The sequence below is a fragment of the Aphelocoma coerulescens genome, chromosome 3 (genome assembly GCF_041296385.1).
Source record: "Aphelocoma coerulescens isolate FSJ_1873_10779 chromosome 3, UR_Acoe_1.0, whole genome shotgun sequence".
Classification (NCBI taxonomy): domain Eukaryota; kingdom Metazoa; phylum Chordata; class Aves; order Passeriformes; family Corvidae; genus Aphelocoma; species Aphelocoma coerulescens.
Genome location: NC_091016.1, coordinates 38,935,314 through 39,223,671, shown reverse-complemented (window position 1 = coordinate 39,223,671; position 288,358 = coordinate 38,935,314). Strand labels below are relative to the sequence as shown.

The following is a 288,358-nucleotide window of genomic DNA, read 5'->3' as shown; positions in this document are numbered from 1 at the left end:
CTATACTGTACTTTTGTATAATGTGTGTTTCATATGTTTTAGTCATATAAAACATGCATTCATAAGATAAACATTAAAACTAACTTCAGAGAAAGAAAAAGAAGAGATCTTTTTTCCACCCTGCAGGAGTTAGACCAATTCCTAAAGCAGTGTTGAAGTTCAAATCAGCCTTACTCTGGAGGGATGAATAGTGCAACTCCAAAAATTTTTTGTAACAAATTATTAATTCTGTAAAAATGAATCTTTCCAGAAGAACATCCCAGGCTCAGAAGGAGTCTCTTGGCTCCTGGGTGAGATTCTAAAAGGAACACTTACAAGAGGAAGACTTCTGTGAGAGGAACAGTACAAGTGAATATATGCAATGCTCAGAATGCTCAGCACAAGATAGTTCTCAATGGGAAGGGCCCAGTTGACAAAACCATGGCTTCTCCAGTTGACTTTGAAAAAACCTGGACCTGAGTTCTACTCATCCCTGGCCAGAGCTGTAGTCTCCTGCACATGAGCTGTTTTGAGCATCCACTCCCATTCTGTCACGTCCCACCAAAAAACTTGATAGAATGGAAGTTTTCCTTTTCGTTCTTTTTCTCCTGTGAAGCAGGGATATTTCCAAAATCCTGAAGATGCTGAGAGGATGAGATACTATTTCCTGACACCTGGATCACCTGCCTCCAGAAGTTGTAACATCTGCAATGGGCACATCAGTAGCTGTGTGAAGGGCTCATCAGCAACAGTGACTTGATCATCACAGATACAAGCTGAATCCCCTCCTTGAGGCAGTTCTCAAAAAACCACAAGGTATGAGGTGGAAATCAAAGGAATTTTTAGATTAGAGAAGAGAGAAGCAGCAGACTCTGTGTGAGGACAGACACTGCATCATTCAGAAGAGCTGGACCCAGCTACACTGTGTGACCTCACAGATATCAGCAGCAAAGGGTTGAAAGAAACTCCTCTATGAAACCTGGGTTTCCTGTAATATGTATAAAGATATATATTTATCAATCTTACAATGTGAAACCACAAGTAGATCAGGAACAATGCAACACAATTACAATCAGACCATCTTATCTTTATCTAAACTATGTCCTCACTTATGTTTAACTTTAGTGAAAAATTGCATCTGCTGGCTTCTTGGCAATGAAGCCATTCCTTCTGACCTTTTGCTTGTGGAAAGCCTCAAATCATTTGTCTTGCACCTCCAATATTTCCTGGACATTTAACTTCCACTTACCCTGTCTAATGCTGAGCTGACAAAAGCTGTCTTGGTAATGGGTACTCATATGTGCAAATCTACTACCTATACTCCTATCATATTCCATTTCTAATGATTATTGTATAATATTTCCTACTTTCTCTTATGCTTAATACTATACTTAGACTTACTAAAAGAGTCAGGATTAAATGACATGTGAACAGCTATCAGAATGGATAATACTATTCCCCTTGCGACAGGAAGACTCCCAGAGTGATATGGTCTGGCTGGCTGGTGCATTTGTAGTCATGAGAAACCGAGCAGACAGATCCCTCATCATTTCTGTCTCTGGAGGAAGGAGAGCTGCTTAGAGCTCCTTTCTGTCTGCTTAACAGGGAGTGGCAACTTATAGGGGTGAATAAAGCAGGACCCAGAGAGTGACTGAAGAGGACCCTTGGACATCTCTGTCTCATTCCTGTACTTGGAAGAGCCAGGTCACTCACTAGTAAAGCCAATAAAAACGATGAGATTCAGTCTTGTTTTTATGGTTTCAGAAATAGCTATCATCTTCCAAAGACTGTTGCTGCCCTAATAATTGACCTGGTCCTGCCATACAGATATCTGCAAAGGGGAAAAGATCATAATTCACTGATATTTACTCACTCTCATCCCAGTGGGGATGCAAATACAGAAGGTCATGACCTCCCTTGTCCATTTATTTAACTAAGGGAATTTCTGCCTGGAGCTGCCTGGCAAACCCAGACTGGGGAGAGCTAGGGCTGCTGTCCTGTCCCTGCTGGTGGACACTCCACAGCTCCAGGAGACTCAGACTTCACTGGAAATGCAGGGAGCAGAAGCAGTGTTAAATTTAGACGACGTTAATTTCTGCTGTCTGAAGGAAGAGTGAGCAGCTGCCTATGCCCCGGATTCCACATCTGAGCTCTTTCCCTCACGCTTGGATGCTTGGCCATGCAGAAAGTCTGGGGAAGAACGGGGAGCAAAGGCAGGAAAGCTGGAGGACCTCTGTGCAATCTCATCCCCAGGGAGAATCTCCGCAGGCTTGGATGTATTTTTAATCTGTTCCATCAGCAATAACAAACAGTCAGAAGAAGTAATAACAGGGATTTTGCTGTGTATGAAGTTGTTATCATGAAATGTAATCTCTCGATCAAATTAGAGCTGTGTTCATGCATTCTCTTCACTGACCTTGGGCTCATCAAGAGAAAAACATTTTCTTTCAAAGGTGGCCTGTCAGTGGTGTGTCCTTTAATCAGCCACCTAAACACTTTGCTCTTGTAACTACCTCTTTAATCTGTTGATGCTTTACTCTCTCTGAGTCAACAAGTAAGGTCAAAGCAACATGAGATGTTTTCTTTAACATGAGATGTCCCCTAAAAACCACAGTTGAGTCTGATTACTATCTTGTTTCTTCTGTGCCTGAACCAAATACCAAGTCAGAAGAGTTGCAGGCCATCCTGGATTTATCCTATTGTCTTAGATGGCCAGGAGTACCTCTTTCCTTCATACTCTTAACTGATGTGTAGCTAAGAACTGAAAAGCAGCTGCTATAGTTCACAGCATGGCTGTGACTAGACTGCAGTGTGGGTCAGGGTGCTACCAGAATGTATGCAATGAGTTGGTGAAGTTTGTTGGATATCTTGGGTGGAAGACACTCACTCATCATTCATTGAGGCATTGAGACAATCAATTCAGGATGTCAGACATCCTCCATCCTACAGTGCCAGTGCTTAAGAGCTCACAAGGAGCTTACAGCTACTGCATCTCCTTGCTGGGGCAATATGATAAATGTCTGGGGGCACTCCTGAAGCTGACCAGACAATTCCATGATGCAAGCTGGCCTAGTCTTTGTCCAGTGCTCCAGAAGGCTTGTCCAAACCCACACAACAGAAGTTAAAGGGTAGCGGTACCAAATGACCCTGCTGTGTCCTTAATGTGCCAGCATGCATAATTCATCATCCTCAGATAACCTGCAGTCCTTCCACCCTTCTGGTGACTGTATCAGCATTTGCAATGCAAAGCACTCTTTTAATTTTATTTATTGAGGGACTGATTTGCACAGCAGGGCATCACTTTGTTTATTCTCTGCTATCCTTGTTACCTTTAATGAAGACAATGAAGAATTTTAAATAATAATTATAAAATATATCCCCCTCAGTTACCGTGGCAACAAGCTGGAGCTTTTTAACACTGCCACATATTCCATCTGTTTCTTTCTTTTAAATGACAAAACAGCTTCCTCACATACCAGCATTGCATGGAAGAGAGGAGACTCTCAGGAGGAGTAAAACAGAAGTTCCAGCTAACAAACAACTCACTCTACTACCCTGAAGGAAAGTCTGTTTCTGGTCAAGAGTGGTTTCCTCCTACCAGTACTGTCCAACAGGGTTTTCTCTACAAAAAAAAAGGACACAGGTGTTTTAGCAGCCAAGCCTCCAGGAAGGACTTCATTCACTTCTTCAAGGAGCAATAGGTACAGTGGTGAATGTCTTCGTCCCTTAGCTCCATCTTGAGCTAAATCAGACACTGTCAGCTGAATATCCTTCAGCTTGGTGAAAGTCTAGACCTACTTATGACTCAGCCCAGTTTGGAAAGAAAAGTGCGTTCTTGTGATACTGAAAGAGAGATGTCAAAACAAGGTGCTTTCCAATAGACTTCTGGGATGTGGGTTAAGGGTAAATAAAATATCATAAAAATGTTGTTTTTCTAGAGTCAGTTTCTCTCAGTACTCTCCCACCCAGGTTTCTTGGACCGAGTTTTTTCCCTTCCTCCTCTTTCTCAGACTGTTTTGGGGCTTACCCCAGCTCATCCCCATTCCCCGAAATTTTTTAGCTCTCTAAAATGAACTCTGGTCTTCTCTCTTCCCTTGTTGGCAGATAATCCCTCTCCCCCTAAAGACTGGCTGTCTGCCACTGCTCAGATGTATGTCACACCTGCCTCCTGCCCAGCATCTGACTCACAGATGGAACCATTTGCTGTACAGAGTCTCCATCTGCAAGATTTTTCTCTTGTAAGGATGTAAAGCCAGAGCAATTCTCCCAAATTTCCTGGAGATATTCCTTCTCTTGTGCTTGCACTACCAACACCACAGCTATGATCAAATGTTCCTCTTGGTCTCGCAACTGATGTTCCGCTGAAAAACATAGATGGACAAAACTGAATGCTTAGAAGGAAAGCTGGGAAGTGACCTTACACACACAGCAAATATAAGCTTTATTTTCAGAAACATCTTCAGAATCAAAGAGATGGCACTCTTCCTTTCTTTCCAGCTTCCAGGGTTCATTTTGGCTTGTGTGGGGGTTTTTTTCCCTGATTATCTAAATGTTTCCTGCAGTCTTCTGCCTTCGTTTTCAGTTGGTTTTGCTTTTTTCATCTTGTGTCCCAGTGCTTCTCCCAGAGCCCAAATTCATTACCCACAATTTTACTTTCAGGCAGGCTGTATAGTGTTTTGGGGTTTTGCCTCTTCTGATATCAATCAGTTGATTGGTTCCTTCTGTTCTTCCAAATAAACAGCAAATTGCAGTTGGGGATCAAGGGGAAGCTGGGAAGCAATTTGAGAGTTCACCTACTGACATTGTAGCAACTCTAACCAAGCCTGAAACGAGAGTCAACACGTGCCCAGGAGAGGTTAATGCCTTTCACCTCTGCATTTGTGGATCCTGGCCAGAGCCAGGCCTCATCTTGGCCACCACTAATGGACACCAGATAAACCATCATGGTGGCAATCTCTACTTTGGAAAGATCCAGGGCTGAACAGCAGTGAATTGGGACAGTCAATAGCAAGAGTGCACCTGCAGGTCACAGACTGTAGTAGAAAGTGCTGTACCACCGGCTGAGGTTGCCCCAAGACATGAATAACAGGACATGCCCCTGGTGGTGCTGAGGGAAAACTGTGTAGTGGTTGCAGTGTAGAGAACTGTGACAGTAAGACTGGTCTGACTGGAGGATGAGTGGGAAAGTCTAGATATGGATACACGAGAAAGGACAGCAGAAGAGGTCTAAGGACAACAGATGTTAAAAATCCAGACATCACCAGGATCATGGCATACCTACAGGCAGTTTCCCAAGAAACCTGGAAAAAACTCCGGAAAAAAATAAAGAAAAAACTCAATATGGATATAACTTCTTTGTTTTGTTTTTGGTATTCTAGTCCTGAAAAGTACCACTAGCTTTTCTCTGTCACACACAGACTGAGATTCTCTTTCTTGCCTTCTTTTCTCCTTATCTTCACCCATAAAAAGGAGACTCCCAGAAGTGCTGTTAGTTTCCTGGAGAAAACAGATAGTTGTGAGAGCAGCAGAGATGTTTGCCTGTAACCTGATGAGCCATGGCGCTAAGACTTGGGAGCTGTGAAGCTTGTCTGCTGACCAGGACAGTGTGGGATGAAGGGAAGAGAGCTCCTCAGGCAGCATTGGACAATGTTGGAGAAGAAGCAGAAGGGTCATGTGACCTTTTAAAAGTGGGATAGAAGAACTGCTAGATGAGCAGTAGAAGATGGAAAAAACAGGCTTATTTTGACACACCTTGCCTTGAGATTTCTAAGGGCAATGTGCAGTGCCTGAATGATAAACTACCAGAAATGTGGTTGATATCAACCTTTAGAGATGCTGTGTTGAAGTCTTCGAAGGGCAGAAGGGGAGAACAGATCAGTAACATCTTCTGTAATATCACACTCCTGAGCCTGGAAGGCTTGGGGTGGAAATGCCACCATCCTGCCTTGGGCCTGCTGCTTCACAGTTGTCCATTACTGGGGATTTTAACCTTCATCCCGAGCTGTCCCTTTGTGTCTAGTGCAATAAACAGGGCCCTGGGGCCAGATGGTCCCATCAGCAGTCCTGATGCTGGCAAGACAAGAGCATAGCACTTGGCACTTTACTACCTTCTCCTTTACATTGCTTATAACTGATGGTTGTGCTGCTAAAAAAGAACAAATATGATAAATAACCACAGAAAAAAAATCTATGTAGATGGATATTCTACAGTAAAACATATGTCTCTGTCCAGGGCAACTGCACAGTCATTACTGAAAACAAGCTAATAAAAAACAGGCTAATAAAAAGCAAGATTTCCTACATTTTTGATGATGTTTTCTGACCATGTGTAATATCAAGTGTTGAGAGACTGGCCAGAATTCCAGCCCTGGAGGCCAGACAAAACCTCCTCATGTCGCACCTTCTGGGATCTTCCGCTAAAAGGAGGAAACCATTGCTGCCAGCCAGCGCTTGCCTGGCACCAGGCCCTCCTCCTCCTTCTGGTGGTGAATCTGCACTTCCAAAAGAAGCCAGTTTTCACTGCCATCCTGGTGATCATAAAGCTAAAGGTGTTGGCCCTTGACATTAGCTATTCAAGGGCAAAAATCTTACTCAGAGAAAGAACACATGCACAGTCTGGGGAAAATCCAGAGTACTAGTGCCAGCAGAGACTTAAACCCCCAGCTTTCCAGGATCCCTAATGACAGAGTCAACCCATCAAATTACTTTCTCGTGCGCTGATGAGGACTTCTAAGGCCTCTGGACACCCATCTCCCAAACTTCACCCATGACTAGACATATCAGCTCAGGTCCCCACAGATCCACCTGCCTTTGCTGTCTGAAAGCTAATCCAGATAATTATTCACCTCAATTAGCATTCATACAGAGAAGATTTACCAGAATAATTTCTGCTCTGACAATGCCCTGACCATCAACTTTCACCTTATAGTCTGTAACAGATGCCATTGTCAAGCTTTCTATCTCCGTTGGCTGTCTGAATTCCTTGATTTATATCTTCTGCAGCAAAAACATAGAGGATGAAAGCTAAAAGTGCTTAGCCAAGCAAGGACTGAGATCGATGAAATCAAGGGTTTGGTACTCCCAGGTGAGGAGCAAGACATGAGTAAACACGATATGCTCCAAGTTAGAAGCAGTTCTATCCTGTTACCTGCATCCAGGGAGACATGGTGAGTGGGCAGTTAATTGTTGCCCCCAAACACAAACGTTTTCTGCAACTGAAAATCAATAATTTTTTATCTTACAAATCTGAAATGCCTGGTAATCATGGTTTATTGCCCTGTCACAAAGAGCACTATGAGTAGGGAATCCATTAAAAAGGAAATAATCAGAGTAATTTCCTCCTCTGCCTGTGTAGACAGAATAAAGAGTCCTTCATCCCTTGGAGCTCTGGCTCTTGGGAATTGGCAAGCTGGAATATGTTTTTACTAACAGCTATGGATGTTATAGGGGTTTTCAGTTGGATTTCTGCCCCACTGGGTTCATAGAAGTGAAGCATTACAGGAGAGAAGAGCATTTGCAATCCCCCCTTCCAAGCCTTATCATCTTTTCCTAGCTGTTATGATGAGCTGAAGGATTTGTTCCCCTACCTGTCTTCCCTGAGCTATTTTTCATAGTGGATTGAGAAAGGCTTAAATGTTACAGATGGATGAAAATCTTGTGGGATCAGCATGAAATGGCTGCTTCTGTTCATGCTAATAGCCTGAAATGAACAGCAGCAGCAGCAGCAACATGCCATTGTGAGCCTTGCCCTCGTCCCTTCAGTGTCTATCAGCTGACAAAAATGAACCAACATACCTGGTAGCAAATACTGTCCAAAGCCTTTTTGGCCCAAATTTGCCACTGTTTCTAAGACTGGCTTAGCTATCTCAGTGATAGCAATGGACAGGTGACCCATCCAGAGAGCTGCCAGCATTTTTTATGTGTTTTTTTAGCAAAGATGAACCTAAGAGGTTGTTTAGGATTCTTGTGTGTTACGGTGAACTTTCAAAACCTCTAGTTGTGTTTGAGACCATTTGGCTACCAGGTCCCATTGACTCAGCTCTCTAGGATAGCTGGGAGCCCATGGGTCAGTGTCACATAGCCTTTTCTTTGCTGCTTGGTTTGAGAGCAGCATTAAAGGTGACCAGCATCTGACTAACTGCTTTCTGCATGTTAACCAAAGCAGCAGGCGAATGTGCAGCATGCTGTACATCTGTGCTTTTGCTTGGAAGGCTTCCCAATCTGTCCTTGTACAAGTCCTTCCTCATACTTGGTCCCTTCATGACCTGCCTTCTTTTTCCCTACTTCTTCCTTTCACTAGAATGGAGCTGATTCTGGTAGGATGAAAAACCAGCACAGCAATATGATTTTCATTCTCACACCAAGGACAAGCAGTAAATCCAGTTTCTTGGTGCAAAAGCCCCTGTAATTGAAAGGCATCACTGGAGCACTGGAGCCCTCTGCTCCCCATCCTCCTCCATGCAAGAAAGGTATTTGCCAGCAGACATTTGCACACACGTGTGTCATCTCTACAGCCTTCTCTGTAACAAAGTGTGTAAGCAGGAGGTCAGCCACACCTGTGTTTGAATTGTTCATCTAACAACAAAAGGAGTGGTCCCTTTAGAATAAAAATATTCAAATTAAAAAGAGATGCATTTGTTGGAGACAGATTTCAGGGTGTTTCTGAGCAGTTGAGCTTGGCTCAAATTATTAAGAAACAGGACCTAAAACTCAGTTTCCATGTTTTTCTGCAGATACGTTTTTAACATCAGCCATGATTATGCCTTGGACTGGCATCCTAGGAAGGCAGATGGGTTTTCCTGGCATCAGGTTTCCTAGGCTTTTGACTGTTGGAGTCTACTGCATCCTGTTGTAAGGGGAATGTATTTTGCAGTGCCATAACAGGATTTTGTCTATTTCCAAATATAGTGGTTCCCTCCTAATTCTCAGGCATGAGGTACTGCCAGGAATGGCTCAGCCTGACACCATTTTACTACAATGGACATGTGAAAATAGCCTGATTTCTGCACTGAGATTCCGCTCCAGGAATTAATTGAGCCAAGAACAAATAAATAATTCCTTGTTTATTCCTCAGCTAAGGTTTGCTTCTGTTGTCAGGCCATAACAGGTCAGGGAGGAAAATTGCTCTCTGTGCCTCAAAGAAAATACTACTCACTGTTACAGAAAATTAATAAATGGCAGGACTCCTTTTCCTGCAGGAAAAGGATGTGCCTCTCTCTTTGTAATTTACACCAGTGTTTTGTAATTTGTGTCTCGTAACTACAAGTGCTTGGACTACCACTACTACGTTATAAAACATGGAAATCCTCATAACTTCCCTGGAGTTTTCTCTCACTTCAGACCCCACAGTAGTTACCCCATGGGGAAGCTGTAAAGGTGACATTTGGCTTTCAGGGCAAATGCAGGGACAATCTGCTTGGAAGCCATAAGTTCCCCTGTGGAAGTATGGAAGGGTTAGTGAGTTATGGGGTGTTCTACAGAACATCACTGCCTCACCAAAGCCATAAGGCCTGAACCACAATCTCCTTCTGAAGATCTCCATTCCTCTACCATGCTGGCACCAGGACCTGCTGGCACGCACAGCCCTCTTTCTTCATAGGTACTTTCGAAAAGTTCCTTATCTTGTGGTTCAGGCTCTGACCACCAGGAAGTTTACTTGTGGCTTTACATCTCAGGTGAGTGCAAGGACATTTCCTAGCAATGTGAGCATTGCTTCTGCATAGTGAACCCTGAAAGGAGAGGTTTCCACAGGGCTCGACCTCCTCTGTTGCAGGCTTCTTTCTGGCACCTGAGGGCACTCTCCGTGCTCTCTGTACAGCAGGACAGAAGATGTGCAGCTCAGGAGCCTGGCTTGTGTCCCACCAGGGGAGACACACACACTGCTAACACCCACCTCTGGCAGGGCAGTAGCCCTTGGTCATGTGCTTGAAGTTCCTACGCTACAGGGGCAGTGCCAAGATGCCTTCTTGGCTAAGATTGCCTTTAGGAACAGGTTAGTTAGAGGGGCACCTGTGAGGACACACAGCAGTCCTGCTGCAGCAAGGGAGGTGCCCAGGCCATCTCTCTCTGCTCAGGGCTGCTCAAGATGCTTCTCTGCTTGGTGAGACAAGGGGCTGCACCACAATTCTGCTCCACGCCTCTGCTAGCCCCCTGTCCATGACATGTGGCTACTGTTACGGCAGACAGCTTTTACCTCAGTATTTTACATTTCTATACAGCTTTCGGTTTTAACATTGTTTGATGAGCAACTGGCCCCTTCCATCACAGTGTTAGGCACCACTGAAATAATTCCTAATTGGTAGCACCTTCCAGCAGAGCCTAGTTTTCCTCCAGCCTTGAGACGAAAAACTTGTGGAGAAGAAAAAAGTATCTGTTTAGCAGTGTTCACTAAAATTATGCAAGAATATCAAAAAGCAAAGTGAAAATCTGTACTAATCTGAAGTGTTGGGGAGATTTAAAAACCATATAATTAGAAAGACATCAATTTGGCCAGGAAAACCCTGTTCAGTGCCTCTCTCTTTAGAAAAGGACCTGAATTTTGTTCATGCAGCACATAGAGGATTTACCAGAATATTAACAACATCCCCATTCCTATATCGGGTACAAATACAAGGTTCAAATAGGCACCCTTGGTACAAGTAGAAAGGTATCTCTGTCCACCCATGGTCTGTTGCCTTTGCTACTTAAAGACCCCAAGCACTTTGCATTTTGTCAGCCACTTGAAATATATATACTAGCTATAAAATGATACTTAAAGAGTCCCTGCACTTTGTACAAATGGCTATTTATGACCTGCCATCAATGTTGTTCTACGGAGAGGCATGGGGAGGGGGGATTGATGGAGCACGGTGCCCAATCCATCAGTCACTTCACTACAAACTCTAAACAGATTTTAATTGTGAGGCCAGATTTACTCCAGCCATCTGTATACGAAACGTGTCTCCCCACTGAAATAGAGAAATACTTTATCCTGAATGTTCTTTTGCAATGTATATATTGTATCAATGTCAATAAAATATTTGTCACAGCAAAAATGTAAGCCTGTCTGCTGTGTAACAGAGAGCCCCAGTGGAAGGCAACATTCCCAGATTTAATGCTGACTAAACTTCTCAGTTTCACAGGAAATTAATGGGGCTGGGGAAGAGCCTTACAATTAGAGGAGCAGGGCTACAAATTTTTGCCTTGCTGTTGGCTTGCTTTATTGGAAAGATCTCAGTTCTCAGAGCTGGACTGGGCTGATGGCTGGAATTACTGAGAGCTTTTTTTCTCCTCAGAGCAATAAAAATAAAGCTACTGGCATGACAAGCTTACCTATGCCTCCATCCCCTGCTCTGCCAGAGTACCCCAGGTTGTTCCCTGCCCAGAGCAGTGGATTTACTCCCCACAACCCCTTTAAACTATGGCATCACTGCTGAGACTGCCAACATGGGAGCCAATTAGGTGGTGCTGCAAAGATGTGGATGCCTGTGGTGTGATATCTATCAGCTCATCTCAAATATCCCCTGAACTGCTGTAAGTGGTAGTGGCTTTTAATCATTGCTGAGCTTGACTCAGCTCAGACCATTTCCTTGAGCTATCCAGTCCTTCTGTCCACCTTACTTCCACAACAATTAAAACTCTGTTTACTGTAAGAAGGCAGTATCTTCTTTAAATGTTATTCCTTTCCTCGCTGCTAGCCAAAATACAACGGCTTCTGAAGATCCCTGGGTTATGTGACTTCCCCCTCTCCTGTGGTAGACCCAGTCTGCCACCTCAGATTTCTGGGCAGCCCAGCAGAGTCCTCAAGACTCTGTTATGCAGTCCTGCTACTGCTGAGCTCTCTCTGGCACTCAGAGAGGCACTGCATTACACCCTCCTTTCTGCAGACAGGCCCTCCCTGCCACTCACACATATGCCTTAACCAGGCAGAACAGTTCTCCTTTGCAATTCCCAATCTGTTAATAATACAGACAAAAAGTGACCAGTACAGCCTGAAGGGTTGGTCTCTGGGTCTCCTAGAAGCGCTGTGCATGTGAGAAACCTTTCCCCCACAATCAAGTGACCATTGCATGCAGGCATCATCCTTATTTTCTGTGAAGGTGCAAACCCTACCAGCCCCATCGCATCCACATTTGTATTTTCCTCCTGTGACATTGTGGGTACCACTCACTCATTTGTTGTGATTTTAAGTTATTCACACAGCTCATGGCACAGGACTCCAGTCTAATTAACCTGAATGGATGCTGGCATGCTAAACATTGTGTAGTCAGATTTATAGAGGATCCCTCAAAAGCTTGTCCTTGCAAGGCTTTTCAAAATCCAATTTGCTTTTCACGTTCTGCTGTTTCCCTGTTCCTTGGCATTTGTCTCTGATGGACAGTGGAAACAGATGTCTGGCTTTCACTTCAGTTTCTAGTCAGGTTTACTCTGAATTTTGTGCACTAACAGAGTAACATTTGTGTTGCGAGTTCCAAAAGGGGATTTTTCCTTGTTTATAAGACCATTTCTTTCAAGGGAAATTTTTAATGAATTGCTCTGTGATCTTTTTATTGGTCTGTGGTATTTATGGCGCAAGTTTATTTCCAGCAAAAGCTGGGCTAAGGGTTAACCCTATCCTTGGAGCTTCCCTCAAAATGGTGGCCCCTGGGCCAGTTACTGAATCTAAAACATTCATGACAGACTTTCTGTGTGCATGAAGGAAAGTATAGATATTGACAGCCTCTTATCTCCATTTCTGGTCAGCCATGCTTGGTATCACAGCAGCTAATTCTCAAATCACCAGATGAACCTCTGTGCCATGTGATGCAGAGAGATCTGCCAAGGAAGAAAATAATAGGTCAGTGTCAGTCCTTCTGAGTTAACCTGGAGATGTTCGTTGCACAGGCATGAGCCTCGTCTCCTGGGTGATATTGAACAACCCAGGAACGATTCCAAACTCCTCAGGCTTTGCTCTTGCTAGACTGGCAGCACATGCCACCCTTCTCCCATTAGTGGTGAAGTGAGAAATGGAGTATATGGATTTGAAGATGGGAAGGAATCCCAGTGAGGCAGACAATAGTTTGGCAGTTAAATTTACCATCAAAACCACTCTAATGTATTCTAGAGGCATTTTAAGTGCACTGCATTAAACACAACTGGTAATACAAAAACAGAACAGAAATATGTCTTTGATTTCCTTGCCTGTTTTTTTATTGCTCTAGTGTGTGCTCTGTAAACCACGTGAGCATTTGCATCCAGGATAAGGCATTAAACGACAGTGAAATTCAGTGGGCAATGTTCCTGCCTTTAGGCAGCCGCGTTGAAGTCCGTATTTTCCTTCAAGCTCACACCTGCTGGTAGGAAAGCAGGAAAAGGCTGGAGGGGTAAGTTGCTTTTTGGACCAAGCATTAAACAGAGAAACATTGTGAGATGCAACAGGGTGCAAATGAGGATGCACATCACTCATTCCAGAAACATTATAGAGAGTATATACATCTGACACATAACAAAACTTATTAAAATGACAGTACAAAGTCAAACACTGAAAAATTAGGAAAAGGCAGGGATCTTCAGGCAACCATTAGTTTGCTCCCTTATGCATTAACTACGTGGCTACACAGTGTTTTCCCCACAGGGCCCTGTTTCATTCACTGCACAAGGTAGGCAGCACAAACTTATAAAACAGCACTTCAGTGTTTCCTTTCTCCTTGGTGTTCAGGCTGCTGCCTTCACGGTTGGGTTCCTCATCTCCTGTGCCCCTTTCTGCTTTCTCAGTCCCTGTGCTCCCAGCCATATTCCTTTCCCTTGCTGGTGTTCCAGCCCAGATGCCCTCCACAGGCACAACACCAAGTCTTGCTGCCCCTTCCCATCAGTGCCTCCAAGACATCCTGTCACATTTATCTCTGCTCCCCTCCATCCTCTTCAACCCATATTCAAGGCTTGCCGCTGTCTCTGCAGGGTCCCACCATTATCTCCCCATCCACGCAACCTCAATCACTGAGAACTGGCCTCCCACTCGACCCTTACCCATCCAGCCCCCATCAACCCCAGGTGAAGGACCAAGGAATCAGCACTGCATCCAGGGGCTGCAGGGGTTGGACTGTGACATGGAGAGACGCCCTGCAGAGGGTTTGCGTGCCAGCCTGGGAGCAGGGCTCTGCAATACAGGCAGATTCCCAGTTCTCATCAGCCTCAGAAGGTTTAAATCACCCGGAGGGTTCAGCAGCTGATGTCCCTCCCACAGGCTGTGAGCCTGGGCCCCATCTGATCAGATGCAGAGGTGTCCGTCTGAGCTCATCATCTGGTGAGCCTTTTGTCATCAAGGCAGAGAAAACACAGCAGTCCTGGGGCATGATTCATCCTTAGCAGGCACTTAATATAGGTCAGTCGAAATGTTCCCTAGGAGCACCACTGGCTGTAAACAGAAATAGAGCCTGCAAAACTGTGCAAGTCAAACGCCATGCTGGTGGCCAGGAGGGGGATATCGAGGGGGATATCACACAGTCGCCTAGACACAGTCTCAGCCTCCATAAACTCAGTCCCAGCCTGACTCCCTGATCCCACTTCCCTCACCCAGACCATTTTCCAGGCCCAGTCCCTTTGCTCACTGTGTCTCAGTCTTTCGCCCTTCTCCAGATCCCATCCTGGTTTCCCTCTCTCTTGCTCTTAGCAGCTCCCAGATGAAATTCCAAACCTCACCAGGCTCCTGTGAAAATCTGCTGCCCCAGCAGCCGCTAAAAGCTGGTTCCACATGGCTACAGACCTCATACAGCAAATTCTGCATAGCCTGAGGCATCAAATATGCCCAGCACAGACAGAATCTTAGGGGAACGCTGCTTCTACAGTCCAAGTAACTCCCAGTAGGCATGTGCAAATCACAGTTTTTGGAGACCACACTTGTGGCAGGTTCATAGAGAGATGAAGGGTGCATTCCTGACTCAGAGGTTACACAAGTGCTCAATTTCAAGTCTTATTTCCACAGCATACTGGATACAGAACATTTAAAGAAAGAGGTCACCTTTATTTTTTAATGTGCACAAAGGCATAATTTTTTTCTGGCTTCATTCTTGAAAACTGTTACATCATTTTGGATGTAACAAATATATGTATCCCAAAAAGGAAGACTGAGTAACCATGAAAAATCTCTGCCCAGAAATGGTCTTACATATTGAAAAGTAAGATCTTATGATGGGAAGTGCTGGACAAGCTTAATTATATGTGAGTCTAACAACCTGCACGTAAAGATGAGGCACTGTCAGGAACTGATGTGTCAAAAGAAAAAAATGTTAGAATAAATGCACCACATTAAAGCATTGTAAATCACCACTCTCTGATGGCCCAGGTTAAAAAATTCTGAAGGCACCTAAGAAGGAAATTTGGAAGGAGAACACATAATCTCTCAATAAAATTAGTTAGCTGAAAGACAACAAACACCAAGTCAGAAACTCTAGGGTTACTCATCCCATGCAAATCAATACATCTTAGTCTGATAAATAAGTTTCGTAATGAAAATTTAAAACATACTTACAGTGCCACTGATTGAGACATGTTAAGGTCTAACAATCAAATTTTCAACACAGGAAAATCATGTTTCATTGGTCAACTGGGCTTTGGATACAAAAGGCAATGGAGAATTGGTTGCTACAGGCTACTGGATTCCTACAGAACTTTTGACAAAGTCTTTCTTAAGACAGAATTGCATAAATTAAGTAGCCAGAGGCAAAGAAACATCATAAACTACAGCAAGACTGCAAAGCAAAAGAAAATCAAGATGAACAAATGACCAATTTTCATTATGGTAAAACACCATTAGTGAGATGCAGTAAGTTTCAGTACCAGGGGATCATACTATTTAACATAGTCTGGTGATCTTGAAATGTGAAAAAAACAGCAGCAAAATGAGCTGATGAGGCCCCTTTATGTAGCCAAGGCTTTGTAAGACTGTGGGGGTTGCTAGGTGCATGGGCTTCTCAACCCTCCAGTGGGCCGCCACTGGACCACCAAGCCAGAACTTGAATCTATAAACCTCGCTTAACACTGTATTTGCCTGCACTGCTTTCACAAGTCTGCAGCTGCTGTGTTACATCTTTCCAACTTTAATTCACAGTACAGCTGGTCTTCAAACAAATGCTCCTTCAAAAATCACAGATATTACTTATGAAGCATAACCTTCCCTCCTGGGAAGCTGTCAAGCACAGCCCATGCCATACTCACTTTAGACCTTGAAGATCAACATTTGTACAACAGGGGTCTGTTCCTGGAAACCTTTGCTTCAAACTCTGTGAAATTTCAACCACATTTTTAAATAGCATTGCATCATGTACATTTATAGTACTATAAAAATTAAAATAGCCATTTTATGACAACCAGTCCAGTCTAGGGTCAAGCCAACCTAGATCCTTTGTCCTGGTACATTTGGACAGGTGACTCCTTAAACCCCCTGCAGAGTCAGCCAAACTGAAGCCAGTTATTCTGGAGGGTGGCTGTTTTAGTGCCTCACATGTCTCTGCCTTTGAAGTCTTTGCTCAGAGTTGCTGAGGACAAGGCACCTTTAATCCCAGAAGCTGGGCATGCATCCATAGATCACAGCTCCCATTCTCTTGGGCCTGACCTTTTTGTTTTGGCATGAACAAATCTCCCAGATGGTGCATATAGTGGGTAATAAACATGTCTTGTGCTCCCAGGTACACTTCATTGCTGCAGGTAGGGAGCCAATGAGGACATGCTATTTCTTGTGGCCTCAGAAATAATTCTCTCTTGGGATTTTCCTCTCTCCTCCAGTAGGTAGCAATAGCTACCGGATCTTTCAAAAGCTCTCCACCCACAGCAGCTCCCCACATCACTGCAAAGAGGGACATGGGGAAGGAATGGAGGAAGAAGAGGCAACATAAACTCATCAGGAAGCAGAGCCAGCAATGGGAAGCATTACTGAAATTCAATATTCAAAATGGTCAGGCTGGTTTGGAGGCTGTAGTTCTGTGATAAAGCTTGGAGAGCGTTGTGGAAAGAGCTGGGCAGTGCCCAGGTCAGTGTCTCTGCTGTATGAAGGCAATATGCTCTGTGGCTCTTCACCTCTGGGCAGTGCCAGCCATTGGGATGGACGCTGCCCATGTTCTTGAATTGGCTGTGCATTTCAGAGGTGCTCCTCTCTCCTCTCCGTGTGCTTGTTTCCCTCTCTGCACACAGTGTCAGATGCTCAGCTGGAGATAACGGGGATCTTAGTGATCTGTGTGAGACAGCCTTCACCTCCTTTCCCCTCTACCTCTCTTCCATACCATATAAGCCACCTCTCATCTGTACAATCCGATGTTTGAGCTCAGATTCCCATACGGAAATTCATGTTTTCCATGTTCGACTTCCACAGGGGGCCTTCCCCAAGACCTCCTTAAGAAGTGAACAACAATCCAGATATTTTTCCTATTCTTAGACAGCACAAAAAAACCAAATAAAAATATTTACTGCTGCTTCAGCTATTTACAAAAGCAGGTGGGCATTCCCACACCAAAGAGGGCAGGAAGTAGTGAAAACTGTAATTCAGGACTCCTAAATAAAAGCAGCTCCACAGAGCAGCCAGCCGAGCTGAGCTCTAACACCATTACCCTGCCCCCCCTTTCACTTCTCACACCTTTCTCCAAGTCCCCAGCTGCAAAGAAGAATGGCAACAAATCTTCAAAGGTCAAATGCTGGTGCTGGCTTGCTGGGATGGGAGAGTTGGTGTCTGATGTCAATGTGGGGCTGTTTTCCCTAGTGCCCATGTCAGTATGACAGACTGTTTTGAGGATGACACCTCAGAAGTAAGATAAATATTTGGGGTCTGAGTTGGATGGCAGCTGTCTAACAGATTGAAAAAACTCCAAGAGGACAGTCATGTGGGCCTGGCAGCAGGGGACCAGCCCTCTGCTTAATATCTTCACATACAGGCTAGAAAGAAAGCCCTCCCCTCCTGTCCCTATATTTCACTGCTTCAGAGACAGAGGAAAGTGTTTTTTGAAGTTCCTCTTGCTGAAGAGCATCCCTCACAGCAAGGAAAACGTGGTCAAAAGCAAGGCAGCTCTGGGGCATGGTGCACTCCGGTCTCCCTGAAGTGATGTGCTGGAAGTTACCGGCCTGAATGTGCATAGCTTAAAAAAACCCCTCAGCTGCCTTAAAGAGGGTCAGCCCAAGGAAAATAATAAAACTCTCATATTTTTCACAGAAAAAAAAAAAGATTTTTGTGCTAGAGAGTCTGTACTGAGGGTCACATGTGCCGATGTCTCATACCTGCTGTTAAAAGAGGAGGTCCTGGGGTGAAGAAAGAGGCAGGCCTTCTTCCCCCATGCAAAACTGGATATTGCTAGCTAGATTCCATTGTCATTTGCAGGGAAAGGGAGGTGATAGGGACTGCTGCAGCCTCCCATGTTGATCCAGCACGGACACGTGTCATGCAGCTGACTGAGCACATCAGGATACCTCCAGTCCCTTGGCAGTCAAGGCTAGGTAGGGCATCTGCACTTAGACCCAGGGTGGAATTGTGCCTGGCCATCAACACAACAAGGTGTTTTGGTTCTGTGCCTAAACCATCTTTCTGGGGGAAGGGAGAGGTTACAAACATACCTTCTTGCCCCAGACAAGGTGTTATATTAACGCATCTATTGACATAAGCAGTTTAGACTGTTGGAAATGGAGGGCAATTCCCACCAGTTTTCTTTTTTCTTCTTTGCACTGAAAAAATACCTGAGAACTGAGAATAATTTTGGAAAATTTTCATTATCTGATTTTCTGAGAGAAGTTTGTAAGTTGGTGAGGCACTGGAACAAGTTGTGGATGTTCCATCCCTGGCAGTGTTCAAGGCCAGGCTGGATGGGGCTTTGAGCAACCTGGTCTCGTGGGCAGTGTCCCTGTCCATGGCAGGGGGGCTGGAACTAGGTGATCTTTAAGGTCCCTTCCAACCGGAATTATACTATCATTGTATGAAGTTTGTGGGGAAACCCAACAGGTAATGCAAAATTCCTCTGATGCTCTACAGGGGCAAATACTGGGGCCCAACAGAGGGTCATGTAAAGATCACGAGCAGCAGTTGTTTGACTTTCTTGGCAGTATCATGCGTCCCAATTAGCAACCTCAGGCATCTTTGTAGTAGTGCATATTTTCTGTTAGGGGTCAGGCTTTCACCTCATCCTTCTCTAAGTAATAGCCATGGGGAATCAAAATAAAGTTCCAAGACAGGCTCTGTCAAGCTGTTCCCTTCAGCTAAGCTATCAGAGCTCAGCTTCACAACAGCAGTTTTAGCTGGGCAAAATGCACTGAGTGTGACGCTGAGAGAAGGCTTATTCTTTTACACCATTCTGTCAATGATTTCCTCTATTAGAATTTCTCTTCAATAGGAATTGTTTCAATTTAGACCCTTAGGAATAGTCTGTGCATAATTTTTCATACTGACTTAACTGTATTAGCTTCAAAGCCAATGTAATTAAAGTAGTATTCCCTCCTCCTCCACAGTCACACTTTAACTGGTATAAAGGGACTTATAATGGTACTGTTTGCATGAAAATTAACTGCATTAATTTTTCCTTCTCTGCACACCTGTATCACATGCAAACAGCTGCAACACCGCCAGGGATGAACTGGGGAAGAAATACCAAAACCCTTCTGACAAATTTAAATGCTTTCAAGCGTAGGCAGGGGATACTAACAAGGCAGACCTCCTCACACTCTGGTCTTGCACTTAGTGGGACAGACTGAGAGTCAGGATCTGTGGGTTTGAGGAAAAGGAATCTAGAAGAGTCCAATTTAGGGTACTCTGTCAAGAAAGTCCCAAAAGGAAGGGGAATTTACAGCTTCTGGTCTCACACCAGCATGAATCAGGATCTCCACCCTTGATGGCAGAGAAGGACGTGTTGGTTTCAATTACTGCCTCTCACTATCTCCTCCTACACATGGTTCTGTCAAGTCTCACAACTCCTTGTTTGGATGCTGAAGTTCACAGCCATCCCTGCACCCTCTCCACTCTGCTTTTCCATCTCCCAAACTCCAGGTCTCCTTCCAAAGGAACCAGAGGCATCCCACATCAGGCGAGCGCATCTAAGTCACCGCAGTCGTCTTCCCTGCATGGATGCCAAACAAAGTGCAACATAATTTCACATTTGTCACTTCCCAGACTCTTTCCCAGTCTTCCTGATTTGTGATTTCTATTTCAGGAGCTCTGCAAAGGAGCTCCACTGATTAATCCTCCATCTATGAACTAAAAGCAGCTGTAATCCCAGGGCATGGGGGAGGGACCCTTAAACATTCCTGGTGGAAAGCAGCAGTATTAATTCTGGCATGGGAACAGTACTTAGCTTGCCTGCAGAATGACTTAATTTGTTTCTTAATGGACACAAGGCTTTGCTGATAAAAGCCCTAAAGTGCCTTAAAAAAAAAATTAAGAAAGTGATTGTTCATTCTTTACCCATTGGAAATTTCATTTGTAATGTTTATGCTCCCTCCTGGAAAGCGGAAAGGGTTATGCTCCAGATGGGAAATTAACACTTGGGCAGGCTCAAGTACTTAGTTAACTTTGAAAGGGAAGGGAGGAGCCCACCATCGAAGAAATGCTGAGAGCTGCTCCTCGTAAGAATTACTGTCCAGCCAGGGGTTCAGGGCAGGGCGAGAGGGATGCCTAGACATCCAGGGAAATGCTTTACCTACAATCTTGTGTGTTATAGGAAGAAGAGATCAGAGATTAAACCCAGTCTCTAAATTTCCCTAAACTGGAAAGTCAGTTCTGCTGTGCATCAGGTAAAAGCTGGGACCAAACACCACTCCCTAGGCAGAAAGGGTTATCAGCCACTTGGCTCTTTCTTCTGATGCAGCCTTCAGGTGTCATTATTTTCTTATAATTGTTGATGCCTTAGCAAAATGGAGGAGGAGGAGGAATGGTAGATCCTAGAGATGGGACTAAGGAAGAGCTTTTTAGATGATATATATGTCATCAGAATATCAACCAAATATTCAGAAACTGAAAATCAGATCTCTGCCCAGCTCTGGATCCTGGCCCAGTGCTTTGTTTTGGCCATTTCTGCAGGCTGAATTTGTGCTACTGACCACTGCCAGGCAGTCTAGCTCTGAGCTAGATGAACCATTTGTTTAAGCTAACATGACAGGTCCTGTGTTCTGCAATGCATGATGCATTTCCAGGGAGCCCACGCTTACATCTTAAGCCCAACATCCAGGTTTTGGTACCCAGGCTAAAGTGCTGGGGCTCCTGCTTGTACTCCTTGCCACATTTGCCTGGAGTTGCTGGGTGGGTGCCAGACCCAGCACTGCCATTTCTGCACATCTCCATGGCAGGCAAAGACTTTCTGGCATCCCCTCAGTATGTGGTGTGTGCTGGCTGTGGTGCTGCAGCAGGGCTGCTCATGTTTCCTGTCAAGGTTAGTGGATCACCCATTCTCACCCCCTCAGGACTGGGATCCCTTGTTCAGTTATTCTCATGATGGACTTCTTGGAGATGCATGACTAACAGGACACCATCTCCTCTTATGCCTGGAAGCCTCTTCCAGGAAGGAGGGGAAAGCAACTCATCCTCTGAGGTTTATCCCTCTCACCAGCATGGGGGCAGCAGGCTGGGTTGGAAACAAAGAGCTTGGAGGCCAGTCTCCCCAGAGCAGTAAGCTTCCTCCTTGTCCAGGAGATGAGGATGGAGCAACAGAGCTTCTGGAGGCCAGACTAAAGTAGAGGAGAAACCAAAGTAAAACATTTGAGCTGACAGAGAAAACTTGATGATCCAGGAGTATCAGTGGAATGAGGGAAGATCTTGAAGAGATCAGTGCTATAAGAGCAATAAAGCAAAAGAACATGACTAGCTACTCAAAATAAAGCTCCTTGAGTCATACTGCATTAGCCCATGCAGGAGAAAAACACCCTGTGTAATGTACAGAGCAACTATGCACAGAAATCCTGAGCCAAAGCTGAAAGAGGGGGAAAGAGCACAGGAGTCTCTGCTTTAGTGTCATTCTGTAATAAACACTCACTGAGGTACAAATGTCAGTGAGAAATCTGTGCCATCCTCTCTGGGTGAGCACAAAGAGCATCCTCATGTCTGCAGAGAGAGACAAGGATGTAGCACCAGATCCAACTGAAACTAAAAATTCCTTGACATTGGGAAAATCTAGGTTGAAATCAGCAGGAAGCCCTGTGCTCTCTTGGGCTTCCCTTTCTCTTGCCTAGCAGGTAAAAATATTGGTACTTATTCAACCAGGAGAAACCAGGGAAATCCCATTTCTAAATGCACTGTTTTCTGGCACTTAGCATCCAGCCCAATTCTGATCTCACTTTTACAGGCATCAAGGCAGCATTAACATCATCTGAGCAACTTCAGACTTAGAGTGGTGTAACCACAATCAGAATCAGGCCTTCAATAATTTCTGGCATGAGAGTCTGTTCCGCTCCCCCTCTTCCTCCCCTTATTTTCTGTGGCCTATAAGATAATTCACTAAAAATATTACTATGTGCTGTTTGTACTGCCTGCCTCTTCAAGGTGTTCCTATGCCGTCATCTCTTCCCCACTCCAATCAGTGGAAATTTCATAAATCACTACAGGTTACACTCACCTGCCGTGGGGACATGCATCACCTAAATACCCTCTTCACAAACTGGCTTTCACCTCAAGGACATAAGAAAAGATGCTCCTGCTGGCTAGTCTGCGTCTTGCCTTGCAGAGGATGTGTGAGGAAAACTCCAAACGCAGCAGTATATTGATCTAAATTAAACACACAGACACAATCTAATTGCACTGACGGGAAACTGGTGTTTAAAGGCAGAAAATTAAAGCTGTTAATATAGTAATGAACAGTTGTGCTTACTGTCTGTGCCTCTGACATTTCATATTGTCATCTCACCAGCTAATCGCCTCCTCTCCCTCTTTTGTGGGAGTTAAAATGTTTTCATCCATTCACCCAACAAGGTAGCTCTCCAGTTCTTTGACAGTTACTGATATATCCTACCTGCTAATGAGCCACCAAGCTGGAGCTGCACAGGTGATGGAATAACAGCTGCCCACGCTCAGCAGTAACCCCACTCAGGTCTGTGAGCCTCCTGGCCGCTTGCCTCGATCCCTCAGATGAGAGCAGCACCCCAACAGCCCCGCTCACCCCCTTGGTGCTGACGGGGGTGCATCAGGAGCAACTCTGTCTGAACAATGTTGCTAGGCTGCTGCAGGAGCTGGAGAGAGCCACAGCCACTGCCTTCAACCAGGGAGGTCCCTCCCTAGCTCAGGGCTGGGAAGTCAGACCCTGGCCATGGATGTGAACCCCAGCTCAAACTGCTGCAAAACCCATGGCTTTGTGGGGGTCCTGGCAGATTGGCCCATGCAGCTATGCCCAGAAAAGGCTGCAGAGGTTTGTGAGGAGCTGCACTTGACACTGGTCCTGGCTGTTACTGGAATTTGGCTCCCATTATCTCCAGCCAAGGGCTGTGAAGACTTCAGCCTGCAGCCAGTGAGGCTGCTGGGCTGGGCAACTTCAAAGGGTCTCTGCAAGTTTACTGGCCAGCTTCCACCTGCCTGCTCTCCCAGAATCAGGGACAAGAGCACCACAGCTCAATGCCTTTTTTCACCTGGGGAACAGTCCTCACTGCTAAGTAAATCTCTCTGCTCCACAGACAATTAGCCTGGGGGGAGGCAGGAGGACAGACTTGCCTTCGAGTCAGCAGCTGGACTGGGAAATGGACCCTTGCCCCAGCCTCCAGCATTGCCAGTTCCCATTCCAACAGCAGAAGAGGGAGAAGGGGAATGAGGCTCATCTGCCTTTTAAGATGACCTGCAAAGCTGACTTCCTCCAATGATTTTCCAATAAACTTGGCTACATCGCTTGAGTGGATTCCTGACAGCCTCAGCAAAACAGAAAGGGCACCACATTCCCCTACAGTAGCCCCCACAAGGGCTGCACAAGCTGAAAGCCCACAGAATAAATGTTACATTAGCCAGGCCAAATCCTGCTTTGTGCTGCCCACCAGTTATGTCCTAGGTGATGAGTAACTACCTTGTGAATGGTAGAGGGATGAGCTTGGAGTTGCCAAAGTGACTGGACCTATGGCTACAGACCAGCAAGACTGGGATACACCTTCTGCTTGCAGAGCCAGTGTGTGCAGTCCTGCATCCCACTGGGAAGGAGCAAATCCAGAGAATTAAGGGTATTTCCATAATCCATATTCATGCATAATTTTTTATTTTTGTCCCATTCTGTTTTTTGGACACATTAATTTTTGACAGCAAGGAGTTCCCAAAGACCTGGAGCTACATATTACACAAAAATAATTTTCTAACTTTTTACATGCACTTTTGCAATATAATGATTCATCTCTGAGAAGGAAAGTAATTAGGAGCCTCCAGTACTCCTTGTCTAACCCATCTATTGTTCTACTCTGGTCTACCCTGTCCTTGTTATTTATCTCTTGTGTTTGATAAAAAAAATCCAGTATCTTCCACCCTTTTTCTGTCTGACTGACAGTTCCTTTTACTTCTACACCTTTTGTGGACAGATCTCCAGGGCAGAGTATAATATTGCAGGTGAAAGCAAGCCATCTAGCAATATCATGGCATTGCCACACAGTTGATCTCCTCTCACATTTCCAGCTTTCTTTGCCTTGCTTCACCACCTTCCTGCATACTGGAGGGGTTTCATAGAGTTCTCTGCACTCGAAAGCTCATTTTTCTTCCCTTAAGTGGAGACACAGCAATGTCACTGAACAGTTTAAATTACCTCTCCTTGCTCCTCACCCATGATGGCACCCAGATTTTTAGGAAAAAAATTATTGGCTTTGTTTGGGTTAGCAGTTTTCCATCCCCTGTATTTCTGTCCACGTGTCACATTCTCTGTCAGCTCCCTCTGTTTATGGACAGCACGAATTGCCCACCAGTCCCTCAGTGAGCCCCACGTACACAGGCCCACACCAGCTGCTGGGAGCAGTGCTAGATGAAGATGAATGCAGTCCTTTCTCCTGCAGTTTGCCCCAAACCTTCCACTTAGGAGCTACAGGAAATCATCCTCCAAGCCCAGACTTTCCACTACCAGAGACATGAAGAACAAAATGAATCTTCATTTGCCGAAGAGGGAAGCAGGACTCGTGGGTGATATTCAAGTTCCTGCGGGGGACAACAAGGCAGTCAGGAAGCCCCAGCTGCCTCACAGCTCTCCCAGGTTCATTCCAGTGCTTGGGTTGATAAAATCCAGAGGACAGTCAGAAAGGCTACTGAGCAAGCAGGGACAGCAGAAGTCCTGTTTCAGAGAGAGAGTAAGGACAGCAAGGCAAAGTGGAGGGGGTCTGTCCTGCAGAGCAGAGCCAACTCCACCATCGTCACCACCACACCACAGAACATTGGTGCACCAGTCCCTGGGGATTGCTGCCAGTGAGGGGACTGCTCAGTGGAAATGCCTCACTTCTGGGCAGCCGTGGCCACTGGCACCACGTGTTAGTCAGCAGAGATGGGATGTGGCGATGGGGGCGATCAGAAAAGCCAAGATGTGATCAGCTGTAGCAGTGAATCAGCATTCTTCCTGGCCTGGCCTTGCCCATGTGGAACAGAGAGTGGACACTGGATGCAAATCATGGCTTCTGTACCTGCCTTTCTCATTGGGAGTGAGCCCACTGACATCCTCCTACACATGGATCCCATCTTCTGACAGGTAGGTAGCATCCAGGCTTGCCCTGCAATTTGTCACTCAGAGGTCTCTTCTGGGGCACTCTGCTCTTTACTTGGCCCACAGCACAACCAAGAGGAATGCAGACAAGGATGTTATTTCCCATTGCCCAGGCAATGAAAGTATCTTTCCTCATTTTATAGGCACCTGCCGACAGGCTTTAAAAAATAGGGGACCCAATTTCCATTTTCATGGTGTTCCCTTATAACATAAAGGAGCTTTAAATTGGAGTGATCTATATTCATCTCATGGTTTCTTTCCACTGCCAAAGTGCTGTAAAATCTGTTGTAGTGTAAATGAGAATCAGGTCCAAAGTGTTTCCCTACAGCACAGAACAGCGCTGGTCCAAGTCTTTGAACAAGGCACCTGGAAAGGGGGAGAGAAGCAGAAATTCCATGGTCAAGAAGGGAGGGAATTAAGGGGGCAGGATAGCAAATGTGACCTTGATAAGCGCGTTTGAGAAATAACCCTCTACCAGCTTATGGCTGTGGATAGCCCTCAGGGATGAGAGTGTTCAAACTGTTCACACATGGGTGAATTGATGTGAGACCAGGCTTGTAAGAGAAATAGGCACCATGCAGGTGACACCTTCAGTGACACAGTATGTATGTGTATGTATAAATCTATATATTTATACACATGGATATCCCAGAGTTTTGGCAAATCTTTTCAAATTTATTTCAACTACCACCAAGATCCAGTGGATTACTGATAATTTAGAGTTATCCTTCCTGTACAAGATAAGTGGTTTCATATGCAGTGTAAGCAAATATGTCAAGCAATTTCTTGGTTCACCCATCTGTAGCTGCCAGTCATGCTAGGATTTATGTATTAACTGCGTTGGATCAAATGTTGGCTCAAATGTTGGATAATTTGGTGAGAGAGGCCAGTGTTTTTCCAACTGAAAAGAGAACATGCTGGAAGATGGACAGGACTGTAAGCAACAGAATAGTTTTACTTTTTTAACCCCTGACAAATGCCACAAGCAGCAAGGCTAATCACCGCCACTGTTAAAACTGGGAGGACTGTGGGTTTGGTCTATGCCCAGCTTACATGCAGGTAGCCACTGCCATGGGCAGCACTCCTCTCTGACCACCTCTGCCATGCCTATGGGTGCAAACTTGTGATTCTTGGGCTTGGAGGAGGAGGAGAAGGCAGTGCAGAGGTCAAGAGTCACAGAACAATAGCTGCTCAGCAAGAGGTTTCTCTGACAGCTGTCAGCCTCCACAAAGCCTATCCTTTTCTATCAGGGTGTCTATGCAGCCTCTCCTCTCACTGCTGACAGGTAGGCCAGCAGAGCTGGGAGGCATTTTGGTTTTATGACCAAGATCCACCAAGGTTCCCAAGTTACTTTGTGCATTCATCTTCTAAAGAAGTTGGTATGGAGAGAGGAGAGTAGCAGTGTCCCATTCCCTGGACCCTCACTGAACTCCAGAGAAAATTTCTGGCTTGAATAAACTGTGCTGAACAGAACCCTGGGACCTGCACCAGGGCAGTGGCTGAATGTTGGCAGGTCCCAAGGCCCCCACAGAGGTGCTTTAAGGACTGGAAGAGGGACAAACCCTCTGACCCTTGTGCCTTGCTCTGCTTCTGACCATCTAGTTCCCTGTGGGACTCTGAAACTGCTGGGTGGGCAAAGGGCAATCAGCTTTCACCTGACTGCCTCTCTCCTTGGAGTATCTTGAAAAAGTCACGTACAGGATTCTGGGATGTTTAAAGAGAAAGGAAGGAAGAATGGATTTTCCCAACCTAGCAAGGATGAAAGGTCATTAAGTTTGTGGCCTTCAGCCAAAAAAGAGACTTTGTCTGAAGTCTCAGATACATTAAAAAGTTGTGCAAAGCGCAAACACACTGGTCAATGCTTTGCGCCATGGAGTTATTACTGTCACTATGTGACACAGCATTGGGGGTGACACACACATGTCAGTGGTGTGGGTAACAGACCAGGAGACCCCATTAACTCACTCCTCTCATGGATTTCTGCTTCAAAACAAATGGACAGTTGGCCTGAGGCTCCCCATACAGAAAGCAGCTTCCTAGTGTCCGATTGGTGGTGTTCTTATTCTGCAAACATCCATTGCTCCTCACCATTACACAGTTCTCTTCATAGATAGAGGTCAGGCATGCTAAAGCAGCTGTTAAAGCACTGCACATTTCCCAGCCAGAAATCTGAAAACAGCTAAATGAATTGAGTGGGTTAGAATATGTCCAGGATGCTGGCACTCTGTCCTAGGGAGAAATGCTGTGGCATTTGCCAGGGATTAAAGATATCACTAGCTCTACAGTTCGTCCAGGTCTTGCTAACTCTTTTGTTGAGCATGGATTCAAAGGGCAGAGAGGCTGTTTCCTGCAAGCACAGACACAGCAAAACATCAGTGCCATTTCCCAAAGCAGTTAAATTTCCCATAGTCGGGTACTGGCACATATTGGTGCTGCTTACTTTGTAGGACAGGTCAGAAGCAGAGCCCTGAGTGACATCACGTGTTTGTGTTCTTCCTGCAACTTTCTCTTGCTGAGACTGATCACACCACCCTCCAGCCTCCTTGGCCAACATATTCCAAGCAGAGAGATTGCTGTCACCAGTTGAATCAGACCTGACCAAAACAAAATCAAAGCCCTGTTGGCTCTTCCAGAGCCAGGCCTGTTCACAGAAAGCCAAGAGATGAGCATGAATCAAGAGTGGTGTTCCCAAGCTCCCAGGCAAGAAGCTCTTCATGCCAGGTGGTGCTTCCCAGAAGACTTATCTGGTTGGTATTGTTTCTCCAAGGCTCATTTTGCTTTTGCTATTTCCTAGCTCATATTTGACTAGTTAAAAGTTTTATCAGCCAGGGCCATAAATTATCATGACAGCTTCTAGGGAAACTCAGCCCTTTCGTCTTCTGCTCATTTCCTCTCTGTCCTTTGCCATTGATCAAACCTGCAGAGCTTTAGACTTCTCAAAAGCAGAAACAAAGAGAACTCCAACCCTGCCTAATTGAGATGTAGGTAAAGTTAAAAAGCAGCCGCCACACATGTCTTTGCCTCAATTAAATTGGCTCCTTGATATTTCTGATAATTCCTTTTTCTTCTTTCCTTTTCATATCTTTTTTTTTTTTTTTTGAGCAGCTTTATGATTAATGGGTGCTGTGATGTGCTGACATTTCAGCTTTTCGCATATCCCACGCCCCTGTTAAATAGCAGGGGCTCATGCTCCTGTTTACAAGGAGCAAGAGGACTGCAAGTTGTGCTATTAATCAATGGGGTAATTCAGCAGGGGTGTGGAGAGAGAGCTCAGAGCCCTGCTCCTGGCAAACATGATACCCCCCAGGAAATCTGAAAATGTTTGTATCCAATGCACTCTGCAGCTGAGAGCAAAGTGGCTCAGCTGAGTAGCGGGCTCAAGGAGTATCACTGCACTGCTTGAAGGTCATTAATTTGTGTCTGATGAGAGAGAAAAAAAGCAGTGAAAGCCAATGCTTTTCCAATGTGTGGATTGAGGGCCCTAACAGGCCCTGAAGAGCTGATGCTGGAGAGCAGGAGTTGTGTTTCAACCCATTAAGCCCTGGCCTGACTTTCAATGTCAAAAAGGAGATGGATGATAGTGCTGAGAGCAGTTTCCTTGCACAGGAGTTTGGAGACAGTAGAGTAAACTTTGAACTGAAGGAAGTGAGAGGAATATCAGGCTTTGCTGGGGGCTGCCTCTGTAATAACAAGAGATTCAGACACTGTAACTGTCTCTGATCCTAAAGGGACTTCAACAAAACTGGGTTCAGGAATGCCTCACTGTGCTGAGAAGGGAAGGGCGGCTGGTCCTGGAGGGAAACAAGCACAGTGGAATAGGACACCACTGCATGCCAGGAAGGTAGGACTGATCCTTCTACTTAAAGGGCTCATTAAGAGTCCAAAAGCAATGAATGAGTGTAGAAGTACTGTTTACCCGTGCCCCCAGGAGTGCATCCTAAGTTCATGAGCATTATGGTTGCATGGCAAAAATCCTCCCATTTCCATAGTTGGGTTTCTTGGTCAGGTCTCTGCTATGTCAGTCACTGTGCAGCTGGTGGGGCGGATAAGGTGGCAGCCTGACATGATGGATAAGCTTTGTGCCCAAGCAGAGGAAAGCACAGCTGAGGAATGGGCTATCAGGATTCTGCCCTTCTTTCCCTAGTGCAGCATTTCTAAACAGGGTACCAGCCCAGCATCTAGCATCTGAAGAAGCATCAAAGCACAGAATGTCCTTTCTTCTGAATGGGAGCAGAATAGATTCGCTTGCCATTCAAGTGGGAATTTCACAATATGGCATGTTCAGCAACAAACAACAAGACACAGGTTAAAAATAAGACTTCCAGAAAAGGACTGGAGAAGCTAACTTCGATCTCCTTATCAAAACACAGAACACAGTCCTATAATCATCAGCATCAGGACAACTGAGGGGGCCACAAACCATGCTACGGGAGCAGAAAATTTTTAAGTCAGCCTTCTGAGCAAAGGAAACTTATGATGTAATTACACCCTACCACAGGTAGCACAGCAGCAGCAGGTCTCTGTTGTCTCTGGATTTCTGTTCCTCCCTACATAGGTGTAGTTATAGTAGAAGCAATCCGGCCAGTCCAAACTCTCCCACATAAAACAGCAGCAGTGAAGAAAATAATTTAAAGCTTTGCCTGCCATGGCCGTATGGGGCTTGTAAATGATGTTCCCTGGTCTAGGAACAGGAAAGGCTTCTCTAGGGGACTAGGACACCTAAAATCAGTGTGTTGTCTAACAACTGTGGAGCTGGAAGAAGTTGTGCTTACTCTTTGGGAAGACTTGTAGAGCAGCAGCCCTCAGAGAAAGCATCAGAGCTGGTGCAGCTGTTGTGGTGGAGCTATTGCAGAGAGTGCTGTGGTTCGGCACCACAACAGCAATTATCCTACAATGGCTGGGAGGGGAGCAAAGAGAGCAAAGCAAAGAGGAGAAACCCCCAGTCTATTCTACATTGCCACCTCACTTTGCAAAGCACCAGCAGAGATGTACAAGAGATGAAAGAGTCCCTTCTTGGGCAAGCAGTGTCCAAATCAGCAGTGTGCTGCCTGATTAACCCAACTCTGAGATGTACTGAACAAATACTCTCTAACATAACTAAACCAAGGGATGAGAACCAAGTGCTTTCCCTGAACTAGAGGAGCTCCGAAAACAGGGGTGGGCAGGCCTGGGAGGTCCAAGAGAAAAGAATTTAAGGAGGCTTTGACAGCAGGCCAGGGCCAAAAGCTTCTGAAGGGAAAACATCAGAGGCACATGTTGGCACAGCTAACCTTGCCTGGGGAATTTCTGCTACCGGCACATGTCTGCTGGGAGAGACCCAGCTCTAACCAACATTGCTGGGGTAGGAGAATGGACCAGCAGATCTCATGACTTTCTCTTTACTCCCATTTTCTGCAGCTGCTCTGAAAGGGATGTCTTTGTAAATAAAGGAAGCCATTGTCTTAATTCTTCCACAACCAGGCTTAAGCAAAACAAATAGATTTAGATATAAAACCCAAGGGACAGGCAGCTCTGTTGGAGACCACAGCTTTATCCAGTAACCCCAGCCACATCCTCTCCTCCCTCCTCTGCTGAATAATTCAGAGCTCCATTTTCTTATCTGCTCCAATCTGGGTTTGTACAAACCAGCCGTGCTGTTAAGTAACATGAGGAAGATAAAGAACAACAAAGCATCTTTGTGCAGGGGGAGCCTCAGCAGGCAACAGATACCTCCCCTTTGTGCTGCCGCTGTTCAAGAGAGGAACTGGCATCTTTCCTCCACTCTGGCACACTTGTTTCCCTTTATTTTTTCTTCATGCTCCTTTCTCCACAAGGATTCATTATGTGCCTAAGCTGGCCTCTACCTGAAGCAGGAAAAGCCAAGGTGCATGGAGGGCGGAAAGGAAAAACAAAAAAGCCCCAAGCTCTGTAATAGTCTTTTCATTTACTAAATCTTTTAGAAGTTTTCCTTCTTTCTGCACTAAATATCAGTTGCTTAAGATAATCTGTGAACCTGCAGAATGGCCATTAGGAGCTCCCTGGTGACTAGGCTAATTCACAGTAAATTACAGTCACTGCCAAGGAGATTGCAGGGAGGTTAGGAAGAGATTGGAAGCGGCAGGCAGCAAAGCACTGTAGCATTTACCAAAACCAGAAAATTGAACAATAATCAAGGATTGTAAGGAACAAGGAGTCCAGGCAGTGAATGCATGTTGGAATAGTCATTTCCAAACTCTGACAAACATTGGTAAACACTGGAGTCAACATTGAGCAAGTCTTCTGAGTGAGACCAGCAGTAGCCTGTGTTACCATACACAGGAAGCATGAAGAACAGGCATAAAGAGACTACCCTTTTCCCAACTCTTTCTCAATGTGGTAGAATGCAGGAATGCTGGGTAAGAACCAAAAACTTGGCTGCACCAGACACTGTACACAAGCAAAGATGTTCTTCAGGCAGACAAGCTTTTCCACCTTCCCTTTCTCTTTCTCCTTCCCCTTCCCCTCACCATCCTTCCATCCTTTCCCTTTTGACTGTTAATATGATGACACTGACCTTGTCATCAGCTCCATCACTGGTGTTGCTGTGATGACCTGGGCTCTTTCCTAACCCAAATATTTGCTAGTGCACTGGGTGTGACAGTGCTCAGAGGCAGGCTCTCTGGGTGCACGATCCTGGTCCTGATGAAGCCCAGCTAGCTGTAAGCATAAAGTGAGGGACAATTTCCCTGGGCAAGTCACATCTCACAGAGCACGCTTTGCTCCCTTTCTTCTGGCTCAATTCAGAGCCCAAGTGCCTCCCATGTGCTTGGCCACTCTGATGCTGGGAATTAATACCTTTCTATAATCACACTCGAAAGGGAAAAAAGGAGAAAATGCCACAATCCAGGCAATCCCCAAATTACTGAACAGTAATTTCAGTCACATGCAATGTCTAAGTGTGACAAAATTGTGCCTGGAGAGCTTTTCAAGAATCCCAGAGAGTGGTCTCCACTGTAGGACTGTTCCTATCTACCTGGGGACTGCAGCTGCCCACTGCAAACCTCCTCAGGGCTCCCAGAACAATTGCATACATCAGAAAACTGCGAGGATTTCTTCACCACAGCTTGCAGACACAAAGGACTCTTCCAACACCTTTGCCTAATATCTGCATCCCTTCAAGAGACCAGCATAGTGAGGACCAACTTGGCCCATAGTGGCACTGTGGCAAAAAAGAGGCCACATGGCAAGTGTGACCATCCCATAGTGGCATCTCTCCAGTCTCCCACACAAGATTTGTTTCCTTCCTCTTGATATTTCCACAGTCCCTTACACCAGCCACTGCTCTGGCTACCAGCCAATATTCAGATCCTTGTGATATTCCAGCTGTGGCTTCCTAGTGTGTAAAAGCCTGGTGTTCAGCAGTTTCTCAGTAAGTTGGTAGGAGATCATCCTCCAGTGTTCTGGGGTTTTCTGCACAGTTCAGCTCAATTCATTCTTTCACCTTTCTGGCGGGCAACAGGCAACAAGGTTTTGAGGTCTCTGGAAATTCAGATATCATCTCACCCTCCCCTCTCCCCTTCCTTTTCTTCTTCCCTCTCTCCCCAGGCATCTCTGGGCTGCCAGGTTTATTTTAATATGAACTTTAATTTTTTCTGCTAGTAAAATATAACTGTAGCAAAAAATCATTTGTGCCTTTTTTCTTTCTTCCTGAAAATATACATATTAACCTATCGGAAAGCCTTCGTTTCTTCTGCCAACTGGTATCAACAGTCAATCAGAATCTGTCAACATACCAATTTTATCATCTCCAACTCGGATAGCAGTGTAGTCGTCATGGGAACCAAAATAGTAACTATGGAATAGCTGCCTTAGTAACAACAACAACAAAAAATGTGTTGGCATAAAATTGCATTTGTAGTAAATTTCAGTTAACACTTTAGAAATTAAACAGCTGCTGTGTGAATCCTGGAGTGTGTAAAATCAAGGGCCCTCTCCAAGGAAATGGTGGCTTTTAAAGTTCCCCAAGATCTAACCTTGTTGCTGGCCGCTTGTGCTACAATTTGAAAGAGAAGTAACAGAGGGAAACACATCTTTATTTTGATCTGGGCATTTGTGTAACATGAGATTAAAGATGCAGCAGCTTTATCCTGTTTGAAGAGGCAACCTGCATTCCTCATATGCAGAGTTAAATTTTTGATGCTGGGGAGAACTCCTAACTACAGAGACTTTAAAGACAGCTTGCTTTGGTCCTTGTGAAAATCCAAAAGAACATGACCATAGGCAAACAGCAGGAAGGGAAACATGGAAATTGCTGTATCAGTGCAGACCCGTGGCCCAGTATTCTGGGGCATATGCTCATTTCAAAGGAAAATGCATATTCTCAAAATGCTTGAGTCACATATGCACAGAGATTCAGCTTTTCAGGATAGTGGGTCATTCCCTTACTCCATTTAATGCTCACATTGTATTCCCAAATGCAAGGGAACAGAAAGGGAGGGTATGCCTAAGGAGTGCACTTGCTGGGTTTGTCTTTTCAGAGGACAGGTTAAATACGCTCTGTGCTTTTATCCCCTCCAGACCTCTGGTTTCTGTCCTGTAACACCTTCAGAAACAGAAAAAGTCAATTCTAGCTTTGCTTTGTACATGACCTGCAAAGATCCTGCCAGATCTCCTTGCACTGCACAGATGAACATGACTCTCTTAACAGCAAAGTTGAATAGCTAATTTCCAGGTTGGCTTTTTTAATTCACTGTCAAGGAGGTGACCTGCTCAGCTGAGCATCAACACTACCCACAGCAGCAGGTTCAAATCTCAGCATAGTTTTCTCTGCCCTGCATAGAAAAATCCAGTTCTCTACCACTGAGGTCAATCAGACACTCTGGACAGTTGAGGAAGGCTCCCCAAAACAGTAATAAAGTTCCTTATGAAATGTCTTAGGGCTCTTTTTGAAATGACAGTACTATTAATTTCCGTTTACCAAAACTTACAAATATATAGAAAACACATCTGGCACTAGAAAGGCTGAGCCACAGGAGGTTGAAGGCTGGAGAAGACGTGGGGAATTACCATTGTCTACTTACACTGGTCTTACATATTTTCTGAAAGGTCCAATTTTTTACTCCTGACAAATAAAAGATGCTGTGCTGTGGGGATCTTTGACACACACGGTTTAGGTATTATAATACTCTTCCGTACACACGCCCAGCTCATTACTGGCCTACAGCCAAGGAACAGTTTTATTTAATCGGTGCTATATTAAAATTGTGAAACCATTGTCATAAAAAGGGAATGGATAGGTAGTAAATGTTTCTCTTTCTAGAATAAGAGGTAGTTTAAATATTTGTGTAATTGCAGTGTCACGGGGTTATAATCCATTCACTTTAGCACCAAGACACTCTTTACTGGGAACAAGGCCACTGAGACTGTCAGTTTGAGACAAAGGCCAGTGACCCAAACTCCCGCTCCAGTAGATCATGTCCCCAAGTAAAACACAATCATTTAGAATGGTATAAGTGATATACACAATTTAAGTGACCTTTTGGCCAGATGAGTGTGTCCTAGTGACTAGTTACCTAGGAAGAGCATGCTCGGAGGAGAGCAATGGTCAGAAAGGTCAAGAAAGCTTTCCATTCTTCCACTTTCTTAAACCTTTTTGTAAGTCAAAGAGGTGAGGATGCCTTGAGATGCTCCAGAGGAATCAATAAGAAAATTCTGCTGGAGCAGTAACAAAATCTGTGTCATGTAAAATGAATGTACACCTAAGGTTTGATGCCATTAGCTTAAAAGGGCATCTCTCTACATTCTTCCTAGCACTGTGGTAGTACAGTGGAGAATGGCCTGAAAAGGTGTGTCTCAAGAGGAGGTGTGAGTACTGAAGGGTTTGGAGGATTAACCTTTCAATTTTGAAGACCAGGGCTGTGAGAAGTGGATATGAGTCACTGAGGGCTGCAAGGCTATCAGCATGGACAGAGCTGGCAAGGTTACAAAACAGTTTGGGTGATTAGCCAAGAGCCCCAGCGGAATCAGTGACAGAAGTGAAAATAGATTAGAAATGCTGCAGCTTTGAAGACAGGAGCCAGGACATTGGCTAGAGAATGAGTTTAGTTTGCTCAGAGGTGTTTCTGTGCTAACAAACAGGGGCCTGGGGACAGTGGGGGAAGGGAGAGGCCCTGTAAAGCTGATTCAGAAAATAGAACTACCGGTGGAAAAAGGACCAACACTGGAGGCATTGGCAAGCCTAGGGTGTGCACATGCAAAAGCTTGTAGCTATTATTTCCTTACTCTACACATTTATCACTCTTTCTCTCTATCACTTGCCCCTTTTCCCTTTCATCCTGACATACAAAACCACTTTTCCAAACAAAAGTGGGGTGAGGTTAGAAACCTTTGCAGTTTTACCACTCAGGAGAGCTGAGCACTAACTGGGATGTCCACATGGAGCTGCAACAGACTGATCAAGTTCAGTGACTGCCAAACTTCCTGTGTTTTCCTGTGTCTATGAAGCACACCCCTTCAGCTTGCGAAAGAGGATTGCTACAGTTCTAATTTCTAAAAGAACCAAGGGAATCGTGATTTCTTTTTGCATCATGGAGTTATGGGTTGATCCCAGCATTAATGGTGCCTACCTACTGCCTATAATGTTCTCTAATCCTTAAAAGTTTCCATATCCCATATATGCTACAATTAAAATGTTTTAGAGAGCAGTTTAACACCGAGAAGAAAGCAGCAGGAATACTTCATAAATCCACTAAAATCTACTGGGATAAGGAAGGCTTTAGGAAGGGCAAAGGGAGAAAATAAAGTTATTTCAAAAGACAAATAGTGCATAGCATAGGATGTGCATGAGAACCAGTTTGTCACTGCCCCTCAGTGCCACCTCTGGCTCGGAAGGTCCCATGACTGCAGTCCACAGGCAGGCAAAGAGAGCACACCAGGGAAGCTTCATTGTCTAGTGGCTTATTTCTGGTGCTCTTCTCTAGGCCATTGCTGCTGTCAGATACTGGATTCTGAGCAAAAGAGCTCTTGGGTCTCACCCAGAGCAGCTGTTTGGATGGTTGTGTCCTGATACATTCCTGGAAGGCAGCTTTAACTACATAAACTGGAAAGGGAAGATCTTACTACAAGAGGAAACAATATAAGCCGTTCACAGTCACTGTGCTCTAAAAGCATGTGTTTACTTTTGACACTTCTAAGAAAACATTTCTGAAATCAGGTCTGCAACTGCTGACCTATTTTTCCAGTTACAAAACATGATTGTTGAAGGAAAAGTGACCACAACTGAAGCCAATTTTCCCACATCTCAAAATAAGGAGCCAAATGGGGAAGGCATTTCCAGCTGCATGGCTGTAAGCAGTGTCCCTTGTAATGCTGCAACCCTCAGGGAAGGGAGAGGGAGGTAAAGCCCTATCTCAGCCACATGCATGTTCCAGCAGAGGCTAAGAGCTCAGCTCCACTTGGATGAGGAGTTGTCTGAATGCCAGAACAAATAGAAATCCAGGCCTGAAGTGGTCTCATGCCAGGCTTTGTGCAGCATGATATTATCATTTGATGCAATTATGTCATTAACTAATTTTCAAATTTGCATAGAACCATTCATTTAATCTTTAAATAAATAGTATGGATTTAGCACCAGTGAAAGCCCTCCAGATTAACTGCTTGGTGAATGAAGCCTTTCACTTATCTGTGAGACAGCAATAGGACCAGCTTTATCCACACGCTGACCTGCCAGCGCACTGCAACCTCGATTTGACAGATAAGTGCACAGCTTCATCTGAGGAGTTGTAGAAAGGAGCTCAGTTTCCTGGCTCAGGCACCTCATAATCTCTCTTGGACCTTTATTGCACATCAGGGCAGAAAGTTTTCACAGAGTGCAGCTGGCACTGAGACTCATCTCAGTTCCTGCACTCAAATCTCAGCATCTTTGGAATTGAAATGACTAGCAAGTTGTCAGAGGGAGCCAGAAATGGCTCCTCCACAAAATGAGCACTCTGCCTCTGCAAGCAGCCACAGTAGAATAACACTTTTACACGTTCTCATGCTGTCTTATTGTCCTCTGCCAGCCACCTCACTCTAGTTGGTTATGCTGTGCTCTACACAAGATACTCACACCTCCTTAGACAGCGTCTGATGGTTGCTTTGTGACAACTGATTGGATTAGCTCTGCTGCTTGGAAGCTGCCCCCGCAACCACTGCTCTCTTGCAAGTTGCAGAGAGGCCACCATGGTGTTGAGGAAGGGCAGCAGATCCTTGTGCACCTCTTTGGTGGCCGATGGAGCTGGATTCCCTCACCCACCTGTCACAGCTGAGCAGACCAACAGACTTTCTCCCTTCGTCTGGAAAATACACAGGGCCTATACCATAGAGGAGGAAGAAGAGGAGGAGGATCCAGACTCTTGCTCTACTGTCTTTGCGAAATCACAGGACCGCAACATAACCATGACAACTGCAGCTCTGCAATCAGGGGACTGAGTACTCAAAGACAGTTGCGCCAGAGGAGAGGAACGGCAGACAAAAAATCAGAGGTAGAAAACTATCAGGAAGGGGGCGATTTTGCAGCCTGTGTTGTGAAAATAGACCCCGTGCCTCACACCGCTGCCAGGGAGGCACACTCAGCACCCAGGCACACCTGGACCAGCCACTTGGCTCTCAGCTGCTCTTATTATTCTCTGCAACCCTTCAGCATGACTCTTGACAGAAAAATTACCAAATGTAATGCACTTGTGACTTAGTTAATTTGCACCTGTATCTAATTTCAGACCTGCTAGAATAACAGAGCAGTTCTGTAATCAAAAATGGAGAGGAAAAAAAAGAAAAAGCCAGAGCTGCCAGTCACTAGCTGCTGCAGGGGAAAGTGCCCCCATTTCATACAGTGTCCCCATGCAAGAGCTTGCATGAAGGTCACAGCAGGATGCAGAGGTTTCCCTGAGAAGGCCCAAAGCAAACCCCTGTGTGTGGGACTTGGAGCGAGCCCGTGGCAATTCCCAGTGGCAGCTGGAAGTACCATGCTCCTCCCTGCTTTGCCAGTCAGCAGTTGCTTCAGTATTGTACATGTCTCTGCATTTTCATGTTGGGAGATTGTTCTGAGCAGTTTGCAATTGTCTACTTGTGGCTAATGGCCATGACTTTCTGGATGCCAGAGGGTGCCTGTTTCATTGTCAGACAAAGCACTAATGAGACAAAGACCCTCTGGCCCGTGGTTGTGGCTCATTAGGGTACTAGTCATGACACCTCTGTTTCCCCTCCAGGCTCTGTGGAGCCACAGATGTTATAGTTCATGTGTCATTTTTAATCCTCTCCCACAGTCTCTAGCTCCTCCACAGTATTCAAGTCCCTAAAGATGAGATTTAAGAAAATCAAACCCATTCTGCTTTTGTCATCTCTCCCAGGACCCTTACCCATGCTGGTGCCAGGGTGCTCTGCTCAGCACCTGGCCATATGTGGTGTGGTACACCAGCCCACAGACCTCTCATGGGTTGCTCTGTGGGACCTTGGGCTGGCCTCACCCTACCCAGCCTGCAGCTGCCCCTCCTTCATTGCCTGGCACAGAGCTGTGATGGCGAAAATGTTCTTTCTGAAGGAAATCAACAAGGAAGAGTTTTGGTTTACTTCTTGACCAACTTGTCTGTCCAGCCGTCCCCAAAGAGGGCCAATCCATCAGCCTCGTTTCCTGCTGTCCCTTCCCTGTATGGATCCCATTGCTGCATCTCCAGATATCAGTTGCATCCTGATACCCCTTAAACCAGGTGCAACTCTATCATGTTACATGAACCACCGCTTATACTAAATCATCTCAATCCATAACCAGCCATCTTCCTACACCTTCCCTCAATGGCATCTGCTTTCCTGTAGCACAATCACCCAGCTCCTTGCCCAGTGAGTGTGGTGACTAACCCCAGCCATCTCCACACTCAGGGGAGTGGAGGCAATATGGACACAGTACAGCATGGAGCAGCCTGCACTTTTCCCCCTTGAAAGACCAACAGACTTCAATAGAGCTGCACAGAGAAAGCAAATTGGGATATAAAGCATTTTGAGATCTTCAGATGAAAGGGGTTAGTACATCATTAACATCAATTTCTTTGGCTGAGACACATGTTAAGCACAGCTCTGGGAATATGTAAGTCTGATGTTTCAACCTTGCCCTTCTCATTGACCTTACCTCTCTAACCCTGGTCATACATTTTAATACCCTTGTCTTAATTTCTAGCCTAAAAGGAGGTGGGTTCTAACTGTCCTGCCCTGCCAGGCTGCTGTGGTTGTGTAATTAGGTACAGCCCATAGATCTCTTTAAATGTAAGCATTATCTCTCTGCAATAGCCTCAGAACTCAGTGTCCTGCAATAGCAGGTGTACTACAGCAATGTGCTCCCTGAGGAAATAGGTCCTTCCACCTCACAGCCTTGCTTTTCTCCACATGCAAGGGCTCTCCTGGGCAGCCTGTGCAGGCAATATCTGCCCATTACAGCTGAAGCTGAAGGTTGAACCAAGAGGAAGGAATTTCAGACGTTGTCTTGGGACACCCTCACACATCATGCTATTATCAAATAGGCCTTCTCTGCACTAGATACAATCCCAGGAGTGGTTGCTCACTCACCCAGTGAGAACAGTGCAAAGCACAACTGTAGATCCGTGCTGATCATATCACTGCCAAGATTTCCTGCAAGTGATGCCCTGCAGCAAGAACTCAGAGAAAAAATTGGAGGGAAGGATATGCACTTCTGTCTTCAAAGGGACCCCTGAAGCCACCGTTTCCAGCCTGCCATAGGAGCACAAAGGCCGTGCCAGCATTCGCACCAGATCCACAAAAAGAACGATTATGGGGAGCAGGACACACTCAGGGCATTGAGTGGTGTTGAGAACTTCCTCCATGTCATAATTGGCTCCAGCAAACCCTCTTCTTTAGTCAGCTGAGAACTGTTTCACATTCACAGTACCTGTGCAGAAATTCTTCTATGCCAAGTAGCCTTCATGTAAAACAGTCTTCCTATGCTTAGAACAAACAACTAACAGGACCTGGAATGCTCTCAAGCCACAGTGACTCATGACTGGTTAATTACCTACAGTCCTGCTCCTCTGAGACGTGCACCTACCTATGGGCTGACATTCATCAGCCCTCCTAGTTTCAGTCCTAGCAGAGAGGCCAAGCCTCAAGTACACCAGGGAAACCAAACATCAAATCCCCTGAGGTGGTGCCTCCGGGGCAACGTTGAAGGCATATTAGCAATACAGTGTGGGAGAGCTATAGTTTATCTCAGGATTCAGAGCTATCAATACAGTGCTGCAGAGGGGAGATGCAAAATCTTTAATTAACTTTTGCTCACTTGCTCCCAGCACTGGTGGAGGTGGGTGGATGTGATCACTGCTCAAGGGACGATTCTCCCTTCCCCCTGCTTTTGAATTCCCAAGCAATCAGTGCTCTGTATAGAGCAACATAAATAGAGCTCCTCGAACTTTGTGGGTTTTAGTTTTGTTTTGTTCTGTTTGGGGTGGGTTTGCCCTCCTACCTGTTCTATCAAATACCAAGCAATTTATAGACCACTTTGAATGTGTTTGCACACCCTCTTTGCACCTTAACTGACAACGTCCATGCTTTTTTAATTAAAATTTTATTGGCTTTTCCATAAGTGATGTACCTACTCTAAGTAAGCACAGTTCAGTACAGATAACGTGGTTTGTTTAGTTATCTTGAAGGAGATTATTTCTGTTATCATTGTAAGTTGATTATTGTAATTACTGAAAGAGAGAAGGCTGACAGAGAGAGAGTATGCAGAAGGAAAATGGGGGGGAATTAAAAGATAACAATAAAAGATAATAACAGTCTCCTTTGTTCTTATTTTTTTCTCTTGACAACCTACTGTATATGCTAAATTTCAGTTTAATGTTAGAGTCCCTCCTTTTGCTAACATCCGCCCATCAATAACACAAGGTCTTTAAACCCTCGATGCCTGCAATTAACTTCAGTATCAAAAAAAGACAGAAACTCTCTCTTGTTACTACTACCAACCCTGTGAATATCTCAGTGTGATTCTTTTCACCTCTGTCTTCTGAATTCATTTGATATTTTTAACCCTCTTTAGAAATTGTGTGGTTTGGGCGCACAGAAAATTAAAGAAAAGCATTATATATGTGGGGAATGTGTGTGCATGAAAAGACTGAAGGAGAGAGATTATACACTGCACAGATAACCAGGCCCTCCTGGCATCATTCTGAGGCCAGTGCATGGGACGGGAAGGTGGAAGCCCCTGACAGCCAGTCGCCATTCCATGGGTGAAACACTGTGTTGCCTTGCACTTGTCTGGAGGGACACATGTTCCAGAGACAGTGAACATTCCCTGTTCATGTGAAGTGCAAGGGAATCTGTACATGCTGGTAATCTCAGCAAGAGAAGTACTAGTTGTCTCAGGTAAGGTTCTTTTTTTCCACATTTCAGAGAGACACTGGGCAAAGATTAAAACTACTGGAGGAGGGTATCAGAGGGATACCTTTTCCCCCTTTCACCTTTTGTTGCAACGGGAAATGGCAAGACTCTCATATAAATCAGATGGTGCTAATAAGGTTACTTTTTTAGATACTTTGATCCAGACTACTAAGGCTCTCAAGGACTAAGACTTTGAACTTGACTATATATTATCTTAAAACATGAGAGGAAGGGATGACAGAACCAGTTTGAGCTATTGAAGTGTTCTGGGCTGCAGCAATCTCTCCCATACCCCAATGACTTTGTGTTCAACTGGGTCAGCAAAAAGGGAAAAAGCATAGGTCCTTGTGGGACAGCACCACATCCAGGCATTAGTAGAAGTGGTATATGTTTTCATCTCTAATAACTGGGTGTATTCCACTGGACCATTCCCACCAGACTGCAAATCCCCTCCTCAGCAGGGACGTGAAGAGTTTCATGGTCAACAGAGTCAAACGCTGCAGGAGAGATTCAGCAGGAAGTCTGTCCTCTATGTATCAAATGCAGAAGTGCCGCAAAAGCAGTTTCATCGAATGTCCTGGCCTGACTCCAGCCAGAGCCCCTGTGTCATTCCAGGAATACTGTGAGTGGCAAACCTCACTCAGGTCAAGGGGTCAGAACTGAAGCCACCCAGCTATGAGCTATTCTGATGCTTCTCAGAAAATCCTCCCAACAGACCAAGGCCCGTGAAACCAACCTGAAAAGTAAAAACCAAGAAATCAATGCTGTGCTCTTTACAGTTTTTCTGCGGTAAATAAATACTGCATTACCTATACCGTGCTCACATTAAAGGATTTTCTTCACTCAAGGAAGTTACTCACTTCAGCATATTTAGTGTTTGCTTCCCATCTTTGCCAAGGGACCTGATTTGTGATGTTGCATGGAACTTCAAAATGAAGCACAGCTCTCCCTTCCCTCTCTCGGAAAAGGAGACTAACAAGCTGCACACCCTTGCTCACCTTTCCTGAGGAGGGAGAGCTGCAGCCCATGTTATTGCTTTATAATGACATGACTATTTATGGTTGCAAAAGTTCTTGTCAGGGTTCCTCTAGTGAAGAGGAAAAAGACAGGAGATAAGGCTTTGAAGGTCAAAGCAAATGGAGAAACCAAGAGAGTATTTTTTTCCCCAGGAGGAGGGAGTGAGAGATGGGGAGAATACACCCCTTGAGATCATCTGTGGTCATAAAAAAGCAGTGGGGATAAAATCAGCTAATTTTCATTTGAGGTGTATAAATCTGGAGATCAGACGATAAATATATTCAAGAATAACCAGTTTTACCGTGCTTTCATTATCTAGCAGTGCCCATCCTGACCTGCAGGAAGCAAAGCAATGAAACAAACTGGAAGGAAAATATTTTTAAATTAACCCAGATTTCTCAAACCACCTCAAACAAACAAATAAAACAGGCTGAACCGTCACTCACTTCTTGGATGCAAGCTCACGTCAACTTTTATTTTTCTGAATTGATTTGCTTGTTTCTATTGCTTGCCATTTTTATTTTTTGGTCCCTGAAAACGTTGTAAAAACCAGCTAATAGGGGTACAAAATAGTAAGTTTTATGTACATTGCAGAATCTTGTATATGATGCAGTTTGTTAAGATCTCTGCTGTTCCACCAGCAGCGTGTCAGGTTTGTCTAACACCCAGCCCCTGAGTTACAGTTTTACGGTGCCGATTTATAGCGCTGTAAGTTTAATATAGTGGCGCACTGTAAAAGGGCTTTTTTTTTTTCCTTTTCTTTTCTTTTCTTTTTTTTTTTTTTTTCTTTCCCTTTCCCTTAATTAATATTTCAGACGCCGGGAAAGCAGCACGAGGGCAGGCGGCGGGAGCAGGGCTGGGATTCAGGGAGCGCCCGGAGCGCGGCCCAGGGACGGGCCGGGCCGGGCCGGGCGGCGCCCCGCGGCGGTGCTGCCCCCTGCCGGCGCAGTGAGGCGCCGCTCCCGCCGCCGCCCTCCCGCCTCGGCAAGGGCGGGACGAGCGGCTCCGGCCCGCGGGCCGCCCTCAGGGAGCGGCGCCGGCGTCGCTTGAAAAGGCCGTCGTGATTTCAGGAGAAAAGAGCGCTCCCTCGCTAATTAAAAAAGAAATAACCAACCCTGCGCAGCAATACGGCAACCGGAAAGTGATGGAAATGGAACGGACACAAACCCCTTCGGCCGCCTTTTGTTGGTAATGGTAGCGTCGAACTGTAAATACGGGCGGCAAAAGCTAAAACATGGCGGCCCTTGTACACTGGGAGTAAAATATCAGCTTTGGGCACAGGAGCTCTTTCCTGTGCTTGTCTCATCCTCCTGAAAAGATTGTTCTGTGGCTGGGGTCACCTCTTCAAGGCCCTCACCTTCCTGGAGCTCACCTCCAGGCAGGAAGGACTCTTCTGAGATGCTATGGAACATCTGGAAGCTGCAGGAAAAACCAGCAGTGTTGCTGCTACTTTATAATATAGTCATAGCCTATCCTGAGTTGGAAGAGACACACAAATATTATTGAAGTGCAGCTCCTGGCCCTGCACAGGACAGCCCCGAGAATCACAACATGTGCCTGAGAGCATTGTCCAAACACTTCTTGAACTCTGTAAGGCTTGGTGCTGTGACTTCTAAGTCTCCTTATTTGCCATCCTCCAGTGAGCTGTTTTGTCCACAGACCAGTGGGATCTAACAATGCTGCTGGCAAAGCCAAGCTGTATTGTCTTACAAGGGAGGTGATGTGCCAGAAGTGAGTTGCCAAGTGAAGATGCTTCAGGGACAGAGGAAAGAAGAGATGCTTTGGCTTTCATTGCAACCCCTCTTCCACTGAGCCCCCTCTACTCCAAACAGCTGTTTGCCATCAGCTGTGCCCATCACTGGAGTCGGCTCCTGCTTTAGTCCCTACTCCCCTCTGTCACTCTTCTCTACTTCCCTAGATCACCAATTTGTCTGATTGTTTGCAATTAACTGTTGATTATGGTGCACAAAAGTCCAAGGAGGATAATTAAAAACCGTTCAGCCAGCAGCAGTGGAAAGACTGCTGCTGCAGAAGAGAGAACAGTGCACAGCAAGCACATCTCTGCTTGGAGTGGCACGACGTGGGCTGGTGAGGACCAGCGAGCCTGGTGTGCACAGGTAGGTAGGCTGCAGGAAAGGCAGGGCAGGTCAGAGGCTGATCATGATCCCAGAGGACTCAGATGAAACATTGCTGCTTACTGCCACAGCCCCCAGAACCATGAAAAGAGGGGTCGTTACCCATCCCAATTATGATTCATGAAAGGAAATGAAATCTTGAAATCAGGGAATGAAGTGAAACAAACAGAGGAGGAATTATGATGAAATTAATTCCAATAAAAAAAAAAAAATTCTCAAATTAAGAGACAACATATAAATGGAATGGGGTGATATGAGGTGCAGTGAAAAGTTCTGAAAGTTGCCAAAATGATTAATGAAATCTCAAAATCAGGGAATGAAGTGAAACGAACACACAGGAGAGGTATTACGGTGAAATAAATAGCAATTGAAAACAACCCCAAAAATTCTGAAGTGAAAACAATTAAATGGAATGGGATGACATGAAGTGCAGTGAAGTGGACCGAAACTGGCCGAAATGATACTCATTGAATTAGTGAGGTTTTATTTCTGTTTTTAATAGCATTTCCTTTCATCATATGTCCTGTCCAGTCTGTTCATTTCAGTTCATTCCCTGATTTCGACATTTCATTTCCTTTCGTGAAATGAAGATTCTTCGTTTCACAAAAGGAATGAAATGAAATCTCGAAATCAGGGAACAAACTGAACTGAACACAAAGGAGAAGAACTACAATGAAATGAAATGCAATTGAAAAGAAAAAAAGAAAATTCTGAAATTAAAGGAAAATATTTAAATGCAATGGGATGACATGAGGTGCAGTTAAAAGATCCAAATGTTGCTGAAATGACACTCATTGAAATCTCGAATTTGGGGAACAAAGTGAAATGAATAAATAGAGAAAAAACTACAATGAAATTAAATGCAATTAAAAAAAATAAAATTATGAAATGAAATGAAATGAAATGAAATGAAATGAGAAGAACTAAATGGAATGGAATGACATGAAGTGAAATGTACCAAAACTTGCAGAAATAATACTCATTGAAATAGCAAGAGTTCATGAAAGGAAATGAAATCTTGAAATCAGGGAATGAAGTGAACCAGACATACAGAAGAGGAATTACTATGAAACGAAATGCAATTAAAAAAGAAAAGAAAATACCGAAATGAAGGGAAAACAATTAAATGGAATGGGATGACACGAAGTGCAGTAAAATGGACCGAAACTTGCCAAAATGATACTCATTGAATTGGCGAGATTTCCTTTCCTTTCATGAAATGAAAATTCTTCATTTCATGAAAGGAAATGAAATTTCCAAGTCAGGGAATGAAATGAACAGAACACACAGGAGAGGAATTTTGTTTAGTATTAATGATGATATAGATGACAATCAAAATTTTAAATTCTGAAATTAAGTGAAAACATTTAAAATGAATGGGATGACATGAAGTGCAGTGAAGTGGACCGAAACTGGCTGAAATAATTCTCATTGAATTAGCAAGATTTCATTTTCTTTCATGAAATACCAGTGGGACCAGGAGCCCAGGAAGTGCAACATGCGCCTCAGATCATAGCAGTAGCATCAAAGCCTTGAGTGATTTCCTCAGTAACTTTGCTGAATGGGTTGAAGAAACACACTTCTCTGTCTTCTCTAGCAGCATCTCTTTTTAGACAAATTGTCAGTGGAAAACCTTTCAAGAAATCACCTTGCTGTGAATTACGCTTTTGTTGCATGAAATAAAGCACAAAGGCAAATGCTGGAGCTGAAAATATAAAGTGCCCACTCAGTCCTGTGTCAACACAGATCATTTTTATACACAGTAATAGACAACATGGGGTGTTGAGGAGAAGCCTGGGCAGAAGAAAAGTACACACAATAAATTTAAACCTTGGAGGACCGAGTGTGGGAAGCAGAGCTTTATTGAGATAGAGGCATTTTGTTTCCCCAGTTATACAAAAAAGAATTGCAGAGCAATTAGAATGAAGAAAAGTCTGACCAGTTATATGTGCTAAACTGACTCTACACATGGCCCTCAGAGCCTCTCTCAGATGCCACCTGTAAACAAGAATAGCCTGTGACTCTGCAAAGGGAAGTGGGAAGAGGGGTGTGCAGGTAGGACTGCTGTTTGTCTCTAACAGCATCTCAGAAATTTTAAAAAAATCTTTTCCCCTTGAAAAATAAATAGCTTTTCCAAATGAACCTTGTGTCCAGAAGGAGGTACTGAACTTGCTCCACCATGGGGGAAACCAGGTCTTTGTACATGGTCAGCTGAGCCCACACAGCCTTTTCTGCTTAAAAGAAGGGATTATCTTCCTCACCCCTCGTCTTTCTTTACCTTTCCAGTTCTCCTGATCCTCTGAGCTAACCTCTCCTTCTCCTGGCCCTTTGAGCCCATTATTGCTGCTCACCAAACCCTCCAGTGAACTGTATGAATCATTAGCCTGGCAGGATATGATCCTAATTTCTGGGGTGGTTTCTGCTATCTTAGTGAATTAAAGCCACTCAGGGTGTGACGTGTGCTAGGTAAGAAGATGTTAGATGCAGCTGGAAGAAAAAAAAAAATTCTTCAAAAGGAGATAACGCAGTGCCAAAACCTAGTGAAGTGTTTCAGTATTTTGTAAGAAATAAACCTAGAGTAATTCCCAACCGTGACCTGTATTTGGATGACATATTGTACCCCAGATAAAACCAGCAATACAGAAATGGGTAAAAATGAAGAGCAGAAAGAATAATTGGACTGCTTTGATTTTCAAAGAGGGGTTCAGGACAGCCCAGCTGTGATTATAATGAGCATCTTTTGTTTTCTCTGTGGGAGATCTGTAGGGATACAGTTGCTATAAAAATAGGGGCTCAACAAACTGGTAAGACATGATTACAGGAACTGTGCCATGCTGCTACAACAAAGCATAGTTCAAGACACAGATACAATATTTTCTCTGAAAAAGGTGGAGTTAATTGCAAATTCTCTTGGTTTCACCGAAATCTGTGTCTTGGTGCCTGAGCAAGGAAATGTGAACAGCTGAGATACCAGAGGCAGAGTGAAATGAAGGAGGAATTCAGTGCCTGAGAAAATGCAAAAATACAAACTGAATGAGGCTTAATACATCAGGGATGAACCCTGCTTTGACTTTTTTTAATAATATCCCTCATCCTGAAGACACAATGCTAGATGTTATAAGAAAATTACTCTTTTCTGAAGCCTGATGTTTCAAAATAATCAAGGCTTAAAGTCCCATGAGACATTTGTTTAAGGACTAACACATTTAGCAGCTGTAAAACCTAACCATAATGTCTTGCTGTTTGTCCACTAAATCACATTATGCTCTAGCAGTGGGATGTATACTCTGTTTAGCTGTCCTGCCTTCCCTGAAACTAGTTTTCTCACTGCCACTATGAATGCACCACTAGGTTGTACAGTTCTTGTTCTAGACCTTGAATTTAGGGCTGGTCAAGAGGGATGTGAGAAACATCTTTGAAAGGGCTGACCTCCTGCCAGGCAGGCCAGGAGCAACACAGGCAAGACTTAAATTGAAATTAAAAAAAGGAACAGCTTTTCTTTTGTAAGAATTTGAGCAGCAAACCGTAACTCCTGAAATACAGAGCTTTGGGACACTCATTCATTCCAGAGACACAGTGCCTTGGCCACAGTTTACTGCTGTCTGCACCATGGGATGATGGACAGGTCTGAGGGAATGAGGGTTTCCTCATGGCAGGCACTGTCCTAAAACAAAGCAGGCTGCCCATGTATCATTTACCATTTCAGCAGGAGCTTTGCTCTGTTGAACCCAGTCTGCTTTGGTCCATGGATCCTATCCAGTAGAAAGTTTCATCGAAGCTCAGCTACTCATTGAATCTGTGCTTGAGTGGACTGTTAAGTCCCTGTGCCCTGGCATTCAAGCTGCTAAAATGCAATACCTTGAAGGCTCGAATCGTCATGTCAAGCTTCTCATTTACCTCAGTCACTGACAGGCTTTCATCTCATTCAGAAAAGCTGCTCTCAGTGTTTACAAAGTCATCCTTACAGCCCATCTAACTTCTCTGCTGAGCCTCATAGCCCAGTGATGGTTTTATAGCTCTCTCCCCTACTGTGAATGTGCCAGACCCAGAATGACAATCCTCAGAACTCAAATCAATAAACTGTGCCCCAAAGTTGTGAGTTTTGTCCAGAAGTTGTAAGCTCAGATAGATTACTTAGGGACAACTTCAATTTCCCTTAGTTTGTATTTCCTATCAGTTGCTGGCTGGAGATCTGGGCTTTAGAAAGAAGGAAAGAACAAAGACATTAATTCCCTGCTCCAGGAGACAGACCTGCAAGACATCAGAAATCCATAAAATCCTGAGCTGGCACCACCCCCAGCCCTGGGGTCTCAGAAGTGCCACTGGGTGAAACCAGGCGCCATAGCTCATCAGCACAGAGCAAATGCAAACTTTACTATGTAATCATTGTTGCTGGAAGAATTATCTATTCTTTATCTCTGTGAGAGCATGAGAGATTAAGTTTGGAAGCCTATTAGCAACCAATGAAATGCCATCGTTATCATTCACTGTTAATCATCATGCCTGGCTCTAATGCACTTAATCAGAGCAGTTGACACTTGGGCTCTAAATGAGAATCAGCCAAGCGGGAGAGAGGTGGAAAATGCCCATGGCTATTGCATGGGGCTGGCATCTTCTGCTCATGGCAGCTTTTGAGTCAAATAAAGAGCCCAGCAGCAGGGTGGGAACTCCTGGCAGATTCTTCCAGATCCCTAACTGATTACAGCTGGTCTTGGCAGTACATTTAAATGGCACAGGGAAGATAGCAGAAAAGCTCCCTGTCATGAAGCATCCCACACAGGACTAACAGACGTGCTGAGGAAGCCAGCCCCTGGTCAGGGAAAATATTTCTTGGGGTCCTTCTGGAAACTCCTGCCTGCCAGCTGTTAATGGATGGGGCTGAACTGCAGTCTGCATGTTAATGAGCCTATTATGAGCGGCACTTTATCTTGTGACAAAGGTGGATTTAATGGAGTTGAAAGGTTTCCCAGAGTAAGTTCTAAATGTCCTAATAATGCAATGAAAACTCTATTAGTGTATTTATTAATTACAACACAGCCAGGTTTCAGCAACCCAGTATGCAACTTTCCCAGTAGAGGAAGCTCACAGTGACCTGTCCTGCAAAGTGAAGATGAGAACCTGCAAGTCAATGTCACAACCCTTCAAGGAGTCTTTACCATGGTGTTCCTCACCTCATCTTGCCCTTTTACTTCCACTCTGCTTTGTCTGGCAGTAATTCTAGCCTTGATGTCTATCAGGAGCTCTGGGTGTTTATCACCCAAATGCTTCAAAACACCTCCCCAGCCTATGTGTCACTGTCACAGTTCTGGAGTGGGATGAAGGCTCATCTCATGTAGGTCCGGGCCATATCTGCCAGCTCCCTAGGCATACCCCATTGTTTCTCTGGGCTATTTTGGTGAGGTTTTACCTCTACCATGAATCTTCCAGCAAAAGTGATGGTCATGTCAGCTTCTACAGTGCCTGCTTTTACAAGCTACTATGGCATGTACCAATTGTTAGTCTTTGCATGCCTGGGCTCAGATCCTTGAAAGTTCAGGTCAGTCTCAAAGCTAAGATGAATTCCTTGTCTCAGGACTGACACTGTTTTAGACTACTGGTCAGAGGACTCTTCTATCTTAGATTTCCATGAAGATTGTTCAGAGGAGAAAGGGACCATGATAATTGCTTTACAACACTGCCAGAGAGAGGACATCTTTCTTTGGCTTTCAGGCTATGATTTGTGTTAATAGTGAAGTGTGAATGACTGCAGGCTTTCTGTGGGTTTCCTGGAGTCAAGCTTTTGAACTCTTTCCTCTCCTAGGAACTAGCACACTCAGAGGTGAGGAAAACAAGGTGTGCAATTAACATAGAATTCTGGCACAGTATCGTGATTCACAGTATCACCTCGGTTTTTCTTTCTGTGCTTATCACCTTTGTCTCTTATTGAATGCCTTCTGTGCACAGAATACCTATGTTTTCAAGCTGCAATCCACATCTCATTTGGCAGCCATACACCTGTTAAAAAAAAGCACTAATACAACAGCTCACAACTTTTCACTGACAAGGAGAATGTAATCTTTCCTACCTCCACCAAAGAGTCCCATTGAGAAACTTGCGGTGAAAGGAGCTACATGGATCTATATGAGGTGCTTTCCTTCATGCCAATTGGCTCATCAGTAATTTTAAAGAAAAGATTTAAAAGTCTGTTTCAGTTGGAAAAGGGGACTAAATAATCTTCAATCCAGTTTCACTCCAAGCTCTCAGCTGCATTGTAATTAACTTTACTATCTCCAGCAGTATAAGAACATTTTCAGTCAAAATAAGAAATAATGCTTCTTCTATAGTACTTTCCATCCAAGACTGAACCATCATGTCATCCTACTGCCTGTTGCCTTCCTTTGCAGTTGGACAAGCTGATTCAAGGCACTGTAAAGCTGCTTGTCTCTGCTCACAACAAGCAGTGGTGGGACAGACTCCATTTCTCTGGCCCTGACTCACTGCCCTCTCCTGTGCACTTGCACTGTCTCATTTGAAGACACCATGAAAGAGGCCGTCCTGCATGAGCCCTGTTTTGTGGCAAGCACATCTCGCTAAGGAATTACAGATCTCATCAGAGGTCCAGCAATTTTTAATACTGTATCTAGAAGAAAAATTGCTGCATTTTGGTCTTTTAAAGAAAGAAAGGTGGGGACACTCCATAATTTCTTTAAAGCAAAGACGAAATTGCTCTGAACATGGAAGGGGCCCTGTTCAGATCATCTGGACCACGCCTGGACTCACATGCCATCATATAACTGTGCACTTCAACATCATCACAGAAGGGTGTCATTACAGAAGGAGGTTAGTCCTGTTTAATGTGAGTATCCACACACTTCTGAGAAACAAAAGGACTATGACAGATCTGGATATCTCTGTTCTGCCACTCTTCCAGGAGTAAATTGCAGGAATCCTGGCAGACCTCCTGAAGGAAAATATCAGCTTCCTGATGTTTGTCATAAGTGACCAGAGAAGCACATTAAACCACAAATAAAGCCATTTGTGTTGCTAAATCAGTCCTGAACATGGTGTTTTTTCTGGAAAATAGAAATAATATAAATTAATTTGTCAGCTCCTGTTTAGACCCCAGACTGTTCCACAGCAATACATTGAGAAGAGCTGGTTGAAATAATTATTCTCGACTTATGCAATCATTCTTTTTATTTCTGAAGGCTAATGGAGTGAAAACACGCTTTCCAGACCTTTACTAATGACAGAGTCAGAAATAATGATCGGGGACCCTTATGTTCCTCTCATAATGAGGAAAGCAACACAAAATGATAGGGATGTGAGTCCTCAGCAATCACTTGTTCTTTATTTAAAAGGCAAATGGAGCATTCAGATGAGTTCTTTAGGTTAATGGAGCCACAAATAAGGTTTTGGGGCAAGAATTTTTCACAGATAATGCAATACAGGCAATCACTTCTCTGGAGGACAGAATTATTTACAGATGTTGAAATTTCTCTACCACAGAGAGGCCAACACTGTGAGGACAAGCCAAATTCATCCTTTATTTCTCATTGCCCCAAGTCTGCACACAAAGTCCCCTGTGGTATAGAGGCACCCCATGCCCAGCCTGGGTGTCAGCTGCTGAAGTGGTACAGGGGGGTCACAGGCAATGAGAGCCCCAAACAAGAGTCAGAGAAGGGGACATAGCAAAATTGAAAATCACTCCTTATGTGTCTGTCACCTGAACCTCATGTCCCTTTGCCATGCACTTTCCTGTCCCCTACCCCATACCCTTGCCCAAGTGGAAGTTCTGGCACTAACCCAGATCGTACAAGACCCCCAGCAAAATGAAATGACCCAGAAACTCCTGTTCCACTGCTGTTTGCTGGGGGTCATGAGACTGGACAGAGCAAGCCCAGGAGGCCCCTCAGAGGAGCCCTAAGTAGGAGCTCAGGCAGTTCTATTGCAAGGGAGAAGAGGGCAGAGGTAGTCATCCACACAATCATCAGCTTCAGAGGGAAGGAGCAGCATGTGGGAAGTCCCCCAGGCTCTTTGCTGATGGTCAGATGCAATTTCCTTGACATCTGCTAAAAAGAGCTGGAAGAAGTGAGAGCCTGAAAAGACTTCTGCCCTGCTGGGTCATTCTTGCTAAGGAGACTGTACCTGTTTCTTTCTCACAGGCTGGTGAAGGCAGTGGCAAAATGGAGCCCCCATAACCTTGGAACAGCAGTTCAGGTCCAGCTCTCCAGAGGCATCTAATTTTTCACCACATCACCACATGAAGCAGGTTCGTGTTTCCTTTATAGTTCTTGTCGTACTCATCCGTACTCCTGTAAATAGACCTGAAACAACATCCATAGGCTGGGGACTTTTAGGGAAAGTGGCCTAACTCCTTGGTTGCTAGCACCACAAAAATTAATTCTACACCTCCGCTTTCCCTTCTAGTGCAGCAAGAAGGGAACAACCTGCAGGTTCAGGTGGTTAAAAAAAGAGTCCAAATGCAGGTATGCCCATATGGTTGTTTACTCAGCAGTGGGGAGAGAAGGCTGTATATAATCCACTAAATAAGTTCTGAAAGATGCATGTTTATAGTACAATTATCAGTATCTCATTCCTTTTGATATGGAACCATCACGGGGGAAAAAACTTTTTTAACAATCACTATGATATTTGTAGCTGGGTATGTACAAAGAAGCAGTCTCCTGGAAAGAAAGAGAGAGTAGTTCACAGATACATTTGTTTTTTATCAAAGCCTGCTTAGCCCATTAGAAACAGAAATTTAAACCCATTGATCTGTCAGGGTTTATGACAAGAGAAGCACGTCTGAGAAATTGGTTCAATATTCAAGGCCCTATTTTAATAAAGCTAACTGTTTTCCCAGCTTGTGATCTCATCAACTCTCACAAGCTTAGTGGCAGGAGCTTTTTCAATGTGTTCAGTGGGGTGCCATGAGCATGTAGAGGACCATCTTGAAGTGATGGGGGAGAGCTGACCAGTCCTGCAAGTCAGGACTTGAGCCCAGCACTCTGGTTGACGTCTGCCTGGTGTAGTGATCCATGAAAAGAGATATGGAGACAATGTACTCTAAATCTGTGACCATAAAATATTCCACAAGACTTTGTGGGCTTGTATTAGAGTATGTGATATTTGATTTCAAGGAGGAAAAAACTACTAAAATAGAGCATCTATCAATGGATCCATCTTCATATGTGCAACTTCTCTGTTAAGATCTTTGACTGTCACTCAAGATCCTGCATGAAATCAAGATATTCCTAATAATAATATGGAAACAGACTCCCCCTGTATTGTCTTTACATTATTCTATACAAATATGAGGTTTTGATGCTGTAAAGGAAGTACAAGCTGGAGAAGTTCTGCTACTGTGACTTTCCCTCTCCTGCCCAAGACAGTGTGAGATGCTAATCACCCTTCAAACCTCACAGCATGAAGACTGAATCTTGAGAGCCTATTAATGAAGACCCAGCTGCAATAAGTTGGGCTCGTGGCTTGGACAGATGGTACGAGAATGCCCAAATAATGAACTGGGAAGGGCAGTTGTCCAAGAAAGTGCTTCAAGAAACTTTAAATGCACATTTGACTCGGTGTAATTTATCAGCCAATGTATGAATCTTTAGTCACAAGCAGAGCACCAAGCTCGGGGAAGAGTGGCATGTGCTGAGCACAGAATAGGTCTCAATAGTCACCTAGACCGACTCTGATTCAGTCACTGCTGGTACAACACTGTCACCCTCACCTGTAAGAGGCTAACAGTAACATACGCAACCACTTAAAAACAGTCTGTGCTGGCAAAAAAACATTTGCAAAACAGTCGGTGATGGGATCCAAATGTATTACCCTAACAGATATTTCAAGATGGAAAAAAAAATTAAGAAAAGGAAACAAATCCTGTGCTAGGGCTGCTGTGAATAAGAGTTGACCAGATCAAAACTGCTTTTCCTGCAATCCAGGTGAATGACTTGGTGTTTGGCAACATTAAAAAGCATTTTATTGAAATGGGCACTACAGGCTGCACCATCCTATCTCTCTGTGTAACCACTCTGTCCCCATCATTGCTGGCTACTCCTTCAGTTTGTGTGTCATCCTCAGATTTTATCAGCAGCAATTTTATATTTATTTCAAGATCACCAATAGAGAAATGGAAATAATACTGGACATCGACTATTTCCTAAAAAACTCATTCCCATCAGTCAGCATTCCCTACCTCTTTTGACTCAAGTCAAAATATTGTGCTGGGGCATGCTGAACACAATGCAAAAGCACATTATCTCTCTGCAGTCTCTGTTGACAACTGAATTTGTAATCACATACAAAATGACAGTTGTTCTGCTTAGTAGGCTCTATCTCCTTGAAAGCTAAGTTGCCTGATATTATTTATATTTCTAGTTAGAACCTCATATTTCTCTGTGCACTATTTGCCAGATACTAATTTCATGTTGTTCAGCTTATAACTGTTTTAGCTGCTCCTGTTACACCCCTCTGAAGGGGTGGCAAAGTACTGGCAAAATCTAAGACCTTTGCAGTCATCTGCAATATTGCCAGTACTTCCAGGTTCATTAAAAACAGATGTTTCCTGAGCCTACCCTCTCAAGACTCCTAGATATATGTTGTCCTAATAGATAATGTTTAGCAGACTCTTTGGTTACTTCCTCTGGGAAGTAATCAGCCTTATCCAAGCCCATATGCTGTGGATTTTCAAATATAGAGTGGAAACCATGACCATAATGCCTTTGACTCCCTGCCTTCATTATAGTATCTTTAATTATCTCTGGATGATAATGCCACCATTCCTACTGTTCCTAAACCTACAGAAAGTCCTTACTGCCTCTACCTTCTCTCACTAAATCAGAGAGTTTGTGTGCTGTGTTTAGCTGCTTCCCACTCCAGCAACCTCTTTTCTACTGCCTCTTTTCTCTCTCTGACACTGGAAGGGTGTTGTGGACAAGGAACAGCAGGCATCTTCTGGATGGGGATCAGGAAGGATCCTTAACAATTGCCTTGGGATTCAGAGGCTTTCTGCAATTCATTCGCAGTTCATAAGGCCAAAAGCCCTGCCTGCAATTAGGAGGAAATTATATGAAGACAAAAATTTGAAAAATCCCATTCTCAGGGTCTCAATGCTGTTGTACAGTGTTTCTGTCTGTCAAAAAAAAAGGTAATGAAAAGTAAGTTAATAGTTGGCACAGAGGCCATAACAAAGACAGGGACAGAAGTCATCATTCTAAACTATTAATTTTATGTCTTTTTTCCATTTCAATCATTTTTCTTTTTCCAAATTACTTGGTGCATCTTGTCTTTACTGCCACACGCACAGCTGAACTAAAAACTTTGCTCTCAGAATAAATATCTACTACAAGGAGAAGTTTGTTATTGTAATAGCACATTCACTACACACACACTGCATTCTAATAACTGCAGTCGTGTAGAGAAATCCTCTTAAAATCAAAGAAATACCACAACGAATAATGAGAGTGTTCAACAAAACTCTCTGAAGTAAACAGGGAAATAGAAAGATTGTTTGACCTTTTAATACTGTAAATACATCTGGAGTGCCCAAGGAATGGCTGCATCCCACAGCCTCCTGAACAAATACCTGATGGCTCTAATAACATCATTTTCCTGCATGTGTGTGTACGAGCCACATGGCTCCTCTGAGCAGCAGGACAGGACAGTTGGGATTACATGGAGCAGCATTTCCCAGCTGTTTTGATTTCTGTGGGTTTTGTTTTGTTTAGCTTGGGTTTTTCTTCCAGGAGCTGTGTCCATTGAGTAGGCTAAGTCATCAAATACAGCACCCATTTCTTCTCAGTAGTTAGACAATAGCAGAACACCAGGGTTGCACCTGTGCAGCCAACCAAGGGATATGTTTTTAGTCATGACCAGCTGTAGTTAAGCATATGTCCCACTGAACAAGCTACACTTCACTGGGAGAAGGAGCATGAGCAGCCTGATCTCGGAGGTCTCTTAGTCCTGAAGAGACTTGAGGGTCAGAGGGGAATGTTGATGAATGTCAGAGGCAATGGCACGTACACCTCCTCAGTATCTCCGTTGGCTTATGAGGGAAGCAACTTCCATAGGTTTTGGGTTCACCCCATGCAGAAGTGGTTGCAGAAAGAGGGTTCCTCATTGTCTGAGATGGCGGATGGGTGTATACACTCTCCAAAGCACTTTCTAAGGACTTCCAAAGCATAAACTTGTCTTCTTGGTACAACTACGCACAGGGCAAAGGCCACCAAGCTAATTGTACTCTAATTATCATCCAAACTGGAAGGCAAATAGCTGTGAAGCTGCTTTGCCCTACAGAAAGGCTAATTTTCTGGGCACTGAAAGCTCTACCGGATCTCTGGAAGCTGAGTTTGTTAGCTGCACAGAGCTGCACTGTGCCTTGAAGACTCATCCACTTGTTAAGAGGGGCCAAAACACAGCTCTGGGTCAGGTTTCCAACACAGTTCAGTTCCCACTACATCAGGTCTGTGAAACTCCAGTCCCAGGTATGAGTACCAAACTGTTCGGAAAATCAAGCCCAAAGCTCTTGAAATCTGCCCTTTTTCATGCTCTTCCAATTACTACTGATCTCCACATTTAAAAACCTGGTTGTGCTGAGGAGTGGTGTGATCAGGATGGTAATAGAAATAGATTTTTGCAGTCTGACAAGCTACGTTTGCTTGAAATGTTTCAGCCATCCTTTCTTGAAAGTAGCATTAAGAATGAGAAGGAAATAGTAACAGAGTGTTTAAAATGACAGCCAGAGAAGGCAAGTGTTTCACTAATCTCTCATAATTCTCTGGCCATATCAGAGGAACTCATGACCTACTGACACTGTCAAAACACTTTCAAGCAAACATCACAAAGAAGAGAAACTGTACGAATTCAGACAGCATAGGGGAGGGAAGTAAACTATTATTTTGATGTAACTTTAATAAAGGGAAAAGAAGTGAAGAATCAGATGGCCTATTTTCACCCTGGCAAACATCATATGCCTCAAGGTTCCACTCTGGATCCCACACTATTTTGTTTGCTTGTGGTTATGAGTGATCTAGAAAGGACTGGAACTGAAGTAGCAAAAATGCACCAGCCACAAATTTTTAGGTGGGTGAGTAGTAAGAATTATTATGATGACACTCAGAAAGACCTTAGGCAACCAGATGACTGGCTCAAGTAACCAAATTCCAGTACCAAAACACCAAAGATATGTAGTACTGGAAAAGGGTAAAATATTGCTTGCATGGGAATCTAAATGAAGGTGGGAAATCTTTACCAAAAAAGCAGGTTTTTTTCACATGCATCCTATGATCTGTACCTCCGAACTGCTGAAGGGTCTCCTGCCTGCACAGTGCCTCCCCTTAGCAGACATGTGCCCAGAATGCCATGGTGGCTCTGAGCAGCAATTGTCCCTGTCACATCATGGGAGTGACTGTGTCCCATAGCAGGGCAACACCTCCCTGCCAGCCTCCCTCCCCCTGCTCGCAGCATGGGGCTCTGCCAGTTCACCCAGACAGGTCCTCCTCTGCAGTCTCTTGCGCACCACACATAAAGACACACATGGGGCCCTCAGGTGCCCCTTGGCCTCTGTTTCAGTGAGGGGCAGCAAGCAGGAGAGAAGAACAAAGTATGAAACATGAAGGAGAAAGAGGTTGTGATGTAGTTGCGGGTCGGGTTTGTAACTGGGCGGAAACACCAATTTAGTGTAGTGGTTCGGTCCAAAATACTCATTACTGCTTATCTTCTGTGAGATAAGAATTAGGAGAAATGCAAAGCAGGCACCAAACTTGAAAGAATATAAAGAAGTTTCTTAACAACCCTAAAAGAGGGAAAAAAAAAATTATACCACCCCCACCTTCCTCCCATCTCCCACTGACAATGGAAAAAGACAACCCTTAAGATGTTCAGTCTGTTTACCACTTCCATAATGACCTTGTTCAGTCCATTTAGAAAGAGAAGTCTCTTCTTGCTTGTGCTATGAAAACAGTATCACACCGAGACAGCCGCCCACTTCCAAATATTGTTCAGTCCATTTAGGAAGAGGAGTCTCTCTGCTCGCAATGTGAGTCCCTTTCCCCGACTTGCAGCTTTTCCTGCAACTGCTTTCGAGGGTCCACTCTTGAAGTTTTTGGGGTACAATTTTAAGGTTGAGCCATTCAGAAACAAAAAACAGAGGCCCTTCTCCTTCCCTGGAAGCAAAGGATCTTCCTCATCTTCATCGTTAGGACTATCTCTGGGAGCATCTCTAGGAACTGAGGTTTTCTCCTTTCCCATTTGGAGCAAAAGTCCTCATCTGGTTCATCTTTCCCTGTCCAAACTTCTCATGAAATTACAGCTCCATCAGCATCTGCCTATCTCAGCTCAGATGCTTTTGCTTATGAGTTGAACACTCCACCCCCCATATCTTCATGAAATTACAACGGGATACTCTGATATATCATAGCTTCACAACAGAATTTCAGCTTTAAGCATCTCCTCTCTCTTCCCTCAGGTTTTCAGCTGCCGGGCCCGCTGGCCCCCACACGGGGCCTGCAGCCACCTGTCCCAGCACCGGAAACGAGAGAGAGCTGGAGGGGAGTTTGTCTATTCTTAAGTGTGGATCACAGAGGCGGTCACAACTTTAAGTGGCTTAAAGGATTGTCCATATTCAAACTGGCCAGCTGATAGGTTCTATCAGGTCCCAGAGGAAGCTGTAAGCACCCCTTAGCAAGGACATCCCTTCCAGGACTATGCTTGCTAACCTATGACAGATGTTATGGGAGGGGGAGAATAAAGGACAGAGAAAGAGCAGGGAGGAGGAATGGTCAAGAGCTGGGGTTTGGGAGAGGATGCTGCACTGCAGATGGTGCAGGTGACACAAGGAGACAGTCCAAGTCATCACTGTAGATATATCCATGGAGATTCAATCTGTGCACAAATGATAGCAGATAGCTAAAATTAATTAAAAATTAAACACTCAAAAATGTTTGAGCAATTCTATGTAAGCACTACAAATCTAGCTGAAATCCTATACATAACATCTCTTCACAGGCTCTAAAACTTCCTCACACATACTGCACAAGTTAAATAGGGATATGGTTCCTGTTAAAGCAAAATGTTAAGGAAACATCCTACGGAAAGAGCAGAAGACAAGGCTATTAGCAAGGGTTAGGTTTAAAAATCGCTACATTAAGAGTGCTACAAATGGTGCAGAGTGAAAAGGAGGCCAAAGGAACAGGGAGGCTGGAAAAGCATTCTGGACTGACAACTCTTTCACCTCCAGGATGCCTGAGAGTCTTGGGTAAAGCTGTGCTAACAAAAAGGGTGAATGAAAGGGATAGTGTTGGGAGAGAGACACAAGCTACTGCTCCAGTTGATGTAGGGCAGGAAGGGCTGCCAAGGGATGGATGGTCTGCAAAAATAGCTTTCCTATAAGATCTTGCTTATCCTAACCATGACAGGGAAAGCTGGGACAAAAGTCAGCCAAGGTCAGCAATTTGGACTGAGGTGTGGATCAGAGTTTGTGTTGGAAGAGGTGCAAATCTGTCTGTATTTTTGAGTGGGGCTGGAGGCAGGCTGCCAAACCAATGCTTAAGCTGCTGAAATAATTCATCTCTTGAGACCTTTTGTACAATAATGTGATGAAGGAATGTGTAATCTCTAGAGTATACTCACTTTATCCCTCCTCCTTAGCTCATAATGTCAGGAAAAGAGACATGCAGTGAAAAAAATCACAGCAAAATCACCACAGATAGAAAGAAATGTTCAATACGTTTTGCAAACAGGTGTTTAAGCCTATGTACTCATTGCTATAGTAGACCAAGGACACAAGGTGATTCAAAATGAAAATGTATTTGTCTATGGATAACATTAGTTTCCAGAGTCATGGGAGTTAATGATAACAACAATTTTTAGAGTATATTAAATGTCATCCTTCAAGACTTAATCCAACCTCAACTATTTTGGGATCACGATGAGATCTAACGGGGCTTGAGAACAAGGTTGAAAGGATTGATTATCCTACATCTGCCTGCTGTGAGGTTCTTACATCTTCCTCTGAAGCATGTAGTGCTGGCCAGGGTCAGAGGCAGGCAGCTGGATAGGAAGGCACCCTGGATTAGCTTGTTTGTACTCCCCGTGCTGCGCCTTGGCTGCAAGCTATGCAAGGTTTTATGTCTGTAATCCACAGCTCTCCTTGAGGAGCACAGAGGGCCTCTGAAATGCTAAACAACCCAGGGAAAGAAGCTTACCTGAAGCCATGAGTCAACCCAGCAGTCAAACCTCTGGCACAGATTTTGGCTTCTTCCTCTTCTAAATGGCTCAAGGTTTGGATGTCTTTGTTTTCAGCCCTGTATCTGAAAGATAAAGGAATTAGCAGGATTTCTTTAATCTTTGTGTTCTCCCAGATAAGTGTATTAGAGGAATTTTGTAGGTTATGGAAATATTTATTTTGAATTAAAATTAAAGCTGCACCACACTGTGTTTATTGTATCTTAGTGCAGGACACAACTGAGCTGTGCAGTCTTCTATATCTGACTGCAGAAACATCATTCTTTTTGCCCTGACTTGGATAAATGAAATAAGGATGCCCATTTTCAGCAAAACCCAGTTTATATCTTGTTGTGCTGCAGCACACACAGAGCCCAAAATGTGTCCTTAAGCAGGTATTTTATTTTCAAAATTTCATGCGGAAATTGATTTTGGCTTTCAAGCAGCAAAGAACTAGAGGTGTAACCTTGGGCATTATGGAGTCAGTTATTGACAGAGGAGACCAATAATTGTATTTTTGTGTAAAATTCTTTTAGTGAACATAAGAATATCTCAACTGGCTTTACCTGACCTCTCTCTAGCCAGTTTCCTCTAATTTAACCAGAAGAGAGGTTGCTGCTGCTCTCAAAGCTAAAGAGGAATATAGAGAAAGTGATAGACAGTTAACAGGCAGATATGTTTCCTCACTATGAGCAGAGTTGTTGCTGGTGTTCACGAAATTTTGTTCCCACCTCCAAAGGAAATACAGTTTTCAGAAAAGATCAAGCCCAGAACACACTCTAAATCTCACAGGCAATGATTTATGAACCAAGTGAACGTATTTCCAGGGTGCAGTGGTCCTCTGCCTGAACAAAGTGATATAGGGGAAGGTGGGGAGCACAATATGAACACCTCCCATCTCAGCACCTATGGGGCCTCTCTGATTGCTCCTCATGACGGTGTGAAGTCCTCCCTGAACAGAGCAGCCCACCAAGCAGCATAGCCCAGCACCAGCTGAACTACATTTTTACCTAACAACCCTAACAATCCTGTCATAACCTTCTGAAAATCTCTCACTCTTAGCCCTGGCCCAGTTAACACTCAGGGAAATGCAATTTAATTAACACTTTGTCACAAGGACTCCATTCAAGTACGTCATCCAGATAAGCACGAATGTTGGCTCAGGTGTATGCCTCAGTTTCTCTTGTCAGTCTTTTTTTTTCCCCCTTCTGCCTTCGGTAATCTCTTTAGATTCAAGCACTAACCTCAGGCCAATTTTTTATTTCAAAGCTGGATTACTGCCTTAACTCCCTCTTCCCATTTTTCTACCACTTAGTTCAATGCTCTCTGACTGTGAGGATGTAACACAGCAACAAAGGACCAGGAAAAAGACAAGGGATTAAAGTATAAATGGATCTAAATACTTAATAGCTGGAAAGAAGAAAAGTGTGACTTATATTAATCAGAAACAAAGTGGTGACAGTAGGCTTCAGCTGGCTGTGTACCTAATTGTTTATTTATTTGTTTGCTTAGTCATTTATATATTTATTTTTAAGGCAGCAAGTATCAAGAAAACATGCTTGAAAAGGTTTCATTTAAGTGTGCCTTCAGGCATGATTTGGAAGTTTTCTACACTTTGGAAACAATCAAGGCATCATTCGAGGAAAAAAAATAAAATCAGCTTTATGAGGACTATGCCACCAGACAAGAGGCAGTCAAGAGTTGCAGATTGAACCCACTGTGTGTAAATCACATAGATTTAAATACACCGTAAGGATGGATCTTTGTTGGCAATTCTTGAAACTTATCCATATGCCTTTAAAACTGCATCTTGAAGCTCCAGGCCTTGGAGTCCAGAGATTATATGAGTCTTAGCTTCCATCACAAAATAACACTGAATGTCAACAAGGTTCAGATATCAATAAAAAACCTCCCAACTTTCATCTATCTCTTTTTGACTTAGGATTTTAAAAGCAAAGTCATGAGGATAGTGTACCAACTTGTCTTTTGAATCTCTGGAGTGAGCACTGCAGTACACATGGGGCTGCTGTAAATGTGCAGATCTCTCAAGGCTGTTGGCTGCATCTTTAACTCGCTGCACTGGGAGAAGGGACAGAAGATGTGAATGGCCAGTGCAAACATCTGGACTTGTGCCACCTCCTGCCTTGTGGGAAATCTGGGAGGAAGACTTGTTCTGAGACTTCTTGGCCTGCCCCAAACAGGGTATACCTTTGGGGTCCCCCAGATTGAAGCAATGAGCAGCTGAGAGTGATGCATGGATTGCTTCAACCTGTACCTTATTTGCTCCCCTCCTCTGGAGCACTGCAGCTTGACTCATCACTGTAACTCATCTCAGTAGCCTCATGAGCTCTGAGCTGGATTGGGTTTCCTTTAACAAATCAGCCTTCTAGCCCCCATTTTAACATTAATTGATTGGAGATGCTTTTAACTGTTCCTTCTGGGTGTATTAATTTTTTACAGATTGAATTTGGTTTGATGAGGCAGGAAACCTGAAACTATTCCTGGCATCTCCTGCATACTCAGAATAACCACTCTAATGCGTTCAGAGCAGCACACAGCAACAGGGTGGTAACAGAGCAGGGCTGGGGACAGGGGGGCAGAAGAAGTGGGCTAGGGTGAGCCTAGGTAGTCACCTATCCATTTCCAAGAGACATCAGTAAGTGATTGCTTACCTATTTCATCTTTTATATTAAACACTTTTTTTTCCAGCAATGCAGACATTTTGTTCAGACTGGGGCTGCTGACATTAACAGATATTAAATATACTCAGGAGAAATATGATCAAATGTTTGAAGTGTCTAGTAAATGTGCTGTTAGCTGCCCTCCCAGGGAGGCTTAGTGCAAGCTATTGTGTTTTGCTGAGCAAGAGAAAGGCTGGAATATTAGACGAGGAATCCAAAGGCAATTTTATCAGCAGTGTTATGCAGCCCTGGAACACATTGCTTTTCTATTGGAAGCTTTTCTGTTACAGCCATCAAATTACTTGCTATTCTTAAACACTGAAATGCCATTTTGCATTTTAAGACCTTGGAGCTGTGTAAAGGATTACTATGCTCCACAACAATACCTCCTTCTGATACTGTGGCGAGGCTCTGGACAGGGCCAGGCTTTGATGCGCTGTTAGACCAGACAAAGGTTTCATCCTTCCTGCTCACGCAGACGGGAGTGGGAGAAACACTTGGCTAAGCTCCTCTCTCACATAACCCTGCTCAGGTCAGCATGTTTAGCCCTTAGATGGGGTTGACTGATTCCGTTCCTAGCGAGGTACCCTGAATCACCAAATAAGTTTTGTCCATCTCAGAGGCTGTTTTTTGTTTCTTCCCACAGTAAGATTTGCCATCTTTTTATTTACAGAGATGCAGTACCAGCAAACCCCAGCATTACAGCTCAACTACTCTGCTCCTGGAGCAGAGAAAATAACAGATGAGAAGATAATTGCCAGAAGAGAAAGAGCGTTGGCCACACTAGAAGTTATATAAAAGAACATCAGGAAAATAGAGTGGGAGAAGATCCTCCCTGAAAATATATCTCTGGCTATTTCTCCTCTGTTTCTCAGCTTTTGGTTTCATAAGAAGAAGCTTGAGGCTGCTCCTTCCTCTTGGCATGGCAGGGATACTGTGCCTGAGCCTGTGAGACCTCTGTCAGGTTGGGCAATGTAAACACTCCCTTGAAGAGGTTTTCTCATCCTTAAAGCAGCATCTCAGTCCTGCAGGACTCTACCACAGAACTATAAAAAGGAAATCAAGTAAAAGTAAAGGGCCACTTTCTTTGGTAAAAGGCCAGGTTTCCCTTAGAGAAAAATGGTTGTTCTATTTTTACAGAAGAAATTCCATTCATTACTAAGTTACATAGGTTAGTGACATACACAGTATTTTTGGGAAGCATCCTCATTCCTTTAATATTTCCCAGAATATCCAAATAATACAAATACAGCCATGTCTGGACTAGATACAGTCCTTCAAAATGCTTCTCTCCAGCCTAAAGTTCGATTCAGCCAAACTGAAGGAGCAGCTTTTTATTTAGTATTAAAGAATTAAAATACCATTCTTCTGGTATACATCCACACCTTACCTGAGGTGGTCAGTCTCAGGAGCAGCCTGAAGCCTAGGACATCCCTGAGACCCAGGACTACACATCCAAAGCACCTTGCAGATTATTTGAATTCATCCTGAATTCAGTCCTTTTCAACAGGCAATGCCAGTGCCCTGTGAGGCAGGACTTGGACCATCTCATCTGTCCAGTCAATTATGTGAGGTTGCTACAGGGCACACAAGACATGTGAGAACAGCAGAGCCAAGCACCATGCTCTGGGGTCTCTGTAGCCACCCAGCCTTTAGCACCTGTACATGTTCACTTTTTCTCCTCTCCCCATAACCCTGGGCTGAACAGCTGAATTAGCCCAGAAGTAGCCCAAGGCAGTGATTCAATGGGCTAGACAGCCAGTGCAGTTGGCTTCATTCAGGGCATTGAGATTCGTCATTAATTAGTCATGATGGTCAACAGGGAGCTGCACTGCAGAGGATTTTAACCCACTGTTCAAGCACCAGCAGGTGCTGGCTTTGGTGAACCAATGGTCTTATTGAGAAAAGCAAGCTCTGGGCCCTCCTGTTTTTTAGAGCAGCATGCTTATTTTAAATTCAAACCTGCTGTCTTTTTCTGCTCCTCTTTTTCTATTGCTAAAAATGGTTTTATGACAGATCTTGATGGATATGAATTGTCTGCCATATGTTGTTTCCTTTCCTGACTGTTATCTCCATATGTCAAATGTACTTGGATCTGATGATCTCCATACAAATGATAACAAAACAGACAAGGAGAGGCCAGACTACAGGGGAAACAGAATCTCTATCAGAGAACTGAAATACCAGCAGACAGTCTTTCTGCAGGAGACTGTACAGTTTACATGCTGTCACTCAAAAACAGTGACTCCTTCTAGGCACTCTCACACATGAGTTTCTCTGTGCTAAGACAGGATGTGTTCAAGGGGAAATTCCCTGGGGATCCACCACCAAGCTTAGGATATACAGAGCAGCGAGAGACATAATAAATAAGGTTTGTTTTGCCTCCAGCATAACTAGTGCCAAGCTTTTATAATTTGGGGTTTCTTTCCTGGTAAATTGGGTAAATTATCAGAAGTGTCCCAAGTGACTTAAATTTACCAAATATTTGATCCGTTAAGTCTCTTAGACACTTAAGAAAATTGGATCTCTTCTCTCTTACAGTCACTGACATTCTCTTTCATTTTCTTCTTACCATATTGCCAATTTTTTGGTATCTTTGAGACTTCTCCCACTTCCCAAGAGATCCCACAGCAAGGTATATTTAGAAAACACAGGATCATAAATACCTCCTAATAAAAGATAGTGTAAGGTTGGAATCCTACCATGTTGTCCCAAATTACTTTTTCCTGATGGTCCCAGTTTTGCTTTCCTAGAACAGACACAGGAATTGCTGCACATCCTTCAGGCTGCATCCTTCCCCCCTGGAATGGGCATCTGTAAACAAGGGAGTACTTGGCCTGGCCAAAGTCTCCTTGTCATGTCTGTTGAAAAGAGGACGTGATATTCCAGGGAGACTGGTTACACTGAGGAGAGGTGAAGTCCTGCTTCACAATACTTTCCTCTCGTCTCTGTGATGGGAGCTTTCTCTGAGGCAACACAGATCCAGAGTCACGTTGTGCAGCCCCTGTGACCATATTGCATCACTGTAAAGGAATCATCTTTCCAGTGGGAAGCCCTGCCTCCTTCCTTCTGTGCCCAGACTTTCCTCAAGAGAGTATGACACAGTGCCTTTCTTCCTGGATAAATCCACAAGGAATGAAATTGTTCTTGGCAGGCCAAGGTAAATATGTGCAGCTCCTGAGAAAGAACCCATCAGCAAGGTAAAAGTTAAAAACCATGGTGTGATAGTTTTTGACTTCCTCAAGTCCTACATATCTGAATCCTTCTTTTCTTTGTTTCTTCCCCTCACAGTTATTGCCCTGCTGAGCTGCTCAAGTAGGGAAGCACAGTTTTGGAATAGAGATCTTTGCAAGGTTAAAGAAGACACCTTTCACTTTAACAAACGACAGTCTCCATCTGGTTAGCATCCTTCTCATGTGTCTGTAACAGATACAGGCAGAATTGATTATCTTTACTTCAGGCCTACTAATTAAAGCCCTGCTCTGATGTAATGGTATCACTAAAATTTCCACTTGGGTCATCTGTGTTTTTCTCTGGATCCTTTTTTTTTCTTTTTTTTTTTTAAACAGAGGAGATTATTTTTAAGGGAGTAAATTTTTTAAGGGAGACCAGATAGCAAAGAAATGAAAGGAGATAATGAGTCTCAACAACGAATACAAAGGACTTTTAAGACCTAGAATAGTTCAGATTTGAAGGGATTTTAGGCCTCCATCTAAACCAAGCACAAACTTAAAATCATCTTCAGAAGTAGTCAGGTTGCTGAGGGCCCTGTCCAGAAGTTTTTTAAAATTTTCAAGGATGGTGATGCTACAGCCTCACTGGAGACTTGTTTCAGTCCTTGATTGCACAACTTACAGGCTAATACAACAACCAAATTAAGGGGTTTGTGATTGGTATCTGTCTTGAGCTATCCTTTCAAGGCAAAACATGGAAAGCAGGCTGGGTGTGGCTAGTATTTCCTTGGGGCTCAGCATCTACCCAAGAAAACTTTAAGGCCCACAAGAGGAGCTGGTAAGCTGTTTTTTCAACTAGAAAACACATCAAGGATGCTAACTCCTCGGGAAGCCTAACCCAGCCTGTAAAGCCATTTGGTGAGCAGAGAGGAGGAAAAAAGGTCTGTAACAATTTACCTTGAAGAGCTGCTGTTGTTAGTCCAGCACTTCCCAGAGCATCCCTCATCAGAGGACTGGCCACACTGCTCTTCAGAACCAAGGGGGTTTAGGGACTCCCTTATCACACATCATGCTACCAGTGTTTTCATTAGTCTTACAGTGTTACACAGACCCAGTTTGCTAGATAACGTGGCTGCAGCAAATTTCCTTCCATCTGTCCCATAATCTTTTCCAGGACTTTACCGAGAGATCCAGGTCCACAGTACACTCAATGGGGCAGTCACAAAGGGTATGCAGGCAGAAATGAGCAGCAATGAGCAATCCAGGTCAGAGGAACAACAAACCAGGTCATGCCAGCTTCAGTGCCAAAGCTGATGCATTAAAATTGTGCTCTGAGTGCTGAGCCACTGCTGAAAGAGGTCTCACTGGAATGAGTGCTGATGCTTGTGTGAGCAGTCAGGCATATGAAACAGACTGGACCCTTCAAGAAAGGCCTCTTTTTAAAACTCAGGTTGCTACTTGCTAGTTTGAATGTAGTTAACAGAGGTCAGAGGTTCCCTGTAGCTCCTGGGTGAGTCCCTCACTTCATAAACCTTGCCATCATTTGCACCACAATGGTGGTCCCTTAGACCTTTCTCATCAAAGGAAAGGAGGTTGCAGCAGACCTTTGAATGGTCAGGGAAAGCTGAGATGTTTCTAAGAAGTTTCAGTGCACATGTATTTTATTTGTCAAATTACTAACACATAAGATAAAAAGCTTGCTGTTGGCTCAAGCCAATACTAAGCAGAATGGTTGGGTTGCCTGTCTTCTACTTTTTGGTTGTTACTAATTGTGACTTTAGAATATTTTTTTTTAAAACGTGTGTCTTTTGAGCTATCTGAAACCATGAGTTGATCCAAACAGAGTGAATAGAGAGTACAATATGCTTGCACACACTGGAGTTTTTCTTTTGAGCAATTCTTGAACCAACCTCTCAAGCCTGAGATTTCAGTATTTAGCAGTAAAATTCACACTTGTTAAAATTCATATCTTCTGGGCCATTTGCTCAAAAGCCACAGAAGTGCTCTTCTTGGAAGTGCAATATAGGTAAATAAATAAGAGATAGTGTACATAATTCAATTTAAATTCAAGAAAAATTACCCTGGATAATTTTTCTCAGTCATTCAACCTTCCAGGACTCTGGCCTTCTGACTGTTCTTTGACAGCTGCTCTGAAAGCAGCAACCAGTTTAGCAAAAGGCACTGGGATATGGGAAGGGCTGAGGACCAGAAGGGATCACTTTGGGTGGACTGTGACCACCCCAGCATTAGGGCTGAAAGAAAGCAACAGTTTTAGACCTTCCTCCACCACAGCCCCATTTATCAGAAGCCTGTCTGTCTGTAAGGATTTACATAGTAAATAACTCCTAGTTTTGTCTCTGACCATTAAGTACCAGTGTTATTGCCCTTGGGGATCACTTAATGTCTCCATCTATTTTAATTTCATATCATTTTGCACTGGTTCTTTAGAAATGCAATTTCATGCATTGCTTTGTTTCAGTCAATACCATCTAGACAAATTGAAGTCACTACATACACAAGCTCCTTAAAGGTAATAATGCCCTGAGATGAAAAGAAAATATTTGACTGCTCCATATGCTTGAACAAGAAGGAATTGAAAGGACCACTACTAACATCAGACAACATCACCATTTAGTTTTATATTTCAAGAGTTTGATTATGTTTTGCTGTCAAACTCTTGCAGCTCAATTCAGTACAGTTTTTACCAATATACAATGCACTACAAAGCTGCTGGTGCAATTGCTTCTGTTTAGATGGTGTCCTTTAATCAACACGAGATCTTGCACTACAGACAGCATATGTGGAACTCATAGAAAGCCTTGCCAAATCAGAATCTTCACAGGCTCTAAAAAAACAGGCTTCTCTGTAACTGGAAAATAATAGAAATCATAAAGCTTCCCTAATTAGTGCATTCTGTTTTGGTGCCATCTAAAGACTGAAGCACGTAAGTCTCCATGTTTAATTCTTCAAGACAGAGAGGAATCTCTTGTAGTGCACAAGCAGGACCAGGAAACATTAGAGAGGAGGAAATGGAACAGCAAAACGACCATGGCACTAATGATTATGGCTAATAACAAGATGTTGCAAGAGCTAAATTGTCCAGAGAGAGAGGCAGAGAGTGTGTGTGTGTGTGTGTGTGTGTGTGTATGTATGTGAGGGCATGGGACTAGAATTAAAAGGGTGAACTCCTAAATCTCAGTGGAGCAGAGCAAGTTTTTTAATATAAATAACTTCTTAAATTAAGTTTATCTTATAGTCTATTTAGGCATTGCAAAATGTCTGTTCACAGTTTTGAGATTTTCTTCTGAAATTAATTAATCATTTGAAATTGTATCTGAAATCCTGTTAATTAATTCAAGTGATCTACAGTTCATTCACAAGCTGGTTTTTTGGAAAAAATCAGTACCTAAAATTGTGCTGGTTTTTGTATAGATTTCTAGATAGATTAATATGCTTCTCTATCCCTAGCTGTTGTACCTCATTAATTGCTAACACTGGTTTTCAAAGGCAGAATCTATTGCAAATTTAAAATTCACTGTCTGGGAAAAAAACCAAAAAAATCACATACCAGCTAAAATTGATGGTAAAATGTAAAGGATTACGTTTTTCCAAAATTTCAGTGAGTACATATGCTCCTGGGAACTCTGGCCTCCAGCTTGCCTCAGGAGAACATGGCAGGGACAATGGCAACAATGTCCCAAAACAACAAAGGGCTTGCAAACATCACAGCAAGGGACTAGAGAAATCAACTTGTGGGAAAAGCAGCAGTTTGAGCCTTCGTCTCTTGACATGAGACACATTTCAGACAGATGTTTTGCGTAAATTGAAGGGGTATCTCAAGCAAGGACTATCCCAGCAAATTAATTTGAAATCACAAATGTTGATTGCAAGTTGATTAAAGGAATCCCTTAAATTTCTGATATTGCTATAGTGTTAATGGTTGGAGGTATCCTGAGTTTAGATGGCACATTTCTTTGCACAAATGAAGGATGGTCAGATCCATCCCGCTAAAGCAGTAAATCTCTAAATCCCCCAATATCTGGGATAATGACAACAGTGCAGATACTACAGCATGTGACTGCAGCTGCTGATGTTGAATTTTATTAAGTGACATCTAAGGAGGACAAAATAACTTCCTGCATGTATTTGAAGATCAGAGTTGAAAAAGGGCAGTGTAAATGGTACCTAAATATAACAACATGTCTGTATGGTGCTAAGTAAGTCAGAGGATCCAACTGCAACACAGTGAGGACTCACACATGCCATATATCTTAAATACATTACAGGCGAGTTCCCTGAATCATCTGCTCAGATGGATATAAAATGTGAAATATAATGAAAAAAAAGTGGAATCTACCAAGCCAAGGGACAGAATTGCCAGGAAAGGGGTAGTACCACAATTTTGAGATGCAGACATTCAGTTTGATAGCTGCTCTGCACAGAGGCAGCTAGAGGGAAGGTGATTTGGTCTTTTCCATGTATAGCTATGATTTTCTAGAAACCAGTGTTAGAGAATAAAAGAAACTTATGTTTTCCTGAGGGTAAAATAATCTACTCTTTCAAATTCCCTTTCTATGACAACATTGATGACTCCCAGAGAATGGGAGAGTGTGTTCTCCACTCCACTTTGTGCCCCATCTTCAGACAACTCTTCCCCTCCTCAGCACCTCTTTCTGGTACTTATTGCTTCCTTTCAATGGCAAACTTACATCTGTCACTGCTGCTGTAGGTTATGGCATCAGGCTGGACTCCAAAATCCATGGAGGCAGGACTGACAACAGGCAATAATTTAAATTAATTGAGATTTCCCTCCTCATTTGGAAACAACTCAGGGAAAACATAAACCTTGTCATGTTTGAAAGACGGCTTAATACTACACTCCTAAATGAGACATGACTGAGTCTTAATCCTACTGAGTGAAACTTGACCTGTTTGTATTAATGGTTTATTATAATCTCTGATATTTCTCCCACTCCAAATCCTATGTGCATCATTTACATGGGATTTCTAAATGGCAAAGCAAAATCCATTTGGAGAGACATTTTCCCATTTTAATAGCATTTTCACACACATCAGCTAAGTCAGTCACTCTTGCAAGCTCAGCCTCCCTTTTCTGCAGTGATCAAAATTAAATGCCAGGTGATCTCCTGGGAGGCTACAGACTGAGCCAAGCATGGCAAGATGCTGTGGTAGGTACTGATGCTCTCAGTGAATCCCATCACTACTTATTCACGTGTTTAGCAGTATTTCAACACCATGTTCTTACAGAAATCACAGGATCCTAGTCCAGCAATTTTTCCTTAGGAAGTTTCTTTATACTCTGAGACCAGACTTCAAACCACCTCACAAAGTGCCAAGTTAGAACCTGCCTCCACAGTGGATCAGGTGAAGAAGTGGCCCTGAAGTTAACACAGGAGCTTAGAGGTAAAGATGGGAGATCTTTCCTGTCAGGAGCCTAAGAAGCAGATGTCAAACTCAGACTTTGCTCTTGTTTGGACAAACTCAATTATAAAGCCTCTGTTTTTCAAGAAGGAGCAGAATATAACTTCCTTTATTTCTTCTCCACACAGAACAGGTCTATCCCTGTCTCTGCTGTAAGGAGCTGAATGGAGAACTACAAACACCAGAGTGCAATCTCCCTAAGTCATGTTCAGCACTGCCTGGCTTAATGACAGCTGGCTAGAGTTCACCCAAAAAAACCCACTGGGCACTCTTAGCACCAGCCATGTCTTTTTACAGGTAAAGGTCCTTCTTCCTAAATACTGTGATCACATATATCATCTCATTTCCTAAGGATAATAGCCTACAACACCAAACAATTCAGGAACCTGTGTCGTTAAGACCTATGGATTTGGATGGACAGACAGTATATACATGTTCTTCTGAGGACAGCAGAGGAAAACAACCCCACTTGCAGAAGCAGGAAATACTCTCACTTCAGGGGTTCTTCCACAACTACTACCTCCTCTCATCCCCCAAGGGTATCTGTCTTCTTTTTAACCTGAGCCTCAACCCCTACAGTTCTATAACAGAGAGCATTTCCTGTGAGAGTAATCCTTAAGGGAGGGTCACCCAAAATGTTTTACTGGACTATAAACCATTTCAGAAAAAAAACCTCAGAACCCAAATGTGCAGGATCACTGTATAATAAAAGACCTTTCATTCTCTCTGAGGTATGAAATGGATCAGAGGTCACAAGTGTTTTAATTGTGAGTGCATACAGAATCCTTTGTCATCCAGTGCAGTTAATAGGTGATCACAGGACACCCAAAGATTGCTGAGGGTGCAAACTGGCACTGTTAGAATTCCTATTTGGGCTCAGATTTTGAAAAATTAAATTTTGTTTGCAGGTTGCGAGTGAACGAGGTTATGGGAAGTGGTATTTTATACCTTGTAGCTTTCTAATTTTATGCCAGTTTTGTTGGGTGAGGATTTTGCTCAGTCTCAGTAATCCTATCTTCAGACAAGAGGCAGAAGAACTAAGGAAATGTGCTACCATGTTTTAGCATTTGCTAGTAACATTATGTGATTGGGACTATTATAGCATCTGAGCTAGTCTTGCTTTGCACCTTGCACAACGCATTCATGCTTGAACAAAGAACATACAAAATGCTGCTCTTTGGATTTGGCAGCCTGTTATAGGCATTTGGCATGAGCATAATTTTCAGTGTAAAGTGCAAGGCAACAAAGAATTCAATCTCACTCACTCCACAAAGAAAAGAAGAAGAAGAAAAAAAAAGAAGAGTATTTTGCACTTACCTAATGATAAAATTTGCCGGGTCTGAAGAGCCTTTTTTTTTTTTTTTTCTAATGTTCCTATCAGCCTTGCTTTAAAATGGAAAGAATGGTAGCTGAAGGCAACTAATAGCTTACAGGGTCAATCTCAGCAGTAGGATTTGAATGAGGAGATGAAAGAAGTCTAAAGGGAATGAAATCCCTAGACACAGAACTATGATCCTTTTGGGAATCATTCCCATAGGGCCACTTAGCAACAGGCCACCATCCAAGCACAACACCCGTGAGAGCAGAAGAAAAACTTTCTTCTTTGTATCTTGCCATCTCTGTTGAAAATACTGTTTTCAGCTTATTCCTTGGGGAGTCAGAACCTCATCAGGAAGAAATAAAGCTGGCCACTCTGGGAGTGATTGTGTCTCATGTTCTGCAAAGGCACACATTTCTCTTATCCCCAGGAAGAAAATTGCCTCATTTTATATTCAGATTCAAATGTACTGAAATTATAAGCAGTAGAATAATTACGTTCAACATGACACACTAGATCTGACCTTAATAAGACAGCCTGGTGTCCTTAACTGTTATGGGACTGGCTCCCTCCTTTTGTAGACCTGGGGATCGTTTCCACATTCTCCCTCCTGTAAAAATAAATGATCTTCTTCTTGTATCATGTCCATATGCTCTGTGTGACCTGGGGGCTAAAGCAGTAACTCATTCAGTTCTGTTGCGTCTGAGTGCTGGCTTGGCCAGTGCCACTAACAGAGATACAAAGAAAGTAAACATTTACTTAGAGGAATAGACACAGCTGTGGAGTTATTTTTAACCTTTATTGGTTTGGTACTGAGTTTTTGCAATGCTAGAAGAAACAGTGTCTCCTCTGACACAATGAATTTGCTGTGAATGTCAATGGCTTCACTGGAGTAAGAACATACCTCTTTCACAAAGGTATTTGGTATCAAAACCTGTCACAGACCAAAATCTACCAGCTTCTTCACTTCTGACCTCCAGGTCACATCGATATTCCAGTACTACCCCCACACATCTCTGTCAGTGCTGTTCAGTCTTGACCCACAGCCCCTACTATTATAGCACTGAGCACCCCACACTATGCATTTTTCTGATGGGATAGGTGTAACACAAAACCATCACACCAGTTGGAATGGCTCACCCTTGTTTGGAAACCTCCCTGTACACAGAAGATGGAAAGCCTCAGGATGGGAGGGAGCAGGAGGAACAGATCTATCCGGGACATATCCTTTGAAACCTGCAGATGTGGTTTTTAATCCCTCTTTTCCTTGGGGATCAGTTAATCAAAAGTACATAAGAGATGAAAATAAACATCTCAGCTTTATGCTCAGTAACAGGAGCAGCTGGAGAGAAACGTGTGGATATAACTTAGATCTAACAACTACGTGCCAATTCTGCTCCCCAGAGAGGTGCATACATGAAAATTTGGTGGAGAGCTTGCCCCCATCCCTCCCTCCCCCCTTTCCCTGATAGACAAGGAATTAAGGTTTTTGCAACTAAATATCAGAAAACAGGTTATTACAGTGGTTTCTTCCAGAACTTACGCAAACATTGTTTATTACCAGTTCAGCTTTCCATATAATCTCAGATTTCTTCAAACCAAAGGCATGAGACATGCCTTTAAACCCTGAATTGCTACTTGCTAGGTATAAAAGGAAGCACTCTAGCATTTCCTTCACAGGGATGCTGGAAGGATAACACTACAAAAGGTGTTCAGAGGCCCTGAGTATAGATGTTGTAGACCATGAGGAAATACAAAAAGAACTGACTCATCTTTATTGAGAAATTGCGGATGTATGCAGCAGACCAGGAGACTTGGAGACATCTGTGTTACTTTCCCAAGTCTGTCCTTGGTCCTCTAGGTGAGGTGGAAAAGGCGCTTTTTTTCCAGTACATCCCTTTCTCCAGCCATAGTGTGGGAATAATACTACTGACCTTACAGCTGAGGAGATTGGGAAAGCTGAATTCACTCAAGTGCAGAATGCTTCACAATTTGCATCACAGATCATGGGTTAGAATTAACAGCGTCATTGTCCTGGTGAAACCCCAATGCTGCTGATTTTGAGCCTCTCATATTTCAGTGTTAAAGCAAGGAATGCAAAAGTCAGTCTTGCTTTAACTAGCCTTGAGCAAACTCTGCCTGTGCTTTCTGATATACACACCTTGGAAAAGGATGACATGGCACACTGTAGCCCTTGTGTCAAGGACAACCACACAACACAAGGCTGCCTCTGCAACAGTGACAAGCCATAGCACCTCTTGCATGAACCCCCATCCCTGTTCAGTGAGCTCTACAAAACAAACCACAAACACAAACAAAGGCTGTAGGAGAACCGAAAACCTCTGTTGTACCTTTGTCCTCCAGAGCTTCCCTGGCTCACCTGGCAGAAGTTCCTTAGTGCCTATGATCTGCCTTGGAGAGCCTGGCAGGACAGCAGACACCTCTTGGCAGTTTGTCATTCAACATTGCAGGTCAGGGACTTGTGTTCCCTTCCCTGTAGAAAGCCTCTGGCAGTAATTTTCCAAGCTTTAGTATATTCTTTGTCTCTGAGGAAGATCCATAACCTGAAGTTGGAGAGGGTCTCTTACACGGCAGGAACCGGTCAGTGCCCTGCTGCTTCCCAGTGACAGGGATTTTGCTCCTTGTCCTATTTTGCATGGCCTCAGCATTTATAGTCTGTAGCCTCCTATACACCCTGCTCTTTGCAGTGCCACCATAAAAATGTCTGTATAAATGTGAATTTCAATAGCCATTATACTCTCAGCAGCAGCAATCGTGTTCGGTACCTCAGAGCCTGCTAATCTGTAGTAGTCATGAGGTTACTTATCTCTTGCTCTTTTCAAATACCTCGGTAGCGCATACAAAAGGGAAATGGCAGGAGCTATTCTTCTCTGGAGTCTGAGAAGGTTTTTTTTCCCTCTTTTCTCTTCTTTTTTTTTATTTTTTATGCTGTACTGTTGCTACATTACCAAGCATCACATTCAAAACCAATGGCAAAGTTTGCAAGAGAGATAAGAGACGAAAATCTCCCAAGTTTCTGCTAGTGTAAAGCTCTCAGCCCACAAGGGCAGCAAGCTGCAGGTTCCAGAGTGCTTAGCTGTCTGTTAGCTAATTAAAGCACTGTGATCTGAGAGCTTTGAAAGATTTAGTTCAGATCTTCCTTGGGGTCATTTTTAGCTCCATTACCTATTTGCTGATGAATCCTCAGCTCCAGCCTACAGGTGTTGAGCTACAGAAGGATGTTTGGAGAGGGGTGCTTGTAGCCATGGACTTAAGCATTGTTAAAAGGCAAAGAGAGGTGTGGCTCCACAGAGACTTCTAGTGAGGATAATGAGAGCTAAAAATGTGCAAAGAAAATAAATTATGAAAAAAGAATTATCATTTGGATTGTATTTAGAATGCTGTGGCTATGCCTCTTACGATGAAAAATTTGGGATGCTGATTCACTTAATCTCTACCACTGCTGACACCCAAAGTTGAAGCTATTTCAGCAACTAAAAACCGGGCAAGAAAGCCAGTCTGTTGGGGAATAGAATTATTGGGATCAATAAAAGAACTGTGCAAGCAATAGGACTGGAAGTTTTTAGGCTTGTGTGTGTGAGAGACACTTTCCATGGGAAAGTCCCTGTGTAAAGGAAAACAATCAGCCTGAGAAAAAACAGGGTGTGAAGAACTTGCAGCTGTGCTATCCGGGAGCGAAACAAGGGAGGTGAGCACAAAATTCTTTTGATCATAACAAGACTGTGGAAACTTGACAATGTAGGTCCAATTATGTAGAAATAGAAATGTGTCTTGATAAGCTTTAAGCCACTTAGGAGCTAACAAGCTGGGATACTATATAAGTGCCTTTAGACTGCTAATAAACGGAGTTCATTTATCAACCATATTGGTTTGGATTCTCTTTCTTGCTCGCCCCGCCGGGGACCCGAGCTCCCCTTGTCCCGTGCGGCCTCCCCAGTCCTCTTCCTTTTTTGTGTCCCTAGGTGGAGTGTCACAGAGTAATAGAGCACTGAGACATTTCACTCTGTGGCCAACTGTGATTAAAACAAGGCCCCAAAAAAAGCACTAAGGCACAAGCTCCATGATTAATCAGCTAGGTTGGACAAACTGTTTAATAGAAACAGAGGAAAATTCTCTAAAGTGGGCTGAAGTGTCCCAGACAAGATCAGAGGTCTGCCAGGTGGAAATCCAGCTATGGAGCAGGGTCTTTACAAACAAAGGAAGGTGCTGGGCTTGCACTTCTAAACGCGCCTGAGCGAAGCTGGGTCCTGCAAACAAAGAATAATAGAGCTAACTAAGGTAGGACACAGAGTATAGCAGATATGAAGGAATGAGGAGGATGCTGAAGGTGTTTAGCAAAGAGCCCCAAAAGATGGGGATGATCTGGTTCTCATGAGGAGATGGTAATAATACAACTTTATCTTTTGCTTATAGAAATTAAGATACTTGAAAGTTCTTTCAGTTCAACTTTCATAATTTGGTAAACAAGAGTCCTTTAGTCAACGCACAATAATGAAATCTTCGTATCTGTTGTCCATCACTCACATCACTCACTCCTTTTGGAACAAAAGGATAGAACAGGATTTTCTTCTGTCCTGCTGCCCAGGGTCCCAGAAAATTCAGTAAAGGACAATGTTGAGCTCTTTGGAAGGTATCTTTATTTCCTACTGGATTTCTGCAGGCACAGTCATATATAACAATAATCAAGACAAGGCAAAATAAAAACAAAGAACAAGGCCTGGAAATCTAAGATAAACTGTGCTCCTTTTGCTATTGATCACCTCAAGTCTGTGCTTTCATTCCTAGTCAAATTGGAGAGAGAAATAACTTGAGGATTTCAGAGAAACTAAGCCAAATACAGTATACCTGAAAGAATATCTATCTCAAAACCCATGGGCCAGGAGCAGAGAAATAAAGTTGAATTAAAATCTGGCTTTCTTCTCTCCTCTTCCACTCCCCCACTGAACTGAAAAGCTTCTGCCATCATCTGCTTGTCAAAAGGCAAAGACTTCAAGCACCTGTTTTTTTTCTGTGCCAACATCTTTGTAATTACATGAGCAACTACCAGTATAGTAAAGGAGTCTTTTTCTTCAGTGAGTGTGCCTGTTTGTCCAGCCTGGAAGGAACATACTTTTGGTGTCTTTCCTTGTGCATCCTCATGCACGGCCCACTGCAGCTTGGCTGCTAGTAGCTTTTCCTGCCTCACAGGGATAGATATCTGGGAGGAAGAAAGTAAATGAGAGAGTGCCCAAGGTGCCTCACAACATGATTAGGTTTGCCTTCTGAATTATTGCTGCCACAAGCTAATGAACATTTCTCCCCCAGCTTTCTCTCACAAGGACAGAAAACTCTCTTGGTTTAACAGGATTTTTCACATGCCTGTTGTTGTGGGTACAGGCTATGCAAGCCAGAAATGAGAAATATTTTCACTGTTTGAGGCAGCTGCATAAAAGTAATCAAAAAAAAAAAAAAAAAAAAAAAAAAGACAAGCTGTTATAGAAATCAGGAGATGCAATGAATGAATTCAGATTTGCATTCAAACATTACCTCAGATCCTCAAAGGCAGAGAAATTTCAGGTGATCTTTGCAGCATGATTCCTTGACATCTTCTGGGCGTTCAAGTGCATGAATACAATTTTGTGGTATGTGTGTGTGAGTATGTATATGTACATGTGGTATGAGGGTGTATTTACCTGCTGATTATTTATGTGAGCTCTGGCATGGGTGTGTGTACATACATTCAGGGCTTACTCTTTGAGCTGGGGATGTTTAGCCTGGACAGAAGGAGGCTCAGGGGTGACCTTATTGCTTTTACAGCTACCTGACAGGAGGTTGTAGAAAGGAGGGGGTCAGCCTCTTCTCCTAGGTAACAAGTGACAGGATGAGAGAATATGGCCTGAAGTTGTACTAGGGAAGGTTTAGATTGGATATGAAAAAAATTCTTCACCGAAAGGGTTGTCAAGCTTTGGATCAGGCTATCCAGGGATGTGTTGGAGTCACCATCCCTGGAAGTATTTAAAAGTCATATAGATATGCCACTTAGGGACATGGCTTAGTAGTAGACTTGGCAGTGCTGGGTTAATGGCTAGACTCAATGACCTTAAAGCTCTTTTCCCATGTAAATGATTCTATGACTCTATGATTCTAAACCTATTATCTGGTGTTTACTTAAGCAAATAATAATCCAGTTGTACTTACAGCACTTTGCAGCCAGAACACTTGGGGCACTGCAGAACAACAATAGAAATGCTTCAGAACACAATACAAACACAGTATTTAAAACATCTTATAATTCAAATAAAGCATGCTGAGTTCCTGAGAGGCAAAGCCATGGAGATGTCAGAAGGGAATAAATATGTGGTTACAATGGTTTTGTTTCAAAGCACACTGTGAGAAAATGTGGTTTAGATGGATTTAGCAGAGAAGTGGTGGTGGGGTGAGTTCCTTGTGCCAGAGCCCTCTCTGACAAAGACTGACTTAAAAAGCTGAGCCTTGTCTGGTGCTGACACATGGTCAAATTAAGCTGGAAGGAAGCAAGCCTGGGTTATTGCAAGGATCAGTGCTGTGAAGGGCTTTCAACGAGCAGTATCAGCATGTGACAGTCACTCTGCTTCAGAGGAAGCAGCCATAGTGCTGAACACAGGGCATGTGAAATTTAATCTTTGCCATTTTCACCTACTAGTAGGGATTGAGGGAGTGACCTCCTAACCAATATGGGAGCCATGTGAAGAAACAAGGAATTACACTGTGGCCCCAAAGGTGAGGGCTACTAAATAAACAGCAAAGCCTGTGTTTCATACCCGTGGTCCATCCCAGGTACAAAATAAAACCCCCTACCCTCCTCTTTTGTTAACCTTGGCCCTTACCTTCCCATAGATTTATCCAGAGAAACATAGCTCAGCCCACTGGGAGCACCAGCTTCCCTGCTCAGCCATCAAGGAGACCCAGCAAATGCCACCAGAGCAGTTGTTATTCCTCCCATGCAGTATCTCTGAACACAGCACAGAGATCTAAAGGCAGCAGAAGTCTTGCAAACAAGAACCTTGTGATTTGTTGAGAGCCTTCTCCAAGGCTAATGCTACACAACAGGAGCTGCATCTGATGATAAGTGCCTGCCTCCAAGGCGACTGAAAGCTAAATAAACCCATGTTTGTTTATTGTGCAGCAAGCAGAGCTCTAAGCTGGATGCTGCCCAGTGCTTTCCCCATGTAAATCGGGGAGTTCCTGCTCTGATGCCAAATGTTAGAGCCGCCTTTGAGTGCCTGACATTGATTTCAATGGGATACAATTGCTGAAGCTTGATTCTCACTGAACAAAATGAAAGACGTCAAGCAAAGTTGTGCCTGGTGGAGCCGAATTTGGTGTAGCAACAGAAAGGAGGAACACTGCCCTCTGGCTTTTCAGCTCTTTGGAATAAGCATTTTTCATGCCCAGACTCCCATAGTATTCCAGGAAAAATGCCAGGAAGCTCTCAAAGGAGCTGAGGGTCAGGGCTGAGCCCTGCTGGGGGTGTGCACAGTGAGCTAGAAATAGTGCTGGGAGGCAAGAGTACTGAAGAGGGAAAAAGTGGTAACCAGGAAAGCACCAATGCTGCAGTGAAGCAGAGCTGTTCAGTATTAGCTGGCTCAAGGAGGTACCAGGAGGCCATGGATCATGTTGGTTGTCTCACTGTCATTGCAGAAAAAGATCCCATGACCATCTTTCTGACTGTCTTGACACTCTGTGCCAGAAGTCTACACTGTGAGAGACCTAATGTAGTGAAAAAATAAACCCTGTACTTTAATCCCACTGAGATAAACACAGTCATGAATTCTACATGTCAATTCAATCACAAATGTGACATCCATATTTTCACTCTAATTTAAAGAACATTGAATGATCTTGGCCCAAACTTTAATTTAATATTACCAGGTAGGCAAAGAGCCTTCAGTGTATAAACAAAATTACTTGTTTGTTTTATCAGAATAGCATAGAATACAAATTAGTTACCAATATTTGTACAGCACTTAGACAGTGAGTGCTTGGGCTCTTGGAGTCTCCTCTCAAGAAAAGGACACAAAAGACTTTGTTCTACCAGCAGAATTGTGTTCCCTCCAGCAACTTTCACTGTGTGATGGGCAGGAAGTGGGTTTGGCTGGCATGGGCCCTACTGGAATTTCTTCTCTTTTACAATGACACTACCCTCAAATGTCTAATTGTCACCTGACATATAGGGTGTTGTGTGTCTCAGGTGCAGTGCTCAGTCTGCACTCCCACTAAAGTCATTGGGGGCTGAGAGAATGAGAAATTTAGGTAATATTGAATCAAAAATCAAAATAGTTTATACTATCAGAGTCACTACTGATTTTCTTCAGTCTGTACCTTAGCTGGATAAGTTCCTTTGGCAATAAACCCAGCTTCTCTGCAAGACTCGGAGCCAGAGACTTCAAGCTGACCCACCCAAGTCTGAATTTATTAAGCAGGACCATGTAAGAACAGACACAGCAGCTCTGTCATTGCAAGGTTAAATGTTTGAAATCTAATATATGAAAGAAGGTGAAACACCAGGATGTTATTGGGCCAAATGGTATAATTAACCCCCAAAGGAGGACTGAATTCTACATGTCCAGAATCTCTTAAGTGCTACCTTTCTCTCCAGAGACCTCCCATTTTGCTGCCTCATGTATTATTAGTGACATTAGACCTATTTCTGTGGCCTCTCTCCCTATCACAGTCCCTACACATCACACATTGACATTGTCCTTTCCTTCTTCATAAGGAATGACATTTTTGACATCACCCTATGAGCAAGGAGTAAAGAAACAACAAAGCAGCAAGCTATTGCAGGATGAAAATGCACAGATCCACCTAGTTAGTGATCTGAGAATTTTGCAGGCAGGTGATGTAGGTTTCTTCTTCAGATGGAAGGAAAAAGGATACATGGAAGAAAGGGTCTCTCCCAGTCCAGGGCACCTGGTGAGAAAGCAAGAGTGTTCAGAAACTTCCAAAGTTCTTTTCATTCTTTTAGGGCACAGTTACAGTTTTGGGTGTTTGAATTAAAAAACCTCCTGGGGCTTCCTTGCTCATTTTGAGAAACTCCTTTCTTATGTGAAACACCTCCCTTGGACATATGGGCATGAGGAAGTGTAGAAAATGTGCAGCCTGGGAGAAAAGTCTGGAAAGGCCGGCTATTCTAGGCATAGGTTTGAAGATGCTGAAAGAGACATTGAGGCCACTTCTGCCTTCCTGTTCTATTATTCTCCTTTTCCCCCTTCATTTTTGCCTGAAAAGAACTTGAAGATAATAATCAGCAGTAACACAAATAGAAGAAAATGACAGATACCTAGAAACTAATAAAGGAGATGCTTTTCTGGGATTGGTCTGGGGTCCATAATAATGTTGGAAGGTACTGAAGAACCTGACTGCAACATTGCTCCAATCTCTCTGTTCAGTTTCTCACTTTAGTTTTCCCTGGTGCCAGCACTATATCTGTGCAGCAATGTTATATGTAAAGGAACAAACAACACATTTAGTGCTGCCCAGTTTTCTGAAGTTCTAGCTCAGTTTTAAATCAGTCTTTCCTCAAGCTCCTTCTGGAGAAAGAGATGAATGATGATTAAATAAGCAGCATGTAAAAAGGAAATGGATAAACAGAATATGAAATGTTTCTCCTGGAATTTTGTTCATTCTTCAGCCATTACCCTCTATTTATGTACAAACAGGTAAAAGGATGGGTACAAACACGTGCCAGCCTAGACAAAGTAAAATTGATGGGGACTACAGATGCCAGAGCAAATGAGATCTCTGAAGGCTCAGAAACAAACTCTCTGACATATCCACTCAATATTCATTGAAATGAGCTCAGGAAACTTTGCTCAATTAAAAACTGGCTGCAGGGGAAAGCAGATCCAAGCTGAACTCTGCAGAAGTGTTTTCCTGGATGCCTAAGGTCAAAAGGGACGTAATTGTCCAAGGGATGCAATATGTTATAATGACATCTTCCAGAAGCAGTGTTCTGGAGTGCTCTGGCTTAATAATGCTCATCCTTCACAGTTATACCACTGCAGTATTAATGTCTGTACAGCTTAGTAGTACAACTCTACCTGGAAATGCAGATTCCCATGGATAAAGTGGACTTTTGACCCTATGAGTCAGTGAATAACAATTAGGACAGATTCTTTTCCTAGTGACATTAAATCTGGAATGAATCCATGGAATTCATTGACACTTCAGCAGTTTTACAGTAGTATAGACTATTTTAGCTTCTTTAGTTGTGATACTGCAGACTTACATTGATAAAATCATATATCTTGTGTCCATTTCATTTGGAGAGAGGAAACTACAGATGACTAGAGTCAGCACTTCTCATCACCTCCCCAGATTCCCCATAAAAGTTCCAGAACAGGCATGACTTGACCAGGTTAAGCAAACCTGTATTGTCATACTAAACAATGCCTTCCCATACCGAGCTGTATTGATGGTACCACTGCAATAACATTTTACATTTCTGTAGTACCCTTCATCCCAAAGGAGCCAGTGAGGGAACCTGTTTGTAGGTTTTGGTGGAATGCTTTGACCTTCCTTTGTTGCATATGAGCTTATTAATTAAAGGTATTTTCATAACCAGCACTTGCAGCCTGTTCTGCTTTCTACTGCTGCAAAGTCCTTCCCTGGGGCCTACACAGCTCAGCCTGAAGCTCTGGAAGGCCACATCACCCACTGATCACCCAGCAAACATGTCCAACTGAAGCTGTGAATGAATGTGAAAGGCTGTCAGAGAAGAGCCACACTTTGCATGTGAAGATCAGCAAAATCTCACTGCCCCATAGAGTGAGGCATGAGATGGGTCAGAAATCTTAAAACAATCTTAAAAAAATAAATGGCCTGACCTATCAAATACGGAATTGGATGAAGCATACACAGAGACTTACCAGTCTTAAGAGAGAATCTAGGTTAGATGGGGGCCAAGCAAAAGCTGAGAACTTTCATCATGTTGCATTCTCAGGTTATGCCATGAATATCTAACAGAGAGGAAAATCTCTCCTTTACTTCTCCTTTTGGTAATAGATCTCATGACACTGAAGGCAGAATATCATTTAAGTGAATTTGATAGCTAACTCTGGAAATAAGAGAATTAGAGCCATCAGTAAATCTCAGCCTCAGAACCTAAACAAACGGGATCAAATTGCTATCTGGTGTGATCTAATTGAATTCCATGGATTTACAACCACAGATGAATTTTAGCCAATAAAGAGAAAAATGTAAATGTTTTATTCTGATACTTGTGACATCACAAATCTAATATAGCTATGCAATGAAGGGACGATTTCTAAGCACATTTGTCTAATTTAACTCTCACTTATAATGGAAAGTAATTAAATACATTCCATGAAATTGGAGAAAGCAGAAAAGAATGCTGAAGAATGTCACTTCATTTGTGGGACCAAGACAAATTTTTTTGTTTCCTGCTGTTCATCTTCAGCTCTGCAAGCAGGAGTTCACATTTATGTTCAGTTATCAGCTGCCAACCTAGAGCCCATTGGAAGATGCATGTCATTTCCAGAAGGATCTTAATAAACACCACCAGTGGAGAGGCATTTCACACTTGGCAGTTCATCTGTCAGAGCAAGACATAACTTCAAATTATTTCCATGACTGTTCTGCAAGTATTTGTGGAAGACAACTAATGCCCTGAGAGGATTCACTGGTTTCACTGGGGGAGAGCACAGCTCAGCAAGCTCAGGGGTGACACTTGTCTTACCATTGATATGCTACATCAAGTTCATCAGGCCAGTGGAAGAAAATGGAAATTTCCTTGCAATGAAGAGTTCAGTGCTACTAAGAGCATTCCATGGCTCTGGGGTGCCACTGCCAAACCTCCCTCAACCACGTTATGGTGGGCAGAGCATCTTCAGGGGGAGATAGGGCCCAGACAAATGCTTGCATCACACAGAAAACTTAAAGGAGTACCCCTCAGCCTCCATTGGAGCCTGCCTCTTTAGCAGTGTCAGAGATATAGTCTTCTGTTTCCCTAAGAAATTCTGGAAGTTGCCAAAGATATTCCAGCTTAAGAATAATAAGAATTAAGAATAAATAAAGTTCATACATGAATCAAGTGGGTAAAAGTGGTAGCACTCACCTGAACACTGCCTGTGTCCCTTTAGATGTACTTCCACTGCATTGTTTATCTGGCAGTGTTCCTCTCTCCCCGGTTTCCCATCTCTTTATTACCTTCCTCCACTTCTTGGATAAGAGGGAGAACGGGATGATAGCAAACAGAGAAAACAGGATGCCTGCCTCACAAGCAGGCAGCAGAAACTGAGGTAAGTATGGGTGTCTTGCATTCCCTCCCCAGTGGAGAGGCAAAGGCATAAGGAAAGGTGTGAATCCACAGAATCTCAGGAAAGGTGTATATAAGCAGTGCCTCTAAGGAAAAGCATGGCTGAGAATGTGTGCCCACAGCACCACGAGGTTGTAGCAAGTCTTGAGAAATACGAGCTCTGCAGTTCTGGACATATATCCCAGAGGGCTTTTCTATTTTTCTGCTTGTCACCATGGATATCACTACATCATTACACTGCAAGTTCACCCCTCCCAGCTACCGCCAGCTGGTAACTACCAGGTTTGGGGATGCATACACACACATGCACACAGACACAGAGTCACACACACACACTGACAGTATGTAGCTCTTCTCGCTCCCAATGACACTTTGACAACAAGGATGTTGTGACTTTTTCCTGCTCGAAGAAAATCTATCCATCAGCTTCCCCCAGCTCATGTAACATTTTTCTGGGGCGCTTCTACAAGAACCACTCCATTCTACGAAGAGTTAACGTGGAATACAAATGAACTATATATTTGAAAAGCTGATGAAGGCATGACAAAGCTGGAGGCTACTGAGCAATATCTACTCCTGTGAAGTGCAAACCCACTGTATTTTTTTGCCCCATAGCTTAACCTAGTTCTGAGCCTCACTGGCTGGTAGAAAGGTGAAGCGCAGGGTCTTTGGACATGGCAAGATCAGCAAGTTTCAGAAAGTCATGGCTCAAAGGTGTGGGTGGTTTTGCAGTTCTTCTTTAAGCTCTGATGCTAACCATGCTAAAATGCAAGTTTATTATGCAGCCTGGCAAGATTTCAGCGATTTTATTGAAAGGGCATTTTGTTATGTTTATTAGATTTGTCAAAAAGGCATTTTATGATGTTTATGAGATAGCATATAAATTTATGAAACTGTAACATTTTTGTCAAAAATAGCCTTTGCTGGAAATCAAATAATGCAAGTAGTAAAACCTCCCATCAGAAAAATCCAGGCAGAATTTTCCATCAGGCAAGGTACAGACTCACCCACAGACCAATCTGTGAAATACTATCAATAAAATCTATGCTGTAAAGCAGTAGAAAAGATGCTGGGTGTATGCAGCAGGGTTCCAATGCTCCCAGTTGGGTGCAGATGTGGCTGTTCTGTCTGATGTCCTTGCCTGACTACAAGTGAGGGGCCTGCTGGTTTTGTTGCCCGAGCTTTTGCAGAAGGAAGGAATGAGCTTCTGGCTGGTGTTTGGCTTTGTGTTGTGTACTGCTGCCCATAATAATCACTCATCCCTCTGCTTTCCAGGACACGACTGGCTGGGGTTGACGTAGTGCACAGGAATGAGCCACAAGCACATCCTCCACCAGCTCTCTGCTCTGTCTCCAATCCAGAAGCCCCTTCTGCAGGGTTGTTCTTTTTCTTTGTTGCTGTTGTTGCTTTTCATTTACTGCTGTTCATTTCTCTCTCCCTCCTACACCCCCTTCAAGTAAAAAGCTGTCTTGTATTTCTGCTCAGAGAGCTCCCTTCTGCTCCTCACTTTTTTCTTTTGTTTATCCTCCACAATACCATCAAGATGATGTGAAACACTTGATCTCTTCCCTTTTCTTTCTTACTTAGGAGGTCAGTTTGGCACTCTGCAATTGATGGGCTCCCCTTTCTTGGAGACCAGGCTGAGAAACAGATTAAGCCATTACTGTGTCAGCTGGGATCTTGATCACAGCCATGACAACATTTTCAAAATGAGGATTTTGGAATGCCATTCCCAAGTCTCTCTCCCAGGCAGGGGAAGATGTAGGAACAATAAAAAGTTTACCACATTGCTTCCATTTTGCTGAGGAACCCTAAAAAGTTGGAAAGGTGGTAGGGATGAGAGGTGTTGGGAGGTTAGGCAGGAGAAATCCGTGCACTAAAGAGCTGAAAGAGTAGGGGTGGGGAGGGAATGAAGTCAGCCCTGCCTGTGTGTCACACTGTTCTTATGCTGGAGGAGTTCATCCTGCCATGAATCACAGAATCACAGCATTTCTGAGCTTGGAAAAGACCTTCAAGACTCCAGCTGTAAACCTAGCACTGCCAAATCCACCACTAAACCACATCCCTATTTCTGCACTTGCATTTACAGCTTGCTCCATGATGTATCAAAATGAAACAGACCTAATACTCATACAGACTTAATACCTAATAACCACTGCCAGAATATTGGAAGAAATAAAAAACCAAATGCATGAGAGTTTACAATTTCCAACTGGTACTTTTTGCGCTGTTTTTATGTATTCTAAGGTACACGGTGAAAATGGTGTAAATGTACTACTCCTAGAGTGACTGTGGTCTTGTAAACAGCTGCTTTTCAAAACACACATGATATTTTGGTATTGGAAAAGCAAAAAGAGTGTTGCAACCACAGTATTTCAATTTCAAAAGTTTTTTTATTAAATAAGGCCCTGAAGGACAGAGAAGGGAGCTATTTGAAAACAAAGCACAGACAAGGGAGATGTTATCACTCTGTGTAGCCAAAGAGTCATCTCACAGGTCATCACTTCACCAACAACCCTTCTGGACCTGCTTTGTCTTGCACTTTCGGGTGAGGAGGTGCAGCACTGCCTTGCTTGCTGTTCTCCCTCGTTCCACTAGGGGACACATTCAAAGCACAATGCCAAGTCGGGTCCTGCAATAACCTTACTAGACCTAAACTCTCATGATGCCAAGAGCGTGAGTTGTGACTGTGACCAGCCAAAGGGTACTTAGTCTTCCATTTTCACACGTCTTGTTTTGGGAAATATACCTCATAAATGCCATGGGAGCTGAAAGCTGACAGTGTCCATCAAATAGCAAAGTGCTGTGTTTATTGTCCAAGCTCTCCCTAGCTGAAATGTCAGTAGACTTGGATGCCCCTATTAAGTATTTATCCATCTGAAAGTGCTGCACTGTCATTAGTTTGATTGAGGTGGAAGCATAAATCACAGTGACTGGCCTGGACAGTATGAAAAGGCAAAAGGCTGGGAGAACGGGGATGGTAAGTAAGTGACAATGTGAAATTACTATGCAAATTTTAGAGGAATGATCATCACCAAACAAAACTTCCTTGGCATGGATGCTGCTTTCAGCAGACTTAAAATCCACAACCCAAACAGATTGAAGAAACTGCCTAATTCTGTTGGCCTAAAATAACATCAGCTGCAGGGCTCACAGAACACATTTGTGTGCCTTCCCTCATCCCTCCCTCTATAACCCCAAAATACAGCTGCACATGAAGTCTACCACCACTATCTTGAGAACTCTTTTACTGTAGCTGTACAGCAAGTTTATGCTGTGTTTAAGGAGCGTCCTTGTCTGGGTCTATCCTGAGTTTTTTGTTTATTTGTTTTTCCACAGGGAAAAGGTCCTAGATTTACACAAATTCTACATTCTTTTAGCCCTGACTAAGTTGGGACAAGACCCCTTTCTTACACCAGCACAGGTCACAGCACACCAGCTTCTGCACCAAATATCAGACACAAAGCCTTGGGGAAGAAACTGTTACATGAAACATTGACAGAGACCTTGTTTACAGATTCAGAGTTTTCTCTCCCATTTTTGCCAGTTTTATTCCATCCTTGTTGCAATGATCCTATATCCTAAGCACATCCTTCTCCATAATTTTAATATATACTCCTATATCTCCAGGTCCCTCTAGGCATGTCTGATCAGCCCGCTTTTCCTGGGTGTATGATGACCTGTGAATCCTGGATGGCTGCTTGATTGCTGGGCAAGGAGACTGTGAGGTGTGAAATAGTGTATGAGATTTTGAGTATGTATTCACAGGCTACTTTTGGGTACATGCACCATTAGCTGAATCCTGTTATCTTGGCCCTTGATCCAGCAAGAGCCTACAGGTAAGCAGATGAATCAACCCCAGCATGAAGAAATATCATACGGCATATCAGCAAGAGGCCAGGTAGAAAAGTTCAAAGTAGAGATGTGTCCACACAAAACTTAATACACCATAGCTCATCCAAAGATTTTTGCACAAGCCACCTTTTAAATAAATGCAGGGTATCAAAAGCGAACATTGACTTGCTGTAGTTCACTGTGTGAATTGAAAATGTTTCAGGTTTGTAAGAAGAGGGTAGCACAAAAGTACAAATAGAATAAGCTGGCCATTAGGTAGCATTTGTCATGTGGCTGTGAATAACTGAGGAAAGCACGTGAGCAGCACATACGAGAGAGCCACAAAAGAAAGGAGGATCATAGGGAATGTTAGGGCTTCTTCCTCTTAAGAATTTATTTAACCCACTGACTGCTCATTTGTTTAATTAAAAATAAAAGATTACTGAAAGACCTCCATGGTTCTTGGATGATACATTAAGGATACCTTAACTCAGCACTTTGGGCTGGTACCCTTTGGACTGAACATGGTCTTGGCAGAATCCCAGTGCCTTCCACCAAGATACTCCCCATTACAACAGAGCTGACTTTGCCCTCTCTTCCTGAGGCCACATAACTGCACTCAGTAGTTATGAAAGGAATGTATGAAACAGAAATTAAATAGAAAGAACAGTATGACTGCAGCTTCATGAATTTTACTTCAGTCCAAATGAACTTAGAAAGATTTCTAGGCAAGCTTTTTAAGTCAGGGAATATTAAGGCATCAGGTTTTTATATCTATCAGCACTGACACTGATTTAGTATTTTCTGTATCACTTTAAACACCAGGATTCATAGACGATCTGTCAGACTTTCAGAGGAGACTGTCCAAGCACTTTGAGGTCACAAATGTCTTGGAAACCAGATGTCCTTAGTATCTGCATGTTGTTAGCAGGTCAGAAGAGCTTCTTGTCCACTGACAACCTTGCTTTGCCTCTGATAACCTGATATGGATTACTTGACCAAAGAGAATTTGCTTTACATAGAGGTGGCTTTTGCCATTCCTGGTGAAGACCTGAGATCTTCCGAGGTTTGGAGCATTGTTTACTGTGGGAACAACTTTACTGCACAGTGCTTTAGGGCCTTTGGGAAAAAACCAACAGGGGTGGAAAAAAAAGCGTGGCTCTGAGAGGCTCGATCACCCCTCTCCAGTGCAGTTTGCATGCCTCATGATGGGATGGCAGCGAGTATCTGCCAGATGAGTCCCACTTTCCCTTTCCTCCCACCTGTGCTGCCCCAGATAGGTTTGCATCCTTTCCCTGAGTCTGTGGAATCCTCTGTCTGCACACCACGAAGCCCTTGATACTCCTGTAAGATAAGCAGAATGTAAGAGACTGGATGGGTTCCAAACTACTCCCTGGGCAGCTTGAAGCAGAGCAGCTTGTGGCTGAACAGATGATAGCATTCAAAATACCTGGGCTCCCCTGAGTCAGGGGCTTGAGTTCCAACAGGACCAGTTCAATCAGCTATTCCCAGTTATCCGGCTGCACTCCACGTATCTTCCTGTCTCCAATGCTTTAGATAAGACATCACATCCTGAAGCTGTGCCTGCTTAGTATACCTGCAACATGTTTTCTAACACTCTTGGTGAAAGCTGGGTTTTCCCCAGTGATTCTGGGTAATGTTTGCACCTGGAATTATCCAAATATCTAACTGACGGGAATCCTAGACCTTCTGGGGAGTAAATTTTCTGGGGAGGTATTCAATAGATAAGATATTCTGCTATGTATATATCAATATTTACAATTTCTAGGATCAAATCTGGAGTCTCACTGAATAATTGGAAGAAAACACACATATTTTGACAGTGCTATGTAAGCACTTTGGGCCTCATTTCTAATTTATAATGTGCTTTGGGATTATAGGTGTCCTATAAAAGTGAGATAATTATTAGTAACAGAATCACTGCAAGTCCCAGAACAGTCAGCTAGGAACAGATACAAGGTATTCTGTATGTTTGTCAAACCAAACATAACCATTATAGGAGAGTATTTCTTGTCTTTTAATGGAATGAAGCAGAGAAACAGTATGAACAAATATAGTTAAAAATACTTTCTGGATTACATGTACCCCTGATTGCTCTTGCAAGCCAGATATCAAATTTTGCACTGTTTTCTAGCGGTTGATTTTTACTCTATAGTCTGCATCTGATTTTACAGTCAGCATTACTTCAAGCTTATTAAATTTGTAACACAATACAAATACAACACCATTAATTTAATTTTATTTACATTTCAGAGTTATTCAGCTGGAATAAATTGAACACAGTTTGATTGAAACTGTCCTGCAGGACTGACTTTAGCCACATTCAGCAAGAGTGCTTTATAAATGATGGCAGCATTTAGTACACAAAAAACACCCTCTTGAACTGGAGGATTTGAAAGAGTCATTATCCGATGGGGGAAAAGCAACATTGCCAAGAACAGGGCTAAGCTGAACACTTCTTCTCTGGAGCCCACTTTTCATTGCATATACCTTCAGAAGAGGCCTCCTCTGGAGAGCATGATGACCACACACATACAGCTCCTACAGAAAGCAGTTCCTAACTTGGGTGTTTCACTGGCACAAAAGCATCAGGACTCAGCTAAACTGTTCGAGTGATGGAAAAGGAATGAAGAAAATCAATGTTTGTTTTGTAGTGGCCCTTAGAAGTCTCAGTCAATGATGGGGAAGCTCTTGTAAAGCACTTTGCAGAACTAAAAGACCATCCTTACCTTCCAGGTGTATGTAAAGGGCAGACAGGGCAGTGGGTTGTTTGATTTGAGTCCTGTTTGTCAGTGTGATGGAGAGTAGCCACACCACTGGCAAGCTTTTCAAAGGCAACATAGTAAAGGAGGGTTTTCAACAGAGATTTGGAAAGATAATGAGGGTATTTTGCTGCTCTTTACCAATATTCTTCCCAATAGCAGCAAGGAAAAAAGCCCAGAAGTTGTTTCTATAAAAATGTTAACAAGTGAGAAATAGAGACTGACAGAATGATGAGAAGGAGACGACATTGTCATAGCAAAGGAGAGCTCTTTGGCAGGGTGGGAAGGGGCTTGACAGGAAAGATAAATAGCTTGTGTTTGATGGAGTAAAGACAGGACTGTAGTAGAGAGGAGCAAAGAATGTGTAAACTCCTCAAACTGTTGGGTTAGGAGGATGATCTTTATAGCTGTATTTTGCAGGAATGTGCACAGACTGAAAATACACTTGGCAAGACCAAAGAGAAGGATGTTTCAGTAATCAAAATGCAAGGCAATTGAATTTTAGCCAGGTTAGATAAGGCCAACTGATGCTTTTTAATGGGAAGACTAGGCTACTAGCAGCACCTTTCTTATCTTGCCTGGAAGTGAAAGGAAGAGTTTTGAATTAATTTTTCCTTCTGATTTTCTCTGGGTTTTGTTCCAAATTCTGACCACCTGCAGTATCTAGGAGACACTCCCATTCACATCTGGGAAGACATAGAATCATAGAATTGTTCAGGTTGGAAAATACTTTCAAGATCATCCATCAAGTCGAACCATTACCCAACACGGAAATCTAACACCAAAGCATGTCCATAAGCGCCACATCCACACATCTTTCCAGTAAACTCAGGGATGATGACTCCATCACTTCCCTGGGCAGCCTGTTCCAATGTTGACAACCCTCTTTGTGAAGGTTGGGGGATCTTTGGTGTCTTGCCACCTCTCTAACTGAGCTCTTTAAGTCCTGAGTGAGAGTTGGAAGATATTACTATTAGAACAGGCAAGTGAGATTTGTTGGTGCTGATTTGGTGGTGTCTGATAGGTGGGCACTCAAGGTCAATCCTCTTATGGAACTAGCAGAAGAAAAAGGGGATTTTTGTTTCAGACCACTGAGATTTTTGTGAACCGTCAGCAAGACGTTTGATTATGAAGAAACAGAATTGCCATGCTATACCAAACAAATGGACCATATAGTTTAATAATCCTGTTGTCATAGTGCCTGTAGATACAATTCAGATTAAGTACAAAGAATTTAGCAGAAGACAAGTAGGGAATGACATGCCAAAAGGGGAAGTTTCTTTTTAATTCTTATCAGTTAGCAACTAGCCTAGGCCCTGGAGCAAGAGGGCTTATATCCTTCCATAACAAAAGAAAATATGTATTCTATTTAATAAGAACATCCCCAATTACATTATCCATATAAATGTCTAATCCCTTTATTTAAATCCTACTAATCTCTTAGGCTTAATGTTATCTTATGGGAATGAGCTAATTAGGCATTGTATAAAATGTATTTCCTTTAACAGTTTTATATTTGCTGCCTTATATTTCCATTGAATGTTCCCTTGTCCTTGTATTCTGGGAGCATGAATAGGAGCATCTATCTCTCCCTATTTCTCCTTCTTTCTACTGCCCACATTTTTCACATCTCAGTCAGGGACCTCCTCTCTGGTGTACAACTTCCAGTGTTTCCAGATGTTCCCCAGTCAAACACCACATTCGGGTTGCTTTGCAATTTCTGCCACTTGTATCTGAGAGCCTTATTCAGTATCTTTACCAAACAGAAGCCACATCAGGGCAAAAGGATTGTGCCAGTGACTCAACCAAAGGCATTACCATGATTGCAGGCTAGTTTGGCCCATACTCTGAGTAGACTGGCATTATCTGCAAATTAGAGCACCCCATTATGCCTTGAGCAGGAGAATCCACTGCACTCTCCCAGTGCCTTTCCTGAGGCATTACAGTTAAAGGAAAACCCTGCAAGTGCCTGGGTGCTCTCCACCACCACTTCCAGAGGCACTGTCCTGTGCCTGCTCATGCAGGATGCCTTGCCATTGCTCCATCTACTCTACATGTGAGGAGGCTCTGTGAGTGTCCAATCCACCTCTAACACCTCACTTTGCCCTCCTTCTTCCAAACAGCTAAACAGTAGCCAAGGCAGGGATTAAGGAGGTGTCTTTCTGCCAATCCTTACCAACTTTAAAACTGAACACTCATTCCTACACTTTGTTTCCAGCCCTTTTTGATGCTTCGTCCTCTCACCTTTTACCCACCTTGCCTTTTTAACAGTATCCTTGTAGGGGGAGTTGATACATGTTTTTAAATGGCCAAATAAAATCTGACAATTTGTTCACATCCTGTATAACCCTGCAGTGTTACTGGAGTCATGAGAGTAAAGCTTAGTTCTTGCTAGACTATTAAAGAGCCTGCATGGAGCAAAATACAGAAATTGTGAAGGATTTCTATATTCTGGATTCAGTACAATATTGCTTCTGGCACTCATCCAAGCTTCTCCACATTGATTTTTTTTTTCCTCAGAGCTTATACAGGAAGCCAAAAAACCTTTACATTGAACCCAGAAGTAAACTGATCACAAGCCAAAGATGAGTCCTCTCTCTGCAGCTATCTGAACCATTACAGCAGCATTTATTGAGTGCCTTTATTTTTCTGGTTTTAATCTGCAGAGTGCTGACAGCTCCAGAAAGATCTTTCTTAATGGACTTTAATAGTGATGCAGCACTAAACTTATATAGCACCTGCCACACCAAGGCATCCCAGTAGACTTCCCAAATAATAGAGTTTACAGCTTCTACTTTCACAAGCCAAAGGCAAGGCTCAAGAGAACAAAATTAAGTTTAGCTTTTAAAATATTGACAAACTTGACACTATTAATTTCAAGAGGTGAATTCATCACTGCTGGAATCGATTGCAAGGGAGAAACCAGGAGAGGATCAGCAGAGACAGTATTGGTCACCTCACAGCTACACACCTGCGTGGGAACCCAGGAATGAAAACCCTTGTTCGGTGTGCAACAATTGCATGTTTACAGCTGTTTAACCCACTGCAATTAAAATCAGTCATCCAGATAAGCAGCAAGAAGTCTGAAGTCAGACTTGCTGTATGTCATTTTGAGCTTTCATGCAGTACCTTCTATACAACGGTCTCAAAGCATTCTACAACTATTAAGAGGTTACGCCTCCCAGAGAGCAAAAGCATTACAGGCATTGCAAAACAAGACACATAAAGATCAAGCAATCTGTGGCAATTAATTCATAGTAGTACTAATAGCAGAAACTCAGGAACTCAGGTTCTCAGATTCCCCATCTACCACTTAGTCAACAAAGCTTCCTGAAACTCCAAGAGGTCAATGTGTTCCATGAATAACTTCTCTTTCACTTTGGTCCTAATGCTAAGAATGGTTGTATAGGTGTTATTAAGGCTAAGATAACGTTAATAATTGTAGCTTTTAACTGGTATAAAGCAAGTGTCATTTCCCTTCATCAATAGGATTTCATGCTTTGAAAGCCAAGAAAGCAGGAGAAGAACCAGACATTGTGTTTTCTGAGCAGACCAGTCTTTCAAGAATAAATGAAACAAGTCAGAGACATTTTGCAGACCACCTGAGGAAAGAATACAAGGACATGCTGCAATGTTTAGAACATTTATAAACACATTTGAACAGATCCTGGTAAAAGATTTTACCAAATTTCAACAGAATAGGAAACCTATTTCCTAGCTGTCTGCATGAGCTGATGAAAACTGCTTCTGAGTTGTGACTGCAAAGTTCAAGACAGGTCACACTTTTCAGTAGGAAATAGGGCACATGCTTATTTAGTGTTACAATCAATATATGCTTACTTTTTGGTTCCATATCTTTCAAAGTTAAATGCATCTTCAAATGATTACAGCTATTTCCTTATTCTCAAGTTACTTATCACGTCTAATGTGAGCACCAATCTGTGCATCAAGATACAAGTTCCCATTTGAAACTGCTAAAATATTTTTTTATAATGGCAATAAATGTTTTTGATTCAGACAGCATAAGTAACTGCACCTTATTGATATTATGCAGAACTGAGCTCAGAATAAGGCATTTTTATTTCTCTGCTGTAAGATTGTCCTCCATGATTTTCAAACCATTCTCAGACATTTTGCTGCCAGGCAAAAGGTGACATGAAAAATCAGCTACTGGAAGGAAATGGTATGACTGGGCAAAAAGTATGCATAAAAAAGGGCAAAAAGAGCTCTTCTCGGAAAGAGAAAGTTTATAACCAAACTCAGTGGAAAACAAAATGGTCTGGGGATTCAAACTATTCTTATCATCCCATATGGGAACTCCACCCTTCCCCAAGGTCATTCACACTTTCTGCCTCCTATGAAGTCCATTTACAATCCTTTTTTTGAGTGTTTATTGAAGGTGTGAAGAGGGAAATATCTCTGAATGAGCTATGTCTAGCTAGGAACCAATTTGCACCTTCCACCTACTCTGCATCACTTCTTTACACCTATGGGCCGAACATTTGACTGTGGAAACCAAAATGCTAACCTGGTGCTCTTGGGTTCTCCTACATTTTTTTTGGTGTCGGGACAATACAGCTGGGTAAAGCAGATAACAAATATCAAAGGCCCAGTTCTGTCACTTCATGAAAATATAGGAGTACTGTCAGCGCTATCCAATGAAGAAGGTACACATTTGGGTTAAACAGATCCAAAATACGAAGTATTAGTGGATTTGGATGAGAAAATGATGAAGAGATATGTTATCCCAAATGCCTAAGCCCCACAAAGACACAGCATAAAACATGAGGCACAGTGCGCAGTCAAGCTCCCCTTGGTTCATGCATTAGCCTGCATGAGATGGGAAACAGGCAGTGTAAGAAAATAGTGTGTGCTAACTTTCATATCCACAGCTGGGGCAAATAGTCATCAAGAAGCAGTTGATGCTGGTACTGAAAAAGGAGGAAATCAGTCTAGGCTAGGTCATGGAGCAAAGGATCAGAGAGCAAAAGGGACAAAGGTATTATATAGGGGTGACATGTCTAATCGGGTGGGCCTTCCTGACAGACACTGCCCCCCAGGCAGGGAGTTTGGTGGGGGACTGAGAAGCTTTAGCACCTTGCAGGGAAGAGAATGAATGATAACAGCTTTTTGCTAGGTTTTATGCAGGGTTGGCATGGGACAACAAGAGAGGGGAGAGGAAGTTTAGAAGGTGGGTACTTCAGCCTGGGGCTTTTAGTGACTTTGTACCTGTAGAGGATTTTATGTGTTTCATTCAGGAGCCCAGTACTGCTGGGCACTGTCACAACATAAACTACAAAGGCAGTTCTGCCTTGATAAAGTTACCAGCCAGGAACAGGGAGCCTAGAACAGATCAATATATAATGTGGGAGTCATTGGCAAACCACCTGCTTAACCAATGTCTAACAGCCTGTCGCCAGAAATAGCATACAGGAGACTAACATGGGTGTAAGAGACTCTGCAGTAAATAATTCTGGATTATGCTACAGCTAACTATTGCTAGTTTGTCTCTCATCCATTTTTGTCCTGCCTTACCTATGGCTGCTGTCCTCATGCATTTTACTTCAACCCCCAGAAAAAAAGAAAGCTAGCCATAGACCTTTTCGCAGGGGTACAAATTAGAGCCTACCTTTCAGTGTAAGCTGAATCCAAACTGGACACAACTGAAACCTAGACAGCAGAGTTTAATTTTAGTAGTCCTTCAAAGCCATCACATCTCCTAAGCCTGTATTTTCCAGACTCTCTATTGCCCCTCCTTTTCCTCCAGCTTACTGGAAGCCACCTGCTTGTTTCTAGTAAAGCTGAAACCCAAGATATCACAACATTCTCCATTGCTTCACTGCTCAGCTCTCTTCAACAGCCTGAAAAGACACTACCTGAGTGGACTATTTGCTGGGCTGCGTGCTCAGTTCTGGGTGCTCACTTGTGAGAGACAGGGAAAGAATGTGGTTTGGGTAAGCACATTGACACCTGCATGAAAACAGACGTGGGAAGATGGCAAAGGAAAGGCTTGGGCAGATGTATATCCTGCTTTGGGGCAGGTTAAATACAATTATACCATCTCTCTATCTGCTTTACAAGACAATGTACTGTAACAGCAAGAGCTGCCATGAGGCTGTCCCAGAGGAAGGTGACTGACAAGGCACACGGACAAGTGTTGATACAGAATCAAAGCAGAGAGAGCAGAGTCCTTGTGAGAGCCCTTGGCAACAGAAGGACCTAAAAACCCAGGAATAGACCTTGGGACAGATTGTGCAATTAAGTGGAGATAATTGTGTTTTAAAGATCTCCTGGGGAATGGGCTCAGAAGAAACGCAGCAGTGGAGTTGGATCTGCAGCTATGTATAAAGCAACTGATGCATTTTTTAGCATAACACAGGAAATGGAGAACCATGGTCTACATGAGTAAATTTCTTTTGAGCAAGTCAGTGTGCTGTTAGCCAGATGTGCCGATACCAGGGGTGCAACATTGTCCCACACAGACCCTTACAAGTCCCAGGGCTATGCTGAATGCACACATTGACAGGAATAATAGTGTCCAAAAGTTATTTTTCACAGCCTGCTATTTGGGAATAATGCAGAAAGCTGGAGAATAAATAATTTTTAAACCATCTTCTGTTTCTTGGTTCCAACGTTACCTGGATGTTCATCCCTGTTATTCCTTATTCCTGACTGGGTGCTTGCAGCATAAATGTCCAACAGCTGCCAGCTAGCTCTCCCTATTCATTCATATGATGATCAGTCAACAGGTGCTGAAATCTGCTGCCCATGCATGTGTGTAAACTAGCATAGCTTTGAACCACTTGCTGGAGAAGTCTCCTGATCTTCTCACAGATGTTGTGCAGATGCACTGTGCTGCAGTAAAGATGAGCTGCATCCAGCAGGCTTTGCTAGCAGCATGGCCATGTCTTCAGTGCACCAGATGTGTGCACTAGCAGCAGCTCAGAATATATAAACCATCTGCTCCCAGGTACTTAGATTTCAGCATTTAACTTCTGGGACCAGAGCAATGCAGTCTGCTTTTTTTAAAAAAGAGACACCCAGCTTTCAGTTTCAGCAGTACAGCATCCCTTGCCTGGTTGCTGGAGCCCTTTTTCCCAGTGCAGCCAAGGGCCAGGTGAACGACCCGAGTGTGAGAGCAGCTATCTCCCCCGCTGCAGTAAATCAGCATTGCCAGAAAGTGCTGAAGTAGAAGTGAGAGAGTCACAGTGTGTGGCCTTCTGAAAGCAGGGAAGTGATGGTCCCCTCCCAGAAATGCAGGGAGGTACCACTGACAATGAGTAATGGCTTTCGACACCTACTCCCAATCGTGCTCTTGAAGGGCTTGTGACACCCTCTGATCCCAGAAGTGAATGAGCTTACTTAGTAACAAAAGTAGGTAACAACAGTACTTAACTAATAAGCACAGGCAGCTCACACCTCAGAGCTGTTGTCTATAAATTGCCTTCAAAAGGTGGTAGAAATTCCTGAATAGGGTTTTTAAAGATTTTCTTTGACCAGGAAAGCAGATAGCTTTCTTCCCTGGTGAACTGATTAGGTTTGCGCTGACACAGTCTTAATCCAGTCTTGACTATGAATAACAGAATCGGAAAACAAAGCAGTTCATCCCAGATCCCATTCTGAGGTGTTGAACTGTCACATTTTTTCAGAAATAGAAGTCATTACAGACAAAGCCACTCTGCCAGCTTTTCCCTTGGTCTTCTTAAACCTCTCATGTTAACCACTGCTGGAGGGGTTAATAAAGAAATGAGTAAACTCAGCAGGTAACACAGGTGACAGTCCCAGCAACACAGACAAGATTCAGGAGGCTAATTGTGACAGAAAGGGCTTGAGGATCCCTGCTCAGAAATCTCTCAGTTTTTGTATTGCTTCCTAAGAGCTCGGTGATAACCTCCCCTTTCCTATCCTCCTGTTACTCTTTTCTCCATTGCTATGGTTTCTGCCTGTGGTATTTCACTGAACTATTTTCAGCTTGTTAACCATTGACCTGCCCCATGTTCCACCTCTTTCCATCAGCAGCCTTCAAGATGTACCCTGTAAGCTGTCGTGCTGTTGAAAAGTTGTCTGTAAAATGTAAAATGCAATAATCCTTCTGAAAGCCATGTGCAAACCCCAACAGTGATTTATTCTCTCTCTCTCCTGCATGCACAGTTTAGACTCACACAATCACCCAGTGTCTCATTCCTGTGCCAGCACTCAGCTCCACACCTGAGTGTAGGCATTCGCCCTGGTCTTCTAGCCAGACTCTTACTCCACTCACATCCTCAGTTTGTCCTACAAATCCATACATTTGGACCCCATGCAGGCCAGACTCACTGCTGAAGTCAAAGATGTGTTTGGGAAGCTGGAAGGGTAAGTGGACCTTCAGAAAGTGAAGAAGCTGCAGTGAATCTGCTTCCATCTCTTCTCCCTGCTCCAAGACCTCAGCCTCCTTCACCCATACACAAACAGCCACTTTCCCTCCCACCTGCTCGTCAGGAGTCCTCCCTCTGCAGCAGCTGTGTGACTCTGGGGCCACCTATGTACTAGGTGTGTTACAGACTATTGCAATCTGGGATGGAGAGTCCCAAAGACTTTGGGACAAGGCTTGCCATGCCTGCTGCTGTGGCTAGGAAAAGGATGGCTGCTCCTTGTGCTATGGGGAGATAATCATCTCCCCTGCCTCCACCCAGCAGTGGCCCCACACCATGCAGCCCATCCCTCTTTCTGCACTGCTGGTACCATCAACACAGCTGTGCAGGAGCAAAGTAAGGATCAGCAGCTGGAGTTTCACAGCTGCTCCCACTGGGGCTTGTAGTCACAAAGTTCAAGTGCTGCAGCCTGTCTCTCCTCCAGTCTGCTCTGCACCTTCTGTCCCAACTACAATGTTTTTGCGCAGATCAATTTCTTTCTCTTGCAGCTGGGCCAAGGTTTCTCAGCATGGCTGGTATCTTGTCAGAAGCATCTTCCTACCTACTGCTTCACTTCCAGATTCTGAGTCCTAACTCCCCCAGTTCCTTGGAAACCATTCTTTCATGGCTTGCTGCTCTGATTTCTTATCTGTTGCTTTGCTGTCTAGATTCTCCTCAAATTTCTCGCCTGACTGAACCAAAATGGGGTATCCTGGCTTTAGCAGTAGCCTGTTAGAGTGAAGTGCTTTGCAGCTTGACAAAGGGGGATACAGAAATCCCCTGCTGAGTTTCTAAGGAAAATTCAAACCCTCAGCATTCTCCTTACCTTTAACGAGCACCATTTCCTCACTCTCCAGCAAATACTCCAGCTCCTCCAAACTGGAGTAGCAGTTCTCCCCTTCAGGTGAAAGATTCCTTCAGATCTCAGTGTTTTCAGGGAGAGGAGAGTAGAGCACACTGCCCCAGGAATGTGCAAGAGGCAGGACAGGATTCTCCAGCAGCCCCTCACCAATTCACCTTCTCTTCAGTATCTGTCCAAGGCCAGTGGCTGCTGTCCTGGCCGAGGGAGGACTCAGCTGCTCAGGGCCACCACCTCCTCCAACCTTTCCTGCTTGTATTCTGCCATCAGCTTGATGTGACAGGAAAAGTGTGAAACACTTGGGGCTCTCTGGAGGTGTGACTCCCAGACTGGGGTCAGAAGGCGGCACAGATTTAACAGTGTGGGCAGAACATTTGAGGACCACCGCAAGCACTGGTCAGCCCAGCAGATGATGCTGCACAGCATGATAGTTGTGGTTGGCCACACAGCGTTCCTGCAAGTCCACCTGGAGTCTGCCCAGTTATTTCCAGCCCACAGCCGGGGAAATGCGTCTCAGAGGAAAGGCAAGGGAACTGAGCACAAATGTGGTAGTTCAGTTATACGGCGTAAAGGAAAGCTGTCAGCATGCACACAGCGGGGAAAGCTGTGCCATGGGTACAACTGTTAACACTTTAAACTTGTTTTATAACAGCATCAGACAAATTTGAAACAGCTGCTCTGTATGCTCTTCATTTCCAGTGGCAGTGTCTTTTTTTTTTCACTTGCTGAAAAAGAAATTGGTGCTGCTGCTGTTTACAAAATTACCCGAGCTGCACTTATGACTTCTAACTTCTGATCTTGCTGTGATCACATGGATACCATGAACGGTAGGATCAGGATTTGCTCTGCTAACACTGGTGCCACAGCCCTGAAAAAGTTAAATGCTGGATACATTATGGAGGGAAGCAGGCAGGGGCACCAAGGGAGAACTGTCGGCTCTCATTTCACATTCTCTAGGACCTTTTGTCATTGAACTACCAAACACTTTCTCATGACGCCAGGCAATTAAGCCTCCCTGACACTGGAGTGTTTATGAGGGAATTACTGCTCATCTCAGCCGTGCTCAGAAACACCAGGTCAGAAGTCAGAGAATTAATAAACCTATTGAGGTGCCAAGAAATATGTTCAGTTGCCGTGTCCCTGGGGCTGACATCTTCAGAGCAGTGGAGAAAAGAGCAGAAATAGCTTATATTCAAACAGATTACCGGGGCAGGCACCTTCCAATCTAATGAAGGCTGAACTTTTTCATATTTATACAAGATGAGAGTTTTATAATGCTTCTTTATCTGTGTTGCAGTAGGACCCAGAAGACCTAAGTGCAGACAAGATCCCTTTGCATAAGGCAATATGAAAATGCTGAAGACAGGTAAAGAAAACAGAAGAAATATATAATTATTACTAATATTCTACCTTTCCATTTAACCATATTCTTTTGGCCTAAGCTGCTTTTTCAAATGGAAGGACACGTATAGTGCTTTATTAATTTTTACCCATGTAATTTATAAACCAAGTAGCTGCAGCAAAGATGATTTGGGATACCACTGATGAGCAAACCTGGACACTGTGGCAGAGGAAGCAAGTCCTGGGAGGTGCTTATAGGAGCACCCAAGGCATGAGTTCTGCAAGACGGCACAGACTCTGCATCAGTTGCTATATTGGGAGTTCAGCAATGTGAATACTATTACTAGATCTGCAGGTGCCTTCTTGTGTGACCCAAGGCAGCTTGTTTCACTTTCCAAAGCTGCTGTCCTCCTGGTAAAATTGCTGTTAACAATGCTTACCTTTTAATTTTTATAAAAAAAAGTCCTAGAGATAATTTGCTAAAAAGAACATTCAAAGGCTAAGAATGGTCTTTGCTGAGCCTGCCATCCAGCACCAGGAAATGCCTAGCACAAATTCAGCATCATTACAGATTCATAAGTCTCATGGTTTCTAATAATAGTGAAAGTCTCACTTATATAGAACATAGAACCATTGCATCATTTAGGTTGGAAAAGACCTTTAAGATCACTGTGTTCAACTGTTAACCCAGCACTGCCGCTAAGCCATGTCCCAAAATGCCACATCTACGTGTCTTTTAACATCTGCAGGTTTATTTTTCTGTGAGCGATTTCAGAATTAGTGGCTGTCACCCCACTGTGTGAGGTCACTACTCACTATTGTTTTCTAGGCATCCTCACTCCTTTTACTAAATCATGTCTAATATTCTGATTTTTTATTTGGAATATTTTATCTGGCATTTTTAGACTAGCCTAGAATGTTTGTTTAATTGCACTCTAATTTTTCCATTTGTGCTTTTTTCAAAGTGCCCTGGATTACATAAGGGGCAGAGAGGGGAAGTAATACATGTGTGAAAAAAATAGAAGTATTATTAGTTGCCTCTGGGTTAGTCATAATAATGCAAATTGCACCTGGTTAAGAATTTTCTCTTTGACCTTGGACCCTCCATCCAGCCATTAATTGCAAAGAAATGGCACTCTCTTAGTCACAGTAATAGCAACAACAGCAACTTTTCATTTCTAAAAACACCACCCAATAAAGATTCCTTTACCAGAGTGCCCATATTATTGTTTCCATTTGAGAAAATGAAACTGAGGCACAAAGACACTTAAAATAACCAGAAGAATGTCGAAGTCCCAACTTGAAATTCTGTGTTGTAATTACTTAAACTTGTCCTTTAGTTTTCAAGCTTATGTTTTATTTTTTAAAAAGACACAGCTACAAAAAACTAATCTGCATGACTCATAAATTGTTAATTCATGGGTGGTAAATTTTTTTTTTTTTGCTTTCTCAACACAAGCAGTGTTGAGAGCCAAGATGAGCTCGGCTTGCCTTCTTTAATCTGGAGCCTTCCTTCAAGCAGCAAAGAAAACTGAGTTGGATTCATTGAAGCCTAGGCCAGAGGCTAAGGTGTGGGCGCTTCTCTCTTCAGACAGCTTGCACTGACACCTAACTTACACTAAATGAATAAGCAAACGTTGAGGCATTCAGCTGGATCACACCCTGCCAGGCCAGGTGCATACAAAAACCAAGGTATGCGGAGAAAATGAGATGAGCTATGCAGTGAGGAGTAGGCATTTGCAAGCCTGGCAGCCTCAGTCCCGATTCAGCCAGCCTTTGGCACAGTTCAGTCACCTTTTCCGGGGTCAGATCCATGTTGCTGACTTGCTGCAGGTTAATGCCTTCATGGTCTGCAGCCCATGCCCTGAGCTCTAGTGAATCATCATAATTGTTCACTTTTATCGTTTGCTGTGGCTAGAGCTCAGACATGTCCTCTCTGCTGCCCTTTCTCACACGCTCATTTTATTTCTCAGCCTCAGTACAGGTTCTAACAAGAATGATCTTCCAAAAAAAGGATTTCATTAAGAATATCTGCCTACTGAAGAGGAATAAAAAGTGGTGATTATTTCAATCAGTTCAAGAGTCTGTCAAACACTGGCATCACGAGTCACTTTTATCATTTCATGGTAATTTAGATCTCAAGATGAGAAGAAGATGTACAATACTTGTGACATTCTCCACCTGCTCCACTTTAGGGTTGTGCACATGTATCTCAGTCAAGCAATCATGTTTATACTAAAATAAACCACCCCCAAATGTTCTGATTATATACAGGTACAACCTTTTCTAGCATACTGAGAAAAAAAAGAAAGGGAGCACTTAAGAAACAATGGTATTTAGTTGATGCTTCTAAATTTGGTGGAGTTTTGCCTCCTAATTCTGTGAGGTCCATTACCTCATCTAATCCTGCAATGGGGTCCTGCTGAGAATGAGCTAGAAGTGAACCTCAGTAAGAGGTTAAAAATAAGACTTCACCATGAGAACATTTTCTGCGTATGTCCTAAGAATTTCTCTCCTTAGAGACATCTGTTTGTTTTTTTTTACTAAATTCTGTGTGTCCTGCTAGCAAATACCTTCTATTTTTGTTGACAATTTAAAATAAGAATGTATGGTTATAATCTCTCAAATGGCCAGACAGTAAACATTAGATTTTTCAAGTATTTCAGTGTCTGCAGCCTGTAATTTTGGCTGCTTTTCTCCGTATTCTCTGAATTGTCTGCAAAAATATGCCTGGAGAATAGCTGCAGGGTTAGTCATTAAAAAGCATTAGCACCTTCCCCATCTCTTTCATGCATTCAGATACTCAGAACTAAAATTGCATGAGCTGTTTCTCTTGTTAAGTACTTAAACTGTTGCTCACTACTCCTGGCATCATTCTTCTCCAAATTACCTTCCCATCACTCAGTAGGTTTTTCCCCCTACATAATGCAAGTTTACAGTGCATATTTGCTTCCAAAGGTTGAAATATGCTTTGCTGTATCTGGACCATTTGATGACTTTCTGCATATGAACATTCCCAGCCCTGTCCAACTGACATGCTGCATATCTCTCCATGTATTTCCTAAGTGCTGTTTATCCATTTATCTGTGGATCCTTGTACATTGTTGAGAAAGCATCCAGGGCCTGGACTCTGGATGAAAAAAGCCAGAGAAAATGTCAGCACTGAAACTCCTCAGGGACCAGAGGTCTGCCTCAAAAGGGGATCTGTTGGAGGGAGAGCCTGCACACTGAATGGAGGCTGCAATGCCCTGTTCATGACTGCATTCATTTTAGATCAGCTGAACCAGTTTTCTCCTTGCCAGCCTCTAAAGAAGCATCGCTCAGCCGTACTTCCCCTTGCTGCCACATTTCAACACAAAAATAGGCTTTCTGGTGGTTGCAAATTGATGGATGTGATTAGCAGACACATGACACAAATCAAAACATTAAAGGGTTTAGAAAAGCAGGTGCAGATTAACACACTGAATTTTCAGGAAACTATGCTGAACTGATACATCGGCAATTTTCTGTTGTCTAAACAAAGTAGGAAATACCACAGATATACAATAGCAGTGTTGCAAAGGTCATATTAAAAAAAAAAAAAAGGCCATATACATTATTACAAACATGGCATGAAATCAAAGCACATGCTCCCCTCTTCTCTGTCCCACAGTATTCAACTGCACTATAATCCTGAAGTCCATCACATGTGTATGTCCCTGAGATTATTCTTCCTTAGGGCATTAGTAGTAGCCAGAGTTAGTTGTGTTTCTTCATTGGCATCATGCTTAATATGTGTTTGCTTTGTGGAATAACACTGTCCCTAAACTCATGTTTTTCTTTCTGTTTAACTTTGGAGTGAATTACCACACCCTTACAGGGTTTTTAAAAATCTGAACTCCTTGGAAAACTGGAAATTTTACATTATCCCAACATCACTTTACAAAATTATAGACTCATAGAATAGCCTGGGTTGGAAGGGACTTAAAGATAGATCATCTAATTCCAACCCCCCTGCCACAGGCAGGGACACATTTCACTAGACCAAGTTGCTCAGAGCCCCATCCAAGCTGGCCTTGAACACTCCCAGGGATGGAGCATCCACAGTTTCTCTAGGCAGCCTGTTCCAGGGCCTCACCACTCTCACAGGTTAAATATTTTTTCTTATTATCTAATCTAAATCTACCCTCTGTCAGTATGAAGCCATTCCCCCTTGCCCTTCTCCCTACATGCCCGTGTAAATAGACTCTCTCCTTCTTTCTTGTAGGCTCCCTTCAGGTATTAAAAGCCTATTAATGGCTTATTTGAAATGACACAAGAGCACTGAGCAGAGAGAATGCTTCTCCATGACACTTGTAATGCTAACTCAGTATGAGCTTCCCATAATAGCAATTATAGACATAAAGCCTATTAGATCATCTTTAAAAGCCACTCCTTATCTGAGGGGAGTTTACAGCTTCTGGTAGTAGTACAGGTAGCCAGCATGAAAGAGACCATTTAAGTTTCCAGCTGACTTAGTGGCTTAAAGGGCTGAGTTTAACAAGGCCAGTGCTATTTTTTTGCATGTACTCACTTCTCTTGGTACCCTCAGCAGTTCAGCTGTGTCCCCAGAGAGCTTTGCCAAGAGGCAGCCCTGGTGCTTCAGTGCACAGGGTGGGCTGCAGCCACAGACACTTTAGAGGGCAGGCAGCTGCATCACTGGGGAGTCGGGCAACCGCAGACTACAACAGTTTGATAAAATCACCATCATTAGTAAACTGTCACGAACCAGCCTCTTCACAAGAAGTCTGTTTACGTGATTTCAATTAAATTCCAACTTTTTAATCAAAAGTTTTAAGCATGTGTGTATCTGTACTTTGTTACTGCTTTTTTTCTGTCATTAATTAATTTGATAAAAAATGCTTTAGGAAGCTTAATATTAAAGCCATAATATCGCTGACAGAATTAAGTAGTTGTTCACAAAGATCCACATACTCTGAACTTTGTTAAGAATGTTTATTATTTTCAAAGTTTAATAACCTTAGTTTTAATTGCAAAGAAAAATCAAAGTATAAGACCGGCAACAGCAGTCAGGAATAGATCAAAATTCCACCTTCATTAATGCCACACCAAGTATTGGTGTCACCAATTGCCACACCACACATTTTCCACTCAGATCTGAAATTTCTGGGGGAGGGGGCGGTCACCACTATTTTCCATTTCACAGACAAAACCAAGGTAGAGACAGCGCAAGGCTGTAACTTGCTCACTATTATTGGCTAAACCACTACCAGAAGTACAATCCCCATTACTCAGCCCACAAGTCCAGATGCTGGAAATTCCCCTCTCCTTTCCTGTCCGTCAAAGGGCGGCAGCCAGTAATGACCGTGCCCGCTGTGCTCTTCCCTCCCTGCCATACCTTACCTCTTGCAGGTCCCAGAGAATGGGGCCAGAGCAGCCTGCCTTCAGCCAGCCCACAGCTCCGTGTCCTCACGCAGCAAATGGTGTTTACCACAGGCGAGGAGACCCCCGAGTACGTCAAAAACCTACACGGCTTTATTTCGGACTGAGAGAAACCGAGGACGAACGTCTACAGAATAAGAAAGGAAATAGACGGCCAAACGTCGCCCTCGGGGCCCTCCAGACCTCCCTCCAAGCGGAGCCCAGAGGGAACAAGTCCCTGTCCGCACCCTGCACCGTACCGGAGCCCCCCAGAGCCGCCCAGCCTCCGGGGAGAGCTCCCGAGCGCGCACAGCCGGCCCAGCCCCTGCACACTGCGCTGGCAGCGACCAGGACAAGTGAAAGCTATTCAGTATCCCCCCCATAGCGAAGAAGCTCCCGGCACTGCGGGAGCGGCAGCCCGGGACGGCCCCAGCCCGGCCCCCCGGGACCCGCTCCCTCCGACCGACTTCCGCGTCGGGAACCCGTCTGCGCATGTGCGAGCGGCACCGGCATCCCCCCACCCCACCGGCCGTCCCTGGCTGTACCACTGTGTACCCGACGTATGGGTAGAGGCAAACGAGGGTAGCGGTTCCAGGTAGCTCTGCGGGCCTCAGCCCCGCCTGAGGCTCCTCATTGAGAAACCTGTTCTCTTCTCCAGACTACGGGTGCCCTCCAAACTCGCTTCTCTCCCAGCTCCCGCACGCGATCTACCCCAACTTCCCCCGGGGATGTGCTGTGGTACATGCCGCTCCCAGCTGATTCGGTAGCTTGACGAAACCATTGCACTCAGGACGGGGGGAGCCACGGTGCAGGAGGGGGGAACGCATTGTTGCGCGAGGGGCCGAACGGCGCTCCGGGGAGGGCGGGCGCGCGCCGCTGCGGCACCGGAGCGGTCACCGGCACCGGCGGGCGGGCGGCGCCGCCGCACGGAGCTGCGCGTTCCCGTGGCGCCCCGTCTCCGCTCCCCTGCCCGCCCCACCGGCAGGGCGCGGCCGGGCCCCCCCGCGCCCTCCCCTCCGCCGCCTCCCCAGTGGTGCCGCCCGGCTCCAGCTGACCGGCCTGGAATCCCGGCCGGGAGCCGCGCGCCCCCCGCCCGCCGCCGCCCCGCGCCCCGGCCCCACCATGGGAGACGCCGGCAGCGAGCGCAGCAAGGCGCCCAGCCTGCCCCCGCGCTGCCCCTGCGGCTTCTGGGGGTGAGCCGGGCCCGGGGCTGGGCTGGGGCGGAGAGGGACGGAGGGGGGCGGGCGGCCAGGCGAAGGGCGAGGCGGCGGGGGGCCGCGGCCGGGCGGGGGTGGGGGGGGGGGACGGGCCAGGTCGTAACCCCGGCCTCGGGCCTGTCGCGGGGGTCGAGCCCGCAGCTCGGCGCGGGGAGGGGGCGGCCCCTGGCCCCTGCCGGGCGGGCCACGGGGGTTCCCCCCCCCTCGGAAGAGGGATGTCGCCCTGCCTGTGGGTGCCGCGTCCCGGGGGGCGCCTGGGCCGCGGTGTCGGCGGCGGCTCTTGGCTTAGAGGCAGCGGGTGTCCCGGGGGGAGGTGGCTGCGCTGCCCCCGGGCGCGGGGGGGAGGGGGTGCCGAGGCCGCCCGCGGCCCCCCCGCTGCCCGGACACTGCGGCCTTCCCGGCAGCCCGGCGGGGGAGGCCCGACCGCTTCCCCAGGCACGCAGGTTTCCTGGAGAGGCCGCCCCTCCTCTGGGGCTGCGGGCTGCGCTCGGGGGCCTGCCTTTAGCTCCTCAAAGGCGCAGATGAGTAATGCGGGCCCCTGGGTGCCCTGCTGGGTGTCCCTGACACATCCCTGCCCTGTGCCCGGGACCGGGGAGCTGTTGCTACAATTCACGCAGGGCAGCATAACTAATGAGGGAAAAAGGCTAAGGACAAAAACATACTTCTTTCTCCACCTTATGAAAGCGAAGTGGTTCATAATAGATAAGGCCCTTGTTAGCTGTTTGCTGATACCCTTTTAGGAAGAAGGAAGTAGGGGTCATTCCTGGTTGCCAAAGGCGAAAAAAAAGAGTAAACCTGTTCCTTCCTAAACTACCACCTCTAGGGTCGTGTCTGTTGAAGATATTTCCGTTACTGTTTTTTTTTTTTTAAATCAGATGTGCCATGGGAGATGGTATTCTGGCAGGTACACATTGTCATAAAGTGCCTTTAGTGCCTATCGCAGCAACATTAGTCCCTAATGTTCTTATTTATGGAAAATTCAAGGAATATGTGACTAAATAGACTTTTGAGGGCCCACCTGAGATTTACACTTGTCTGTGATTGTACCTTCTTGGGATTTATGTCATGCAATTTAAGGTACTCAGGGGAAGTGGAGGCTGAGAGAAAAGAGATGCAATAAGAGTGATTTAGTGATGTCACTGTACATTTGGTTGGTTTATTGAAGTGGCAGGATTTTAAATGAAATTCTATTTTTGAGTTATGACAGAAGCCTGAATTGCAACAAATGCCATGGCCCTGTTGGGAGTGATCTTGCAAGACAGATTATAAACACATAGTAAATTATTTTGTTTATTTTTGTTTTGTTAGGTTCCCATACTTGGGTCTGATATTTTTTATAAAGTAATGGAGAACGAGTTTTTGCTATCTCTAATGCAGTGCCCTGACTTCTGTAACATGATACTTATGGGAGAATTGTAGAAAGTTGAAAGTGAACTTTTTCTTTGGGCTCAACTTCTTGGCTAGTTCAGCATGTTTAGATAATGAGAAGAAATCTGGTGCTTTGTGTTCAAGGATCTTCTTAGTGGTTACAGGAGGCTCTCAAGAAAACCGATTGCTTCTAAAACTGATTTTTTTTTTTAATATGCTTGCCTTGGACAAGTAGATATCAAGTGATATTTTTTTGCCCTCCCCTTTTTTTTCCCCCTTCAGAGTGCCATCCATGCAGTGGTGTTTTTGTATGATAATTTTGAAAGACAGCACTGTGGAACAAAACCCTCACTTTTTCCACCAATACAGTGAATGGATTAGCCTGCTTTTCAGTCTCTTTTAAGTGTTTGCCAGGTGCATTTTAATACACAGTGGCAAAATACATATCTATTTTTCCACTTTAAAAAAATTGTGCTGTCAGTTTCCCAAGTTGATTGCTGTACTTCTCAGTCCTGAAAAAGCTTAAGTGTCTACATGACCTTATTTACCTAGGCCTTGCTAGTGCTTGAACGGATTGTCTGGTAAATCAGTGCAGATGTGCCTTTCTATTGGAGTTGCATTGTCAGGAGTTCTTAAGGGGTTACAGTTTTATGCCAGCTTTCTGAAGTAAGTTGTGATAGCAAAAGGACTTATGTTCATCTGAAGTTGAAATTCTGCCTCTCCAGATGTCAGCTAGGGTTATGACCAGCAACATGTCTAAAGACAGCATCTTATCTGTGACTTTCATGTCATCTTAATGTCTGTCAAGTCACGTTTTGGAACAACAGGGCCAGGACATTTAAAGCTATGAAAACTTGTAATTTAAAGCAGTAGTTTCCATTAAATTTGTAAATGAAGTGATGCAGAGGAAGAGTTTTGCTCGTGTTTCCTGGTCCCTGTCTGTGCAATGGTTGAGAACCCTTTCACAGTTCTTCTTGAGTGAGCCCAAGCCGCATAGGCAGCAGGGCAATTCTGTGTCTGGGGGGGTCAAACAATAAGGTCTAGATTTTACCAGGTATAAAAGATGATTTTTTTTTTTTTTATTTTTAAATTGATTTTATGCAGTGCTTAGCCAGGACTGTTCATAGTAAGATGCATGCTTTCTGCAGTAAGCCACAATGACAGGAAACATTAAGGAGAAGACTGAAAGAAGTATTAAAATTGAAGTAAGCTGTGGGTTACTGTGCTAAAGCTTGCCCATTGGTTGAACAGGGAAAGCAGCTCCAGAGACACATGCTGATAGTGGTGGCATGCAAAGAGATTACAGGAGCAGACTAGTATGTACTACTGAATTGAAGTTGGAGGGGTTCTTCTTTTAAAAGACTTGGGTTTGTATTAGAAATTCAGATCCTCTAGGTTTCAAGAATCTCTAGAGACTGGAAAACTACTAAACTCTTGATGTTTCAAGATCTAAGAGACTGAAAAATGAACAGCTGAAAGAAGAGACTTTTGAGTGAGGCTGTTAAGAACTTCTGAAACATCTGCTTAAGGCCAACAGCTAATGTTTGCTTACCTTTTGTTGAAGATCATGGAATCCACCCTTAAATCTGCAGAGTTCCCATTCTTTTTAGAATCTCCAGCCTGTCATTTCTGCTCAAGTAAAGTTTAATGGGGTATTGAGATGATCTTTATATTTTACAAAATCATTTCAGTTACCCAGATAATCTCAACTGGGAAACTTCATCAGTACTCATGTTATTCATGAAAAATTCACACAACTTAGTGTTTGGAAATATTTTGCTCCCCTTTCTCCCTATTTTTATATCTTCAACTTCAGTCATTAGAAATTATCTCACTATTTATTGGAATAGTCTTAGTGTAGAAAGTTTGGAAAGGGCTCAGTATGCTAGTTTTTATTTTAGATTACTTCATCTAAAATATTCTGTGCTTAACTTCTGATTCTTATTACCTGGAAAAATTCTTTTTTGTTTTTCTGGTTAACAGACCAGAGAATCATAGAATCGTGTAATGTTTATTTTTTCTTAGACTACTGGATTTCAGAAACCTTTCCTTTATGGTGTATATGAACTTAAGGTTCATACATGAACATATTACTGGATATATTATATTCCAGTTAAGCCTTTTTGCTTATTAAAGACGAGGCTGATTCTTTAATGACCTACGTGTTGGCAATTTCCCTTTGGCTTTTTAAGGACTCCATGAAGGTTTCACATGTGAGTGAAGCCGTCAGAGGGCTGGGGATACTACTGTTAAAGGGTTATATGCACAGAGGGGACTTGTAAGCTGCTGGTAGCATATACTGTGAAAGGAGTATGTCAGAGAGGGTAATACTTTTACAATTGTGTTTGTACTGTAGTGACTGCTGCTTATCTTTCTTATTGTCCAGACTGATACCATACCACTGCATTTAGTGCCTAACCAGAAAAGAAAGAAATATGTTAATAGACATAAAACAAATGAATTCCATTTTTGAAATGGTGGCAGCCAGCAGGAAGTTGATTGAAAACACAGTATGATTAGTTTCATCTCATCTTAGTTCTGGCAACTATAAGATACTGTAGTCAGCTAAAACTGATAGCAATATTATTTGAGTAGATGCCAGCAGGGGTTTTGCAGGATGTTACCATTTGCTCTGCCTTTCTCTGGCACTTTGTGCATCATATGTGATGAGACACTGTGCCCCAAGCATTCTGTGCAGGCCCAATTCAGAGTTTATTTCCGAGTCTGGATTTTCCAGTCACTTGTGTATCATCAGGTCCTTGCCATGCCAATCTGGCTCTTTTCTCAATTTTGTTTGCTAAAATTAAACATTTAATCAAATGGTGACTCATTTAACATAAGCATGATGAGTTTTTAAGTGTATATCACCAAAGCTTGCTTTTAGCTTCTAAACAAACAATGGTTATATATATGCCATTTAGAAGTCTCTTTTCTGACTAGTCTTTTCTTTTTTTGGTGATTACAGTTGTTCATTCCATAGGAACTCTCAATGTTCCTTTTTAATAAACAGTGCCTTTTTAATAAACACTGCCTAATCTCATAGGCAGTGTAGATCATGGTGAATGCCTAATGCCTCCCTAAACCTAATTTTCCTTTCATCATTGTTGCAACCTCCTCTAGATGTTCCTAAATGAGGCTTGAGTAAACTGTTGAAATATGGACTGTTCCCTCTGAGAATTTGTTTTCACTGGGCTTGTATCATGCAGTTCCTTAGCCAGGCTTTCACTGGCTGGCGCTTTGGATCAGATGCCGGAGTAAGCAGTGAATTTGCTGGTTTATGTGAGACAGTGTACTCTATTTTGCTCTTAGGTTAGGACTAAAAATACTTGAATATTGTATTTTTTTAATATTATGCATGAATGTATTTAATACTCTGTCAGATCCTTGGGTAAAAGAACTTGAAGCAGCTTATATTTAAAACCAGCATTAACTGCTGTAATACTACATCTACTGATGTGTTGCGCAAATAGCAGTGACAAGCTATATAACTGAAAAACAGTCTGATGAGAAATTGATTTATTTATGACTTTCCTACAAAGTGCTGAGTATGATAAGGGGTATTGGAGAGACACTGAAATCATTTGCTAATTTTAGATGATACTGAGAATTATAAGATAGAGAAGCTTCTGTCTGAGGAGAGAGTAGTGGTAAGGAATTGAGCTTTGTCATGTTCCCTGTTTGAATACAAATATGCAGGATAAAGAATGATAAATTGTGATCTCCCTCAGTCATACTACAACTAGAAGGACATCTCAAATAAAGTCAGAAGATAGAAATTTTTTCCACTTTTTTGTGCAGTGAGCACTTGCCTCTTGCAACTGCAGTTGCAAGGTACCACGTTTCTGCTGAGTTTTCCATTTGCTGTGGAAGCTTACCTTGTGAAATGAGGGTTACTGGCACTTGAAGTAAAAGCAGATGAACTGGATTTAATACTTTAACTGTAATAAGCTCTTTTCTAGGAATGTGAAAACAATGCTTTCTTTTGCAGTACTTAATCGAATAGACAAAACAGAAAGGAGATTTTGTTATTTAATGAAAACCAGCTGTTCTGGATCAGACCAAAGATACATCCAGCCCTGTTTCTGATCTGGATGATCAGTGATGCTGAGGGAATAAGCATAAGGACAGAGCAAACATGCAGTGATGCTTATCTTGGTATACCTCCTTTGCTTCTGGCAGTCTGACATAAGGTTGTCCTCTGTTTTATAGATTTATAGCTTAGTAAGTCTTACCTATTTTTCAATAAATTTGCATAATGAGTTGGTGAGGCCATATGTACTCTTGACCCTTACAATGTCCTGCAGGAAGATGCTCCATAATTTAACGATTCTCTCTATGGGGAAAAAAAGTAATTGATTTTGTTTCCTTTAAACTTGGTGTGTGATAATTCTAAGGAGTGAATAAATTCAAACAGCTGGTGTATGAGGGCGTTTTATTTAAGAAGATCCCAAAATAAGCTTGCTTGATTAAAAATGTCTGTTAACTTAGTGGAGCCAGAATTTGAGGAAAAAGCCCTCTTGCTTAAACCATGAATTTATTCAAAATCTGTATATAAAATGTTTTATAAATATTTTCTAATTTTAAATGGGTGCTGTGTTAATTATAGACAGGTGTATCCAGCACCTTTTAATCTAATTGTAACTTCCTCATCAGTCAGAAAGAAATTCACTGTCGTAGCTGCTGTTCTTACAAGTGGAACAAACAAGGAAGAAGTAGATTGTCCTCCTTTTAGAAGCTTGGAGGAGTTAAAAGTTACTCTGTCTAGGTCACCTTCCAGGTTTCTGTCTTCCTGTGTGACAGTACCTTCTTTGTGTCTTCTGTAAACTGTGATTAGTCAAAGGTATTACTGTTTGGGCAGTGCTGACAATTACTCCACAGTTAGTGCTATGAAATATCTGTCTTAATGCTAATTGGTAAAATGTTCAAATGTTGTATGGTACCCCAGATGTGTTTTGTATAATGCTTCATTTTGATGGAGATGCTTTGGGTTCTCAAAACTTTATAATGGTAAGCCCAGTCAGTTAGAGAGTTATAATATAGGTATCAGTTTTGGGGAAACACTGCTGCTGATTTTAATTCCATAAATTTCAAACAATTTACTACTTCTGTGGAAATTTTATGTTAATATTGTTGCTGCATGTTGGACAGCTGTTGAAGTTTCAAATTGGTGGAAGCCTCATGACTCAGTATTCCTTTTAAGGTGTTGAAATCAGTGATGCAAAATATTAACTAGAGAGAATGATCCTTGATTGATGTATTTATTGGCCATGTCCGGTTTTGACTTGAATGTTTTCACTAACATGCTATATGCCATTAGTGGATTTTAATTTCTTTTTAAATTAGAAGTTACTGCATATAAATAGACACTGCCTTTCTTTAGAGCCAGTTGGTAAAAATTATGAATGTGATATACTTTCTCAGCCAATTACTGCTTATGTTCTTTGAAGTTAAAAATATAATTGTGTTCATGTGTCTCCTCAAATATGCAACCTTGACTGATATAATTAACATTGTACTTGAGAAGTTAAGACAAATGTCTTGTGAGTGTTGGTGGACAGTATTTGATCTTGATTGTGTTGAAACCCATACTTGGATTAAGATAAACTTCAGTTTAGGCTGGTAAATTACATTGATACTTTCTCCCTTTTTTTTCCTCCTTTTTAACTGAAGTGTCAGAAATATTTCCTGTTTTGTATAGGCAGGGCTCCCTAGGATGGAGTCCCTTCTCTGCTTTTGGAAGAAGAATTGAAAATCTGCTAGTAGCTGCAGCATGAATCAACTTCTCTTAGCGATAGATCTGTGAAGAAACTTAGGTCAGAGTAGCTGCAGATATTAAAATGGTATCTCCTCAGGACACTGAGAAGGCCACATAACAAAATATTGTTGAGGACACCATATGCAGTGAATAATAAATGGTTCTGAAAAATGAAACCTTTGTGTGAATGACCGCAATGGTTTCAGGCTGTGGAGATGACATTAATGTACAGAAGTACTGGGTTGGTATTTTTAGGTTCTGCAAAAGTGCCCAATCATTATCTTCTAATTTAAGATTTTGATGTAAAGCTATTTTTGTAATAGAGGTGGATCTTTTGTTTGAAGTGGTGGAAAGTTTATATGCTTAATGAGTGTAGGAGTTAAACTTGTATTTTTTTAACACTTTTTTTAAATCTTGAAAGTCAAACAGTGTATTGTAATGCATAGCTCCATGAACTCTAAGTTATTCCTTACCTGTAGTCACAAAAACATAGTAGTTGAAGAGTTGCAGTATTCCATGAATTGGAGAAGGAAGATGTTTGCAGTTGTGTGTTCAGTTTCTGTTTCTAGCATCTGACTATAGCATTGTGGTAAGTGCAGTACTTGCCTGTACAGAGAGATTGTATTAGAAAATTGTTGATGGATTTTTACACTTAATTTGTAATCTGGCATCTTCCCTGTAGCAGAGAATGCTGCTCCATGTTATTTATGAAAGACTTTTAGGTATCCTGTTCGGTTCCATCTGTTTTATCTGGCCACCATATGCATGCTATGAACTTGAACAACAGAAGTCAATGCAAGGAAGATAAATTTCAGTTTCTAAATATTGTAGTATTTTTATTAGTGTTTTAAGGGAATTTGTTTCTAGTATTACTTTCATCAGTGTTTTGTCCTTTAATAAATGTACTTTGGCTAGTGTTGGATTTCCAGTGTTTGTGTGGTGTAAATTAGAGACTAACTGGAAGTAATGAAAAATTTTGAATGGAGATAAAAACTGGTTTTCCAAAAATAATTTTAATAAGCAGTCAGACAAACAGATAAAAAGAGTTCGGTTGATGATTACCGTCTTTAGTTTTTGTCTCTTTAGATTATATAGTGTCTAATGTTGGGTGAGGTGTTTATTTGAAGGCCTGTCCTAGTAATGTATATATTTAACTTCTGCTTGGTTGAATGTACTATTTAAGTTGAAAGTCCTATTTAAATCCTAAGCATATAAGGAAGGGGGAAGAGAAAGGAGCACAACACTAGATTTCAAGCAGTGTTTAAAAGAACAAAAAGCAGGCTGGTTTCATGATAACCACCTAATTGTGCCCTTGGAAAAGTAGAATCCAAAGTCATGTCCTCATTGACTTAATTGCTAAAACACAACCGTCCTTCACAATATGACTGTTACTGACATCAACTCTGTCGCCATAACTGCAGCATTTTTATCTCTAATTATATATTTAGAGGTGTCTCAGAGGAAGTTGCATATATAAAGTAGGCAAAATGCTGTCATTTAGTGAGAGTCCCTCAGTATTGGAAATTGTATTGTCCTCTAACTGTTGATTAGATGCTATTTTGGTCCAAAATAATGTCAATATTAAGGAGCCTGGCTTTTTGATAAATCAGTTAACTGTCTTTGAAACTTTTCTTTAACAAGTATCCACTATTACTCGGTGAAATGCATTTTTTAGCTGAAGCAAGAAGAGTTTTAGGTTGCGTACTGCTGACACCAGTGTGCAGGACAAGGTGTTGGTGATGCTTGTTCATTGCTTAATGCCCTAATGTTACCTTTTCCTTAGTAATCTCCTCCAGTGAACTAATGGACAGAAGTGGTTTCCAAAATTGTCCGGGTGTTAACAAATGCTTACTTATTCATGGTTTCAAATATTCCCCTGAATTGTTAACTTGTTCATCGATTTAAAATCTATTAATTTCTATTTGAAGAATAAACTTTTGACTGTGTACTTCTGTGAAGGAATTAAAGCATTTCTCAGATAGCATGGAGCATGTTTCCATAATGAAGGTTCTCTCCAATTTTAATTTGCAAGCATGTTAATATAATGATTCCATTTTTAATAGGAAAAAAATATGGAAAGGATTGTAATTTAATTTTTTAAATGCTCAGAATTGTACAAAATTTAAAATACATTCTAAAATTATTTGAAGACGCTGAAATCTTGGTGTGTTTTTTTTTTTTTTTTTTTTTTTTTTACATGGATATGTGGATGAACCGTCATTTGTGCTATAACTTATAAAGGGCTTTTAGGATTAGTCCATATATACTCAGTACCTTCCCTGGGTGCTGACTCATTTTTGAACATTTGAAAGAAAGCAATTAAGAATAATATTTGAACATTTCAAATATATTTTTCTTGGCATTGAGACTTTGTGATTAATACTTCTTGGCAAAATAATTGAAATTAAACTTGCCTTGGAAATAATAATTAAAATGGAGCAAGTTGACTCATTTTATTTAAGAAAGTGGACTAACTCTGCTGCTTGTTAACTCCTGGTGTTGTTGAATACATGTGGAGTGTTTGTGATACTATCTATATCTATTTTAGAGTATCATTCTTTTCCAGAATTAGTTAGATGTTAGAATGCCTCTGTGTATAGTGATGAATGTCACTATATATTCTTCTCTTATTTTGACTGTAGTTTGTTAGCAGTTTTATTTTGGACACTGGATGGTGTTCCTGTTTAACTTCCTTTTGGGTACTGCTTTAGGCGTTGTGCTCTAATGCTGATTTTTTAAAAATACATCCATGTATTACAAGACTTTAGGGACTATAAACCCATAAAGATATGGGTAGTAGGATGTTCCTTTTTTAATAAAAGTCCCCTTCTTGACATTTAAGTTTGGAAAGAATTTATTGCTATTTCTGCTGCTGATACACTTTGATAGTCCATGCTTTTTTCTGCATGGTCTCTCTCTGTTTTCATTTGTGAATCATATATCCCCCTTCATTTAATTCCACAGTGCTTTAGGAGCTTTGAATGAGAGAGGAGCTTTGAATAGCAAGGACTATTTAGGAGCAAGGAGTATTTTCACTTAGAACCAGGTGTTTGTTTTGAATCAGAAGTTGCTCTAGGACAATATTGACCCATTGACATGTTGTTTCCCAGGTGGTTCATCTAGAAGGAAATGTTTGTGGTGGGTGGAGGAGATCTCTTTCAGTCAGAAGAGTTGCTATGCAATTAGACAAGCAAGAGCTGCCTGCATTACACATCTGCGAGTCTCAGGTGGTTTTGCAGCACTCTCTTGATGAAGATAGGACCCCATTATTAGCCATTATTCTGTGATGCAGTCTCTCCTTTGACTATTAATGTTCTTGTGTGACTAATTCAGGAAAGACCAGAAATCTTTCTGGTGAATAATTAATGCTTCCTGTTCTGCTCAAGTGACTTGCAAAGACTGATTCAAAAGGTAAAAACAAAACCACAGTGATGTATATTACAGTGATGTATATTATTATATAGCAAATTGATGCATTATAGCATACTGAAAATTCCACCACTCAGTGGTATAACAAGAACTCCAGCATTACAGGTTAAAATTCAGTTGCCTGAGCTGAAGTGCAGCTGAAATTCAGATAACATAAAGTACTGATTGGTTTTGAAATTGCTGTAATTGGAATCCCAGAGTAAACAGATCTAGACCAGTGCTTTGAGAAACTTAAGTCTCCAGCTTTCAGAGGTTGTTACAATTTTTAAATTTTTTTTTTGTTGCTTTCTGTGGTTCCCCCCCCCCCTTCAGATCAAGTTTCCATCGCACTCCTAGATGCTGTTGAGACAGAAACTTATTAGCATTCTTTTTGTCCTTATTATTTCAGTTTGCTGATTTAGCAGTGGCTTTCTGACTTCTGTTAGCAAGGTGCTTGTTGCAAACTTACATACAGAAGAGATGTTCTTTTTTTTATTACTATTTTTGAGGGCTATTTAAGGCCGCTAAACAACCAATGAATATTTAAATCAATTTATGGTCCAGATGGATTTATACTTCTTTTAAGGTTACCTAGTAAAATTCTGACACAAATGGAAGCTTCAAGGACTTGTATTCTGTGGGTGTCCATGAAGGCAGTTACAGAAGAGGGCATGGGAAATGGTGAGCATGATCCGCATTTTGGGATTATTAGCTGATTAATCATTCGTGCTTAACTTTCTTCTGCTTAGTTTTCTTGTCCCTCGTCATTCTGCAGGACAAATTCTGAAGGTAAGTGTTACATTTTTAGTAGCACAGCTGACTACTTAATTTGGAAAAAGTAGACCAGCTTTTGGAGGCACAGGCATTTCTTCAGTGCATGGGAAAGTTAATCTACTTTTTCTAAGTATATACCTAGATATTACCTCTGTCCCCAAAAGTCAGTCTTGCCCATACCCTTAGGTCATCATGGTTGCAGCAATGACATGAAAGATAAGTGTCTTCAACCAGCCAGGACAGGTGGCCTGATCTAATGTTTCTGTATTTTTTTCAGCTGTTTACATGTGTATGTTGTTCAGAAACCCCCGTTTCTGGCATGATATGTAGCAAACACTAAACGTGGTATTCTTACCACAAAAGATTGAACTTTTCAATCTGTACCATCTAGAAGCTAGAGATGTGTTTAAGTCACTTTGAGTCTAGTTGTTAGGCAAGTGTAAACATTTTCTTCGAAAGGGTATTGATGTCATTTTACTATCCCAAAATAGAGCAAAATCATCTGCATGAATGGACTGGAGAAAAATGATGCTTAGCTGAAAATCCAAAGTTGTCATCTGCCAGCCTACTGTTTGCACAGGGTAGGATATTGAGTAAAAGTTTAGGGAAGTAAGAGGGCAAGAAAACAATGTACGTGAAGTTAGTAATTTACATATTTGCCATTCATTAGTTTAATAGCTGAAGTCACTTTTTTTTTTTAGTTCTGTTACCTGTCACTAAATTTCCCAGACTTCTGTCATGCATTAGTGTAAACGGAGAGTGATAGAAGATTCTGTGGGCTCCTTTCAGAAGGGGCCTTCCATGTATAAAGGATGCAGCTGAAGAAGGTGCACAGTTTTCTGATGATAAGCCTGAAGTCAGGCAGAGTCATGGAAACCTTGATTTTTCTTCTTTATTTTACTTGAGGACTAGAGATAATTGAAGAGTTATGGGCTGATACTGCAGCTCGTTTAATTTTTAAAACTCATTTTAACTCCTGCTTCTGTTTAGGATTCAGCATTACTTTGACATAGTTAGTGAAGCAGTAGAGTTGCAGTTTGCAGCTGCAGCCTGTCACAGTGGTTAGGTGGTTAAAACTTGCTTGTTGTTCCTGTGTACTGAGAAGGTTACGCATAGCTTGGACGAGAGTTGAGGATGAGGTAAGGTTTCGGGGCTCATTTGTGTTACTTGCTGTTAATGATCACTCTGCTTGCTCACCTTGCCTTTGCCTGAGATTGCCTTCAGAGATGCATAAAAAGCTGCTCTAACGAAAGAGCCTTTGCTGTTTGCATGCATGTGAATAAAATATTTAACTTGGCCCTGATTCCCTGCTGTCGGAATTGGATGAAATAAGTGTACTGATTGTGATTTATTCCCTCAGTCTCCATTATTAGAGGAAAATAAGAAGGTGAGGCTTGTTCCCACACTTTCTCCGTGTTATTCCAAAATAGGAAGCTGGTGAGCATAATGTAATAGTTTCTGTAAATGCTGTGATACCCTTGTTTTTGTTCATGTAAATAAATCTAGGCTGTCTACTCTGAACACTTAGAAAATAGTAAAAGCTACCTTGTGAGAATGACAGCTGTGAAGATTACAGTTTACATTAATCTGGATCACTGAAGATGGAAAAGCCAAAATACCACTCGCTGTAAAGGTTTCCTTCTCCTGTCATGGAATGAAGGATGTGGGATGAAGGATTTTTTTTTTTTTTTTCACTAGACGTTTAAAACCCTTGAACTTTAAAGCAAAATATGTATTCTGAGTTCTTTTTACCCTGGTAATTGAAATGCAGTTGCCTGAGACCTGGGAAGTGTGCTGTGTGAAGTAGGAGAAAGGCAGAATGCATTATGTAGGGGGTCTCATCCCATCTTCACATCTGACGGACTCCCTTTTTAGAAAGTGCTGTTCTCTGACCTGTCAGCCACTGAAGGACACATGCAGCAACTCATTTCTTCCATTTCCCGTGGAGAGATGACCAGTGCAAACTTAGTGGAGAAGAGTGAGCTGTCCATACAGCTGGTCCATGCTGCCTTCTGTGGCTGTGGTCTTACTTAGGGGGCTTTCACCTGAGCAGCAGTGGAACAGAGCTCCTGACTCAGCTTCCCAGGCACCATGTGAAGAAGACTGTCCAAAAACATCTGTCCACAAACACTCGAGAATAAATTTAGGCTGGCAAAACTTTAAAGGAGATAGAAAGGGGGGAGGGTAAAGCATGTTAACATTTTGATTATTCCTTTCGTTTCCTTGTTGCCTTTTCTTCCAAGTCCTCCAAGTACAAAGGAAAACCTAGGTATTTTTATTTTTGTCAACGAAAGAATAGATTAGTTTTGGGTGACCTTGTTCTGTCTGTCCTCCAGCCATTAAATTCTAGTTCTGCTGCACTTGCATAAAGGCTTTAGTTATAAATTTATAAGGAAAATGTCAAGTGGCTAGTCACAAAGTGTGATCTATCTTATTATGTAGACACTGCAAACTTCTCAACATACTGCTTAAAACTCTTTAGAAAAAAAACCTCACTGCTTACGTGCAATTGAATTATGACAGCAAGGAACACATTACAGAATGGTAAGCACCAATGCTTTTTACAGTTTTGCTTTAGATCTTAAGGGAGTCAGTAGGACATTGGAGGGTAAGGTTTAAGGTGCTTGAGAGATCCGGATAATTTATTTGTGTAAAAGAGGCTGCTGATGGGTTTTATGTAGTTTAGAAGTACTTATCGTCAATTAATTGTATGAATTAACAGAACTTGCATGTTTAAAATGCAAAAGTGGCCTGGTGTAGATCAGTCTATTTAAATTTGGGAGTTTAGATTTATGGGTCACTGATTAGCTCAACAGATTTGGTTATGTCAAAGTTGTTTCCAAACAAGACTTACTGCTGTTGATAGCACATTTGATGATTGACCTAAACACTTAACTAACCCCCCTGTGATTTAGCATGCATAGTGTTTACTTAGTTGCATTTCTCATTAGTTAGATGCTGAGAGGAAATGAGATTAGCAGGTTTTATTTATGTTTTGGCAGATTATTGTATAACACTTTCTTGTACTGCTGCATTGCTAAGATGATAAATAGGAAATGCTGGGTTTTTCAAAAAAAGAAAAGCTTCTCCTTGTTTCTTTGAGCTTTATGTGATTTGTTACTATTTGCAAGTGATAGCCATGTACATCCTGCTTTTCAGAGCTGCCACATAGAGACTGAAATGTAAGATAAATACATTTTTCATTAATACTTCAATTCTACTAAACCTAAACTTGGAACAGCAATCACATGAAAATATTTATTTGTACTTTAGGCACACAAAGAGTTCCCAAAACTGGAAAAATAATTTGGCAAGTTGACATTATGCAGGATTGTCAACTGTTAATAAATCAGTGTGTTCTGCACTAGAATAGTTCAAAATCCTAAAATGGAATTGCTTTCCAAAGCACGTAAAAGAAGTGTAATACAACATAGACCAGGAAATACCTGTGTCTGGTAGAGATACAAATGAATTCAGCTACAAAAGTATAAAGTTGGGAAAGAGGAGATTGAAATCAAATTATTTGTTATCCTACTGCAAACATAAAGGGAGATTTGGGAATGGAAGGTGTGTATGAGGAATGCCGAATGATCTCTGCTTGTTATATCACTTGCTACTTACAGGAGCCGAATTTGCATGATGACTGAGTAAGAGCAGAGGGCAGGGTTGCTTGCACACTGTACAACCTGTGAGGAGTCATTTGAGCTCCATTTCAGAGGAAGCACAGAACAACTTTTTGTTGCCGTAGATGGGTATTATCAAACTCCATCTTTAGGAGACAAACAGTAAGAAAGAACTCAAGCTTTATTTTCCCTCTCATATGTCATTAAGAGGAGTGAGGATGATGCTGAAAGGCATAAGGTTGAAAGAGATTTGTGAGAAAAACAGCTAAAATTTCTCACTATGCCTTGGAGCATGAAAATGGAATAGTATTACTTTACATTGATAGAAATCATGAATCAATGGGTATTGAATTCATTCTAGAGAGTATTACAGTCTCATCTTCTGGGTTAGGCTTGCTGAGGTTGTTTTTGTACACCTTCAAATATTGAAAAGCTTAAGACTGATGTAAACACAGCTGAATTCTGATATAGAATCATAGGGTCTGTTGTATTTTTTTCCTTGTGCAACTTGTGTTTTGATAATTTCTTGGGAGGGCCTTTTATCTAGTTAAAGATGCCCTGAAAATAACTTGATCGGGTTAAAACCAAAAAGAACTCATTATCTTTCATGAATAACAAAGCAAACATAGTTCTTGTAACTGAGCGTCCTTCACTGAAAGTCTAAATATAATAAATGATTTCAAAGCATGTAAATGACTTGTGTGTTGAATCCCCTTGAGACTCAGGAGCCTTTGAAAATGTTACATTACCATCCATACTTATGTAATGTGATCAAACAGTGATTGTAAATTTGTAGGAGTGAATCCAGAGCCAGAACTGTGGTGAATATCTTAGTGGGGTGATTTAGTTCAGTAGCAGAGTCAGCATTTGATAGGCCTAAGTATGACTTGACCCAAGTGCATTTACAATGGAGTCGGTTTCTTTTAGAAAACATGTATATGTTTAATATTGAACCAACTTCTAACGGCTCTGAAAGGAGTTACATGTTGGAATAAATAATACAGTTTTACATTTTAATCTTTTCCCCAACTGGCAATGCAACAGAGCGAAAACTGTTTTATATGCAATCTGTAGTTCACATTCAGTCTTGTACGAAAATTTCAGAACATTTTAAAGAAGGAATGCCATTAACTAAGATAACTTACTGTAGTTCTGTTCCTAGTTTGCATATCTGAAAATAAGTAATAAATACATGGTGACATTAATATTTTTGAATACCAATATGAAATGTTTTTCTGTGGCTGTGGACAGAAGTGCAGTTATTTTCATTGTAGTTTCACAATAATTATTTAATAATTTCATAAGGCAGGTTTTGGTTTTTTTAACTTCTTAGTGATTACTCTTTTATGTGTTTAATTATTGACAGAGATCATCTTGTATGTGTACAAAAACATAAATGTTTTCCCCATTAGTAAGATGCATCACTCCACAGTAGCCTACTATTGTTTCTGATCACAAACTGTTTTGGAAGAAATACTTTATCAGCATTATGTTCACATTCTATTTAGGACTATTTTTTTGACAGACCCTGTAGCAGTATACCAAATTTTTGCATTATTGGACTTATTTTCAGTTTTGAGTTGGAAATTCCTTCAGGTATTTGTTGTGCTTCAAAAAGTAGAGTAATTTTTCTTTGGAAAACGTTGCAGATTTGTTGCATGAGTGTGTTTACAGCCTGCAAAATGGTCTACAAGTTCGAGGGAAGAATTTGGAAATCCTAAATGTAGTCGGTCCATTCTGTTGCATTTCAATTCCTATACGAATTTCTCTGCAGCCTCATTGTGCAATATGTTTTAAGTATCTCATGGAATCTGGCAGCCCTGGTAGCAATAGGATTTTTCCTCGACAGAGTAATCAAATAACTTGTTTGAAGTAGGGGACAGGACAGGATTGCTGAACACATTGACTAGTGTGGGGGGAATAATTTAGATGATGGTAATGGAAAAAAAAGTGTTTCAAATATACTTAAGTTTGGGTATCCTGAATCAGCAGGTTTTCAAATTCCCATACTTCCTTGTTAAATTCAGAGGAGGGGTGTCAGGGCAAAAAACATGGGACAATAGCTGTCATTAGTATGCATGTTTGACCTTCAATCTTGTGAACTTAAAAGGTATTTGGAATATTTTTGCTTTTACCAGCAGTGTTTGCCAGAATAAATGCACCCAAAAAAAGCCCCTCTGGGTTCAGTGAGATGTGGATACCTACACTGGGTAAGAAATAGTCCCTGGGCCCAGACAAGCTGTAAAGTCTGACATTCCAGGGTGTAATGTTTGATTCAGTACAGTTTCAAAAGCCTCAATATCTTGGAAAATGAATCAGTAAAGAAAAAAACCACATTACTCCATCCACACAAATTCTGCTTTTGTAATTACATATGGTATCAACAGAATGTAAAGCTTTCATACAACACAGCTTTTATGGAGAAGGCTAATGTTTTTGGGGTGTTCTGCCTTCCCCTAAGCAGCCTTTGAATTATTTGAGACACTTCTATAAAATCATACAGCTTTTTTTTTTATTATTATGCTATAAGTGGTGGATGTGCAGCTGCAATCACTGACCTTCAGCTGTATAATGGTAAGATGAAAATTCAAAACCTTTGGGCCTGATACAGAAGTGCATTTCTTTGCATGTCAGGGAAGCTTCACTGAAGAGTGAAGACCAGAGTATTCAACTGAGGAGTCCAATTCACAGGATTTTTTTCTTTTTTTTTTTTTTAAACCATAGATATAATACTTCTATTCCAACTGAAAGTGATGATTCAAAATAAGATGCTTACTTTTAGGGAACAAAAAGCAGAACAAAGAAAGACAGATATGACAGTCTGTCCCATTGGCAGCTGAGAGGTAAGAAGCAGGTAGTTCAAAAACTTTTTTTTTTTCCTTTGAACCATTTTGTCACTATTATTGAGGAGGCTTCTGGATCTTGTGCTCTGGGATGAAATGTTCACAGTCTATTACAGGAACAGACCTTGCCCACATTGTGTGACCCGTTTTAGTATAGGTGTTAAAAGGAGAAATGAAACCTGCAGCATAGTTATGGTTCTCTTGGACAGTAGCAAAAATACAAAACTGAATATAACTTTTATTCCTCTGAAACTACTAAGAGTGATGGTTGCTGTAGCTGATGGGTAAACTATGAAAGGTGATTTAGTTAAATGCAAGCTAGAATTCTACTTGCATCTTGAAGTTTTAGGAAAGTGTTGGTCACTGATTCACAAATAGTAAGGAAATTTAGCTTTAATAGAAAAATAGTGTAAGATAGCTGGGGAAATGGGGGGATTTGTGGATTTTTGAAAAGGTTTTTGGGGTGGTTTTTTTGTTGATTTTTTTTCTTTCTTTTTTCCCCCTAGAATGAGTATTGTAACAGGGAAGAATATTTCGTAATTGTGAGGCATTTTATTTCGAGTGTGAGGGTTTAATGTGTGTTTAGAAAGTTGTCTAGAGAAAATGGCTTTTAAGCAATATATCTTTATATTGCTTTGTACTCTTACATTGCAAAAGCCAAGAGCTGACTGCTTGAGCTTATGGTTTGTAGTCAGTTTAGTTTCCAGACAGCATATTTCACAAGCCATAAATTGACAACATTAACAGTATACTAATACAAATATACATATATATATTTTTTCATCTATCCATCCATCTATCTATCTATCCATCCATCCATCTATAGATGCATATTTCTATCTCGGTTGGAGCATGGTGCTAATAATGCCAGGGTTGTGGTTTTGATCCCTGTATGGGCCATTCACTTGAAGAGTTGGACTTGGTCATCCTTGTGGTTCCCTTCCAACTCAGACTATTCTGTGACGTGTGTATATATATATTTCTCTATATATCTCACTTAGACTGAAGCTGTGGACCTTAGTGCTTTCTTATTAATCTGAACATTTAATCTGTTATAGTGACTTTAGCAAAGAAGCTGTGTTACCTCTTTTTAAGACATAGGGAAACAAAGTTCCTTGTGTGATGCATAGCAAATCAAAAGCTTTATCAATGTTTAAAAAGTCCATTAATTACCATTCTCCAATGACCTGCAAATGAAATTTGGAGGAAAATAAAATTCTGGAGTCTGAAGCCCCAGCCATTTGAAAATACTAAGCCACTTACCTTTCTAAAAAGGGACTGCTGAAAGAGTCTCACTTGCTTTTTTTCTGTTGTTGTTTTAACCTTTATAGAGACACTTACAGACTTGGAAATTTATCAGTAGAACTGCTGGGAGTGTCAAACTGCTTCTTTGCTTCTGCTGAAGTTAGTAAAGTCTCAAGAGCAGAAGTGGGAGCTCCTGCAAACCTTTACTGAGGGAGCAGGAAGTGAGTTGAAATCATTATTTTATTCACTTTGGTGTTGCTGAAGCGCTTTGTAAATGACTCTCTTATTCTACTTAAATATAGTAAATATTCATATTTGTTTTTCAGATTCTTTCCTCGGTGATAACACTTCCTAATGTGTTGACTCTCTCATCTTCTGATTTGCTAGTTTTATTGTGCAAAAAGAGAAGCAGGAAATAATAGACCAGGATTCTTACAATACATTGTAAAAAGGAGGCAGACAGATACATTTTTGTGTAATCGGTCATATTTTTTTTTCTATACTGGGTAAGTTTTCTGGGTTGTTTTGCATACATGATACTGAATCCTGTAATATGTCAAGTTGGAAGATTTATTGTGTTTCCTTTAATGCAGTATTCATCGTTTCCCCTTCTAATAACACAAAAGACCACCACATCAATGAGTGTATTTGATTACTGAATGCTAATTTTGTTGAGTGGTGTTTCTTCCCTATAGATTTATTTGCAGTCATGAGCATTTGCAGTCTAAATTATCATATAGTAGTGCCCACTGCAGATGGCATTCACTGCAGCCTTGCAATGCAAGTGTAAGCAGGTTATGATTTAACTTGGATTTTGTAGACCTGAGGGATGATATTCTGAACTTGCTGTAAGTCCTGTTGAGACTCACCCGCTGGTACTGAAGTGTGGTAGCCTGCTTCTGTAATACATTTCCTTTTTACATTAAATTCTCTTTAGTGTTTCTAGTAGTTCAGCTGATTCCGTGTTTCCAACAGCAGAAGCCCTTGTGTGCTGATAGTTTGAGTTGTAAAATGTTTCACAGATGTTAGAGTACCTGGAGAATTATAAATGTTCACTGCAGACTAGCAGAGACCCAGAGGATGGATTTTGTAGCACAGACAGGCAGGATGCTAACTCCTGCCTGTGTGGGCACTTTTATGTGATGCCGCATCATTTTAGGGTGCTGGGTGCAACCCATGGGTGTTAGACCAATGGTATATTTGAAGGTATATAGAGTCATAACATTTTTTTATTATATAAACAGTAAATTTAATTTTCTGACCTTGGTTATGTGTGAAAGCTAAGGGGAAGTGAGCACCATCTAATAAAAGATGAGCAGTCTCTCCCCAACTTCCATTGCTGTTTCTGTCGCATATAAATAACTAATTTTGTATTGCCATGTCTGATATTTTTTATTTTTTTTAAAGTTCTCCAGACTTTTTGAGCCAAGAGCTAAATTGAGATTTGGAGTCTGGTCCACTTTCCCTTAGGAGGTCAATTAGATACACTGGAACAATTTTCCAGTTCTTCACAGGATGTGCTCAAGAAAAGACAGGTGGAATATTTACTATTAAACAGCCTCCTGTATTAGTGAACATTGTGGGACACAGCTGGTCTTTCTTAGAAACGATTTGATTTAACCCATACCTAGCTTATACCATAAATGTCTCTCAGGAAAATAAGTGATTTTAAGAATGCTTAAGAGTTATATTTCAAGATATTTTCAAAGTTGGCTGTAGTTACATATGTATCACAACACCTGCATTATTTCTTTTGCTCCCAATTCACCCTAATAGCTTTAAGAAACTAAAGGTTTCTTCTGATTAGAGAGTGTTGTTGTTGTTGTTGTAGATCTGACTGTCTTCTCAGGTGGTAATCAGGTAAATAACAGTTTGATGTTCATGCCACTGGTTCCAACTTAACAAATCCTAGGAGTCCCCAGGTTTGATGGGTGGTAGCTGGAAGTTAGCCCACGTGTAAGTGATTGGAATATGCTTGTAGTAGATTGTGAGGAGTGCTGATTGACAGCATGAGGAATGATTTGTTCGGTGTCAGGGACAACAGCAGCACCGTTTACAGAGATGAGTGTTAGTTAAAATTTCAGGTAGTGAGTCCTTTAGGCCTGAGATGACAGGCTGTATCGAGAAAGATACCTGAAATGTATCTGTGAATCTATTCTTTTCCCCTGATCCTTTCTCTACTTCTGTGGGTACAGATGCTCATACTGGAATATAAGAGATTGATTTTCAGGCATGCTGCATTTGAACATGCAGAGAGAACGATTCTTGATCACTGTCAGAAACAAAACAATTGAGGACTCTGACAAGATCCCCAGCCCTTGGATATTTTAAATAAGAGTGTTTTCTTGGAATAGCTATAGTAACTACCTAGTCTGAATATGTGGAAAGAAATTGCTGTAGTTTCCTTTCAGAATTTTGAGAAATGTAGTTTTATGTAGTATTTTGAAAAGGTATGGAGAGTTGAAAGATGCAAAAATAAGAAACTCAGAATAATCTAGCATAAAAATGCCAGTGTTCCATTAGGACATTGTGACACTTGTCTGATAGATCCAATTCAGCGCTGATGCTATCTGGGTTGTTTTTTGTGTACTGTGTTCATTCTGTTTCAGTTCTTATGGAAGATACCTCATGCTGTTGACTTCCTGATCAATGCCTTGACAGTAGTAGTGACCATATAGCTGCAAAAGAGAATGGAAAGATTATATTGGTCTATTTAAAAGAAAAAAGGAAAAACATCTGTATAATAATTAACATTTATCTATTAAAACTCAAAATACTTTTATTTAATTGCATCCTTTTGTTTCATTATTTACAGAGAAAGTTAAACATGCAAACATTTATGCAGTAAACATTCCCATGACAGAGAGTTCTTCTTCTATCAGGTATTTGTTTGAAGAGTTTCAGTTCTCTCTGTGGAAGAAATAAATAAACATAGACTAGTAACATGTCAGTTTTATTCAGTGAGTCAGGTGCATGTTAGCTTGAATTAACATGTGATAAAACAAAATAGCAAATACCAGAATATGGTCCACTAAAAGAATGCATAAGATGCTCTTCATCCCTGTTTTGAAAAAGCTTTACTACAGTAACTTAATAAACGTAGTTCTTCTATATTAGAACCAAATTGTATGGCTACAGTTACAGAAAGACCAGTAGCCCGACCTATAAGCTAACTGTAGTTAATGAGATTTACTATAATAATAATTTAGTATTTGCTATTATATCAGTGACAGGCAGGTTTAAAATCTACATTTAGCAACTAACTTTTTTTTCTCCCTCTAGAATTGCAGTGGAGTATTTAAGATGCTCTTTCTTCCTGAAAAAACTTGGAGTACTATTTCTATTTTTCTATTGTAGTTGCTCTTGGAGATCATGCATTTGCATTCAGAATGCTGAAAAAAGCAAGACATGGACACTGTGGTGCATTACATTATTTTAAGGTTGTTTCCTGTTTTTCAACCACAAATTATGGACACTATGGCTCAAGTCATTTGGGCTCAGGATGTTTATTATAATCTGTATTTTAATGTGTAGTTCTTTAGCCCAGTTAGATTTATTTTAAGCATTTTTCTCTTCAAAGTAAATTTGAGAAGAGTTTTCAAATAACATAGCTGGATAAAGTAGAGTTAAGGCAGCTGTTCCTCCTGGGCATGTGAATCATAGGATTTGAGGGAAGGAGCACATTTACTTGCAGTTCAGTTACTGAACTCTACCACGTTGTTAACTCATTAACTTTCCAAAATCCCTTGCTTGAAAAGAGAATGGCATTAAGCAATATTCCCTGGGTCAAGCTCAGGTCTTGGAAATTGTGTTGAAAATGTAGGGAGGAGCTCAGATTTTCAGCCTTTAAAATATCTTTCATGTTTAGTGTTTTAATCACAGCTTAAGAAAACCTCAAAACTAACCAAACAAAAACCCCAAAATAACGTTCCCCTTCTCCCCAAAAAACCTATTCAGTCTTTCAAGGACTTCCATTTCTTTCTGGATTTCTTAACTGTGCAGATTTCCATACCCCCTACACCCCCCACTTTGGGATTTATCTTTTAATGAACTGATTTGGGATGTTTCATAGAGCATACACTGCTCATAACAAGGGAAGGGTTTTGGGGCTGAAGGCAGTTCCCATGGCCAGCATCCATGGTGTCTTAGAAGCTCCTGAGAAGGCAGCTTTGTACTGAGCACTGCTGAGCAGAGGATGCTGCTTTATATGAGCTATCAATGAAGCTGTAGGTCCCAGCCTATGAGATGTCATGTTTCACTGAACTAATTAATGGTGGTTAGTGTATAACTGCTTTTGTATTTCTTTACGTGTCCTTGTGCCTGGGTGCACATGTGGGAAAGAAAAAATTGCACCTTCTATGTTCAGTTTCACATCTTGTTTTGTATAAGTCTCTGTTATTATCAGTCTAGTTCTTGCCTAAAGTGTTTTGGGTTTTTTTTCAGGGCTTGTTTGCTTTTTGAAGTGGTGTTGCCAAACACGTTTGTGTTGGTTTGTTCCTTAACTCTTTGTTGTTCTAAATTTTACCTATTTATTTAGTCTTTTTCAGACTCTGCAGAAGTTGAATATTTAACACAGAAACATTGTGAACAAATTATTTATAAGCAGTTTTATGCTGGTTAGAAGTGCTGTATTGGTTAGAATTATGCTGAACTGTTAGAAAACTCCAAAGTTACTTATAAGAGGGTATCTCTTCTCAAGGTTAAATATCCAAAGTGTTGTTCTGAGCCAAGACTTTGTGTAATGTGTTGGTGAAAACATTAGTTCATAACATTTCTGCAATAGCAAGAGAGTTACACTCTGTTCTTTACTGTGGGATGGTTCTTTTTAGGGTGGGAGCCTCTGTTCATTACCTGATAGATGCAAAATCTGGTACAGAGTTCCACATGAGAACTATTAGGAAATTGACCAAAATTTTGGGGTGGCCAAGATGAACATGCAAACCTGCTTGTGCTAAGAGTAAGATAGTCTTGGGTGGTTTATTCCACTTTAAATAGTGACTTTTTATGTGGGTTTTTTTCCTACTTCTTTCTCTTATTTTTCTTCAATTGTAACAGCAGGGCAGAATTGTCTTCTGACAGTATAGGTAGATCTGCTTTAAGAATCGTCTAAAGTTTAGGCAGATTACTCCTAGTGTAGGCATAATCTTAATACAATTCATTTCAAATTCCTGAGGAGGAGCTGAAGTACTCTTGTTTTCTAAAATAGGATCATGAGACATAGCCACATTTTCCCACCTGAGAACTGAAAATGTCTGTGTGTAGTCAATTGGTTGTAGAGGCAGCACTGACCAAAGTAAGAGCCACGTTGCTTCTTGACTGTACAATTGGGTACAAGGAAGGCTAGGATGGAAGAAAGCGAATTTTCCATGGTGAAAGTCCAGCTAAACTTCTGGGGGCTACTGAAACCCATTTTAAATGGGGAGGAGGAAAAATGCCTGCTAACTTCTATACTGGTAACTTTTCCAGACATGTTTATGAGCAATGTAATAAGATAGGATTGCAGGCACCTTGTCAAAATTCTTAAGCTGCTTTTCAATAAGTGCCACAATTCTACCATGGCATGCAGTTCTAGAAGGGTTCAATAACCAAGGAGTGCAAAGAACCATAAAAGGGAGTTTGTCACTCATTCACAAAATATTGCTGCTTTTTGGGGTTCTCTAGGCAAGTGAGAGATCCTGCTGGACAATCTGCTCATTACTAGATAGGACATAGCTCCTTACCCATCTCAGAATAGTAATGCTTTCTTGCTTTGTCCAAGGGATACTCTTTTCTCTTTGTTTTGCCTGCTTTATTTCTGAACCTAGCTTCCTGTGCTTTTCAACTCATAGAAATGAATAGTCAAAATAATAATTGAGATTCTGACTAATCCTGTCAGATCATTTGCATATAGTGCCCCTTCAGGTGCTTTCTCTCTCCGTGTTTGGGATGGTCAACACTTAAAACTCCTTTTTGCTTGACTAATGTTTAACTTGTTAGACATGAAATGTAGAGCCCTGCAACAAAGTACTGTGTTTTATAATTTTCATGTTCTGCTAGGTTTTGAGAGACTACACATGGCACATTACTTTTACCAGACTGTATCAGTGTAATTTGTTAATACTAATACAAAGCAGCATCTTTAAACCAGTTTACATAACTTGTCCTTTTAAATGTTACTTGACATGAACAGTACAGTCTTGGACAAAGCTGCTCCCATCTCCCCCCCACCAAGAATTCAAAAGTTCTGACCATTCTAAGCTGTTATAATGGCAGGCATTTTTAAGTATACTTCTGCCATAGAAAAATAACTGATTAAAAAAATGTAATGCTTCTCTATGCATTTGCATAGAGAAGAGACACACTGGGCTTAAAATGAGCAAATATCACACATTTTCCTACTTTCTATGCTAAATCTGGCAGTTCAGGTCAGGAGGTATTTTAGGAGGGTTTCCTGGTGAGGTTTGAGACATAATTACCCATACCTTTAAGTCGGGACAAAATAGTTTCTTTCTTGAGGTTTCTTCCAGTTGTTTTTTTTTTTTGTTTTGTTTTGTTTTTTTTTTTTTCTAAGAGCATTTTACTATTTAGTAGCTATTTACTGATCCTGTGGTAAAAGGAATAACAGAAATGGAATAGATTTTTGAGTGCTGCATATCAGCAGAGCATTTATTTGAGTGTCTGATCTGAAGAAAAAGATAAAGTTAATATCTCATATTGTAAATCTCAGGAGGATGATTGTGTTGTCATAGGGCAATGTTAGTTATTACCTGCAATACACAGAAAAATAATATTCTTGAGGAATTGGTGGAAGGTGGGTGGATCACAACTTTCAAGTTTTATTCCTACTTCACTAAAGGCCTCTTCAACTCTCTTAGAATTCCAACCTTTTAATTGTCCTTTAAATAGGAGGCTACACATCTTCTTGAAGAAGATTTTGAAGAGCTGTCAGAGGAATGTTTGGTATATGATTTTGCTGCTGAGATTGTTTTTTTTAAGTGTGGAGTTGTGTATTCAGGGGAATATGAACCATTTAGCTTTGACTGGAGGGCAGCAGCATTGTAAGCTCAGCTAGAAACCTAGATGAATCAGGTCTATGTTCTCACAACCTGTCTTTGCTAGTTTAGATGCACTGGATTCTTTTGCAGTTTTATTTTAAGAATTGTTGGAGAAGGGTTTCAGTGAAAACTCTATCAGTGTTTTTGTGTATTTTGTAAGATTAAGCTACTTTACTGTGTATTTTCCACAGTCTCCCCTCTTACATTTGTATGTTTGTGCTCTTTTCTGGACTAATTGTTGACTGGGCACTTCAGTGTCTTTGTATATTTAAAACATAAAAAGTCCTTCTGTCATAGAGTTTTGAAACGATGCTTTAGTGTACCCACTGAAAAAATAATAAACTAGGATCCAGCTACTTCATTGGGCTATATCAGCATATCTTTTGAGTGTGGAAAGCTTCCAGAAAGGCATTGCACTAATACACTGAAATGTTCGTGTAGTTTGCCTTCCATTTCATTTCAAAGTGAGATAAGAACGTGTGGCTCACTAACTGAAGCATCATTTTCAGCAGCTTACCAAAAATCTTTAGATGATAAGCAACACTTAAATTGTTTGTGGTGAAAATGAGAAGTCCAACATCAGAACACTGATGTTATTAAAGCAAAACCCCTTATAGTAGTGGTAATCATAAAAATAAGTTACTGATAACACTTTGCTAATTGAACTAGCATTCTTAACACTGAGCTTATAGGTGTAGAACAGATGATGAAGTAGAGGATTTTGAATGCATTTGTGAGATATTTAATTTCAGATTTTAGTTTACTTAAAAATCTGTTTCTGAATGCATGTGACTTTCTTGTTGCCAAGGTCTCTGTATGTCCACCTGCGTTTGCCATGCTTCACTTATGCTCTTTTATTTGAAAGGAATTTGGCATGCATCATTCATGAAGAATAATTGAGCTACCTCCATTTGAAAGTATGAATAATTGTTTAAACTGCCCAAAAAACTTTCACAAGATCATAAATTACAGAGGACCTATAAATATCAAATATGCAGCATATATGAAATCAGTAAGGTGACTTCTGGTTTAGAAAAGTAAAATGGCTTTCTTCAGAAGCTAGTGTACAGGATATATAGAACTTTCAAAGGACAACTGAGGATCTTATTAACACAGCCTAATTAACCTCTCTCCTGTACAAGGTGAAGTGTTAGATGCTCTAAATGAATGATGAAGTGTCAGGGAAATACAGAATTGGATCGATTTTCTTTTAATAATAAATAATCCTTCTAATTTATTTGGATTAAAGTAAATGTGTCTGCTATGGTTTTGCTTTTGCCATGTGCCAGGATTCAACTCAGGGTGAATTCTTAGCAGAGGTCTAAGGCTTTGAAAATTGCTTTCTAATGGAAATGGTGACAGATCATTAACTACAGTAGTATAAATGCATTGATTTAACATATGTATAGTCGTCCTAAGTTGCAAAATGCATGACATAGTATGTGCTGAGCATACAGGGAGCATCTTTAGTTTTAACTGAGGAATGACATGGTTCATACTGTGTTAATCTTTCTCAAACATACAGCCCCTGACAGCGTTGGACAGGTATCATTCAGGGGCTGAGATACATTTGTACTGTTGTGACACTTGAACCCACTGTAATTGCTGTGCTGGAAGGGGACCAAGAAACATTTAACCTGCTGCATTTAATCACCAGTGCAATTACAATGATGCTGAAGTAGATACGTTTTCCTGCTACCAAGTCATAGCAAATGCTGAATTGTAACAAACCATTACTAGATATGCTGGAAGGCTCTGTTTCCAATAAAAATGCAGAACCTGGGATTCTGTAGTCATATTTAATTAGCATCTGTGGCTTTAATATCTTTAAAATTAAATGCCTAATGCACATACGCTACATGAAAGTATTTTTTCTCCAAAATCCTTATTCTTCCATCATCAAAAGACAGATGAACAAAAACTGGTTTCAAGAATTATCATTATTCTAGTGTTGTTTTTCAAGAATTGAAAATACATACCTGTAGTAGAATCTTTATTTATTTTTACTCTGATACAGCTGCACAATTCTTGTTATTGGTGAGCATCTACACTAATAATACTAGTTCACCATTACCTTCAGAAGTCTAGGTGGTGTGCTAGTACAGGTGAAACTGAGCATTTTGTGTTGCCCTTTGGCAGCTATGTAGAGTAAACCTAGTATTAGTTTTAGTTGTTCTGGTCTCCTTTTGTTTTTTCATCTTAAAGATGGGATGGGGACACTATGAGGCACCTGACCAGCTGCTGGAAAATGGAGGATTTTGTTACAAAACATTATTTATTGCATGTGCCTATCTGAGTTTCTTGGCAGAAGGTTGTTTTTGCAGACTGAGTATCTTGAGATCAGTCACATTTTGCTATGCTTCTTTTTAACTCTCTTTGACTGCACAAAATTTCCACATGTAACTTGTTCTTGCCTCTTCAGATTGAGATTTTCTTTTGATTCTGTTTATTCTGATCAGCTGCTGTGCGTCTAACAGTCGTGTCTTTGAGATTTAGGGCTAGAATTCAGCTGCATTCTCTGAATGTGGTTTTGTATTGATAGTCGTTTACTGGGAGAGGGGGAAGGAAAACCGAGCTCCCAGTGAAGACAGAGTAGAATGTGCATTGATTTGTACATTGCAATGATATCCTGTAATATGTCAGGGAATAAAAGGAATGATTGGCAGTATAGAGCATAAAGTTAAGTTTGTAAGATTGAGTGCTCTTAGTGGAGCAGGTAAGGCCACTTCACACCTTCCTGAGAATGTACTGGAAGTACCATATGAATATGGAATCAGGGAAGCAATCTCTTCCGTTTTCTTAATTAGTTACATATCAGTTGTGGTACATGATACGAGCACATTCAGGATTTGAAGTATGTGATTTTTGCTATTCAATGCCCCTTGCTGGCTCTCAGTTTGCATTACGCACCTTTAACTGGAGATGCAGATGTGCATCTCACTGAGGTTGGGACCTTACGGTGGTCTGTGTGCACATCTGTCTGAATGCTCGAATAGTTCCTTTTGCTGTGGCGAGTTGTAGGCACAACAGCACGAATACGGGATGATGGTTTGGAGAGCCTCAAATCTGCGTTTTAATTTTACCCTTACAAGCAGTTTATTTCCTGCCTAAAGTACAAATATGTTAGAACTTCCAGGATTTCCCATTTCTGTAAATTTCTTCCTCTTTCAAAGTCCCTCTGTCATTGCTACTGCTTTCGTGGCCATACTGTTAAGGGAGTGGGTTTTTTCTTTGGCAGTGGAGGCAGTTTTAATAGCCACACTTTTTTCAGACCAAACCCTGCAGAACTGTTGCGTGCAATCATTCTGTAGCCTCTGGGGTGTTCCATCTGGCTTGAAGTATCCTCTGCTTTTAACTTAGTCTGCCACTTGACCTTCTGAGCTTGCTTCACCTTGTGGTTTCCAATCTACATAATAATTTTGTGTCACACTTTAGTTAAATGGTTTCTTTTTGACAGGTGGAAGTACCGTCAAAGAGGGTTTAACTTTATATTCTGCCTCAGCAATAATGCAATTCTATTTGACTTGATTTATCTATAAATATGAATGTCTTTCTGAATACCATCTTAAATTATGTACAAGTGGGGATTATAAATTATCAGTATAAAAATGACTTTCTAGGGATATTGTACATATAAAATGTATACTGTGAGTAATTCTGGATTAGGTGCTGTTCAACATGAAGCTGACTTTCATGAGGGAAATTTAGGAATTACTATAATATGTCCAGTTAAAAACCATGGTGACTTGATATCTGATTCAGAAGCATATCCCAAACCAGCTGTGTCAGAATGGTGTAGAAGTGTTGGGTATCAGCCTAAAGACTTGCATTCTAAAACATGCAATTCTCATTGCCAGGACTAACTTTGAATTCTAGCTTTGCTGTGCCTTATTCACCACTACAGTCATGATTTTGCTATGTGTTCCTAGAAACAGGAATTGTATTGCCTTCCCTAAAAGTCATCCATGACCGTCTTTTTCCTATGAAGTGGAAACAGAGGGCTGTGTTGTTATCAGTACTGTTTGATATTTCAGAACTTTGAGTGTTGCAAATAAAACTGTCTCTAGAAATAACAGATATTGCAGATGTATAATATATTTGAGAAGGTTGTCAGGAACAAAGAGTTTTACATTTTCATGTTCCTCACTGGGCAGTATAAGCTTCTGGTGAATTCTGAAGTCACTGAGAAATAATTAATATAAACCAGTGATGTGGTTAACAAGATGTGCTTCGCCAGAGAACAGCAATATGCAGATTTGCTTAGTTTTAAGTCTGGTGAGTGAACCCTTGCCTGCTAAAAAGAGGAGATCCTAGCAATGAGAGGAGGAAGTTGCAGTGTAGCAAAAAGCTGTCAAACATTTTACTTTACAGTGACATGACTCTTGGATAATTCCTAGTAAATTTGATGTATATAAACTGTGTAATCCATTTTCTTTATAAAACTTTTGCTGTAATAAAATACTGCATTTTCACAAAGAAGCTGACTGTTGATCAATGCTGTTACTCTGTCTTTGCTGTTTTCTTGGTTCTAGGGTGATGTTGATGTATCTGCACTCACATTAAGTGACTGTGTAAAAGAAACCAAGAAAAAACTCTCAAGGTTCAGGTTCTCATCACGTGTAGCAGCTTCAGGCTGACTTGGATGCCTTGGAAAGTCGTATACAAGGATCAAAGACAAAGTGATCCTTGAAACTGTAACAATGTTACTTGGCTTACAGGGTCACTTGTCCAATAGTGCTGTCCTTTCAAAAAATCTGAGGTGGTTTTGTGTGTTAGAAGTACATGGCAGCCTTCTTTTCTCTCTTTCACAGAGCTCTGTGTTGTGTTTGCATCTGTGTTTTCCATTGTTGGTGTGCTGATAAGTAAATATATGAGGCTTTGGATTGATATTTAACAGCTGAGATGGTTGATTATACCACAGAAAACATGTCATTGTCCATTGCAATGTCATCAGTATGAACCAGCTGAACTCTGCCTTTCTTTTTCTTTGCTGCTTCTGGTTTAATGGCTTTGCAGAGAAGGTGCTGCCTGGCGTATTGAGCTGCTCCAGAAGGTCTAACCCATTAGCAGTTGAGTACTGAACTGCAGCACACTGATGCTGTAGATGTTGACTCACCATGCTGTTTTTATTTGCAGTTTTCTTGAAGGTAGATAATCTGTGCAGACCGTCAGCATAGATACTGAATCTTTGGGTATCTACCAATCTGATGATATATTTGTATGGCTACAAATGCTGTTCTGCTTTTCTTGGGAATTAACTTTTCTCCTGTGCACATACTGTTTGCATTTAAAACTAGCTTTTATGTGTCTGTGGCTCTTGCTATAGCTGGCAAATGCTTATGTCTCAAATCTGCAGTGATATGTGTTCTTACAGAATTTTTGAGGCTGATGTAAAGCAGCTTTCAGATGTGCATGAATTGAAAAGCATCTGTAATGTTTTGATGTGACCAGTATGAAGATATGATTGACCAAGTCTGGATTTACTTTGGTCATTCAAAGTAACAATCTGCGAACTCAGGGTGGGGGGAATCTATAATTCTGACATGTGTTCATTTGTGATATAATTGTTTTGAAAAAATTGTCAAGTTTTTTTGTCTCAAGATAACAAGCAGTTTTTTATAAGTTACGTGTTGTTAGGGACACACCTCCTCTCAAAATTCCATTCCTGTTTGGCTGGAGATAGAAAAGAGCTGTTTTGGTAGTGTCAGTTGTTTCTGTGCATGCATATTTCTAAAGAGAAAGGTTCAACTAATTTGGCTAAACTATGTGTTCCAGCTGGAGGCTGCCCTGAGGAGGCAAAAAGGTCTTATGGGCATGGACAGTTTTGGTACAACCTTGCCTGTTAATAGGTACTTTGAGACCTGCCCAGGATGGCATTAATGCTGTAAATAATGGCAGAGCTGATTCAGGAATGCTGAACAAATCAAGTATTGGGCAGTGTGCACAGAAAGTGGTTTGTTCTTACCTAAAGGTATTCCAACACATAGAGAACTTTTGAGAATATTCTTCAGGTCACTTTGTAAAGGAGATGTGATGTTAGAGGAGAACTTTTTGTGAACTGGGGGAAACATAGTGTATTGCTTTGGGTATTTTCATGGGAGCCCTAGAGAGGTTTTATAACTTTTTTTTTTTTTGGTGAGGCTACTGACTTTCTGAGGTTTGAACGCTCGTGGCATAACTGCATAAGCACTTTGTAAACATCTGGGAGGCTTAAGATGCTGCTGCTGCTCTCCTGGTGTTTTTCTCTCAGCTGAAGGTTGCTGCCCTCAAAGCTGAGCCACCCCTGTGGATCATATGAACTATCCTAGTCAATGCAAAGTCAGCCAGGTTATTTTAAATTACTGCTGGATGCAGCTGAGGGTAGTAGTGAACAGCTTGAGGTAATAACTGCTTAAGCCATTCCAGCTAGACTTCCAAGAGCACATCTGTCTGTGTCCTTATAAGTACAATACTTTAATCTCTCTATTGCTGTATTGTATTCAGGATTTGTCAGGACTGGAGAGCTGTTGCCAAGGGGAGTAGAACATTCAAGTGGAATGTTTTGGGGCTTCCTATCTGTCATTATTATCACATTGCAATAGAAAGATTTGAATGGTGAATGTGTAGCATATACATGGAATGGTAAAGTAAGTTTATTTTCATATATGAGGTAAATGTGTGGAAGTCATGCTTTGGAAACTCTTGGAAAGAGATTACTGTACAAAGTCTCTTCCCATACTCTGTTTCTAGTTCAGCTACTTCTAGCCACTTACCTTTGATTCCTAGCCATTTATCTTACCTTCTCTGTACCCTTGCTTCATTCCCCCAAAAACTTCCCTGTATTGAATTAGAAATATAATGAATTTTTTAGCTCTATTTTTTTTTTTATTTTTTGCCCCAGGTCCAGCAAGACTATGAATCTCTGTTCCAAATGCTTTGCTGGTAAGTGCAGTAAAAGGTTTTGTGTTTCCGTTAGATTATCGAAACCACGTTGTTGGCATCTCCCTTTGGATTTGTGCATGGGTTTCTCTTCCTTCAGTGTGTATATGTAATCAGATTTTCCTCACTTTGGTGCTTCATTTATTTGCTAATCAAGAACCTCTTGTGTAAATGTACCCATCAAACCTTGTTCTTGAAGTTTAGGGAATTTAGTTACATCCTTGAACTACAGAGTTTTGTTGCCAGCACAGCTCCTGTGCGGATGATGTGGTTTCCACAATGCATAAGTCTGAATTGTAATTTGGAATTTTGTAGGATTTATTTTGTAATAACCTCTGATATATAGAATGGATAAACACATTAAAAGGAAAAGTTGGTATAGAACATGTTGTTCCATTTCCTTTAACTTGCACCCCTTGAACATTAAGTCATCAGTAACTCATTGGTAGGCTGTTCTAATTACTTCATATTATTTTCTTATTGTAAAGTCATTGCTATTGTGTAAAATCTTAGAAATTGTTATTGACCTTTTCCTGTTAGCAGCTTCTAGCTTTGCTTTTCTGAATTAATTTTTTGGTATTATTTAGTATTGTAAACTTCCTTTTAATTGTAACTAAGGTCTTGTCATAGCTCACGATTTTTAATTGTCTTGGGGCAACAAATAAAATTTTTAAAGATTCAGCATTTTTTTTTAAACTTGAAAGCTTTTCTGGCATTTTTTAAACAAAAAATGAATTTTGACTTTTAGATTTCAGATCTTGGGTTCAGCATCACTTCATTAAACAAACACATGGGAAATAAAGATTGTCAAAAGGTTGTTCAGCAAAATGTATTTCTCTGGCTGTTTTCCAAAGCCTTGGGTATATTGAGGAAAGTGTAAGTCATTTCTTGTGTTCTTTCCCTACTGACCACAGTCACAAACTAGTCTTTGGTTTGACTCAGTAGGACTCTTGTGTTCATATTAGCACCGTAAATAACTTGTGTTTGTGTACTCAGCAATGCAGGTGTTCTGATTCTGAGACACCGAAACAGCCCATCCCTCATTTGCTGTGTTTAGCAGAGTACCCAACACTTCACAGCCAGCAGACCAGGCATTAGGCAGAGCATCTTTTATTTGGTTTTTGCTGGTTTGGGGCTTTTTTGTTGTTTGTTTGTTTGTAATTTTGTTTCTTTTTAACAAGAAGAAAAGTTCTTGTTGACTTCTATTCTGCAGTTTTTCTGAAATGCCATTACCTCTGATAAAGTTAATTTTTCTCTGTTGTAAAATGAGACCTTGTGTAATTGGTGGGGTGGGGGTGGGAGAGCTTATGTTTTTAAATTTTCAAGATGTTCCTTAGAGCCTGTTTATTTTAATGACATAAGTCTTTAGAAGAGTTTTAGTAACTTAAAAAGCTACTAGTGGTTGGAATAAAACAAGTTACTGTAGAAAAAGACAAATTTTACTCTATCTTATTTAGATCTTAACCATGGTTCCTTCAACAAGTATTGAAATAACCAGTTCTGTCAGAGTCGCAACTCAAAACCTCTCAATGTCATCATTCCAACATAAAAGTGTTTTTCTGTTTTTTCTTTTTTTTCCCTGATGGTTACTGAAATATTTTTAGCATCTTTTTGTACTGGGTTTCTAGCTACATATTGATACAGAAAGATGTATACTCCTATTTCTGTAAATTTCACCACCGTAGGTAGCAAGATTTTAGGCAAGTAAGGTGTTGAAAGATGTTTTTCACTGTTTCAGGCACTCCAGAGAAAGGGTGTGAAAAATAGTTCATTTTTTTTCTCTTTTAATGTGGCAGGTTATTTATTCAAATGTATTGAAGCAGAGGCAAAATTTCAAAATATTGAAATGATTTCAAAATACTGAAATATTTCAAAATATGACCATCATTTCCTTTTTCTTTTATTTCAGAAAAAAGAAATCCACACAACGAAAAAGGTTAGTAGCTCTTTAAATTTTTTTTTGTTGGTTTTTTTTCCAGAAGGAAGAATCCAGTCTTCCTTTTTAAAAAAAAAAGCAAAACAATTTGAGACACACAGAGCAAGAAAGACCCTTACATTTGTGTAAGCATTCCTTTTTTATATATATCAGGGGAAAAGGGCAACAAGCCTGTAAGGGATGAAACGTTGTGTTTACAGTGCAGTATGATTTATTTGTGGAACCTTCCTATCTTAGCAGGCTTTTCAGACTTTCTGAACTATCTACAAGTTTGTAAATACGTGATTATGAAGTCTTCTTTGCTTCTGCATTTCCTGGCTTCCCCATTGTTCTGGTTCTTCCAGGACAGGGCTAATTTCTGCAGTAGCCAGGAGGGGGCATGGCTAGGACACGGTTATTCTGTACCACCTCACCTCATTACCGGTGGGGAAAGAGACTCCTTCCAGTGAGAAGGGGTTGCCTTCCAATCAAGAAAACCTGGCAGAGAGAGTGGTCAGGTAACGCCAGTTCTGAGCATTTTGCATGTGAACCACTCACCTCGCTCTTGTACATTTTTGTTATTAATATTGTTGCTGTTAATATTTGTTTTCTTATCTCATTGCTGTTTCCAGTAAATTGTTGTTATCTCAGCCCACAATCTTTACCTTTTGTGCCTCCAGTTCTCCTCTCCAGCCCGCCACAGGGGGAGGGGGAAGTGAGGGAGCAGCTTGTTGTTTAGAGTTTTAGTGAGGGAAACTAAATTTGGGAATACTGTTCCTAAACAATGACGCCCATCTCTTGGGGAAAAAATTGTCATAGTTTGACATCCATCATATTTTTTTGACCAAATGCTTCTGATTTCTAAATTTATTACCAAAATAAATTCACTTAATTTTCACTCACATTTGTCCAAAGATGAGACAAACAGTAAAAGCAACCAGATTATGTAGCAGAGAGACTGGCATTCCTTGTTTTGACTCTCTTTTGTACTTTTTCGTACATTAAATGTGGCAATACTGCTCACAAGTCATTACACAGGTTAAGTTTTCTATGGCGAGAATGAGCTGCATACTGCACAGATACATGCAGCCCTTTGCCTGTAAGTGCCCAGTGTTTTGACCTGGATCCAGAAAGTTCACTAAGCTCTTCTGTACAACCACAAAATTGCTGTTCATTTGCCGCAGACTGGTTCTTAGCCTGCACATAAGGGTTGATGAATACTGTAGAAGAGTTTGAAGTTAGCTAACCTCTTCAGCTGTCTGCCTCCTCTTCACACCATCTGCCTCTTCCAAGAAGGAATACCTGACTTTTTTCACTTAAACCCTGTAGAAGCAACAGACTCTGAAATGTTCAAGAGCTTCTCTGAAATAATTTCAAGTTAATTGTACTTCTGCAAAGTACTTTACGACGTTGTGTCTCCAATTTAGTGCTGACCATGTGTTATCAATGCCTCAGAGTCTCCAGATACAGAACAAGTGTTAACCCTGCATATTGAAGCGCTTCACATAAATGCGCTCTTTAGATGGTGAAGACATAGTTGCTTCAGACTTCCCGTGCACCTAGAATACAAATGCAGTAGAGTCCTGTGGGTTTCAGAGGTTTTTTTGGTGGGATTTTTTTGGTCAGAATATAGGCTGGTAAGTAAAAAAATGCAAATTACCACCAGAGTGTCTCCCTTAGTGACACCACATCTTTCAAGAATGCTGCAGCCATTCTTCTTTCAGTATGGTAAACTGCAAATTCGGAATGGTTAAATACAGGATAGTGACACGTTAACATTTTCAAAAGTACTCCTTATTAGCCTATCTTTGCTCCCATGAGGTTTATGGAAATTTTAGTACCAATTTCAGGTAGGGACATTGAGTATTTTTTGAAATGCCACTTATAAAGTAGGATCTTTCAGGCAGGAATTCTGCATTCATGGAAACAACACCTGGTACCTCAAGAATTCAGTTTTAATTGGAACCTCTGGGAACAGTCACAAAACAAACTATTACAGAGTAAGAACAAAATTTTAAATTGAGAAAATGATAAAACTACACTTTCTACTTACATCACTCCCCAAAAATGCAGTCTGTCTTTAATCCATTTGATTGTAAGCATAGAAGGCTTAATTTGTGTTATGTTCCTATCAGCAATGGAAGGAGAGGTACAGGAAGTGGATTTCAGCTTGTTCAATAGTGTGCGAAACTGAAGGTAAGTGCAGCAGTGGATGGTTTGGTGGAGAGATGCAATGGGAAAACTGGAAGAAGATAAAATCTCATTAGAGTATTCACAGATTTGTGAATCAAAATCATAGGCATTCTGTCTGAACCTGTAATTGAAACTTCTAGAGGTGGGTGTCCATCTCCTAATCCAGCTGTGCAATATTTATATTCACATTGTGCAAAATGCAGCAGATCAGCATCACTGAAATTGGGAAGATAACTGTATAACCCAAGAATTGTCTGGGTTTTAGGGGCTTCAACTCATACTTTTAGATTGAAATAAAACACATATTTTTACATACTGGATTCTTGATGACTAAAAAATTAGAGTCTATTTTTAATCTTCCTTATAAACTAGCAGAAAGTCAGTATTGCTGGAACCATGTATGTATTTTTAATATATATGCTTAACTCTGTGCTAGGTTATTATGAAATTTTGAAACTTTGATAGTATTTTTTATCTTCCTGAATTGAAAAGATCTACTAAGGAGTGAAAAAGAAAAATAGACATTAATGTATACTATATACATCGTCTGAGTCTAGAAGTGTCAGATTCTGCCTGAACTCAGATGTCTGACTGTAGAGTTACTTCATATTTTTGCATATCTTAACCTTCCTGCTTTGTTGAGCAGACCTTTATTTTGTCATGCTTAAATCACACACAGTTTTTGGAGCTTACAAAATTAGGAGTTTTTTGTGTCTCAGACTTACTGAGCAGTACAGTTTCCTTTTCTCTCAGTTTTTGTAAATCTTGGGAGCTCTTTGGAACTTGTCTGTTTATTGCTGCCACGTCTGGCAGTAATAACTCCTAGTGCAAGCATGAGCTGGCAAAAATCAGCGTTCCTGCCTAAATAGGTTTTGCTGTTAATTAGCTGATGATTTGATCCTTAGTCAAGCTTTCAGTTTGCTTACTGGAAACCTTTTCAGCAGGTGCATCTTGTATGTTGCTAGTTCAAATTATGCTTTTTTTCTGTACCCTATTGGATGGCAATTGCTAAATTATGCTTCATTTAGCCCTTGTGTTCATAAAGTTTTCAGTCCTAAACGAATTATTAAAAATTGTTATGTTTGTATTTTTCGTACCTTTGTAATTTCTGATGTGAATCCACAAGTTTTACTACTTTGTTAGAGAAGCAGCAAGAAGTGTTTCCAGAAGTTTGAAAACATCACTAAGAACTAGTTTTCTTCACCACCACACAAGACATTTATTTTTTCAGTATGGTATTCCCTTTGTTGGCTCCTAATAGAAGCCAGTGCCTCAATATGTTGCTTCATTGGATTAGAATTTGCTGCTGTATTCACGTCTGTCTTTGTATTTTGAAGTAAATGGACTGCTTGCTACAAAAATGGCCCTCACTGGCTAGAGCTTGAAAGTAGTCAGGCTTCATCTTTAACTTTTATTGCACAGTCAAGCTTGCAGCTGAATATTTCTTTGGAAAATTGTACAGCTGTTACAGTGGCAACAAGAATGCTTCTAATTTCTCGAGCACCTGCTAGTAGAGAACTATAACATTTCAGATATAACCATGGATATTGTTTGGCATACATTCAGTTTCTTTTACCTTATACCCCAAGAATTTCCAAATGGGTAAGCCTGATAGGAAAAAGATGTCTTAGCATAATTAATACACTTGAAACATGAAATGTATGCTAAGCTTGAAAAAGAGACCATGAAATGGAATTAAGAAAAACATTGGCTAAACTACTTCAGTTATTTATACGCTCGATTTGCACTGCTGATCCCAGACATTCCTTTTACTCTGTTAGTATGCATTATTCCTTGCTTTAAAAAATTTTAAAAATCTGAGCAGTAGCTCTGTTTGGATTGTTAGAACAGGGAAATAATTTGTGGAAAGGTTGAGAAGGGATTTATAGGTTTTTAGTTGACTCCTTTTACCCTAACCTGTCTTAAAGGTTTGGAGGGGAAATACAAATTAAGATAAAATTAATTTATTCAAATCAGTTGTATGATCTAAGTTTAGGACTAATCATTTTACTTTTGTCAAAAGTAAACATCAGCCAAATCTTCCAGCATATTTATACTGCACCTTCCTAAGTCTCAGTATATACAAGAGAATTGGAAATTTGAGAGAGAGGGATACCTGAAGCTTTCTAGCCTTGCTGGAGTTCAATGCGGATCACATGTTGAGTGAAGTTAGTAAAACATTACTTGCTGGGTCCACGTCTACCTTGTCATGGCATGGAAGCTGCACAGTACAGTGCTCCTAAGTTGCTTTGTGTCAGTACTGATATGATTTGGCTATGCATTGTATAAAAGGTGTGAAAGATGCTGTGCAGAAGGCACAACCCTCATGTTGCCCAGACCTGGCTGTGTGAAGGCATTGTGTGCACAGCAGTGCTGTGAAGGGTGTCAGCAGGGCCAGTGGCCAATGGCTCAGCTGCTGGTTTGGTGTGCTCAATTACTTTGTTCTTTTTCATCCTCCTTTATCTTCCCCGGTATGAAATAGTGGGAAGGGGCAAGCACTGATGGAGGACAGACCCATGAAGTTTCTGTGCAATTGTTAGTGGAAGAAAGAATTTCTTTCACAGCTGTCACTCAAATGTTGTGTATTGAGGCAGGACAGGTTTTTCTTCTTCTCTGTTCTTCTTTCTGGGTACTTTAAGGTAGTGGGGCGTAAGTGTCTTTTCACCAACACATTCTAGTAAAACTGAATGCCTTTTAATTAATAACTTTTATCATTTTACAGTCAATCAATCCTATCAGCAAACTACCCTGTAGGACATTAGTGGCTGTTGGATTGTGTCTTGCAAAATTCAGTCTAATACACTGGGGCTCATTGTTAAAAATATAAATTACACTCAAGCAAAAATATGACCTTTTCTCAGTACTGGCTACCCAAAGAGACTACCAAATAGTTTTTAATTTATGTTTTTCCTCTCTCTTGACAAGATGTCACTGATATTTTCCATGTGTTTTCTTTTTCTTATCTCAGGGGAGTGCCAGTCCCATTGTATAGATTGATCTACAAGCAAAGAAAAGAGCTAAAGCCCTTTTTTTTTCTCAGACTTGCATTATTTTTAGTTTTCATAGCTCTGTTTTCTAGTGTTTTTTTCTTCATGGTAAAGCTAGTTTCTTTCTCTTTTCTTAATATCTTGTTCCCCTTCTAACTTGTAACCTTTCCAAATGACTTGTTCAAACATCAGCTGTAATTTAGTCTCTTGTGTATATGTTTTCTGTTGATGTAAAAAAAATGTTTGGAAATATGACTTAATTGTCATACTGTTTGCACTTTGGCAGCATGAAAGTGGAGTTACCTATTGAGGATGTGCAACCCACGGGTTTAATTTGTTTAACTTTTTTATGACTCTATTCTCTTATAAATGTGTGCATAAGATAGAAGAAGGAATGGTTTTTTTTTCTAATTTAGCAATTTGCTTGATTTATGGAAAAGTCTGTGCTCTGTTTTGTGTGTTTGCTCGTTTGGAACCCCTCTATAGTTTATAGAGACACTAGTGATTTGTTCCTTAGCGTCCCTGTGGAGTTTGTTCCATATTACAATCTAATTCCATGTCCGTGTCATGCACTCCTGAGCTGTTAATTTGTACATTTCGATGCAGTTTGTTTCATCGTGTTTTTGTAATCCAAACTGAATCTAACGAGCTATGTGCTTTGGGGACCCAGCCTTGCCTTGCCAATTAGAACAAGTGGTTACTGAGAGAGAGCATGTTTTAAATAAAACATGGCACCTCTGCATGGGACCAGCAGCCTTCGGGGAATAAAATGAGGATATTTAACTCTTTCTGCCTGAGACGAGAGGGCAATATTTAGTGAGCGCATTTTAGAACCATCCAACTCAGTGCTTTAAGAAGTATTATGCAGATTCATGGTGTGTCTTTTAAATAAAATGTAGTTTGCCTTTGGAGATGTTAGGAACTGCTGCCTGCGGAGTGTTTAGGAATTCAGAAGGATAACTATTGAGCTGACTGCATGTTTTCTAGGATTCTGATTCCTAATGCCCCATCAAAATTGTACAGGACTAGCAGCTACCTTTTTCTTTCCCCTTATACTGCTGTACAGGAGGCTGAGAGAGAACAGGAGGGAGTGCCAGATGGTAAAAGAGCTGATTCCAGAAGGTATTTTACAGGGGAAGGAATCTAGAAACAGCATTTATTTAATTAGAGTGCTAAGGTTATGTGCTAGATGACCAAGAGGAAGGTATAATTTTGAGGTAACTGAGAATGTGTATTTATGATCAATATTTGTGATCATTGAAGAAACTACCCAGCATTTTACTGGTCTTCGACTAACTACCTGGTGAATTCAATCAAGACACAACAATGATTTAGGAAGTTAACTCTACTTTGAAATTCTTTCTTGCATTCCATCCCCAGCATTTCCTTTCCTCTGTCATTGCTATTAACTTGTACATCTACATGCTTGAGCATCTCCTAACACAAGCAGTTACTGTCCAACAGCAAGTCTAAGCTGAGGACAGTGAGAAAGAATTTAGGTGAACAGTCATGGCAATTGACTCAGACAACATTTCAACAGTCCTTGCATACACAAGCAAGACAAGACCAAGAAAGACCTCCGATGTGAGGACCTTTCTGTTGAGCAGCTCGCTATACAGGAAGTAGAGCTGTTTGCTAAGGTGATTTAAGCTCGTAGGGAAGCAGGTGTACGGGACAAACGTGATCTGGATAATAGAATGAAATGTAACTGATGACTCTGCAGTTCTTCAGCCATTTCGTATGAAAGAAATGTGATCTAGCAGCTAGACAGCTAGCTAGGATCCTGACTTGATTTCCTTTTCACAGTCAATGAGGATTTCTTTGTCATACTTGACAAGTTGGGGTTTTTTTGTCTTTGCTCTTCTGTTCCTCATCAGTTACTGAGAGATGATAATATTTCCCTGCTGATTTTGGACAACCTGATTTTGGACTTGCCTTTCATACACTTAAGGAATGTATGCAGTTAGGAACCTTTTATTCCTTTATCTTGTCTTAGCTTTCAGAAGTCTTAGGCAAAATTTTGGAATTTCATTTCTTGCCTGTGTCTTTTCTGCAGTTGAATTTCTGTTCTTCATCTTCTTGACATTTTATCTTCAGTCCAATTTGTTTCTCCTCTTAATTTAAAGGGAATTGTATTGCACTGCTACAATTAATGCATACAATTTCTTTTTAAACTTTTAATGCTTTTTCTTATGGAGCCTGCAAACATGCCAGTCATTGTTTATTCATATCAGTCTTCTTATATGTATTGCAAAACTTGTATGTTCTCACAAAGTTAGTCACCAGAGGGCAAACTGCTCATGCAGATTTAGTCAATACAACTATAACTTTCTGCTTTTTAAAGAAAACCTCAATGGTCTATGAGTGAGTTTCCATATGGTATTAATTAAATGGAAAGTATAATGACTGTTGTCTTCAGAGATAAAGAAGTTAGAATTTACATTGAATGAGATGGAATTTTTAAAAGGTAAAATTTCAACTGTTGGACTCATTTGCAAGCATTGGGGGAAAAATACCCCATCGATAATCTTTTTCCTTGTTGGCACATTAAATATCCCTTACTAAATAAGTGATTAAATATCACTTAACAATTAGTGAGGGAGAAAATAGTAGCTTAAAACAGTTTTCAACAGGCATGTCTTCATCCTTAATTTTAAGTAGATGACTCTCTATTATGGGGGCAGGTGTGTGTGTGTAATCCTATGCTGGAGATTCAGATAAGGCCTTTCTTGAAAAGTTACCTGAAATAATTGCATCTCTAATAACTGAACCTGTAAGATTTTGTTCTTTCTCGTTTGCAGAAAGCATAGGCTGTTGACTGAATCGGGCACTGAACATTTAGGAAATGACAAGACAGGTTATGGTGCTGTAATAATTAATCCAATCTGTGTGTATGCATTGTAACTGTCTTTTAATTGTGATAAAAGGATCAGAGTACAGGAAAGCACAAGATTACTGGCCTAATCTCCTGGTTTAAATCACAAGTCATTAAATATGATCTAGGTAAACTCTGTTTGCTGAAAATTTCTCCTTTAAAAGCTGCTCTGTCTTGATGTGAGGATGCTGGGGGTTCTGAATGCACCACGGTTGCTAGTATTTCTAATGAATAGGCCCTCTCACTATTAAGTAATACTAGGGTATACATTCTTAATTGCAACATTATAGGGATGACATTTGCACATTGAGCTGAATGGAGAATAATTATTTTCTTCAGAGAATTTCTTTAAAGAACTCATTAGCCCCTTAGTGCTTCAAGAAAACAAGTAATTTACCATCTTGACATTTGTTTGAGTCTGAGATGGTGATATTCTTGTTCGCTATACATAGATAAGAATCTAAAGCACAAATGTCAAATGTTCACAGGTATTGGATATCAACTTTGAGAAGCCTTGGAACTGCAGTCCTTTCTTAATCTCTTTCCCACAAGACATACAATTTTTTGATGCTTGAGGCATTAAAAGTACACATCTCCCTGCCTCTATGGAACTGCAAGGGTATTTAATGCTTCTCCTGGTGAACCTAAGAATAACTTTGAACATCCTGAAAATAAATATGAGGAGGAACTTACAAAAGTCATGTCAAAATTCTGTAGCAGAGAAAGTAGGTAGAATTTAGTTCTCTGATTTTTCTTCGGAATCTTCCTTGGGGTTAAAACAAAGTCAAGAGCAGAAAGGAGCTTTCCTTTCTGTAAAATTCCAGTTGCACATTTTGAATGTCTTTCATTCTATCCAGTCAGAAAGTTAAGGGTCCTCTAAAAGACCAAGTTCTGTGACTGCATGCATTATGAAAATAATTTAAAATTAAATAAAGAGGTCAGATCACAAGGGTAAAAAATTGATTAGATCAGGCACTTCTTTATTTCAGACTGCTTGACTTTTCAAGCTTAGTGTAGGATTTTGCCATTCTGTAATGCCATCCCCAATCTTCTGGTATCAATATATGCAGTTATGTGGAACTGTTGACTGTTACTGGGCAAAAGCATTTGGAAACCGTGAGTCAAGAGTGTTGATTCTGAGCTGTTGGGCTGCAGTCAGGTTGGACCCAAATGCTCTGTCTCAGTTGATCAGAAGTGCTGAAGCTGAACAAGCAATCTGACTGTGATCTTCTATTGAGTCCACATTCTGAGATTGCTCTTTTCTTGCTGCAACAAAAGCAGCTCTAGTAATAGTCCTTGGAACATAATGCAAGATTTTTCTCTCTCTGCTATGCACTAAGGCTTCTCATCAGGCATGTGGAGGGAGGCTCTGGTTTGTATATTTTTAACTACTGATGTTACCCACACCATAGCTGTTTATTACTTGAGGAAGCGAACGCGTGAATTTCATGATGTGCGAGGTTAATGATCCAATGTATAAGGAGGAACCCTGACATTTATCTACATTAATAGTTTAGCAACACTGGTAGCATTTTTGTTAGGTTTCAGCTCCTGAATAACTGGAGCTTTTATATTTTGGGATTGGGGCATTTCTGCCCAGCTCTGTGGAAAAGGTCCCATATAAGTGGAGAGCAAATTGTGAGCAGACAATAGATGTCTTGGGGGCTTGGTAAGCATTAGAAATGACCAAAAGTGAACTTGTGTATCTCAAATGCTTTAGGATTGCTCAAGTGGACGTGGTTTTCACTGGAATTTGTTTGCTGTGAGTTCAATCAGCAGTAAAAGACTCATTTCTTTTTTGGCAATTCTATAAGTTACAGGCTTTGTTCTTTTAACAAAAGACGGTGGAATTTTGCCTTCTGTTTTGTGTTTTGCTTCAGAATAGGAAAAAAAACCTTTCAACACTTTAGAGGGTGTCTGTGGAGGTAAATACCAGTCTGGCTCATTTCCAGGCTGAGAAGGAAATACACTGTGCTATTTACCATTGTGTTCTATCAGTGTTTAATAGAGCATTACTGCTCTTCATAGACAAGCTTATGTTCTCCTCTGTTGACACGTCCTACCCTGCAATATGTGGAGAAATATAAAGTTGATCCCAGTGTAGGTGAATGCAGTCTTTTACCATGATGTTTTCTGTGCCTCAGGAAAGTCTGTGCTTAGCTTCAAGTCCTCAGCAGAACTGCTGTCTGCTGAAATACTTTTAGCAGCAATTTGAAAACTAGATTTTGACAATGCTGATTCCTTTTTTTTTCCCTTGAGACTCACTAATATCTAGAGAAAATTGTGATAGATGTAAATAATCCCAAGAATGCAGAAGCATATGATGAGTGCAGACATCTACTCAAATTGACAAAGTAATACAAAGTAATGTTTAGAAATAGCTCAAACATTACTCTTCATACTGCACTACTTCTGTGAGTGTCCATAATTATTATTTTTAAAAGAGTTAAAATTATTGTATAACTGGAAACTTTTGACTCTAAAGGTTTAATTTAAGATAGACATAGCAGTCACTTGTTTTGCTAATCGGCACATGAAAATCATAGCTGATATGTGACTGCAGCTAGTTGATGGTAACTGGATGTGTTCCAGTATGAATATTTTCTTTTTTTTTTTCTAAATGAGCTCTTGAATCTGTGCACAATTGAATTGTAAAAAAGAGTATCTCTGAATCCAAAATCAAGATGCCTGGCAACATTCTCCAAATCAATACATCTGGTAGCTGTGGGTAGCGGTAGGTCTCCAGTGCATTTCAGTCCTTTCTTTCCCCCCCCGGCCTTTTTTTTTTTTTCTTTTTTCTTTTTCGTTCTTTGAAAGGGTCCTGGTGTGCTTTAGTTGTGGAGAAATATATAGGAATATTCATCTATTAGATTTAGAAATGCAGAGTGCTGAAAGCTTTTGTTACAGAACCAGTTTTTCTTGGTAGTAACTAAATGAGCTTTTCTTCGTGTAAAGGTCAGATTTCATGTATTTGTTCCCACTTGAGCTCATTTTTGACAGAATGAAAGCTATTTTGCTCTTGATTTATAAGATATTTACTGTGAGTTAGTATGGCATAAACATCTGACATTGTGAGCAGCACTGTACTGCTGACCATGCCTTGTTGAAAAGAATCTTAAGGTATTTATTGTGGCCTTTCCTGCAGGTACTGTAACAAAGTAGAAAATGTCCCTTTCCAGGAGAGCAGGAGTAATTATTTTAACTTGAAACTGTTCTCTCTTTCATACAGCAAGCTGCAGTAACTCCCTGCAGATAGAATGGTCAGTTGTGACTCCATCCACACAGCTGGGCCTGAGAAATTAATTGTACCTTGACTTACAAGGAAAGGAAACTTAGGGCTCATTCACTTAAGACTTCCGAAGATGGTATTTTCAGTAGGACTTGAGAGTCCATTCTTCATTTAGGAGACTTCAGGACATAATTAAAGTACTAAATCTTTATCACTAAAGCTACTATGGCAGCTTGTCCTTTAGTTAGACTTAGCAAGGTATTCAAATAAGAGTCTAGCTATTTTATATTGAAGAAAATCTAAGCAGATGATTAATTGTATTGATGTGATGACACAATTTATAGAAATTGAAGATGATTTCTGTGAAGAAATTTTTACTAACATTTTGTTATCATAAAAGCAGTCATTTTTATTAACAGTAGTAGTGCCTCTAAGCACAAAGCATTTGAGATAACTTCTTACTTGACTAAGTTTTAAGTCATTTTTAAGTTCCTATGTTTGTGAACCTTCTATGAAATTCCAGTTTGCTGTATTCCTAAACTATAAATGGACAAAAGAGATAGAAAGCAAGACGTGTCCAACAAACAGGACAAATACTAAGCTTAATTATTTTGTAAATGCATGTAGATAGCCCTTAATTTTTTAATTAACAAAAGGAAGTTCTTGATTTCATTATTAAATGTGAACAGTGACTAAGAATCAGTCTTTAAACATGTTCACCAAATAATAAAACATTTTGGTTAAAATCAGTCCCTTATGAACCAGGATTAGAATAACATTTTCTAAGTTTAAAATTTGACAACTCTTTCTAGAGCTGCCTGGTTAGAACCTATTGATTCCATTTCTCCTTTCTTAGTGAAACTCAAAGGAATTCAGACCCTGAAAATTGAAGAAAATAAGTGAGATTATATTCTTGAACAGGTGAAGAAACCCCATGTACTATTTTGTGTGCTCCATCAGGTTTGAGGCTGAGTGGCTGTAGAACCTGTGTAAGCAACTAACTGCAAGGGTTGAGATGTTTGCTGGTTTCTACCCAGCCTTCCTTTTTTGCTTAGCCAAAAGGAAGCTGTAGCTTCTAGGCTCTCAGTGGAAGCCCTTTAACTTGCGTATGTCTGGGCCACCTTCCCTCTCTGGTTTTCCCCATTCTCTGAAAGACTTGGGGTTGGGTGGGGGCAGAGAAGTTAAAGTGGCATGGCATTTACTGTGTTCAAAACAGACATTTTTTCTCCCCTCCCTTGTGTTAGAAAACTCTTCTTTCCTTTTATATTGTGCCTTATATTGCATTCAGTAAGGTACTATATTCTAGTAAGGACACAAGCACCTTTACAAAACACTTACTCATGTATAACTGGATTATTGAAGAGAAAGTTTCCTAAGTTTTGAGTGTACTTGCAGGTTCCAGTTGGTTGGGTGAAACTAGTAGCAAATTACTATTGTGGCTTTTTTGTGCTGTTCTGTGCAGTTCTGGCTCTCTAGGTGCACAACTTTCTTCACTAAAACATTTCAATAGTAGTATTTAGTATCACTTACCAAATAGAAGCTTAATATGGAGTGGCATTTCATGGTTAACTGCAACTCATTTTCTGCCCTTTGCTCAAGGGAAAGCAAGTAGGAAGCTTCCTGCCTCTTTCCCCAGTTTTACTGCAGATCAGGGAAACAGAGACTATAAAAGTTAGCTTCTTTTTCCACTATATAAGTTTGTGCAGCAAGGTTTTAACAATTTTTCAGTTATGCCTTGGCCTATTAGCAGGAATATACAGTGGCGCAAGAATGAATTTGTTGAAAATTTTATGCCTCCACGACCTCCATATTGTAGAATGATATCCTTCTGCAGTGTTATTAAGTAATTTTTCTTCTCCTCTTAAATTAATGCTGATGTTCTATGACTGGATTTGTTCTTGTCTTCAGATTGGAACATAACAGAAAAAATCTTATTGCTGGTACATTAAAATTAATTGTTTAAGTACTTCCCTTGAAGTAGAATTCAACTAGAAAGACTATAATGTAAAATCACTGATTTAGTTGTGCTTTCATGTATGGAAAAGTGCTTTTGGAGCATTCAGGTCATCAGGAGAATGCAGAAGATAAGGATGAGTGGAAATCACGGTGAGAAAAGGGCAAACTCCTGAGGAAGAGGAGATACTGTTGTCCATCTGTGTCAGTACTGCAAGGGGTAACAACTCTTTGGAGTTCTGCCTTTAGTGAGCATTGTAATGCCTTTTCAGTAACTGCTTTGTGTCACTGTTCGGCAATGCGAATTCCGTGCAATGTATGGAGAGGTGGGAAAGCTGTTTGACATTAAATGTCAATCCGGATGGTTGGGTTTGGTTTTGTTTGCTTTGAACAGAGCCTTTTTGCAAAACTGAGGGCAGGTTTGGAGCTGGCATTTTGCAAATGTTTTCACTATAGATTTTTGCTCTAATTCAGCTCAGGTCAGCCTTAACTAGAAGTTATTGATAAGGAATTTCTGTTTGCCTATGGAAGATAAACAGGCTTTATAATCCTGTTTCTATTGAATACTCTAAAAATTTCAGAATACTCCAGATGAAGCATTTGCTTTTAACTTTAGCAGAGAGATACATCGTATAGATAGAGCTGGAGTGCTCAACATAACCAATAAGAGGTTGGTGATGTGGAAGGACATTCTTTGTTTTGCTTATAAGGTAATTTAACCATCCTGCTTGAAGGCTTACAGTCCTCAGACAAATCTTAGGTATGAATGTAGGTGAGCTGGTATTTGACAAGGGGTGGAGCACAGACTTCTGCCAACGGGGATGATGTGTACAAGAAAACCACTCAACAGTTTTACAACAATAAAAAAGGTGAATGGAAAATAATTCACCAATTAACAGCCCTAGACAGAAGCACTCAGTTTTTTGATAGTTTTTTGATAATTTTTAAGTTGGGCATTTCAGAATGTGCTGCATTCCTTAGGGAAATAGGGGTTTACTCTTACTGTATTTGTTTTGTCCTAGTGGGATAGCCGGCACATGGCAGCTGAGGAAAAAGAAAATAATCTTCAGTTTGTTCTTTGGGACAATTACGGTTTTCCAGGAGTTTTTCTAGTGTCCTGTCATCTGCTTGCTCCCTTGCAGAGTGACCGCAGAATCACATAAGGTGTGTTCTTTTAATGCATTTGGTTAATGTCTTCAAATGATATTCAGCTGGCTGAGTTATAAAATGAAATTTGCTTTACATTAGTTTTAATAGTGTTTTGCCTAAGACTTTTATAAGTGGTGCAAACTGCTGGTTTTAACCAGGAGTTAAAAGTGGAGTCATGTGCTGGATGCAGTGATAGGTTGAGAAAGTAGGATTTGAGTTAGTTTCTTTTTTGGCTGATACTGCTCAAATTTAGATGACGAAAGCAGTAGTTTGAAACTTTTCCACCAAAAGTCCAAGTTGTGTGCTCATCCAGTGGGACTGACTCTTGCTGTAATAACATTTATGAAGAAAGCTTGTGTCTACAGAAGCCATAACCGAGTGAAGTAAAAGCAGTTTGATCACCTAGTCCATCTGCAGACAGTACAGGATTTCTGATACACTTTTTTTGGCATGTGGTGAGGGCTACAGATATTGTTTTGAGGATTAAAGGCAAATAAGTTCAAGGAATTGCTTCATCTTTTCAACTAACAAAGGGAAAAAATCTCATTTTACTGATGTCTGCCAAATGAGATGCCAAAAGGGGTTGAAATGTATATACTTAAAACCTGAAAATTTTTCTGCAAATACAAAAAAAAATTAATGCTGTCAAACACTATGTTTTTGCTCTTGAACTAGATTTGCTCCTAGAGGATTTTATAGATGTTTTAAAATAAAAACATAAGGCTTGTCAATATGTTAGTTTACCAAAAAGCTAAAAACATAAGTGTGAGTTTTCTAGGTTTAAAATAAGTTATAGGTAACACTGATTTTTAATTTTTATATTTTTCCTTTTAATCATTCTCTTTCCTTCTGAGAAGTGAGACTTTCACAGAATATCAGGTGTAGCTTGGCACCCAATAGACATGAAGAATCTGGGGCATATACCTTACTTTGGACTTGCCTTCTTTCAAGAATTCTTACAGTGCTGTCAGTCTAACTTAGCTTTTTCTAACTTGGCCTCATAGACAATGGCTCCTGCCTTAGACGGTACTCATGATTGATCCCAACTTAGAATGGATCAGTACCTTCACTTTTTTTTTTTAAAGGTTTGTATGAAAGTTCATGTTATTCAACTTGATCTACAGAAATGCACAAAATAAAATGAGGAATCTGTTAGAACAGAAAAACCTTTATCTAATGAGGGACTGAGCTTGGGATCTCTCTGTTCCAGATGGCAATAGTTTGTGCTGCCGTGTCTGCAGGTGTCTGCTGGAAACAGTTCCCTTATAGTAGACAGTTCTTTGTCATGTCCCTGTCCTTCCACCTTTTTTGTTTTCTGGTTTAATTCAGAAGATGACACATCTGTCAGTGTGGAAATACCTTACAGAATGCAGTATAAAGTGGTTAAAGAAAGGGCCTGTATCTGATAGCTTTCTGAGAAGCAGTTTTAATCCCCAGGGTACGATACATTGCCTGTCTTGTATGATCGGTGGAAAGTGTTCCTTTCAAATCAGGTGTTCTCTGGTAATCTTTTTAAATTCTTGAAATCGAACCCACAGTGTTCAAGAATTTCAAGCCAATGTTATGAAGGTTCTCTGAGAGGCAGATGTGCATTAACATGTTGAGCAGCATGCTCCTACTGTTTTTCATTGAGAGAAAATAAGCGAAACCTTAACAATTTTTATACTTTGTTAATGTGGTAAGTCATTTCTGATAATGCTTCCTCCTGTCATCTTTTTCCATGTAGATATAAATGGTAAATGTGCACTGCATTTTTGAAGGATTTGTCTGCATCTGCTCTATCTGGTGTTTAAATTGATTGGGCTTTTTCTTCAACTCGTATAATGAGATTTCAAAACTGTTTTCATTTCTGACCAAACCTTTCAGATATGTTCATGCTTTAAATCTACTGGGCTATGAGTAGAGTAAATATATTTTGTCCTGTATGTATGCTCATTACTTTTCCAAAGAAACTGAAAACTAATCTTAACTCTAACCTGGCAATAATGTATGTGTGTGATATGGGACAGCTCCATGATTAAACATATAGGGTAAGGTTAATTTACTAGGTACTGAAATACAAATTGTGAAAGGTATAGGAGCTAACTGGAAGAGAATCTGTAGAGAAATTGTGCTCCCTTTTGAAAATCATTAATACTTAATTTTAATTTTAGTTCAGTAGCTTGTATCTGTCTTCCCTGGCCATTCTGGGGGAATTGCAGCTGTAGCTTGTCTTCTGCCAGTAGCCAGTGAAGTGAATATACAGAGCTCTAGCCACAGGGCTAAAGAGATGAGAGAATTGTGCAAAATAAAGATAAAAGTTTGAGAATTTATATTGCATCTTAGGATTCAATTTAAACGTACTTACAAAAATTTGAGTTGCTGTTTATTTTCAACAGGCCAACATTTCACAGCATTTCTGTCGCATTTCTCAAAAGCATTAAACAATGTTGCTGCATTCACTTACGTAGGATTGGCAGCCTGGTTGGAAAATCACACTACTCTCTTGGAGCATAGCAAAGCTAGCCAGTAATTAGTAAATTTAAAAACAATTGAGTCTTCATGAGTTGGTGGTACCATGTGATACCACTGGCGATGAAAAGTTATTAGAAAGCCTGAAAAAATTCTTTACTCCCTAGTGCTTTAGTCACAATAAGAAGTCTTGTAGGTCATCTTCATTATATGAAAAAAAGATAGATGCCAATTTCAATTTTGTTTTACCGTGGCAGTAGTGTTTATGGAATTTCATTGTGTGGATTTTCTACTGTTTAGGCAGTAGGTGTTGTCATTTCTGTGTGCTTCAGTCAGAGATAGAGCTGTGTACTGTATGAATAAAAGCAAGGCACAGAGTAGGCTTCTTTAGCATTGAAAGGGAGAGAGGGGACATGTTCTTCATCCAGCTCAATCTAAGGAGTCACCCTGCTTACAGACTGTCCTTTTATTGGTATAGTTCAGTGAACATTGATCTTGTCTGAGATTGTGATCCTGAGCAGGTAGCATGGGAAAGGGAAACACATAGCTGAATAGACTGTATGGGAAAAGGAGAAGATTACTGTTTGTCAGGATGAGTTCTGGTTCCTCTTCTCAATGTGGAGCTTGTGCGCTTTTAAGGGGATTTTCTTGCATGGTGCAGGAGGTCGATACAAGTTTTGATGACAAATGTATGTTTGGTTTGAAATACCACCTTGGAAAGAACTGCCTCTTTATACCTGGATGTAGAATTTTCTCTCTCCCTTTTTAACTTCTGGTGTCATAGAGAGGAACAATTTCGGAAAAAATGTGAGTGCAGGTAAAAGCAGGGGAAAGAACACATTGAAGTTTCTGTATAGATGCAGGCTTTTTACTCACGAGGTAAAACCTGGAATGTTGTGAGCAAAAGTGTTCAGCTGATGCTCCTGACCTATGTAAGCATGTACACATCAGGGTTTTTTCTTTTTCTTGATCAGATGGCCCCATATATAGGATATTTTCATTTTGTTGAGAATAAGCTGCTTTAAAAAGAATTGTTCCTGTATTTTCTTCCTGAACAGAAGCTCCTCTAGTAAGTGTTCAGATTTTTCTTGCATTCATCAAAGCAAGACAAGGAACTACCAGAGAGGTGGAAGTGCAGAACTCAGTCTAGGTCGCAGTGGGGAAGGGTTTTCTGCCTGAGGCTCTAAAAGGCATGCTTGTCCTATAAAACCATGTAGGGTGTAATAGCTTCTGGAAATACTGATGGTGGCAAACCATTGAATCTGTTGCTTGGTTTTCTTCTTAGAGCAAAATATATTGGTTTTTAACTCTGATAGCAACTTCTTTTCAAAGACTTCTCATTTGTCGTAATTTGATGGAATAGATTTTTTTCTGGTTTCCAAATTGTATTATATGGTTGTGGCTGTCTTAGGAGAGAGAGGAAGACTGTGTGCATGTGTGCACGGGCATTGATTTATATTAGTTTCCCTTATAGTTACATAAGTTTCTAAGACACTGAGAGCCTCCTGTTTTGGCTGTTTCCATGGAAATAAGTGACTATGATCCCAGTCTCAGTAGAAAGAGGATGTATTCCTTATTTCAAGTTTTATTCCTTGATTGAAGATACACTCCTTTCTAGGAGTAACTGCTGGAATATTTTATTCTTGTTACCTGTCACTGTAGGTAATGAGAATGTTTTATCAGTAAAATACCTTTTCATCTACTTTCTAACTTATTTCTAACAACAGATATGAAACACTTGACAGAATAACAAAATGTGTTCACCTCTTACTGAGAGTTCTGAATGGACTTTTGCAACAGGACATTCTCTACTTCATGCATATTCTGTGCATAATTTATTTTCTTTCCCTGGTAAAAGACTGATTAAACATGCAAGGACGTTATACATCTGTTTTAAAAGGAAGGGGAAACGTGTTCAGCAGGGCTCTCTACTACCTCAACAGTTCTAAATAGAAAATTTCTCCATTGCTGATAGTGAGATAAGAATTATCTCTGCATTGTGTTTGACGTTGAATGAATGGGAGAGTGAGAGGTGATAACAGAAAAGGGAAGGTGGCAGCACCATAATGCTGGAGACATTGCTAAAATAAATTAGTTCTGTTAATGCACTGTCCTGTGTCAGGGCCATAGTGGAAGCTATTGACTCTTGCAGAGATTCAATTAACCAGATTTTTCTCAATTTAGAAGGCTTCTCAGTAGAAATTTAGTTTGTTAACCTGACACAGACCTTTTCCTTTGCCTCTGTTGCGTTGCTGTAGAAAAATTAATTTGTATCAGATGCTTTATTCTGAGTTTTAGTTCAAGTTCTTAGAAATAAATCTATTTCCGTTGCTTTAGGCAAATCAAACTAGAAATCTCTTCGGTGAGGTCTGTTTGGTGCTGTCTCTAGTATGCAGTTATTCTGCTGTGTGTGAATGTACATCTTAGGTGCCAACAGGTTTTCTCTTCTGGAAGGTGCAATTCAGATGTGTAATACAGAAAATATACATTACAAAAGTGTTTAGTTAAACAGTGAAGAAAAAACCTATGCCATTTGTATAAGAACATCAACATACAGTATTAAGTTGGATTTTTATTCTCTTTATGAATATCTCCTATCTGAAGACATAAAAAGGCATCGTTTAAGGCAGTTTTTCCATTTATAATGATAAGTAAAACTGTACATTTTACTTTCTGGTTTTTAGCAGCAGATTACAACTTGTACTACTTTGATAGCTTTAAAACCCATTTCAAAGTATTTAAATATTCTCATATACATGGTTTCCATTTGGTTTTTTGCATTCTCCTTTTACTCTGCTGTGAATTTCTCATTTAAACAATCCCTGATTTTTTTTTTTCTTCATTTCATATATGGTACTTGTCTTTGCTGTATTGATTGCACAATACAAAAATTTTAGCAGATAAGAGTTGTTGTAAGAAGTTAAGAATTACCAGAACTGTATGGTTATAAAATTCTGTTTCAAAGGTAAAATTTTCATTAGCTGAAAGATGAGAATAGTGAGGAGAAGAGGGCATCAGTCACTGTCACCACAGATGCAAAAAATCTCAAAGCAGGATGGTAGCTCTGGAGAATAATAATGGAGCTATGCCTTACATTAACTGAACTAAACAAAATTAATGCGTGGCTAATACTAATTATATCTGTGCAACATTTTCTTTATGAGAAGAAAACAAATGTTTTATAAATATACTTCCTTTAATTTATCAGTTGCCATACCCTAGTATTGAGTGTAGAATATGGGTTAGAATACATTTTGTCCCAAAGTGTAAACATGCACAAATATTTGCATTGGCGAAAGGCTTCAATCTTTCACTTCACTCCATATACTTTCAGTGCTTGTCATTATTACAAAACAAAAATGAATTAGTTTTCAGTGTAATGGATGTGAAACAAAATTCCCCATAAAATTAGTTTTAAAAGGAGAATGTTTGTAAACAAAAGGGCAACGTGTTAAAATTCATCAGAGAAATTAAATAATATTACATGGTGTATTTAAGAAAAATCCAGAGATATTCTCTCTTAATACTAAAGTCATCTTTATTATGGAATGTTGTAAGGATTGCAAAAACCTATGCCCAGTGTGTTTAAAGTGTGTCTATTTGTATTTAAATATCTACAGAATAATGCTTCCAAGCTGTTGGCAGCCCTTCATGTTTTACTCAGCAAGAGCACAGGCCTTCTCTTAATTCTCCATGTCATTGTATGATCTAGTGGGTATTGTGTTCTAGCCTAGCTACTCGTCTGCCCTAAATAAGTGTTTTCACAGTGTCCTTGAATGCTGATTGTATTGGCTCAATTGTGACATTTTCTAATAAATTTACCTTTTTAGTATGGGTTATTGTTTCATATATAGTTCTCCTTATTGTAATGCCTGAAATTAAGCAAGCATTCTGATCAGCATCTGCTATGGGTGGTTTGTTCCTTCTTTCCCCAAGGTAAGTCCTGTAGGGTTGTTACTAAATACGTTCCTTCATTCTCTGCTCTATATTTATGTTAGTGAAAGCTGCATCACTAGAGTATACCTTGTCTTTAGAGAAGATACTGATAATATTTGCAGTGGGTTTAGTTTCTGTAGATGATTTACACAGACTTGAATTGACTGGAGAAATTTGTGCTATGCAGGTGAGCTTCACCCTTGCTTTAGGCAATTTGTGGTGTGTTCTGCATGGTTCTCTTCAGTTCTCTTCTAGTACCGTGTTGGCACATAACTCTTATCACAAAGATAAGATCTGACATCTCACCTGAAATTCCTCTCTGAGAAGCCAGGATAAAGGTTTGGCCAGGTTCCATGTGCTCCTGGCAGTATGATGATGACTGCTGTATTCAGCACTAGTTGTAGTTCCCTGAGGGTTTGGACTATCAGCATTGCTGTAGAGCATCCCAGGTATGATGAAGCCAAGTGTAGTTCGGGCCAGATCATCACCATCAGCTGGGCTGCAGCTTCCCTTACAGCAGCCATTTCTTAGAGATAATATTTACCCATAGGTTGTGGGTATTTATAGGTTATTGTCTCCTGTGGTTTTCACATTGATTTTATGTTCCATATGCTGTCCAAATCTTTTCTTTGTTTCTGTTCTCAAACAGTAGCAGCAGGAATACAGTCTTAGTACTGTAGATAACTCCATCTGCAATGAATGAGAACTGCTTTATGTGGAGAGGGATTCTTGTCATTGGTCAGACTGCTGCATATTTCACAGAATCACAGACTTCTTGAGATCAGAAGAGACCTTTGGAGGTCATCTGATCCAAGCTCCCTGCTCAGGCTGGGCCACCTACAGCTGATTGCCCAGGACCACGTTCAGATGGTTTTGAATAGATCCAAGGGCAGGGACTGCAGCCTGTCTGGGCAGCCTGTGCCAGTGTTCAGTCACTGTCACAGTGAAATATGTTCACAGGATCACAGAATATATGGATTTGGAAGAGACCCACAAAGATCATTGAGTCCAAGGATCATCCTGCTGGCCCTGCACAACACCATCCCCAACAATCACCTGTGCCCAAGAGCATTGTCCAGACACTTCCTGAACTCTGTCACGCTGCTGCTGCGACCACTGCCCTGGGTGAAGAACCTTTTTTCTAATACCCAAACCAGACTTCCCTTGACACAACTTCAGGGCATTCCCTTGGGTCCTGTGTTTCTTCATATTCGGATGGAGGCTCACATTTCAGTTTGTGTCCATTGCTTGTATTTGAAGGAATGTGGTTGTCAGGGAAGGAGCAGGGTGAGCAAGTAGTCCAAGTACATACCCTTGCCATTCCAAAGTAAATGTTTGTGAAGAAGGAAAGAAAATATAATTACATTTTTAATAGTTCAGATTGCTTCAAGGAATATTTATTGCTTCCTTGGGCTGAAGTCATTACATGAAGTTTGCTGAAGTCATTACATGGAAAGAATATTGTTTTGAAGTTCTGTTTGCTGTGACACTGTCATGTATCTAAATGCATAATAGTACTACTAGTCAAATATATCTTTGAATTTCCATTCCATGCTGCATAGTAGCATTCCATTTCACTTAACTTTTGTGTCTTAGAGCTCAGTCAAGCACAAGTGTACTTTCTGAAAATGATGAAAAGTTTGTTGTTTCTTTGCAGTCCAGGTGTTAAGTGTCACATGACAGGAACCAACAGGAGAATTTTTGCTTCATACCTCCCAAAATCTGAAGCAGGAGTAGTTTCACTTGAGGTTTTAATGATAACAAAGAACTTTTCATCCTCTGTGCAGTTTACAAGGATTGTAATATATTAAAGTAATTAGGTTAGCTGCAATGATGGATTTCAGAAATGTTCTTAATTTACGTACAGTTATTGTGATATACAAAGTAAAGAATTTGTAGCTTGTTGTATGGCAAGCAGTTACTTTGGGTAAAATCAGTATTTGGCGAAGTTCTCACTATTTCATTTTTTTCTAGGCAGGGAATTAAAAACAGTGTCCCAGTGTTATGTCTTGTCATTTCCAGGAGCTATTGAAGCAATTTTATAAGATAGGCAAAAGTTGTTATATAATTTGCATACAACAGGCACAGATACCAGCCATCTGAAAGAGTACTTTAGTCTTTTTGTCTCCCTCAAGGGCTGACCAGGATTGAGAGTCCTGGGTTCTTATGACTGTGTAATAGTACCTTAATCTGTCAATGTGGAATGTGGGTTTTTGGTTTTGCCTTTTTTTTTTTTTTTTTACTAGCATCCATTAACTCCATGGTGTTTGTCATAAAGGAGCAATAAGGTAGATGACTGACACTAGAAGAACAGCTAAAATCATTTTAGGTTTGTATTTGAGTGACTTTGAACAGGGATTATATCATGCCATAGAGAAAGGTCAGGTCAGTCCTCAGCATTGTGGATACAAAGTACTTTATACCGTGTTTCCAGTAGAAAAGAGTTTAATGGACCTTCAGATAATGTTTCATAACAGAGAATGTAAGTGAAATTGACCAGCTGTTACATGTCTTTGCATTTGCTGCAGAGGCATGTGGGATGGTGGAGATATTACACGCTCATTCTGTTTCAGATTGTTCTAATTGTTTCTTTTTCATGCAAAGCATGAAATGGCTCTCTCAATTAAGAGAATGCCCTCTCTAAATTAAATGTAAACCGAGAGATTTAATCAAACTAAGTCCCAAAATACATTCAGTTGTCTTCATTGTGGTGCCTTGAAGGGATGGCATATTATTTCATAACTGAGTTGAAACAGGACTTCATTGCAAATGATGCCTGGGTTGCCTTTGTCTCATTCCTTGAGTGATTTGCATTGGCTAGAAGACTGCAGTTTGTCCTGGGTTGCCTGTCTTGGGATAGCTGAATAATAAGCTGCATAGTTCTGAAAAATCTTGGTATTTTGTCTTTAAATGTGTTTTCTGGAGGTGTTTGAGGTCACAGGGCTAACTAGAGATTCTCAGGAAGAAATGAACAGCAAATGGTATTCAGAAGTATTTTGTCCATATACAAGATATGGGGATGAAGGTGTTAAATTTGAGAGGCTCTAAATAATTACAAAGTGGTACCGTCCCTTGGCAACTCTTACATTCTTCGATGGACAGCAGAAAGGCTGCACCATATGCTAACAGAATAAATAGCACTTCCTCATTATGAGAAGCTGTAGCATCTCAGTGTCAGCTAATTTGAAAAATGTCCAGAATGAAGTCATGCACCATAAATGAGAGTCCTCTTTGAGAAGCTGAGTGCTAACTGTTATACAAAAACACTTTCTAAAATCAAAGTTGCTTCAGGGATCAGCATGTTAATTGTAAAATGCCCTTTAAGCTGACATGTATTGGAGGGGAAGTCAATATTTTAGCTACAAAGTCTCTTTGGAAGTGTTATAATGAAAATAGTTTTCACTTCTTCCCTGTACCTAGAATTAAATGGAAACCTATCCATATAGGGGAAGGGGTGTGTGTGGGTGTATATGTATATGCTGTGAGCATAGTTTCTTATCCCATATTGAACCTGAGCTATTAATAATGCAAATGCATGCAAGTGAACTGTATAAGGGACAAAATCTAGCCTTGGCATAAATGTGAATTTAATTTTCAGTAGGTTTTTTTTTTTTTTTAAGTTGTCTATGTAGTTTTAAATGCTTTGTAATTGAGAAAATAGTGTTTTATTAGGAACTAAGCATTTATGTTTTGTTTTTCTGTATCAGGTAATTAAGACAGGGTAAAACAGCAGTGAAAACAAAGCCCACATTCTTGGTAAAGTATTAAATAATTCTTGAGAACTGTTTGAAGTTAGTGATTTTAGTCAGGTAATTGGTGTATGATATAGTAAACTAATCCTTAAACAATTAAATGATATCTGTATTTGGTTCAGAAACACTGAAGCTGCTGCAAGGAAAAGCATGTTACTGGTTTTGGGTGAAAAAAATAAAGTTATCCTTCATTTAAGGATGTTAATTACCTCATGTGTTTACCTAAACATACTTGTATTTCTGTAGTCTCTTCCCTGAGCCCCACAGCAATGTAATCCACATGATGCACAAGTGACTTGGTACGTAGCTTTAAAATGCTAAATTCTGGCCGCTGTGCATTACGTGTGGGAATGTGCTCCAAGCAGCACAGGGTAGCTGTGCCACTTGGTGGCTACTGATCGTGGGTGGCGTGATGTGTTACCCTTGTCTGATTCTAAAGGAGAACTGACATGGCCTTGGCCCTTTTCCAGCTGAGCTGATGATTGTATTAGGCATAATAAAACTATCTCCTTCCTGAAAGAGGAATAGGAAGTGTTACTGTGGGTTCAAAGTATGTGCAAGTTCTGCAAGTGGGAGAGACCATATTACATTCCTTAAGCTGGACCCTGGTGGTGTAATTGTTCAAGTACCTATTTTATCTCTGACTGAGCAGAATTTTACTGCAAAAGTACCTTGGAATTATTGGACTTAAAATATTTAAAGAATAAAACTACTTATCAAGAACATCAGATAGTACCTGTCAGTCCTTTATTTTGAATTCTCTTCTTGTTGAAAATGATAGGAACAAATTCTCAGGTGTGTCTGCATTTTTTGTTTCCTAATAGAAGACATTTAAGTGCTTCAAGGTCTGCATTTTAGAGGTTTTTGTAAGAATGAAGCATTGCTTATACTGCTTGTCAACCCATTAAGGTAAATTGCTATTGATTGTTTTTCACTTGTTATTGAAAGTTTCCTTTACTGTACATTACTGTCATAGTAATAGAAATGAGTGGGAAAGCAGCTGCATCATGTGCCTTCCAACACAATGAACAAACATCTTTGGTAAAACAGTTGTGAGTGTTTATTTAATGTATTTTTTGTCATGCAGTGGGGAAAGTATTTGCTTATGTCCAGTGTGCAAATGACAGAAGTAGTGCCCTATATAATCACTCTTGCACACAATAGTATTTGTTAGTTATAGATGATATTTCACAGTTTGTGGCATGGTATCTCTTCCTAAACACAGCCTTGTATCTGTGGAGAACAGGACTTGTCTCCCAGCTCACCAAATGCAGTCGGTAATAACAAGTGAAAGAATTTACCACTTTTAAATCTCTGTCTTGTGTCTGTTGGTTCTGCAGCAGCCTGCCAAAGCAGGTCTCTGTGCTTTGAGACCTGTGTCATGGTCCTTTAAATTCTTTATTCCGTTTAGGAAATGTCAGACAGAATCTGTCCCCAGGCTTCCTAATACTAATGTGAAAAATGTGGATGATTAACAAAAGCTTATAAACTCTACTGCTTCACTTACTTGAATTTTTAATTTTGCATTATGCTGGTTGCCAGTACCTTTCACCAATTCTAAAATTCCTGTCACTGCTAAAGAAAATGTGTCCTGTATACTTTCTATCCCAAAGTTTTTTCCCAGGAGACAGAATTCCTAACTTGAGTGGCAGCCAGCACTGGACTTAGTGCTAGTATGGTAATGAATAAGCATATGTTCAGGAGATTATTCTGTTTTCACTACTAGCTGCTAATTCTCTTGCTTCCCGTGTGTCTCCCCACAGCTTGGACAGTACAGGAGTTTTTTGAGAGCAGGAATGACTTTGCAGTTATTGAGATGTTTATCTTGGGTTCTGCTGTAAACTTCACAGTGTTGCATCTCTTAATTTCCATCTCTTAATGGTTTAAAAATGCTTTTTGTTGACTGTATCTGTTAGACTTTGCATTGATACCTGGGACACACGTTTTGGATCTTTCCATTCTGATCTCCATCATCTAACAAAGGAATGTGTGTTGACTTCAGATAAGCAAAATAGTTGTAGTTCTTGAAGTACTGCACCATACCCAGTGAGAACATGCTTTGGTATCCCATGCTGACAGTAAAATGAGGACATATGTGGTTTATAACTCCTGTGGACATGGAAGAAAATAATAGGGAAGTCACTGTTCTGGGTATAAGGAGAGTAAAAAGCCAGTGTTTGCTACAGTGCTCCTAAACCTAAAAAAAAAATGTTTTATCCAGATTCAGAATAGTTAAATAATTGTGATTTTATTTTCACAATAGTGAGTAACACTTCCTAAATCAACCAAACCAGCAGGGTACTTCTGAGAAATAAAACCCAAGCCATGAGTCTTGTACACAAAATAGTTCTGAAGTTCCACTTATACAAGTTTGTGTTTATTAGTTTTCAATATGTAAAATAAATAGAGGGCTAGTAGTGAAGACTTTTATTATGGGTTTTGGGGACAAGCAAATAGGAATAATGGAAAAATAAGCTGGTTTTCCTGCTTGGCTTTTATTTAGATAGGCTGTCTTTCCATTATAGACCTCCTTCAGCTGGTGTTTGAAGTTGTTTCATTATTAGTGTGCCCAGCCAGCCATGCATTTAGTGCTTTAAAAATACAGTCTGAGACCTTGGTCTGCTTAGTTCCACTATAGCAGCATTCCTGGTTTTAAAAACACTTTACTGCCTCTCTTCACTTTGTGCATACAGGGATTCAAGATAAATTCTGAAATGTATATTTATTCTTAAAGCTTTTTCTACTATCTCCTGACAATGCAGGAGCAATAGGAGGAAAAAAAAATCCACATTTTTGTAAGAATTGCCTAACCTGAAAGCAAGAGCAGAAAATCACATAACCTCTCAGAAGCTGCTGAAATTTCTCTTAGTGGTGTTCTTGGGGTTGAACAGACGACAGGTTATAGGTTTCTCAGCAGACAGTGAAGTGACACTATGATGTGTTCAATTTTTTTATATCGAAGATAAAGCCATCCTCTAGAGACATCATGTAATGTTTCAGGTTGCAACTTTTTCTGTAAATCCCTTTTAGAAGGCCTGTACTGTCTACTGATTTAATAGCTGCTTTTATCTAGTATCTTTTGCACTCTAAATTTACTTTTTCCAGATTTTGTTTTGGACATCTTATAGGTCATACAGAATTAGACACATGGTGGTATAGATTGGTTTATTAAACTTTATGTATTGCTTTCCCCATTCTTGCCTGTGAAACAGTAACCATGCCTCAAAGTGCTTCAGTTACTGAGTTGCCCAGTTTGCTCTGTAGGTTTCTCAGCCTTGTTTTTATTTTGTTAAGTTTGTCTGTATTTGGACCAGTCTTACACCCCTCTCAGTGGCTGGTTCCTGACTCATTGTTTGGAAGTTTCATCTGAAGCTGCAGGTGATCACGTTTTCTATCTTTAGATGATTGAAGTCAAGTTAGCTCAAATTTAACTCACTTCATAGAATTTCACTGTCAAAATGGACTGGTTTAGGTAAATTAGAAACCCTCATTTGATATTTCCCTCTGTGGGTGTGGTGGTTTTGGTGGCACAGCAGACTGAACTAGGGGCAAGATAACCCATCAAAATGCAAACATCTGGCTGAGTTCTGTATTTCAGTGCATTTCAGCACCTCTTAAATAGCTTTGAGACCACAAGGGAGGGAGCAATTATACATGGGTTAGCACAGATGGGTACTGGAAATTAATAAACTAATTTCAGACTAAGGATATATTATTAAATTGCCTGACAATCAATTTAGGAATAACTAGAGATGTCTGGATTTTGTCATCTGCATCCTAGAATAAGGGAATCAGTACTAATGGCATGTTCTTACATATTTTTGACAGGGCAATGCCTAGAGGTGCCTTCCAATCAAAGAAAATGGTAGTGAAAGCTGAAAGATAAAAATAAATTTGTGAATTCCCTTCGTTATTGCCAAGAGAAGTTCAGGAGTATCATAGAAATGACACTGAGTTGCATTGCATTTAAAATCTTGTCTGGAGGGGGAGGTATCCAGGACTTTTACTAAGAAAAGTAGAAAAATATTATCTAGAACACAAAATGCAGAACTGTCTAGTAACTGATAGCAAAGGGAGACTTATTTTTGACCCTTGTTGGCAACTGACTGGCCTCGAGCAGGAGGACTTTATTTATAATTTATTTATTCTTTCAGATAAAAGCATTGTCAGTGTTCCCTCTTCTAAATCTGTCTAAAACATTGGCTCCCATGATACCCCTAGTAAAGATATGTCTGGCTACAAAGAAAAGAATTCTGTTCTTTAGCTAAAATAAATGGAAGAAGGGGAAGTTGTGGAAGATGTGTGGTTGCATTTAGTATGTTTGTTATAAATACTTGACTGTGTCAGACAGACAGTACTTGCTATGGTTTAGAGAGTTACTTCTGAAGGAAAATACATTGAAAATCTTATTTGAGATTGTCATACCAAAAGATAAAAGGTATTCTAAAGTTTGGCTGTTAGGAAGTTGACGGAGCTGCATGGAGGAGAGGGAGAAAGGTCTAGGGTGTTGTCATACTATCTCCAAGTGTGGAACCATACATTGATACTAAAATATATATGCCTCTATGGGTAGAGGGTATAATTTAAGAAATTTCCCACAAAGCTGCTGAAGCAAAGGTAACTACGTTACTTGATTTTGCAGCCAGTTTTCAGATAGTGAGAACACAACTGCTCTGAAAATTTATCACTGCTTACTCTGCAGATAGGTGAAACTAAAGCCAGAGTGTGAAGTACATTTCTTCTGCAACTGATACAGTTTCAAGGACTCCCTGTTGTTTGTTTCCTTCTCCCCCACCCCCTGTTCCTTTGTGTAAGTGGACTGGGAACTAAGTGATGCTGACCAGAATAAAAAAAAATTGACAACAAAAATATGTGGCTCTTTGGGATGAGAGGAGGTGGTGTATTTTTTCTCTATGCAGCTTTCTGGTGTGGTTCATCACACTGGTGTAGGACGGTTGCCTGAGGAACATGCAGGGAAAGCTGCTTAAACTGCCGCAGCTGTTAGAAAAAATGTTTTCTAAACTTTGGCATGTTTATCTCTTCAAGATGAAATTTTTTAATGATGCAGTCATCTTGTTTTGGATAGAGTTCGGTTGGAAAGCACTTAGGTTATTTTTTCATTGGACAGAATTTCAGACTTCTATAATAAGGTGGGATAGGTTTAGGATTTTTTTTTTCCTGTTTGAGGAATAAAATCATCTTCAACTAGAGACTGGATGAACTGTATTAGAAAAATTACTTTTTAAAAGTGAAGGGAGTACTATTTTTGCTAAGCACAAAGCTTTTTTTGTTATTGCAGCATTACATGCTGTGCTATTTTTTAAAATTTTACATAGAAGGGAGGATGGCAAGGCTTACCATTAGCTGCATAATTCTAAAACCTAAGGAAATGCTGCGTAATTATCCTGTTATAATATCTGGGGACTTGTAGACTTCGTTCTAGCTTTTGGTGTACAGATGGCTCAAAGAGAAGGTCTAGAGGAAGAGAGTAATGGATTTAAAGGGCACTTCAGGTTTGTGTTGGGAAATGTCAGATGCCAGAAAACAAACAGCCTGATATTTTCCTTATTTTTGTTATTGCAAGGGATTCATGCACTTGAAATTTCATTGCTCTGCAGTAAGAAGCATGCTCTCAGTGCCACAGAAAGTTGCATAAAAATACTAATGAAGAGGATGATTGCCCTTTATACTAGATCATAAAATAGTTTAGTTTGATCTTTTAGTCACCACAAAGACAGAATCCCACAGAGATGTTACAGAAGACTGAATTTGTGATTTCATTATGATATTTGAAGTCCTCTGTAATATCCCAGATACACTTCTCGGCAGTCTTGCCTTTGAATATTCTCTTTTTGTTTACAGCTCACCTTGTATGGTAGACCAGCAGCCCTGACTTGTTTCAACAGCTAGTTTTTACTGCAGTATGAATAGATAAAGAATTGGGATTTTTTTCTTATTTAACCATGTAGAAAGGTTTTGTGGTGGTTTTTTTTGTTTTTTTTTTTTTTTTTTTTAATTTGTGTTTTGGGATTCTTTTAATCATTGTTTGTAGGTTTCCCTCTTTATTTTCCAGTGCCAGTAGTTGGTAAAATTCAATATACTGGTTTGCTTTTCTCTCAGGAATTGCAATAGGTCTGACAGTGGCTGAGGTTTGCTTTTAGAAATGGTCATGATGTGAGAGAGAGACTGTGATTTTCATTACAGCCATGTTCTGAAGTATCTGAAGAAACCATGATATGGTGGCAGTGTTATTAACATAAAAATCTCCTTTTAACTCAAGCAATTCTGTGACATTCTGTGTCCAGGGAACTTAGAGATATGTACAAAAGCATTTGCTTTGCAAAGCAGAGGCAGCGGTTTCTGCGCTGAAGAAACAAGGCTAAATAAAATGACTTGTGAAATTAAAGACTGCAATCTCCTTGAAGAAATGCATCTTCTTGTTTTCCTTCTTCCAACCTTTATACAGCCTTATATTGTCCAGATTGCTATCGGTCTCTTTGTTAAATGAGCTTTGCATCTCTCAGTTAATTTTGTGCCAGTATCACTTCAGGCTGACGACTGTGGGTGTTTGTGTATCCATTAAGCACGATGCCAGGGCATGTCCACCACTTGCCACCTCTCCCATTAAATGGCTGTCAGCAGGTTTACAGAGCTGCTTTCTTGCTTTGCATTAATTGCTGCAACTCAGTAGATGCAGTGAAAAGTGCCTATAAACAGAGAGCACAGTTTGCCTTGAAATTTCTAAAGGTAAATAGAAATGCCATGAGCAGTTAAGTCATATTTCATATATAGTCATATCAATATGATTAACAGGAAAGAAGTGTCACTTCTTTTTAAATTTTCTTTTTTCAACTCACCTTTCTCCTTGAGCTCCAACCTCCAAAAGGAAAATACTGCAAATCTAAACAAGTGTATGTCAGCAGATTCTTGCATGAGACTGTCTTGTTGAAGTAGTATATAATCCCATACTGAGATTTACAATTGGTTCTGAAATGAAAATCTGTTAGGATTAGATCAAGCATTATCCTGCCTCAGATAAGCAGTGTGGGGAAGTTTAGTGATTTGTCTATGAAAGTCACTATGTAGATAGGCTATCAGTAAAAAGGCTTTTCAAGAAATGTACTAAAATGCAGAAGGTGTGCTAGCTTAATTTGATGGGCTGCAGCTAGTTTCCTGCATACTAATGAGGTGTATTTTTTTAGACTAGGAAATTCTGATTGTAGTTCTTCCGACAAAGAATCTTTTTTTGGGTGAAAATTCCTTTGTACTACTTGAAGCAGTAAAAGCACTAGTAAATAATTAAAGAGTGAAGCAGTAATTTTGTATATCCAAGCTCTTATTAAAATATTACTTTGGAAGTCTACTGCTGTGTGGGAGGCCAGTGCAAGACGTGGGAAAACTTAAGTGTACTGACTGGAGGTGTGAAGTAGAATCTCAAGATTATCTTGGAGAAATTTATGTGAGACTTTACTATGCTTAGCCGTATGCTCAGAGACTTCAGACTTTTAATTCATTTTATTTTAACAGTGTTTGTAGTTGAATTTTGAGAACAAATCATTGTGTTGATGAGTTTACAAGCTAATTTGACATGACCAGCATATGGAAAAAGCTGAAAGAAATTAGTGACTTGTGCAACATCACCCAGAACACCAGTGTTGGAGAGCTGAGTAGCTCCCAAGTGCTTTGATGTAAATAAGTATCCTCTATGCTGGGTGGCACAGTCTTCTAAAAATTAAAGTTCTTCATTCACCTTTCTGTGTCTTCTTACACAGTGCAGGACTGTGAATTTTTCACCCAGTGATGTTCTCTTCAGAATCTTTGGGTTTTATACATTTGACTAAGTATCATTGAAGTGGTTTTTTGAGGGTTGTTTAGTGCTGCATTTCAAGGCAGACAGTGGTTGATCTCACCTACCTCTCCTACCAAATGTGCTGGTGGTAAGCTGCTCACTTCCACTGGTCACAGCATATTGGTAAAATAAACATTTTTTAGCAATGATCAGCATCTTCACTACCTTCTTTTATAGAAATTTGTGCTCTCTGTTTTATACCTATGCTGTATTTCTTTTTACCCAACATCTTTAGCTCTGTACAAATAGCTATATAAACCTACTCCTGATGTAGGAACAAAATCAGCTTTATCACCAGATACGTTCTATTCCAAGTAGTTTCTAGGCCACTTGAAGGTAGCACTATAAAATAATGGTCAAACGTCTGACTTAAATACTTTGAGTTCCTTTCTGCTCTTTAGTAGTCATTGCATTGTTCCAGATGAAATGTTGATGGTTATGAAAATGTGAAAAACAAACCAACAGTCAAAAACAAAATACAAAAAAAACCCTTCTAGAAATGCTTATGTTCAGCTTTCCTGTTGTGTGCTTCAGATTTTCTTGTAAACCGTAAACTTTTTTGTGGTTTATTATTGCCTCTCAAAATCTTTGGAGTGCCTACTGCTCCATCTTACCCAGCATTAGTTAAAATTAAATCTGCTCTGAGGCACGTCTGTATAACATTTTATGCAGGATTCTTTACCATGTGTCACTGTATATTTTGATCATTTTCTGACAGTGCTGAAGAAATACGATATTTTCATGCTGACAGTTCCCGTGTTCTTTTGCCAGGGGTAAAATCCTGTGCAGGCTATGTAAGTGTTTTTTTGTTTGAAAGCTTTTGTGGAAGGGATAGGACTGGCCTGGTAGAAGTGTGTGTAAGTATGTTACATGTTAGGAGGATATATAAAAAACACACTTTGCATATGTAGAGAAATGAATTGGGCTTTTTGTGGTTCATTGTCCTGAGGGAGCTGATTGCAGGTTTTGGTGAACAGTTTGCCTCCTCCATTCTAACTATTTGATTTTTATAGTAAAAAAAAATATTCTGTTACTCCAGAGATCTGTCAGCCGCTATGTCAGTGCCATCTCTAGCAGAACACCTTTAAACCTGGTAATTTTGAATATGATCCCAACAGTTTTGGTAGCTACATGAAAAGTAAAGATCTGTTTAATCCCACAACACCCTCTGGGTTTTGAGCAGATGTGCCTGTGTGTATCCACAGCTGTGTTTCAGTGTACACTGAGGAAACATACTCAAAATCAAAACCAGGATTATCTGCCACTGAGATGGGAAAAATTCCTTTAGCCAGGAGAAAATAACAGCAGTAACTATTGTTTCCCACTGATGGAGTCCATTGGAGGTGAAAGCAGGGCTCTTTAAAGTGCAGTCAAATTGTCCATCAGGAATGAAAAAATCACAATTTCAAAAGTGACTTTCAGATTCCTTTACATGGAAGATGATAGAATGCAGCTTTGTGAGGACTGTTAGGCTTGTGGTCATCTAGAGTCTCATATTTTTTGTTTACTTATAATGTGGTGATACATAGGTACAGATATGTGCACCCACTGAAGATATGGGATAAGTTCGGAATTTCCCACAAATGATTTTACTACCCTAAACAAAATTATTTAATTTTTCTATGATGTCTGATTATTAAAATGTGTATTTATGAGGAATCAGTGACATTTAAATATGTGAGATGAAAATTCAGGTCAGAGTATCATGTAAACAAAAATAGTGATCCTTGCAGTAAATAATGAACTATCTCAACAAGCAGGGAAAAATAGTTTTAATATTTTCCTTTATTCGAGACTTTTACCATGACACTGAAAACAGAGGCCTGATAAATATTTGGGGCTATGTGGCAATTACATTATAAGTTCAGAATTTCATTGGGGCGTGAAGGAAATTTTGAATTGTGGAAGATTTGAGCAAGAGAATTGACTTTAACACTTAACACAGAAGTAGCAAACCATAAAATCACAAGTATGTTAATCAAAGATCTTTGAGACTCTAGCACTGGGAAGCAAACTACTTCACAAGTACAAGGATTTGTTCCATATTGAATAGGTGCTAACTCAAGTTAAGCCTTTCTTTGCTTAGATACTTGTAACTGAAATCTGATGAATGTTTAACTGATGTCTGGCACAGATCCATTTATTTACTGCTTATAACTTGGAAATTGGTGGTCAAACCTTAAGGTATTGACATCAAATGTCAGACACGTTCAGTAACTTGTTTGCACTGAGAATTTTATAAATAGAATCAAAACCCTTGTGTGTTTTCCAAAGTGCTTTTCTTTCCCTTTCCTCCTTTTTCATCAGAAAATAACTCAGCAAGTGCTGTGAACATGTTATGGCTGTGTTAAATGTAAATGTCAAGAGATGTTCTGAAGAGTTACGTTGCTCTCAGATTCCAGAAATCCGCAGGTGAACGGTGTAAGTCATGAAACAGTGAATGGCAGCTGGGAAGTTACTTGATTCTTTTGAGTCTGGTACAATAAAGAGAGCAGAAATAAAATGCAGTTTGGAGGCCTGGTTTCCTCAACATCTTAAAGTTCCATTGCAGAGTTCTTTGCCACCTGATCTCCTAAAGCATACTTTTTGTATATAAAACACTTTGAAAGTATGTATTTTTTTAATCCTTTTAATCAAGTATATAAAGTATCAATGAACATACAAAGGATTAAAACCCTGGTGGAATTCTGTTACTTACTCAATTTATATAATAATGGGTGAAGTCACAGAAAATAAGTATGAAGTTTGAAGAAGAAAATTTTTCACAGTTGTCTGCCTTTGTAGTATATATACAAAAGACTGCTGTTAGTGGAGACTATACAACCAATAATAGATGCTGAAGGGGAAGGTTTCTTAATCAGTAAAAAGTAAGATATCATGAAGTCAGCAAAAATAATTGAAGTAGTAGAAGTTTCTGAAGCCAAATGCAAGTTGCCTCTCTTGCACTTCTTCATTGCTCTTATTTTCACTTCTGAGAAAATTCCAAGTTTTGCATTGGAGTATGGATTTGTATTTTTAAAAGGCAGAGTAGCATCTCTTGTAATTCTAGCTCATGTATTCACTAAGAATGTGGTTTGACAGTATACTGTGTATCAGAGTCTCTGATAATAACTGCCTGTCATGATACTTGATTAAAATAACTTGATGTTTTTTGGTTTTCAGGATTTTTTTTGTCATTTTCTTTGTCTTGTCTCTTTACAACATGTTGATTAGAAGAAGCAATGTTATGCTGGCTAGAGAACACAGTAATTGTTACCTTCTTGCTCAGTTAAGCCCTAATTAGTGTGAATGAGCATGAAAAATAGATACTAAAATACAGTTGATAAAGGTAATACTGTGCCACAAGAGAACAGCTTTCCTCATTGTGACCAAATTCTGGCATATTTAAAGTATTAAGAGGATTAAATGGGTGAATTAAACAGTTGTGCTCTCACACACGATTTGCATTTGAAAAGAGGGACTATGTGGTAGAGTTTAGAGGAGGAAATGGGTCCCAGCCTGCTCAAAGTCTCTGCAGGGACAACAGAAATGATAATGGACCTCTACTGGGTTTCCTCACAAAAGCTTTTCTTACCAAATCGTTTTTAGGAGAGCAGCAGAAATGCATAAACATCATTAGACTTAAGACAGATTTATTTTAGATGTATTTTGTTACAAAGTGAACTAACCAAGCTAAATTACTTTTTAAAATAATTTAGTGAGTGCTTGGAATACATATATGTATATATTTCTGTAATAATTTTGAGTTTTCATTAACCTAGGACTATTGAGTGCTTTCTTAAAGATGACAACTATTTTTTAAAAAAGCAGTATGTAAATTGCATGCTGCTATTGAAATATTTCTTTTTGATTTTTATTTTCTGATAAAATTACTTTCTAGGTGCATGATACCTAAAGAGCATCTTTTCTCTCAGGGTATAGCTAATCACTGTCTGTTTATTTTCTTTTCTCTCATACTTAGTTGCTGAATAGAATCTCAAATAAATATATTTTGGTTGCACTTAGAGTTTTAGTTGGGTAAAATATTGAAGTTGTTATCATCTTGGCTGCTTTTTCATTTGCATCTACAGATTTCTAATCACTTCATAATTCAATTATTCATTTGTCTGGTGTGTTTTTAAACAAACCTCATAAGTTATTGTTATATACTCTGGACATTTTCAAGAAATAACAACTGTTCTTAATTGGATAGATACATATTCTAGTGTTCTTTACTTTCCTGATGCAAGTTCTCGTTCTTTAGCTTAGATAGTATTTCCAGAAATATCTTGTTTGCAGCTGAATACAGACTAGATGTTGGTTTCTGCCTATACAAGTCATGTAACCTCTTGTTTAAAACTTTCAGAAATTCATAGTTGTGGACTTCCCACATCTGACTCCTCCTCGAAAACTGAGCAAGTGTAGGTCCCAAGGAACTTCTAGGCATCAATGATAGATCCATGACATAATACACTATAGAGAGTTTGTCTCCTCTTCTTGTGAAAAATGGTAAAACTTCATAAGCAAGACAAAAGTCTGCAGAGTAGTTTTAACTTGGCACTTTTGGATCACTTTCATTTGAACTTCAATTAGACAGTAATTTCGTATTAACGTAAATAGGCTGTGCTACCAACCTCTATTTTTAAAAGCAGATGTCTTTGAAGATATTTTAGTACCAATCAGGCATCCAGGTGGAAAGCTACAGCTTTCTGTTCTTCACCACATGAGATTTGATGAAAGCCTTTCATTCTGCTGTCATTGAACAGGTAAGGAAGAGAATAGAAACTCTCCTTTCTCAGCATTGGAATAGCAGGCAGAGATTTGTTGCCCTAAAGAAACTATGAAAATGAGTTGAGAACAGAAGAAGGATAGCTCTGTACCTTTACTGAACTTTCAGATCTTCTTAAACATGATACTTCTGGCATACTCTGCTTTGGCAAGATTCAGCTCCATTGGGACTGCTTTGCATTTGCCTGGTGTTAGCTTGCTTTGCTCACTCAGCAGGTTAAGAATAAAGTTGCTCTAACTTGCTTCTAGCTATGTTGTTTTTTTTTTTTCCTTGTGCTTGGTAACAGAAGAGAATGACCTAAAGAAAAAGAAAGTAGAATTATGCTCACATGAGAAGACAATGCAAATACGACCTACAATAGTCTTAACTTCCCTTTTGTATAATGTCTTTAAGATATCTTTTGATTATTTTATTATTTTGATATTATCAAAAAGGAGGGGAAAGAAAATGCAGGAAGTGTCTGTCCATCAGTGTAACATCTGATACTGCTCCCTAAAAATAAGTGTTGAAAAGAAGACATGTATCACTGAGATAAAATACCTTTTACAGCACTGAAAAAAGCCTAGAAGGCAGCTAATGCAGAAAATCATAAACACAAGTCGTGAATTTAGAAGCTGATGACAGTGTCATTCCTGGGCATGTACAATTACCACTCTCCACTGGCCGATCTCTGCCTCAGTGTTTAGCATGAATGAAACAGAAAGCTTGAGAATCCAGCATTGCAATAATTTGACAGACAAGCCTGTTCCTAGCTGTCTTTGTGATTGTAAGGCTTTTTAAAAGTCATTACTTTTCTGCTACTTAATTTTGATGTGAAAACTAGTCTGAAAATACTTGAGGTGAGTGCCATGTCTTCAGTGAGGGACTGCTGCAGATTTTCAGACTGGTGCAGTTACTCTCATGGCATTAAAAATCAATACCACTGTGTAGTTTTCTTGTAAAGCAAGTTTGATGGAAATACCGACTGTGTAAATCATCTTTAAATTGACCAGGGAGCATAAGATTCACATTTCTAAAACTACTTTCTTGAGGGAGTGCGGAGAAGGAAAGAGATTTCAGGTTTGATAAAGCAAGAATAAGAGAAAGTAGCTTGAGAATCAGACAGTGGTAATTTTTCCATACATTATAATGAGCTACTTCAGGGTTCTCTGGAAAAGGAGAGCAAAAGTCAGGGACTGAAAAGCTCTTGATGTCAGCTGTGGCATTACTTCATTTAAAGTTATGCCAGTCGCTTTGCTGTTAGCAAAATAACAAGCTACTTAAGTATTGTGTAATGTTTATAAAGATGTTAGAAGTGCTGTTCTTTTCAGAAGGACTGGGTGATCTTTTCAAAAATAATTTTTAAAAACAGGTTTGTTTGTCTAGAAGGGTTAAGATGATTAAACAAGATAAAAGTGGCAAGCCTTACAATTCGCAAGCAAAATGGCTATTTTCAGAATTTTCATATTAATTAATCTGTGGCATTGAGTTCTTCACACAGTATATAGTTGGGAACTGTATTATTTCTTTTCTGTTGTTCTTTCCTCAGCTCCATTTTTCTCTACAACATTGTTTGCTCTTTTCAAACTGCTTCCTGTGAGCAATTCCTAAACAATTCATTAATTTGAATAAAATAATGTTTGTACAGGGCCGGCCAAAGCTATGACTAGTCAGCACCCTGTCATCAGTAGTGACCAAGGTCCCAGAGTGAGCAAATAGGGGAAACTGTTCTCAGAATTTCTAAAAATACTTAACAAAGAAACCCTTCCTAAATTTGAAATGCATGTTGGCTTCCTGACTTTGTCATGCATCTCCAGCATGAAATTGGGCTAGTAGCTTAATTTTCCTCATACATAGGCTTTTCCCTATCTCTAAAGACAGTTGGACACCCTTAGAAAATGGTTATGAAAATATGGCTAACAGTACTGAAAGTGTATTTGATAATGCTGAAAAGATCACTCAGCAGTAAACACAAACTTAACCTTCAGTCATAACATGGGACAGTTTTCACTCTTAAGTTGTGTACAGTTCAGTGTAAAGCAACTTGAAGTAATCCAGTTGAACATACTGCACGAGCTTGGATTTCATCTGTCACCTCTGCCACCATGATCCCTTCTGGGCTATTAATTTATTTGTCTCTGTTTTTCAAAAAATTCTTTTAATGTGCAAATTGGAGTCTACTAATTTAAGTGCCATCACAACCAGAACTCAGTTTGTTGGTAATTTAATAAAGCAGAATTCAACTGGGGACAGACCAGGCAAAGCAGAAGTAGCCCAGCTGTTACTGTAAATGTCTGCAAAACATAAAAATGAGTGTTCTTGCTTAAATTAAATATGAGGTCTTGAAATCTTGTAATTGAAAGTTCAGCTTCTGTAATCATACTGTTTATCTCAGATGCAGCTGACACATTCTAATATAGCCTGGGGAACTTGGAAATGAAGGAATAAGCAGGAAGCCAGACCAGTGTTGCAGTCAAGATTGAGTTATGTTCCGAACTAGAAACTGGAAGAGGTAATAGATTAAAGTCCCAGAGTGTGTTGCGGAGGTCACAAATTAATTAGCAAGGGAATATGTTGATGGAATTGAATATATGGGTTTCATATCAGAGGGTTTGTAGTGCTCATGTGTTCTTTAGTCATTGCTGAGTTTGGCAGTAGGAAGATAGGGCATAACCAGCAACTCTCTTGAGTCTGTGAAATCGAGTAGGAGATTTGCAGATGATTTGCCTTTATGAAACAAGATTTAAGATTCATACTTTTGAGTTCATATGGAATATCTTTGTAGTTAGCATGCCGGTCTACAAATTAATTTCTTAATTAAAAGTCTTGGAGAAAACATGCATCAACTTGGAATTTAGTTCTAGGAGAAGAAAAATTCAAACTTTAGGCTGTGGGTTGATGTAGTTACCTGGAATCCCTTCATTTTGCTTCTGCTTTCAGTTGAACTGCCACTATTATTTGCTATGAATCTTAATGTACTAGTGTTTACAGAAACCTTGGACAACTAATAGAAAGACAGATGTTCCCTGCAGTTGTCTTCCAGAATATCTAGTGCAACCTATTTTTTATTTGAATAAACATACAAAATATCTTTTTGTGTCTGTAACTAGCGTTTCTAGAGATAACCCAAACCCATAGTATGAATAAAATTAATGGTTCCATTGTTCCTGTCCCACGTAGAAAAAAAATTTCTTTTTCTTTCATTTTTCCCTGGATTAAATATATTTTTTTTGTTGAAGTTTGTTTTATATATAGGCATAAAAATGTATCTGGTGTTATATCTGTCACTATGGTCCTATTATATGATTACGAGAATAAAATCTGTCCTTCAGAACAGTAACTTCTGAAGTTGTTTTCCTCAGATGTTTTAATGTACAGACAATTAGGCAGCACTGAAATGTTATCTTACAGCACTTCAGATGAGGAGGAACTCTGGAACATCAGCCGCAGAGTATTACATGTTAGATTTACTGTCACTGTTTCCAAGCAAAATCCATTTAATGGGTAGAACTTTGCTCCCCCTTTTTTTTTTTCTTAGATATGTTTCTCCAGCAAGATCAGATTTAACATTAGAGATTCTCCTGATAAAAGTTACCACCTAGTGTTCATATATTGAAGAACTTGCAGACTTTAATTAGAAATAGTCAATGCAATGAATGACAGATTTCTTTTCCTGAAGACTGGAGTTTGGTGTACCCTGTGTTTGAAGTGGTACAGGAAATCCTAGTTCTCTATTTTTCATCTGCATTTCTATTTGCTGGTATGAGTGTTGCAGGTATTAGCTGTTCAGCTCTGTAGGAAACATAAAACTCTGGGCTTTTCTTTACCCCCCAAACAGAGGGTTTATTTTTATTGCTTAGGCAGAACAGGAGAGGCCATTGTAAAGCAAGATGGCAGGGTTGTGGGATTAATTTTTTTTTCCATGCATAGCCGAGTTGCTCACTGTAGTCAGTAGAAGTGGGTATTTCAAGAGAGCCATTTAGGCACTGTATATCATAGTAGTTTTTTTGCTAGTGTGGGCACTCTGAATGTTTTCCAGAGGTGTCTGCCTCAGTCTACTCAAACTTGTACCAGAATTAAATTCTGGCAGTTAGACATTGTTGGTACCACTCCTTTAGAAAAGGAGTTGTCCTTTAGAAAACTACATTATTGGTTGTTCCCACAGATTTATACAGCAGAATTTACCAAAGATGAAATTACATCAGTCTTGCTTCTGCAACTATGTCTCTTTTTCTCCTATTTAAAATTTATCTTTCCGGTTGGATAAGGTGCTGCGCAGCAAGGTGGTGCCATTTCACGTTTCTTTTTTCTTTTTCCAATTTTTCTTTTTCCCCCTCCCTCCTCACTGAAGAAAGTAGAAGTAGTTTCTGTTTTGGAAAGAATTCTGTAATGGTCCCCAGTCATATGGAAAATGAGCATTTCTATTGTCTTTGTGTTACATGTCAGAGGATCAAGGGCAAGGTTTTTTTGATTGAGATGGAAACGATGCATTTAGTTACCAAGTTGTTTCTATTAAATAGATAATCAAATTTGCCATTGCGGTACTTAGCCTAAAATTGATATACATAAAAAGAGACTCTTCAAAGTGTCTTTACAGAAATAAGGAGGCTTTTTCCCTACTGGAGATGATTAGAATAGAAATCAAGGTGCAGGGAAGGAAGGTTTTGGAAAATGCAGCCTAAGAGAACACCACCCTCTGGCGGTAGACATTACATAGTTTAGTCTGCTCTGCCGCACGGTGAACTGGAACCTTCACGGCAGGGAATGCCTCTGCTACTGAACAGCTTGGAGAACTTTTTAAAAACATAGTTGAATTGCATATATGGTTTCCTGCCACTGTAGCTCTTTGGGTATGATGAGGGAGGTTTGGGCTGCTTGACCCTCTTCCTTCTGAGTTTGTCAGGTATTCATTCTTTCTCCTCCCCTCTTGCTGCTGGGATCAGTTGCATTTTGCCATTTTTGCTGGGCTGTAGCAATAGGCTCTATGGATATTGGTGCTTTAAGCAGATAATCAGAACAGCATGCACGAAACAGCTCATACCTTCAAGGAATCATTTGGCTTGTTCTGCAAATTTAATTAATCTCTTAGTTTATTCATATTTAGCTGTTTGGTTTGAATTTTATGTGCCAGTCCTCAGTTAGCTTCCAAAGTAATGTCGGTAATTACTTGTACGTGAAACACAATTAGCCACCCTAACTGGAGGAGAAGGGTGGCTGTTAACTGTTTATCTTGTAGGGTATTAATGCCAAGAAACAGATTATGTCAAAGATTTTTTTATTTTTGATAAGCTGTTCAGGTATGGGTTCAATCTGTCAATCAGTGGCATGTGAGCTCCCAAAGAAGCTGTAGAACTGTCATTTCTAGTTCTGTTTAGGCATAACAAGAATGCTTTAAAATGCTTCTTGAAGGCATATTTGAGTTCCTTGCTTTTCATGCCCGTTACACTTCAGAAAGTGTAGCATACTAGAATGTGTGAGAATAACATTTTTCATCCTTGTTTTCCTTTCTGTTGGTAGTAAGCATTTTATGATGATTTTTCCTGTTGTTCTTTCACAGTGTAGTGGAAACTGCTCTTATCCCCCCATCTAGGCTGAGCACCCAAAACAGTTTTAGCTTTGTTTTGTATGTGATCAATAGAGGAATTTATGAAACCTTGTTAATATTCTCCAAGGCTCCAGATGAAAAGCAAAAAATCTGGGATGTTTCCATGAGTAGGAGTCCTAATTCCATGACTGCTAAACTCATAGAAACAAACTTTAAATGTGGAGGACTAGCTACAGAAGCTTGTTTTTATGTGCAGGATCCCAACATCACCAGCATTTAATTAATGTATTGTTCAAGGTCAGCACATCACTGCTCTGATTTGCAGGTTTATGCTTGGCTAGTGAAGACTTCCCTTTAAGGAATTCCACACCTATTGTGCCAAATAACAACCATTTGCAAGCCAGAGCTCTGGAAACACCACTGGTGAAAGGCTACTTTTCCATATCTGCATTAACTTGCAGGTGATAGCACAGGAAGTCAGATCACATCAAATGACAAATCATGGATATGAGAAGCCAAAGGATTATTTTCTTCTTACACCTCTTTTTTATTGCACTTTGTCTTAATATGGAGATAAAGACATAGACAAGAGTGGGTGTTTTAGGCAATTTCAGCAATGATCCTCTAGCCTGACAGGCAGAACGATCACTTCATCATCATAAGAGATGCTTTAAGTTCTCATGTCTTTGTTATATAAAAATAAGGTGAATTGAGGAGAAGTGTATTTGTCTTTGTTTTCCACTGGGGGACAGGAATGCAACATTCTGAGGAGAGCAGTTTTCCCCTTTCCTTTTCTACACTTCTCTGTTTTCTTTGCATTAAAAGAAGCATCAATATCAAAATAATCAGCATTTGTAAGGAAAAAAAAAAACACTTAAAAAATCCATGAACTTCAGATACTAACTTAATAGATGAGGGTTTTTTGCAGCCATTTTATACCAATTTCAAATGTTGAGATGTGCTTCAGCTTTTTTCTTTGGGACTGACTGGCTAATAATGAAAATGTATGTTGTCTTTGACTTGAATTCAACACTTCTAATGCCTTCTTCTAAAAGACAGTTTTAATAAGAAATAAAGAACCTTTTATTAACTCAAAACTTCATCATGTTTTGTTGCTCACAGAGAGGCCTAAGCAATGTTTATTTTATGTAGGCATTTGAGGTCTGTGCATATTCATATTTTTGTTCCTAAAAGACTGGAAAAGAAATAGTTATATTTAAACTTCACTGAAAATAAGCATGGCATGCTTAAGTTTGGGCTTGGTTTCTGAGCCACCGAGTTCCATAGTCAAAATTTAATGTAATGCAGTGGTTTGTGGCAGCTGCAGCTGGGAGAGTTCTCAGTGTTTGAGCTTTTGGATTCATAAACCTAAATCAACTTTTCTTTTCTTTGTCCTTGAACTCCTGCTTTTTTGTTGGTTGGTTGGTTGGCTTTTTTTGTTGTTGGCAGGTTGAACGCTTCTCTCCAGCATTTCTATATGATTATAGAATGGGATGGAGGGAATGGTAAGTGGGAGACTACAGCTGCTCCCTTAAGCTTCTGGACTCCTTGCATAGTTAGTAAGCTCTGGAGCTTGAGGCTAAGGCAGAAAGGTGTCAGATGATATTTCAATGAGCTCTCTCACTTGTATGATTTAAAACATGACTTCAGTTTTCTTCATATTACTGTAGATTATTGAAGCCACACATTACTCATATAAACTAACCATTGCAAAGCTGTTGCCCCAGCAGCTGAGGACTGTCAGACTTGGAGTTTCCTCTCCATGCTTTCCTATAGCTACTGCATGTGAAAGGCAGATGTGCATTACAAGAGGCATCAGGTTGCAGTAAGGTTGAGAAGAGTGGGAAGATTACCCCATATACTTCACCATTCATTGCTTTGGTGGTAAAACCTAAATGGTGAGAAAATACTTAATCTTCCTTATGGACATGCATTTCAAAGGGTTCACTTGGCTCTGGGGAAGTGAGGCCGGGAATGAGAGTGCCTGCTCTCCCTTCTCTTCCAGAACAGCCTCTGGGCTGTTCAAAGGAAAAAAATCTGATAAATGAGTAATTCTGGCAGATGTTTTGAGAGTTTTAGTACTGGAAGTTATTACGGTGCCTTAACTGAAAATAAGGGACTGGGAACTGATGAGTGGCTTACTACTAAGCAAGGTTTAATCTACTGCAGAGGCCTTTTGTCCCTTGTGAAAATCTTGACAATTTATGGCATAGTCAAACATTTGGGGATGCTTGAACCATAAATGTGACTATTATTGACAGAAAATGAGGCAAATGTACACTTTAATTGGAACCACATAAATTAGACTGGAGGAATTAATTAAAAAATAATAGACATGTGTCTTGAAATTGGAAGGTCCTTTCTAGATATTGGAAAGGGCATGGTAAGGTGACTTGAAAGATAGCTCCAGTATAAGAAAAGCTAATTGAAACATTTCTTTTATTAAAATAATAGTTCTTATGTGTCCCAGATAAATATGATTTGTAATTAAATTCTATCAGTTAACAATCCCATTTTCAAGATCTCTCATTTATTATAAACTCTCCTTGAGAAGTTCACTTCATTAGTTTGTTTCATAGGACTTACTGCTGTTGCAAAGTGCTTGGTTTATGGGTTCATGGGTCGGTTTCCTTCATGAGAACAAATGTTTCTCCCCCTTTAGGAGCATAAATTTTGATGTCTCATCACGCTGAATTTAGTTCAAACTTGTACATTTACTAATCTGTTAAGTTTCATAAAGGGATACTAATACTAAAAGAATTCTAGTGATAAACATACAGATGTTTAGGGGAATAACAGAGGTGCAATTTTTACGGGTTGTGTGCTAATCTTAGTTTTACACTTACATTTTTGAGCATTTTCTAGATTTGTCTCATCTGTTGTAAAATGCCCATGTCACATTTTCCAAGTTGTCTTTGAGAGCAAATTGTATAGATCACAGCTGCTTAGATGTTTTCCCCAGGTACTTTTTAAAAATTTTCCGATATTTACTTCTATCTCCACTGTATTACTCTCAGATTATGGTAAATGTTCTTAAGTGCCAGATGGATCTTCAAATGGCTGCAGCATTTTACTTTTCCTTAAGTGTTGTAGTTCCTGGTCTTGTTTCTTGGAGTTGGTAAAATTGTTGTGATTGCCAGCTTTAACAGAGGAGCATGTAATTTTCATCTTAATTATGAGTCCTCGGCTATTCGCCCACTCGGTGTCTTACTACTAGTCCATTCTGGTGTATGTCTTTCCTAATGAATACCCACTCAACATATCATTGAAAAATAAAATATTTCTTGCTGTCTTGATGGTAGTGGTTGCTTTGTCTTCCTCAGTTACTTAAATTTCATGCTTTACACTTGCATTGGTCTATTAGCAATATCCTTTGATACAGGTTCAAGAATCCATAAATTTTCAATTAGTTGGGTATTTAATTGTCTTCATATCCTTGTTTTACCAGATGCAGGTGCTGTGTAAGCTAGCCCCTCACTGGTTTTAGGTTTTGCAATGAAACAGTACCTTTATGTAGAGCTTTCTCACTCTATGTGCTCAGTATGAAATAAAAGTATGAATGCTAACTGTGAATCTGAGGGACTCTCTAACAGTAAATTTAAAGTAGATTGTTAAAATAGGAGTTTACTCTTCATGATTTCAGTACTTCGGATCCTGTAATGACAGTCAATAATATTTGTTCCTTTTTATGTTGGTGAGTTTTATAGAATAATGAAGTTTTAGTTGAAATAATGTAAGCTTGCTGCTTTACATAACAGTGCGAAATGTGACACAAGGGTACAGAAGTTTTCAGTGACCTTGTTCCTGGTCTGTACCGAAATAGCTACAGTAAGCAAATTGTTATTATCAGGCAGAGCAAGGAGTATTTGTTCTTTGGGGAAGCCACTCTCAGGGGATACTTTCTCGATGATAATGAAATTCCTATTTCATCAGTTTAGGATTTCACAACTGCTTTGGAAATGGTGGGAGCATATGCTGTAAAAATGGCAATTTTCTTCATGTCTGTCATGCAATGTGTTATAAGCCTGGTTAATACAGTTGCTGTAGACTCTTCTGTACAAAACTGCATTTTCCTTCCTTAAAAACATGTCTGCATATACATTAATGACCTGGATCTTAAGTTGAAGGTCATCTGTAACAATGTTATGCTTGTTGTCTTGCTAGTCTTTGTTTATTAGCTATTCATGACTTTTCTTGCTAAATAATAGGCAAAATCTGGTAGTCAAATCTAGAGCTTCCTTTTTAGCTTTGGGGAAGAATCATTTTATTGAGCCAAGGGAAATAAGGTTTATTATGGAATGTCATCTTTAAGCAAGGAGTGTCTTTTTGGAGAGAAAACCAGCTCAAAACACATTATCATCAGACTTCCTGGGGAGAGCCCCCCAACCTCCCACCCCTCAAAAACCCGACCAACCAAAACAAACAAAAAACCCCACAACAAAAGCCCACCAAATTAAATCCCCAAAAAATGAATAAGGTATTGCAATTTTTAAAAGTATAGCAATCATAAAGGATAACTTAGCATAAAGAACTCATTTCAGTTTTTCTTCATGAAGAAGAGAAGCCAAGAAAAAGAGAAAATGTTGTATTTATGAATAAAACCCCTAAGAGCTGAATAGCTCTCCTGTATTATACATGCTCATAATTCTAAGTAAAGTTCAGTTTTACAGAAAATCAACTTTCTGGTTTCTTTACTGTTTGTTAATTCTTTTGGTGCTTTGTACTGTGAAAGCGATGAGATCTGCTGATAGCTCATATAAGAATATACTGCAATTGTTATTTTATACTCTCCAGTCTAACATATCTTATTTACATATTTATAAATATAATTTACTATAATTAATAGTTGCCTCTGATTCCTTTTTATGACTTTGTTTGTCATCTCTTAATGCAAATCCTTGTGCACATTCTATGGTGCATTCCCCTAATGGCTGGATATCTGTGTTTATTCCAAGTGGGCTAATGCATCTTTCTGTCTGCGTGTTATTTAAAAAGAAAAAAGCTAAAACTTCTCTTTCCAAGTGGAGTTTTATTGCAGACCATTATTGGAGCTCTAGATTCAAGTATGTACTGAAAGAGGGAAGGTTTTATCCATTTTACCTTAATTTATTATGCAAAAAGTAGTTATGTATGAATGACACTGGAAATGCCTTCAGTAAGCTATGAACCAGAGAAGTCAGTGAAGAGTTGTCAGTAAGTAAATAAAATCTTTTGGACTTTCAGTTCTATTCCCTGGTCATATGTGAACAGTTTCTCTGTTCTGTGAAAAGACACATGAAGAAAAGGGAAAAAAAAATGCAGTAACTTAAAGATTTCACAGTAGCAGTTTCAATGTCATAACTATACTAGTTTGAAAACAAACCAGCGGGAGGCACCAAGTCAGAATAACAATTTCATAGGGAAATTAAAGAAAAGGGGAAAAAAAAAAAAGCACTGGTTCAAACTGACAGAGTCAGGATACAACCTGACACCCTGTTAGTCAGGGTGGTGGTAGCAGTCTGGTAGAATGGTGGCTGCAGTCCTCCTGAAGTGGTGGATGTGGTTCTGTTGAAGCAGTGATCTTGTAGAAAGGGGCTGCTCTTCCTCAGAAGGTCCAGTGGTGGCTATGTAGCTCTTGTCCTCTGGGAATCCAGTGGGAAGGGTGTAGTGTTCGGAATCTCAGATTATATCTAGGATGGAATGCTTGGTTCCTCCTCTGGGTGGAGCATCTCACAATGGGGTGATGAGTCATGAGGCCAGGTGTTGATTAGGCTCGTTAACAGAAGATAGTCCGGAGGGAGTTATCTGTGAGCCATGCGGCAGGACATTGATGGGCCATTAACAGAAAGATATTCTGGGGGGAGGAGGCAGGGAAACACTGCCCCACCTGATTTCAACGGCTCATGAGGATGGTAATAGAATACACCTCAACCCAGGATAACAACATTTGTGTTACTTCCCATAGAGTACTCTGAGAAGGCAGTTTCTTTTAATTGTGGAACTGTTTCCTGAGTACACTACAGTAAGTCTGTTACGTACATTGGGATGCTGATGGACTAGAGACATTTGATGTTACACTAACACATTAATTTATGCTCTGTAAAATAGCAAGTTGGTCTGGGAATAAAAACCATGCAGAATGTGCATTTAATGCGGTGTAAGAAGCTAACACTCTCCAAATAACCTTCTTGCTAGTTCACATTGCTGTTTTATGCAAACTGTAGGATTGAAGAGTAAGGAAATGCCATATTTACTATCAGTCAGAATAATTACTTTAGAGACTCTAATTTTCTCCTCTTAGCATGCTGTTTACTCTGACATCTCTTCCATAATGTATTTGAATGAACTTAATTCTAATGGAAACATCTGTTATAGGTCAGAGACCAGCGATTGTTTGTAACTTGGACCCTTAAAATAACCCAAAAGGAGATTTTTGGAGATGGCGTGATTTCTTACACCATAGCAGGAGTGCAAACAAGGAAACAGTCTGGCTTAGTGTTCAGTCATTTCATGTAATACTTGGACATGCCTGTCTTTTTCAAAGGAAATGCTTTGTGATAGGCTGATATTGTTAATACTTGCCTTTACCTTAAGTTTCAACTGATAGTAATCACAGAAGTTACCAGAAGCTGTGAAGGGTCATTCCCTGCTTGGTCACAGAGTCCTTAGTTAAGCAAAAGTTGAGGATTCAAGATCTTCTTAGGTATTTCATTGGATATTGATGGCTGAAGAAGGCCAAGTACTGGAACTGGGACTGTCTGATTTCTTGTGTCACAGAATCAGGTGTTCTAGGTGGTGGAAGGGGTTAGATGTTCTAAATATTTGTTCTTGAGGCAGTGGGTGAAATGAACATGCTGGGAAGACAGGCTCTTTCAGGCTGCTTACCATAACCTGATAACAGTAACTGGGCAACTGAACTTGCAAGATTTAGTAGGGCTGTGCAGAAGGTGTGATTTTGTGTGGCAGCTCTGGTTTTATGGGTTAGAATCAGAAGCTGTAAAGGCAATGGCTTTCATTATTAATGTTATTTTATTAATAAAAATGGGCAAAAGATTATCCTGCAAAAGAACTTCTTACCTGAAGTCTGGGAACAAATGCAGCTTCTTGCCTTCATTTTAGTCTAAGCTATTAGAATTCACTGCATATATAGAATATGAAATGTTTGTATCATGTCTGTGTATTCACATAGTGGCTGTTTTGTTTACAAAGAAATACCAAGCAACAAAACAAAAATAACGCTCTTAGTGTTAATATCCAGTGCCTGAGAGCTCTGGCTGAGATACTCTGTTCTTGCACAACTATTTGAGATACTGGGTATGTAACCCTTGAACTCAGCAAAATGCTTTTGAAGCAAAAGGATTTTGGAGCTTGACTGACAGTTGCTTACTCCTAGCAGCTTCTCTCCCATGCAGTAATAGTTTATTGATAGATATTTCCTTCTACTATTCCCCCATGCAGGAAATAGCAAATTTTCATATCTTACTTTGATGCTGACTCTGCCATACAGTTAACAATGGGGTGCTTTGCAGTTCAATAAGAAAAACCCCACCACAGCCACCCCAAAAAGTCCCAAAAACCAAAACCGCCAAACCCAAAGGCAGTGGAGAAAGGGAGAAACTGTCGAGAAGAAAAAGAAAACATCTTTTCTGACAGATGGAAAAGGTTTGTGTTAAAAATTGCAAAGATGCATTTCATTAACTAGGAAAGGGCAATGCAGGTTTGATGGATTTTTGGTCACCTTTGTGTGTTTTGGCACAGATTTTGCTAGCATAGTGAAAGTCTCAGTAAAAATGAAAAAAAAAATTAAAGTGTTTCTCATGCCTTTCCAATTAAATAGGAACTTCTGCAAATGGTGATTAATGTCTTGCCAACTCTTGTGCTGGTTTTTCCTTGTTGAGATTTTTAGGTGAGGTCATTGTTCTGTCAACAGAATTGCATTATGATTTTAATTGGGATAAAGTTTACCTTTCAAAACTTGCCAGGGTCCTGCCTGTATCATGTGTGCATTTTTGTTTTATTTGTTAAGCAGTTAAGGCTTAACTGGATTTATTCAGGAACAGCTCTCCTGGAAGTGTTGCCAAGCCTTATGGCGCTTGCAGGGAGAGCAAGGTGATCCGCAAGTTATTTGTGTTAATGAGAGTCCCGGTTGACAGAAGCCAAATGCCCCCCCCAATACATGGAAGAAATACAAGGCAGCTTCAGTTACAGTTCTTGTGTTTTGGGTGCTTGGGATCGTTGGTCTTAAGGCTTTTCTCAAGTACTCTTGTCTGTAATGAAGAAAGGGTTAAAACAGGGGCAGGAGGTATTCTTGGGTTCCACTCAACTGAGCAGGCTAAAACTTTTCGAAAGTTAATTGATTTGCAGTCTGAGTAAAAGTTAGTTCTGAACAGAAGGTCATGGGTTCACGGAGGCAAAGAGCATTTCACTGCCACGGTGGATTTTGCTGCTGTGGCAGCTCTGAACTGTTACAGTTGCTGCAGCTGCCTGATTGTGGCTGGTGCAGAAAAGTGCTTGAAGCCTTCTTGATTGCACAAACACACAAATAAAATCCAGAAGCCAAATTTGGGTTAAACTTTGTTGATAAGTAGTGAGGCCTGAGTAGAACATCTTCCTGAATCCTGTAACTCATCCCTGACAAAAAGCATCCCACTGTTTTTTCAGAGCTGTATTATGGAGGTAGATGATTTCCTGTCTTTTCCTCTTCCTCCTCCTCCCCAGCTTTGAGCTTGCTCCTCTCTTATCTGGACTTCTGGCTGACTCTTCCACAGCAGAAGTTAAGGCTTAATTTTTCTGGCAAATCACTTAAATCCTAAATCAGCATTTAGGGACTGTTTGGCTGTAGTGCTTCCCAATCCCAGCGAGTCATGTTGGCAACTTGTGTTTCTAACACATCATCATCTGCAAATATTTATAGACTGCTCTGTTTTCTTCTCTGTCATGACATAATAATGAGCAAGCAAATATTGATTTATCTGTGTATTTGTGTATTGAATAAATTCTACCCTTGTATGTAATTTTTAAAAAATGTACTTAAATACCAAGTGGTGGTGCACTTCAGCTGCTGCTTTACAGCGAAGAGGTGAGAGAACTAGACATTAAGCAAACCAAAATTTACTTGGTTGGGAGGTGTGCTTCTCAGAGGCAGAGTGTGCCAGACTGAAATCCAGTAGTGTAGCTGGTTGACTAATGCTATAGTCAATCAGATATCAGCACTGCAGATTTGGGAAGAATCTTTCAATGGGGGATTTGCACTTGCAAATATTTCCCCTCAAACCTGAATCTGGTTTGGAGGCAAGGTAAGCCTGAAGGTGTCGTGTCAAACACATGGGATTTGTACTGTGGGGGCAATTTGGAGACAAGTGTGACTTGGCACTCGCTAATAAAAAAAAAAACCTAACAACCAACCAAAAAAAAACCCCAAAAACCAAATCAAACCAACAAACAACAAAACCCCAACAGCAAAAAGCTTTGAAGTCAAATTGTTGTACACGGTTTTAATGTATTTTAGTGATTTACTTTCCATACCTAATTATCTGCTCTTAGATCAGCGGGCAACTTTTAGTACCAATGCTGGAGTCAGTGAAGGAGGGAGGAAACACCCCAACCTTCCCCCCACCTCCTCCCACACGTTCCCCCCCAGATCCCCATCAAACCAGTGATGCAAAGGCAAACCCTCACCAGCTCCCCAGTGCTAACCTGGAACTGTAGCTGTCTACCCTGGCTTTGCCAAAATGGTTACTGGTGGGATTTTGTATAACAGCAGTGAGAATGTAGCATTTCTGTAGGACTGTACTACATGCCTTGGTTCTTCCCTAACTGGATGTTTGCTCCCTTTATGTTTCTGTACATGCTTTGGGTAAACCCTTTAAAAAATGGTGCTGTGTGCTGTGGTAAGCTTTGAATGCTCTTGGATGGCTGGGGAAACAAGACCTTTGTGTAATTCTGAAAATACTTTTCTCCAACAAATAACTTTCAAGGTATTTAAAATCTGAAGTAAAAATTTGAAGGCTACTGTTTGTGTTTATCAAAGTAAGGATACCTCTGGCAGTGTTTTGGGCTTAGTTTTGTTACATGCGGGTTTTTGCATAAAATTTGATGGTTAGACTGAGCAAGTGTGATGACATATAAAATCTTGGTTTTGATAGATTTCCAGAAGAAACAGCCAGATGAGGACTCTACTCCCAGCACAAGCAACAGCCAGTCAGATTTGTTCTCTGGGGAAACGAACAGTGACAACAGCAATACCTCTCTAACCACGCAGGCCGCTAACTCCAACCAGCAACTTTTGACAGAACTGAATGTAACTTCACCGAGCAAAGAGGAATGTAAGTGCACAAGTCCTAAGTGAAAGCAAAGGAGGCATGAACATTTTCCTTTGTTCTTAGGTTTATGTTTCACTGACTCCCTCTGGAAGTAAATGGCCTGGCTTTTGGGGTGAAGGGAAAGGTTAGAAGCTATTCACAAAATAGACATTGATGGCTTTAACTGAAGAACAAATAGGAGTTTTTAACTAACTTTACAGCCATTTGATCTGTGGGAAAGAATTTAATTGTGAGAAAGTCCCTCTCACATTAGTGGTAAATTGATATGTATATTCTAGCATCAACACCAGTACCTTGGGAAATTTGACTTTTAAACATGTTGGTTTTTTGTTACTGCAGTTGCACATAACACTGACTGTAATGCATATTTGCTGGACTGCTACTTGCATATAACTTATTTTATGTGGTAATTTATCTATTCTTTCATGACCTGTCTTTTGTCTTTATTGAACTGTCAGGTAAAAATTCTCCCCAAAGGTAAGTTAGAATGCTTGGCAAACACAGTGACATAAAATTTACTTTTAAATTACTCTAAATCTCTGTGTAAAGTTCATCTTGCATCTAATCTGTTGAGTTTTAAAATCTTCGTTCTACAACCTAAGCTCCAATGTGTAATTTATAGCTTCATTTTTCTCCAGTTGTAGATTTATTTTAGAAGGTGCTCCATGGAGAGAAACCCCCGTGAGCTCAGATTACTTTAGGTTGTGGCCAGTAAATAGATGTACACGTTGCAAGAAAATACTTGGTTTTCAGTAGGAAATTTGCAAGAGCTACTCTGGTTCTTGAACATTTAGGCAACTGCTGGAAATAACAATGTTGACAAATCACTAGGAATAAAAAGTCTTGCTTTCAGTCGTGTTAACTATTTGCATAGGATGGTTTTGCTGAGTTGTCCAAGTATTTATTCTGTTTACAGGTAAGAAGAGTTTTTAATTGTGCAGGTTGGCTGTGGACAAAGCATAAAATGTCATTTTGGGATTGTGGTGGTTTATTAGACTATAGATTAAAGTAAAACTTTTAAACTGTGATGTTGTTATCTAATTGTATTTGAGAACATTGTCAGAAATGCAAGTGTTCAGATGTGAATGTTCTGTAACTAGTTCTTGTCATAAGACTAAACTTGCCATGTAACTCGTGTCTCTCCTTTGCGTACACGGTCACTGCTGACCACCCTTCCATCTCTTCCTTCTATTCACTGCTTCTTCAGGGGAAACCTGTAGCCTGCTGTAAAAACAAGGCCTTAAAACAAGCTTCCTGGAGAATTCAGGAAAACACATTATGCTTCAGCAACACATTTGGACCTTCATGGTGCAGGGGACTTCAGCACCCCTGCTTGCTTATGAGCCAGTATCACAGGGTGCTTCTGTAGTGCTTATTGGGTCAGCTTTTCTGAAAATTTTTTCAGGTAGAAATGAAATTGTGTTACAACAAAGTGTTTCTGTTGTGACTGAGAAAGATTTGGTAAGTAGGAAGGTGATTACAGGGATGGGAAAGAACTTAAATAGTGTCCTTCATCCTGAATTGCTGCGAGCCTGTGTGCATACACTGAACATGATGGATATTAGGCAACACAGCCTGCAGAGCATTTGAAAATATTGCCTATTAAAAAAACTCTCCTTATGACTTCCTGCTGGTGTGTTTTAAAGTGAAATACAGTGGAGAGATGTATTTCCAGCTCTCTTTCTCTCACATCCCTACTACCTCTTTAATGAAGCTTAATATCATTTGTTAGAAATAATTATATACAGATGGAGATTTTCTGATGGATAATGACCACATTGTGCTAGGTTCTTTCCTTTAATGAGGAATGCCCAAACTTAAACATCTTTTTGATTTTAGTTTGAGGGTGTCTTTTTCTGTGCAATGTTTATTTATTTTGCAGCATATTCTGTAAAGTATGCACTGCTCTTAGTGCAGCTGTGTTCTTCAAAGACTGATATTTTTCACTGCCATGTGATGACGTACAGCTATGTTCTGTTCTGAATAGAATTGTGGTAATTCACCAGAAATCAATTGTGTGGCATCACTGTGGTAATCCCTACCCAAGTATGTGAAAATTGGTCTGTGTTTCATTTCACTCACCTCTCTTTCCTTTCAAGATTTTGAGGAGAGTCTTGCATCAAGGCGTTTGCCGCAGTACTTGAGTCCACAGGGTAAACAGAGGGGACAAAATAGCAGCAAGTCGTTTAGGCAATTAAAGTCATTCAGGTTACAACAACTGAAGAAAACCATAGAAATCTCTTTATCAGAGAAAGGGGTTTTGTACATGTTTTTTAATAGCCATTCCTTTTTCTAACACAGAATGAATAATACAGAGAAAAGTTCCTTGTACTGTATTTTGCAGGAGTTCTGTTTGGCAGTATGCAAGTATTTGTGTGTTTTCTTGTTACTGTTTTGATTTTATGTGAGAGTTGCATTTGCATTCCTGAGTGTCTTATATATACAACCAGCTTGTAGTGATTTTTAATCTCCCAGCAGTCTCAGTTCTGAAGAGTTACCACAATGGCTGCTGTGCCTATTAATATCTCTCCCCCTTATAGGTGAAAGGTAGTTCTCAACATTATATTTACAGTCAACAAAAATGCGTTAAAAATTTATACCCAGAGACAGTGAAACAAGTAATTTTTTCCCCCTCCTTCACATGTGTTTGATTTTTAATGAAATAATACTGATTACTGACTTTTTAAAAATGCTGTTGAAACTGGCAGGGGGGGAATTCTATGGAATTCTTTTTTTTTTTTCTCCTCCTTCACATATACTTCTTGAGTTGCCTGTTTCTATCCAAAACCTTCTGGTCTCACTAATTGCAGTAAATTCCCTGAAATAAACTTGCAGACAAAGAGTAATATTGATATTCGTATAGCTCTTGTTAGTCTAGATCTGCATGGATTTTACTGATCCATTTCTTAACAGGTAGTTAAATCAGTCCAACTTTTGTTCTGCTGCTGCTTTAGGTGCAGATAAGTTTCATCTGTTCTCATTTTTCGTTCCATCTCCCCCTTTCATTTAGGAGCTCCTAATGGTAGTTATTTCAGTATCAGTCACTATATCAGCCAGTTGCTCTGTCAAAGATACCCTTTTCCTATTGGGTGGGCAAGATTTTTGATTATTTTGAACAGGCAGGAAAGAATGGGTTTGACAACAGCCCTCACTTCTCTCTGTCCCTACCTACCTTCAGCCACCAACATTCTTAAAAAAAGCAGCTTATTAAGCAAGGTTCTATGTATTTTGGCAAAGAAAAGGTCACACTGCACATGGAATAATTTTGCTTAGTTTCAGGCCTTCAATGCTTTCTTTGGGGCTGTCACATCATTTTTCTGTCACTGTATGAGCAGAGCTAAAGCTGGTTCTGTGCAGGTTGGAAATTAACTGTGTTGTTATGTGACAGGAGAAATGTCACTGTGAGGAACACTGACTCTGGCAGCTTGATCAGATTTGGTATTTCAGTAGTTTTTAGCTCCGCTTGACAGGATTTTATTTTAATTGTGTGCTTAACTTTTCTTGGCCTTCTTGAATAGAAAAAACCACAATGAAAAAGGACAAAAGGATTATCTGATGTTTCTAGAAGAGTTAAATGCTCTTTATTCCTGCGTTGAAGAATTTATAGGAAGATAAACAAACATCTGAGCAACTGCTGTGAATGTCAGAAAATACACTGGAGATTTCAGCCCAGAAGGATGGTGAGGATCACTGACCACACCTTACCTCTCAGTGTGCTGAATTTTAGATGCCCAAATACAAAGGTATTTCATGACTGGATGTCTGTAAATTCTGGCTAGGTTTTGTATACCCTTCAGAATTTGAGCCATAGCACATCACAAACTAAGTGTTTAAAACATCTTTGTCTCAAACATTTAAATTTGCAAGATAAGGTTAGAAGAATGCTTTATAACATTGTTTATTTTATTAAGAATTTGTGTGCACTGAAAGCACTGAAATACCCCCAATTATGAAGTAATTTTAGGGAAATGAATGTACTTGAAGTGTACTAGTCCTGAGACAAAGATGCAGTAGGCTTCTATAAAAGATACCTGGCAGAAAGGTGAGAGATTGTTTTTCCTACCGCACCTATTGGATGTTTATACTCTGAGTTTCATTGCTTGTTGAAGCATGACTGTGTAAAAAGCCACATAGGCTATAGCACTCAAAAAGTAATGGTATTTTTTCTCTTTGGAATAAAATAAGAATATATGTCATTTTTTTCAACATAACTTTATGAAAAATGGATAAACAAGTGCATTCTTTCTTTGCTTCTTTCTTGTTGAATGGCCTTTTCTCTGACACTCTGCAGAAGGTTTCTACCAATTTATAACAACTTCACAGTTTTTGCATTTTGCCTGGGTTTGTGAGCAGAGTCCTAGATGACAGCTTTTCTATGTATGCTCTGAAAATACTTCATATTTTGAGTTATTATAATGATATCCTTAACTGCAATTTGTGCTTTTTAAGGAAGGACAGTGATTTTTTAAATGACAGTTGTTCTTGGATGTTATTCATTGCACACTTTGGAAAATGCCCTGGCTTTGAGAACTCACCTGCTTATTGCAGTAGGTGTCAGTTTTCTACATCCTGTCTTGGTTTGTTTGGGGGTTTTTTTGAGTTCTTTTTTTTTTTTTTTTTTTTTTTTTCTGGGGGGTGGGGACTGTGCTTTTGATTTGTTTTGGGTTTGGTTTGGTTATTTCCTAATTCAGTCAATGGGGAACTTTGTTTTCTGGCTCACCTCTGACTGAGAGTTATGTGCATACCCACTTCTTAAGTATTAAATATATAAACAGACCAAGCTAGCTGCCTGGTTTTGTCATGTCACAAATGGTTGTAGAAAGTAACTTGCTTTGTTGCTAACCTAATTTATTCTCATACCAATTTCTATGTTTTTCTCTGATTCAAAAAGAATGCAGTAACTGGTAAAATTGTGCTGTGCTACAATGAAGGCTACCTGACCCACATGACCCAATACTAAATTAAACTTGTACCCAAACATAACTGAGAAACCTGCAGCTGGGTAGTGGTGAATAATTCTAATTTTCTTTATCAACTCACAAGATTGTCATGTGTTCTTTATCATTGTAGTCAACTTTGTGTCTTGTATCACACCTCTAATACACCATATGCACCTGGCTGTTTTATGATGTTATAGGCATCTTTGGGTTTCTATGCTGCAGAATAATAATTAGCTATTTTCTCAGGCTTTTGCTTTTATTAAATTAGATAATAGTACAAGTTGTTTTACATTGTCTGGGATTTTTTTTTTTAGCCTTGTTTTCATTAGAAGCTATTTACAAATAGTCTTTTGGTACTGTTCTTAATGTTAAAATTAAGTAACTCAGTTTTTTGGTTTGTCATTGAATCTGGTTTTTTTAAATATTTATCACAAAATACATATAACTTAATGTCAATACAAGGACTTTTTCTCTGGGAATTTGTAAGAATGCTTTCAAATGTAAAACCATATTGAGTTGTGGGCTATTTGAGTTGTCTTTTGAGAAATGCCACTAGCATTAGGTGCCAGTACTGGACATAAAGGCAGTTAGAAATTTGAATAAAAACTGTCCTCATCATCTTTTCCTCAGTGAAGCCTTTTCTGTAAGTTTCCATCTATTCCCTACAGTCTCAGTTTCATATAAAGAACATATAAAATATCTGTGTTTTCTAGCAACTTAAGCAAAGATCTGGCACAAAGATTTATGAAATGAGCCCTTCTTCCCATGTCTGTGGCATGATAATTTGAAACATAATGAAGACCAGGGAAGTAATACCACTGTTAATTGTTCTTTCTGATTTATAGTCACTTCACATTGCAGAGTAGACAGTGTATCCTAGGGTCCCATTTATTAGAGTGAAAGGATCCAGTGGAACACGAAACAGAAATACGGTCACATAAGAAAAATGTGGGTTAGAGCTGCACAGCTTTTGAGGTTAAATAAAATTGCTTATAAAAATGTAATTTAACTGCTGGTTTTAAAACATTTTTTCAGTTCAACTTTCACAGTTTCAAAACACATTTTACAGTTCAACTTACACCTACAAAGTAGGGGAATATCACATCTATTACTGAGAAAAAACAGGTAACAAAGTGGGACAATAGTAGACAAGAGGGTGGAATCTGAATCCTGTCTCCCTTTACTTCATTATAGTTGTTAATTTTACCATCCATTCAGCAACAAAGCAGTTCACGTTTCATTTCCTTCTCCAAAAGCTTCATGCAGAAAAAAATCCACAAAAGTACTTAAAGGCAGATTTGTAAAACTAGATTTTAAAAAGTAATTATTTTTATGTGATATAATCCTTTTAAGTGTTTAGTAATGGCATCACTTAGATGATCATGCATCTTGCCCATTCTGCAGCAAATAAGGTTCGTAAGTGTTGTAAAGTTCTTTTGCCTTTTTTCCTGAAAGACAGTATAGTCTGTCTGTGCAGACTGAACTTAGAGGTTTATGTTCCTGTTTGTTTATGTATTGGTGTTCATAATCAGTGACTGTCTTCAGACTCAGTTGTGTAGATTTAATTAGATTATGTCTCTCCCAGTTGAGGAAATGTATAACTGGGTTACTGGTTTGGACATGTTTCCCAAGGTGGGTTCTTTCCTGTATTGCAAATAGCCATGAAATTGTTCCTGTCTTGGCTAGAACACTGCTGTCCAAGGAAATTCGGCTCTTAGCTTCTTTCAGCCTGTTGCATTTTCAGGGGGTCAGTGTGGCTTACCTGGGCAGGAACCATGACAGTACCAAAAGCTCAAGGTGGAATTCCTCTGTCCTTACGTTACTGTGATCAAATGTTGCTGAGCTTCAGGCTCCTTCACTTACTTTTCATGTTTGTTCATTATCTGGCTTGCAGTCTTTGTGGTATGTGAAATTGTTTCAATGCATTACTGTAATTTAGACTTTTTACTCACGTGCTAACTTAGTTTTGTTCCATTCTGCATCTCTGTGTCTACACAGTAAGTGCTTCCAAGTACTGTTCAAATCTACCTTATGTGTGTACTCTGGGCTCAAACTTAGTGCTTCTTGGAACAGCAAGAAGAGGGAGTTAAACACTCCTAGTATTGAACTTTCTTCCTGCACAGGAGGCTCTGACTGAGTGGAGTCACTTTACAGACTTCAGGAAGGGGAAACAACAAGTTGTCCTGACTCAGGGATGTCCTCAGGACAAATGCTACTTGGCAGCAGTTAACATAGTTCAGGAAGGGAGGTGGACAATGCAGAAGTGCATTCGAAAAGAATATTTAAACATACAGAATTTAAAATAGTCTGCAATAATAAATAATAGAAATATTAATGTATCCACAGAAATATAAGCAATATATACAATTTTACTGCTTTGGATTACTTAGAGAAATTGGGTTTGTCTTTCCAATCAATATATTTTGAGTACAGCTAACAGTAAGTTATGGAAAACTATGGATATCAAAAGCCAAAAAATAGCAACTACATTAACAAGACCTTTTGTATTAATATATAAGGTTCGACTAAAAGGATCTTGTTTTGTCCTTTATTAATTCTATGTTTGAATTTGTAAATTTGAGAATTCTCAAAATTCTCACAATTCTTCTAATTTCTCCAGTAGCTTTTAGTACTTTTGCATTTATAATCATCTGCTGTTGGGATTACATTATCTCTGGGCAGTGGCTGCTTTTGTTTGAAAGAGGAGTTGCAAATGTCAGAAACCATACACTGGAAAAAACAGGAGCAGAAGCTGTTGTGTTATCTGTTAATTGGATATAGAATAGAAAGGGATTTCTGTTCTTCCATTTTAATGTTTTGTTTGTGCTGAGCAAAAAGTGCTCTACAGCCTTGTGGGTTATGTTAGAAGCTAGACGTGTGGCCTTTCACTGTGCACTGAAGTGTTTTATGTAGCACAGTTAAATATCCTTGAAAAACTTAACTTTTTGGCTGTGAAGATGCAGATATATCCTGAATCATGCAAAGTTATAAGCCTACCTTTGTGAATAGCCAAGATGGACTGGTGTTCTATTGTTATCTGACTTCCCTTTTCTTTCTCACACATAGAATTTTTATCAAAGCTGTGAGAAATATACTGTTCTGTTTCAAACAGTACAAAGATGCCTGAATTAGCAGTTGTGTATACCAAAAGATGCCACGTGGTCACTTCCACATAGAACTGCACAGTCAAGCCCATAGTACTGAATTATGCATGACATTTTTAATGGTGGAACAAAAGGAGTAGCAGAAGGAAATGCTGCAAAGTACATTCTGCCTTCACTGGTTATTAGGCACTAGTGTATATGCAAGCAAATCCCAAGATATTCTTTATTGAAACTCTGGTGCTGTGCTATACAAATCAAAGCTGTATGAAAGCCATACCTAATGAGGGAAGAATAAATAACAGAAAAACTCTGACACAGAGAAGTGCAGAATGCATACCAACTTACTGTACTTTAGAGAGTGAGAAATAAAGTTCTTATATTTGGCTGGATACTGAAAGTATCAGCTAGTGTAAATATTTACTGTACAATAATTGAAAGGATTAGTCTTATTTGTTAGTCCACAGTGATGATGCCTCTCACTGTCTATTCAGTGAAAACTGGGAGAATGTAACTAAAATTATTTACAGAAGAGCTGCTGCATTTTAAGAGGCAGCTGCATTTAAAGTCAGTTCATTGAAATTCCGTACCCTGTTGATTTTATTGCTTACAGGGTATCCTGTATTGAAACCAAATATGTGGTGTGTGAAAGTAGAGACTGACTTAACAGACCTGCTCTGTAGTTTTTTGAATATCCAGAAGGTTTTAATAGAAAACTTGGTAAGGATTCTGTTTCAGTATTGATTTTCTTCCTGAACGCACCAAACCTTAGACTAGGCATTTTTTGAGCCTTTTGTAATAGTATTACTAACATAGATCAAGATAATTTTTCTAGGCCAGAATATAAAAAAATTGAAAATACTATGTTGTAAAAAATTATTTCTGCTTACTTGACCATTGCTGGTTGTTGAGAAGAGATTGTTGCTTGCCAGTGCTGTCAGGCCTGAAGCCAGCACCACCTTGGTCATACCAGGATGCTCCATCCATCCATCCATCCATCCATCCATCCATGATGCTTTATTGTTGGCTAGGAAAGGACCCACCACGGGACTCCCACTCGTCCTCACTGCAAAAGCAAGCTTGTCTCTTCTCATATGTAGACTTGACCCTACAGAGAGGTCCCCACTACACCTATCCCCTTACCTGTGGAGTTCAGCCATTTCTCACCAGCTCTCTCCTTACCAGCAGAATCCAACAGTGCCTTGCAGTACTGTCTGTAACATCTGCCAGCTGCTTATGCTGTTGCCTGTCACAAACAGCAGTTTCCTGTGTCATGGTCAGTAGTTTCCCATGTGCTGATGCTTTGCTTAACCTCAGGCCAGGCCCTGATGAGTGACCTCAGTGTTTGCCTGCAGGCCAAGAACTGGTTTCTTGACCACTGTAACCACCCCTTAAAAGATTACCCATTGCACAGGTTTGAAATGGTGTGTGTTGCTGGGGGGACTTCTTGGGAGAACAAAAAAACTCAAGAAGTTTATTGGTCCTTCTCTGGAAAACTGAGAGTGTAAAACTCTGTTCCCAAGTGGACTTCACTGAAATCAAATGCACCAAAGTAACTTCTTCACATCTTTTCCCCTGCAACTGCAGAATTTTATTTTTTTTTCAGTGTTACAATGCTATGAGTTTTGCAGAGTAGACAAAGTTGCCTGAGACCCTGATACTTAGTGAAAAAGAGAAATGAAAGAAAACTTCAAGAGTGAGCTTCCCAGAGGGAAGCAAAAAGAAACAGGTTACTAACAGGCCAGGCTTGAAAATACTTGAAAAGGTAAACATTGCCACAGTCACAGTGCTGCTTTCCAGATATGCAAAGACTGGGGAAAAAAAAAAGGGGGGGGAGGAAAGTAATTTTAGTATTTTTCAGTGCATGAAGACTTAATGTTAAAGGTTATTCTGTTATACTAAGCTCTGTTGTATTGCCAGCAAGTATTACTGTATCAGAGGCAGTTCAGTGCAAACTTGATTATTGGTATTTTGATAGCCAAAGTCTAGTAGGTCTAACTCAATTTCAGGCTCTCTAGCATCTTCCCATTTATAATAGCCAATTTTCAAAGCTATGATGTGTTATTACCATTGGTAATGCTACTGTCAATTTGTCTTGGCTTCCCTGCATGGAGTTTATTTTTATTTATTTCTTTTTACTGCAAGTCACTGTGTATACTCAATTGGTTGCTATTTTAACAAGATCTCTGGAGAACTCCTCAACGATGATGCATGTTGAGAAAAAAGCCAGAAAGCAATTTACCACCAAGCAGATACCAAATGAGTGGGCAAGAGTCCAGAGCTGAAAAACCTTAAACATGAGAAGAGTTTGTTAGCATATGCTTGTGCCACACTTAGAACACATAATGAGAACAAGATGTGAGAGGCTAAGTCGTTATCTTACTGGAGTCAGTAGCAAGGTTTGATATCAGAGAAGTGATCACTTTGTCCCTTGTGTTACTTGTGGGTTACTTAGATATATTTCTAGAATTGCAATTACGATGAGTATTTTCCTAAAAATGCCTCTTGAAATATTTATATAGTATTTTTTAGAAGTATAACTTTGTCCCAACTTTTCATCTTATCTTTTTACCTCAAGACATTCAGGTTCATCTGGGAAAGGAGTAGAGAGTAGTAGACTGCTTCCATATGTGCTCTCCAAAGACAAGCACTCCTCAGTGTTTTATGTTCCTAAGTATAATCTTGGTGGGTTGTAAATGTTAAATATAGATGGTGTTTTGAGACATACCCTCTTCTCTGTTTCCAGGTGGGCCATGCACAGGTACAGCTCATGCCTCGTTAACCACACCAACCAAAAGATCTTGCGACTCAGGTACGTGTTTTGCGGGATCAAGGAATTAGGTTTTGCATTATATTTAGCAGTTATAGTTTCAGAGTAAAGGGTAATAACCATACCTGGCAAATGCCAAATGAAAATAAATATTGTTGCTTTGCTGAGAGAAATGTACATATAAAAGGATTAGTATGGCAGATAGTTCACCTGAGAATCCTGTTAAACATAATTCTATAAATATACTGTATTTTCAGTTAATCTTTGTAAAAACAAGACATACAGGGGTAATCAGTTTAAGGCTAATGATTGTGACAGTATTCTGGAAATCCTGCCCTTGAAATGAAGAGTACTGAGTAGAAAACTGTTTGGAGTACATTGACTTACCCTGATTGAAGATACAGTATAGACAGCTGATGTTTGCAGTGAGACTAAATTTTACCTGCTTTGGGTTCTTTCGATGCCTTTATTTCTACACGCAGGATATAGATGAATAATGTCTCACAGAGAGCTGGTGTCAGTAGTGACATGTTAGGTCATTGCCAGGCTGAAGCTGCTGCTTCTGCATCAGATCTGTCCTGAAGAACCATGTGTGCACTCAGTCAGGCAGCCAAGTTACCTGCACTGGCTCAGGTCTTCTCCAGGCTTTGATTTTGTGTGGATTAAGGAGAACTCACACAATCTATACCACTGTTGGAAGCCGTACCTCCTGTGGAGGGGGGGGTGTGTAGGTAGCGGTAATGTTCCAGCAGTGTGTGTTTCCAAAATAATTTTTGCCTATATTTGCATTTATGTGCAGAAAGGTAGGGTATTCCTGTTTGAGTAAGGGCTCTTGCTCTTTAAGGAGTCCAAGGGAAATTTTCTCTGAAGTCATTCTTTCAAAACGTGTTTCAAGTTACTGTTTGTTGAGCTGAACTGTAGTTATTCCACAGGTGGGTGTTGTTAGCTTGCAGCAGATGTGTGGTGATACAAATTGGCTTATTCTGCAGTGAAGGAAGGTTACTGCATTACCTTGTTCTTGGTACAGGTGCAGACTTCTCAAGTAACACATGATAATCCGTGGCAATGCTGTGTGTGTTGTTTGCCAAAGAACTCTCTGAGTTTGGAACTGGAAGATAGTTCTCCAAAACAGAAAGACTGGATTTTCTTTTCTGTGTAGCCGTGGAGGTGTACCTAAACAAGATGAAATGTTTGCCACTATATCCCTTGCAAACTAATCAGCTTTGCTTGTGGTATTACTGAATTGTATTTTCTTTATCTGTTAGCTGTTGTAATGTTTAGCTGGTTTAGCTGAAATTAGAAGAGTAATTTCAAAGCTTGCTGTGGTGCTATAGATACAGTTAACTGAGAGTCCTGTTGGAAAATTTTTTTGTGTGTGCTTAGCAAAAAGAAATGAAAGTTTGTTATTTGGACTGTTAAATGGCACCAGTAAAAGCTCCTTGGAGTAAAGCAGATGAAACTAGGAGACAATGAAAGATGTCTGTTACATGTTTGGCTAACTTTGCTCAGTAGTTTTCTTATTTTCGATTTGTGCTTGTTTGGTCTGTACATGCTTGTATGTTTTCCATTTAGTGTGTTTTGCAAGAAGATGAGGAGATGACCTTAATTTGATACCATAACTTTAATGTTCAGTCAACTAAATCTACTGATTTTGTATTACCTCATTTTCCCCTGAGGTTCTTACATTATGTGCTCAGCAATCTACATATTATCTTTGTAGTCCCTTACACAAATAAACCTGGCACCAGGAGTTACTTTTCTTTTCCAGATCCTGAATTTTCAGCAAACTTTCATTTTTAAAATAAATTACCTTCTTGTCATGGGAATTGACAAGAAAACATTGGCTACAAAATGCTACCCAGAAGTGCTGTGACATCTTCAGGCATGAGCAGCATGCCATGTAGGTGAACATTTGTCATGGTTTAACCACAAGGCCAAAACATAGCCCCATTAGCTACTGTGAAGAAAATTAACTCTATCCCAGCCAAAATCAGCATGTTCTTTCACACTAGAATCACTTCCACTTCCTAGGAAGCTACTTAAATGGTGCAAGCAATATTTGTCAACACTACACATTTTTCATAAGCCTATTTTCTGTAGGTATCCTACATTTCTTCTGCTTGGAAGAGTTTTGAAGAAAGAATGTTGTGTTGGATTTTATCTGTCTAATTCTGTTCACCCTTCAAGCATAGTTTTTCCCTTTAGTTCCGTAAAGCAGCATTTGAGACAGAAAATTAGAAATTTGACCTACTTATCTTATATGTAAGTTTCCATCAGGATATTAAGAAAGAGACAAAACTTTCATATTTTATCAGCATGAGTGTAACAATTGAAGAAAGATCAAAACAATAAATATGCCAAGGTACAGGAAAAGTTCTCATAGAGAAAAAAACAGAGGTTTTACCTAATGCACTTGTCAACCTGCATGCTGTAGAAGCTGTTCCAATAAAAAATAGTATTATGACACCAAATAATGGGGGTTTTCCTCCTGTTCGCTGGTATCATCACTGTGGTAAAAAGTATTTCTATTCCAGTGTACCCACAGGACAAGGATTATAATGAAAAGAATGAATAAAGCCTTGCAATCATTAGTTTGGATGATGCCTCAAAGGTTTTTGAGAGCTGGCAGTCTGAAGATGCTGTAGGAAGACAAATAGGACTGTGTGGTCCGGTGTATAGCTTCTTATGTATTTTGATTTGTTTCTTAATGGTTGTGTAATGTGATGATGATTGATGGCAGGTACTGTGAGGCTTGCTCTAATCTGCAGGACATCCACATCCCATTTGTATCAGGTGCCTGTGTTGGGAAAGTGCAGTGCCAAGTGGCATACTACTCTTGTTTTTCTGCTCTACAACTTTAATGATGATTTACTACACAACTCTAAGCAGCCATATTTTATAACATCTTCATGCAGCTTAAAGAAACCTGGAAAAAAATTGATGGAACTGTGTGAGTGTGCTCAGTTAATTTTTAATTGTGCAGTAGAGAAGGTGGTAGAAACAGGCAGATAAAATGTGGTAATGATACAATCAATTCATACATTATATCCATAAAGTTGGTGAGGTTTTAAGGACTTTGTTTCTCAGTAGCAGTTCATGAGAAACGTGCATCTGTATAGTTATGTAATATTTTGTATAGTTGTGTGTGTAGATAGCTCACATTTTATGAGAACATCTGTCCCAGATTGGTGTGGTGGTGTTTATATTGTACAAGATGAATATCTCTCTCTTTGCTCTATATGTTTTCTAGTTTAAAATTTGAGTCTAGAAGATGGAAATAATTCTTTCACTGCTTGAGTAAAGTGGTTAAACAGGTCCTTTTTGAAGTTTTGAATTTATTGATGTTCTTGTACTGAGACATGTGCTTACTTGTAACAGTGCCAGGAATCCAAATGCTTTGAGATTGAACTTGCACAATTGAGAGGACAGCCTTTGAGGAGTTCTAGGAAGGTCAAGTTGTGGAAATAGAAGTAAACAGATTTTCAGCCAGAGCCAAAACCATGAAATCATTACATTAATATGATCATTTTTTAAATCAATCTCTATGTATTGAGTAAGGACAGAAGGACCTTATACACCACTAATTAGATTTTCTTTTTTAATTGCTCCAAAGTGTTAAGCTCCTGAGCAAAAAATGCACAAAAGATTACTGAAGGGGGCTTTATAGCACTAAACCAACTTTGAGGTCTTTCATTGGTGTTTCAAGGGACTATTAAGGTGTTCTTTAGTGTTTTGACTTCTGGAGGGCATTGTGTTGAAATCCAGCCTTCTTGGATCTCTCTCACCAGCAGGAAAGTGATGATAGAACAGCCTTTGAGCAGCATAATAAATCACCCAGCCCTAGCAATAATAGTGCCCATTAGGGACACTCTTCCCCCTCCCTCGGCTGAGTTCCCAGCTGTACTAATAGAACAGCACATCAAGCAAGGCTGTAAATAAAAGTTACAACCTAATAGGTGGGTGCTGAAGTGGAACGGAAGGGAGCTGAGGCATGGAGGCCTTATTGCTGCTCATCAGCAATTACAAACAGGATGGAGCGTCTGGGACTGGCACTGATGCAGCAGGAGCTGATAGAGGCTGGGAGATGACACCATACCATGATCAGATGATGTATGTTGATGGCCTTTTACTGCCTCAGCTTATTGCCTATTTCTGTGACATGCTGGATTATCTGTTCTGTGCTCCCATATCTATCTGGATGGACAGATTGGTTTCCTCTCCTCCTGCTTATCTAAGAGCCTTCTCGAAGTGTTATTATTATTGTAGATTAAAATTCTCCTAATGGTAAGGATCATAATAGTCATAGCTGTAAACAAAATTAAGGACTTGCTCTAATTGTGTGATTTATTTCCACTATTACCTTTCTCGGCTTTAAAAAGCTACCCTTGTTCATTAAAAATAGTGGATATGATGGTTCACCTGAACTTTCTTTTACATTGAAGGCATCCCATGCATTTTAAACTAATTGAGTTAGTTGGAGAATCCAAAGTGATGGGTTTGGGGTCAATACATCAAAACATTTGTTAAAAGTCAGCTATAGCTGTGATGATCCTTGCCTCTTGAATTTAAAAACTTCAGCTGTTCCTGGGAAGTTTTATAAGAGCTTGTTAGCACGCAATAATTGCTAATATTCTTTTTGTAAAAAAGTCTTTCTTGATTTTTATCTGTTGCAGTCTAGCACATTTCTGTGCTAGACATCTAAATCATCTCTTTACTAAACTGCAGTGGAAAAAATGCCTTGAATTTTAGTCCATATTTGCTTTGATCTAAAGAGAAGTTTTGCAAGCATCTTCATAGTTCATACGTTAATCACTCATGCAGTTTACTTTTGAAGAGAATTTTCTTCCAAGTACTGGTAAAAACAGCATTCAGAAATGAAAAGGCGTGCAGCAGCATGACAGCATATGAAAACAGTGACTCCTATCCCTGCCTATTCGGTACGGCCAGGATAAAATAAATAAATTATTTTTCTATCATCTTACAGTATTAGAACAGGAATACTTTTATCTGCATGTGTTGAAGTACACTAAACTGAGATGAATGGAAACTTTTACAGTATTACTTTGAAATGAACTTTCATACTTAGTGGCTCCTACGTGTCCCTTTTCTTTGCATTGATCATCAAGTGAAGAAGCTAGATAGTTGAAGTGGCCAAAGGGATGAAAAATGTATCGTGGCTGTGAAAGCCCTCTTTCACATGCTGTATAGATAAATTACAAATACTTTAGAGACAATGTTTTGAAGATGTTGGTAAACCATGCCAGTAATTTTTATTTAGGATTAATTCATTTTTCTTATCAGTCTGTTGAAGTCATTCTTGAAAGGACTGTTGGTCTTAAGAAATAAAATTACTGTTGTGGAATAAGATAAATAGATGAACGTGATGGCTTACATGCTTATTAATGTTTCCCCTTTTATAACATTGTATTCCCCAAAACCACACTAACTCAGATCAGTTCTCTTAAGAGCATGGGAGGCAGTCGAACATGATCTCCAAGAAAGAAAACTCCTTTAAAAAACAGTTTAATAATTAAAATAATAATAAATGGTAATAAAAGGAAAATAGCAAAAAGGACAGAGAAATAAAACCCCCAAAAAAGAAGTGATGAAAATGAAAAACAACTGCTTGCTTCCAATTTTTGCCAGCCAGTTCCTGAGCAGCAGCCGCTGGCCAGCTTTCCCCCCAGTTTGTATGCTGATCATGACACCATAAGATATGGAACATCCTTTGGACAGTGGGGGTCAGCTATCCTGGCTGTGTCCCTGTCCAGCTTATTGTGCCCTCCAGCCCCTCTCACTGGTGGGGTGAGGTGAGAAGCTGAAAAGCCCTTAACTCTCTGTAAACACTGCTTAGCAACATCTAAAGCATCAGTGTGTTATCAACATTATTCTCATCCCAGATCCAAAGCACAGCACTGTACCAGGTACAAGGAAGAAATTTTTTCCAGTGGAAACCAGGACACTACCTCATGTAGAAAGTGGGATTTGGTGTATGCTGGTGTGAGTGGCAGAAATGTATAATAATTCAGGTAGATTTTGGTTATTCAGAGGTTCATAGGTTGTAAGAATCAACCATTTTTTCCCTTGTGGGGAGGAAACAACCTTAACCTAGTAAAATAGAAGTAAAAAGCAATAATCAAAATCTCTCTGTGGATGGGGAAATAAGGGCCTCCTGGCCTGTGCGACCTCCCAGCAGGAGCTCACATACACACCTCTGTGTATCTTATAGTTCTCTCAGCTGTCTGAGGCCAGTCCAAGTTCAGCATCCTAACAGAAAATGTCCTCCAAGCACCTAAAACTGTTATTCCCACTATCTTTATTTATCCTCTCAAATCACCCAAATTCATCTTGTTTTATCTTGTGTAGTTCAGATAAGCCCTTGAAACTTGCTTTTTCATTCTTCACCAAATAACCCCTTTAAGACTTTCTCGTTTTGTGTAAGTCCATTCCTCACCTTTCACTTGCCTTTATCTTTTTGCTGCTCTTGATTCAAATTTTTCATCTGTTTTCCATATTCTGAATCCCATGAAAAAGAACAACTTGGAAGAAAATGTAGTTGGGTCAATAGGACAGGATGATCTCTTGAGAGGAGTTCACATTGAATTGTCAGCCAATAGGAAAATAATTTTAAATGTCAAAGTAAAGGTACCAGATGATAGGAGTAAACACTGTCTGGGTTAGCTGTGTTAGGAACACAGCTAGTATAGCTGGCTGATTAAGGACAGAGATTTTTCCCCTCTCATTGGCACTGGAACAGGTACCCACAGAGGCTGTGAAGTCTTTTTGAAAATTTTTGCAAATGGGCTGGACCAGGCCCTGAGCAACCTGATCCAATTTCTTTGATGTTTTACTCTGCATCAAGCAGGAGACCAAGACTGCATGACCTCCAGAAATCCCTTCCAACCTAATTTTTTTCAGTGACCCTAATGGAAAACAAATATGATCTGAGTGTGTAGAGATACTTAGTGTAACCTCAGTAGCATTCATAGCACTTAATGAGAACTGAGGTCTGGAAGTACAGGCAAGCATTTAGTGCCTCAAGCACTGCCAAGGAGAGCCAGGAGAGAGACTCTTGGAAGGGTGGGAGAGCTGGAATGGTCAGTGCAAAGGAAGAGCTGGGAGAACAGTGCATGCAGCAATGTTCTCCTGGGCCATGAGCAGGATAAATGACCTGTGCTTTGGTAAATGAGACACTCCTGTCCTGAAAAAACGTGTGCTGCTGCCCTCAACATTTTCGCACCGCATTTTCTCTATGGGCTGATGTTTTTCAGGCTGCTTGGTGAAATCGTTGCCAAATACAAAACTATGCATTTAAAATTGTCTTTTAAAATTCGGATATTGCCACATCTTTTTACCAAAGTCTTAGGGAATTATGACGAAGGATTTATCTTCAATTTGTGGAAACAGAAGAGGAAATCTTTTGTCCTTTATGTATATTTTGCTTAAAATGAAGCAACTTTACCTTGATTATTTTTTTTGTGGTTTCATGCCATGTTTAGTTCTCAGAACTCTCAAAACCTCTATGGTCAATTACATGACCATAGACAGTAGGTATATAGTTAACTGTGAAAGAATACATAACTATTACCTTTACTTAACATTGTGCTTCCAACAGCTCTGAATTCCTTGTTTTGTAACCAGAGACTGCTGGAATAATGGCATCTCACGACTTTAAACAAAGCACATCTCCATGAATTTCAAAGGTAAAGAAATCAGGGTTATACATCTTGCATTTCTCACCCACACTCTACAAGAACAGGATTTGGGGAGCCTAGGGTTTGCTTTAATTTTGACAGTATGGAGAATGTCACAAAGAATAGTTGAGATCATTGACTTTAAAGACCTGACTCCTGTCAGGCTGAAGAACTGAATTGATTTTACCTCAGCAGTCAGCAACTTGATCTGATCTGTTCAGATCAGACAGCTTCCTTACAGGTACGCTTTAGCAAATGAGACACATAATTTTAAATTTATAATTATGTATTTTAATTTATAATTTAAAATTTGTTATTTTTATTGCACTGGAGATATTTTAAATGAAGTCAAGCATTAAATAACTGGCCCGAAATATATTTGAAACAAATAGCCACTTACATATACTTTTTAAGTAAATTTTATTTTTTTACTATTTTAAAACACTTGAACCTTCAGGGAGCTAATCCATGATCCGATTCCTGTTGTACTTTTTGACATGAGAGCAGTGCCCCACAGATTTCATCTGACTCTTGGTGAAGGTCTTTATTCTGGCTAAATATTTTGGTGAGCATCAGACAACTTCTAAGGGCTAGTTTTCAGTATTTTCATTTAGATGCTATTTTTCATAAGGACTTTAGAAATATATGAAAATAATTTTAGAATCTTTTGGAAGCATTCTTTAGTCTGTTGAACATACACAGGGAGAGTGTATCTTCCTACAAAGTGAGGAAGTTGTTTGCGTGACGGTTCAGTGAACATACAAGTCATGTCTTTTTCCTGTTTCTGTTCCAAATTATTTCTGTAACATGAACTTTGACAAATAGCTAATAACTAATGAGACCAACATCTTGGAGCAAAAGAGGATTGAAGAAGAGCTGTATGTAAGATACAAGACAGTGCATGTACGGTTGTATCCTCCAAGTTTCATTGATCTGTTCTTCCTCTCTCTGGTCTTTGGTTCAGATTAGTGTAGAAGCTTCCCAAACATCTCCTTTCCAAGCAGTAAGAACTGCCTAGTAAACCAGCCTGACTTCTGGTGGACTGTAGACACCAATCAGATGTATGGGAATTGTGTCCTATGCCAGGGCTGGTCGTTTCCTCCCTGCCCCCCCCCTCCCCGCCCTGAGAAAATTGCTAGAAAAAGTAACACAATCAAAATACAAACTGATTCTTAAGCTTTATTTAAGGTAATGGAATTAAAACCAAGTGTACTTTGAAGATGGATTAGCTGTACATTTCAGAACCTTCTCACAATGCATTTGGGAAAATTTTTATCAAAATACAAGAGTTCTTAGGGTTTTTTTCCTTGACATTAATCAGGTACAGTCCTTGGAACTATAGTCTCTCATTGCAAGATTTCTGTTGCTAATGACATCACTGAGATTTTGCAGTTAAAGACAAATCAGTTTTTTGAAAGATAAATATTGATAAGTATTTTTTTCACTGCTAGCAGGCGAGAGTTCTTTACAATTCCTCTTCTGAATATCTCTCTTAGCCTTGGAAAACCCTCATTATACCAATGGGGGAAGGGTCTACTAAGGAAAACTCAGTGTATGAGTGAAAAATAACAGAGCAAATATTTTCTATATAGAACTGGTTTTAGGCTATTAGTTTGAAGAATTACTTTCCTGAATACTGTATACCATCTGATTGATGAGGACATAGCTGGAGTATACCACTAGGATTTGGAAGCAGAGCAGCACTGCTTATTTATGCACAATGAAGCTGACTAGCAAATATGAAATATTTATAGCATTATCTATTCTTGTTAATCCAATTCTAGAAAATTTCACAAAGCATAAGAGGGTTCTCATTAAAGTCAGCAAAACCAAAACTGTGATATTGCTGAATGCTTTTAAATTTCCCATTTTATCAGAACCAGTGCAAACTTATTTGTGTGTATTTCTACATACATATTCAGATATGTAAATATGCATATTTGAGTACTACTAAGTGTAGTCTTCAGGTGCTGTGGAATGGCCAGGATGTTCATGATTTGTCTTCATAGTTTCTTCATCATGTGTATTACTGTGTTATGACTTTTTTCTTCTTACTTGTGTCTCTTCTTCCTTTTAGCTATTTGTATTGTGTGCATTATCCCTTCACTTGATAATCCTGTTCTGATTATTCAGGCCACTTACGATGTCATTTGTTCTCCAGCTTCAAGTGTGACCAGAATCAGCCTTTGTCCATCTCCCAGCCCTAACCCTGTGCTGTTAAAATACGTAATTTAGTAATGAGAAAAGAAGTTCAAACTGACTTTTTTGTAATTTTTTTTGAGTTTAGTGTTGTAGCCCTTTTTCTCTTCTGGCCTTTTCAAGGTTCATTCTTTATAATAGTCTGAATGTATGAAGATGAGATGCTGCTTGTGAGCATTAAAAAACCTCCACCAACAACCTGAACAAGCCTCCCTTAGCGTCCTAAGAATAGTATCGAGCTTCTACCCTGCATCAATTGCCCCCAGTAATCAAAACAATGGGAATTCAGTCTTGTGCCTGTACACACCAGCAGTCACTGTGTGTGTATGGTGTTGCTGTCAGCAGCTGTTTTTAAACACGTTCTTTAGGTATTTACCCTTGGAGCATGAGCTGAACAGCAGGCCAGGACTGTCCAACCTGTTCTCTCTTCACAAGCTCATCTGTTGTGGCTCTGGAGGTTTACAGATTTCTCCCATGGGTGTAATGCAGGAAAGGAACCCCACTCACGTAGCTTTCTAAACAAACAAAATCCTTCTGTCAGCCAGCAGCAGTAGAGGTGGCCGATGCCTTAGGAAATGTTCTAACTAATTGAAATGCCCAAAGTTAATCCATCAAAGGAACTGTACAGTACAGGTGCCTGAATACATTTAAATATGTGCTTGTTTGAATCAATCTGGTATATAAGTAAAAATGTTGGAGAAATAAATTAACATTTCTATTAACTAAAGGCATGCTGACATCAGAGAGCATGGGGGAAGTAATGCAGAAACTTAAATATAAAACAGATGTAGTATAGGAGCCTAAATATGAGATGAAAACTAATTAGCTTTTTACGTAATTTAACAATTATGAATTTTATTGACAAGAAAGGATAATAGCCATTTTCACACTTTTTCTAATTATAGCTTAGCTAAAATGCATGCAGGAACCTATGTAGTTCACTATTTGTCATACATTTTCAACATGCATTAAATTAGTCGCTTCTGTTTCATTAGAGATGGGAGCCTCATTAGGTTACAGTGCAGCACAGTACACTTCCTTTTTGACAGGTGATAGTACTGACAGTACAGGTTTAGAGAACAAAAAATGTGAATGCTGGGAAAGAATTAGTATATAATTTTTAAATTTTATCTTCCTATCCACAAACTCTAACTTTCTTAGAGTTAAGAAAGGCTGAGGGTGGGAGAGAGGTCAGGAGACTGATCCAACCTCCTTACTCAGAGCAGAGTCACCTAGAGCAGGCTGGGGCCCGTGTCCAGTCAGGTTTTGAGTACCTGCAAGGAGGGAGCTTCCACAAACCCACTGGGGGAACTTGTGCCAGTGTCAGGTCCCCCCACAGTGAAAAAGCATTTTCTTACGTTCAAGTGGAATGTTACCCAAAATGTATGTATGGTTTTGCCCCTACACTTCTCTGTTTTCCTGAAATCATAATAATTAATACTCATTCAGTCACATACATACATACAAACATACATACATACACGTATATGTATATCCTCTTTCCTAGCAACACATGCCATGTGTGCCAGCTCTCATTTTGGAGAAATGAAGCCATGCTATTGTTGAACTCAAAAATACCACTTACACCCAAAGCAGTATACATACTAAGTTCCTTTTTTTTTTTTTTTTTTTTTTTTCTGTTTTGGTTTTTTTTTTGTTTGGTTTGGGTTTTGGTTTGGGTTTTTTTTTATTGTTCATTAAATCCAACACTTCAGGTTGTTCACTGTCTGTAACAGAATCCTTTTTCTTATCTCTGTTGCAAAGGGGTGAGGTGAATTTTTCTGTCAAGAGTTCGAAGCATGTCAGTAATGCACATTTGGAACATCTTGCAGCAGTTCTTCCAATTATGTGTCTCAAATAGCTAGGCTGAAAGTTGGAGGGTTATTGTGGGTTGTTTTTACTCATTAGAGCTGGAAACAATTACTGTTGCATGGTTGTGGTGATGGATGAGAAATAATAACTTACGTAATGCAACTTACGGGTGTTATTTATAGTCTCCAGTGTGATTTCATGGAGAGCCTCCTGAGGCAAAGAAGCGACTGATGGGGTGTGAGTTCTACAGAGACTGTTCCCATGTGGAACATTGTTTAGGGACATTGAGTTTTAGTGCAGTTGCTTTTAAACTCTGTGGAGGGGAAAAAAATAAATCGGTGAAATAATGATGCTAAGGGCCCTGCAATGATACTAGAAAGAGATTGTGTGGTTAAATATTACCAAAGGGCTTATGTAAGATATTTTTGAGACATCTGTCTGTAGTGTTTAAAAAAAACCTGAGGTGAATTCACAAAAGAAATGCATTTCTTATGAGTGTGGGTGCTTCCAAAGAGGTGCGTAGCCTTGAGAGGCAGTCACGATTGTGTGAGAAGACAAGATGTTCATTTCAATGAAATATCAGAGTTTCAGAATAACATTTTCCACAGCACTATACAGCAACAGGGAGGGATTGAGGTGGTCACAGTTGTCAAACTTGTCTTATGAGGTGTTAATCTTGAATTTCTGTTTCTTCATTAGTAGTCAACAAGCAAAAGGGTTTTGGAACAACTGTGTTAATTTTAGATTCATTTGAACTAGAGAGATTATTTTAAATGACGATTCTGGTAAATGTGATAGGGAAGATTTGTATAGAGGCAGTTTTCTCTAGATGAAATTTCTAATGCATAATCAACATGCCAGGGAGTTAAGTAATCCCTCATCTAAGAACAGAATAATGAATAACAAAAAAAACCAAAACAAAACAACAACTAGAAATTGGCAACAAGCTACTGCTCAAATTTCAGTTAATCCCTGTTACATAGTTATTGTCTGTGACCATCCGAGTTTCTTCATGGACAGAGGTTTTAACAGCTTAAGCTGCTTCTAAAATAGTTTCAGAGGAGATGGCAGTAATGTTTGAGGGTTATTAAAGACTGCTTGTTCTGGTGTTTGCATGGACAGCTGAGATCATAAATGCCAGTCTGTGTGATGGGTTCTTTATGATAAGAAAAAAAACCTGAGTGCCTCAAACGCTGCCATGAAACCAGAGATTAAACAGATTCATCTTCTTGAAGCAAGCAGCAGCAGAGGAGAGATCCTCTTTTTCTTACTCTTCACCCATCTCTTCCATCCTTCCTCCTTCCCTGTTTTGTTAGCCCATGTCTCTGTTGGGCCTAGAGCATCTCACCCTCCCCCCAAATGCCATGGAAGAGCCATCATGATTGTTACTGAAGCCATCTGCATGCAGCCTGCAAACTCCTCCAAGGCAGCAGAGTAAGGCAGTGGAATTCAGCTCAGGCACCATTTATTTGAAAAATTTTGAGGGGAGAACATGAGTAATGAAGATGAGAACAGTGACAGTGAGGAACCAGTGTGAGTCTCTGTCCATGACATAATAGTTTTAAGAACACTGCTCTACTTGTTGATTCCAGACAAGCCTCCAGTTTCAGCCTTGCCCAACTGAACTTCTTTGTTCTCTCCTTTCAAAAGGGAGTTTGATACACAATGAGAAGGATCTCCACCATTAGATATTAGTTAGAACAATACTTGTTTCTTAACTCAGAATTAAAATTTCAGTGGGAGAGTGTCAGTGGCAGTTACTCTGCTGAGCAGTTTCTTTCTGAATTTTTGGGGATTTCTCATCCTTATTGTTCATTTTTGCAGAGAAGTTTTGTGGTTTATGACTTCTGTGGGTAAAAGAACAGCATTTTTATTTTTCTCTCACGCTGGGTATTTGTTGGTTTAGGTGTAATGCTAAAATACAGGTTGAGCATGGAAAATGTTTCTTAGAAGCAAAAGAAGAAGTAATTGTTGTTGAACGAACCATCCTTCTGAGGAAAGCCAACCATCCTTCTGAGGAAAGCCACTGTCAGTCACTGGCTGAGAGAATCCTCTTCTCTGTAGCCTTTTTTGGTTGTTTGAAGGTTCATACTGGGAATTTACTCTTGCTTCTAGTTGCAGCACTTTAGCCTTTATTCCTAGGGGTTTTTTCAGCTGCACTCCAGGTAGTAAAGCTATGTATGACTATTTCATTTTGCTGTCAGATCTTTGAACTTTAATGTTGCAAGATTCCAGGTGCTGGAAGACGTATTTTGTGTCCTGTATTGCTTGTGTCAGTATCATGAAAAGCAGCATGATCTGGAAGAAATGCACGCAGGTCTGACTCTAAAAGGTCCAGTTTCTGCTCTGTGCTTTCTCCTCGCTCATTGTACTTGCCCATGGGAAGATGGCAGTATGTGTGCTGTGGGTCTGGTTTGTGATGAGTATTAGCTTGGACTCGTGCTCAAGGTGCTGGGCAATCAGTGATCAGAGAGATGGTGCAGTCCCTGAGAGCCAGGCTGAGTTTACCTCAGTGCTAAGTATTCTCGTTAATGGCAGAAAGATATGCATTGTAAAAAATGAGATATCTCTAATTTGTATGATATTGACTAACTCATGTTAATATTCAGTTAGTCATTACCAATTAACAGGAAGCGTGTAACTAATTATTTTCATTTGTAGGACTACTAGCCTGACTTGAGGTAGCTATTTTTCTCATTAAGGCATATGCTTTCATTAACTTATTATACACTGGTTGTCTCATACCATGAACCCCTTATTTGGACTTCAGGATCAGCAGACCACTGTGGTTTCCATTGGCTTAATTCAGAATGCCAAATTTGCTTCTGAGAACTACCAGAATGGCTTATGTTTCCAGAAGCAAAGATGTGTGGAGGCAGCTGTTCCATAATGGCAGTGTATCTGTTTCTTTAGTAATGAATAAACTGCAAATGAAGTAGATCTCCATCTGGGGCAACAGGGTGGACTGGAGCAGGTTTTACTCAATGCTGAGTAAGACAGGTCACAGTACAGAATCTGCCTGTTGGAGGGGGCATCCTTATACACTCAAGGCTAGCCTGGTGTTCTAGGCACTCTGAAAACAAGTGTCCATGGGACAGGACTGTTGACCTTGGAGTATGAGTTGGGATCTCTGTTCAGGGAGTCAGGCAGTCTGTTCAGAGGGTCTTTCCCTTGAACCATTTTCTCCAGAGATTTAGAGACAGGACTAGTTGTTCCATAACTGTATTAATGCATTATGCACCACTTTGTTTTCCTTGCCAAGGCTCCTGCGCAGCCAAGCATGCAGAGGTGGAGTATGTTATATACTGAATGTTAGTTTAGGCCTAATATATGTATTTTGTAAGGTGTAAATTGTAATCTATGACACTGATCAAAAAGGTGGCTGTCTTTAGGCACACATCAGATAAAATCATTGCCACTTAATAGAAACTTATCACCTGTATATAGTGCAGAAAGCAGTCCACTCTTCTATGAAATGTGAGATACTTTGTGAGAGGCTTTGTACTTGTTGTAAAGCCAGGCACATTTTCAGCATATTTTAAGAGCAGTATGACAGAAATAAAGTAGGCCCTAGTGAGGCAAGGTGTATATTTGTAATGGCTGTAACATTGGAGTACAACAACTGGAAAAACACTGTGACATAAGGGCTGAAACACAGGTAAGAAATGCGAATTAGTCTGTATTGCATGTGAGGAACCAGGGGAAGTTAAGAGAGCGTCCCGGACGGGAGAAGCTGCCAGGTATTCCAAGTCTGACTCCTTTAGGTATTTACTCAAGGAGAACCATGATGTTGATAAGCAGTGGCTCAGGTAAGATAGCTGACATAACAAGGTTATGGACAGTGTTGTATCCACAGCAGTTACCTTTTCCTGCCTAATCCAGGACAGCACAAAGCAGACATGAGCAATGGAGTCTTAGAATAATGGTACAGACATGTTCAATAGGTTACCATCCTGCCAAAAAGATAGATTTAGCCTGTTATTTGTTGGATTAATGTTGGTTCAAAAGGGATTTAACTCAGCTAATGGGGTTTTTTTTCCTTGCTCACCATCATGCAGTAGAATACTGACTGATTGCAGTAACATCTTTCAGCAGCTCCTTGCAGCACTACAACAAACAATTTAATTTTTAGTACAGTTGGGATTAGATTTATTTGCAGTTCTTAATACAAAGAAATACAGCACTGATTTCTGCTGTGCACAGATTTGGGAAGGGAAAATCTCTTTTCTAGGCTGACCTGACTTGGACTGCAGAGCAGTAGATCCACTGAAATGTGGTGCCTCTGACATGCCACAGAAATAAGGCTTGGACATCTCACAATTCTGTCAGTAATTTACATTCCATGTGCTACTCTAGAACCCTGGAAAATACACTCTCCAGTGTAAAAAAAAAAAACAAAAAAACCTAAAAAAACACCAGCACTACGCTACCTGAAGTAAGACTGTTGTAAACTTTAATTTCCAAAGGCTTTCCACACACTATTTTCTTAAAAGCTGAAATTTATGAAGTGATTAATGCAAACAGTATTCTGACTAATACTTCAAAAATGGCTGAACATTTGGAATTCATAGGATGTATGTGCAGATCCTGCTTGGATACATATTTTGTTTGGGGTTGTATTGTCGGTGTATACTAATTTACATTTAAATTGTTACCCATGTGGAAAGAGAGGGAAGCACGGTATGGTGCTTTCATGTACTGCCTTCAGTCATGAGAGATACAGTTTATGTGCTGTGCCTGAAAGATCCCCCTCCTGCCCAGGGAGGAAATAGGTCAAACCTGTGCTCAGTTGTTTTTCATCACTTCGGTCAGTTTGCGTGGGGACACTGAAGGCGGCGCATGGGAGAAACTAAATGAGATAACAGATGAAGCCTGCAATTGTTTAGGATGGTGTGTGCTCTACATGTATCTCTGTATGACCCAGCCAAGGCTGGAAGGAAGCTAATCAGTTCAGGAGGGGTTCTTATAGGGAACAAAGATAATTTGTCCTTTACTTGATGCTCATGTTGGTTGTTAAGAAACCATGTGTATGCAATAGAATGGGAGGTAGCACACTGCTTGGTGGTGACCCCAGCTTCAGTCTGCCTAAAGGGATGCCTCAGCAAGGAAATTCTAATATTTTTCCTAAAATATTTGTTGTGAACACAACAGATTCACAGTCGGAGAGTGAGGCTTCTCCTGTGAAACGGCCACGGCTACTGGATGACAGTAATGACAGGCCTGAAGAAACCAGTCGATCCAAACAGAAGAGTAGACGTCGATGCTTCCAGTGCCAAACAAAACTGGAACTAGTACAGCAGGAACTGGGATCATGTCGCTGTGGTGAGTACTGTTTGTCAGTAGCATCTGGCTTTCTAATGCAACCGTGCTCACATCTGTGTCCCATGTGGAAATACAGCGAGAACTTGCATTTTTCACCTTGCAAAGATGCTTTAAACAGGAGCTGTAGCTTCTACTGGTAGCAAAAAGTTATAATTTGTTCCTGTCTAACTTCCCCTTTAAAACTTTGGCCTTGATGTACTGCCTTGTCTCAAGAGATCCCAGATATTAATGAATTTAGCTTCAGAAGTCCCTGTAAGGCAGAAAGGGCATCATACCCACTTGACAGGAGAAGAAACACAAAGCACATCAATAAATATGCAAAGATGAGAAGGTTTCTATAGGGTGTAAAGGAACATAGGTCAGTATCTGCATTCTGCATGTTGTAATTACATTAATATTAAAAACTTAAATCCAAAAAACCCCTCTAACTGAAAATATTTTCATTCTCACTGTTAGTTTCTGGGGGGAAGACTTACTGTTCACCATACACTTAAAATCATGTAACTTGGCTTTTCCAAAGTTAATGACACTGTTCAGGTAAGGTAATTGAATTGAGGACAATAATCCCATGCAGACAGCTAATTTGGGGTTTCATATTAAATGCAAATAATCTTTCTGAAACAATAATTAATGTGACTAGATTCCAAAGGAGATGCTCTCTCCTTCATGGAACAGTTGCATTCTTAACTGGTTTAAATGTGCTCATTAGACCAAGTGATAATGCATGTGGTAGTTTTACCTGCTAATTATTTTTTCATATAATCATGTATTGAAGGTTGCATTGAACTCTCTGACAGTGCTTGTATTGATACATTTGGAGAAGTTTGTTTCAATTACTCCATTGTGTCTCAGCCACTGGATAATTTCCAGAGGATCTGCACAGATGACAGGCGCAATGCACAGTGCACCTGTGAAATATAAAATATTGTGTTAAAACCATTTTCTGAAGAGAGGGTGTGTCCTTCTGAGCAGCAGTGTGGAGAGGAAGGGTGGGCTAAGCTAGTTACAAAGCCAGTTAATCCTGTACTGAGTACCTAATACCAAGTGAAGAGATAGAGAGCTGCAAAGATTTTATGTTATCCTTTGTTCTCTTCTTCAGCATCTGTCTGTCTTCAGCCTGTAGAGATTACTGTTGGACATGAGATAGGCTTTGTTTCCATACTGGAGCACTGCCACAGAGCTAACATACGTTATCTGTGAAGCCACCAAACATGAAATCAAAAACTGTAATGTTGAAATTCTTGTTATGGAGATCATGTGTCAGGATACTTTGAGGTGTCTGGTAACATTTTTATCAAACTAAAGAAATTCAGAGCTATCAATCACACAGTTTGGTGTGGCCCTTTCTGCTCAGCATGGTAGAGACAGGATTTTCTGCGCTTGGTCTGCTATTGTCATGTATACAATGACTCAGGCTGCTCACAGGTACCCGACTGAAATAGTAGAATCCTCCCTAATATGGGGAGGAAGAGAGTTTGAATTTTGGAGAGGACTGGATAAATGATTGCTTAACCATTATGTAATATCATTAATCATTCCTGCATTCTGCAATATTGGAGCTATGTGTAAGAGCAATGAAGTTAAAAGCAACTTTTAAAAAGCCCTTCTATTGATCAGCAATGTTTTTAAAATTATAAAATAAGACCTGCCCTTTTTTTTTGGTAAACTGGATTACAAATATATTTGGTTGGTTCCTCTCAAGTTTTCATGAAGAGGTTCCGTAATTCAATACTGTTGCAATATAAATGTTGTAGGAATTATTCTTTAAATTTCTTCTACTGGATATATGTATCTTTATGGAAATAGTTCTCTTAAAGTTCATAAAATGTGTTAATAAAACATGAATGTGACAAAAAATAGCAATAAGCGAGGAGATGAAAGTTTGCATTCCTGTATTACATCCTATACAGTTTATAGTTTATATTAGATGCATTTCCATTCCATACATGTAATGAGAGAATAGAGGGCAGGAGTCTATTTCCATGTTTACAACAGGGCTGAAAAAAAAAGGAGTTCTTTGGTTTCTGTTCAGTTAAAATGTTTCATTAATACTGTATTCAGTAAGGGTGTGTTATCTGTGCTCTCATGTGATATCAGTGTGGGCATACCCTGTGCTACTTACATTTAATAGTCAGATTAATAAGAAGCAAACAAAATGCTACCACTGAGCACCACAGGGCACCTCAGCTTCACATCACCTAAACTGCTTCACCAATAATCAACAGCACGTGGCTCTGGTCAGTTTTAAAGATGCTGCCTTAGAAACCATTCTCACTAACTTGTCCTGCTGTCTGTAAAATTAGGTTGCTTTAGCTCATGAATGACAAACCCATTCAAAAACCCTGGGAGGAGGTGATGGGAAATGCAGTAGAACAAATATGTCAAATTCTCATTCGTTTAAAATATTTCCTAAATCCATACATGACTGGGTTATCCTTTTCTGTGCTAATGCGAAGCACAGGTAATGTGAACACAATGATGTGTGTTCAGGTGGAGGTGGTAAGATAGAATCAACTGGTGTAAAAGAAGCACAAACACTCTTCAAAAGTAATGGTCAACGTAAAACATTGTTTGATCTGAGCTTTGAACCACTGCTATTAAATCCTTGTCGTCTTAATCCTGAACTGAAGCAATGGGAAAAAATGGGGGAGACCACCCTCAGTTTTAAACATTAAGAGAAGATCTGTTATCAGGATCAATAAAAAGGCAGACACCATCTGCACAACGACAAATGTGTGGGTTTGCTTGGATGTAAGGAAAAAGGATTTAAAGCATAAAAATGTTGAACCAAAGCTGTGTCTGAAACAGTCTTGTTAAAATCCAAATTAACTCCACAGACCAACAATTCAATTGTTTGCTGTTGCACATCTTCTTGGCCTAATGTTAGAAGTACTGGAAATCATCTTACTTTTTGATGATTTGTCCTGGTGAGTCCTCCAGTGAGATTTTTAGTGAGACAAAGTGGAAAGGAAAATATGTACATACTGACCAATGTTTTAATGTAGACATATATGCAAATACTGATCCACTTAACTGGAACTTGTCCAACAAGGTGCAGCTTTTTTGGAAAGAGGACAGAGAGAATGGCTGGTGCTTTACACTGGCTCAGAGATCTTCAGAAGGCTGCTGTATTGGCTCTCCTGTCTCCTGCAAGCCCTGGCCAGAGAGAGGTGATGCCGCTGAGCTTGTTCCCTTGACACTACATGGAATTTTAGACAGATTTGACAGTGCTGCAGGGCTTTGCTGTGAAGAACAACAATTCACTACTGAGAAGGGAGTTCCAGTAGTTCAAACACAACATTTTTCAGATGTAGAAAGATTTGTTTGTTTTCATACACACATACTCTCAAGATCTTTTTTTCATTCCTCTTCTGCTCTGTTCAAGTTATTAACTGCTGACAAGAAATTCGTATCTCATAAATAATGCTTAAGAGCCATTGCTATATAAATTGAATGTGTTATGAATTGTGATGGGCCTTTTTGTAGCATTCTACGCCCGGAGCAGGAAGAACAGAGGATGTCATTTTCATTAATTTCTAATGAGGTGCCAATTAAAGCTAAGGAAGGAACTCAGAAGGGGAGAGTCACAGAGCTCCCCTGAATCCTGTGCCCTGGGGCTGTCAAACGAGTGTGCTGCCAAGCCTCCTCTGAAAGTTCCAGTAAATTACAAACTCATCCAGAGCACACACAGACAAATTCGGCTTCTCTTTGATCTTCAAAAGAGCAATTTGTAAGACGAGTTCTGAGCCTTTCCACACAGCAAACTGGGAGAAGTGATAGGAATTGTTAATTGCTGATGCACTTTGCAAGCTTCAGTGAGAAAGAGAAATTTTAAAATGAATTCTCATTTTGAGCCTCTGACAGGATAACCTTTATATCAACACCACTAAAACAAAATCAGCTTCCTGCGAGCTGTTTGTAGGTGACAGTGACAGTAGGCAGGTCCTGCAGACCACAGTGTTCTCTAGTTTGGGCTGGATGGACCTTCCCATAGTTTGGTGTCTTAAAATGGATAACAATTGTATTGAAATAATGTTTATTTAATATTAAATGTAGGAGGCAGTTTTATCATCAGAGAATTGCAGGAATCATAGTCTTCAAGTTACACTCTCTGACAGCATTTCTGCAAGCAGTCTGAAATCAACTGCCTGTGATCCTTGATCTGAAAAGGAAGTTGTTGTCTCAGTGGTGTCATAACTGGGTGGTTATCACAGACTTGCTTCAAAATCAGGGGCAGTGAATGTGTGAGTGGAAGTAGCGGTAAAACACCGAGTTCTGGAAATGTATTGTAAAAAAAGGCTGGTTGGTTAGTTGCAAATTACACTATAAATTTCTAGGCCTGCTTTTAATGGCTTGAGTAGATGTATATTGCTATTAAATAAAGTTTTGTACAATTTTAAAAGACACTGAGCTGTAAACTTTTAATCTACAGAAATTATTTGCACAGAAGGCCAAACTTAATTTTATGGAAGAGGCTTACAATTTTACAGTAAAAAGTAGTTCTGGTTACCACTAGGTCTGTAAAGCCAACACACAGAAGTCTGCAGTGATCTTGCTGTTGGAATTGCATGAGAAATATGAGGATATTCTAGATGATCACTAAAGGAATTTTACATTTGTCATGTTAGATCTTCTAGTCAGCAGTTAAAGAAAAATTAGTATAGTGTGCCAGCTCTGCAGGAGCTTTTGTGTAGAACAGTTTGCTGTTTGTAGGCCACATCCTTTGGGCATGTCTGTACCTCAGGCTCCACCTGTGTCATGGCAGTCAGCAGGGTGGCCGAGACAATGGGCCCTGCAAAGTAAGTCTGGCTTTAGCTTCCAGTAGCAGTGCCATTTGTTTGTGTGCTTCTCAGACAGGAATCTTAATGTTTTTCATGTTCTTGGGCCACACTAGATACTTAAGAGGAAGGGAAGATGGTGAAACCTTCCAGCTTGATTACACTTAAAAAATAATTGCTCAGTCATGTTGCATTTTGATCAAACACTTGTTAGCCATATTTCTTGCCTGTGTGGACAGGAAAGCTTTTCTTGGAATTTTCCTGACCTAGGTTATGTCGTAAGAAGCTACAATTTCCTGGAATGCATCTGGCCTAACAGCTGTGCACTTGCTGCTGCTCTTGGGGGAGGCTGCTGTGAGCACTAACCTCAGGCAGAGCTGAAGGCAGAACGTGGTGGTTTGCAATTTTAATTTGTGAGATGTTGGCAAGTACTGATGTTTGTCTGGTTTTTGATTGGAAGGGATGCAGTTCTCAAGTGGCCTCTACAGCAGTAGGACTTTGAGCCAGGAAACAAGAGTCAAACTTTGACACTCAGCCAGAGAGCTGTCTCGGGGTGCTGAGCACCTGGAATTGAGGGTGGAGCGCATGGCCCACCACAGACTGCTCCTTTAGAAGGGCATAAATTTCCTTCCTAATTACTGTGCTTATTTTTCCACAGCCTTGTTTTTAGTTCAGCTCTGTATAAATGTATAATAATCTGTTGAAATTCTTTCCTTGGTGTTACTGTTGATTTATTTTGTTTTGGTCTAAGCACAGGGATAAGAGGGAGAAAAAAACAGACTCATATCAAGCACCAGCAGAAACAAAATACATCCACACAGCAGAGACTGTACCTATTTTACAGATAAAATGGCAGCAACTCTCATTGTGATTGAGTAGTCAAAAAAGTGGAAGAAAAGCAGCTGCAGATTCTTAACTTGGATAACAGAACTGCTGGTCCATAAACATAGGAGATGAAGCACTTGTTGGTATTGTGCCAAAATAAATTTGGAATGATTTGATTTACTCAGTTAATTTAGAAATAATTTTCAGAAAGACAGGAGGAAAGAAACAAATTTGAATAGATAAGCTGCTCCATCTTTATACAAAGTTGTCAAACATATATTGAAACTAATGTTTCTCTTAAAACTTGGTAAAATATAAAATCATAGTTCCATTTCCATGGAACCTATTTTTGTGGAGGAGAATTTGTAATGGTGCTGGTTAATGCACTTTCTAGATGGATAAGGTTTATGTGGTAGAAACCAAAATGGCTTCAGGGCATGATTATGTCTTGGTACAACAGATGTACTTCCATTGATTAAGATGAAATATGCACAGTGCTCCTGGAGAGTATGAGTCAGCCAGTTCAGTAAGAAGTATTAAAATAAATCTTATTAGTAACTGGTTACGTACCCCTGTTCTGGCAAGTCCTACTGTCAGCCTGGCTAGATGTACCACATTCAGCTGTCTGTGTTGGCTGTTCGCCTAAGAGAGTTGCTCCCAGAGTAGTTCTTTTGCTCCAGCCATTTCAGGAATGTCCAGCATCTTACCTTAAATTGCTGCAAGTATTAAAAAATTCCCAGCAAAACACAAAGCCTATTGAAGTTTGAATTTGAACTCAATGGGCGATTTTTGTTTTGTTGTATTTTATGAAGATGTTATCCCAAGACTCCATTTTAATTGACAGGGAATAGAAGCTGTTAACTAATGTTGGTCTTTCTGAGTAATATGTATTCTGAAAATACTGCAAATGAAGAAGTAGTTGATTAATTGGTGCATCACACATTCCAAGTGTAGGACCCAGAAAAATGCTTTAGTGTCTAGGTTTCAGAAAAGCTGTCCACAGCTTTAAAAGTGTAAATGGAGTTCATGCTCCTTATAATTAGGAATCATGAAATACTGTTTGAAGAGGCTCCAGTATATTCCCCCAGCTTGTTCAATTAATGTGGGTTTCTTACAGGATGTGCTGATTTTGATTTCTTCCATTGTGCTACCAAAAGTTCAGCAGTGCTGATTTAGTAATGTGCACTGAGCCTGTTCCTTACCTTCCTATAGTCCCAATCAGTCCATGGAATTAAAATGAGCTGCTCCCCCTCTTAAGTCCTCAAGTTCTCATGAAGTAAAACAAGTTAGGGTATTCCTTCTAAAAACAAAACAAAAAGTGGTTTTATTTTGACATTACTGATGTGGGAAGTCCTTCAGTATATAACCTTCAGGGGGGTTTCAATTGGAAACTGCAGTAGTGGGTGAAAAATCAGCAACATGCAACATTGTCTCTTCTTCCCTACATACCTGTACTGTGGTTACAGAAGAATGAAGTGTATCCATAGAGTGAAAGATGATGCAGTTTTTAATTATCTAGTGTGCATATGAGACACAGGGTCTTGTGAACTTGAACATAAAAATCTGAGACTACCTTATATCTCTTCCAGTACCTTTAGGGAAGTAATTTGCTCAGTCTCTGAGTCATTTTTTTCTTACAAGAATAGGACAGATAAGTCCCCCTTAAAGGGAATCAAACGTGTTTGTCCATATGTTAACAAACAGCTACGTGCAGAAGAACTGATTCTGCTAAAGTGCTCGATATTTGAAGTAGATACAAAAGGCCCAAAACCACACCAAAATAATCTGACAAAACCTGAAGGAGCATTACCAGCTAGTTAACTGACCACAGGGTAAGGCTTAGGTAGGGAGGAATGTGAATTTTGTTGATGAAAGTCTAAACTGTTCACAGGAAGAAGTGGGGAAAGAGCACAGCCACAACTGCTGCATCAGAACTGGGAGGAGAAAAAGGATATGGAAAGGAATTGTCAAAATTTGCTTGAAAAGTCAGGATTCTTTCCAGGAACTAGAGTATTCTTCCCCTCCAAACAAAATAAATAAAATCTTATCTAGAAGAAAATACCCCCTGTGGTCCTAAATTACATAATTCAGTTATAAGAAGGTGTTAAAGGTAGGTACTGAGACTTGAGGCTACCTGCTTTGGATGTTCTAAGGAAATGGGATGTTGTAAGGAAATGGCATTAAGATCAGTGTGCATCAGTTTTCACAAAAGTAAAAAGAATAGTATTGGTCTGTGTCAGGGCCTTTTAGTATTAAGCATTACTGGCCTTGGAGCAAAGTTTCAAGAGCTGAAAAACTGTATCCATGGATATTACAATCACTAAGGAGTATTCATAAGTTTTTAAAAGTAACACGTTTATTTACTGTATCTTTATATGTATTGAAATGAAAATGCTTACAGAGGTGTTCACAGCTGTTAAACATTCCTGAGGTGCTGAAAGTTTTCAAATATAGGCATAAGTCATGTGTGGGGGTCCTGCCATATTCTGAACAAGCAGGAGCCAGGAATGTTTTGTAAGTCTACACCAAAAGAAAAAGAAGGGAAGAGTGGAAGTATACATTGCTCTAAGTGTTTGTTTTCCTTTGTGGTATAAATGGGGCTGCTGAATGGAGCTCTGTTTTCCTGTGATTAGAAGAAGAATTACTCTTGACATAGATTGCAAGAGGCTACAGTAGTAGAAGACTTTGGTGGAGCAGAAGGTCTAATCTAAGAGACTCTGGACATAAGGTGTAAATGGGGAATGATAACATAAAACACATTTTATTTTGGTTTAAAAGAAGTAGAGCTGCTTCTCTCTTGTTTGGCCAGCAAGCCTAGCTGCTGTCAGACTGTAGATCACTGTGGTACAACCACTGGGAAGGTACTGAAACCCAAGGCATAAATAATATAACTCAGGAAATACACTGAAAGTCAAACCTGGAATCATATTCAGCATGCGATGAAATCAAAATACATGCAGGATCCAGGAGAACTGCTAGAATTAATGCAGCACGTACTGGATGTTAGTACAGACCCTTTCATTATTCATTCCAGTTCTTTATTAGTAGCCTTATCTTTCCTGCATTTTCATTGGGCTAAACAAAATTACACACATACATTATTGAGCCACTAGGTATTGCTTGCTATTTTAATTAACTTCCTGGGTACACTTCAGCTTTTAATTAAATCCTCAGCTTCTGGGAGAAGTGTATTAGCTCGGGGGGCTTGGTGTAGAGAATTCTAGAAGTATGAATGCTCATGTAGCTCTTTTTAAAGTGTTAAATACTGCACAAGTGCCTGCTCTGACCTTAGGATAGCTCTGTCATCCACCTGCCACTTCTCGGGACACTTTAATTAAAGTTTCACACTACTCAAATCTAGAGAATCTACACTACTCAAATCTAAGTATGTTGAGTAGGAAACAAATGCCTCTTGATATGCTGGTATAACCTATGGAAAATCTAATTTTATAGCACTAATAACATTTGCAGTAGTGTAATCTATTAGTATGCGTTACCTCTACTTTATTAGCTGTCTGCTCTTGGACTCTAGGAGGCCTTTTCGGCATAATTCTGCTTTTTTACTGTGCATTCTGTTCTTTGGATTCATTTTCCCACATATTACGGGATATAGCCTTGTGAAACTAGGAATGATTTGGGAGGTGCAGTATTATTTCAGTGTATTCTTGGTCCTGCAAACGTGGCAATGAATGTTCCTTTTACAAGTGTAGCAGTGGCACTAATTCCTCTTGAATACATCATTTCAAAATCACACAGTTATTCAAATAAGGAAACTTTTCACCTACCTGAAGTCTAAACTCTTAATTTGAACCTTGCTTTTCTTGTTCCTCAAATAACTTGGTCATTGATGTTCACTGTCTGACACCTCTCTTGATGCTGTAAGTTGTTGGGAGCAAAATGGTTTCTCTAAAAATTCTCTTGTTAAATTAAAGTTTAAGCAGTTTTGGTTGTTTGGGGTTTTTTTTTCTTGCCATTGTGTTTCAACAGTTGCACAAGCTTTTGGTGAAAAATGTTTCCGTTATATCGACAGATTACATGACAAAATTAAAATGCTAATTTCTTGGAAGTTGCATCTGTTACCACAGATGAACTGGGACCAGAGCCCAGTTCTGCAGAGAATTCACAAGAGCAGTAACCCAGCAGTTGTGGTTGGAGAGTCACTTTGTGGTGTCACAGCTGCTGCTTGTGCCTGATGCTGTGGGTGGCAACTGAGACCAAAAATCAGGGACAGTGCGTAAGGTCAGAAGGGGAGCCTACAGATGACATGGTCACCACTGTGTGAGTCAGTGACCTCTGAGGTATGAAGCAGTTTGGAAGTGAACATTGATTGCATGGTGTATTTGTGGGAGTAATCCTGGGCCTGAGTTGCTCTGTTAGTCTGTCCCCAATAGATGTTGGCCTTAACTCACAAATCTGTAGTGGGTGAAGAAGTTGTGATGTAGAAGTGTTTACTCTCAAATGTATGAGTTCAGTACAGCAAGAAAAATATCTGGTCCAAATCAAAAGATTTAACCACTATTTTCTTCTGGTACGTGATGGAACTGAGACACAATCCTGACTGAGACGTACAGTACTCAGTCAGACCTGACACATAGCAAACATTTTTTAATGGTAGCTTACTATTACAAAGTAGATGCGCTGTATTTGTGGCTTTGATTCATTAGGGATTCTCTGAAATTCAGAAATAATTTCCTGATAACCTCAGTTCTGTTCCTAGTCATGCTCCATACTGCTCTGGGGTTAGTGTTCACTAGAGCAAAAGTAAGAACTGAGTCTAGAAGAGTGCCATATCTTAATTTTTCCCATTTCAAATACACTGTCTTCAAAGAAACAGGAGGAAACTTTGAGTTGTTCTTCTTTGTTCCAAAATCAAGGAATAGAATAATGGCTTATGTAGAACCTCCTTAAAAATTGTTGATTCAAAAAAAACCACCCTAAAAAATCAGCATGTGCTCTGTCCTCAAGTGATACAAATTCTCTGTTCAAATTTATGTCACATTCAATGTTAGAAAAAATAGTTTGACAGCTTTCTGTGCACATAGTAAGATAAATAGGAAAGTGTATTTGCAATCAGCATGAATTGAGATAAAACGTAGTTTGTTTACAGGGTCTCCACAGTGCCAAATTGCATCTCTTGCGTGCTCCCTAAAGCAGCTTCCCAGGCTTATGATTGATCTTAAAGAAAATAGACAGAAAACAACTTTGAAACACAGGTTATATGTGACTAAACTTGGAAAGACAAAGTCTTTTCCTTGCAGACTAAAGAATTTTTGCAGAATCTTTAACCATACCTGGCCAGTGGCTGTTACAGTATTATGTCCTCTCTCTTCTGTATACAACTTCTTCCATTCTTTTCTTGGGCAGTCCTTTCCACAGATGCTTTTTCTGTCTCTAATGCAGATACATACACATTGCTTTACCCTCTTTGTGGCAGAGGACAAAATAGAGGAGGAAGGGAAAAAAATTCTTTGTTCTCTTTTTTTCTTCTAAGCATAAACCCAGTAGTTGAAATATAAAATGAATCTGTAGGATCTCTTGAGCACTCTTGTGCAGAACCAGAGATATCACAGAGTGGTCGGCTTCCAGCATGAAACATGAGATTATCACTGACTGAGAGCAGTTTGGAAGTCCCAGAGTGCCCGTCCAGTCCCAGGGACAGATTGGCAGAGTAAAAGAAACATTCTAAGGTGTCTTACAACACCTCTTTCCTTTTCCCTTTTTGATTCAGATATTGATCACTTTGGTAGTCGTATTAGTGATCTATATAAAGAAGAAAATACTGGAAACTAACTTGGAGTGATCGTAGCAAATGGTTAGAAAAATAACAGGAAAAATACACTTCATCCTACTGTATGTTTTGTGAACCTTTTGCAGCTGTGCTGTTTGTGAAGGATCATGGAACTGAAATGCCTCGAGAGCACAGTGCTTAAGACAATAGGAATTGATAGAGACTTCTGACTTTGAGCACCTAGAGGTTAACAGTCCCCATCCTCTCACTTTGGAGTGGAAATTAAAGAAAGGACGGCCTCAGTTTTGTGGAGTTTTAATAAATACATCTATCTGGTTAAAAAGCTTCATCATACTTTGGCTTGCGCCCCTTTTCCCTTGGAAATGAATGACAAGATTCCCAACCAAGTTATTCTGAAGTACTTATTACTTAATCAAAATCCATGACAACTTGAAAAGCTGGGAAAGAGAAACAGGGGAAGAGTTTAGTTCACTTATTTTCAAAACCTCATTGTTTAGCTTGGTGGGATTTAGTTTGATTTTATAGAATATGTCAGTAAAACTGAAATTTCCTTGAATTGTGTAATGAAAGCTGACAGTGCTAGTGCAGAGCATTCCCACAGAAGAGAGAGGAGAGGTAATGAGAGTATATGCAAGAATGGAGCCGTCTAAATGAGAATAACATAAGCTATCAGCAGACTAGAATATATTTATATTGCCAAAACAGTGCATACGAGCTGCACTGGAAGCTTTGCCTGGCTGAACTGTGCACATTCCCATCCTTCTATGACTGCAGGTTTTTGTTAAACAACCTCCAAAACACAGGGGAGGAAGCTGGATCATACTGCAGTTCTCAGGTAGTCAAGCCTTTAGGATCTTGCTTTGTATCTTGGTAGCTATTTGTTCTACTCTTCCATTCATTTCTTCCCTATTTCATGTCTTTAAAAAACAAAAAAAATATTTCCTTCCCACACTTCTTTATAAATAGTTTTGTTGTTAATATAATTTGCAACACATTAAATCATCTTTCCAACTGGGTGGGGGAGATGCATAAATATTGTTTTGGGGATTATTAGACACTTTCAGTGAATGGTGTGCAGTTGTTCTGAACAATGCTGCAGCCACATGATCTCTGCTGGCTCATCTGCCTGGTTTGGCTGTGCTGTGTTATAGCCTGCAGATATATTCGTTGTTTAAAGAAATGTTAAAATCTGTTCTTGGCCAGAAATCTACTTAAAGACTCATACAATACCTTGTTAGATAATACACCTTTGGTAGAGAATTTTTGCAGCATCTTCAACTCTTAAGTCACAAGGCATTTTTAAATTCTGTTTGAACATCTGTTGATTAGAATTTCAAATTTGCAAGAGAGGTAAAATATCTTGTGAAGGATGTGAAGAAGTCAAAGCACACAGCACAGAATTCTGCACAGGATTATGTCTGTGTCATTACTTGGACTACTTTTGAATAGGTTTTGTATAGGTCTCTATACAAACATAGTTTGTTTATTAAATGTGGAAATGGTGTAAGCTGCAAGTTCTGACAGTTCCAAACTTCTTCCTGTTGACTTGGGAATGAAAATGGTAAGTACTGATCCTGGTGGCCAGGTGGGATGATTTTTAAGTATCAGAAGCTCAGGGTTTTATGGTAACATTGACTTCACTTCTACCTACCAGTGGGAGTTACTTTGAATGAATCAAAAGGGGTCACTGCAGTATAGAAGGCTAAACTATCAGAGCAGTTGGTGCCTGCAGTGAAAGCATAAATGTCTGGAGTGAACAATTAAGATGATTGATGGTAGTTGGTAATGAAGGGCTTTGTCTTCCCATGTCAGCAGTGATTCTTGAATGGCTGAGCTTTCAGAAACTCAAAAATGTACCAGTGCTCTTGAGTGTAGCAATGAAGAAAAGGCAGTTGTTTTTCATTACCCACACACAGCAAACTGTAGGTCCGTGCTGCTTTCTGGTCTGGAATATGCAAGCCTGTTTTGTTTTCTGTTCTCTCCAACATCCCTTTCCCATCAGGTTCCTCAGGAATGATGAAAGCAGCTTCATAGTTGCTCGTGTGCAGTCTTGGGCTTCCTTTGAGTGACCCCTCCGTAAGGCAGGGATGGTGCTCTGCTTTATGGCTTTAGCCATTTTTGCTCTGGCGATGAAGTGGAAGTGAAGTTTTTTATGATGTATTGTGAAGAAGTTTCTGGGGTGCTCAGAGGAGCTCAAATGTTTTGAGGCACTACATAATGTTTTTCCAAGATGTTTGCATTAGAGACCTGAGGAGTGGGTGATTCATAGTTCACTTCTAACATCAGAAAACAACATTTGCAGTGCTGTGAGATGTATTATTACATTTACTAGATTGAAATCTTCTGTGCCGGGAGTGAAAGTCTGGCATGTTTTAGGTTGATGACTTGGGTAAACGAACTTTAGTTGGCAGATGGATTCCCTTTTCCAATGCTCTTTCCCCTAGCAGAAAGTTATTTATTTTGTCTTTTAGTTATAGTGTGCTAAAAGAAGCATTTCTGCAGTAAATTCCTTTAGGGGAGACAACCTGTATTTGATACCATCCCATAATGAACTTAACAGCAAATACACTGCAGGAGTTCATTTATCTAACTTACTTTATAACCATAAAAGCAGAGTTCTCGGGAGAAAAGGTTTCACCTCTAAATATGGATTGGCTTTAAGGATCAAAATACAGGTGCATCTATCGGCCTTCTGCCCCAGCACACACAAGTTAATAATGGAACTGCTGTAAAGTGTAATGGCCTTGATATGACATCAGGCACTTGTGCATGTGCAGGCCACAGAATGTCCATTCTGATTTTCAAACCACTGAAGAAGCAAGGACTGAATATAGCAGTAATAACTTAATTGAATATATCCACTCTGAACTAATGAAAAAATGTTCAGAAATACTGTCACTCAATTAGCTGCTATATAACAGTGTTTTAAAGGCCTTTAAATTTTAAATAAAACCTACAAAAATACAAGTTCCAATCTTCAGAGTGACTTAAGCATTTGTGGCAATGAGACTAAAGATCTGAATTCTCTTTTTGGAAATGGAACTTCCAGGAGATCTGCATTGCTAATTCAACCAGAATAAGCCTCCTTCCATAAATCAGCCAATATATGCAGAACTATTTTTGTAGCATTCAAAATGAGCTTGGGTATTCTTTCATTAGATACTACCTAATTAGCAGTACATATTTAAATATGTATGTATTAATAACAGGTTTAGGTCATTTAGTTGCTGAAATTAGAAATACTATTCCCATACTTAGGGAAAAGTGAAAGTTACCTGCCATTCTTTTGTGGACAGTTACTGAAATACTGTTCAAGAATGCATTAAAAAATCCTCAACAAACAGAAAAAAATGTGTCGTGTGGAATATACAGTACAGATTATCCCGCGTGAAAACAGGTGCTCTATAAAGAACTAAAAGGTGTTCAAAAATGAAATAAAGATAGGGCAAAGCACAGGATAGATGGAATTAGGGGTGGTAGGGTAGAAAGGAACGTCATGAAGCTGTGCTGGTCTGCACGAGGCTTTTTAGAAGGTGAAGAGATGGAGCAATTGAAAGGTCCCATTCAAAAGTGATAAATCATGGTGCATATATACTTTCTTACTAGATGTGCAGAATTGTCAAAAGGGTCTTGCTGAAGTAGTGCAGAAGATTGTATAAATTTTCAAGATCTCTTTTCAGTAATATTAGATAGCATTTCTGCATAGGCTTGTTAAATATTTGGAAAGGATCTGTAAAACCATCAAGATTTAAAACCAGTTTTTATCTAGAAGGGACTGAGACACCTCCTGCCCAGTCCATAGCTCCAGGGTGTCTTGCATCTGCTTCATACACATTCATTGCAGACAAGATGATGAAGTTGGTTTTGGAGTTCATCCAGTCAGGTATTTTTGTATTCTTGTACCTGCAGTGGACATTGGCTCAGCGATTTGAAATCTTATTTCAAGAAATAAGGGAAGCCTTCAGACCCTGCTTTCTGTGAGAAAGAACTGAGTGAAATGCTTGTTCAGTATTGGCATTATAGTTCAGGGATGTTTCCATTTTAACAATCATTTTTGGCACCTCAGGAAAGATATTTGTCACATTTGAGTGTGGTATGACCCAGATTGAGTTTGAAGTGGAGGCAATGATCACAAGGGGTGAGATACATATCAATTCAATCTGCAAGTTTCCATCCATATTTCTGAATCCTATATACCAACACAGAAAACTTGTCTTTTTTGCTTTGTTCCTAGAACTGGGTTTCAAAGCCAGCCACAGATAATAGGCATGTCTTTTCATAGCTTGGTGCTACTGAAACAAAGAGCAAAGATAAATCAATTTTTCTTCACTTTTTAAAAATAATTCCATGTATGACACTTTTTCCTTCTCTGTTTTCTTAACAATCACCCTAATAGAAAGGTAGCATGTTGTTCCCTCCTGCAACTGATGTGTTATAGTCCAGGAACTTGAATTACTTCACACACATATTCTCATATATTATGTGTGTGTTTATATATATGCACTAAACACTCTCTCAATCATTCACTCACTCATTTTTATCCTTTTCCATCTCTCAAATGTCATAATTTTGTGGGTTTAATATCTTTTCAGCATTCAAGGAGCAGCAATAATGTAAAGCATTCAAGTAAGAGGCAGTGTTACTCTTTGTGCCATCAGGCAGGAAAAATATCCCAGCACAGGCGATATTACATGAACCATACTTGCTTTCATACAGTAGGCTGGTGAGCCCTGTAACTGTGTGACTTTTCCCTCCTGTAGCATCTTAATGCTACTTACTGCTATTTAACATTCATTTTGGAGGTGGGAAATTGGAGGCAGTTTCTTTACTGTTATACAAAGTATTGGGGACAAAGAAGAAAAAAGCTGATTTCCTTTGTAAACTAGAAAGTTGTGGCTGTGGCTGATGCCCTCCTCACCTGCAGGGAAAAGTACTGGCATGTTTCTAAGTCATGTGCTCCCTGGAAAGCTGAGTAACACTGAGGAGCTTTAGACAAAGAGGCAATAACCTCATCTTCTCAGCTACAGAGCAAAGTGATGTGGCATGACAGGTCCCTGTGTCAAATGCCTGTTCCGCCCTGTGGTTAGTGTCAGAATGCTTCATGGGGAGAAGCTTCTGAAGACTGGGATAGCGAAGGAGCAGTGAACTCCTCCTGGAGTCACTGCCAACACTGGCAGTGAGGAGCAAGGAAGGTGCTTAAATTTAACAGTTCTGACTTGAAAACCTGCTTGGGAGCTCACCCTAGAGCACCACAGGCATGAATTTCAGAAATGACAACAAAGTCCACTTAAAAGTAGGAAGGATTTCAGCGAAGGTGATTAAAACCCAAAAGCATTACCTTTGTTACTATGTGGGCATATCTAGCTTAGATGATTTTGGAGGTTTCCTGTATAAGATGAGAAGATGCAAAAGACCCCACAAATCTTGTATGACTTGAGCTTTGGTACCATGTTGATAAATTCTCAACAAAATGCAGTAAATTATCAAATATTTGTTACCCTGTAAGGAAGATAAGTAAAAGCTTTAAACTGGCATTAATTTTTGAGAACTGAGTAATCCTCCGGTGGGTGGGGATCACTCACTTCTGGTTCAGGTGAGATCCCACCTCTCTGAGCAGTCCCTAACTGTGTCTCTTGTCTCCCTCTGCGGCAGGTTACGTGTTCTGCATGTTGCACCGCCTGCCCGAACAGCACGACTGCACGTTCGACCACATGGGCCGCGGGCGCGAGGAGGCCATCATGAAAATGGTGAAACTGGATCGGAAAGTAGGGAGATCTTGCCAACGTATTGGCGAAGGATGTTCCTGAGTGCAAGACTGCAACCAAATGCTGTTCTCTTAGTTCACTAATGTTAGCCTTATTTAGGACAAAGTCAGCCAGACACCTTGTACTAGGCAAGTTTCAGACTACAGCCAATCAGTTTCCTTTCTTTAGCCAACCGTCCTGGTACTGTAGTTTAGGGATTGATGGTGGTTGAAATCGATCTCTGGCTGGTTACTAAGGTGCCTGCTAGCCACCGTATAAAAATAAAACATGAAGAAATATTATTTTTGAGTATGGCTAGTGGATTTAAACAAAGCAAGAAAAATCCAAAGGCTTCTGTTATTGCTGGAGTCACTCTAAAAGCCTTATGCTGGAAACATTCCAGCTGCAGAGTTAAAACAAATAGTTGTATAAAGCTGGTGTAAAAGTTTGCTATGCACATGGCTTTCGGACAAACTGTTTAATGTGCAGCCTTTCACCTCTTCACTGCTACTGAATCCTGAGGAGGTGAAATACTACTTGGAGCAGCAACTGCAGCTCCTTAAGCCCAGAAGACCTGACTGGTCACTCGTGCCTTCATCGCGTGTGGCTTTTGAGTTAGGCAGTGTCACCAGCATCAGGGATTCTGTTGGGGTAGGAACACCTTTCTGGTTCTTCCCAGGAAGCCAAAAAGAAAGGGGGACAGAGATTCTTATGAAAAATTTTTATATGTATCTTACTATAAAGAACCTATCAGGGTTTTTTTTTTTTTCTTTTTTTTTTTCCTTTCTTCTCTGTTAAATTATGATCTCTCTTTAAAGCCAACTCCATCCTGGAGCAGTAAATGGTGCATACTTTTTACATGGCATCCACAGAGATTCTACGCGCTGTGTGAACAGATTCCACATACCTTGAGCAGTGCAGCCATTCCCACCGGCCGAAACCTGATTGGCTCTTGTTTGCCTTTTGCTAAGTGCAGGTATCTGATAATTGATCAAATAAGGCTAATTCACAGCACAGTAGCCATGGCTGGATTCTACAGACTGACTTTCTGTAGCTAGACTTACATATTGGGGAAAAAAGGACATTTTGTAGCAAACGGAATTCAGTAACAGTATTGGGGAACAACCTGTAAAAAAACCACCCTTTGTCAGAATGAGTTTGTGTTCCTCACGTTCAGAGTGTCAATGAGATAATCAAAGGGGCTCCACCAGCCCTCCTTCTATGCAGCTGAACGCGCCCACAAAAATCCCTGCCCGCAAAGCAAGTATAGCAAGTGGATGTGAAAAGCATTACCTGGATAGAACGTTCTGGATGTGGTTAGACCCGTGGTTCTGTGTTACGGTGTGTCATGCTGAGCTGAGCCGAACTGCACCAGCTTTGCCAGTTTGGAAACATAAAAGCAAACATATCGTAATCGGGCTGTCTCCTGCTGCACACAGGGCTTATGCAGGTAAAAGGATTCCTACTGATGTCACCCAGCTTAATCCTGAATGAGTTTAACTTCTCAGTCTATTAGTAAGTTATTAACAAGTGGGTAAATTTGTAAGAAGACCTGAGGGAGGGAAAGACTTTGTCTCATCTTCAAATACTGGGCAGATCTGAAACATCAGGGGGTGAAGTAACCTGTCACTTGGAAAACCCCAGCTTGTATGTGTCATCTTCCATTCTACTTGTTACAGGTAATTAACTCCTTATAGGCCAAATTATACTGTTATTTTGGTAGCCAGTTAGGAACATTTAACAGTGAGACAACTAATGAAAACCAGAATACTACATATATATATGTATGTGTCTCTCCACACACACTCTGCATCGGACTGTATTAGCATTAATTAACCATGAAGCAAGTCAGAAGTGTCCCATCATTATAAATGCAAGCTCTCTGGAAGGCAAGCTGGTTTTTTCCTTTGTTCTTATTGAAGAATATGAAACCAGCAGCAAAAGCTTCTGTAGTGGGCTGCATTTTCAGAAAATGGTCCTGGTGCGAGGGACTGTCCAAGGATATTATTTACATTTGCCGTGAGGAGTTTAAGAAAAACATGGATTTTGGCGGCTGCTGTGATACGCACTTTCTTTCCTACAAAATCCTATCCTAGCATTTGATGGGCATTCTGATTGATACACAAGACTTTCTGCATTAATACTGAAGATGCTATTTTGTTCCTCCTTAATATTCTCTTTAATCTCGTTACAAGTGCACAGACGGTTTCAAGGTGGCTCTTGAGAGGACACTACTTAAAGTTCATGTGAATTATGGACAATGTTCACTTTAAACAAAAAGTTGGGGAGGGGGTTGTTCCTTTGCAGTATCTGTTCTGTGAAGTTTGTTAAACGTAAAGAAAGCTTAAGTTCTTGTATCTTAAAAGAAGATCTTATTTAACCCTTTTGTGTTCTAGATTTACTTACACATGTAGCCTAGAGCTCAGTTTTAGTTTAACATTGTGAAAATATTAAAAGAATCTTGTAACTTTATTCTTTTTCCTCATGCTAAAATCAAATTAAACCAATCAGATTAAAGTTTGAATTCCTTTCTGCCTATTCCAACAGATCTTGCTATTTTGCACCATTTCTACTGTAAATTCATGTAAGAAATATGAACAGGGAGAAGACCAAGTTTAGGTCAATAACTTCAAGCTGAATTTACAATTGGTGAAGGGGGGACAGGATTTTCTGCAGGTTTGGAAGGGAAGGATAGTATTTCTGCTGGGTTTGAATTCAGGGGTTTGTTTTGTAAGCAAATCTACTGCAGCCAGTTTGGTCCATTTAACTTTGAGGTTAGACACAATAATCACATGACTAAGTTGTACATACTCAAGTCAAATGCATACTGTACACTGTATCACTGGCATTAAAATGTCTTAAGTGTTCTTTCATGCACTTGGACAGCTTCACCTAGAGTAGCTGTATTCCAAATCCAAATGGGCTGTATTCATAATGGATAAACAGAGGAATAACTATTGTTTCTTAATAGTTTAGATGCTGAAGACACAAGGCTAATTTTAAAAACCCACAATTTACTATATTAGAGGGAGAGAGAATGTAAAACTAATAATTTTAAAACAATTTTGAAAATTGTTTGGAATTGAAATTGTGCCTGATTCATGGGACACGTACACCCATTTTTTCCCTCAAATTCATGTGGTACTTTCAGTTATAACTGTGCATGATTATTGAACAAGATGGCTGTGTTCTAGTAAAGGTAAGTTACATAAAACAGCTCTGCCTTTTCACCCAGTTTCAAACCTATGACTAGGTGCGAGCTAGGGCTCCAAGGTAAAATAAGAATTGCCTGGGAATGTTGCTGTGTACCTTTTTCTGTTTCAAAGCAGCTCTGTGTCTTGACTGAGCAGCAGCACATCTGTAACGTGAGGTACCTGAGAACATGAACTGCTCTTCAGTACTGTCCAGGCAACACCCAGAAAAGAGTCCTGGTGAAATTCCAGCAATCCAAAAATGATATTATCTGCTTTTATCAACTCAATGGCAGGTGATAAATACATTCAAAACTTGAATTCTGCATGACTTTTCTTTTGAATAAATTGTAATCCCCTGGCCTAGTGAATACAATGTCCTCTTTATATTTAGCTTTGTACTCACTGTGGTGTTCATTCTGTAATCAGCAGTTCCTTCTGTGCTTATGTTACAATTTAGATATAAATCTCTAGGGGATAAAATAACTTTTTTTTAAATCCTACAGTGATTATTTCAGTACAAAAACTCACCAGGGAGGTAAACTGATGTTAACTGTGTCATAAGACTACAGATTTTACAACAGACTCCAAGAAGTATGCCAGTGAAATATCTGACAGCACTTGTCCTCACCGTTGATGTGTAGACAGTTAAGTGCCCTGCCAAATTGTAGTAATATTCTCTTTGTTGTATTGTAGTTACTGATATTGTCAGTCATCAGAGGAACGGCCAAGAGAAAGTCTAAGCAAAGTAATCCCTTAATGTAACAATGAGCTTGTAGCCAGTTCAGGCTGGAAATAAATTAATATTCTCCTGGCAGCCTTTATGCCTAGAAAACCAATGGAAGCATTTAAGACTGCACTGTTTAAAATGAACTGTATTTAGTGGCACCAGATGTTTATCTCATTACTCAAATACTTGATTAGAATTCTACATAAAGAACAAAAATAACACGTGTGGTTCAACACAAAAGCTGTGGTGGCAGGAGCTGCTGTGTAAGGATGTAGTTTTAGTGTAACCAGTTCATAAGATTACGCTTAGTTAAGACTGTGTCTGTACATACTTCACTACACAAAGGACCACACTGAAAAAAGAGTGCATAAGATTAAACTGTTCAAAAGTAGTTGCAGTGCACATTTTACATGGTGAACCGGTGCAGTAGTGGGCTTTATTTCTATCAGCAGCTGTTTTGGGAGAACAAACTTTACTGCTGCTGGAAAGAGCCACTTAAATAACAGTCCTGAAATACACCAGTGAGAAGGACTCTTCCTCATCTTCATTCATTTTTCCTTTTTGTTGAGGCAGTCAGCATGTGCAGCTGGGCATTTGAAAGCAGTTCTGCTTGAATGTTCCTCTTTTTGGCTTTTCAGTCTTCCCCACCAGCAAAAAAAAAAAAAAAAAAGTAACAACTTTGTTGTTCTTGCAAGTCCCTGCATGTTAGTTCAAGCAGATTAATATACGGATGTTGGTCTACAGAAGTGATGACCTTGTATTTTACTGCAGTGACAGGCTATTTCTTCAGTTAACTGAAACATAATGTAGACATGATTTACCTGTTTTGGATGTTGGGCTGGGGGGTTTTTGAACTTCAGTTCTATGATTCTGTTCACTCACACCTTCCCATAAACTCTGCATGCCTCATCTTACACTCTGAACTTGAGTCAGGACAAAAGAAGGCATGAAAACAGGAGGCAGAGGATGCAAAGTGACAAGTGCTTAGTGATCACATCCACTTCCTCTTGAAGTCAGATCAGATCATAGAAAAGAGGCAGATAATTACTTGCCAAACAGCAACAACTTAATTTTTGACTTAGTACTACAGAAAACCATTTTGCTTTGTGACTATACCTGTGTAGAGTTTGAGTCAATTCTGCAACAGACATTATATGCAAAGAAATGAAACAGGACCATCATAATAAGAAAACATTTTTGATGGATTATTTAGTAATAACTACATATTTTGCTACTGGACCTTCCTATTTTGCAATATGCTGCTATTTTCTTTGGAAGAAAACCAAGCAGAACTTTATAAGACTAACTGTAAATGATTTCAAATTCAATACATGCATCTGAAGCATTAGGAAGAGATTACTGAAATTATATATAGTTTTTAAAGATGGTGATGATGACTGCATCCTCTAACAAAAGGGTTTTGTTCTTCACGTAGTAGCAAGTGTTGATGGCAATGGTTTAACTGTAAGCAGAATGTTCCTTTCTGCTAAGTTTGTGCAAAGCCAATAACATGCAGTAGGATGCTGTGAGTTAATAACTTGTAGCACGGTGCAGTGACTGTGTAAGTAATAAGAATAAAATTATAGAGACCTACTCCTGTCTGTGGCTCTCCCTTCACATGAAAAGACAGGTAACACCCACTCTTTCCTTGTTGCTTAGTCCCCTTTATTCTTTTGTGAGTTGCAGAAGACACTTTCCTTCCCTCTACCAGCATGCTCGAGGAGGGTGGAAAAACAAATTCTAACTAAAGGGTTTTTAAGGAAAAAAAAAGTTGATATCTCTGAAGGCAAAGTATTGAAGTTATCCTCCATATCAGAGATGCAACTCCAGAAAGAGGTCTCCTTAAGAGTTCTTGGAAGGAACACTTGAAAATTTTGAGATGTTTTTCCCCCCTTTGATTGTTTAGGATCTCTTTGAAGCAGAGTGCTAATCCTTTAAAAATCCTAAAAAATAAAGCACAGCATTATATCTTCCTTTGAAAGGGGCTTGCATGATCAGCACTGCTGCTTTAAGCCAGCTCAGTGAAAGGTTCATTGTTGACTCCTGAAATGCTCAGTCTCATCTCTCCACTTTTCAAAGGAGCAAATAAATGCAAGACTCTTGGAGGAGGGAGGAAAGAGTCTGAGCTAAAGCTGAGCTAAATTCATTCTAGCAATAATTTGTCTTTTCTCCCCCCACCTCCTTTTGCAGTGTTTACACTACATTTGCTTTAGATTCCTGAAAGCTTCAGCTACACCAGTTTCAAGAGAAGTCTTTTAACACACTGCATTTAGCAGCAGCATGAGGAAGATGATGAGCTCTAGTAGGTTAAAAAGAAAATTAATCACTGTTGGCCACCAAAACTCTTGTCCACACTACAAGTGTTAAAAGCATGGCTACCTGGAAATGTTTTACCTGATCCACCTGTATTAGCTTTGCATGAATCCTCCTTTGGGTAGTCTGTCATGTGCACAGCAGCCAGAGGTGTGACCTTTGTCCTGTCTGCAAGCAGACTTTGCCCTTTGTTACGCACACCCACCCCAACATTTGTATAGATAGAAATACTCACCAGGCAAGCAGCAGTTAGTTACAAATTCTACAGCTATACACCTGTTTTTAAGTCTCTCTGTATACCCCTTGTTTTCTCCTTTTGACTGTTTGGTCTCAGGTCGTGTCAAAAATAATAGTTCCACATGTATTTCCTGTACATGGACCCATATACACATACATCTCCTGGGACATCAAATGGCTGTAGCAGAATGATGCTGCTGGAAGAAGCCAGCTTTCACTTCCTGCACACCCACATGTGTATTATCAGTCCTTGTCTGGCTTGTCTTCTGGGGAGATGTAGCTTGTCCCCTTATCTCAATTTGCCTGTTTAATAGTAGCTGTAGTTAAATCATTATCAACCACTATAGACTTGGTCCTGGAACCACCATGATGTTCATTTGCAATTCCATGAAAAACAACCCCCCTGAGCATGCGGGAGGTTTGAGTGACTGCCAGCAGTTCTGGTCTTTCTCCACAGCGTGTGTCCTGCTGTCCTGTGGGCACAGAGCTCTGAGGGATGACAGGAGTGTGCACGTGGGCAGGATCAGCAAGGTGATGCTGATTGTATTCCAGCTGCCACTTTAATAGAAATACTTTGCCTCTGAGGCAGCAACTCCTGCTAAATTAGTGGGAGCAGATAAATACGTGCTATTTGAAACTTACTATCCAGTAAATGTCTATTTATCAGCCTTTTTCAGCACCTCTGCCAGCATTTATTTCTTTATTTGCTGATTTCTGTAGGCTTTCCTCCATCATCCCTTTTACAAATTCTCCCTCATCGACTATGATGCCCACTCCTACATCAAATTGTCCTGTTCAGAGACAGTCTCTGTGAAGACAGCATAACAGTAAAGATGATCACATAGCTAAAGGTGCTGGGGCTTGTATTGCCATCTGTAATGAAAACAGTAATTTTTAAATGTTAAATGACTGCTGTTGTTTAGTATACAAAACTCCTAGAGCTGCCTTACTACACTGTAGCAAATGACATTAAGGCTGTATTCTACTTCCAGTTCAAACCCCTTCTTCCTTGCTCTTAACTCTGGACTTTCTCAATCTGAGGAACCTTACACTAGCTTGATACTGCAGCCACTGGAGATACGCAGGCAGTGTTTAATAGCACCTCTGCAAGTACCAAATATCCATCCAGACCAAGAATAAAAGCTTGTCTGTTTGTTCTGCTTTAATTCTTTCTCTTGTTAACCCAATATTGTTATTCTGTGGATAAAATACAAAGCTATCACTCATTTGCCAAGTAATGCTAAACGTTTATCAAGCACAGTGATTGATTTAAGATTTTTAGCATGTGGTTGATACTGTGGGTTTGTTTGGTTTCTTTACACCAAGCTTCATGAAGACAGTGCTCAAGTGTTTAACAACTACTGGAACAGGCAGATCTGACTGATGTAGAAACCACGGGTCAAGCAGGCCCAAGTCAAGACTTCTTACCATGAAACAGAACCAGTTCCTTGCCTTTGCTGTTCTCTGTGTGGAGAATAAAGGTAAAGCCAAGTCTGCTGCCTCAGCTGCATTGCCTGTGCCAGTTGTCCCATGGCTCAGCAGCTGGAGGGGTGCTCTGTGCTGCTGCCCCAGGCCCTGGAAGATCTCAGGAGTCACAGAACCATCATCCATGAGTCTCTGAAGGCAGTAAAGCATGTACATTGTACATCCTCTATCTAACCATGTTTGTTCTGTGAAACAATAAAATAATTTATGAAGAGATGTGATGTATTAAACAAGACAGTGCTGATCTGCAGTTGAATTGTGTGTTCTGGGGTGGCTTACCAGCTTTTGGCTGGTAGCAGTAAGGTAGGTAAGGAAATTCAACAAGCTTATGTGGCTTAAATCACTCCACAGGAAATGAAACATATTAGGCCTTATGCAGTCTGCATACATCCAGCAAGGCAGAGAGATTAATGCATTTATTTCACACCAGCCCTGATTCAGCCACTTAACATCAACACAGATCAGTTTCCCTCAGTCAACATTCAGCATCTTTCCAGAGTAAAGGCAAGGAGGATCAATCATTTTGAGAGCAGTCCACAGATAAAACATATCAGAGTTAAATATCTGCTATAAGGATTACGCAGTTCTGTGTAAAGCGTAGCAAAATAGAATTCTAATACTGAAATGCATTTCGAATACAACACTACATTTCTGATTTCTCAGAAAGCTCCATGGGAGCCGAGATTGGGGCATTAACAGCAGAAAAAAACAAAAGGCAATAGGCTTCCCACACCATATAATTCTTCACGGTAAGACAGTCTGACCCTTGCTGTTCTTACTGTTTATGGATTTCTTGGTGTAATTTTCTGTTTGAGAGAGCTTAACTGTGAGCTACAGTTTGTGGATACTGTGTAATTCCATTGCTAGATAACTGCTACTCCAAAGTGTGTGAGAAGAATGAAAGCACTAAGCCTTAGAATGTCTAGCTTTTGTCCTTTATTTTCGGGCACCTGTCTAAAGGGTTGATCCCCTAAATATAGAAAAAACAGGCAAATTTAAAGTAACAAATTTTTCCAAGGGACCTGCATAAACTTCCTGCACAGATTTCATCAGCATGTTAATTGGGAGCTGCCAGGTAAACAGTCTTCAGTTTAAAAAAAGCCTCAGTGAAAAGTGACGCACTCTCTCCAGCCAGAGGAGATGCCATGCTTCTGTTCCACACAAATTGTCCATGACTACTGGGGTCCTGTCTGTGCCAGCACAGCCACACAAATAGAAGTACAGGCTTTGCACGCCAACTCTCACAATCCATGAAGGCAGCTGAACTTCAAAGGATTGCAAGAGATAATGGGTTTACAGGATGCTGCTCTAACCATCTTTTGTTTTACTTCTCTGCTGGCACATAGGTCTTATGGAGAAGCATAACAAATGTCTTTGTTTTGGTGGGGTGCCAAGCCAACTAAGACTTAAACACTGCACATACCATCCCCAAAATAAAAAGGATCTTTCCTTCTTGAGAATATGAAACCCAGTCACATTCCACAGTTGCAATGGGCCTACGACACTCACAGGAGAGTCTCACACAGGCATTATTTCATCAGAGATGACAGACTATGCAACCTTCACCTGCAGGCAGTTCAGCAATTAGTTCATGTAATTTGGCAAGGAGAGAGAATACTGGAGTCTAAAGTATCCACTTACTCAAATTCAGCTCAATGTGGTAGCCAGCTCTGATACTGAGTTACAGTCCACACCAACCCATGTAGAAGAATCAAATTCCACTTCTGTGCTTTCCCATGGACTATGCCAAACCAGTAAAAGAAATGCCATCCCTGGTGTGATCATCATACGAGTCCCTCGTCACTCCAAATTCATAGGCAGCATCAAGGAGTTCAGACAGACCAGTACACCAGTCTCTGTGCAGAGAAAAGGGTTCAACCCCCTGTTACTGTGGAGAGAAGTCACTGTGACATTCCTGCCCTGACTTTGGTAGACAGGCAGGACAGAAGGGCAGCCATGGGTAAGATACTGATACTGTCAGTACAGTGACTGCACAGTGCTGGAGCTCACGGGGCACCCCCTGTATGAGCTCCATGCTCTGCCCCTACATCACTTGGCCATGCCTTGCCTGTATCCTGCAGACCTTCTTCTCCAGCAGTAGGACGGGCTTAAGAGCTCCTCTGCAACAACATCCACCCACGTTCTCAGACAAGTGGCAGATCAACACTGGCAAATGCTTGACCAAAAGTCCTCAAAGAGGAAGGAAAAAGAGCAGAACACCCTGTGCCACTTTGGACTGCTGAAGGCCATTTTGAAACCTTCCCTCTCCCCATTCTCCAAACCTTGTTTCTGGTCCTGAACATCTGCCAAGCAAAGGTCAGTGAAGGGACACACATGTTGCACACAAGCCTCCTCCTGACATCCCACCAGCTCCTGTCCGAAGTTGCAGTGTTTGGCTCAGTATTTGATGGTACTGGAAAGTTTGGTGGGGGTGGCATAGGATGCAAATCTTGGGTGGAATGTCCTCCTGACACACAACAAGGGAAGTTACTTTGCTGTTTGTAAAAATTGGCAAGAACCAGCCTCTGTTTAGTGAGCTGACAGTGCCCATTTTATCACTTGGGACGCTGAAGCAAGTTTTAGTCAGTAACCCAACCTCTGGGTACAAGAGTGTTCCTCAGGAATAGAAACAGTAAATCTCTCTGCCACAATTTCATTCTCTGCTCAAGCTGAGCCCTGCATCAGTGACTGCACAATGTCAAGGTGCAACATAAAATACCTGGCTCCATGCTGAACTAATGCTTTGACTCAGTATTTCATTTTCACAAGAAATGAAAAACAAATAGACATGGAAGATTACTGAAAGGACAGGTCACTAGCCAGGGTGACTGGGCTCTACATTACACTGAGTTCTTACAAGTCATTCAAGTTTCCTAAGGTTAGCTGGAGTACTGTTCTCCTCTTTGTCACACTAAGAGGGTGTTTGATTTTGCTTGTGGTGTTGTAAATGTATCAGTTTCCTCCCAGAGGTATTTGCCCTTTAGGAAAGGGATCAAACTGTGCAATCCAATTTGTAAAGCACTGAAATACTTGCATAAAAGTGCTACATACAGGCTATTCAGAGGCTGTCTGTCAGTATTCATTTCAGAATAGCCTGGGTGTAGGAGAAAATAAAATAAGTGTGTGACCCTAAATATAAATAGTCAGTATGTGGCTCCTGAAGAAGAACATGAACATTGTTGACCCAGAACCTGAAGGGTAGGATTTAAAGGACTTTCCTTTCATTTTCTGTTTTAGCAGCCTTGAAAGTAGAAATTCTCCCCATCTCACATGGCTACCTCTCCCACAGATCAGGTCTTTGGTAGCATGCCAATTTCACATCTATATTTATTAGTAAGTGGACAAAATGTATTGAACTGCCAACATTTCACAGCTGAGAACTAAAGGTGAGAATTAAGTGACCAAATAACTATGAAAACAACTGGTATCTGGCTGGAATGAAACTAGTTCCTAGATAAACCAGCAGTTCCTGATTATTATCCTGACCATTAAGATTCCTCCTTCTTCCACTGGTATTTAAAGAAAACCTCTCTGGGAATGCTGCAGCATCACAGAAATTGCACAAGACTTCTGTAAATTTCTGGGCTAATACAACTTCAGAAAACCCCAACAAATATCAAGTGCCATGAAAATGCATTTTCTAGGCAGCAAAGACTAAGTGACACAACGTCACCTTTCATAAAGGGTTTTAGTTTGCTAATAACAGTTCCGTGGACTGCAATTAAATGCACAGCAGCTGTGTTACAACGCCATGGTATATGGAATTCTGCTCAAGTGCTGTGGGAAATAAAGCAAGCAGCAGAAGAAACACTTCTTTATAGCAACAAGGGGGTCTCATGCCAGGAGAGAGGCAGCCACCCTGAGGGCACAGCAAACAACTGGGTAGCTGTGGTGGCACTCACCATCCCTCCACTCCCCACAGATGCAAAAGCAGTTCTGACCTTCACTGAGGCATTCCTCAGTGTGCAGTGCTTGCCCTGCAAAGGCATTGCTCAAGCTGGCTTGCAAACCTGACCAGCAGTGTTAGGCTGTACTTGTCTACATCAAGTCTGGTTGAATCCTTGCCACCAATTTAATCTGTGGGTCTTAGACATGTCCAGTGCTGAGATCTCCTGACTGCAGATTTAATATCCACACAGTGCTCAACACCTCTACTACCACACTACTGCCACAATGCCACAAAGACAGCAGCAGCAACACTGGCCAGACTTCAGCAAAACCTTGGGTTGTTTCTTGTATTTGGCAGAATTGCCATTTATCAGGTAAACCATGCCCAGCCTTGCCCTCCTGAGCCTCATGGCCCTCCTCTGACCTCAGCAGGGCCAGTGCTTTGGCATAAAGACCCTTTCCTGCTGAAAACTGGACAAGGTCTCTTCTGCTCTAAGATCACCAAGCCATGCTGATCGCCAGCTGCTGAGCGCTGTTGTTATCTTTGCTTTTAAAGCACTCTAGACAACCACAATGCTGCACAAAACATACTCATTTATTTAGCCAAATGACATTAGCCCAGTATTTTACATTGATGCAGCCAAACTGACATTTTTATTGATCCAGGTAGCCTGTTCTATGTACCTTCTTCATTATTTTCCATTTGTCCAATTAAAGTAAAAAGAGAGAAGAAAAACAGGCTGTGACAGAACCCTGAAATAGCTTGAGTTTTCATGTGGAACAACTCCCCACCTTTTCTTTCAGATAAGCACATCAAAGTACACCAAGAAGCTCTCAATCTCTAAACCAGGAGATGTTCTAGTTTATTAGGCTCTAAAATAAGCCCTCTCTTCAAATAGATAAAACCTGAGGTTTTCTTGGTAAGGCAGTCAATAAAAGAGTTTCAGAGCACATTCTCCCTTTCTCATCACCCTGTCCTTATGGAAAAAGAGAGGGACTCTGTCTCTCTGCTGGAGTTTCCCTACCCATGTTGCTGATCTTTCCTGCTAAAGGTTTTCTAACTGAGAACAGCTTTTCCCCCTGCCACCCCCAAGAGAAAGTACAAGTACTTCCAACAGTATTTCACCCTCGTGTAGCAGCTGCAAGACACACAGGCAGCTCTTCCTCACTGCTACTCCACTACAACACACCCCACGAGAAACAAAGGGAACAAAACTAAGCAGCTGCACAAGCCCTGCATCTGGTACCACCTGCATCTGCTAAACAAATCAAAAAACAAGAACTGTGTACAAGAACTAGGGCAGCTCAACTGACGTGCCCAACCTGCATTACTACAGTACACCCTAGATAATGAATTTCATGCAGCCAAGAAGAACCAAAAAGTCATTTAGAATAAACAGGAAAGCTGGGAAAAATAAGCTTGCTAAATTTAATTCAGAGTATTAAACCTGGACTTTTGTTGTCAGATTTGGTGGGCAACTTAAAAATATGCCATGAAGACCATATTCTTCCTTTTACAAAGAAAAATCCAGACAGAAGGCAGGTGCCAATAAGGCAGCATTTGTTTTAGTCATGTAAATAGTATCTTCCATAACCTCCATGTCTTGATATCAATAAATGACAGTAATAGAGAAACTGAGATAACAGCAGGTCTGCAGTAGAGGTGACTCCAGGTCTCCAGTGATGGGCAGCTGAGCACTGTTTGACAGATGGCCTGAAAACCTGTCCAGTGGCTCAGCTCATTCTGAATGGCTGCTCTTCAATGTAGAATGTAAAGGGAACGTGTTGACAACACTGTGCAGGAATGAGAGGACACAGTTTGCATACCAGCTCTATTGTTATGTTTGTTTGTTTTTAAATGAGGTGTGTGAGCCTGTAATCCAAAATGCTCTCCCTTTTTACACCTTCCTTTTTCAGCTGCCAAGGTTTTATATCTATGCTTTGAGAATTTCCATAGCTGTCACATGCAACAGCTTCAGCAGCAATTGTGAGGTTGTCCAGTGTTTATAGATATATTCAATTAGTTAACATCGGGAAGGCTTTGGTTCCTAATTTGTTCCATTTCTGCCTTCTCCAATACCTTTCCACTGAGATCAGAATTCCAGAAGTCTAAAATCAAACCCTGCAAGTCAGTCAATGCCAGATGCTGAACCTAAGTTCTTTCTGAATAGCAAAAATAGATTTATCTTCTTTTATTAATTACAGCAATGCAGCACCTTTCTTTTCTAATAAGAAAGATAAAGATCTTTCTTATCTCCCAACAATCCAAAGAAGACATCTGAGATGGCTTATGTTGGCTAGGCTCTTTTCTCTCATTTGGAATCATTTAATGGCTTTGTAAAACAGGCACCCCAGCAGGTAAAAACAATTACCCAGAAGGTTTTCCATTCAAAGGGAAGTTTGGTTACAATGGTTAATCTTGGGCCCCCCCATCCTCTGTCTCTCAAGCAATTCTGGCATTCAAGATGCAGATGAGAAATCAGTGTAATTAGTACCTATTTCTCAGCAGTAGCTGAGCTGACCTACCTCGCACATGCCATTTTTCCTCCTTGATGCAAGAGCTTAGCAGCATCTTAACTTCAGCAGCATAAAGAGAAGATCAAGTCAATTAGTGGCAAGAGGAAAAAAGAGCAGTTCCTCTTGCAAGTAAGAAAGGGAGAGCAAGTACTGCACAGATTAGGTGGCTCATTACATTCTTTTTCATCTTAGATTTTAAAAGGCAGCAAAAATGCTAATATATCATCAGAAGTATTTGCTAGGAGTTTCTGCAGTCAAGCTGAAGTCTAAATGCAACAAAGAAGCGTTAGAAATCCCACGCAAAGCCTTGGTGCCAAACAATTCCTGATCAGAGCACTGAAATGCTTCACGTGGCATTTAGAATGCCACAAGCATCAGAGATCTGCCCTTTGGAGATGATATAAGGCATCAGAACATCTCATTATCCTTTACACTAGAAAAATCCAAACATTCAGTCTACTACTGAAATTTTACTGCTAGATGTAGCCTCAATTGCAAAGAGCCCCAATCACAAACAATTTGTTCTTTCAAAAAAGGAAATCTCTAATATGAAGAGCACTCTTTTCCTACTGAGTTGCCTACACAGAGGTAAACAAAGCCCATCCTTTTTCACACAGGAAAATCATCAAATGTGTGGATTAAACAGAGATTCATCACTATCCCTCTGAGCATGCTGATAACACTGCACATTTCTTCGGCATGAAAAAACCCAATCATTTTCAAATGAGATTTCTGTCTCCATCCCAAATGGAGCTGCAAGTGATTGAGTTACTGTGGTGTACAGTGGATCAGAGCTTGTCCATTGAGCAGCAGTAGCCAAGGCCATGGTGTGCCCTTAACCCATTGCAAATGCAAAGTAAAACCACTTCCACATGGCCTAGCTTAAAATCTTGTACTAAGATACCATCCATCACCAGCACTTCAGTAATTCTTCACATGCATTCTCCTCCTCTTGCAAACACAGTCCTTCACACACAGTACCTCAAACATTTGTTATCACAGGAATGTAGATTTAGGGAGGCAGCACTGACATTGTTTACATGGAAATTTGAACAGGCCATGCAGAATAAGATTTTCACTGCCTTGGGAAGTTTTTAACTGCAGCATAAACCAGATGCAATTTTCATGTAGTGCATGAATGATGGCACTTCCAGAAGGACAACATCCCCTGTTATCACAGCAAAGTGCTGTCTGCCCTTGAAGAGAGAGGAATGCCGCCTCCTCCATCAAAGAACTACACTCCTTGCAGCACAAGCTTTTCCCGTCGCATTCTCCCACCTCAGGACTCAGCAGATTTGAACCTGCATTATCTCACAAAAGTTAGCAGAATCACACCCCATGGCAGATGGCCAGCATGCCAAGCAAAATATTACTCTGATCTACACAGTCAGAGTGTCTTCCTTCCAGCCTTGACTGATTGTCTTTGAGCTGGATCCTCAACTCCAGTGACATCTTCAAAAAGACCAGCAGCTGCAAGATACCGCACTGCTTGTGACAACAGTCTGGCACTAAAATGGTTGTGAAATCTCACAGCATCGGAACAGGACACAGATATTACAGCCCAACAGGGAGTCAGGTACTGGAATGGGACAACAAGACACACAAAAGGAATACCACATTTCCTGATGTTAAAGGGCTGTCACCCAAACCGTCATCCCTCTTTTCATTCACCTGTGCAAGTCCCACACAGATCAAATAGCTTTCTGGAAGGTCACTGTCAGGAAGAGAAAGATCCAACAGCCAGTATTTCCAAGTCAGCCTGACTTAAAACATTCAAGGCACAGCCTCATGTTTATATTGTGGTCCATGATCCTTGGGTTGGAAGACATCTCCGTCTTTGGAAGTCTAGATAAAAGCCAGGGATAACATGGCAGAATGCAAGGAGCAGAGACTTCACAAGAGGAGTTTCTCAAGCATGCACATTTTACACAATAGAGGCAGAGATTCACTGCCCAGGATTCATGAACCCCAGCTCTCCAACACAGCAGCCACCCCAGCCCACTGATGATACAGAGGAAGGGTACAAAGACCTTAGGTTCACGTTGTGCCCACCTCACTGGCTGCAGGCACTGAGGCTGAACTCTGCAGCAAGGTTTGCCAGCAGGAATGGTGTGGAATGGCAGAGGGGCCCAGGCTAACAAACCTGAGCTAATGAGCTGTCCCCAGCACTGTGGGAGCACAAGCTGCACTTGTGGCATGAAGGAAGCCTGTGGGAGTCCTGGGTGACATTGAGATGGGAGAAGCAGTGTGTACCTAAGAAGCATCTGGGATCCCACAGTCTGGTTGGCAGAAGCAGTGTGAGGGCTCTGATGGTTCTCTTGGTTTGTTGTTAACACAGGCGCCACCGACAGCTGTCCTTTCAATGGCACAGCTTTCTGCACATCTGTACTCTTGTATCAGGGATGACCTGGACCTGTCTGAACTGCTGAAAGGAGACAGACAGTAGAGACAATCTACTCAAAAAAAGCAGACTGCTGTCTAGGTTTGGACTGTGAAGCAAATTCTGCTCCAGCTTTACCCTGAATAGCCAGGTGAATGGTGAAAATGAGAAAAACAGAGGTGAGGTCACAGGGTGAAACTAAGCAAGGAGGGGTCCAGGCCAATAGCAGCTGCACACAGCAATCACACTCTCCCAGGTGTTTTCTGTACTCAACAGCTGGGAGCAGTCAGAGGTGTGATCTCTGCTCTTGGTAAGAACTGGGCATGAGCATCTCTGAAGTGGGAGAACACATTTCAGGATGAAATGAACAACTCTGCTGTAGATGCTCCTCAGACTCTGCATCTTGAGAGACCCAAGATGGAAAGTATAAAACCCCTGTTAGCTCTGCAATTTTGCTTCAGTAGAGGAGCTGTAAGTTGAGAGACATTCAGCATATTTTTTATCAGCTTAGCAATAAAGAGACCATGCCATAAATAGTTTAGATGCACTTCACCCCCTTTAACTGTCCATGTAGGGGGTGCTCTGAGCTAAGCACTGTCCCTGCAGCCCCAGGTGTTAACTGGCACTGGGCTAGGAGGAAATCCCAGAAGGAAGTTCTTCCTTCCCCCGAAACACTAGTGAAAGCCCCACTTGCTAGACTACACAAAGAATGCAAGGGTAATCCTGAGTGACACAGAGTCACTGCACAGCCTCAACATGCCAGACACCGCTTCCTAAAACTGCTTCTGTAGCTGTAAGATCAACAGAACAGCTCACTCCACACCTGCTGTGGTTTAATTGGTTTGGCCACAGGTGACCAGGCTGTACAATACAATATTCTATGTATGCTAGCACAGTCTTTGTGCTTTCCTTTTGCTGCTGCAAATTCCTTATTAAGTATGTCTGGAAACAGAAATACAAAGCTGAGATTATCACAAGGTGTTGGGACAGTGAGGTCTACCCACATTCTGTTTGTTAGCTCTGTTAGGGCAAGGGGCTGGCCACTATATTCCTCTTTCCCTCAGCCCACTGGTTCCATTTACATTACTACCTCACATAATGCAACAGCCTTCACATCTTCACAGTTCAGTTACCTCCACTCTACAGATTTCTGTCCTAATGTTGAGGCAAACTTAATTGCTCATCAAGTCAAGTGTGCCCCAGGCCCTTCTTGTGCTGCCCTTTAAATGCGAAAGCAGGCACACAGTAAAATCTACAGAGTCACTGAAAACGTTCTTCAGGTCTCATCTTCAGTACATTGCCTACAAGATATATGACAATGGTTGGATGGATCATGCTGTTCCAACACTGGTCACTCCCCAGGTTGCAAATTTTTTTTCCCCTTCTGCTGTTATCCTGCATTACTCTGGCCTCTATCCCTCTATTTTTCAATAATTATTCAAAGGTCTTTGGGACAGGGCTTAACTTTTCATTACATACAGAGTACAGTCTTGAGTCTGATTGGGGCCCTCAGATGCAATGATACAAAATAATAATAATAGCTGCAGAGCAGTGGTAATACTCCCCAGTTGTAATGGGCATGCTGGAAAGATTACTTGATGTTTATAAAGCTTTTTCAGACTCTTAGATGAAAGTCAAGCTAGTGATGCACAGGATTTATTATTCTATTCAGCACTTCAGTATCCAAGGCTAGCATCTATTCTAGTTGAAAGAGATTTTTACTGTATTGTAAAATGGAAACAAAATGAAATATATACAGTGCATGGTGCTTTATATATAAGGCACAGGCAGCACAGGAACAGAATTTCATTATTGAAATGGATGTAGCTGAAGCTGTTACACACAGTAGGTAAAAGACCAGATTCAATGACCTCTTATTCCATTTAATCAAAATTGTTAGTATATGGTTTTCCAAAGGCCAAAGAAAATTTCTGGGTTTTTTTTTTTTTCTTCTTTTCTTTATTACATATTTCATCACTTTGTAATAAACCTTTGTAGCTGCTTATGATGTGAATCTCAAGCAGACTTGACCAGCAAAGAAATGAAAATAAAGCACATGCAGGTTCAGCAAACAAAGCCACAGTTCTCCTGTAATACCCTGTGCATTTAACCACCAGATCACAACCATCCGAGGAGGCTGCACTCCCTCTTCCTCATCACAAGTTTCTGCTCATTTCACAGCATCCCCCACTGCTCTATTTAGATGCAAGTTCTCCCCTTCTCCCGCTCTGCACTTGCTGAGCACAGAGGGAAGGCGATGCTGTTTTAATGGTGCTGGTTATGCTATACGTGGTCTTGCTGTTTCTAGGAATAGACATGCTCAGACATCAATTAACATCTAATTGCAGGAATTAATCTTGTTCCTCTGCCTCAGACACCACAGAGATCAAACCAAGCCCATTTGCAGCTCTATTTTTAATATAGTGGAATCGTAGTTTTTTTCCATCCAGTGAAAAATAATTAAGTGACATGCTGTCCAGGGAATACACAGTTCAGGGATCTGGGTGTTTAGGAAGAAATGAACCAAGCAGGAAAAGATCATAACTATTTGTGCCAAAGCATCTTTGTTACTGCAAGTCTTCCCTCTCTTCACACCTTCTCACCAGTACTTCTCTTCACACCTGCTTGCTTGAGTGATCCTCAGAGAGACAGTGAGAATTATGAGAGTGGCTTGGGAAGGAGCTGAATTTGCCAGCCTAGCAGATAATCCCTAATTCTCAGGGTCAGCCTGTCTGTCAAGGCAGAAGAAGAGTGGAAAGAAGATAAAACAAGGAAGTGGAGGGAAAGATTTTAAAACCAACAACAACCAACCAACAATACAGCAAAATGTTTTTGTAGCTTTCCCTTAAAGCAGTTGCCCATATTCTTTATTATTTCCTGAAGACAGACACTGCAGGCCACAGACAAGGCTTTGTACTGTATTTTGCAATTTTTTGTACCAAATGAAGCAAAGCAGCTTTCAGCAGACAGCTCCCAGTCTTAAGATCCTGCCCCAGTTTCCAACATGCATCAGCAAGGATGGCTTGAGTGTGGCCAGTGAAGTTAGGGTGGAAATTGGCTTAGATTGGCTTATTTAGCAAGAAAAGCTTATTTAGCAAGAAAAGAATAGAATCCTACACAGTAAGAGTCAGAAAGCTGAGCTGCAAAGGACTGTGTGACATAACTCTGACACAAGACTGCACTCTAGGACTGGGTCACAACACCTTCTGTACCAAACCTAAAGCAGCTGAAGCAGGCATTATGTCCATGTACAATGCAGACTGCTGATCTATATTTATGGAAAGCTCTTTGATGGTTCCTTCAGTTTTCAGAAAGAGCCGAGCCACTCTTCCTCATTCCTAGGTTAAATTGGCAATGTCCTAGGTTAAATTCCAAGGTCAACTGGCATGACACGTAGCATCACTCATTTTTGCTGCCTGTGTCAGTCCAATTATTCTCTTAGCTCGTCAGCACCAGAGACTTGAGCTGATCTCACCTAAGGCCATCACCCCTTTGCTTCCATTTTCTGTTGTTTGCCAAATACAGTATGCCCAGTAATAAATAACATTGAACCCCTCCTCTTACCTCCTCTTACTAGAGGAGAATGTGGAACATTCCTGCTTCATACCAGCTCAAACTCCACTCAGAAATGCAATTTCGGAAAAAAAGTGCATCTGTGAAGCTTTCTGGCAACTTTACTAGAGGTCACTCCCTGTGTGAGGAGCCCATTTGGAGGCAATGAACATGGGTCAGCCCCATACCCAGAGACATTTCAGAATTTCCCCCACAAAAAAAGGGGTGTGGAGGAGCACCACCATTCCATTTGCTCTCACAGATTTTCAAAAATCCCACCTTCTTACTTTCAAAAAGAAGAAGAGTTCCCAGAGCTTTGGCAACCAGACCCATCATTCCCACATTGCATTGTAGTCATAAACATGAGAAGTGTTGGTGGAGATCTGCCATGTCACGCCTGACTGGAAAAACTTCAGGTTCCTTTAGAAGGGGAAGATGCTCAAAAACAAGACTCAGTTTGGTGACACTTTCCTGGGAAAAGGTCAAATTTACACATGCTTACGTGTGAGTGAAAGGCAGAGGCAGGCTGTGAGTAGCAATCCGTGCTAAGAAGTAAGACAAAAAAACCAAAACACATTTATTCAATGCACATCATAAGTTACTTAATTTACATTCCTATCAAGCAGCAATAAACATCCTTCTGCTGCTTCCCATTTGCCCTCCCCCCAGTTTTTCCATTAGGAGCTCAGCTGGAGGCAAGGAAGGAATGGGAGAGGGGGAAAATAGAGAACCTAATTCCATCTATCTAGTTCTCAAAATACTGATACATAATTCTGCCAATACATGATACCTTGACTCATGACCCTTGTGCCCCCAAGCAGCCCTTACTCACTGCTGACAGCAGAGCTCCCAACTACTAACACCACATCTCAACAACAATTTGATTCGCTTGGCACTTCTTCCACTACTTTATTTCAGCAGTTTGCCCCTCTTTCTCCTAATTGCATCCCCCCAAACCACCAATAATCCATACCATTGCAATCCAGTAATTTTATGCAGCAAGAAAAAGTAATGCAATCAGTGAGAGAGCTGAAGGAATCCATTCTCTACTGTCTCATCCTATCCTACAGTAAACATACTTCCTTAGGAAATGGACATTGCAATGAAGCAAGAACATAAAGGAAGGCAAACCCTTCCCAGCACAAAGGTCTTCTGTCCAGGTGAAACACCCACAAAACACATAAAGTAAGGACCATTCTATTTGGATGGTATTTACCTCACTTGAAAATCACACTGAATTTTTTCATGTGAAAAGCAGTTGCTATCAAGTGCTAAATACATCCGAGGGTACAGAAGATAAAGAAAGTAACCTCAACATAAACCCTCAGCACAAAGCCAGTATTTTAAAAAGTGAGCCATGCTCAAACAAAACATTTTCACATTCAGAGATTTTCCTTCTTTCTTTCTTCAAAGGCACAGACAGAGATGCCCTGATCCCAAAGCAATCAGGTCATTCCTTCAGAGTAACAGATACACACCTGAACTCAAGAGTAACCAAGAGGTACAGTTACAGTGGTGCACACATGAGAAAAGAAATCAAGTACCTAAACACAGCACTGGTCTGGGGAACATGCCCCAGGCATGGATGTAATGCTGAAGCACACCAGCACTTTACACGGTTTTTGTAAACAGCAGCGGAGATTTTACTGAGTAGGAGAAAAGGGTGTTCAGATGAAAGACTGTAGTATCCCATTTCTGACTTAAACTGCAAAGCAAATCAAAGTGTGACTTACATTCCTACCTTAATTTTCCATTTATATAATCACAATACCAATATTCAGACACCTTTAAAAAATGTTTTACTATCTTTGTTTGACAAATGCAACATTAATTAAGTTTATTCATGATAGTCACTTCCATCATTCTCATTACCTCTACTTGAAGACATCACAGCTTTATTAGACAACAAAACTGCTTCATAAATTTCAATTACCTAGAACAAATCATTATTACTATTATTTTATTAGCTCTTGTGTAATTGCCTGTTGTGCATACAATTACAAAATTAATATATGCAAATTCAAATTTAGAAGTTCTTTCTGCAACTTTTATCTGCATATCTGGCACATGTGTATGCTTACATAATTTTTTCATTAGTTTTAAAATCTCCATCCTGAAATTTTCATTGTGCTCACACACTGGCATGATTTAGACATTAAAACGTTATTTTTTAAATGATCTTACTATTTCCATAGCAGCCATTTGAATCACTGAAAAAAAAAATCATCTTACCATTCAGATGTATGCAGAAATATCCATATTTACAGGAAATCTTGAAAAAGAGGATCAGATCATTATTTCTTTGATTACTTTTTTAAGAGGAAAACAAAGACAACTACCTAATTGAGTCTTAGGCATAAGGTATCAAGATCCCAAATTACCAACTTAGAGCTTTCACTCAGCTGTTGCCTATTGACAGCAATGGTCTGCTTTTACAGAACACCTGAGGACTTAAAACATGCACCTGAGAGAAGGCAGCACTCAGTTTTGAGCATTACTCCAGGGTCCACTATTAGTTGGTAAAATAACTATGTGTTCCCTGAGGCAGGGATCAGAACTCTGGACACCCAGGTAACTGAAGTACTTCACGTGGGAGACAAATTTTCTTCTCTCATGTCTTATTTTCTGGATGATGGCACAGCTTCAATAACACAGGTAACAAGTACTGTGCCTCTCTCCCAGTAAACTGCAGGATTAGCGTATTCCTGGGAATAGAGAGAGACGTGACCTTCAAAGTTGTGAGGCTGCAAAGAGAACAATCTCACTTGCTGCAGTTTCTCTGACAAGGTGTTGTATACCAAGATGACACCTTCATCTCTTCTCCTTCAATGAGGATGCACTAAGGAAGAAATAAAAGCTCTTTTCTCTTTCTAGGCATCTCTGCTCAGTAAAGAACTCAGACAACATCCCAAATGTTCCCTAATTAAACACCTGAGCTCTAGAAAGAGACATGATGATGAACCCTTCCACTCACAATCTCCTACGGATTAGATCTCTCCTGTGGATCGCTGTTCTGGAAACACTATCCTGGAAGTAATTTCAAAGCATCTTTGAAATACTCCTCCGGAAGTAATGCTGATATACCCAGCTTTTCCTACAGCCCATTCAAGAAGCTGTTCTGGAAACACTATCCTGGAAGTAATTTCAAAGCATCTTTGAAATACTCCTCTGGAAGTAATGCTGATATACCCAGCTTTTCCTACAGCCCATTCAAGAAGCACAAGTGGGATTTGATACAGATTTCAGATTCAGCTCCAGGGAGAAGTGATTAAAAAATAAAACATTTTGGCACTTAAAGTGCTGTACTTCATTGTGCTGAATTGTTTTTGGTATCTAGCTCCTAGAAACGGACATAATGAAGCTGTACTTACCTGCTTTCCTTGAACTAAACGAGCACCTGAAGGTAAACACAGCAAGTTGTTTTTAAAACAAAAAACGTGGGCGGGAAAGGGTACAAAACTAAATTGATGGGAAGCTGAAAGCACGTTTCATTGTAATATCACCATGAAATAAGAGATTTCAGGTAAGACTATAGTGGTTTTTACCTAGGCAAGGATGAGCAGGTCCTGTGCAGACCCAAACCTGCCGGGGCACGGCACAAAGGAGTGACTGGCACCCCGGGAGCCGCGATGCACGGCGGGCCCCAGGAACTGCACAGGAAGTTATGGAACCACGATCGGAAAAGGCAGGAAAACAACAGGCAGAAAGCGAACTAATCACAGGGCATCTCTTGCAAATAAACATAACAACGATGGAATTACTGTCAAATCAAATTATACGAATTACAGATCGTAAACTGCAGCTGCAGAGCAGCCCGACTGATCGCTCCAAGCGGAGCGGGCGGCGGACACCTCCGGCATTCCGAGCAGCTCCTCACGCGCACCGGGATGCCCCAGAGGAAGCCTCACAGACATATTTAACACACCTGGGGCTTGAGCCCTGGTCTGCCGCCGGCGCGGGAGGCCCTGCCAGGACGAGGGAAAGCCAGGCCGCTCGTTCTGCCCCGACAGAGAACACGCGGCCCAAGGGGCCTCCCCGGCCGGGCGGTCTCCGGCTCCCTCTGCCGGGGCCGCACCGGGGCCGCACCAGCGCCGCCGCCGCCATCGCTGCTGCGGCCCCTCAGGGGCGCAGCCCCGGCACAGCTTTCCCTGTCCCTCGGTGCCCCCGCCTGGTTGAGGGAGAGGCGGGGAGGTGGCGGGGCACGGCCACGGGGGGCCCCTCCGAGGGGACGCGGGCGGGCACGGGGGAAACGCTCGGGTGCGGCCGCTGGAAGAGGAGCGGGCCCTGCGGGAGGAGAGGAGGAAAGCTGGGGGCGATGGTGGAAGTGCGGCGGGAGGCGGGCCGGAGCCCCGGTGAGGAGCCCAGGGACGGAGCGCTTCTCCAGGGACACCCGCTGTCCCGGCGCCTCCGCCGTGAGGGGCGGGAGGTGCCTCCCGCGGGAATCCCGCCCATGGACCCTGAGGGGGCGTGGGAGAGGAGCTGCGGCGCTGTGCCTTTCACCGGGTGTCTGATCGGAGCAAGGTGCTTCTCCCCGGGACAGATAAACCACCGTGCCTGTAACAAGCATTCTCCTTTCAGATCTGAATGGCCTCCTTCAATAAAATAAGTTGTTTTAATCGTTTATTCTGTCTGTACAAAACACACCAGATTTGCTGCTAGAGATAAAGCTATAGCAAAGGACAGTGTTTAACAAAGACATCAAAGGGTTTCTCACAAAGCAAAGCTCAATACACACTTCACATTATTGACACTAAGGAACGAAATAGATGGCCATTGTAGATTATCCATCTCTACAGAGAAAAGAACTTTTCCCCAGCAGTTTTTAATGCAAAATTACACCTGGCACCCCAAATGCCCAAATCGGTTCTTTCAGCTGTATTTCACTAAGGATCCTAGAAAAAAATAGTAAACCTTTAAATACTTGATTGCATTAAGCTCCCAGTGTCAACCTTAATATGTCACTACTGCCCTTCTGGCTGGTGGATATCAGCCAGCATTATGTGGATATCAGAAAGCATTAAGTAGTTTGTAGGTTGCTTTCCCTTCAATCTCTCCTTGCCCAGCAGTTAGGCAGCATTTGCTTGGGATATTCTGCAAGAAATGATGTAAAAGAAACAAAACCAAATACTGCCTCAGCTTCTACTACAATGTGAAACTCATATTGTAACTCAGGTAAATCTTCCTTTGAGGTCTTGTCCCCACAAACTGTTACTTAACCCACCTGCTTTTGTTTTTTAATAAAATTGTCTTTAAAATGTATGTGGAACATTGGAGGGGCAAGGTATACAAGGACAGAAAGTGCACCGTCAGCCCAATAAGGAGCTAAATGCAATAAATAAATAATGAGGGGAAGCAGAAGGCCCTGAAACATGGGCCCATAAAGATGTGGGAATGCCCAGGAGAGCAGTCTTGTAAAAGAGCAAACACTACAGCTTTGCTTCCAGACAGCCACCCAGCACAGGAGATGTGGAAGAGAAAGCTACACTGATAATGGCAGATGCAGTAAGGCTCCAAGTGCAGGCACAGGCACTTCCCGGGCTAGAAATGTTAATGCTTCACACAGGAGTCAGACAGATGCTAATTGCAGGTCACAAGGGAAAGGAGAATCAGTTCCTACTTGCAATGATGAGCTCTGCGTGACTGTCCTAGAAAGATCAGGCAGTCTGCCATTTCAGGTCACTGAAAATCTTGTGGTGTTGCTCAGCCACAGCTGAAGCCAATTCAGGGAAATCAGAATTGTCTCCTTTTTTTCTTTCCCTTCCTCCAAGATGAGAAGGGCAATACTCACTTTTCCCTAATGCCATGTATCCAGCTTTTGTTGGAAAGTGATGCTCTCATGAAACTGTGAAATCCAAGTTGATGCCATTATTCCCAAGAGTTTCATTGATTGGTTATATAGCAAGGACATTATTAACTGCCCAGATCACTGCGTGCCCTTGGCTTCACAGTTTTCTATTTAAATAGATGGAGACACAGGGAGATATTTTCAAACAGAGGAGCTGTAAATTTAAGCACTATTTGATTTTCAGAGGTGCAAAGATTTGTTAAGTACCAGTGAAATGAATTGGAGGGGCATTTGCTCAGCACTGCTGAAAATTAGGGTGGTTTTATTCAGGTATTGCATCAATTTGAAAATAAAAGCCCAGTTTATGCACCCAGGTTGAAGATTTTGGCCATGATTTTTAGCAAACATCAGTCTAAGGCCAAGTGCAAGATCCATGTGGCACATGGAAAAAATATCCTCATTCTTTGCAAATGTTAAGAACAGCAGTTTTGACTCAGCTTTTCTTTCTCAGTTGCACACAGTGTTCTGGAGATTACTGGGCTCTGTTCTGTTCATACGTAGATGCTCATTAACAGAATTGTCCCCTGTGGGGAGAGGGATGGGGGAGAGAGGCCTGAGGATTGATAGCCAAAATACTGATACTGGCTGTGGAAAGCCCATAAGAGGAATAAACCTATAAAAAAGATTATTTTTTTTACCATGAAGATGCAAAAGGGGCCGTGGTACATTAATTTTTCATATGGAAAAGATAGAAACAGGTTGCAAGTTTAAATAATTTACTTAGAAGAATTAACACACTCTCTTTTATCTCTAACTCATTCATTTTTCAAATACAGATATTTCTGAGGAGCACACTACTGCTGGCCCCTGAACAAGTTTGTAGTGAGTGTAGTTTTACTGGCTCAGTGGAAAACTCTAGGTGATAAGCCAGCCCCTAATGCCAACTCATCCCACCACAGCAGAAGCAGGTGAACAGCTGGGTGAGGGAGAAGAAAGGTCCCATTTGTCAAGACTTCTGTAGGGAAATGCACAGGTGAAACTCAATAAAATTTCCCTTTAAAGCAGCTAAATCCTTACTGTGATATCCTTATGAATTTAGTCTCAAAGCATCTGGAATTGATACTATTCCTGGACTCCCATCTGTAAGGACTTCTGGGACACTCTTTCACACTGTAGTTATTAGGTGAAGAGCAAGCTTTGCTGCGCTTTAGTCATCCTGCTTCTTGCTGGGATTAATCTGTGCACAAGGAAGAGGAACATCTCCCAAACATTTTCTGGCTACATAGTGTAGGATTGCTTAATTTGATAATTATCATTAATAATATGCAGAGGGTTGTGAATGCAGCTGTGCTAAATTGAGAATAGAACAGAAAATGCTTCAAGTGCACCAAAACCATTCAAAATGCTTTGCAACAGCAGAAAAATTGGAGTCTACTTACAAACAGTCCCATCTTTCAGAAACCTCCATCTGAGTATCAATGTTGGAAGCCTTTCTTTTCCAAGAATTCACTCTAATTAGATTAATCGGATCAGAAAACAAAATCTCTAGCTGCTTTCAACATCTTTCTGCACAAGAAAGAGCATTATGTGCATAACAATAAAGTATTTTTTTAAGGCACTGCTGTCATGCTAGGGAAAGCAGCTTTGGAAATGCCACTACCTTGAGCCTCCCCCCATGTTGGGAACTGCATTAATGAAGAAGCTGGCAGAAGAAGAGTGTCTTAATCTCTGCTGAGTGGTATTAGGGTGTAGCCACTCGCAAAGGTCTTTCTACCATGCAAGATCTACTAATAAGGATTTAGATTAATGTCTCTCATCTCTCACTACAGAACAGCCTTTTTAAAAGACAAGTGTAGAAAAATAATTATTTTCAAAACTCCACATTACAAAACCACCTGACAGATGGCAGCTGACAGTGAATGTGGCTGCTTTGACCTAACTTACACATCTGAGGTGCAAAGAGTATTCTGCATTTCGAATTAAGAGTTAAATCATGCTCATATTATTTGCTAATGATTAGTTTGTGAGAGATGAATATATTAGATGTGAGCTATTTTCCAAAAGCTATATGACCTCATGGAACAAGCCCATATCAATCTGATTTTAGATTGCAAACATTACAGTGCCAAACAGTGATGGCTATCAGTACAGTCCTTCTGTTAATTTTTTTTTTTTTTTTTTTTTTCCCACAAAATACTCAGTGAGTAGCTCTGGGTGAGAAACTGTTCTCTGTTCAGAAACAAAATTCAGACTCAGTGGGTAAATAATTTGTTGCAGATAGCTCAAGTAGATCAACAGTGGCAGGCTGGGCGCTCTGTCACTGTTCTCCTCTGTACCCACAAAAAAACACTTGTAAGGGAGCATGCTGCAGATCAGCATAAAGGACAAGCAGAACATCAAGCATTTTCTTTATGGAAAAACTGAACGTGATGCTTTTGTCAGCTGCTTCCAGTAGACAACATGAAGCTGTGGGCAGGAAAGAGGAAGCTCTAATAGAACAAAGCTTTTCTAAAGGGCAAATCAAGCAAGTGCTCTATAAAATTCCAAAGGAACAAGCACACTTTTTGCAGTCAAATCCGCTGTCCAACTGGATCTGTTTACCACCTGCCTTATCTTAGAGGCACAGCTGAAATAATAACAGGGATTTTGATGCTGGTGAATTGCATAAATGTGGCTCATTAAAACCCAGAGTGACTTGTGAAGGTGAAGTATTTTCTATAAGACTGAGTAATGTCAGTATCAGGGACTGACATGTAAGAATGCCCTCCTTGCTGGTGACCATAAGGTGGCCAATGATGAGGGCTGTCTGCTTGAGGGGTTCGGAATAGGATTTGGTTTCACTCTGAGAAAAGGGCTTGAGTGGGATATAGGAAAAAGGACAGTATGTATAAATCAGAGAAACTGCAGATGGACAACCTAGTCTACATTTGTATCAGTGTCACTGTCACATTAGATGGCAGGCAAGATTTTTCTTCCAGAGCTTTTATAAGGAGTTGAAGCTTCCAGGCAGGATGGAGAGAGAACTGCTATGGGACTGGGTACCACATGATGCTTTTCCTATTAAAGAACCACGATTAGCCTATTGCTTACTGTACCTCTTAACCTTGGTGATTTGAAACCTGTTTCATGCTGACCATGGCTGACTACGATCCCAGTGCACAGAACCTTGCTATGAAGGCAGTTGGCTACCCAGGAGGGATGATTAGTGGCTCCCCTCATCACCATCCCACAGACTAGGAAAATAAAATTTATCTGACCTCCCCAGAAAATTTGAAGCTTCCAGAAGCCTTTGCAGCAAGATGAAGTAGATACTGATCAGTAGGAATCTTGCAACTAGTATCTCTGGTCCAATCCTGCCAGCCCTTCGAACATACTTGACTTTTGCACCCTTCAAGGAATACTCAGCTTTTCTATCTGTTCCTGAGTCATCTTTTGGTTGCCATGAACATAACGAAGAAAATGGGTATTTACTGAAGCTGGGGACTTTTAACCAGAACTTTTTTATTAACATTCATTCTGAATCCTTATCCACAACATGAAATGTTGGGCTCACATTGGCTATTGCTTCATGTTAAGTAGAACAATTGATTCTTCATGGAAAGGAAGTACTGGCACAGAGGTATCAATCAAAATTATAGTCTCTAAGCCTCAACTGTATTAGCACATGGGAACCAGAAGAATGTGTCAAAAGAATCAATGTGCCTTTACCCTTCATTATATAGTAATAAAGAAGAATTTCTGAATCTGTATCTGACTTATTCTTGTCCCTTTTGTCTCCCCAAAACAGGGCAACAGAATATACATACACTGACTTGCACAAACCCAGTATTTAAGACAGCAGAAAACTGATTATAATACTGTGCTCTGCCAGCTCTCCAGAGATTGTGTAACAGTTCATAATTGCTAATTCAGGCCCAGAAACCCCAGTGAGATAGGCTAGAGCCAGTATTTTCATTTTTAAATATGAGTAAACTGAGACAGAGTGAGAGGTTGTGGCTCATGGAATATTGCTTCAGGAAGACATCTCAGAAACGTGGCACTGCTGCATTAGAGCAGACTGGTTAATGAAGGCTCGTGCCCCATTCTCACTGAACTCCAGAACAGTGTGCCTACTGATCTTAATGGCCTTGGTCACACACACACAGGCATTTGCCACCACCAGATATGTCAGAGGAAGGTATAAAATTCCTTTGGCATAAATTCACATCATTCCAGGGGCATATATTAGTTACTTCTATTAAAAACACTGTCTCCCTCTTGCTTAATTGCAGTAAAATCTTTGTGTCCTTTCTTCAGGATATCAAAGGGATAAGAAAAGAGATAAGTAATTCTAAGGGCAGGGACACTGGTCTTCAGGTGTCCTTTAGCCATTAGAGAATCAGGATAATCTCTAAATGCTGTCACAGTGAAAATACAGCTCTCCTTCAAACGCTTTAGAATGACAAAGAGAGCTGATTTTAGTGGTTGGTTACATATTCATTTGAATGGAATTTTCCTTTTTCCCTTGTTAGGCAAGAAGGGGAATGTTTCAGATTACTGCTATCCCCCGCAGTTTTCCATGTTCTCCCAGGGAGGTGACTATATCCAGGAGGCAAATGAAACCTGCTTTGGTTCTCTCTAAATATTTGAGTACCCGGGATTCCCTTCGAGGGGTTTTTCATTTAGCTGCCTCTCCTGCATATATATTCCAGCTGATTTAAGAAGCTCATCCTACTTTTCCCCTGAGAATACTCATAGCCAAGTATCTGATTTATCATGACAGTGTAGAAGACAAGCACTTTTCCATGTTCAGTTCAAGACACTTTTGCAGTCTTTCTTCTCCTGCACCTCCATACTCATCCTAGCTTTGCAGAGCTGTAATTTGAAGAAACTAGTACCATGGACATGACTATGCAGTCACCTCTCTGTTTTCTGGGATGGGATCATTCAGATTGTGGTTTATCTCAGGTATGGCTGCAGAGGGAGTTGGCTCTGATACACTTTGTATTATTGCCTAGGTGGAAAACAATGACACATCACTTAGAGGCTTGGAAATCACACAGCTAATTCGTGTTGCATGGAGCCCCCACTGTAAAGCTTAGATTCAAAGTCCCTCAGTGCCCGTGCCACACTGGCAGGACCAGGTGGGCTGACAGGAATAGTGCACCGGAACAGCTTCAGAGCCACAAGCAGTGAGACTGAGTGCAGCTGTGCACAGCAGCTCTGTGCAAGCTGGATCTGAGCTAATGCTGTGCAGAACCACTGCCTGTGCACTGCAGCTCTGTGCTCCTCATTCTGGTGCTCATTTGTTCAAGCCACGGTGCAGCTGCAGACCATTTCCAGGCTAGCACTCTGCTGGATTATTGAAGCCTCTCTGGAAGACTAGGGAATGCTAGTGTGACAGCAAGAACCAACCTAACTTTGATACAGCCAGATACCAGGCTCGACTGAATTCAGCCCTGCACTGGATACAGACATGGTGTTTGTTTTACTCTAGCCTCAGGTGCACCCAGTAGCACATATACAGGCTTCTCATCTCACAGGTATACCCATTACCTTTGATAATGGAGATTCTACTATAGGATCTCTCTCCCATCTCTTATCCAATAGTATTTATGTGGACGGGAAGAACAAACGTGGCTGAGATTTGCAAATTGCCAGACACTGCAACTGCAGCAGCTCAGTATCCACATTTCCATTCTTAGTTGAATACATTTTACAAGAGATTCTAAAGATGCCCAGGTATGACTTCATCAAGCACAGCTTCATTCTTGGCTCATTTGTTGCCTCTGATGTTTCACTTATTTACACACAGATAGGATCAACGGATTCGACCTAGAGTAGCACCTGTCTTACATTTCCAAGAGGCTAGGGAATGCCCAGGCAGCATGCCAAGACTGAGTATGCTACTGGAGAGACTACCTGACAGAGGAAAATGGGCTGGTTTCTCTAGCAGGGGTGCTAAATTAATTAACTGTAGTTTGCAATAAATCTGATAGGCTTTGGACCTTTAATGTTCAAGAAAAACAACACTTTGAAGGGAAATAACAGTAAATAATTGTTTGGACCAGCTGATTATGACTACCATTTCTCTACTTCTAGCTCTATTCCTAAGTCCCTGGCTGTCATTTTTGCACCATTGGTGTGTGTGATTTCCTTCAAGCTGATTTAATAGCAAGCATATTTGCACATTTCATTCAGTTTCTGTAAAACTAAGTTTCTTTCAGATTTTTGGCTTCCTGTACCTGATTTTTGTCACAGCTTCTAATTTTTCTCTTTGTTTTGGCTGAGATACAAAAATCGAGATTCTGAGCAACTTTGCTTATTGAGGTTCCATTTTTTGAAAGAACCAGGAAATAACTCTGTTTTCCTCATGGAAAATTCTACTGGCTGTTTTCCTTTTTAATACCTCTTCCATCTTTTTCTTAAGGATCTGTACTGCCCTTTTTATTTGTTCTAGTTCTCCACATCTCTTTTTTTTCCTCCTATTTTTCCTTACTTTTCAGTCCTCTAGCCTTTCATTTTCTCTTTCTTTCCAGCTTCTCTCCACTGTGGAGCACAAACACCTGTTCCCCGCAGTCCTGCGGGGTTTTTCTCTTGCCATGTGTTTTATGAAAAGCCTTCCACCTTTAGAGTAGAAAAGTCTTTTAGTATTAGCCTTAATATCTGAACATAGCACGGGTTTTTGAGTGTTATGTGTCAATTTGACCATCCTCTGCACTGCCTCCTCTTTCTGCATGTCATTCTCCAGTATTGTCCTAAACTCCTGGACAAGCCATGAGGACACATGTTTATTCAGAAGTTTCACTTGAGAGGTGAAGTCAATGTCATGGTTTGCTGAGGTTTGTAGGAAGTTTTGAGGTGGCTGTTGGCTGATAAATAATCACAGGAGAATGAATAAAGTCCACAGACAAATCACTGCCCTGCCAGTAGCATTTGACAGGCTGAGAAACCCATTTGAATGCAGAGGTATGTACCAAGATTCACCAAAAAGGGTATTTCAGGAGGGGTGTTTAAAATGAAAACTATGTTTTGGCAAATAAAATTTACATCAGAAAAATGTAAGCCTGTAACTTTCCATCTGCAGTCAAATTACAGTCATACAAGATCCTCTACATGCCTGCAGGGACCTGTTCGTAGTCAGAAATGCAAGTTTATTTTGAGTTTCACTCTTGAATCTATAAAATGAGGCCCAGCTTTGCCATTTTTGAGCTTGTATCCTACAGAGAATTTTAACTATCCTACAGGCATGGACTATAAATCCCTGACCTGACATGGTAGTGAGTGATACTTGTTTGCTCCTTCCCTGCTACAAACATTAGAGACTTGCTTTCCCTTGATCAGAGGCCACAAAACAGATTCCTACAGATCTCAGGCTAGCCAGCAAGTTAGCCTCTTCTCTTTCAGTCATCAAAAGAACTGTACAGAATGATTAAAAAGAGGCCATGGACATGGAGAATGGTGCAATTATTTCAAATCCATGTTTTTACCAGGTGTTAATCATGCCAGCAGTTTCCTCCCACTCTGCTTCATGTGCTGAGCCTCCTCGTTTCCTTTAATCATTAACTAGAGCACTTGTCAAGCAAAAAGATTCTCGCTAAGTCCAAGGCTCCTCTGAATTTAGTGATGGTCAGCCCTGTCAGCCTTTCAGTGAAGTTTATTGGTTATGTTTTATCAACTCCATTCACAGTAAAACAGTTTGTCACAGTATTGATCCCTGCTGGTTATATTGCGGGATAGCCCTTTCCTGACACATCCTAGAGCCAAAGGGACACTTGCACCAAATGCATGCCATAAAGTGATTGCCCAAAAGAGCAATAGCAAGAACCAGAAAGGAGGAGACAAAAAGTGCAGAGCTTAGGATTTATTTATTTAAGATACCCTGTTTCATGTATTGCTTTCTCCTCCCTCTCTCAGCAGTTTTTTCCCTTAGCATAGATGTTCCTTCCTGCCCACATAAATTGTAAGTCTGAGGTCCCAGACTGAATTTAATTGTGCTGTTTCGTAGAAACACACCAGGCTGAGCATTGGTATAAACAGAGGCTTCTGGGTCTTGATTTTTTTGCATAGTGAAGTCATAAGTCTTGTTTGGTAATCTAAATCCTGCTAAAGGGAAATTTAGACAAAACAGTAATTGAAACACAAATGTACAATGGTGAAATATGAAAGACAGCTGTTCCAATCTCTTTTGCCTCAAGGTATGAATGAAAAAAAAATCCCAACATCCCAAGTTAAATTTCTTATGTCGTAGGATACTTGCAGCAAGTTTTGAGGAAAGGCCTCCTGGGATGGAATATACTAGCTGCTTTCTCTAAATATAAAACTACAATGAAAACAAAATGTCTTCTACAGAGACACCATTATTCTGTGGTTTCTATTTTCATATAATAGACATTTGGAAAAGTACCTTTAAATCCATAATCCACTCTCTGGGTATAAAAAACCAACTTATTTTCATTTAGAATCATAGAACCATTTAGGTTGGGAAGGATCTCTAAGATCATTGAGTCCAACCATGAATGCAGCACCGCTGTGTCTACCACTAACCCATGTCCCTGAGTGCCACATCCACATGTCTTTTAAATACCTCCAGGGATGGTGACGCCACCACTTCCCTGAGCAGTCTGTTCCAATGCTTGGCAACCCTTTTGGTGAAGGAATTTTCCCTAATGTCTAATCTAAATCTCCCCTGGAACAACTTGAGGCCATTTCCTCTCTTCCTATCATTTGTTACTTAGGAAAAGAGACCAACTCCCACCACACTTTCCTTTCTCATTTTCACCTCACGTCTCCTTTCAGGTGCAAGAAATTTGCTTGCACAGAGTGAAGTGCTTTGCCACAGACCTGTCTACTTTTTTGCTACCTTACCAACTATTTTGTGTTTGAAATTAGATTCCACAGAATATCACAGAATCACTCGGTTGGAAGAGACCTTCAAGATCATCGAGCCCAACTGATGCCCTAAAACCTCAACTAAACCATGGCACTGAGTGCTACATCCAATCTTTTTTTAAACACATCCAGGATGGTGACTCCACCACCTCTCCAGGCAGACAATTCCAGGACTTCACCACTCTTTCCGTAAAAAACTTTTTCCTAATATCCAACCTATATTTCCCCTGGCGCACCTTAAGGCTGTGTCCGCTCCTTCTGTCAGTTGCTGCCTGGAGAAAGAGACCAACCCCCACCTGACTACAACCACCCTTCAGGAAGTTGTAGAGTGTGATAAGGTCACCTCTGAGTCTCCTTTTCTCCAGGCTAAGCAACCCCAGCTCCCTCAGTCCTTCCTCATAGGGCTTGCGTTCCAAGTTCCTTGAGATAGGAATCCCATATTTTGCAACACAGAGCTCTTTAGAATACACTGAGGTGACTTTAAAAACACATTAAAAAGAAGAAAACACAACACGGCAGTGATTCTGAATTTTGTGGACCTCCATTATTGCACATCTCCATCAGCTTTTACTTCTCATAGAAAGGACTTTGCATTAGACTTGGAATTAAAGATTGCATGTGGGCAAACTGGGAGCAAAGGCTATATGCATAATGTTTTTACAAAATTTTAGTTACACAGACCTGCTATCACCCATATAAGTAAAGACAAATCTCCCCACCCAGCTAACTGATCAGCAGATGGTTTTCACCACAGACATCACTGAAGTCATTAGCTCAGGGAACTTTTTATAGTGTTTCTTGCTTATTTAAAGATCCCTTTGTCTTGTGAAAATACCAGCTCTTGGGGGAAGAGGTTGCCTTCAAGCCATTTCTCAGACACCTAACTTTGCTATTGAGGGGACACTGACACCTCCTTCTGCTTTTACACGAGGCCTTTATATTCCCAGCTTTTTCTGAACTTCTACATTATAGAAATTAATATTGATTCAGTCACAGAGTTTAACATTACAATCTTAATTTACCACGCCCACATTAACTACCTAGGCATGGGTGGTGCTCATGGCTACGGTACCTGAGTGCCCAGGCAGACAACAACTCAGCAACATTTTTATTGAAGAGTAGTAGAGTAAAGCAGATAACTGTGCAGTTTTGAGATCAGAAGTGTCTCTCAAATGTGCCCAGAATCTGCACTGGCTGTGCCACTCTGTTGATTGCTCTTACCAGAGTTCATTTTCCAGGTGATGTGGGACAGGAAAGAAGCAGAAAGAATTTCTGAAAAATCGTTGCATTCTTGGTTTCTGGGCAAAGATGACAGCAGCACAAATTGACCTTATCTATCACTGATGAACACTCCCCATAAATACAAGCAATTCAGGAAAGCAGCTGATATTCTTTGGTAAAACTGATTCAGTGTGTAACACACAGCACTTCCTGTTTAACTTCACTACAGAACTGCAGGATTTATAGTGGGTAGAACTATGCAAGAACATTGCCAAACACTGGGACTCGTGTGAGGCAGAATTGGAAGAGTAGAAACTGTGGATAAATACAAGACAATTTACTTGGTTTAGCTACTTCATTGGAGCTTTGATATGTATTTGCCAGTCAGCTGAGAGACTTGGGGAGCTGGATCAAAGAAAGCTTGTGTGTGTCTGTGAGCATCCACGTTTTTTTCTACATACAGGTGCAAAAATTCAGACATCTGTAACCTTACCAGTATAGAAAAGTGAGTGAAGAGTCTTCTAGTCTGTCTAGACTTACATGCTGGAAGTAGTTGTATAATCAATATCTATGACCAATCTCAGAAAAATACCCTGGAGGTTTTTTTTTTTAATTTTTACTACTCTACTATTCCTATTTTTGTCATGTTAATGCTACCAAATACTTGATGCTTTAGAGGTGTGAAGTACTAATAGAGTATAGGAAGTACCTGTAAATACTACATATGCCACAGACCTTAGACTATACCCGTCCTGATTTACAGCCTTTAAGTACACACCATCTGCCTGATTTTGACTAACAAGGGGAGGGAGAAAGGAAGAAGAGTGGACTTGGGGGTTGAAGGGCAGAATATGACAATTGTTTACATATTTTCTGTTTTTAAAACAAAGGCAATTAGGGTAATAAAATTCTCATACGAATGCCTTTTGTTACCATTAATTAATCTTGATGATACACTGTACCTCTCAAAATCACAGTGACATCTTTCACAGTGCTGCTTTTCAGCATCTGATACCATTGTAATAAGACATTAAATGAAACTCCTTTATTACTATGGCTAAGAATACAAAAACCTAACAGATGTCTGAATGACACACATGTAATTGAATAAATCATACTATGCTGTGCACTGATATGCCTACTGTGAACTGGAAAAAGCAGCATCTGCTTTGGTCTGGGTTTATTTTTCCACCATGGTTCCAGCTGGAAACCATTGCATAGGAGCAGTGTGTTGCTTGTATCCAGAAGAGTCCCACTGAGTCTGCATTTTTTTGGACTCTGTTTCAGGACTTTTTAGGATGCCTTGCTGACTTCACTGACTCATGCTGCCCTCTACAAGGTGAGTCTTCAGCAGGCTGATGCACTTGCTCTCTCCCAGAATCACTACTCACTAACATGGACATGCCCCCAGTATGATGATGTGGAAAGTCATGGTCTTCAGGTTAAGGGGAAACAGCAGGGAAAGTGCTTTATTATGAAGCAAACAGGGGTTTGATTTTTTTTGTCATTTTATTAAGAACCTACTGAGCACCTAGATAGATTTGACTTGCCAGTATCAGTAAGAAACTCTCATATTTTGATACTGTGGAACTACAATACAGTACTACATTACTGTAACAGCTCAGCAAAGATCCTTGAGCATGTTGAATGTTGTGAATTTGCTGTAATGGAAGAAAATATTTCTGGTCACTTCAGGAGGAGGGGATATCTCTTTGCTGTGATTTGCCAAGCTTTGCCATGAAAATCAAGTCATAGCTGTAGGCAGTAAGAAGTCAGAGCTGACTGAACACTCTAATATATGATGACTTCTATTCGCTCTTCAGTGTTTCTACAGCTTTCAGTATTCAGATATTCAGCTTTAAAAGCCTTCCCCAATTTAACACAGAGCCCCTGATGCATCCCTAACTAGGGAGGATGATTGGATGAGCCAGGCACACAGCGCTGTTCCACTACGGATAGTCTCTGTGGCAAATCTTTGAAAAGCAAAAGATAAACTCCCACTGGAATACACAAAGAAGCAATAACCATATGGGGATTGTGATGTTGAATATATCAGAGAAATCAAGAAAAAATGTATCTCAGGAAAAGTCACCATATGGCAGGCATCAGCAAGGCTTAGACAGTCTCCTCAGCTTGGGCTGTTTCTTACACAGGTCACAGAAAAAAAATGCTAATACCAGGAAAAAAATATGCAAGGTCAAAGTCTGCACGTGAGTTAAAAGCATCTCAACACGTGGGCAAAGCATGTAACCCATGGAGCAAAACAGGCAGCTGATGCTTCCAACACCTGATTGCACACAGGGGGACAGCCATCTCAGTTCCCTCCGCCTGCAGCCTGGTCCTCTGACCACCAGTATGTGAACCATGAAGAAAAAAGCTAATCAGACCTCATATTACAGGACAAACAGTCATCACACGAGGAGATAACTGGAATTTCTCTTTGCCTGAATCTTATACCATGCTGATCACCACAATTTCTGAAAATGCACTTTAAACAAAAATTAAACTTATTTTTTCTCTCTCCCCCACCCTGCATGTCTTCTCAGGAATTGCTTCCTGACTATCTTCTGTCCAGGACCACTCAACAGGTCATGTATGTTTTAGAGAATGTTTCCCTTCAGTTGAAGCATTGGACACTAGTCCTTACCAACAGCAATGGAACTGATTTGACAGAGCAAGCAATGTGTGACAGCATCTATGCTAGGAATAGCTTCCTCCCTTCCTGGAGACAGTTCATACATTCACAAACTGGTCAAATTTGTTCTGTAATGCACTGGTCTATTGCTTAGGGAAAGTGAGTTAGCACTCACTTCCAAGGTAATTCCCCTATTTTCCTGCCAACAGCTCTGACAGGAGCCCCTGGGGAAATAACCATTAAGCAAACATCTGTGTACTTCCTATCTGTCAACATCTTAACAGCTTCAGAAGTGGGGACCTGCCACCTTTACCAGAGCCCAGATTCTGAGGCTGCTGAGATTAGCGAATACTCTGTCTCAGCACTGATAAAGAGCCAGAGAGATATTTAACTGCACAAAGTAGCAAATTGCTGTTTTCCTAAATGTATTTTGTTTACCTTGATACACTATGTGTCAATTTTTACAATAAAAATCTCCCTTGAGAATGTGGTGCAGGATTAGCATTGTCACATGGCTGGTGATGATACATTGTACTGTCAGCTTCTCAAAATGATGAACTGAACAAAAAAGCTAAATTTTTTAGCACTTTCTTGATAAATTAAGCACAGAAGGGGGTCTTTCTGTTTGTCAGCATCTGATATGTTTTAGTAATTTGGCTCTGATGGTGGAGGGAAAAGGAAAAACACAATGGGGAGAAAGGTAAAGAAACCCATTAATCTTGAGAAAAACAAGACTGTGATCTGCCTATCAACCTTAAGATCAAAATCACTCAAAAAACAATGGGCAATTTTATTTTCACTTAAAAGTATAATGTTAAAGCAACTTGCTACTTCACATTCTCAGAAGTACAATCTACAAACCACCTGTTACCTAATAGTTTCTAGAATATTTTCAGGGGAACAGAATATGTTAGTTATCTTCCTTTACACAAAATGGGCCAGCCAACACTTCCAAACTACACCTGAAATAACACTTCTGCACAGTACCTAGCAGCAAATACTTTCTTCAGTTAGATGACTAGCAAAACTGTGATCTTATGTCACCAGGGAAGTGCTGCAAGTGATATCCATGACAGAGACTGTACTGTAGTCACCTTGATACAAACTTGTAATCAAGTTGAAAACATTTAATGTTTTGGATGTAGATATTGCAGAAGCATCTTACTGGAATAAAAGTCAAACAGTACACTTGATACAGGATTGCCACAGGCAACCATGGGCATTCTCTGTGGTGTCTTATCAGAAGGCACATAAATCTTTGTCTTGCCCAACAGCATGGTTGATTTCGATACCCACTACTGCAATCAGTGGAGACAATTAGAGATCATATTAAATACACATAATATAGGTATCTGCCAGCTTCAGCGTTCAGCCTACTTTCAGCTAACTGCACAGAGAGTCAGGATTTCACAGCCTTGGAAAGCAGATGATCTAAACTGTTTTGTCATCTCTTGACCTTAGAAACTGTTACAGGTAGACACTAGCCTTACTTGTAGGTCAGTTGGCTGTTGTGGCACTGAATATTCATGTTTCATCAGCTCCTATCTCCTTCAGAGAGGAAAAAATCCTTGCAATGTTTACAAGAGCATCTCCTTGACTATGGATCATATGATAGCCTACAGTGAAGTGCCAGGCCCTTTGATGAGCTGCTTCATATACATAAATCTGGCTAGAGGATCATTTTCTGAAGGTGAATAATAAGCTGCCTTCCTGTTTTCTTATCCCACTGAGAGAATATCTGAAATGTGTAACAGTTAAGCTTAGAAATCGTAGCATTTAAGTTATTGGGACAGTCATTTCCCTAAGCAGCTACCACTGGGAGCAGTTCAGAGTTAATGCTTGGAAAACAAGAAAGAAAATGCCCTGGAGTATTAGTAAACTTGTGGCTTGTGTTTCTGAGGCTGACAGTATTAACAATGACATGAAGGGAAAACAGCATTCTCTTTGAGCTGATGTTTTATTCACCCTGGTTGTGTACTAGAAGCCCTAAACAACCCAAACAGCTGTGTGCCAGTGCGAGGGACAGTTGGAAGTTCTTTAACACACCATCAGTCAAACCTGAATCTGGCAAATGCTAGAAAATTACAGGATTTCTTGCTGTATGTCATGGGGCCTAGTTGAGTTTGAAACAAAAAGAAAGGTCAGTTTAATGGGGAATTCAGATCTCATAAAACATGCAGGATAACATATGTATGCTTATACTATTGCTCTTACTTCCGGAAAAATAGAAAGAATACTGAAGCTTGCTGGCTGTTCTAATTAGGGGCTAACACTAAATCACAATTGTGCCAAAACTTCCCCCAGTTAGTTTTTAAGACTTTAAAAGTACTAACCCTGTATTCAGTGTTCTCTGCCCAAATACTTCCCCAGGTCAGCAGCTGGGGAGCGATGCTTTTGACAAAGGAGCTACTGGCATTTCCCACCATTTAAATAAACCTTTGCACCAAGCCTGTATGAGAACATGGGCAAAGAAAATGTCTGTGTAGTAATGATATGCTTTATTGCCCTTTCAGTAGATTGAACTTGGGAGTTGGGAACAGAACTGTCGCTGGCAGAAAGCCCTCCATGCTGGAGTTACAAAAGGATGAAAGCTGCTGGGAGCAGGACAAGAGAGCAGGACCATTAAACATATGCAAAAAGAGCTAACTGTACACATCAACTGGAAAGCTGTTGACTGGGAATATTTGTACACCCCTGCTGTTATCTCCTGTGTTTTTGCTGAAAACTGCATTTCTTCTAACAGCCCCAATTGCAAAGCTGTGCTTTTTTATCCCCCTACTACATTTTAATCAAGACAATACTATAACAGCATCAAAAGCACAGGTAATTCCTTTCCTTGTTCCATTCACGTCCAAAGATAGTGTCATAGGTTAGCAAGCATAGTCCCGGAAGGGATATCCTTGCTAAGGGGTGCTTACAGCTTCCTCTGGGACCTGATAGAACCTATCAGCTGGCCAGTTTGAATATGGACAATTCTTTAAGCCACTTAAAGTTGTGACCGCCTCTGTGATACACACTTAAGAATAGACAAACTCCTCCCCAGCTCTCTCTCGTTTCCGGTGCTGGGACAGGTGGCTGCAGGCCCCGTGTGGGGGCCAGCGGGCCCAGCCCAGGCCCTGCTCGGGCCAGGCCGGGCTGGGCCATGGCTCCAGGATGACCCCCCCAGCAGGGCTGTGGGCAGCCAGAGCAGCTCGGAACGCCCCCCCCCCCCTCCACTGTGGCCAAGATTTCAGCGGCACCTCTGTCCGGCAGAGGCCAGGTGACCAACAGAGCTAAGCCACACAGCTGCAAGGCCGAGGTGAGATTAACCCTTTTATTGCTGTGGAGAGCTGAAAACCTGAGGGAAGAGAGAGAGGAGATGCTTAAAGCTGAAATTCTGTTGTGAAGCTACGATATATCAGAGTATCCCGTTGTAATTTCATGAAGATATGGGGGGTGGAGTGTTCAACTCGTAAGCAAAAGCACCTGCGCTGAGATAGGCAGATCCTGACACAGCTGTAATTTCATCAGAAGTTTGGACAGGGAAAGATGGAAGCTATGAGGACTTTTGCTCCAAACGGGAAAGGAGGAAACGTCAGTTCCTAGAGATGCTCCCAGAGATAGTCCTAAAGATGAAGATGAGGAAGACCCTTTGCTCCCAGGGAAGGAGAAGGGCCTCTGTTTTTGTTTCTGAACGGCTCAACCTTAAAATTGTACCCCAAAATCTTCAAGAGTGGGCCCTTGAAAGCAGTTGTGGGAAAAGCTGCAAGTTGGGGGAAGGGACTCACACGCGAGCAGAGAACCAACCCGGGCGGCTGTCTCGTTGTGATAATGTGTTCATAGCACGAGCAAGAGAGACTCCTCTTTCTAAATGGACTGAACAAGGTTATTATGGAAGTGGTAAACAGACTGAACATCTTAAGGGTTGTCTTTTTACATTGTCAGTGGGAGATGGGAGGAAGGTGGGGGAGGAGGAGAGTTCTGAAGGTGGTATAATTTTTTTCCCTCTTTTAGGTCTGTTAATAAACTTCTTTATATTCTTTCACATTTGGTGCCTGCTTTGCATTTCTCCTAATTCTTATCTCACAGAAGATAAGCAGTAATGAGTATTTTGGACCGAACCACTACACTAAATTGGTGTTTCTGCCCGGTTACAAACCCAACCCACTACAGGTAGCCATTTCCATCTGGTATTATCATTAATAACCAGGTAAATCAAAATATAACTAATGTAAGTTTATATATTGGCAGCAAACTTCTACTAACACTATATAGCTTAGAACATGGCTAAAGGATCATTGTGACATATATTCCATTTATATTAATAAACCCCCATTTATCTGTTTATTAATAGTGAAACTTTAGTTTAGAAATATGTCTATAAAATAAAGCATCACCTCCATCATGTGCGACTGAAGTCTGAGCAGTGTAAGTAGCAATAAAACCATACTATGTCAGCACCTTGGCAAAAATATCTTTTCACCCAGCAGCTGATAACAAAATGTGATAATGTCACACCTGAATTAAAACAAGAAGGATATTTATGCAGAGGTTTAGCACAGAGCATTCAGCATAAAGAACACACCTGACAGAAATAGATCTATTTCTACCATATTCTCCTTTCTTAAAATACACATTTTAAGTGTTCATTTCATTAGACTGTTGGAAAGCAAGACCGCTTCAGATCCTTATAGTGGCATCAGTTTAACACATTGCAATGATGGATTGATAGTAATTTGCCTTGTAAACAGAATGCACTTACAGAACTGCACCACGCAGCCTCAGCTGTGCCTTAAGCAAATTTCTAATACTCTTACCATGCCCTTCATTGATATATGCAACTACATTTTTTTTGTACATTATGTCTTTGTACACGTTGTGCCTAATGAAACCATTAAATCAAGCTGCAAAATGACTATTTATCAAAAAGTAAGTACCTCTGAATAGAGCTCAGACTTGGTCTCATGCATCTCCGAGGCAAGGGCAATTAGGAGTAATTGTTGCTAGAATCACTTTCACATGGTTTTTAAGCAGCAATCCTGGAACCTGTAACAAAGCTTACTACCTAAGGATACAACAGCCCATATTTTCAAAGCTCACAAATTCTCTTGTATCTAATTTGGGATCTCTCGTTAGCAAAGTGTGTGCATGAGCACAGCTCATTTGCTTGTGGCCATTTGCATACATCAGATGTGCAGAAATATGTGCGAGCAGGCATCACCTACAAGGTAAAGAGGTCTTGGTATTAAACAAGCACAGCTGTGTCTCAGTCTCTGCTCTTGCCCATGCATGAGCTCCAGGCAGTAGATCAAACTATTTGAGAGTACCCAAAGCAGTAGCTAAGGGTAGATCAGGGAGGATGCACTGGAGAGCAGTTACATCTCCATGAGGATTTTAGCCAGGAGGACAGGAGGCTCAGGGGTGACCTTATTGCTCTCTACAACTCTCTGAAAGGAGGCTGTAGCCAGGTGGGGATCGGCCTCTTCTCGCAGGCAGCCAGCGACAGGACAAGAGGGCACAGCCTCAGGCTGCGCCAGGACAGGTTCCGGTTGGACACCAGGAGGAATTTCTACAGAAAGGGTGATTAGACATTGAAATGGACAACTCAGAGGTGGTGGAGTCACCATCCCTGAAGATGTTCGAGAAATGACTGGAAATGGCAATTAATGCCATAATCTATTTGACAAGGTGGTGTTCAGTCAAAGATTGGAGTCATTGATCTGAGAGGTCTTTTCCAATCTAATTGATTCTGAGATTCTGAAGATGACCAAAGCCCTTGGCTATTCTGGAGCTGTCCATCCCTGGCTAGGGCAGGTTCATCACCTACACACAGCACATGCAGGTGACGAGCAGCAGCTTGTGTCTTTTCAAAACCACACCACAAGTGTGAGTGAAGGACTGTGAATGAAACTGGGGCCTGACCAGCAAGTCTCAGGTAAAAGCATACATATGACCTAGCAGATGTGGAAATGTAAAAGCTATTGTACAGCGCACAGCAGGGTGGGTCATCTTCATTTTCTCCCCACCAGACACACAATGGGCACACTCAGGATGGTTTTTGTAGAGGATATAATTAACTCACAAATACATTTAGTGCCTTAAAGAAGTCAATGAACACAAGGATACCAGTGATCTACTGGGTATATTAGGTTTCCAAAAAGAAACTCAGTTGTCATAGGCAACTGTTGCTCTTGTGTAGAATGTCCCCTCACAAAAAATTATGTCCAGATGATAAAAAACCAAATATACCTTTTATATTATGAAAATACCTCCTTCTTGCCAACTCGATTTTATTCCAGAGATGGTGGTATTTCAGTGCTAAGAATACCACGATCTCCCTTATACACATTCTGTGAACATTCACATCCAAAGACCACAGGGAGGTGTTTGATCAAACAGAGCTACAGATGTGTTTCCATGAACACATCCAGAACAACCAGCCCTGGCCCTCTCTGCAAGCCAGAAGGGTTCCTGTGCAATCAGACAGTTTGTTGCTGAGGGGGGTGAAGATTTGTGAGTACTTCAGTTTCTCCCCGAGACATGCAGTCTTCAAGGAAAAATACTTAGCAATTTAAACATCAACCTCTAAGTTAATGTTTATCACCTTAAGAAGCAGACAACAAAGAACAGTCATCTATAAACAGGACTAAAGTTGGCACTGCATAGACCAGGCACTTCCCAATAACTCAGCTGCAACAAGGGG

At 40.6% G+C, this 288,358-nt stretch overlaps 2 protein-coding genes and 1 long non-coding RNA gene across 7 annotated transcripts; 1 reads left to right on the top strand and 2 right to left on the bottom strand.

The window, feature by feature from the left end:
* Positions 1 to 53,245: 53,245 nt before the first annotated feature.
* On the bottom strand, positions 53,246 to 62,212 carry LOC138107207 (uncharacterized). Its single transcript, XR_011149317.1, has 3 exons — positions 62,018 to 62,212; positions 61,312 to 61,416; positions 53,246 to 53,424 (listed from the first exon to the last, which is right to left on the bottom strand). It is a non-coding gene; the product is annotated as an uncharacterized lncRNA (long non-coding RNA).
* A 47,676-nt stretch (positions 62,213 to 109,888) lies between these two features.
* ZFAND3 (zinc finger AN1-type containing 3) lies at positions 109,889 to 245,343 on the top strand. Of its 2 annotated transcripts, XM_069009836.1 has the most exons (8): positions 109,889 to 110,063; positions 143,018 to 143,058; positions 144,965 to 144,991; positions 197,761 to 197,940; positions 208,725 to 208,790; positions 225,605 to 225,775; positions 226,232 to 226,312; positions 226,875 to 228,456. In XM_069009836.1, exons 1-7 carry the CDS (start codon positions 109,993 to 109,995, stop codon positions 226,267 to 226,269), a joined length of 594 nt encoding a protein of 197 aa, XP_068865937.1. In that variant the 5' UTR covers positions 109,889 to 109,992; the 3' UTR covers positions 226,270 to 226,312; positions 226,875 to 228,456. The 2 variants fall into 2 exon arrangements, with proteins under 2 accessions (XP_068865937.1, XP_068865936.1); XM_069009835.1 differs by lacking the exons at positions 226,232 to 226,312; positions 226,875 to 228,456 and adding an exon at positions 242,780 to 245,343 and having other exon boundaries at positions 109,896 to 110,063.
* Positions 245,344 to 245,481: 138 nt separating this feature from the next.
* LOC138107944 (uncharacterized) lies at positions 245,482 to 267,423 on the bottom strand. 4 transcript variants are annotated; one of them, XM_069009840.1, is made up of 6 exons: positions 266,710 to 267,423; positions 266,536 to 266,561; positions 265,397 to 265,436; positions 250,771 to 251,012; positions 249,341 to 250,215; positions 245,482 to 247,431 (listed from the first exon to the last, which is right to left on the bottom strand). In XM_069009840.1, the coding sequence occupies exons 1-5, from the start codon at positions 266,906 to 266,908 to the stop codon at positions 250,180 to 250,182; spliced, it is 543 nt and encodes a 180-aa protein (XP_068865941.1). In that variant the 5' UTR covers positions 266,909 to 267,423; the 3' UTR covers positions 245,482 to 247,431; positions 249,341 to 250,179. The 4 variants fall into 4 exon arrangements, 3 of the variants coding, with proteins under 3 accessions (XP_068865941.1, XP_068865938.1, XP_068865940.1); XM_069009837.1 differs by having other exon boundaries at positions 249,341 to 251,012; positions 266,710 to 267,416; XM_069009839.1 differs by lacking the exon at positions 249,341 to 250,215 and having other exon boundaries at positions 266,710 to 267,413.
* Between the last annotated feature and the right edge of the window lie 20,935 nt (positions 267,424 to 288,358).

Bases quoted from the DNA above. Each gene is read 5' to 3' on its own strand.
- ZFAND3 (XM_069009835.1), top strand. From the start codon at position 109,993: ATGGGAGACGCCGGCAGCGAGCGCAGCAAGGCGCCCAGCCTGCCCCCG. The intron at 110,064-143,017 runs GTGAGCCGGGCC...TTTTTGCCCCAG, and splicing joins TGCCCCTGCGGCTTCTGGGG to GTCCAGCAAGACTATGAATC. The intron at 197,941-208,724 runs GTAAGTGCACAA...CTCTGTTTCCAG, and splicing joins TTCACCGAGCAAAGAGGAAT to GTGGGCCATGCACAGGTACA.
- LOC138107944 (XM_069009837.1), bottom strand. From the start codon at position 266,908: ATGTTTATTTGCAAGAGATGCCCTGTGATTAGTTCGCTTTCTGCCTGT. The intron at 266,562-266,709 runs GTAAAAACCACT...GTTTACCTTCAG, and splicing joins ACCTGCTCATCCTTGCCTAG to GTGCTCGTTTAGTTCAAGGA. The intron at 265,437-266,535 runs GTAAGTACAGCT...CTCTTTTTCAAG, and splicing joins GTTTAGTTCAAGGAAAGCAG to ATTTCCTGTAAATATGGATA.